This window comes from Gymnoscopelus microlampas, assembly GCF_963454915.1.
Source record: "Gymnoscopelus microlampas genome assembly, chromosome: 22".
Lineage (NCBI taxonomy): Eukaryota > Metazoa > Chordata > Actinopteri > Myctophiformes > Myctophidae > Gymnoscopelus > Gymnoscopelus microlampas.
In genome coordinates, this window is record NC_139959.1 from 9,171,079 (window position 1) to 9,459,436 (window position 288,358).

Genomic DNA, 288,358 nt, shown 5'->3' on the forward strand with positions numbered 1-288,358 from the left:
TTGTTTCTTAAATTGTTTTTATTATGTTTTGCCACTTGCTTTTCTCATGCCAATAAAGATCCTTTGAATTGTTTTTTTTTTAATGATGTACCTTTGGCCATGTACTCTGTGACTATGTAGATGGGCTCTGTACCTTTGGCCATGTACTCTGTGACTATGTAGATGGGTTCTGTACCTTTGGCCATGTACTCTGTGACTATGTAGATGGGCTCCTCAGACACCACCGCATACAGGGGCACCAGCTTGTCGTGTCGGAGCTTCTTCATGATCTGAGCCTCTTGGAGGAAGGCCTCCGGGGACATGGTGCCTGGTTTCAGGGTCTTGATGGCTACCTTGGTGGTGCCATTCCATGTGCCTACAGAGAGAGAGAGGAGGGGGAGAGAGACAGAGAGAGAGACAGAGAGACAGAGAGAGATAGAGACGGAAAGACAGAGACAAAGACAGACAGAGCTAGGTATCACAATGCTTCAGCTCATGTGAGTAGAAAGGCTGCAGAGGGAAGCAGTGTTGAGTTTTTTTTTTAAGGCATGCTATGGAGACTCAGTTCAGCCTGGATGGAAGCTCTGCTGGATTTGAGGCCAAACAGGAAGTCATTACCAGCATGCAGTTCTCTCTAATTAATAGCCCAGCAGATGTAGCCATTTCCCCTCCTGCTGGCTGCAGGAGCAGTTTCACTCCATTCAAGTGAATGAGGTTTTGGCCGGACTTTATACTTGATTTTATTACCTTAGTAGTTTTCAATTATCATGATATGCATTTAGTAAATGATGATCCCATTAAAATTAAAATTAATGATAAAGTAGGGTATGGTCTCTAGGGCTTCAACTGGTTCTACCGAGTGAAGACCCGCCCTCGCTGCGGTTGCAGCCAATAGCAGTCGTTTCTGGTTGCTTTTTTGGGACCGTAAGTTCCCAACATGGTTGATTTGAATTCACAGAAAAAGTGGCTTCAAAACGGATCTGTAGAAAGCGATGGGTCACGTGACGGTTCTCTTCGTCAATGTTCGTCCATATCTTTTACAGTCTATGGCATTGGTTCTCAAAGTGGGGTCCAGGGACCCCCAGGGGTCCTGGGGGGGGGGGGGGGGTACCAGGGGGTCCCCAGCAAAATTAGTTAATATAGCGTCACAATCAAAAAAATCTGTGGCACAAAATATTTCTGAAATGGGGGGTCCGCAGCCAAATACAAATCATTTTGGGGGTCCTTGACATGAAAAAGTTTGAGAACTACTGGTCTATGGGATGGACTGCACAATAGATCCCAGATAAATTCATTAATTTTTGGTTGGAGCTGTCCCCTTGAAGATTTCCCTCAAGGAGGGGATGCTACGATAAAGAAAAGTACAACAAACAAGAGGAACGCATCTGCAGGAAATGGACAATTCCCGAGCCTCCCGACAAAAATAGCCACTACAAAAATAGCTTCTGTGTGGGACGGTGCAGTGTGTGCTGCAGTTGTATATATTTTGTGTAAATGTACATCCATCCATCTGCAAAATAAATCTGGGCTGATACTAGGGGATTCCATCCAGATGATTGAAAGCTAACCCATTGGGCATGCTATTTGTTCATAGTCTCTGTTGGGTGGAAACCTCATACAGTATGTCCAAAACTGTTACTTTTCATGATTCAAATAAAAAATAAAATATCAAAAGTGGCAGTTCTACGAGCTTGCGGATCTGCTACTTTTGATGCTTTTGTGTGACGCTGAAGTGTGATCAAGGGCATTCATTTATGAAAAAACACAAAAAAAAGTATGGAGATAAGAGGTTTCTGCCAGACAACAGCGATATACTGTAATACACATACTGTACAATGCTTTTTCTTAAATAAACCTGGGAAGAATCCAACACAGATTTCCTTGGCGTGTGTCTGTATTAGTGTGTGTGTGTGTGTGTGTGTGTGTGTGTGTGTGTGTGTGTGTGTGTGTGTGTGTGTCTGTCTGAGTGTTCATCGTCTTACCCATCCAGACCTCTCCGAAGCAGCCCTGGCCCAGTTTGAGCTCCAGACGGAGGGACTCGCGGGGGATCTCCCAGGCGTCCTTGGCCAGACCCTGGGTCTGAGGCTTGACCGTGGGACACACCGTGGTCAGCCTGTGGCACAGGCCATCTGCGTGCTCTGTGACACACCGAGACAGAGAGAAAGAGGACATGACCTTGTTAGTGGTCACAGCGTTGCCTGTAGGGCACTCTACCATTTTCCTAAAGCCTAGTAGGTCGTTTAATTAAAAAAAAAAAATAGGTTGATTATCCTTCTCTATGAAGGGCATAATAGACCAGTTCCACCTGAAGTGGGAAAGATTTCTTCACTATATTAATGGCTTGTAATGGCTCCCCTATATGTAGTATACCAGATACAGTATAGGTATACTGTATATCCTTGCTTGATCACAGGTGGTTCTATTTCATGGATAGCATAGCCTCCCTCCCTCCCTTTTTATCTTCTGCTTTTTGTTTTCCTTTGTTTACTGTATTTACTGTATGTATTTACTGTATTGACTGTGTTGCTGTATTGGTACCCGTTTTTATTTGGTTACTCGTTATCTTGTTTTGTTCTGTGTCAGCCCCTCGGGCTGTTGTATTGTAAAAGAAAAGGCGTCAAAAATCCACAAATTGACAAAGATAATTCAACATAGTGAACTTTTATTATGCCGTTACCTTTGTCAAAGTTATCATCATATGTTTAAAGCAGAATGATTCACAGTTCTTTGAGAAAAGATTGATTAACAAACAATTGGAACAGCCATGACCAAATGATGTTTAGCCAACATAACATCAAACATTTACATTTACTAACGTTAATGCAAAAACAAAAACTGTTCATGTACGATACATGGCTGAAGCTGTGAATAGACAATGACCTTGTCCTTTAATGACTTCTGACTAACGTTGCTACAGAAACCTTGTCCACTCACTTTAAGTTGCTCTGGACGAGAACAACCAGCGTATGATGTATATGTAAAGCCACTTTCTCAAATGAACTGAATGAAATATACAGCAACACAGGCACAGCCTGAGGGAGATGCGAGGATCAAATGCAATATTTTTCAGAGAACATTGGTCTCTATATACTGCCAAGTGCGCACTGCTCGTCTATAATTAGGCTACTGCAGTAGTAAAGAGACGTTTATGTTCGATTCTGTGAATATTTCCAACTCGAACGCTAATAAAAAGCAGAAGGATTGAACTGGTTTTCAGTTATTTCTCTCTCCAAACACCTAGGGAGGAGGGGAGGCTCCACCCGTCGACAATAGAAGCGTCATCAGCACATCTACTTACTGAATGTAAATTCACCGGACAATCACCGTGTCCATTCACACACAGAGCGGTTTGAGCCAAATCGGACATTACCCGGACTTCAGTCAAGGGTCCTGCCTGCATAAAGTCTGTTGCATGTCCAATCCTACTGAGCCGGAATGTTGTGTTCATAGTTCATACATACAGCCCCTCCGTTTGAACTCTGGAAAACTTCCATAATACAGTGCATGTCTGAAAGTGGCTTAAGATAGGGTGTCGTTTAGCAGAATATTGCTCCCGTTTTCAATATAAATATCATACTAGGTCGAGTTGAATCAACTGACAAATTATCGGTGCATGGGAATGCTTATAATCATCATCTCATCATTCAATCCCCGTGTTCATAACATTCTGCTTACTGGGCAGGGGCAGTTGGCAAATAATGGTAATCAGTCAGTCCTCACCGCCAGTCCACATTCATAATGTGGATACAACTTCATGCAACCTTGTTTTCAGTGTTGGACATATTGCGATCAACACTGAGAACAATGTTGCCAACAGTAATCCCCTTATCTCTTGTAGAAACCTAACACTGTGCCAGTAACACCCAGAACCCCTCTGCCCCCTCCCGCCACAGGGACTGGATAATCCGAACGGGGGTCAAGATCACAACCTTAATCCCACATAAACAGGCGGCGGGGGGGGGCTCAATCTCCTTGGTCTTTACTCTATGGATCCCTATCAGACAGTGACTTGCCATTGACTAGGATAATTCACCACCGCTTTCAGAGTGCCGTCCAATTTTAAGCGTCACTTGATGCTTTCTGACATGTATCAATTAGCGTCATTTGATAGATAGATTTAGTTTTTATTGTCATTCAACAATACATGAAATGCATAATTGAGCGAAATCCCGTTCCACTGGCTTGTTATGATCTAAGGCCCTGTTTACACTGCCAGCCAAATCCAGCCTGAATCTAGCCTGAATCAGATCTGTGCCATATCCAGATTGGAATCCGATTTGTTTTAGGAAGTCTGAACAGAGATAGGTCACATTTTTTACAAATGCGACTTAAGCCAGATTCCTAAATATGCGTCTCAGTCTGAACGCAGTAACCTGATCTAACCACCCAAGTCACATATCAAACTGTCCAAAACGTCACTTGCAGCGCGATCCGAGCGCCTCTGACGTCATTACAGAGCGCGAGAATATAGAATTTAGATTTACGAGAGCACAAGGGGTGTAAACAAAACAATACAATAGCAAGCATACGTTTTACAGAAGAAAAGGCGACCAACATTCAGTAGACAGAGAAATTCAATGTCTCCTAGCGCTTCAAGGGGATGCCTCAGTAAGAGAAACTTGTAGGAATGTACAGGAACAAGGCAATATATGAAGACATATCTTGCGGCATGGCAGAAAATGGGTTCACAAGGTCCTATCTGCAGTGTCAGAGGAAAATAAAGAATTGGAAGAAGACATATAAAGAGATAAAAGTCACGACGCCTACAGTACGTCGTTACCACGGTAACTAAAGCAGAAATGTCGACGCAGGGCGGCTTTGGGTTGACGTTGTTTAAATCAGTCTGAGCACACAGATCTGTGACTGATCAGATCTGGTCACTTGCAAATGCAGTGTGAACAATCGGCCCAAAAGATCAAATTTAAGAAATACATTTGACTGGATGTGACTGCAGTCTAAACGGAGCCTAAAACTACTTCTAGTTAAAAAAGAACACTGAAATACTACAATACTAAAAACAACCACTCTGACAAGTGTCAATTAGCGTCATTTGATGCTCTCTGACATGTGTCACTTAGCGTCATTTGATGCTCTCTGACATGTGTCACTTAGCGTCATTTGATGCTCTCTGACATGTGTCACTTAGCGTCATTTTATGCTCTCTGACATGTGTCACTTAGCGTCATTTGATGCTCTCTGACATGTGTGAATTTAGACCCTTGAAAGCACTCAGTCATGAATCACGAATCATGAAGGAGAAGAAGTGAGTGTGTGTGTGGGGGGATCACAGCGTTTTAAACCCTCTCCACTGACTCGGAGGTGAAACCACTTAGAAAGGAGCAAGTCTCCATCAATAATTCAATGAGACGGCTATTCATCTGCCTTCAGAGAACCCTCTATGCAGGGATTACCAATCTGTGTGTGTGCCATGAGAATTTTGCAAGTGGGCCCCAAAATAATTGGCAAAACACTAAAATTGTAATAATATAACATTAACTCATACACTGCCTAGGACGTAAAAAACGTAATTTTGCAAAATCATTTTTTAAAACAAGATCTCACCGTCGTTCATCTCTCGAAGTGACACATTTCATTGTAGCACACCCGGATACGGAAATACGTCATATCAAAGAGTTTCGCTCCCGCCCACTTCCTGTTTGGGTTCCGCTTTCAAACGCCTTTTTCTCGGCTTTGCATTTCTCCGCCGAGGAACACTGTTTCGCGTCGCTGTTTTGAAACTGCTACTGCTGCAAAATGGAATGTCGCCGATTGAAAATGTATTCTCTGGGCCTCTCACACAACTACCCTGTGCGTCTACAAACAGCTGAACACGCGATCATAAGGGATTTAGCGAGGTCTGTGGCGAGGTGGAAAAAGAAAGTGAGTTTTCCGTTCAGATGGCCATGCATGCTGTTTAACGCTGGGCTGGAGGAGAAGGGCTCCGCCCCGACCGTAATGTTTGTTGTCTGAGCGCCGTGCACGATTCGCCTGTGTGTTTAGAAACAACTGGACTTGCGATCATAATGAAAAAAAAAATTGTGAATTTTTAAACAATTTTATAAAAAACACTAAATCGCTGGCAGTGGGCAAACACAGCCAGAAATAAGTCTGGCAGGGAATGAGTTAATATAAAAAAAATATAGCATGTATAAGAATATCATGGTATTATTTTCTTTAAAACCATTAAAACCATTTTCAGTGTGATACCGATAAATAGGAACTTATAAAGTATACTGCTGAATAGCTGCCGCGATAAGGAAGAATTCCTGGACTACCTTTTATATGATATTATTATATCCTAGGACAAGCGGTACAGTAGAAAAATTCATAACTCCATCCCGAGTCCACCGCAGCTAAAACCTGAGTGTACAATCCATGCGCTAGATCACATATTTTTTCCGTAGTGTTTACAAACTGACTTGGATGACGTCACGGTGAAATCTGGTCTTCCGATACTTCCGGAGGGGCGTTAGATCTCATGAAAAATAATATAATAATAATTAAAATACGCGATCTAGCGCATGGACCGCACACTCAAGGTTTTTAGCTGCGGTGGACTCGAGATGGAGTTGAGAATGTTTTCTACTGTACCACTCGTCCTAGGATATAATAATATCATATAAAAAGGTAAGAACTTTAAGTGGTCAGATGGGTGGCCCACAAACACTTTCAATATTTTCAAGTGGGCCCTGGATCAAGCGGACCCTGATCCAGAAAAGGTCGGGAACCTCTGCTCTAAGTGTGTTGCAGGTACTACAGTACCATGAACCCTGACACCATTCATTAAAGCATGTGTAACACTGGTTTCTTTCAAAATTGTCCAGAAAAAACATCTATCAGGAGACCACAAGGGGAGGTACATGAAATTTCCCATCATTTTTGTACATATAGTGTTTGTATTTGTTTTCCCTTTAGCTTTAATGTCTTACTGTATCACGTGCTGTTTACATTTCTGACTAATAAAGCATTCAATCAATAAAAAAAAACGTGCACCTCGCATTCTCGTGATTATGCTTCAATCTACGATACAAAGAGAGCAATAATAAATAATGAACGAGAGAGAAAGAAAAGAAGAGAGTTTGAGAAAACGTAGAGGCAGAGACGGAGAGAGGAGAGGAGTGACTGTCTGCAGTACCTGTGTAGTGTTTGACCAGCTTCTGCAGCGTGTCGAACTGCGCCCTGGTCGTGATGTAGTAGCCGCCGCTGTCCAGCTTACGGATCTTGTAGTGTTTGACGTTGTCTCCTTTGGTATCGTCCCAGTCTCTGATGGAGAGGGAGTAGGCACCTGACAGAGACCAGGACCACGTGTCAAACCAACCATCCAACAGAACATTATTATTATTATTCCGTCAAACCAAAGAGAGTTCAAAGAAAAGTGGGAAAAGCAATCGCTACGCCACATAAATACTTGCTGCTCAGTTCTACACACAGCGACGTGTTGTGAGCTTGCAGATCTGCTATTTTCGGTGCGCGACATGCTTGCTTTCATAGAAGACATGCTGGCTTCTATGGAGTCCAAAATGACTGAAATCAGTTGTGGCGACTGAGAGCTATAATCCATGAACACTTGATGGAGGAGGATGTAGCTTCTGTGTCATTTTAGATTTTAGCTATAGTCATTATTGGCTATTAAAAAATAGCAGATATACAAGCTCATAGTGCGGCACTCTATGAGCTCGTAGATCTGCCTTTTTTGAAGAATTGTGAAAATGTGCGGCAAATCTTTGAAAATATCCAACATTTGTAAAATATTTTGTTCCAGGGACCTCCAGAACAGGAGGATGTACATAGTTGTTGTGTCACCTTTAGTGGTTTCACTTTCTCGCACCAGGAAGGTGCCTCGATGGTTCCCCGGGTTCAACAGCAACCTCTCGGCATCTTTACGGCCCATTTTGCCAAAGTACCACCTGTTACAAAAAAGACAAAGGTATTATAAATAATATTTAATTAATTATGTGACAAAGCTTTAGAATGATTTGATGGTGGATTGGCCCGAAGTGCAGAGATACTGAAGGGTCAGTGGTTCCCAAAACTTTAAAGAAACAAATGCGAGTACTTCTTCCACCCACTGGACAGGATAATGAGGTTAAAGAGAGAGGGAGGTCCTTACTCTTCTGCTTGGATGGAGTCCGCCGGGGCCACATAGTTGCTGGGGATGTAGCCCTTCTTCCCCGTGTTGATGGAGTGAGCCTCCCACCAGTCTCCCTCGCTGCAAGGACCCACAAGGACAGTTCCGTTTAAAAAAAGGACATAAATAATGCCTGGGTTGTTACTTAACTGTGCGACAGTGTTTGTGTACCGAAAACAGCAGATCTACAAGCTCACGACGTGCTGCGACACGCCTGTGAGCTGGCAGATCCGCTGTTTTCACACCCGCGCGCAATGGCGCGCAACTAAGTATAAATCAGGCGTTAACAGTCAGTGAGTGGCTCACTGGAGAAATCTTTCAATAAGCCAAGGCAGGGATGGACATGGAAATGTTACCAGCCCGTTGGGCCATGCTTAGCAATGTTCAGACAAGACTTTTGGAGAATTATCCTCATTAACCGGCATGAGGTTAAATGGAAATGGGCTTGAAGGTGTCTCCTCTCCCCAAGGAGTTTTGCCAGGCGCCAACACTGGACGTCCACAGAGAGGAGACACTTGTTTACACAGGCTTTTGGCAGCTAGTTTGTTTATTTTGCTGATGTAAAGCATCATTGGGTCTGTTGAAAGGCGCTATATAAATTCAAGTTATCATTATTATTATTGAAGGGGGTAACAGTCCATTTACTCAGTTCCAAATCCTTTAGAAGCAGCTTTAAGCTATTATGGTCCCAAGCTTTGGAACAGCCTGCCGGGGGATCTGCGGGTTTCTGAATCTATGGACCTTTTTAAAAGAAATCTAGTGCAGGAATTCCATGGACTCCATGGCCGCCATTGCCCCTCAGTTTGGCCTTCTGCCCCTCAAAAAATATGACCTGAGGTGGCCTTAATGCCCCGCCCACACTTCTCCAGCTGATTGTACCGTTTTCTCCTCTGCCTCTTTCCTCTCAATATGTTTTTAAACACCAGTATCTTTTTTTTAATTATTACTATGAACTAATAATAACTTCCCTCTCTACATCCCCATCTTCAAAAGAGTGCAGTGACTCTGGTTACTTCAAGGCTGATCATGCATGATATTTAGTTTAATTATTTTGTGAAATAATTATTTCTGTGGCCTTTAACTCATTGTTGAATTTGATTGCCTTCCTGCCCTGGCATTTGGCCTTCGTGCCCTCAAACAATTGACAACACCAAAGGCCAAGTAGCCTTGTCCCTAAATTACTTGCTTGCTTAAGACACATCTTTTTAGCATTGTTTTTACTTAGATTGCTGCATTTCTCTTCCTGCTTTACTGTTCTTTTTGGCCTTCATGTTTTATTTATTTTTTGTTCTTTTTAAAACTTAAAATGTTCCTGTTCAGCACATTGAACTGCACATGTTGTGCTATATAAATAAAGCTTGATTGATTGATTGATTGATTGATTGATTGATTGATTGTTCCCCCTCCCTGATAGCTTGCAGTTCCACAATTCTTTATTGTGGAAACATTATTGTTCCCTTCCATTGTCATAAGTTAATTCAGTACAAAATGATTTAGAATGTGTGCGGGGTTTAATATATTAAATAGTTTGCATTGCCGCTACTATCTCTAATGAAGGATTTAGTTGACACAATGAAATAAAATGAAAGATATTCAGTGTTGGGCAGACAGCCAGATTATGAAGACCAGTAACCATCTATCTCATTCACTATAAAGGCCAGTAGCACACATTTTTGAACAGCTGCAGTTTAGAGATTGCTGCCCTAAAAAGATACACACAGTGATAATTACTTATCGTCTCTGTCGGGTGGAAACCTTGCATGTCCAAAACTGTTTCTTTTTGGGATTCAAATAAGCTTGCGGATCTGCTGCTTTTGATGCTTTAGTGTGACTCTGTAGTATGATCAAGTAGGGCGTTAATTTACGAGAAAACACCAAAAGTAATATGGAGATAAGTGGTTTCTGCCCGACAGCAACGTTATATAGAACTACTTCTAGGGAAAATGCATGCTTTTAGGAAAGTATAGTAAGTAGGTCGGAATGATGGCCGGAGGAAGACTTGACGCACGTGTTGTTGATGATCTGGAAGCGGTCTCCCTTTTTGAACGACAGATCGTCCGACGTTCGAGCTTCGTAGTCGTACAAGGCCACAAAGAACGTCACTCCACCTGTGAAAAGGACAGACAGACAGACAGACACACGTGTGAACACATTATGCACACAATAACACACTGACCTTTGTGTCAAATTGGATGCCATTATCAGCTACCTCTAGCGACAGAGGTGACACTAATAATAATGTGCGTACACAGGTACATTGAAATGACACGGCGGAGAGGCTCCATGCAGAGAAACAGCAGGTGTGTTCATGGCTGTGCTGCGTAGCTGTCGACAGGCTGATGAAGATAAATGTGTGTCGAAGTCGCCTGGATCAGAGGGCTCGTATAGATTTTCTTTGGGTTGCATACTTCTATTAGGTAGTATACTATATATATCGTCGCTGTCGGGGCGGGAAACCTCTTATCTCCATATTCTAACTTGATCATACTACGGCGTCACACGAAAATCATCAAAAAGTAGCAGATCCGCAAGCTCGAAACGCGGCTCTACGTTTTGAGCTTGTAGCTTTTTTGCTAACAGTTTTGGACGTATGAGGGTAAAGGAATACTTTTAAAAGCATTTTTCTCCTTTTTTTATGGCCTTGAAAACTTCACCATTAAGGAAGAGGAGAGATGGGGAAGAAAGTAGACAAGAGTGCAGAGCTGGCCATGGAGATAACAATACTACTTTAATTTAAAAGCATTTCACAGTGTGTTACAAATCGCTCCTCCTACGCCTTCACTTTCAGCTTTTGTACCATAAAGGTACAAGGACTGACAACTCCCCCTCTTTAACCCATTCAATCCGAGAACGCATCTCTGTAATTTTAGATTTATTTGGCTATTCAAAAATAGCAGATCTACATGCTCATAGCACGGCACCGAGTGCCGCGCTATGAGCTTGTAGATCTGCTATTTTTGAAACATCGTGAAAATGTGTGCAAATATATGAATATATATATTTTTAAAGCGAACATTTGTAAATTATTTTGTTCCAGGGACCCCCAGAAGCAAAGATTTGAGTTACAAATGTTCACTTTAAAAATATATATTTATATTCAAAGATTTGCACACATTTTCATGATTTTTCCCCAAAGATAGCAGATCTACAAGCTCATAGCACGGCACTCTGTGCCACGCTATGAGCTTGTATATCTGCTATTTTTGAACAGCCAAAGAAATCTAAAATGACAGAGATGCGTTCCCGGATTGAATGGTTTAAAATCACAGCATGTGTTCTCCATGGTGCCAAGCGGGTGCCACAATGCACCACTGTGGATGGCACATGGCGGCGTGGGGGCAGTGACAGACCACGAACACAGACAAAGCAGACTGGCCTTGTGCTCAGACACTGCTGAACAGTCACAGGTGATCGCTGCCATAAGAAAGTCATTTTACGACATGACTCTGTCGCAGGCACCGACGAGTCCTTCTACTTTCAACTCTGTCTGTCTGTGTTACGCCTGTGCTAATCTCCCACATGATCAGCCTCAACTTTCTTGTGCATAGTAGGCCAAGGAAGTACCCAAATATGGAATCATATGTATATATCAGACTGGCCATATGACATCTGAGATCACCATTGGGGAGCCACACTGTTATTAGACCCCCATCGTTTTTAGCGGTGCCAGCCGCTCTACACTTGACTATGTCCGTCCGTATGTCCGTTTGTCCGTTTGTCCGTTATGTCCGTTATGTCCGTTTGAGCACGGGCTTTAAACAGCTATAACTCCAGATCGCAGCATGCCAGCAAGTCCAAATTTGGTATGTGGACTTACACCACCAATAGGGACGAGCATTGACTGCTGAAGCCCCGCCCCACCCTATTATAGCGCCACCAGGAGGCCACTGGCTTTAAACAGCTATAACTCCAGTTTGCAGCATGCCACCAAGTCCAACTTTGGTATGTGGACTTACACCACCAATAGGGACGAGCATTAATTGCTGAAGCCCCGCCCCGCCCTATTATAGCGCCACCAGGAGGCCACTCATCAAAGGCACCGCTTCCTTCACACAGGGTGCGATTTTTTTTTTGTCGAGGAGCCAAATCTAAAGAATTTTAAATATTGTACTTTTTTACTGCATTACAATTATTATTTGAACACTTTAGTTACAATGACTTTGTGGATTTAGAGTATTACTACAAACATACTTTAACACATTACGTACCAATCACGAGTATAACCGTGATTGGATAAATACCCCGTTATCTGCCAGTCACGAGTATAACCGTGAATGAATTTTTTTATTTTTTTTTCAATTTTCAATTTATCCACACAGAACCAGAGATATAGCCATCCAAAGATTTCTAGCTCCATTCACTCCTTGGTTAACTTATTACTTTAAAATCCTGTATCTCGGCTCCTGTGTTTTTTGTTTTTAACATTGGCAGTGGGGGAAGTAAAAAAAAAAAGACCTCTGGCAGGGAATGTGTTAACCACTGAAGCGCTATTTTTGTCTATTCGAAAATAGTTGATATACATACTGTACATGTCTACATCGCAACACGTTGTGAGCTTGTAGATTGGCTACTTTGAAAAAGGTTAGAAAAAAATCGAAAAGTACTTTTACTTTGGTACTTCAAGTATTATTTTAATGCCAATACTTTTGTACTTTTACACAAGTAAAAACAATCAGAGCACTTCTTCCACCACTGTTCATAACGTTCTGCTTGCTGGGCAGGTGCAGCTGGAAAACAATGGCAGTCAGACCTCACAGCCAGTTCACATTGGTATGCCCACACCACTGAGAACAATGGGCCTCATGCAGCAATAAGTTCCTAAAATGTCCTCTTACATTTCTTCCTAAGTGAATTCCTAAGAGAAGTCAAGTCTCATTCATGACGTGTTCTTAAACTGCCAAATTGTTCGCACCTGCTGTTCTTATGTTGATGAATGTAAAATGGTAAGCGCGTGCTCGTCTATCACAATCAGTAGAGGAAACGCCCTTAAATCCCCATATAAGGCAGAATGCGGAAGAGCCGAGCCAACCCACACACACACACACACACACACACACACACACACACACACACGAATACCAGTCATTTCGCCCATTCCGCAGTTCGCCCAAAAAGTCGGACATTTCGCCCAAAAAATCGGGCATTTTGCCCAGACATTTCGCCCATTTTCGCGGACATTTCGCCCATAGATAGTGAAGCTAGCTGGCCGTTTGTGTGCAAGAATGAGAGAGGGTTAGGGTTAGATAAAAGCTCTCTCTCTCTGTGTGTGTGTGTGTGTGTGTGTGTGTGTGTGTGTGTGTGTGTGTGTGTGTGTGTGTGTGTGTGTGTGTGTGTGTGTGTGTGTGTGTGTGTGTGTGTGTGTGTGTGTGTGTGTGTGTGTGTGTGTGTGTGTGTGTGTGTGTGTGTGTGTGTGTGTGTGTGTGTGTGTGTGTGTGTGTATATATATATATATGTATATATATATATATGTATATATATATATATATATATATATATATATACATATATATATACATATACATACATACATACACACATATATATATATATATATATATATATATATATATATATATATATATATATATATATATATATATATATATATATATATATATATATATATATATATGTATATGTATATATATATACAATACAAATGAATTTCATATTATCCAACTGTAGAATTGAAGAAACTTTGAGAATTAATTATTTTTGCACAAATATGTCACACTTAAGAACTCAAAGGCCAGTCTAAGAGTGCTCATCAGTGTGTGTAGATTCTGTTCTTACTTGAGAACAGATCACAGCTAAGAAAACATTGGAGTATACCAAAATCTTCTTGAAAACCTCTTAAATGGGTCTAAGAAAAAAAATCCTCTTAAGAAAGTGTGCGTAGATTCTGTTCTTACCTAAGAACAGATCACAGCTAAGAAAACATTGGAGTATACCAAAATCTTCTTAAAAACTTCTTAAGTGGGTTTAAGAAGAAATTTCCTCTTAAGTACCGTTGCTGAATGAGGCCCAATGCTGCCAACGGTAATCCCCTTATCTCCTGCAGAATCCAAACAGTGTGCCAGTGGCAGTGCCCCCGTCCTGCCACACAGGGTGCGGATAATCAAACAGGGGGTAAGATTACAAGCTTAATCCCACATAAACAGTATGTCCACAACTCTAACCCTGTATCCCACATAAACAGTATGTCTAGAACTATTACCCTGACCCTAAATCCCACATAAACAGTATGTCCAGAACTCTAACCCTGACCCTGTATCCCACATAAACAGTATGTCCAGAACTCAGGCTGCACGGGTTCTCTACCACAGTGGTTCTCTACATGTGGGTCAGGGGGTTCCCCACTTTATTTTGGGGGGGTCTCCACTCCCAGATGATTAGATTACTGTGCAACATTGTTTTCTCACTCAACAGTAAACAAATAAGTGTATACAGGGTATATCTGCACATTTCTAAAGTTGAACATTTAAGGACTTTTACGACCTTTTTAATACCTCTATAATGAGGAACAAAAACAAAACAAAATGTTTCCAAGTGCATGTCAGGGTGGGAGGGGGGTCCCCAGTTCACTTCAAATATGATTATTTTGGGGGGTCGGTGGTCTAAAAAAGGTTGAGAAGCACTGCTCTAAGTACCACCCTGACCCTTCAGCAACTACACTGGCTCCCAGTTAAATACAGCATCTGTTTTAAAGTTATTTTACTGGTTTATAAATCACTCCCATGGCTTGGCACTTCTTCCCTACCTATCAAATCTTCTCCAACTCCACACACCCACCCACTCACTCACTCCGTTCCTCTGATGTCAGAGGTGTAAGAAGTACTCCCATGTTACTAGTAAAAGTTGCATTACCACAATGTACAAATACAAGTCCTGTATTAAAAATGTGTGTAAAAGTTTTGGTATTACAATATACTTTCAGTACCAAAGTAAAACTTAAAAAAAAAAGTTCAACATATTCGAAAATAGCAGATCTTATGACGCGCTGTGAGCTTGCAGATCAGATATTTTCAAATAGCATAACATAGGTATAAAATAGGGCTCAGGTGCTTAATCTACGCATTGAGAGCATGTAGATCGTCAATTTTCGCTGAGCAACATGGTTTCACAGAAGACATGCTGCTGGCTTCTATGGAATCCAAAGGACTGAAAACAGTTGCGGTGGCGACTTAGAACTTGAATCCATGGACACTGCTTACCTGTGACGGCACCAGGGAAGGAACCGGGGACAGAACCACCGGAGAAGGAGGTGGACGCTCCGCCAAACGGCGTCATGGCCGAGGAGCCGCCGAACGGGGCGATGGTGTGGTTGAAGCCGGCTGCCGCCGGGCCCGACGACGACGAGGGACCCTGGTTCTGTTGGAGCTGGGTGGGGTCGGGTCCGTAGTGGCCTGCGTGAGGGGCGGCGGTGGTGGAGGAGGTGGAGTCTGACGCCGGGGTGTTGTCCGGTCGGTACTTCATCACAGGACCCTTGTCCTGTTTGCTCTTGATGCATCCCATGGTCTCGTCTGAACAGACACACACACACACACACACACACACGCACAGATTTATGTGAGCAGAAGGCAGATATTGGATAAAAATAATTACATGTGTTTGGCTGCGGACTCCCATTATCTCAAACATATTTTGTGCCAGGGACCCCCAGAAGCAAAGATTTGAGTTAAAAATGTTCGCTTTAACCCATTAAGACCTGAGGCCGATTCTAAAAATGTAAAAAAATATATATTCAAAGACTTGCACACCTTTTCCCGATTTTTCAAAAATAGCAGATCTACAAGCTCGTAGTGCCGCGCTACAAGCTTGTATATCTGCTATTTTTGAAAAGCCAAAGAAATCTAAAATGACACAGACGTGTTCCCGGTCTTAAAGGGTTAAAAGATATATAAATACATATAACGATATACACATCTTCACGCTCTTCCAAATCTACAAGCGCATAGAGCGGCACAAAGTGACACGCTATGAGCCTGTGGATCTGCTATTTTTGAATAGCCAAAGTATAAAATATGGTTAAAGTGGTTAAAATGATTGTGACGCTATATTAACTAACGCGCAGAACTTGGATCAAAAAACAAACAAACAACCCAAAAAATGATTAATATGGACATGGCAACATTTATGCCATACTAGGCCTGCAGCAGGGACATGCTGTATGAAATTATAAATGTGATAACCCGATATTGTCATGTGAATCAAGGCCACAGCTACAGGATAAGCCATGCTGTGAAAACTGGGGCACAGCGGTAAATACTAAATCACATTTAAATCACTGTTAGCTCAAATGCTCACTGACGTGTGGGGTATAAATGCAAAATGGACGGATAAATGCAGAGAATTTGACATTGTTTGTCATTTGCCAAAAATGACTAATAGGTCATTGCAATAAATACAGAGATTATGTCATGTTCACAAGCAACATTATGGTGACACACATAGCATACCAAAGCCACGTTGCATTGCAGTGGATAGAACAGGGCATGTGTGGCTCTAAAGCAGGGGCAGGCAACCTTAGGCATGGGTGCCAACATTGGGCACAGGAGAGGGTTATCACTGGCAGACTGGCATAAGTGAGGAGAGAGGGGATTTTTTATTTTAAAATAAAATATGTTTTAAAAATGTTGTCAATAAAATGTGTCCCCTCACATCTGTATGCAAAATACATCCTGCACATAATTCTATATTCATTCAAACTCCATCTGGGAGGGAGTCTGGGAGATAGCTGGGTTATGAGCATTACATCCTCATGTGAAAGAAAATATTTTAAAAGAATAATAAATTATAAATGTTGTTATGCATATGGATGTGGTGTCATGCTTAAACGTAATGTTGATTTGGTACACTGACTATCAAGAAAATAAAAACATGGCACTTCATTTTACAGTATAAAAGTTTTTTTCTGCCTTGTTGTGGCTCAGAAACAGCTGTATAGCAGAGACCACAAAGTATACTATACTATCTACCCAGCGTATCCTTTTGGGGCCCTCCCTCCCTTGGACCTCGTCAGAAGCATTAAAGAGCCGTCCCGGTGTGTCTCCCTACTGCATTGCTCTCATTCCTCCCTCTAACTAACAGGACTGGCCAATGTAATACTGAGGCAGCATTACTTGGCGGAGAGAGGGTCCAGAAAATATGGAGGTAATCAGACATGCTCGAAAATTAGTCTTTTTTTACTCAAGGAGATGTATCTCTCGCAGATCTTGAAATAACAGCCTTGATCTTGGGAGGCTACAGGATTTTTTCTTTCCTCATCAGAGTGGGCGGGGCCTATCGAGTGAGTTCATGGAGTTCTGCAGGCCGAACTGCCAAGGAAACCCAACAAAACGGGGACAAACCGCACAAACCTTTTCCATGGAATTGGAGCACTTTGTTCACATAAAACCGTACAACTGGTTAAAATTGCAGGTTACGGCTCGTGCTGCGTGCATTGGGGTCGTCTTCTATGAAATGGTTTCACAAGCGGTCGGTCATTGGAGATGGGTTAAAAAATGAAATGCAGGTTTTCAGATAACTTGAAAGGAATCCGAATTATGGCTATAAATCTAATCTCAGACGTCCAGCAAGGCCCGCTGGCAGAGAATAAAAGAAAATGCTTTTTAAGATTCTAAGCCAACCTTCCATGGAAAGCAAAGCGCTTGGGCCCTTGTGTTGGGTCGACTATGGTGGGCTTGCAGTTCATCAACAGAGGCAAGAGAGCCCAAGGCTCCAGGTCAGCAATGAACTCACCACTCTATAAAATGTAGTCCAATGTCTTGATTATATCATTCATATGCATTAAAAAATTAAAAGCCTAATGCAAAATGATTTATGGCACTAAAGTAAAACAAGCAATGGAACCTTTTAATAGGCAGTAGGTAACTTAAAGCTGGGACACTAAAAGATAATTGGGGGAGATTTTGGTTCGGAAACGCCCCTCCTGAGTCCCCACAACCGCGTGGGTGTTCCCGGCTTGAGGCTGGTCAGAACCGATTATCTGCCCAGATGATCCTGTAGACTAGAGTGAGGGGTTCCAGTGTCGACTTTGGGTTTGCTTTTCTGTAAAGTTGCTTGTAAATATTGGTAGTTGCGGGTTGCGGCTTGAAAGGACTCCCCCAAATTAATATGTATTTGTCCGCGGACCCCCATCTGAAAATAATTAGTGCCAGGGACCCCTGTACCAAATTTGTGTAGTTAAAATGTTTCAAAAATATTCCACACTTTTGAAAATAGCAGATCTACTAGCTCACAACAACGTGTTGCATCGCGATGCATTCTGAGCTTAGTTGTAGAACGGCTATTTTCAAATAGCCAATGCATATAGGTTTACAGTGTTCATGTGGCCTACAGTATAGTATCTTCTTTTGGGCTTGTTTTCATAGACCTGGGTTCACAGATCCGATCATAAAACCTCCCAAATCTACTCACAGATGCATCAGGGCATCATATTTGATAATTGTATCAAACATGTTTGATATTTATCTGGGACAGTGGCAGGTGACCACAAAGTGAAGTGTGGAGTGGAGAGCCACTTCTTATACTTACAGATGTATCGATAGCTTGTAGATATATGATATCACTCGTCCGTCCTCACTACTTTCTATACTTTTTTTGCAAACGACTCCCTTGCATGATGGAGTATTATGCTTTAGGAAACTGGATGAACGCAGAAACAGCACAAGCAGTGAATCTGTGATTAAGTGTTGGAAAGAAGTACTACAACAGTAACAAGGTGTAGTAATCAGTTGGAGTTGGGTAGTGCACACGCACTGCAAACACGCACTTGACGTGCATTACAGCTGGTCAATTTAACATTTGGCCGGTACAGTACACTGTATATTATATTGAAAAAGATGTGCTTTAGACCAATGGTTCACAACCTGGGGGTTGGGACCAAGGGGGGTCCGCAAATGATTTTCGGGGGTCCCCAGATGATTAGCTTAACGTGCAACATTGTTTTCTCACTCAACAGTAAACAAACGAACATACAGTATAAGTGTATTACAGGGTATCTGCACATTTCCAAAGTTTTTACAATTTACTTTTAAGACCTTTTTAATACCAAATTGAAGAAAGAAAGAAAGAGACAAATATTGTGAAAATAGCCAATCTACAAGCTCACGCAGTGCGAGGCGTTGTGAGCTTGTAGATCTGCTATTTTCACAATATTTATCTGTGGAACCGAGTCAAACTAAATGTATGCCTCAACGCCTACAATACCAAATGCTTATTAGGGTGGGGGGTCCCCAATTCAAATATGATTATTTTGGGGGTCGCGGCCTTAAAAAGTTGAGAACCACTACTTTAGACCTTTTTTGTCTACTGGCACAGTATGTACACCTGTTCCCCACATTTCACCACTAGCCAGCACAAAATAAAACTCCTGCATAGCTGAATGAAGCCATATCCTATGTAAATTAAATGGAAAACTCATTATCAATATTATATTTCCAAGGACAGATTACTACTGTTTTATTCACATCACATGCGGTATCTGAAATGAATCTCCCATTCATTTCCCTCCAAATCCAAGACGATAAGCAGACACACACACACACACACACACACACACACACACACACACACACACACACACACACACACACACACACACACACACACACACACACACACACACACACACACACACACACACACACACACACACACACACACACACACACACACACACACACACACACGCTGCATGGCAGAGGTTCAGAGAAAACAATATCTCCTCCTGGCAGTCTGAAAGGAATTCCCCATTAGTGGCTGAGTTTGTAAAAGAGAGAAATGATTAGGGCTGCACAATTAATCGTGAAAAAGTTGAATGTGCAATATTTGTCTCCAGCAAATTTCCAAATATCAAGTGACAGCAATGTTTTTAATCAGAGAGGGAGAGGTGTTCCAGGCGGTGTTGCCAGATTTTGCGAGAGAGACAAGCAACCAGGTCTATGATTGAAAACAAGCCCCCAAAGAAGCTACGTGAGCACTAAACACTACTGTATATATTACATCGGCTATTTGAAAATAGCCGATCTACAAGCTCACAACACGTCACGTTGTGAGCTTGTAGATCTGCCATTTTGGAAAAAAAAAAAAAAGTGAAACATTTTGATCATTTTTCGAAACATTTTAACAACTCAAACCCAGTATGCCGGTCCCTGGCACACAATCTTTTTAGATGGGGGGACAAATACATATTAATTTGGGGGTCCTGTTTGAGAACTACTGGTTTAAACAACATTAGGAAACAAGCGCAAATAAGCAACTACACTTTAGAAACAAGTGCAAAAAATCACATACCAATATGTACAAGTGACTTTACAGAAAAACAAGCCAAGAGTCACATATAATGAGCAGACATGGCAACGTTGGTTCCAGGCGGTCTCCAAAAAGAAAATAAGAAGAGTATTCAAGTCAGGTGCTCAATCGGTTCCCTGCATATTCAATACCAGAGTGGAACAACAACGCCTCTCCATGAATTCAAATTGAGCAACACATTAGCGGTCTCTCTACATCCCTGGTTTCATGAATATAAAAGGAAAAACAAATCACGATTGCATGAATTGGAATATTCAGTAACTTCATGAAAAGAGGACAGGGCAAATTCTACTTGGGAGTTGTTAGCAGTGTTGCCCCGATTTTACAAGACAAATAAGCAACCAGGTCTATGAAAACAAGCCCAAAAGAAGCGACTATAGGCCACATGAGCACTATTGGCTATTTGAAAATAGCAGGATCTACAAGCTCACATCGCTTGTGACGCACAATGAGCTTGTAGATCTGCTATTTTCAACAACAAAAATCTTGGGAAAAAAAGGGGAACATGTGGAATATTTCACAAACACAAATCTTAAATGGGGTCCTTGGCAGTGGCGCCAAATACATATTCATTTGATAATATAAAGAAACAAGAATGACAAGTCATAATAAAGCCGCATGCGGCAGGCTTTTTTGGCCCCAATCTTGTCAACAACACAACATATAACTAAATAAATGAAGATGACAAAAGACAGCTAATGGTTGTCAGGTGATGGACAATTAACACGTTGCAGAATGAATGAAAGATGCAATCAGAGTGATGCACAGTGAGCCACACAGTATAGGCAAAATAATAATAGTATTCAAATAGTAGCTTTAAGGCTACTAATCATTTATAGAGTTCTCAACGGGCCTGAAAATGAAGGCTCGGCCCTAACTGGGCCCGACTGGGCCGGCCCGGGGCTCGGCCCGAACCCGACTATTGCCATCATGTTAGGCCCAAAACCCGAAAAAAAAGAAAAGAAGATTTTCGATTTTTTGTTTTATTAAATATTTTTAATATTATTATTCTGTTCTGAATATATATTTATCTATTATGAAGATGGCGCTGACGGCAGCGGACATTAACTTACACTGTGCTTACACTGTGCTGATTTAAATGAAGTTAAATCCTTATCTTGCTCACGCACCTCTGTGCAATGAGATGCATCGTCTGCATTTCTCTGCCTCTCTCGACCGAGTCTTTGTCTCCCCCCTCCCCCCCCTGACTGTTTGAGACCGACTCGAGACTGTTGTTAACCTATTAGCTTAAGTTTACACGCGTTGGGTGAACACTTTCATAATACTGAACTAAACGCGGGTGGATTACATTGTATTGTGAAAATCAGAAAGCACCGTTTCTGCCACTTAACACAACACGACGGCATAGAGCACGCCGGTCAGTTATCGTAACTCACAAAAACACATTGAACAGCCTGTTATACCTTCAAATTAAAACCATCTGAAAACGACTCATGTGTAGTGTACTGCGTGTATGCACGTTCTCGCGCGTGGCTTGCTATATATGGAAAACTCGCTCCTGCGTTCTTCAATTGATTTCTGAACGAACCTGACCACTGAATGTACACTATTGTTGAAGGCTGGTGTACTGTAGACCGAAATTGCCGTGGGTTTTTGTATTAAAAGGGCCCTTGATATGGATGCATCATGCGGTAGGCAGTAGCCCTGAAACATGAATGTGAACCATGGCTACATATGCGGCAAGGGATTACAAGAACGCTCGTGCCCAAACACACTCGCCCGGGTCTAATCCGGCGGTCTCTGTCCGCGAAATTAATGGGGGTGAGTGTGTTTTGGGGCGAGTGTTCTGTTTACCTCGCCCAGAATCGCTTTTTTTTTTACTCTCTCTCACATGGTTAATACATTTGATTTTGGGATGTACAATACATGAAAATTACGGGATTAATAACGCAACTTGCGTCGAGAACTAATGGAGAGTGGACATTACCGCGTTTGGCTAAAAACAGTTAGTAACATCATACAAGCATACAAGCTAACTATTAGCCAAATTCGGCTAGCGCTCAGACGAATCCACTGAGAGAGGCGTGTCTAGTCCCATAGCTTGGGAGGACGAGGGCGCCCATTGGCTTAAACGACAGCCAATCACGCAAAAAAAGTGTTGCAAACATGAATACATGTCGGAAATCTGTTGGGTCAGAGTCAGACTGAATATAGAGCCGCTATGCTTTTCAGCATGCGGCTAAAAACTAAACATTCAAACACTCAACCTAAAAACGTCCTTCTCCAGCCGCGCAATTAATCAGCATCTCCTCTCCAGTAAACAGACTACCCAAAATGTATAAAATAATATCACTATCAAAATCAAACACATCATTATTCATAAAATGACAAGAAGAGCTACTTATCACCCCTGATGCCAACTTCTGGACCCGAAATATGGAAAAAATATATATTCTATGACTAACAATGCAAATCTACTCATTCAGTGCAAATCTATTCAGTATAAAGTAATCCACAGATTTCACTACACTGGCCAAAGAATGTTCACCATGGGATTCACATCATCTCCAATCTGTTCTCAGTGCACACAAAATAAACCTGATAATTACATTCACACCACTTGGGACTGCGCACCAGTAGCACAGTTTTGGAGAGGAGTCATGCAATCTCTATCACGTTTCCTGGGCTGCCACATCCCGCTAACTCCGTCAATATGCTTACTCGGTGATATATCAAACATGGATGGATCAAAACAATGCACACAATAGACTACTCCTTGTGGCCCTAACTGTCGCCAAGAAAACTATTCTCATGAACTGGAAATCAAAGGGAGACGTAAACATTGCTCACTGGAAAAACCTAATAACAGACTACATATCCTTGGACACTAACACAAAACACCCCATCTGGTCCGGATTCCTCAATTATCTTCAATCGTAATAACAGTTCAATCTATATAAACACGCGTGCGCACGCACACTATTGTTGTCTTGATTTTGGAAATGTAGGTATTATATTTTTTTCTCTTTTTGTCATTTATGTCCCTTGTGTCCTGTCTTTTCACCAGTAAAAAAGAAAAAAGTAAAAGAAAATAATAATAATTTGGGGGCTTTCCTTGACATGAAAAAGTTTGAGAACCACTGGTTTAAACAACATTTAGGAAGCAAGCCCACATAAGCAACTACACTTAAGAAACAAGCCCAAAATACCGCAACCACCAACTCCAAATATTTTTAAGCAGCTTTAAAGAAAAATAAGCCCATGGTCGATTATATTAAGCGGACATGGCAACACTGGTTGTTAGGCGAGTCGAGACATGGGGTGCTAGCTGAACCACTACACCATCTCAGAGGTCATGCAATATTACCCATTTCAACAGTGTGGCCCTTAAGGGGCCGACCAAATAGAACAGCCCGTATGTATGTCCCCGAATGTAACAGCAAGTGTGTGTGTGTGTGTGTGTGTGTGTGTGTGTGTGTGTGTGTGTGTGTGTGTGTGTGTGTGTGTGTGTGTGTTTTTGCTCACTGCGCATAAATACACAAAGCATACAGTTAGTGTATGCAAAATGCATGTGTCATAATACAGTACACTGTACATATTTTTACAAACTTGGGTGGGCACCAATTAAGCATAAATTCACTCGTTTGTGTCAAATCAATGACTACATGATTGTTTGGTGAATGCAGACAATAAAAGATCATTGCATGCATATGTATGTATGCATGCATGTATGTATGCATGCATACATCATGTATGTATTCATGCACACACACACACACACACACACACACACACACACACACACACACACACACACACACACACACACACACACACACACACACACACACACACACACACACACACACACACACACACACACACACACACACACACACACACACACACTAGTGCTGCACAATTAATCGAAAAAAGATTGTGATCTCGATTTAGACACCTATGCAATCTCGATTTTAAATTATGGCGATTTTTTTTTCAATATAAAATAATAATAAAAAAAACTTTTTTACATTGATTTTTTTTTTCATATTTACAAGAGAATCGTGTGAGAATCGTGATCTCAATTCTTATGGAGGAAAATCGTGATTCACATTTGAGCAAGAATCGTGCAGCACTACACACACACACACTATAATGATGTTTTTAGCAGCTTGGCAGCCCAATCCATACAGTTGTTTTTGTTTAACAGGCTCCTGAGTCTTGACCCATGACCCGACCAGAGGCTTAGTTCTATGTCCATTATTTTCACCACAAGCATTGTGGGTCTGTTGACTGCCTGAGGTTGTCATCTACGGTATATTTGACATCTATATTTGACAGTATCTCATGTGGATGATCAATAACACTATAGTTTCAATGCTGAGAATGCTCTCTGTTTAGAGGGGTCCTTAAGCAGCTCTTGGCCGTATGTCACAATTATTATTATAATAATAGTTTAATCACAATTATTTTTGCACAATTGTTTCCATGTTGAAAGATTTTCATATAGTTTCAAACATTTTCAAAAAGTAGTGGAAATAGCAAATCTACAAGTTCACAACTCATCACTGAGCTTATAGATTAGAACTTTTTTTTAAGTATAAGTTAATATGCCAGTCATTGCTTTGTATGTTTAGGTTATTAGTCATATCTGCACTGTGAGCCTAAAAGTCCAAACAGAAATGTAATATTTATTCATAAATGTTCCAATATTCAACAACAGAAACAATTAAATCGTAAATCGCAATGATTTGTGTGACAATTAATCGTCAACTTAAATGTTGTAATGGTGTCGTGACGGCCCTACTTGGCTGTGATGATAGGATGCAGGGTGCCTCTGCCTGGAGGCACTCCTCAGCTGGGCTAACCCTCTGTGAGTCAGTGCTGCTTCAGTTAAACCAGCCAACCGTCACATAATGACATGAGGGAGCGTGGCCCACACTTAGTGCTGCAACGCCGAGGAGAGGTTCTCTCAGAGAATTTAGATACCTCTGTTAAGAAGTGCCATGGAGTTATTTGATGTGATACTTAATAATAAACAGATTTGAGTCGGGAGTGAATATATATAAGCTGTCACATTTGAGGCAAGACACAAGAAACTTTTACTACTCCACTTTTCTTTTCTTTTTCGTTTTGTTTTCCTTCCCACACGTTTCTGTGTTTGTCACTGCTTCGTACTGGCTCACCTGCCAGTGAGGAACCACCGCCGGGAGGACGAACAATAGCCACGACGTCCGACTCCTCCCGTTCAACACCCCCGCTGACAGGCACCACCCCAGCCTGTAGGCAATGCTGTGTAGGGAGTTGTTGCAGCGCAGTTACAAAGATCACTGCGCTAGCAGTGATAACCCTCCCCGCCCAGATTCCCTCTTCAGATTCTCGGCCAAGCCCGATGCAGTGTTCAATTCAAACCCCTCGACTCTGCGGTGGTGGATGGATAATTTACCCCTGTGCCACCCGAGCGCCCACGCCTCCACTTTGCACAATCCTCTATACGTTTGGAGCTATGAGGCTGGTCTTTTTCCTTTGAGATTGAAACGCTTGCCCGACACGACACCACTGCCAGTGCCAACGTTAAAGTCAAGGAACAACTGACTAATTGAACACTACTTTACAATCTTTCACAAACTGTAGAGCAGAACATCTGCTGCTAACATGTTCGCCAACTTGCTGCTAATTATAGAAACACGCTCCAATTGCTGACAACATCTCTCTGCCCCGAGGATGATGATATGACCTACAATAGGTTCCAGCATGCAAGCATGATGGAAAGGGTTCCCGATTTGGCTCACGCACAATTGAACACTTTCAAGGAACACAAAGGAACTATGACAGAGGAAGGTGAAGAGTTTGAATGGGAAACGTTCACGTTACTTCACAGAGATCTTTCCACTATCTACCTTGAGAGGAGATGTACTTGTGTTTTTAAGGCAGGTACAAAGACAATCTATCTCTTTTTCTTTTTGTTACATACAGACATGCCAGTTCAGAACTAGGTCAAAGTTATCCTTCAGTTCTTCAGCCTGAATCAACACATTGTAATCTAGGACATTCAAATTCAGGAGCACTTTATAACAGACAGTTTCAAGCGCTAAATGCAGACGTCCGAGAAAATAGTCGATTTTACGTCAGAGCAGGCGCAATTTTTTCTATGACGGACATCATTTGTTCTTCTTAGTGTCTTACAAAGACAAAAGTGAATTAGCGTTTCCAATCAGCACCCATAAAGTTTTTGGAATAATTCAAATAATTCCAAGTTGCCAAATTGCATTCAGCTCATATTTTCTTACCAAGCCTATTAATGTTGTTTCAGATTTTGAGAACGTCTATATGCAAATATAACAATTTCTTAGAAGTAGTATTACTGTACTGATTGTTACTGAGGATACCTTTGTTTTAGTAGTAAATCCAGTGGAGAAGCCGCTGACTTCTATTCTCAGGGTAAACATGTAAAAGAGCTCGTAATATAATAAGTGCATTTCCCAGGAAACAAGGTATTTACAAAAGTAACTAAACAAACTAGAAAAAGTGCTGCTCGGAGCACAGTCTCCACTCTCCGCCAGGTCAGGTAGGTTATTGTGGGCCAACAATGATCAAAATGCACCAATCAGGATGGAATGTGAAAAATCAGACAGATCCTTCTTGATCACATGACTACTGTATAGAGATAATGTGTACCGATTTGCGTGATGTTTGGACCAAATCTGTAGGAGTAATATAAAAAACTGTGTTTAGCAAAAATCGGCCTCCTGGTGGCCCTATAACAGGACAATGTAAAAAGGGTGGCATGCAAACTTTCACCACAATTGGACGCTGTGTTTAAGATTTAGGGCATTTTCTTCAAAACAAGCCACACCTGCAAACTTTAGATGCCAATCTTAGCCAATCAGACTGGATTATGAAAAATCGGATCTGTGTTGATCACATGACTATAGAGATAATGTGTACCGAGGAGTAATGTGTTTTGCAAAAGGGGAGGGAGGTTCTCAGTGTGTGGTCCGGGGACAATCAAGGATCCTTAAGAGGGTTCCAAATGGACAATATTACAGGTCTGTTTTATGGTGGTGAGTTATGGTGGTCCTTGAAATTAAGATGAGAAAAAAACTGACAGCTGTCAACAGTTGACAATAATAAAAATCTGCACACCAGTATTACTGCTCCCATCTGCAATTGAATTGGTAACGTTTCGAGCCACCCGCTCTTCCTTAGACTGCGGATTAGTATTATTTTCAACGGTCCTTGAAATTAAACCATTTGAGAACCACTGGCCTGATCCATGCCTGTCAAACTGGTCCACTGCGCTCCAGCCATAACAGTTCATATATTATTCTGTTTACTTGGTCAGCGTGATGCCTTGTGCTCAGCTGTTCTCTTATCCACATACCTAACAGTACAGCTACTTTACAACATTCCTCCCAGTGCGAGAATTCCACACAAACCTCATGAAATCCAGACAAAGAGCCGAGATTATCCCCTCTCCGACTCAAATGTGGCCAAATCTACAGTATACTGAAACATGTAAATTATTTATGTACGCCAAGCGAGGTAAATATGTTGGACATACATACAGCACTCCCTGTTCTGTGAAGAACTTCTTATCTGTAGAGTTGTTCTGGTATCGGTGAGTATGCCAGTGTATGCCATCCCCATACCACATAATTTATCACATGATGATATTTCAGTTGTAATCAATTATTTTGCATTTTGAATGCTTCAGTTAATGTTGCACTACTGTTTTATTAAAAAGAAAGAAAGAAGACAAAATATTCCTAGATCAGTGGTTCTCAAACCTTTTAATTTCAAGGACCCCCATAACTCTGAGAGTGAACAAATGGAACTCTCTGATTTACAGACCTGTAAGGATCCATTTGGAACCCCCTCAAGGAACCTTGAGAGTCCCTGGACCCCACTTTGAGAACCACTGTCCTAGATTATTTTTAAATTACTAACTGGTATCGGATTGGTACTCTGTATCGACTGATATGCAAGTTATGGGTATCGGAATCGGTATTTGGTTGATCTACAAGCTAGAACTTTCTCCCCAGATTAGGGATGCTGGGATAATATCGTTAAACGCAATAATTTTTGCCACAATAATCGTGACATGTAATTTTCATATCGTCCCATCCCTACTAGTCCACTGTGCGTGTGTGTGTGTATATATGTGTGTGTGTGTGTGTGTGTGTGTGTGTGTGTGTGTGTGTGTGTGTGTGTGTGTGTGTGTGTGTGTGTGTGTGTGTGTGTGTGTGTGTGTGATATGATATATGTTTTAATCTTATGCTCTCTCCTTCAAATCAATTACGTTCTCTTTCTTCATAGAATAAGATTGCATACATTAACAATCCAGCTTTCTCAGCTCATAAACTTGCCCGGACGTCAATCTCTGCAATTAGAGAACACTACTTTTTTCAAAGTCATAAATAATGTGTTTTTCATCTGATTGCTGCAAGACCAGTTGTCCTCCATAATAGGCTTGAACCTATGAAATTTACTTCTGATCGACACCTGTGGTGTCTCGCCTCCGGATATTGAGTGGCTTCTGGACATTGAGTGGCACATAGTGAAAGTGCTTCACTTTCGCAAAGTGCTTCCGGACATTGAGTGGCCTTGAGTGGCCAGTTTGACCTGCTGTGCCTGATGTGCACACAGACTAAAACTTTTGATTTTGTATGATGTATGAGAAAGATTTTGACGGTGGGGCGCCAAAGGGGCCAGCCGTCTAGAACTCTGTGTGCGTGCGTGCGCGTGCATATGTGTGTGTGTGTGTGTGTGTGTGTGTGTGTGTGTGTGTGTGTGTGTGTGTGTGTGTGTGTGTGTGTGAGAGAGAGAGAGAGAGTTTTCCATCTACTGGATAGTCTTACCTATACATTTTGGTCAAAATGGCGGTCACTTTTGACCAGGAACAGTAAAGGTGTAACAAAGTTGAGCCCCGCTATAGTAATGGTAATGGTACTGTAAGTTTGAGCCTGACATCTGAGATTGATGTGGGGACTGATCAATTGCGGGTGGGGCGGTGGGGGCTTTGGCCCCGACACCCCCACGCTATCGCCGCCTATGATGTTGGAAGCTGTAAAATGCTCCTCAGGGCTTCTTCCAAGAGGTGAACCTATGTAGTATGTTTGTCCTTTAGCCAGAGGAGGAAGCCTTTCCAGGCAAGCCTCATCAATGCTTTGTAGACAAGCATGTGCTGAAAATCTGTTCCGCAATAACACAAGAGGTCCCTCAACCCTGCATCTTGGAATCATTTCCCTACAATGGAAAGTAGATTGCAAATCCACAGACACACGCGCGCGCACACGCACGAACACGCGCACACACACACACAAATATAGGGCATCTAGAGGACTGGATGACATTTTTATGTTGTATGTTTTTGTCCTTCCAGAAGAGAGTACTTGCATGAGCGATGGCAGAAGAAAGTAGAAACACTGTATGTAATACTGTATTTGGAAATGAAATACTTGGAATGAAGAATAGAGCCTTGAGTATTTAATCCTCAGGCCTCAGACTGATCTGCTAAATCGTAATAATAATAACCAAGGATACAACATAAATAAATAAATGTAATACATTTAAATCCCTTGTTAATGCTGCATATATACATGTACATTACACAACACAACATCCAACATCAAATTAATCTTGGAACACGTGCATGCCAGGTCTCATCCACTGTGTTTTCCGATCATTCGTTAACAATTTGATGTGCGCATGCATTTCGTAATGCATTTCGGCCCTCAAAGCATTCCACTGGTTCCAAGATATCTCTCCCAAGAGGTTTTGGATTAGTTCAGTTTGGCTGGGCGACACAGCCAGGCAGACAGACGATTGCTACAGTAGGGGTTTGATGAAGATTCGGGGGTGGGGGTGGGGGTTCACTTTCTAACCATCTGCCCACTATACCAAGACATCAGAGACACATACTTCCCACAGCTTACATACACCCAAAGTGTGTTCGAAAACCAACGACAAAACTCTGTGCAAGCACAGCAACAAGATTTGTGAACTGTTGCAATAAAAAGAAGGTTTACAACCACCCTAAGGACTACTAACCATTGTGTTTCCAGTACTATTTGTACCGAGTGGGCCTCTGACATAGACCTACTACACATATAAATACTATCTGTACCGAGTGGACCCGTTCTCAATGTCATGCAGGCTGCGGGCAAGTTACACACCTAAGACAGACCTGCAATCAAGTCTTAGATGTGCACACATGCTATTTTTGTATACTATTTCAATAGTTTTGGGGGAAATGCTGCTAATGTCCCAAAAGTCACTGCAGGCCTAGACCGTGGCGTCGCGGTCTAGGCACCCTGGTTGAAAATCCTTAATAGCAGTGTGCCGCGGGTTCGCGTCCCGTTCCCGTCGGCCTTTCCTGCATGTCTTCCCCCCATCTCTCTCCCCATTCTTCCTGTCAGACTACTTTCCCTGTCCCTCTTCAATGAAAAATAATAAAAATCTACCACAAACAAATCTTTAAAAAAAAAAAAAAGTCACTGCAAAAGATTGCTGCTAATTGTTTCAAAAAGCTTTGTACCCTTGTATATATATATATATATATACCTGTTTTGTTCTTAAATTGTGTTTTGACTCTTGCTTTGGCAATGTAAATATGTGTTTACTCATGCCAATAAAGCTCCTTTGAATTGAATTGGGTTCCTCTGTCTGATTGGACAGCTGGTAGCTAGCAGCTGCAGACAGGGAGGGGCCTGGGAGCTTTACTAGGCTTCAAACCCTCCCAACAGATGCTGCTGCCCCTGTAGCCACCTTCCTTCCACCACTACATTACTCCGATGCTGAGGACGGAGCAGCAGTGTTGCGAGAGAAATAAGCAACCAGGTCTATGAAAACAAGCCCAAAAGAAGCGACTATTATAGGCCACGTGAGCACTTTAAACCTGTATGCATCGGCATACTTGAAAATTGCCAATCTACAAGCTTGCAACGCGTTGCGAGTCTGTAGATCAGTTATTTTCAAAATAATCTTGAAAAAAATCACACCCAGTGTGAAGTGGGCTGTGTGGTCATCACAGTGATGGAAGTGATTCACTTAAAAAACAACATCCATAAAGTCCATGCTGCTATTCATAGGGCTGCACATGTGTCATGTGTTTCGCTAGCCAATCACAGTCCTGAATTTGCAAAGTCAGCCAATCACATTACAGCTAGTGGTGATGACACTAGCTGTAATGTGATTGGCTGACTTTGCAAAAGTATAGATTTGCATTGACTGTGGAAGGGTTAGCGTTGTAGACTGCGTTGTAGACTATTGGCCAATCACGGTGCAGGATTGGTCAGTGTCCAAACCTCACTTATAGGGGGCGGTTACACCGCCCCAAAGAGTGAAACATTTTAACACAAATCTGGTACAGGGGTTCCCCTGGTACAAAATATTTTCAGATGGGGGGGGCCGTGGACAAATACATATTAATTTGGGGGTCCTTGATTTGAAAACGTTTGAGAAATACTGGTTTAAACATTTAGGAAGCAAGCTCAAATAAGCAACTACACTTAAGAAACAAGCCCAAAAAAACGCAACCTCCAATATTTACAAGCAACTTTACAGAACAAGCCCAAAGTCGCTTATGCAGACATGCAGACAACGCTGCTGAGGAGTTGAAACTGGGTCTGGGTTTCATGACTAGACTGCAGCTATTGATCATCTTCTTGATTGATTATTCAATAGATTACTTTTTTGATTAATCGAATAATTGATTAATCACTTAAGCGCTATTTTATACATCATCGCACAATGGTATAATAATAACACGCCCAAAATAGGGATGGATTATTTTATTAAATTATAGATTTTTTTTATTATTAATGATTGAATCGATCAGTAGCATTTGCACCTCTACGTAGAACTTGAGTATTGTGTTTGGGAGGCTGGGCACAAGCAAAGATGAGGTCAACTATTTGGTTGTGTTTTGGACAACAAACTTTCCAGTGAAAAAAAATGCATCAAAACTAAAGTGATCCTGAAAGTCAACCAAAGAACAAGATTTTGGGGCAGGAATGATCTCCTCGAGTGCACTGAGGACTCTTAGCTAGGCAGATAACAGGCGAAAAACAGGCGAATCGTTCACTTCCGGAAAAAAGCGCCAAAATTGGTACACATACTCCTTGGGTAGTACTGTTTTGATAAAATCCGTTAGCCACCTGAAAATTCAAGATGGCGGCCATTTTTCAAGATGGCCGCCATTGAATATACAGTAATATTACATTCCCCAAACAAATCCCATAGATACAAGCGCCAAAATTGGCAAACATACTCCTTGGGTATTGCTCTTTTGATAAAAACCAAAGATTTTAAGATGGTGGCCATTTTTCAAGATGGCCACCATTGAATATACAGTAATTCGCAGTAATTTCACAATAAAATGTCATAGATATGCACCAAAATTGGCACAAACACTCTTTGGGTATTGCTCTTTTGATGACACCTGTTACCCATGTAAAAATTCAAGATGGCAGCCATTTTTCAAGATGGCCACCATTGTACAGTAGGCTATATACAGTCAAATCACATTTAGAAGTAAAATAGCTTAGAAGCAAGCACCAAAATTCGCTCATATACCATTCTTTTAATAATATTTTAGCAGCCACCTAAAAATTCAAGATGGCGGCCATTTTGCAAGGTGGCCGCCATTGAATATACACTAATAATGCATTTCTGAATAAAAATCACCATAATATGTCCTATTTGAGTAATCTTGGTGTCAAATCATACATTTTTCACTATGTAGAATCTGAATCTGGACCCATGGACTGACTTCACTGGCTTCCTTGTACCATATATCAGCCCAGGAATCCTAATCTTCTGCTAAATTAGGGGATCATGCTATGTTATAAGTCTATTATGTGTAGCATTTTCTTGTACAAGACAAAGAGGAAGGGTAGTGTTTTCAGCCTGCGGCGAAAGATGGGCAGTGACTCTGCTGTCCTGACATCAGTGGGAAGTTCATTCCACCACTGTGGGGCCAGAACAGAAAAAAGTCGTGACCGTGTCGATGGACCAGAAGGACCCTTGAGTGACGAGGCAATCAGTCGCCCCGAGGTGGCAGACCGAAGTGGTCGGGCAGGGGTGTAGGCATCGACCATAGCCCGGAGGTAAGAAGGAGCTGTTCCTTTCACTGCCCTATAGGCTAGCACCAGGGTTTTAAACTGGATCCGAGCTGCTACGGGGAGCCAGTGTAGAGAACGGAGAAGGAAAGTTGTGTGGGAGAACTTGGGGCGGTTGAACACCAGACGAGCTGCAGCTTTCTGAACAAGCTCCAGAGGTCTGATGGCAGATGCCGGAGCACCAGCCAGGAAGGAGTTGCAGTAGTCCAGGCGGGAGATGACAAGAGCCTGGATGAGCACCTGGGCTGCCTTCTCCGTGAGGAAGGGGCGAATCCTCCTGATGTTGTAGAGGAGGAATCTGCAGGACCGTGTCACTGATGCGATGTTTGCCGAGAACGACAGTTGATCGTCCAGGGTCACACCCAGACTCTTCGCAGTCCGAGTTGACGTCACCACAGCATTATCAATGGTGATGGCCATGTCTCGGTGCGGACAGCCCTTCCCCGGGAGGAACATCAGCTCGGTCTTGTCCAGGTTGAGCTTCAGGTGGTGCGTCGACATCCACTCCGAGATGTCAGCCAGACAAGCAGCAATGCGTGCCTCCACTTGTGTGTCAGAGGGGGGGAATGAGAGGATCAGCTGGGTGTCATCGGCATAGCAGTGGTAGGAAAAGCCATGGGAGTGGATGACAGCACCAAGAGTTGTAGTGTAGAGAGAGAAAAGAAGAGGACCCAGAACCGAGCCTTGGGGAACCCCAGTAGTGAGTCTGTGTGGTTCTGATACAGACCCTCTCAGCATCACCAGGTAGGAGCGACCCGTCAGGTAGGATGCAAACAGGGAGAGTGCAGAGCCTGAGACACCCATCCCCTTAAGGGTGGAGAGGAGGATCTGATGGTTCACTGTGTCGAACGCTGCAGACAGGTCCAGGAGTATCAGGATGGAGGAGAGAGAGTTCGCTCATGATGTATGACAGATCAAGCGCAGCTGAAGGTGTTGATGATGCAAGGTTGGACATGTTTGCTCGGAAGCAGAGACCATATGAAGCCATTCCTCCAACACGATCAGCGCTGAAGGAGCACGTGGTGGGGCAGTTTGCATGTGTCCATGACCCCTAGAACTATGTCGGCAGGAGTCTTGTACTCCTGGCAGGGTTACCCAAGCCAAACAGGTCGAAGGGTAGAGACTAGACGAAGGGTGATCCCAGGGCGCTATTACTACTTGTAATCTACACTTGCAAGATCCGCTTGTCTCTCAGCGCTAATCTATGTGATTTTATTGCAAAATGTAGCAATACTGTATATTAAATGGCAGCCATCTTGAAAAAGGGCCACCATCTTGAATTTTTAGGTGGCTGCTAATATGTTATTAAAAGAATGGTATATGAGCCAATTTTGGTGCTTGCTTCTAAGCTATTTTACTTCTAAATGTGATTTGACTGTATATAGCCTACTGTACAATGGTGGCCATCTTGAAAAATGGCTGCCATCTTGAATTTTTACATGGGTAACAGGTTTCATCAAAAGAGCAATACCCAAAGAGTGTGTGTGCCAATTTTGGTGCATATCTATGACATTTTATTGTGAAATTACTGCGAATTACTGTATATTCAATGGTGGCCATCTTGAAAAATGGCCACCATCTTAAAATCTTTGGTTTTTATCAAAAGAGCAATACCCAAGGAGTATGTTTGCCAATTTTGGCGCTTGTATCTATGGGATTTTGTTGGGAAATGTAATATTACTGTATATTCAATGGCGGCCATCTTGAAAAATGGCCGCCATCTTGAATTTTCAGGTGGCTAACGGGTTTTATCAAAACAGTACTACCCAAGGAGTATGTGTACCAATTTTGGCGCTTTTATCCGGAAGTGAACGATTATTCCCGGTATCTGCCTAGCTATCTAGCTAACACCCCATGTCACTAAAAACAAAACTACACAGACGTCACAAAACGAAAAGACAATACTGGTCTGGTACTAAACCTTCACGGCAGGACTCACCTAACCCCAGCTCACTTTGCTAGGCTGGGATGGCTCAAGGTGGAAGACAGGGTTTAGCAACAATCAAACTACTTCTCTCGAGTGAGAGACACCCATGGGCACAACACCACAGGGAGGCTCCTCTGACCTTGTTCCCCCTAGATTCGACACACACATGGGGAAAATGCATTCTACTATACTGCCACCAAGATGTGGAATGCCCTACCCTACAAACCCAACAAGTCATAAAACTTCTCGATTATCCGTCTTCAATTAAAACTAAAAACATGGCTGTCCTCAAATCATAATTGGACTTAAATCATTTTTAAACCCCTACTATCTTGCCCCCAGAGAGTCAAACAACGCACTCCCTCAGCAAGCTCCACTGTGGGAGTGGCATCCTCTTAACTCCTGCCCCCACCCCACTTTGTTATGTAAATATATCTACTATTGGCTTTGGTGTTGTTGCTGTTGTATGTACATAATGTATTGATGATGAATTGAGTACAAAAAGACCACAATGGAAACAAGCCCCCTGGGGCTTTTTGTGTTATCCTTTTTTAGCATAGCTTTGCTAACTGTACTGCCGTTGTTTTTCAATCTTGCTAATAAAGTATTCAATCAAATGGGTCTGAATGAGGTAAAGACATGTTGACAAGCCATCTTGTGCTTCCTATTCCTGAATCATCCTGATGGCCATATAGGAACAATAATGGCTTATGTATGCTCACTCTGACACAGACCGTATTTGTAACTTCATTGTCTGATCTGTGATCAGTTCCAACTCTAAATTGGGGCGTTGTCCCCGGGTGTCTTCATTCATGGACTGATGTGAGCTCTATCTACCCACTATTCCCTTTATATACCTGCCTTGTTACGCACTGTTCAGTAGCCTACAACCAACAAAGGCTGCAGAGGCCGAAACGTTGCGTTTTTTTTTACCGCTCATTAAATAAATATCGTTGGGAGCATTAAGACGGTGTGCGGACCTTCTCCTTCTCTACTTCCTATTCCAGAACATGCACTGGGTGTGTGTTAGTCCCTGCTTGCAGTGGCATATGGGAATACCCAAGACCTAATCACAGAATAAAAGTATAGCAGACGCCAGCATTTTCAATTGAAAAGAATGACTGAATAGGAGACAATCAAATCATGTATCTCATATTCATTGCCATGCATGTTTCAGCACAAACCGTTCTCAATGTCATGCAGGCTGCGGGCAAGTTACACACCTAAGACATGCAGACCTGCAATCGAGTCTTAGATGCGCACATGCTATTTTTGGAATCCTGAGGTGACTACAAACAGAAAGGTGAGTCAGGCTGTTTGAACCGTCAACATCTAGTTCTTCGTGGAAAGGGCTCTTTCCTAAATGCATCACAGACTTTCATGATACAATCCAAAACAAAAGGTTTGTGGAAGCATTCTAGTAATACCCAAATATTGACAGACTGGAATAAACCTAAATTAAAGCAATAACAACTGCTTAATAAAGCTCTAGGTTATCGGATTGCCTAATTATGGAACCCTAAACATCTGTGTGGTTCCAAAATAAAATGCATTTTGACTGGATTATGAGGGATTTTCCAAAAGCAAGCCTATAAATCTTTTCGACTAGGGTATTGCATTTCATCATCAGTGATGCTGCACTCTAAACTAGCTCATTATTTTAACCCTTTCAAGCCGGTCAGTTAACAAAATGCTTAGCCACAAGCCTCAAGTGCATTGCTCAACGGCACATCGATGATGTCTGTTGAGACGAAGCACTGTACCTCTAATTCAATTCTATTCTATTCCCTGAGTGTTTACTAGCTTGTCTGCGGAATGTCTAGTGGCATGGCAATCCTCCAGTTACAAGCTCATACAAGAGTATAGGACTGGTGAGGCTAAACTGTATCCTCATTATGTCTAGTTCTCAAGACAGAGCATAATGAACTTGAATACCGTAGTAAGGACATAATATCTCCTTCCCTCAGTAACAACAATACAACAGCACTGCAATACCCCATCACAGGGCAAAGGAATGATACAGCTGTTCTCCCACTCAACCACATAGTCTTTAACCAGTGCAATGTTCATGAAAGTAGGCTATGTCATAGGTGTCACAAGAAGGGGGTTGAGCCAGCCTTCCCTGAAACAAAAAGGGCAGTAACTGCACTCAGTGTCCTTGGGAAACGATTTCACAAAGCAACAAGCTAATGCCTGTGGCTGATTTGATATCGTAAACGATAATGAATAGGGTCAGTTTTGATTGACGTAATATATTAGGAGGGGCTTCTCTTTTTTACTCGTGAGTTATTTACTTTTCACTCTGGATCATATCTGGGACAGACCTGGCTGCAACACTGGAACTTTTGTCTTCGTCTATCTAATTCAATACAGCGTGCCTCTGAGCATTTAACCCAAGAAAGCCAACACAAATGGACTGACCAACCATACTAAACACAGTCTCCACATAATGTGTAGATGTATTTATAGATGACATACATTATTTTGGGATGTGATGATGATGGCCCACTTTGAATGTTACCCTCATAACATAGACTTGCACCCCCTCAGTGGCACTGACAAATTGACAAATTACTTGGGGTTATCTTTTTATCCTGACATATGCAGCATGCTGCAATATTTATTATTATTATCCAATGTTTGAACACATAATGTGTAGATGTATTCATAGATGGCATAACCTACATCATTTGGAGATGTGACGATGGCCCTCTTTTGAATGTTACCTTCATAACATACTAACATCCTCTCAGTGGCAATGACAAAATGACAAATGACTTGGGGTTCATATCTTTTTATCCTGACATGCAGCATGCTGCAATGTTTGGTTCTCAAAATGTATACATTTGAAGGTCTCCCCTTAACTCTGAGAGTGTACACATGGAACCAAATGGACCCGTTAGGTCCATGTGTACACTCTCAGAGTTACAGACTTGTAAGGGTCCATTTAAACCCCACCAAAGGAACCCAGAGAGTCCCTGAAATCCACTGATATTGACACCTAAATGCAAACATTGACTCCCACCTACAACAACGCAATTGACTATAATAACACAAGCATTTTGGAAATACAATACAATCGACAGTCTAAGAATGTATATCTTAAAGCCTACATTCCTTTGTTGACGCTATTATAGAGAAGGTCAGATAGGCAATCATCAACCAAAACGGTGTGTTTCGGCCCATATCATCGGCTGCAATGGGGGGGTTTTCATTTACACAGACGACATGATGTTTTACCTTTATGATCAAATCACGTCCTTCGGTCTCATGCGCCTGGCCTGATGGCTTTATCCCAGATGATCAGATTCCTTCTAATGTGTGTGGGGGAAATGAATTATTCCAACGGATCTAGTAGTCTTCATCTTCACTCCATCCATCCAGACAGACCAGTCCAGACCAGACCAGCAGCAAATAAACTGCGGTTCTTCTTTTGCATTAGGCGGTGATCAGAGACAATGAAGTTAAAAACTGTATACTATCAATAAAGGCAGAAAAAAGCCCCAAAAAAAATCTTGGGAAAAAAAAAATCAAAGTAAATCAAGCGCTATAGGGAAGAAGAAAGACATGTTGATGGCAATGGCAATACACCAGCAACCATCATTTAGTGTCGGTTAGTCTGTCAGTCCAGCGGTTGTATGATATGCTAATAAAAGAGAGAATGTAGATTCCTAAAGTGTCCCAGTATTTTGCAGCCTCCCTACACTTCCTACTGTACTGTAGCAAACTTGCATCAAACCGACCGACCCCCTCCAGTGTTGCCAGGTTTTGGGAGAGAAATAAGCAACCAGGCCTATGAAGACCAAGCCCAAAACATTTTAACAACACAAATCTTGTATGGAGAGGGTCCCTGGCACAAAATATTTTCAGATGGGGGGGTCTGACGCGAGGTTAGGGGGTCTGTGGACAAATCCTATTAATTTGTAGTCCTTGACATTAAAATGTTTGAGAATCACTGGTTTAAACAACATTAGGAAACAAAACCTAAATAAGAAACCACACTTTGGAAACAAGCCCAAGAAACCGCAACCCGCCGCAACAAAATATTTACAAGCAACTTTACAGAGAAACAAGCCCTAAGTCGCTTATAATAAGCGGACATGGCAACCCTGCCCCCACACACACAACAACATGGCCGACGGTGCCTGGGGGACTGACTGCTGCCTCACAGCTGGAGATAGATTATTCCCCTTCACACAGCTGGTCTGGAGATACTAGTGATGATAAAATCACGTCCGAAAGACTACAATGGAAAATAAGTTGTGTTTATTGTTGTCGTGAGGATGAGGGGGGAGGGGGGATTTGTTGTAAAAAAAAATAACACACTCGAACGTCCCATTCTCCCATTTCCAGCCAAAAGCAGCTCTCTGGTGCCTCCTACTGGTCTTACTGCCTGTCTACACATTAGGGTTGTGGTTATTTTAATTTGCATTACGGTCAAACGGTACACGTGTCGTAGTAAATACATTGTTGCAATAGTGGTTTTCAAAGTGTGGACTTGGGGGCCCCCAGGGGTCCTTGGAAAGGGTTCCATAGGGGGTTCCCAGCAAAATTAGAAGTAGTTCAACTTCAAATAGTATTATTCAATTACTACAATGTAAGATGTTTCACAATTAACCATATATTTATCTATGTCTTGTACTGTACTAATTTAAGCTAAAACTCCTGGGAAAAAAAGAAAGGGTCTGGAGTGCTCGGAAGTCCAAAAAAGCATAACGAAGGTGCTCTTTGGTTGGGGACTCAAAATGTGCAACAAAGTAAAAAAAAAAAAAGCCAAGGTACTCTTCTGGTGAAAAAGTAAAAAAGCCATTGAATTTAGATCAAAAACTGTGACTGGGTGGGATAACCCACACGGCCTCACAGCCTTCTTCAGGGTAGCCTATATGCTACTCAATTGACCTTTTTCACCAGAAGAGTGCCTTGTTTTGTTTTTTACTTTGTTAAACTAAAACTTCCATATTAGAGACCCTGATATGATAAGAGTGAAATTGCATCCATGACTCCATGGAAGTCCATTTGGGTGTCTGTGCCACGCACACGCACAGTCAGAGCTGTAAACTGTACCCAGTTAGATATTTTAATCAAGTAGAAAAAAGGGTACTGTTACCTCAAGTATTCAGTTGGCTTCCTTTAAATCGATTAACATCATTAAGGCATCATCAAGCTAGCATTGATTATGTGATAAAGCTGAAAATGATGCTGGAAATCATCTGCATTCACTAATGACTCTATCTATAATAATACTCCAACTAATAAACTGAACATAAAAGTGTAAGTAAAATGTGTAGAATAGTGATTCATGGGCTGGAGTTTTTTTTAAACCGGACCGTTGAGAGACCTACTACATGATCCACCTGACCCAAACAATATATGTGTTAATCAACAAGTCCATGGGCCCAGGCCAGAATGTTCTCAAATCGGGATCATTCAAGGTGGAAAATTCTAGGTTAGTGTTTTGAAAAGGACTTTATCCCAAGATGATATTTCAGCATGATAGCCATATGGGATACAGGAAGAGTGGGCACCAAGGAAGATATTTGAAAAGTGATTTAAAGTACATGATGTGAACATGCATGGTACATCAGTTACAGACTTAAATTTACCCTTCAACTTCTTCTTCCAAAATGACTAGCTGTCCCAGGTTTTGTTGCAATTTGTAACAATTGTAGAAATATTAGACCTTAAATGTCGAATGTTCAATCATGTATACTTTACATTACTTAGGACCATTTTTCAAATATTTTATTTTCAAACATTTTGGACAAAATAGCCAATTTAACATTGAGGTGCCAACTCTTCCTGTTACCACCATATGTAATGATTTGCATCAAGCTGGAATCATACCCCAGTCTCCCACCACATAGAGTTCGATTGGCAGAGCTATTGTGGCCGGGTCTTCTCCGGGGCACTACACATAGATACAAAGAATGGAAGAACTTTCTTCCTACTGTATAACAGAACTTGTCATAGAGGGGAAAAATGAAGAACTCTATCTTTCATTAACTTTTATAATCAATGAACATCATCATCATAAACTCCACATTATACTGTCATACCAATATCCATTCTTGAGGATTCATATTATTTATTCACCACCACCACCATCATCATCATCATCATCATCATCATCATCATCATCATCATCATCATCATCATCATTATCATCATAATAATCAATCAGTTTCACTTCAACTTCTACATCCTTTTCCTCCTCCCTGTGATTGCTGCAGGTTTACAGCTTGCATATTTCTGCACACTTTCATTTGTTTGGCAAGGCAGGAGCAGTCTGGAAGCTTGCAGATCCGTACACACTTGCATGCCATAGTAAGCCATTGTTGCTTGTGTGGTCCCTGCATCCACCATCCAGTCTAACATCATATACCTGCTAGAATAAGAGGGTAATATATGTCATCCATTTCAGTGAGGAGCCCAAATTACTATACATTACATATTTATACTATTTTATTACTTTATTACTTTACTTTACTTTATTTATTTTATTTATATAAGCATACACATATGTTGTAAGTTGTACATTCATGTCCTTTTCCCCCTGAAAGGGGAAGTAGGCTGGACGCTGGTAGTGCAGATCACTTAACATTATGCTAGATGATGGTGGACAGGACATATCCTGTGCAGACAAATTATTCTATACTGCTGTATAATTCCAGGATATCAAGCTGTTCCCATGGATTTGAAGGAGATTATTCTACATATCTTCAACTGCTGATGCTGATTTCTCAAACTTTTTTTGCAAGAGTGGCCTTGTTAGTTTTCCGCAATGATCCATCTAGATTTCAGAGTGCCCAACTCAATGGACCAAAGGGATTAGCCAGGACTAATTTAAATTAAAGTGAAGATCTCTACATTGGGAAGCAATGATCAAATGCCCAAAATAGATTTTCATTTGCTTTCAAGACCACATCCTTTATTTGTGCTTGCTTTAGCACTTTTCATGTTTTCATGTTGGTGACTCTTTCTGCAAACATTCACTTTGGAAATTCAGATATGCTTCCTCTCCAGTCTGGTGAGCTTGCAGTAGATCACTGGCTAGCTATGTCTGGTGGGTGGTGACACAGCACTTCCTGTGGAAAGACTGATGATATCTGACTGGTCTGGAGCTAGAGGGTCTAACTGGCTTTTCTCCATACGCTTTACAAAGGCTGGGCTTCTGTAGATCTTAACGACTGAAGCACTCTGTAGACTCATTGGCTGTCGTGTTGTCTCAGATACTGATTTCTGTTTTCTGAAGTGAAATCTGGTGACTGCTACAGGCTGTTTTTAGGCTGAAAGCCTTGGTTCCTTCAGCAGTCTGGGTGTGCTGTGAACACCGGGATGATCAACCTGGCTAGCAACCTGTTACCATGACCCTTTCTGACAGCTGCTCTCCTGATTGTTTCATCAGCTCTCAACTCTGTGCATTTTGTCAGACTCTCCTTTGTTCTTTGACCTTTCAAATACTTGCTACTGTATATTTGTCGCAAAGTATACATTTGGCCTCATACACCCTTGATGTGTGTGGTCCTTGTCTAGTGAATTTTCTTAAAGGTGGGGTGATACATAATATAAGTGATATTCTTTTGTTTGTTGTGTCTGCTCATTTCTTTGTGTCATCACTTAAAATTTCACTTGTTTAATCTATATCCTGTCTGAGTTCTCTATATCCTGATTGGATAAAATTGGTATCCCGACCTGAAAATGCATCTTCTGTTTAATCAAGAGCTGACTCCTATTAGTGAAATAACACTCTCTAAGTCTTTCATGAGATATTTGTCTGCCGAACGTTCTTGACAGGCTGCTGTCAAGCTATGTCTTATAGTGAAGGACTATGGCATTTCCCTTGATACAATACTGGTAGTACAGGTATAGTAGGAAAAAAGTTTAAACAAAGAAATCACACTTTCATCAATTAAAAACAATTCCAACATTTTTCAAAAGTATTTCATAAATAAAAATAAAATACAAATTTCCATAAATATTTTTTTTTCACTAGTTTGGGTCACTGGCAAACATCTAATTTGTCTTTTTGGTCTTGAGCTAAAAAGTTTCAGAACCACTGTATTAAACAGTCCATCCTGGGACACACACTGGCTGTGTTCCACTTGTATTTTTGTTTCTGCTATATGTTTCTATTCTTTGGTGTACATAATCTGGAAATAAAACAAATCTAACTAGAAAAAGTGCTCCTCGGAGCACAGGTCTCCGCCAGGTCACGTCGTTATTGTGGCCTCCTGGTGGCGCTATAATAGGCCAATGTGAAAAGGGGGGGATTTCTTCCTTGGCCTAGTGGGAATGTGCGTGCACATTTTCACGGAAATCACACACTGCGTTCATGATTTGAGACATTTTGTTCAAAACGGACCAATCCTGCCAACTTTGGAAGCCAACCTTAGCCAATCAGGATGGAATATGAAATATCGGACAGATCCGTCTTGATCACATGACTATAGAGATATTGTGTACCGATTTGCGTGACGTTTGGATAAAATCTGTAGGAGTAATGTCCAAAAATGTGTTTTGCACAAATCGGCCTCCTGGTGGCGCTATAACAGACCCATGTGAAAAATTTGGGGCAGAGGTTCTGCTGTGGCATCGAGGGAGTGTGTGTGTGCAGTTTCACAGCGACCGGGACAACGGTGGCGGAGATTAGCTGGTCGCAGACAGAAGGACGGACACACGGACACACGGACACACGGACACACGGACGGACGGACGGACGGACGGACGGAGGGTAAAACATACTCTCTCGCCATGCCTTCGGCCTGGCGGAGACAAAAATGCAGGGCAGTTGTTTTTCCTTGGCCGTTTCACACAGATCGGTGCAGTTATAGGTAAAAACGTGAATTGAGCTGTTATAGCGCCACCATGAGGCTGATTGGAAAGTTTTGACGTGGCATTTCTTCCTGGGGCAACTGGGAATCTACGTGGAAAATTTCACGGAAATCGCATGTTTCGTTCATGATTTGAGGCATTGTGTTAAAAATAAAACCAACCCTGCACATTTTTGGAGCCAATCTTAGCCAATCAGGATGGAATCTGCTAAATCAGACAGATCTGTGTTGATCACATGACTATAGAGATACTGTGTACCGATTTGTGTGTTTTTTGGAGAAAATCTCTAGGAGTAATATCCAATAATGTGTTTTGCAAAAGTCGGCCTCATGGTGGCGCTATAAAAAGTAAATGTGAAAAATGCAGGCCAGATATTTTTCCTTGGCCGCTGCGGAGTGTGCGTGCAAAGTTTCACGCAGATCGGTGCAGTTATAGGTAAAAACGTGAATTGGCCTGTTATAGCGCCACCATGAGGCTGATTGGAAAGTTTTCAAGTGGCATTTCTTCCTGGGCCAAGTGGGAATCTACGTGGAAAATTTCACGGAAATCGCATGCTTCGTTCATGATTTGAGGCATTGTGTTCAAAATGATCAAATTCTGCAAACTTTGGGAGCCAATCTTAGCCAATCAGGATGGAATCTGGTAAATCGGACAGATCCGTGATGATCACATGACTATAGAGATACTGTGTACCGATGTGCGTGTTTTTTGGGGAAAATCTGTAGGAGTCATATCCAATAATGTGTTTTGCAAAAGTCGGCCTCATGGTGGCGCTATGACAGCCTGATCTGCAAAATGTTGGGCAGAGGTTCTGCTGTGGCATCCAGGGAATGTGTGTGTGCAGTTTCACAGCGACCGGGCCAACGGTGGCGGAGATTAGCTGATCACAGACAGAAGGACGGACGGACACACACACACACACACACGGACGGACGGACGGAGGGTAAAACATACTCTCTCGCCATGCCTTTCGGCCTGGCGGAGACAATAAGCTCAGCCCTGTGTGTCATACCAATTCCATTCGTTTGTACAGTTTCATATACCAGTACTGTACAGAAATACACTAATGTTATGGGTTTCTTATATTCTAGGGTAAGATTTGTGTAAGATTTAGGGGATCTATTGGCAGGCATATTGTCAGAAATGAAATATAATATTCATAAGTATGTTTTCACAAGTGCATAATCGACTGAAATACAGTATGAATAGTTGTGTTTTCATGAGAATGAGCCCTTTCAAGAGGGAGTGCCTGATATGTTACCATATTTTACATGAGCCCAGAATGGGCAAACTCATTGAACCTTTTTTATATACTTTTAGAGTTGTTCCGATACTAATACCAGTATGGAAAAGCTGCAGATACTGCCTAAAATGCTGGTATCGGCAAGTATGTCAGTCTATACCATTCTGATACCATATAATGTATCACATGATCATATGTAATTTACAGTCATCAATTATTTAGCATTTTGAATGCTTCAGTTGATACTGTTTTATACTCTTACTGTAATATTTACCGTATTATTTTTACTAACTTGTAGCTGCACCATCAGAAGTTCTCAAACTTTTAAATTTCAAGGACGCCCATAACTCTGAGAGTGTATCGACCGATACGCAAGTTATGGGTATCGGTATTGGGAAGGAAAAAATTGTATCGGTACATCTCTATAATACTTTTATATGTCATATCCTATGTGTGTGTAATCATAAGTGTGAATCAAACATAATTATTGCATATATAAGATAAACTATACACAAACGTACTGCACAGATAGGGAGATAATGGCCAAAATAATGATTTCCCCCAAAACAGTATTAAAGCAACTCAATTGAAAAGGCCAACATGTTTCAAAGTACTTACATGGACCCTACAAACAAACTGGTACCAAAGAGATTTTATTTATTTCAGCCTTAGACTGCTGAATGCATGGTACACAACTTGTGTGTTTCTCGTAAAAGAGACAATTTTCCTGACACACAAGACTGTGACCCTTCTCTAAAAGGCCATCCAGATGCTTATCTGTCAACACTAGAGGCTGTCATGAAAAGCAAATATTTACAGTGAGTCATGTAAACCTCCAGTTTTCCTGTTTGCTGTGATAAAGCGTAGTAGCTTTATCACACCTATTGTAATTAAATATAGCCTAAGGTCTAAAGATATAAGTTAATAACAGTGCTTTTTTATGTGCAATGGGAGTGGGACATTTTATGAGTTACCAAATTGTTGGGTTTATAACTGTAATAAAGCTACATTCAGTTCAATCAAATTTCAACAGGGGGTTATACAGCATATGGTTTGAACTCTTTTATTCATTGTTGATAGACTGTTGATAGGCTGCACATAGGCCTCATTGTATTGACCGACTCACTGTACCCAGACACTGTTGAATATGTAGGTATATGAGTAGCCTATTAATTGACTATTGATGGATTGTGGGATATGGTATGTGGTATAGTGCAATGCATAATGGGTTTATATATTGTATAACATCATATATGGATCCATATAGATCTATATAATGACACGTTATTGATTGTTTTGTTTTTGTTTTATGTACTTAAAACTGGAACTTTTTCTGTTTGTTTGGCCTGTTTACCCTTGATTTATGTTCATTGAAACTGCTTTTTGACAAACAAAATTACATGTACAGGCAAATACAGCCAAAGCTTTTAGCATCAGCCTTTTTGAGGATCACCTTAAACTATGTAATTTGTTATTTGATTACGTTGTATGTGATGTTATGTAAACTGGTGAAGATGATCGAAAACAACGAACCTAAACTAAGCCTATTGACACCGTAGGCCTACACCAATTCATATATTCATTGGCGCTGTATGTATCATATTTCTTGTATCCATTGGTGATAGACTGTATACTTTTATTGAGAGACTACTTTAACTCATTAATTCAGTGACCCAGTACATAATTACGCAAAGAAAGTCTAACTATATTTTATTTTTAACTGGCTCTATTGTATTGGCTCTTAACTCTTACTCGTACCTGTTCCTATGTGTTTCTCTTACTGCTGCTGTTGCAGCTATATGACTGGGAATCCCCCACCCCCAAACCCCTCAATAAAGGGTTATCTTATCTTTGGTTTGTATGGAAAGTTAACACATGTGTCACAATAAGCTAATAATTGAAGGGTTACTTCAACAGTCCTTCCACTTTGTATGTGGCCATTGCAGCTAATTGCATGTAATAGAAGACAATAAATGTCATTATGAAATGAATGCCTGATAAGATTAACTCAATCAATATAGGCCTATATTAATACTTTTTTACAGTTCAATTAAGGGCCACCTGATAACACCTCATCATTTTAAAGTGATAACCCTAAATCATTTCAGTAGCTATGATAACATTATATAGCCTATATTGTCATTACCCAGTGATGGAGGAAGTACTCACATTTGTTTGTTACTTAAGTAAAAGTATCCATACTGCAATATAGAAATACTCTGTTACAAGTAGAAGTCCCGTATTCAAAATGTACTTGAGTAAAAGCACAAAAGTATCGGCATCAAAATATAATTGAAGTACCAAAAGTAAAAGTATTAAGTTCAAAATGTATGAAAAATCTTTTGAAAATAGCTGATCTACAAGCTCACAATGCGTCACATCACAACGCATTGTGAGCTTGTAGGTCTGCTATTTTCAAATGGTCGAAATATATATAGGGCTTGAAGTGGTTAGTGTGTTTTCTAATAATAATCAAAATCTACAAAGTAACTAAGTGTATACTTATCCTCTTTTGCCACTTGGGGGCGCAGTGCTCTCTCAGCACAACTGAGTGGAGCTTATTTTTACAAGCGGATGTTTTCTGGGGGATTCTTTCTAGAGCAGGGGTCTTCAACAGGGGGTCAGGGACCCCTAGTGGGTCCTCAGAGTTGGTACAGGGGGTCCGCCAAATCTTTGTATGATGGGAAAAAAAGAGCAGACCAAGTCCATGAGCCAACGGTCAAGTTGACTTGAACATTAGCTAAAAATAGCAGATCTACAAGCATGTAGATATGCTATCTACAAGCTTGTAGATAGCAGGGGAAAAGAGCAGACCAAGTCCATGAGCCAACGGTCAAGTTGACTAAATATAGAGGGGTTAAAAGGTTAACTGTCTGAAAATACATATTAACATGAATCCAACTAACTATCTATGGAATTTATTAAAAAGTTTAATCTGCAACACAATTTTATACAATATGTAGTGGGGGGGGGTCCCTGCTTCATCTTTCTCTTAGCTAAGGGGTCCTTGGCCTGAAAAACGTTGAAGACCCCTGTTCCTAGAGCCTTATATGAAACTAAAAGCCCATGGCCCATGGGGCGAAAAGTTAAAATGTATTAGAGCTTCTATATTCGTCCCATGATGAGTCAGAACCTCAGTCAGAAGGATCATGATGGGACAGTCTGATTCACCCCACTTAAAGTTCAACACATCAATCACGACACTGCTTGATCATTATTATCTGGTGAATTTGATCAATACAATTCTTTCTTCTTCTTTTTTTTTAACCTTCAGTTAAGAGGTGTTATATAACTGTTCCCAGGTATTTCAATCAAGTAGAAGTATTAGTAGGCTCAAGGCTGGCTTCCTTGAAATAAATTAACGCAATTGCCAGTGTTGTAAAGTAAAAGTAACATTTAGCCTACTCAATTACTGTATAGGCTACTTAAGTAAAATGTTAGGTACTTTTACTTCTACTCCACTACATCTAATATTGTATCTAATATTGTGTATCAAATATTGTACTTTTTACTACACTACAATTATTTGAAAGCTTTAGTTTCTAGTTATTTTGTATATTTGGATTATTATTACAAAACAAGACATTAAAGGACGCTTTTCAACCTATCTTCATATAATTGGTCCTCACTAATACTCATGATAAAATGGTACCATTTTTTTCTACTTAGTCTGTGTCTCATAGGAGGACTGTGGACAGTCCAGAAACCTGTCTACCAGTGACATCATCGTTAGGCATGTTCTTTTTTTTCCAACAAGATTTCACATTTTTTATTTAGATTTTTATTAACACGAGAACAATGGCTTCTATTATTGCATTGCAACTTTCCAGGAATAGAAAGCCTGCAGTTTCTATTAGCTTGGATTCCCCATTGATGATGTCACTGGTAGACGGGACTCTGAACTGTCCACAGCCCTCCTCTGAGACACAGATCGAGTAGAAAAAAATGGTACCATTTTATCATGAGTATTAGTGAGGACCTATTATATTAAGATAGGTTGAAAAGCGGTGAAGTCGTCCTTTAACCACTTCAGCCATATAGCCTACTGTATATTTCGGCCTTTTGAAAATAGCAGATCTACAACCTCACAATGTGAGCTTGCAGATCGGCTATTTCGGCTATTTGTATACATTTTGAATTTGGGACCTGCTACACAATGAGTACTTTTACTTGTGGTACTTTAAGTACATTTTTATGCCAATACTTATGTACTTTCACTCAAGTACATTGAATACAGGACTTTTACTTGTAACAGAGTATTTCTACATTGCAGTATTGATACTTTTACTTAAATAAAACATGTGAGTACTCCTTCCATCACTGCTAATTGCAGACTATATAGCAATAAAGTTAGCAATGTGCATTCTATAAACATAAATGAAGCTTCAGCCCCCCTCCCTCCAGATCAGCCAATGTCAGATACGACTTTTTTGTTTTATTTATATTACAATTTTTAACTATTTATTTTATCAATGATTAAAATTGTGAATGTGTATGTTTGTGGCTTCGTTTTTAGTGGAAACTACAACAAAGTAAGTTAATTGGTGGCAGTGGTGTAAAGTAATTACATTTACTCAAGTACTGTACTTAAGTACAATTTTGAGGTATTTTTTACTTTACTGGAGTATTTAGCACTTTTACTTCTACTCCACTACACCTCAGAGGCAAATATTATACTAATATTTACTCCACTACAATTATTTGAAAACTTTAGTATACTTCCAGTAGTTACTTTGTAGATTTTGATTATTATCACAACAAATACATTAACCACTTCAGCCCTATACATTTCGGCCATCTGAAAATAGCAGATACAATCTCATAATGCATCACGTCATGATGCGATGCAATGTGAGCTTGTGGATCTGCTATCTGCTAAACTTTTGAAAAGTTGTGAAATGGGACATTCTGCATAATGAGTACTTTCTACTTTTGGTACTTTAAGTACATTTTCAAACCAATATTTTCTACTTTTACTCAAGTAACATTTTTATTCTGGACTTTTACTTGTTACAGAGGATAAGGATAATTCCTTTTAACAGGTCGTTCATGAAAGTCCTTGCGGTCTTGTTTCCAATGAGAACCTGTGAGCAATTAGGGGTTAAGAGTCTTGCTCAGGGACAAATTTCATTTCATCGACACATATGCTGACCTGGTCTGGAATCGAACCTGGGGCAACCAGGGCCTCTGGCTCCCTAGGCAGGCTCACTAACCATTCAGCTATGGCCGCCCCTACATTGCAGTATTGATACTAAGAAAATGTGTCGATGGAGGGGGCTGTCCAGTGCTTTAGCTGTTTCAGCACTGGACAGCTCCCTCCAAGCTAATTGGCCTATAAGCGCCAAATAGGGGCTTGTTCCTCATGTTTACCCCCGTCCCGCTCAAGCTACAATGACCTCAGCAGCGTGTGACTTAGGCCTGTACAGAAATGCGTGATTCATTCAATTATTTATTTAATAATAATATTTGAACGGATGTTCTTTATGACTAGGTGAGCTTGACGTGCGTGAGGAGGAAAAGTACCATTCATTGCATTGAGCAAGGGGGAGGGGAGGGGGGGTGATGACGTAGAGAGCAACCCCTGGTCGTGACAAGAGAAAAAGGCAAAGCCTTGAAGGATTTCATGAATAAAAAACCAAGGGAGGCAAGTTAACGGAACAAAAAAGTTCTCCCGCAGACTAAATGTTTGCGCTCTTCTTGCTCTTGAGAGCTTGCAAGAGTTTAGGCAACAACATCCAAGAGGTTGGACACATCGTTGCTGCACCAAGGGAGAACAGAGGAGCCGCTTTATCAAGGGAATAAGAGAGAGAGACATAGAGAGAGAGCGAGAGAGAGAGCGAGTGAGTGAGAGAGAGAGTGGGGGGGAGATCCTATCTCATTCTTCCAGACAGTTGAGATCTTCAGCGGATCGCGTTCAGCGTCTCTAGACACTGCCATAGGTAAGAGTTTTGGAGATACCTGCCTATAACCCTCAACCTTGGTGTGATTAAGTTTAGAATCAAGAAGGTCTGTTGAATAACCAATAATAAGTGAGCAATAGAATTGTTAAAAGAGTAGTTCACTCAAAACATTACTTCTGTGTAGAAAATAGGTATTTCTTTGGGTGAACTACTCCTTGAAGTTATTTTTGATCAAGAATGTGATGGCAATGCATGTGTATAGCCTAAACAGTTGTGCATTATTATACCTAATAGTGTTTTTTTGTACTATTTATTTTGCAGCAGGCTGGACAATGTCTAAGGCGACATTAGCCGTACTCATCTATGGAATCATAATGCACTACAACGTCCACTGCTCGCCGATGGGGCTTAACTATCCTAATCTTAGGTATGTATACTTTTTTGTTTGTTTTTACATGCAAGGTAAGACTTAATTCAACTATTTCTGAGGGAAAAATATAGGCTATCCGTTTTTTGTTCTTGGTTGTAAAGGCAGTGAGTTTGATAATTATAGGTTTATTATTTGAGATAGTTTGGGGCAATTGGCAAGAGGCGCAGTCACTGACTGGGTCTCGCCCTGCAGTGAAAGTGACCCTAACAAGTATGTAACTCTAACAGTGTACAAAAGGAACAGATGGGCACACTGTCCCTGTTTCAAGGGGGTCCTTGAAATGTAAAAGTTTGAGAACCACTGGTCTAGCCTTGTCGATTGTATCACTTATATTGGGATCATTTGACAGCACCTTTGACATAGGCCTATACCTAAATGATGCCAGACATATATTCCCAGAGGAGGGGTGGGAATATAATGAGTTGGAACTGGAGTGTTATGGTATCCCTTCCCATCAACGTCAATCAGCTCAGAGTGTACATCTTATACACTCACAAATATGACGATTTAGGCCTTTTTTTCCACTCTATTTGAAATAAATAAATAGATTTGAGTGAAAACGGAACGGATTTAAATATATGCAGGCCCTATTTGGAAGTGTGATATAATAATATCCTTTATGAAATCTAAACGATTTAAAAGGATAGTCAAACTTTTGATCGATGCTGTTATAGTGGCAAGGTGTGATGATATAGTCTCCATTTGAAGTTCATTTTTGTACATTCCCACGTTAGACGTCACTTTTTTTATAATTATGAATAAGCTTAATTGCAACAAAAAAAGTTTGAGTTTTTGTTGTCTTTTTGTTTTGAGCTTGTAGATATGACTATATCCTAAATAAGCCAAACTGTTCATATCATTTTCAGACTAGAGAATGAGGTTTATGATGAGGATGGGCACACATTACCGCAGCTGGAGTTTGACCGTGATGACCAGATAATGGCTTCGAGAAGCGCTCCCTCTGTTGCTGACGACAGCTACATGTTATATTATCCTCCAGAGAAAAGGTGACTATGAATGAATGAATGAATGAATGAAATTAATGAAAATCTTTATTTCAATATGTTAAAATTACACTTAGACTAAAATAAAAGCAATAGCCTATAATACAAATAAAAATGTGAATCATCACATTTTTTTATCCAATAAGTTTTAATCCAACTTTTGTGCAACATTGGAACATCATACTTAACATGTTATGATCGGGAGTCGCATTTCTGTTCATTTAATGTTATTTTTTTTCTATGTGGATTAATGCACTGTATGTATTGTCGATTTTTTTTTTCTTAGACACCTACTTGCACAATTAAAATAGGCTAGTTCTTTTTTTTCATAATCCATTTGATCATAAAACATTGAATGGGCAACCTCCAAAAATCCAGGAGTTACATGACCATCATATCGTCTCTGTCGGGTGGAAACCTCATACTGTATGACCAAAACCGTACTTTTAAGGATTCAAATTCAAGCTTGTATCTGCTACTTTTGATGCTTTTAGGTGACACTGTAGTATGATCAAGTAGGGGGTTAATTTATATTTTTATAGTTTTCTGCCCGACACCAACGATATGGTTATTTAGCCTACACTACACTACACACGAACAATTTAAAGCTGGGGAGGGCGGGGCCGCGGGGTAGATTGTGACCCTTTTAGCCTTTTACTCGATTACTAAATAAATACTTGCTCTATCATGACCAAAAATGTAAAGTTAATAACTTGTATCTGTCTGTGAACTGTTGGTCGTGTTTTCTTTAATGACATCTCAGACATAAAAGCCACAATTTCACTTTAAAAATGGTGAGCGCACTGGGGGGTGAGGGGGGGGGGGTCGATTGTTCCCACATGGGTCCGTAACCGTTGTTCCGCTATTCTAATGCTGTATAACGGCGCGGTTGGCGTTAGTTAGTTAATGTCTCGCCTCTTATTGCTGGGTGTGTGATGGTGATTTACAGAACAGAGAGGCATGCAGACGGCATGTTTAACAAAGCCTACAGGACAGCACTGGGTCAGTTATCAGCGAGGAAATATCTACATTCTCTGATGGCAAAACGTGTAGGGTAAGGACATCATATTGGTTGTCTTTCTGTTCTTTTAATACAATATATTTTTTGGTGTTTTCCTTACATCTTCGTGTGTTTTTTGTTTGTTTGTTTGTTTGTTTTGACTAATATTTGATATTTCAAATGCTCTCAATTGCACGCCTGTTGTCTGCATGTCTGTGTCTCACTCTCATCCTTGAATAATGGGCTGATGGCCAATTAACGTCTCAAATAATTAGCAAGAAGCACAATCAGCATTTATTTTGCTTGGAATCATATTTCTCAGTCTCACGATCATTGTCTCGTTGGGATACACACAGAATCCACACGGGCTGTTTTTATCCCTTCATATGAATTATTTATGGGACTCATTGGTCCCGGTGGTTCAAGATGGAAATTCAATGATGCAAATTAACCTAATGAGTGCATGGGAATAGAAAAGGCATATCTCGTTGTATCACTGTCTGCGCCAAAAAGAAAGAAAGAAAGAAAGAAAGAACAACAACAACAGGTACAAATGGTACAGAGGGATACAAGAAGAGTGGGCACTAAGGAAAAGTGAGCACCTCAACGTAAAATGTGCTATTTTGTGCTAAAAAGAATTATATTAGAAAAAATGATCTTAAGTAATGTAAAGTATACATGATGTGAACATGCACAGTACATCATTATCAGACCTACATTTTCTTGTTTATGCCCAGCATGACTGGATATACAGGTTTTGTATCAATTTGTAATTGTAGAAATATATACCTTGTAAATTGTCAAATGTTCTTTTTTTTCCTCTTTTTTTTACCAAATAGCCAATTTTACATTGAAGGTGCCCACTCTTTCTTAATGCCCACTCTTCCTATAGTGCCCACTCTTCCTGTTACCGTACAATGACCTGCACTGCATGCGATGGGGTTCACTTGAAACCATGCAGTCCTAATCTGAGTTAAGGACAGTAGGCTACGTGGCACAATACTGGGACGAATGTAGGCTATCATCATCACCTGCTGACTGTCTGTGATAGTGAATGAATGTGCTTGTTGTCTCTTTTCATAGTGGAGGAGGGAACACACTGGACGACGACTCTGAGCCCCTGTCCAAACGACACTCCGATGGCATCTTCACGGACAGTTACAGCCGCTACCGAAAGCAAATGGCAGTCAAGAAATATCTGGCGGCAGTCCTGGGGAGAAGGTATAGACAGAAATATAGAAACAAAGGACGCCGGCTGGCATATTTGTAGCACCTCTAAAAAAGAAAAAATGTGTACAGCCCCACCCAGATAAAGTCATTTTGAGATAACAGAGATAAAGCTGGATCGCTTTTGTGTTCTTAAACATGTATTTATGTATGAAGTAAGCCATTAAAATGAATATTTTGATAATAATATTGTTTTATTTTGTACTTCAGCACTTGAGAATGCATATATCTATTTCGTGGACCAATTATTTTGTTCATTATTGAATATAGCCTATATTTATGTATTCATTTTAATATTCCTTATTTGTAGACCTATTGATTGAGAGGAGAAAGTTGTTCACGAGACCATATAATGCTCCAACAACCCTGTCTTTTAAACTCTTAGCAAAACAGATGATTGTGAGGAAAAATAAATAGTTTAAAAGACAATCAATGTGCATTCAATGTTATACTTTTTGGAAAGTGAAATTAAGAGTTTAGTTGTCTTTATTCACAACAGCCTGGAGGACATAGGCTTTCACCCAATCCTACAAGACATAGACTTTGATGCCCTCCCGGATGGGGATGAGTTTGAGGCAATTTTGGGAGACTTGCTGAAACAGTTCTCTCCCGAATTTCCGGTGAGTCCCCAGGTTCTTTCCTGAGGCGTGTTTTGGGGGCAAATTCTCCTGTCCCCTCCTTCTCTCTTGTGATCTTGTCTATATTCAAACCCAATTTCCTTCCTCCTCATATGTGCTCCTGTCTCTCTCTAGAGTTTTGAATACTATTAGCTTTGTTTTCACCTATATGCAAGCCGCAACTTGCATACAGGATGAATGCGGATGAATGTAGACTGTGCCTAGAGACTGATATGTTATACATATCAATGTTCATTGATATGAATGGATCAGAGTGACCGGCATCCTATTAGTGGATGTAAAGGATGTTCTTGCGTTGATAAACAGCTTAATAGAGCACCTGAGACCAGACATGCACCATCTGGCTTTGACCTGCACACTTAAATGCTCTAGACTTAGTAATGTGGATCTGAGTTGGCTACACACTTAGACCGCATTTTCCCGTCTACACCAAATCTCTTTGCCAATAAATAGCCGATCTACAAGCTCACAACAATGCATCTGGCGTTGTTGTGATCTGCTGTTCATGGCTAATGCCCCCCCCCCCCCCCAGAATATGGATGCTGGGGTTCAAGTGGTTAATAAAGAAAGAAATTGTAGAGAATCCACTTTTTTAAAAGTTCTTATATTAGAAGTGTGAGGGATGCATGATCCTGTAACTGAGATGAGGACCAGAGTACTTCTGAGGTTTTCCTTTGTCCCTCTCTTCTTCGGTGTTTACAAACTTACACCTTCCAATCATGTGTAAACGTGCCAATCTTGTGTTCCTATTTGATATCTATATCTACGTGTTTGAAACATGCATGTAAACCTGAAATTATGTCAAAGGCTTTTCATGTCTCTCTGGCCATACAATACTATAAGTATCATATTGCCATAAAAACACAACCAGGCCTTTCAATGATGATGATGATTATTATTATTATTCATAATAATAATAATAATTCTATAGAAATTATGCTTTTTATATGGCAAGTTAAGCATCAATTGGTTTTCACAGAGACATACCAGAGGCACTTTAAGAACTTTTGTCTTGAACTTTCTTGGTGTATTTTGGTTCCCTTTCTGTCATGTGAACCAATGTAAAGCGACGCATGATTAAAGCGGTTGCTCTAGCCACCAAACCTGCGCAAGCTACTGCACCTATAGGTGGGCTTTGTTCCCTTTCTGATTCCTGAATGTTGTTTTGTTTTCTGTTCCACCAACTGTATGTTGACACCGCTGACCTCCACTGAGGAAAGCTCTAACAGATGTTAATTATTGGTTGCAAGAATAATCTCTGAGCCTAATGTCATGACTTATTATGTTTTTGGCTCAGCTAAATGACTTAAAGCGAGATTCTGTGTCACTAATGTATTGTACTACACTAACAAAATGTGCATTTGGACAAATCAATCTTTTGCGTAATTCTTTATTTGGACAGCCCAAAGGTAGCTTTACTGGCTATCAAATGGGAAGAAATGAAATGCTGCTACAATTGGATTAAGTTTATTGGCGAATGGAGATGAAACTCTAGAGCCACAGGAGTAAAAAGAACATGAGAGAAACAGAGAAAGATGCATTGACTGGCCAAGACCGTGGTTGACCTAGACCATGCTGAGTTTAGCAGTTAATGGAGAGAAGGTTACAAAATAAACTTCTCAAGCCTGAATGAATACCCATTGAAAAAAAAAAAATCCTGTTAAATCAAGCTTCATGAGTTTATAAATCGTCTCTGTCGGGTGGGAACCAAAACTGTTACTTTTCAGGATTCAAATGCAAAAATATAAAAAATAGCAGACCGACAAGCTCAAAACGCGTCGCTTGTGGATCTGCTACTTTTGATACTTTTGAGTGACGCTGTAGTGTGATCAACTAGGGCGTTTATTTACAAAAAAAAACAACACAAAAAGTTAGTGCTGAGGTTTCTGCCGACAGTGACAAAATGGTGCCATTCTTAGAAGCACCACCCCACTCCGCCCCTTTCCCAGCCCTATATCACTCACGTCCCAACCTTTGCTGCACCCTTCGTATACACCTTCTGAAGGGGAGAGACTACAATAACACTCCAGGCTACAAACTGCAGACACAGTGCGTTTTGATCTGTAGTTCTCAAACACCAGGGAGAAAAAGTTTCTTCGATCTTGTGCCTGACTCATGAGTCATGTTGTATGAAATCAATCCTTTTTTTTTGTAATTCTGCATTCCCCTCTAGGCTTTGTGACGCAGGACGCAGCTTGCGGCTGTTGCGGTGCCTTCTTGCTTCAACTTTAAAATCGCCACGAAATCACAGATGGCTATTTAGTGGCCCTACAATGCTGCACATCATCAGCTCACACATTCCACCATTCATTTTGGTTGTTTGTTTTATTGTGTTTGCAAAAACATATTTTGGTAAAATCTTATCAATGCCGTCAAGCTTATTGTAGGCTTCAAGCATTCCTTGCTTGTGCTGCTTTCTTTTGCAATATTTTTTGTAGAGAGTTAGTTAAGAGTTCGATTTTTGTGAAAGATTAGAGGCAAACGTCTCAATTTCCCACTCTCCATGACACATATATATATTCTATTGAAAGCGCCAATAGCCTTACTAAATATTGAAGATGAATCTTAAAAATCTATCTATATATTTATCTATATATTTACTGTAGAAAATTAATATTATAGAGTACTTACCAGTGGCGATCCTCAGGGGTCAAGTCTATAAATGTTTTAAGAAAAAAAGTGTTGTAAGATTTGTATGAATAAATATTTTGTAAACAAGCATATTTTCGTCTAATCTTTGATATTGTCTTAAGTTTTAATCAAAAGCACATTCAAGAGGACAGCTTTAGCAAAAACACACAAACAAACAAACAAACAAACAAACAAACATAAAAGCAGTGATAACATGCATTACCAATAGAAAATGTTAACAGGGTGCCCACATTAGATGGCACCATCCAGAGGAGTGTTTTTTAGGGCTCAGAATGCCAACATTATAACCTAAAAAACTAAACTCACAATACAATAGCACTCACTATATTTTTTGATAAATTACAAAATAAGTGTGCATATATTTCCCCACTACCAGTCAAACCTTGTGCAGTGGACTTGAAAGTAGTATTCTAGTGGCTTTGCAGGTCACCATACAGAATATGAGATTAAAAAAAACTGAGACTGAGAGTATTTGTACCACTTTCAGAGTGACTCAGTTGGCTTGGATGTGAAACGGTGGCACCAGTTTGTCTGGGAGTCTATGCCCCCTTAGGACAGCATGAGTAAAAAAGACGTGGGAGGGAGGCATCACCTCACCGGCACCATATGCTGCCTTGTGGCACTTTGCACCTCTCCAGGAGTCCGGCGGTGACAAGCCGAGGTCTGTGACTGCAGGAACAGTTGGTCAGTTTCAGGGCTGGTGCAATCATATTACCACCAAATCATCTCTGCACAGGAAACAGACATGAGACTTGATGAGGACAGACTGTGATACAAATATGCACAACCACCATTATTGCACTCAAGTAGGGAGAAATTCACAGCATGTGAAATTCCTCCAAACGCAGGCCTCCCTCCGCTGGTTTTGCAACTCCTGCAGGCATCTGTACTATAGGGTTGGGATCCGGATCCGGAGGAACCGGATCCAACATCGAGGCACTGGAATCGGTTCCATCACATTTGGAACCGTTTCTGGAACCGGGTTTGTATCACGCTGTCAGATCTGGTAATGTGGACACAATTACAATACCGTTGGTTCTGAAATTTAAAATTTCAAGGACCACCATAACTCTCAGAGTTATAGAACCTTACTTATTTGAAACCACTTATAGGAATCGTTAAAAGGAACCGTTAAGGAATCGGAATCGTTAAAATCCTAAAAGATCTCAACCCTAATCTGGACCACAGCTCCAGGCCACTCCTTCCCAAGCTTTTCTTCTTCATTTCCACAGCCTGTCTGTCCTGCCAGATTAGAGCTAATGATCTCTAGTGGAGCTTCAACATCTAGTAATATGTCCTAACAGGCCACCGTAGTGAGGGACCTTTTCCCAGACATCGCAGGCTTTGTTTGGATCAACCTGCTGCCCACCTGGCTCCTCCTGCAACATCTTTATAGCCCAAACGCCCACACACCACATGCACGCACATGTGCACACGCACGCACGCACGCACGCACGCACGCACGCACGCACGCACGCACGCACGCACGCACACACGCACACACGCACACACGCACACACGCACACACACACACACACACACACACACAGTGTATGGATCTTGATACTTTTGTGTGACGCTGTATGATCAAATAGGGGCGTTCATTTAGGAAAAAAACACAAAAAGTTAGAATATGAAGATAAGAGGTTTCCGCCCGACAACAACGATATGCTTTGATCTTTGCGGCGGTGACCCCCAAGCTCTCAGCGGAGTGTGTGGAGCAGGGCTGATCAATGAGAGTGATCTGATTCCTCCAGCCCATGGCCAGAGCCCTTCTTAACCCCCACTAACGCAATGAGCAAGGTGTTGCCTGGCAACGAGAACCCACAGGAGGATGCACTGGGAGTGGGTGGAGTCACCGGTGGCCTTCCAAAGGCCCACAGAGATCAGGCTGCATGTATATTTCACTCAAATGGCTTCGGTTCTTGTTGGCGGTGGTTTTCTTTTTTACTGGCCATGCAGCGTCTGTCTGGTGGCGGGGAGGGGCTGGTGATGAATAGGCCTGCAGGGGGAAAAGGAGCACAGAGCTTGAGCAATGAGTGGCGATTCATAAAAGCGTGCAGACACATACGCAGCAACCCCCCCCACACACACACACACCTTACATCCAGCCATACATACGAGTATAAATAGCCAGGTGGGAGGGATGGAGGGGATATCCATGCCTCTGCTTTTTACCCCAAGATATTTCATATCCCTGTTTCTGGAAAGAAAGAAAGAAAGAAAGAAAGAAAGAAAGAAAGAAAGAAAGAAAGAAAGAAAGAAATGCCATGTCGTGGGCTCTGTCTGATTGCACAACAGTAAGGTTGTTAGTTGTTTGTGTGTTTTTAACCTCAGGTGACGACATGTTCATTAGCGTTTCTTCAAAACACAGAAAATCCATAAAACATACTTAAAAATGTTCAGCTCACACACAGCATTCAATTTCTGTGTACTCGGCTCATTACATTTGTGAACTCATCCCAAGCATCAGTTTCTTTTATATGCCCATGTCTCTGCCAGCACCTTTAGCCTGATTTACACTTAATTGTGTGCCGGTATCACACACCGAAAACAACCAACATCTACAAGCTTACAACAAGCATCGCGATCAGGCATTTCTCCTTCTCATGCTCTCCTCTCTGCATCCCCCCCATTGTCTCACTCTCTGTCCACCCCCCCCCCCCCCTCCCTCACCTCTTCTCTCTTGTATCTTTTCTGCTGCTCTCTCTCTCTTTCACTCTCACTCTCACCCTCTCCCACCCTCTTTCCTCTGATCCTCCCTCACTCGAAACCCCTTCCTCTGGAGACCACGATGGTTGCTATCGCGGCAATCTCTCAGACACCCTGCATGTCCAAAACTGTTGCTTTTCAGGAAATGTTCCAATGTATGATCCAATGCATTGGTTCAACATTTATACAAATCCACAGCATACTTAACCACTTTCAATTTCACTTTTTTAAAACTTACTTACTTACCAAAATAGCAGATCTACCGTACAAGCGCAAAGCGCGTGGCGATGCGGCACGTCGTGAACTTGTAGATCGGCTATTTTTGTGTGACACTGTAGTATGACGAAGTAGGGCGAAAATTTACGTGAAGAAAAAAAAACACAAAACGTTTAAATACGGAGATACAAGGTTTCTGCCCCGACAGCAGCGATATATGGAGTCCAACTAGTATTCCTCTGGCCAAGACGTCATGGCCAGTCCGGGCAGCTATGACTGACGTCACCGGGTTCAGAGGTCAGGGGTCGGTAGAGGACCAGGTTTCTGTATTTGGACTTACACTCATTACTCAGCTCAGCTGTCACCTGATCCCCTGATGATGTCACTTCCTCCTCATGTCATTAGTAGAGGAGGACGGCCAAGCAGCACGTATATGCACAGAGCACACACACACACACACACACACACACACACACACACACACACACACACACACACACACACACACTGTGTGTGTGTCCAGTAGGGGACAGTTATGTGCACAATCAAGCTATACAGTACCGTTATCGTTCACTGCTCAATAAAATATATTAAATCAAGACAGTAGAGCAGCTTGACACTAATCATCTTAGTACAATAATGCTGTAGTAATAAATCACTATCTCTCAGTACTGTCTGTGACATGGATATACAGTAGCCTACCTGCTGTGTTTGCTCATACTGTACACTGTATGTCTGCTGTAAAAGGAAGTGCACCTTAAACAAAGATAAATTGTAACTCGTTTCCCATGCATTTGCACACATGGATAAGCCAATCCATTTGTTTTATTGAAGAACGTAATGGATATGATCACCACTTTTATTGATCACCACTTTCTGTGCAGAACAAAAGGAAAAATTCATTCATCCCTCTTAATATCAGTGCTTTGCAATTTAGACATTTTCCAATTGTAGATCGGCTATTTTTTATCATCCTAGATTTTCAGGCCGCTATGCAGCCTTCAAATCCAGTCCTATATTGCACTGATCAGAGCAATGGTCATTGAGTTATGGCCATTTGAAGTGTTAAACACTGCTGTAGTGCCCCATATGTGTGCAATTTAGTGTTTTTTGGTGTGATTATTCTCATGGCAAACCCCTGAGCGGATTCTTTGCCATTTTGTTGAGGATTGGAGTAGCGATGCGCCTGTGGCCGCCGGGGGCCCCTGATGTGGCCCCTCATGTGGCCCCTGGTGTGACTATTCTCTTATACTGTTGGCCACTGAGCAGCTCCACTGGAGCAGTTGGAGGTTCATTGCCTTGCTCAAGGGCACTTCAGCAGTGTTGGGGGGAGGGGTGAGTGGTGGCCATTCACTTCCCCACCCAGATTTTCCCTGCCGATCCGGGGGAATGAAAACGGCAACCCTCCGGCAACAAGTGCGCTCCTCTAAACTTTAGGCCACTGCTGCCCGAAACATGCACCCTGGGAGCCGCACGTGGCCCCTAGTATGACTATTCTGATGGCAGACCCCTGAACAGTGTGTGTACCAAGTTTGAAGCGGATCAGAGCAACGGTACGCCTCGCAAGTCCAGATGTTACGTATGTAACCGCTGTCCGCCGTCCACAGTCAGTCCACCCACCCACCCCTTAAGGAATTTTAATAGGATTTTTTTAGGATTTAAAATAGGGCTTAAGTAATGTACTTTTTTCCCTTCCTAGAAATGTAGTGGAGTGAAAGCCAAGTATCCAAAAATACAAATACTGAGGTAAAGTACAGATCAAGAAATGTACTTAAGCACAATACTCGAGTAAATGTACTTCATTACTATCCACCACTGGTTATGTGTCTTCAAAGGATAGTTTCAAACAGTTCTCTTGTTTGACAGCTGCTTACCAATAACATTTCTTTGATTGCTTCCCTTTCAGTGCGAGCCATTCCCCATCTTCACTTTGAGACAATCAATAAATAGCTGATGAATTGCACACATAATTGGATATGACTGAGGCAAAAACCTATTTCTAAATTAGCAGAGCAATAAATAAATTACTGTCGTAATCTGCTTTATGAAGCAAATTAATTTACTGTCATACCTGATTAGGCGGCTTGCCCTGGATAGTATCTCTTAATGGTTAAACAAAGAGTGTACAACCATCTATATAGCCTACCTATTGAGGAGATTTCTGCCAGTCACTTCTGCTATTGACTTCTTCTGTTCTGTGGTTAATAGCATTACACAGTACTTCAATATTTTTGGTTGGTCGATATGCTTCAATGTTTTGTTTCGTTTTTCATTCCAAGAATGTATTTATTTTATGAATCAGTGGGCCATTGACCAACAGCATGGTATCTGCTTCTCAAAACGGTGCAGTTTTGGAGCCTGAAAGGTAATCATCTTGCAAATACTTGGTGAAAAAGACAAAAAAAAAAAGCAGCACTACTGCCTCCACCTCCTGAAGAGATTCAGTGATAGATAGATAGATAGATAGATAGATAGATAGATAGATAGATAGATAGATAGATAGATAGATAGATAGAGACGATATGTATCTTTAATATCAACAATTACTAAAATAGAGACTTTCTATCTTTAGCGTTTCACAGTTAATCATAGCAGGCAGCGTAGCAGTGACTGCTGATGAATTATCTATCGTCTGTTATATATTCCTCCTCAGGAAATGCAGCGAGGTGGAGCATTAGTGACCCAGAGTTGAACAATAAAATGATTGTTAGGTTTCCTGTGATACTACAAATCAAGTGGAAACATCATAATTTCATACCGGGGAGATGTCAAATATTACAAATGGAATTCTACCCATAAATTCAAAAATACAGCCAACAACATTTTGTTAAAAGGACTTGCTCCAACTGTGGGAGGGTTTTTTCTTTGATGCAATTTAATTCTGATGACTAATGCTGAAAAAAAGAAAAGTGAAAAAGAAAAGCTGAACAACAAACAACCATTCTTGACAGAATCGCTACCATTTCTGTGTGGCAATGAACATCACTGCTAAGCTCCAATTAGCACGAGAGGCAAATTAGAAACATTTCAACCACACACAACATCTGTCGCAAGCCCTAAATCATCCAATTAAGCCTGTTCCAAGTGTTTGCAGACATGTGGAGGAAGAATGCACAGGGGTGTCATCCTGGGCACTTTCACTTCTCCCTAATATGCTGTTGCACTGTGGGAAATGGCCTAACGGTGTCATATATTTGTCCGAAGACCTCATCGAAAGCCCCTGTGGCTCTTGCAGGGATTCGCGGAAGGGCTGTTTTTTTAGATAGATGAGAGAATACTTACCTTCGCCAGCAGTTTGAGCAACACTGTAAATTGCTTGTGGTAATAGCCTAATTTTAGCACCAAGGAGAGACACATTCTGTTTCTTGGCAATAGCATGACATCCACAGCATCCAGCCCAAAGCAGCACAGGCAATTGGGATGATATATCTCTTTAACGTTTTGGAAAGAAATCTATTTAGAAAAGTATAATGTGCTGCTGTTGCACAACTCCCTCTCCTTTTTAACCACATGAACCCTAGCGGCCCTATTCTGGGCTTTTCATAATATAAGAAAATAGGCAAATATTCAGCGATCTCCAAGGGATCTCCAAGGGACGCATTTGCAACGCATTGTGCTGGATGTTTTATTAATAAGGCCTTGAATAAGCTTGAATAGTATTTTTCATTCATTCGTAGAGTATAGAACTTTATTGATCTTGCAAGGGGAATTCAGTTGTCATGGCAGCAGTCACCACAGCAATGAAACACAGGACCGATACACACAAAAAGAAAAAAACATATAAAAAGTTATAATAATAACCACCTCCTTACGAGGTTTGGCTCATCCCCTTTCTTAGTACACTTCCTCCCGGGTGCATCTGTGTCTATTTCTACTATAACAACAGACAACACCAGCAGAATCTGTCTTGAGAGATTAGGGTTGCCGCTTGCACTGATCTCTCTGTCTGTCCCCACACAGACACCTCCTGGTTTGATTCCTGCTTGTTTTAGATAGTTTGTTTGTCACACTCCCAGCATGTACACACGTACGCACGCGCGCGCACACACACACACACACACACACACACACACACACACACACACACACACACACACACACACACACCAGGGTGATCTGTCTAAATGGAATTGAATTCTAAGTAGGCTGAGTAATAATCGTTCAAATACTTGCTCAAAAATTATTGACAAACTATTTCAAAAGCTATATAACAAGACCCAGTGAGCATGGCTTAATTGTTCTCCTGCCCTTGCTCCGTGCGGTGTTTAACCCTTTAAGACCGGGAACGCATCTGTGTCATTTTAAGATTTCATTGGCTCTATAAAAATAGCAGATATACAAGCTCATAGCGCGGCACCGAGTGCCGCGCTACGAGCTTGTAGATCTGCTATTTTTTTTTTATTGTGAAAATGTGTGCAAATCTTTAGTTTGAATATACTTTTTTAAAGCGAAAGTTTTTAACTCAAATCTTTGCTTTCTGGGGATTTTACAAATGTCTTCTAAATCCTAACAGTTTTTTTTTTCCTAAAGTTTTTTTTTTTTTTTTACTTATGTTGCTATATTTTCAATGGTTTTCAAACTTTTTGCATGTCAACCCCCAAAATAATATGTATTTGTCCGCGGACCCCCTCCCATCTAAAAATATTTTGTTCCAGGGACCCCCAGAATCGGTGCCGCGCTATGAGCTTGTATATCTGCTATTTTTATATAGCCAAAGAAATCTTAAAATGACACACAGATGCGTTCCCGGTTTTAAAGGGTTAACTGCACGTTTTGTTCTCTTCTCCTACTTATTTATTTAAAGAAAATTATGACTTGCTGCTCGTTACCGCTCCATTCAATTCAGGGCTGTTATAGTGTCAAATGAGATTTGTTTCTCCATTGCCAGAACTAATTGGTGGAGGTGGAGGCTCCCTCTCAGTCAGTAATTTACTCTCAGCCAGTGCTACTACTTAGCTTCATGGTGAATGATTGCCTGTGTCTGGCTCGCTAGGGCTACAAACAGCATGGCTGGAGAGAGTCAGCAGCAGAGAGGACAAAGAGACACAGAGGACAGGGTTCTTACTCTCAGCCAGTGATGGAAGAAGTACTAACATGTATTTTCCTTAAGTAAAAGTATCAATACCCTATTGTAGAGATAGTCTGCTGCAAGTACAAGTCCGGTATTCAAAATGTACTTGAATACAAAAGTATTGGCATCAGAACATTAAAGTACCAAAAAGTAAAAGTTTACCAAAAAGTAAATGTTTTTAGGATTGATTTTAAAATTCTTTTAATAGTTTATAAAGCTCTAAATGGTCTGGCACCTTCCTACCTCTATGACTGCCTAGAGAGACATGTTCCAAAACGGACCCTCAGGTCTTCAAGTGCTGACCTACTCGAGGTGCCTAAAATGACATATAAAAAATACGGTGAAGCAGCATTCTGCTTTTACGGACCAACAGTGTGGAATAAACTCCCATTACACCTAAAACAGGCAGCCTCTGTCGATAGCTTTAAAGCACAGCTCAAGACCTATTTCTTCACTCTTGCTTTTAGCTGACTCTTTGGTTGATTTTTAAGTCCTCACTGTATTGCCTATTTTAATGTTTTATGCTTTTGCTTTTATTTTATTTTATTTTTTGTTTGCTTTATTGTTAAATTGGTTGTAACTGTAACTGTATTCTTGCTCTGTAAAGCACTTTGCGCTGCATTTCATGTCATGAAAGGTGCTATACAAATAAAGTTTATTATTATTATTATTATTATTATTGTGCAGAAGGTCCAATTTCACAAGATTTCATATGTATAAAATGGATATAAATTCTTTGAAAATAGCAGATCTACAAGCTCACAATGCATGGTGAGCTTGTAGATCGTCTATTTTCAAATTGCCAAATTATATTTATATATAGGTCTGTAGTGGCAATATATGCAATCTCAAGAGGAAATATTATGTACAATATGTGTATTTTAAGAACTGATTAAAAAAGAGAAAAGTGAATTTGCTAGCTGGAGCTCTTCCGGTATAGGAACTGGCCTGCAGCAGTGCCCTTTTGCCATGCTGAATAAGTGCAGCTTGGGTGGGAGGAAGGTTCTCAAGGGACTTGGTACCAAGATTTGACCATCATCAGCCTTCCTTAGCTAGCTATGGGAAAAAGGAGTGCTTGTTCAGCTTGGGGAGGCAGCTCTGGATCTTACAGAAAAACCCTGGTGGCCCGCCTCACCTTGAAGCCTGAAAAGATCAACTCTGATGTCCCTGTACACAGAGACTGGAGCATATGGTCGTCATCATGTACAGCAAGAGACCCCTTGGGGTGACGATATGCACCATAAACAAATAAAATAAAGTAGATGAAACCAGATGGTTTGGTCTGGTAGATCCCTTGAGAACCTTTCCTCCCACCCAAGCTGCACTGATTCAGCATGTCAAAAGCACACTGCTGCAGGCCAATTCGTAATAATAAACATAATTGTTCATATTCTAAACACAATATATGTTAAATAAAATTGCGGCGTTTCGAGCTTGTGGATCTGCTATTTTTGATACTTTTGTGCAACGCTGTAGTATGATCAAGTAGGGCGTTAATTTACGTAAAACGCAAAACGTTAAAATATGGAGATAAGAGGTTTTTGCCCGACAGCAATGATACGCTCAGACAAGCTGGATGGTGTGTACTGGGCAGGTACTTTACCCTTGCATGACCCTCAAAATGCATAAAATAGACATCAAGTTTGCCCAGAGTTCTGTTGACACAGGACAGGAAGTCAATTCTGGCACCTACAGCACACACTCGTTAAATTGATGGCCTTATGGCACAGACTGAAGGTCAAGGTCAAGTTTATTAATATGTCCCAAATTGGGCAATTTATGTTATGAAGACCTTCACTGTCCACCTGTGACCTGGTTATACATGGCTTAGGAAGATGATTTGAATGTAAGTGTCATGAATGATTTAGCGATGAAAATGCTCAAGTCCTTATGACATGGGTTCTGCTCTGTGGGAAGTTATTTGGCATGGTCTCCATGAAGAGATTCACCTCTGCTGCGACCTTGCTTGCTGCTACAGCTCAGTAAGCTGACTGAGTGGATGAGCAGATGAATTACAAAAGACAGTGTGAAAGATTAACCATCCATACCCACATCAACAAGGGGGTTTGTGTAAAGAACAGAATATGATTTAAAGATAGAACCTGCCCACTGAGCAGAGAACATAGGTTACATTTCTCTATTCATTCGAGAGAGATGGGAAGATGGTTTGCCATTTTTCGTAGCAATGCCCACTGATGTTTAATATACATAAAGACAAATGACTACATATATATATATGTATTCTGTTTAGATTAGCATAAATGTATTATATATGCCCACTCACTCAATTCTACATTGGTAACCAAGGATTATAGCTTAGTCTTTAGCATAGAAAGTGCATTGGTGATGGCAACCAAATACAATATCAGGATGATATTGTATTTGGTTGTCAACTAGCCATGACTACGCGTGAGGTTTGAAGTTGATCGGTCCGACGGTTCTTGAGATATGCACACAGACGGCCAGGAACGCACGCAGAGATTATTATTTATTTATTTGTATTATTATTAATAGACAGACACAGTGGAGTGTGGTTGCATGCCCCGGTTATGAAACACCCATTGTACCCGTTGTACAAACGGAGAGCCTTTTTAGCCGCCAGCTGAAAGCGCGGCTCTATATTCACTCTGACTCTGACCCGACAGATTTCCGACATGTATTGAACACTTTTTTTGCGTGATTGGCTGTCGTTTAAGCCAATGGGATACGTTCCCATACTCTGAACGGCCGGCCTCGTCCTCCCAAGCTAATGGGACTAGACACGCCTCTGACTGCCCATGAAGACAGTCTTCTAGGGCTGGCTGATTTTCCAGAAGAGCTGAAATGAGCAATGAGCAAATGAAAAAAAACGTCTACAATATTCTAAACCCACTACAGCAATCTGGTAATATCAGGCTACATATCACTTAAATGTCAGAGCTTAACTCGGCATGTAAATATGATATAAATGTGTTAATGTGAAGTGGCTTCCTTCCAGCGCTAGCCGATTTTGGCTAATAGTAACAGCAACTAACTAACAGTTTTTAGCCAAACGCGGTCATGTCCGCTCTCCATTAGTTCTCGACGCAAGTCGCGTTATTACACCCGTACTTTTCATGTATTGTACATCCCACAATAAAATGTATTAACCATGTTATGGTGCTGTAATGTCTTTATATTTTCGCAACATAATACTGTCTTTCACACGGGAAAAAAACATCACTTCCGCATTTCCTTCTTCGCTGGTCTAAACAAAGACACGGTTGCCAGATTTATGAGAGAGAAATAAGCAACCAGGTCAATGAAAACAAGCCAAATATTTAAGTGACTATTAGGCTACATGAGCACTTTAAACCTATATGCATCGGCTATTTGAAAATAGACTATTTGGAAGTAGCCGATCTACAAGCTCACAACAAAATAATAACAAATAAAAAGCAACTACCAATATTTACAAGCAACTTCACAGAACACGAGGTCGCTTAAAATTAGTACACATGGCAACACTGTGTGTGTGTGTGTGTGTGTATGTGTGTGTGTGTGTGTGTGTGTGTGTGTATGTGTGTGTGTGTGTGTGTGTGTGTGTGTGTGTGTGTGTGTGTGTGTGTGTCAAGACTTTTAGGTCACTAAGTTAAAAGTATTGGTTGAAAGTATTGTAAAAGTATTAATGGGTCTAAATAATGTGACTTGTAAAAATATATTACAATGGTGGAGACGTTCATTCCTATTCTACCTGCGTCAGGATCACACAGCCAGTTGGTATGTTGTTAGCTGCTAGCATGGCCTGCTACTTGTATTGTGTAACTGCTGGTTCAATATAGGGTTAGGGTTAGGGTTAGGCAATAATAATAATGTCCAAAGCATGTCTGTGAACGTTTACATCCATTACTGTGTTGGCATTAGTTGGGATTAATGATTATTAGCCAAACCAACTTAATATGAGCCGTTAGCGTGTTGCTAAGCTAACGGACGTTTAGCATTAGCATGCGGCTAACGTTAATGCTAACGTCGTCACCGTGACTGAACTAACAATGTAAACATCTCATCTACAAACTTTATGAACCTTACTGTGGTTAATGTTATCAGTGCTACCCAAGTAGTCCATTGAAAAGTATTATTTTGGTGTATTTTGTGTATTGTAACTTGGACACTGTAACTTAATGGTAGAGGGGGACGCGTTGTACGTTCAGAATGCCTCATGGGTAATGTAGTCATTTTCTGCTATTTCGGTTCTACTGTGATAGACTACTACATTACTTGCTGTTTATTTGTGAATCATATATTCTATGAATATATGGTAATGCTGTTTATTTTCTATATTCCCAGGTTTATGACCTGTGTGTCATCTGTGGTCTATGTACTGTGGACATTTGTTAGAAATAAAACTACAAAAACACAAAACACGAGTTGTGACAAAGACGTGTGATTCCTGTCAGCCTATTCGGAGGGCTAAGAGTTTGAAGATCCGAACAGTGTGTGTGTGTGTGTGTGTGTGTGTGTGTGTGTGTGTGTGTGTGTGTGTGAATGAAAAACAAGCGCCGAAACAAGCGTTTTTTCCCCAAACAAACACATTTACACTTGCGTGTGTGTCACCTACATTGTCAATCTATATACCATTTTAAAGGTACGTGCCTTGTGATTAAAATGATGCAAACCATTCCAAGATTGATGATGCTTTTAGCATCAAAACTGACGCTACAATCAGCGTGTTTCATGCTTCATTAAAATAGCAGATCTACAAGCTCACAACGCGTCGCCGCCTTGTGTGCTTGTAGATCTGCTCTTTTTCATTTTTTATTGAATACTTGCATTAGAAAAGACATTAATGAAACCAAATGGACCCATTTGGGTATTTTGTTCATGTAAGCCAGTAGTGAAAAGGGCAAACTTGCATGAAATTAAAAGACACGTTGTGAGCTTCACTTTCATAAAGGCTATGTGGTATCTGAAACCCACAGACTTCACTATGGTCTGGTAAAGGTTCTACTGCACTTTTCGTTAACACACACACACACACACACACACACACACACACACACACACACACACACACACACACACACACACACACACACACACACACACACACACACTTCATATTGGTAGCCAACCGATGAACCTCTCTGTGGAGTCCTTTCGGTTGCATTGGAATGGCTGACATTTCATTTTAAAGACCACTTTCACATTTTGTGCTGCAGATTGGGGCAAAAAAAGCCTGCCGCTGGCGGCTATATTATGACTTTAGTCATTTCTTGTTTTTAGTTCATAGATCAGGATTCGTTTTTATTAATTTGTTTATAAGGCCAGTGGTTCTCAAACTTTTTCATGCCAAGGACTCCCAAATGTATATGTAGATTTGGTCGTGGACCCCCATCTGAAAAGGTTTTGTGCCAGGGACCCCCAGAAGAGAAGAGAAGAGATTTTCCAAACATTTTTGATATTTTTCAAAAATAGCTACAACTACAAACTCGCTGTGAGCTTGTACACAATACTTGCTATGCTGTATTAACAAATTGAGCAAAAACCCACTTTGAGAACCACTGTATTATGCTAAGCTACTTGTTCAGACAGGGAGCTTTGTTGAAGGAAACTTGGAATGCTTTACACTGCATTTCTAGTTCCTCTCCTGTTTATGTGGTACAATATAAATCATACACAGTGTAATAGCTGCATAATACAGATTCTTAGCATGTACAGTATACCCCATGGGCTACTGGCAAAAACCTAAATAAGCCTTTGCATTCACTGCCAAATGCTTGCGCTGAGACCACAGTTCATTAGGCTTGCTCCCTTCAGTATGTATACTGCATGCTTGAGTGGTTATTAATAAATTATAATCTGAAGTGATAATAGAATGTGCTACAAAAAAGGTGTCAAGTAATGCTACCATATTCTTCCCAATGATAATTAGCTAAAGTAAAAAACTAATTTTCAACATTGTCTGTGCAAGGACTTGAAGTGTTCTTGAACAACTCCACAGTCCCTTCAAAGAGTAGGCTACCTTATTTCTTCTTAAGCATTGCACTTTTCCCTCACGACTGATAATTTGTCCGATTTTATACTTCAATATTTTATTTTCTGCAGAGCTGATGGTATTGCCGCATATCGTATGGTGAAAGACACTATCTGCCTCATCAAATTTGACTTTTTGATTGATTGATTGAATACTTTAATTAGTCAGAAATGAATAAAAACTGGTGAAACATTGGCCAAATATACAAGCATTGGCCAGATCTACAAGCTCACAACGGCTCTGGTTGCAAGAAGCTGTGAGCTTGCAGATCGGCTATTTTCACAATATTTCTGTGGAACCGAGTCAAACTAAATGTAATGCCTCAACTCTTATAATTCCAAGTGCTTATCAGGGTGGGGGGGTCCCCAGTTCAAATAGGATTATTCTGGTGGGTCGCGGCCTGAAAAGGTTGAGAACATTAAAGCTAAAAGGATAACACAAAAAAAGTCCTGGGGACGTTTCCATTGTGGTCCTCACAAATGCAAGTGCTCCTTTTAATTTGGCAGATTCTTTTTTCTCCCTCTCTCTCTCTTACTGCCAATTGTTTGTGCCATGAACAGACGGAGTACCTGTCCAAAGCGCCCGTTCATCTTGTTTTTATGGGGCAACATGTCATGTTTGCGTGATCAATGAGTGTACAGTACTAGAGGCCCACATACGGTGATGTCTTGATATCACTGATGGATCAGGTACTTCTTCAGGTGGACAGGCCAGTGAATTGTCCTAATCTATAAGCAGTGGTGGCAAGTAACTAAGTACACTCATTCTACTCCACTACACCTCAGAGGCAAATATTGTACTTTGACTCCACTACAATTATTTGAAAACTGCGACGCATTGTGAGCTTGTAGATCTGCTATTTTCAAAACATTTTGAAACCTTGTGAAATGGGGATATTCTGCATAATGAGTACTTTTGGTACTTTAAGTATATGTTGATGCCAATACTTTTATACTTTTACTCAAGTAAATCTTGAGTACATGACTTGTAACAGAGTGTTTCTAAATTACATCGCAGTATTGATACTTTTACTTAAGTACAGAATGTGAGTACTTCTTCCACCACCATTGTCTATAAGTACAGGGGGGGAGTGGGTCTGGTTAGAGAGAGAGAGAGAGAGAGAGAGAGAGAGAAGGAGGGAGAGAAAGAGAGAGAGAGAGAGTGAGAGAGAGAGAGAGAGAGAGAGAGAGAGAGAGAGAGAGAGAGAGAGAGAGAGAGGAGGGTGATGACAGTGTGAGAGGAGTAGAGGTAATTTGCTCATGTTCATTCATTACCTTCATTAAAGTTTGAGAGGCAGACCCAGGCTCGCTGTCTGATTTATATACCCTCATTCATTCCAATGATAGAGGATATTCAGTTGACTGTCCGTCCCTTCAACAATACAGAATACAGTTTGGACTTTTAATACTGCACTTAGACCACTGCACTTTAGACTTCGAACTTCAATCGACATTTGGAGGGTCTGAGAGGGAAGCAGATACCTATAATCAAGGGATCATCGCCATGCTGGCTTGTAGTTGACATTTTTGTCAAAATTCATTGCCATGGACATACAAAATTAGTAGACAAACATAGGGCCATATTTTTGCCGGTGCCTTACCCATTATCCCTAAACGTCTTTGCCATTTTTTAACTATTTTTAAAAACATTTCTAAATAGTTCAAGGGTCAAGGAGGAACTTTCCTTTTCTACCCCGGATTTGAACGTGGTTTCCAGTGCAAAGTGCTGAAATTTTACCATTGTGACGATAGAGCCTGCGTGCTTGATCAGGGGATGCATTGAATTTGTGTCAGATCCTGTGTCTAGGTGAGGCATGGCCTTTGAATGTCCCAAAGTGGGGTGCGTGCACCCCTTGGGCTGCTTGAGCTGCCTCTATGGGGGTGCACGAGAAGAAACATGTAATGGTGGTTTAATGGACGTAACAATAATTACACCATTAAACCACCAAATGGGATTTTTAATGACGTAAAAGCATGCAATTAAAACATTTCCTTTGTAAACTTTGGTCAAAGTTTAATTTACTTCAGTTTTTTATAATTTAATTTAATTTCCCCCCCATCTTCTCTCATGATGGCCCTCTGCCAATGATCCTGTGCGTGTGTCCCTGCCGTCACCCTTCCTCTTTGCTATTTAAAAAGCGACGTTTGTAGGTTTTTCCATCCCCAGAGCAATATTCATTTATCTACAAATAGCTTATTATTATTATATAACATCAGTTACAAATTATTTAATAATCATTTACAGACGTATATAAATGGCTTATTCATTAGTAGTTTACTATTTACTAATACCTTATAAATGATTTTTAACCATAGTTATAAAGGTTTTAGTAATCATTTACGAATGTCAACAAACAGGTTGTTAATGATTTGTTAATAGTCTACAAACTGCTTATAAATGTTTTGTAACGGGTCATTATTGTAAAGTGCTACAGAAAAATCTTGAAAATGTGTGCAAATCTTTGAATATATTTTGTTTTTAACCAAAAATGTTTAACACAAATCTTTGCTTCTGGGGGTCCCTGGCCCCACACTCTCTCTGCACCATTCTCTGGTGGGGACCCAATGCCATGCAGTGACTAATAACGTCATCCATACAGTAGTTCCCCTTCATACATAAATTATAGCACTCATTACTGTCTTCACATTTGTATCATCATTCCACTTTGACACCATGTGCAGACGAGGAGAATGTTATTATCAGATTCAACACCAGGCTGTGTGTCAAAGAAGAAAGAAAGAAAGAAAGAAAGAAAGAAAGAAAGAAAGAAAGAAAGAACGAACGAACGAAATAAATAAACAAACAACCAACCGAACAGACAGTGGGCATTTCTAAATTATGTTCCACAGTTCTGTCACTAGTCTACCTGTATATGTTTTGGTGACAACGCACGCACGCACGCACGCACGCACGCACGCAAATAGGAATTGAATTGAATTCATGGAGATTTTTTAGTTTTTGTCGCATTCCTAATTCCTAATTCCTAAGCCAATAATTTGATTACCGGCGGAAAGATGCTAATGTATCCGGTTCCGGTAGGAGACTCAAAGGAGTCTCTTTGAGTCTCCTATCGGAAATACACCCGGTCATCAAATGATTGGCTTAGGAATGCATAAAAAAATCTCCATGAATTCAAGGCTTTATGGGCTGTGTAATTGATAGAAAATAAGTCATTTTTGGGTGAACTATTCCTTTAACTAAGAAATCTGAGCCTGGACCACTGGTTAGAATGCACAACAGGTGCATCAATGTTCACATCATATTACAGTATGTCTGCTGAATGCTAACGGCCTTGAGGCTAGGCTGTGGGTTGGGAAGGGGCAGCTTGATAGTATTAGCTGTCTGCTGGCTGAAGACCCCGCAGTGAGGGCCACAGGAGGCTAATTGGTCCTTGGCATTTACCACATTGTCAGTGGAGGTGAATGAATACATTCCTCTGTGTGCTCTCACTCCCAGGTCAGCATAGAAGCACCGAGTACAGCATGAGAAGGATGGCTTCAACAAAGCCCCAGCCCAGAGGTTGTCCTTTCTTTCTCTGTCAAGCTGTTAGTTATTAACCATTGTTATAATCAATCAGAGAGAACATCTATTGGCAGCAGCAAACTTCCATGTTAAGAAATAGCTAAATTGAAAAATATCAAAAAAAATATTAAAACATTTTCACACAGGCTTAAAGTCTATTATACTGTGTAACATTGACATTGACATCAATAATAACCTTTGTTTAATTGAAGAAGTTACAAAGTATGACTTTAAACTAATATTGTTTCACCCCTATTCATGAAGCATCACGTTAGTTCATGCTGGGCACGGGAGTCATATACGCCTCAGCTGTAATCAGTATCTGCAGTCTGCTGATAGCTTTCAATCATTTTTCTATATACCAATCACTCCTCATTCCCTCAACAAGGCGGTCCGTTTAAATAACTCCCTCCTACACTGGATCTCTGCTTTTCAATTGCTGTTAAACGTTGCTGCTGCTGGCAAAGCTTGCCTCCACCACCCCAGCCTCCACCTTATATAGTTCAGAGTCTTGCATTACTCAAACGTTTAAACTGAATGTTAAACTGAATTAAACTGAATTTCATACTGTATGTGCATGGCTCTAAAGTAAACTGAAATTCAATGTTTGCGTGACTCAAGTTAATCTGATTAAATGTCTTGCTATAGGCAAGCTCTTGTATACCTGTGGGGAGTTTGCATAGCGTTCCCTGATTTTGCTAAGCATGCTGCTTAGCAAAATGTGGGGAACATCTTAAGAGCGGAGCCATTAACGCCAAGTTTAACTGTATTGCTATCTACTTATCTGACGTGAGTATTCCTGACTGAAATTCATTGCAATTCATTGTCTGGGTAAAAGAAAGGGTAAACAGAAAGGAATACTGTACCTTATCTTTGTTCATTTATTACAGTAAAACAGTGGTTTGTTGGTTTGGAATTATGGACAACAAGAAAAACAAGTCTTATCAAATAAAATGTAAAGCTATTGGATTCTGTCAAGTCATTTTTGATCAATCATAATGTTGGGAAAAACAGAGTGTGAGACACTTTGTATTTCTAGGATGGAAGTTTATTAAATCTCTAATTTGGTAGGAGTACAGTAAATTAAGGGCACGGTTTGGTTGTCAAATACAGTTCTCTTCTTTATCTAAAGCAGGGACTGGACCATAATTTACATATAGATAAGAGAGGCCACCACAGAGCAAAATCTGTACTCACAATCATAACAATAAATGCAATAAATGCAATAAATACCAGGCCAGCATACAGAAGCGGCACCAGAAGGACAAGCACTTTCACTTCAAGACGACTCCAACAATGAAGTGACATTAATCCACAATTCCCTCCTTTTTGAACACAATATCAGTGAAAAAGAACTTCCGCACACCCAGATATGTTTAAAAGCATGTGCGTTGGTGACAAACAGTAGACGAAATAACGACAATAAAAAATAAAGCTGCACACTGCCACTTGCACGTTATGTACTGTATATATATATTAGATTGCAACGTTGTAGACTGAGAAAGGTCTACACGACCGAAACGTGCATTCTCTCCATGTGTGAACCACCAACATTGGGAGAGTTTACAGGTGTGGTGTTCTTGCAGTGGCTGTTATTTTGGGTATCTCAAGACAGAATTTGTATGACATTGATCAGGGATATGGCCAGCAGTCCGCACACACATGCTCCCCCTCGTTGTGCATCCTAGCCAGAATAGAAAGGGTGCCAAAACAGCGTCTTGTTTTCTCCATCTCCCTGCTGCCTTCAGGGACCGTAAGACGCAGGTGTTGTTTTTCAGTGACTGGAATGAACCCCCTCTTCACATACAGTACAGTACAATACAATATAATATCTCCTGGATATCTCACTGTTTTCTCTTACTCCTCTGGAGGTGGTTTTGGGGTTGTCTTATAGCAAAAAAAAAACGTATTGAAAATGTATTCAGATTTTTAGTCTTTATTCGTTTGATTTTATTTCCAATCATCTTAGTTGTATCTCTGTCTTCCCTGTATCTGTCCTGTTTTTCATGCTTATTGTGGTGCTGTGATGACACCTGAATTATTTCCCCCCACGGCGATCAATACTATCTAACTAGAGCAACGTTTTTCAGCCCATGCAAGGACCCGCTGGCTAAGAGAGAGAGATGATAGATTTCATAGATAACTTCATAGACTTGTTTGATACCACTATCATCAGTGTATGTTGGGTTCATGTGTATTTTCAGACATTTAACCACTTAAACCATCAACACTACTTTCACTCTGTACTTGGTCTGCTAATGTTTCCCGCTACACCAAACCACTTTGCCGAAAATAGACAATCTACAAGCACACAACGCCTCGGCTTCGCAGCGCGAGGTGTTGTGTGCTTGTAGATCAGCTATTTGGATAATGTTCCCCTCAGAATAGGGATGCTGGGGTTCAAGTGGTTAATGTAAAAAAAAATCCTATCTCACAAAGATATGGTGGCCCCCTTGTAGTGACTCTGAGGACCCGCTAGGGGTCCCGGACCCCCTATTGAAGACCCCGGAACTAGAGGAACATAGTAGCAGTAGACGTATTAGAAATAATTCAAAGATTTCAAACATTGAACTCACAACATGACTAGACGGCATTGCAGCTTTCAAGATCATCTCTACCCAAAAGATGGTGTTCAACAATTTGAGACACTTTAGATGCTATATGTGTATTAGGAACTATGTGTTGTATGTATATTATTGTCTTGGATATGTGGCTATGTGTTATCTTGCTGCATGTGATCTGATGTCGCATGACATGGACAAAGTAGATCTAAATAAATAAAGAAACAAACAAATAAATAAATAAATGAATAAACAAGGCATCAGGGATACGAGCTAAGCATTCTGTGCCAATTAGATTGCACACATCTCCCCGGTCATTAATCCAATAATACTCTCTAATTAAGTAGCAATTGTCATATTCAACACGTATTCGATTTCAGTGTCAAGCATGGTCATGTCTTGCACATTGCACACATTAGCACACAAACAGCGGTGTAAAAAGTACTACATTTTTTTATTTAAATAAAAGTATCAATACTGCAGTGCAGAAACACTCTGTTACAAGTAAAAGTCTGGTAATCAAAATGTACTTGACTAAAAGTACAAAAGTATTGGCATCAAAATATACTTTAAGTATCAAAAGTAAAAGTACTCATTGTGCAGAATGTCCCGTTTCACAAGTTATCATATGTCTAAAGTGTATAAAAAAAATCACACCCTGTGTGAAGGAAGCGGTGCCTTTGGGGCGGGCCTTAACTCATTTCAGTTCGTCCCTATTGGTGGTCTGAGTCCACTTACCAAATTTGTACTTGGTAGCATGCTGCAAACTGGAATGATGGCTGTTTAAAGCCCAGCCAATGGGCAGACAGAGGGGGCGGGGCTTAAGTAATGACAGTTAGTGCCTATTGCTGGCTTTAGTCCATGTACAAAATTTGTACTCCATAGCATGCTGCGAACTTGAGTTATGGCTGTTTGAAGGCCAGCCAATGGGAAGACAGAGGGGGCGGGGCTTCAGCAATTCATGCTGGTCCCTATTGGTGGTCTAAGTCCACATACCAAATGTGGACTTGGTGGCATGCTGCAAACTGGAGTTATAGCTGTTTAAAATCCCGTGCTCATACGGGCGCTGGGGGTCCCTGGACCCCTCTTTGATAACTTAATCAATTCATGCTCGTGCCTATTGGTGGTGTAAGTCCACATACCAAATGTGGACTTGGTGGCATGCTGCAAACTGGAGTTATAGCTGTTTAAAATCCCGTGCTCATCCCGGGCTCATACGGACACACAGACACGGAGTAAAAGCCAAGTGTAGAGCGGTTGGCACCGCTAAAAACCTTTGAAAAAGCTCACAACGTGTCGCATCGCGTCACGTTGTGAGCTTGTGGATCTGCTATTTTCAAATAGCCAAAGTTTAAATAGGGCTAAAGTGGTAAATGTTTTGTAGGCTAATAACAATCTAAATCTACAAAATAACTACAGTAGTAACCAAAGTTTTCAAATAATTGTAGTGGACAATATTTATCTCTGAGATGTAGTGGAGTAGAAGTAAAAGTATTGAAAGTGAAAATACCTCAAAAGTGTACTTAAGTACAGAACTTGAGTAAATGTACTTACTGTAGTTACTTTACTGCATACAAAGGAATAAACCCAGTGTTGCTGTCCTCACACAATGTAATTTATAGGGTCTGCACTATTTTAATTTCATTTTGATTTATTTTACACGTATTTAAAATCAGGCTCTATGCCGATGTGAGGCAACATAAACCCAATATAGAATGAACCTGTCCAATTAGCTGGTAATACAAGATGTGCGTGATAACCACAAATCCAATCATTATCATTTAAAATATGATATCCCCTTCTTATTGGCACATTAATGTAGCTTATTAAATTTAGCTGTGTTACCTTCTGCGATCACTATATTCAGCTGAGCTAATTATAATGATATTTCTACATGCTATTACCCATACAACCTGCTAGCTTCATTTGATGCCTGTAAAAGCAAAATGTAGGTTACCTGGAAACACCGTTGCAGTTAGTTGAGATTATAAAAGTTGTTCTGCGTATGAAATAATATTGTTATTTTCATGGGCATTCTTTCTCCTAGTCAAGTGCATTCAATGGAAATGATGAAAATGGAATACCAGATTATACTGTGTGAAACATAGAGTGTAGTTAGCTCTGGTCCATAGCAGAGAGAACTAATGCTATGGACCAGAACTAGAGTGTAGTAGGGAAAGGAGAGACAGTCATTAGCTGATCTAAAAGTGTGCAGGAAGGGGTGTGGATCATATCCTGAAGGTAACGGGGTGCCATGCCCATAGTAATGGGGTGGCCATAGCTGAACGGTTAGAGGACCTGGGAAGCCAAAAGTCTCAGGTTCAATTCCAGGCCTCAGCAATTTGTCGAAGTGTCCCTGAGCAAGACACTTAACCTCTAACTGCTCCCCGAGCGATAAAACTAACTTAATGCTCCTATTATTATCATTAGTCACCTAAATCGGTACGTCATCACCAGTGTTTTGAATTGGACCCAAGTAGCAACTGCTGTAGCAACTGAGATGTGAACATTTTGGGATCAGCTGAAGGGGTTAAGAGAGCATACAGGCAGACCAGCAAGGAGAGAGTTGTTGTACTAGTCAAGCCTGGAGATGACTGAAGCTTGGATAGGGAGCAAGGCCGGCTCCTTGGTGAGGAAGGGATTGCTCCTCCGGATGTTCTCTTAAGAATATCCAGTGGTGGTAAAATGTTACTTAAATAAAAGTATCAATACTGCAATGTAGAATTATTCCGTTACAAGTAAAAGTCCAGAATAAAAAATGTACTTGAGTAAAAGTACAAAAGTATTGGCATCAAAATATACTTGAAGTACCAAAAGTAAAAGTACCCATTATGCAGAATGTCCCATTTCACAGGTTTCAAATGTATACAATGTATAACAATCTTCATGGAAATAGCCAAAGTTTAAATAGGGCTGAAGTGGTTAATGTATGTTTTGTAATAATAATCCAAATCTACAAAGTAACTACAGTAGTAACTAAAGTTGTCTAACAATTGTAGTGGAGTAAAAAGTATAATATTTGACTCTGAGATGTAGTGGAATAAAAGTAAAAGTATAAAAAAAAAAGTTGGAAAAATAAAAGTACTTAAAAATTAGGCTACTTAAGTAAATGTACTTAGTAACTTTCCACCGCTGAGAATATCAAGCCATTCAATTACACTCTCCCACACACCCATCAAGATGTTTTCTTACTCAGTGTTTTCCTGTCAATTGCTGTACGCCATCCATTCAGCCGAATAGTGGTGAAAGGTCTCATGTTATGCAGAACATTCTTCACGGATCAAGTCGATAGAGACTAGTGGGGCCTCTATTGAATAGCTAAATATGTGTGGGTTTAGTGCATGGAGACAGCCAGCCATCACATTCAGTAAATGGCTGTTAGAGTTCCATCTATTTCTGTGAAAGGTGAATTGTTCCCTTCTTATACCAATAAGCCATATTCACACTGACTTCATGATGTGAATAAGGCTCATTGACCATATTTACGTATGCGCGCGCGCGCGCGCGCGCGTGCGTGCGTGTGTGTGTGTGTGTGTGTGTGTGTGTGTGTGTGTGTGTGTGTGTGACAGACAGACAGACAGACAGACAGACAGACAGACAGACAAGTTGGTATATGTCTGGGAAATTCGGTCCTATGACAACCGGTCTAAGCTCTCATACTGTAATTCTCCCGAGGCCTCTAAGTGGATGAAAACGGCAATATAAGAGATTTCTGAGCGCGGCTGCGAAATGTTGAAACTCGTGACTATATGTCTGACATGGAGCACGAGGTTAGCTAGCTACGGAGGAGGACAAGAATAGTAATGATGAACATTAAAAAATTATGATGTTCTTTCTGTCTCAATCCTGAACTCTGTTCAGGAGCGTATTAGCCTTGACACATATTGACAAAAAATTACTCTTTCAGAGCATGATCTTATCATTAAGTGTGGACCAAAAGATTAAAGAAAACGAAATAGTAATTTATCGTCTCTGCATGTCGCGTGGAAACCTCACTCAAGACTTTTCAGGACTAAAAAAAAAAATAGCAAAGGTAGCAGATCTACAAGCTCAAAACGCGTCGCTTCGGGCCGTGTTTCGATCTTGTGGATCTGCTACTTTTTTTTTTAAAGATATTTTTTGTGGCTTTTTTTATGCCTTTTATTAGAGAGGGATAGGGAAAGTAGGCTGACAGGAAATGGGGAGAGAGATGGGGGGGTGACACGCAGCAAAGGTCGTCGGGAACGGGAGTCGAACCCGCGACACGCTGTCAGGCTGGCATTGCAGCCTAGGGTGCCTGGACCGCCACGCTGCGGCCCAGGCCAAGGATCTGCTACTTTTGATGCTTTTGTGTGACGCTGTTAGTATGATCAGGTAGGGCACTAATTTAAGTTAGAATATGGAGATAGGAGGTTTCTGCCCGACAATATGTTGGCTCTATACGAGTCTGCACAGTCTGTGGTGTTGGTGTTGGTGTTGGTGGTGTTGGTGGTGGTGGTGGGGGGGCGTGTTGGGGCGGGGGCTCATTGATATTCAACAGTGAACGCTGGATTGGCGTGTTGTTAAGTCCCCCCCAACCTGGACCGGTCACCTGTGTTCTCATAAGGCTATAATGATATTCTAATCCACGCTTAAGTACCAGGCTACTAATGAGCTGGAAAGCATGGCAGGTGGCCGTGGTTTTAATGAAACACAATTACAAATTCCTGACCAAGGAAAACAAGAATGAATCACTGGGGCAGTGCTTTTGATGTGCTTAATTTGACCAGAGACACATACAGTACATACAAAGTAGATGTTTGCCTTTCATCGGTTTCTGTGTAAAAGTATGCTCATCATGTACGGTAGGTTTTCTCTTTGTGTCAAATCGTACAATGACTCATTGGAATAGTCGGGTAATTCCATACAGTCTTAGCTACAGTGAGGACACAGGCTTTGTGTTGATTAGAATGGTTTTTAAAGAGTGGAAGGTAGGGCATTAACAGAATAATCGAATATTCGAATATTCGACTATCAAACCACTATTTGACGACTGTACATCAAAGTCGATTATTACAAAAAAAAATATATATATATTCTTTTTTTTAGTGGCTTTTCTACAGCAGACACGCTCTGGTGTTGGTAGTTTTCCTAATCCATTCATGGTTGATTGTTGTCAAATCATTTCATACTGTATGTGAGGTAGGTTGTGCCTAGGGCTGTCCCCTGAAAGTCGACGCGTCGGGCGAAGAGCCTGGTGTCGACTCGCATTCCTTGAGTCGAGTCGTCATTGCTATTGGCCCAAAAAAAATTATAATATTTTTTTTCTTTCTTTTTTAAATTACTTTAATAATCAAATTGATTAATCGAATATTCAAATACTTATGGGTCGAATAAGTCGAATGCTAAAAATCACTATTCCCCGTGAATGCGCTAGTGTAAGGTAATGCTAGTTCAATTATCACCTAAAATTAATGTGGTCAGCTTTGCATTTGTGGAACCACTGGCCTCGAAAGCCAACAACAGTGAGCCATTAATACATGTATTGACAGGTGGCGACATTGCTGGCGAAGAAAGTTTAGGCTGCCAAATAGAACCCACATTGATTCCGGTCTATATCGTTTTCTTTGCATGATTAGAAAATGTAAATAATAATAATAATAATGAATTGCATTTTTATGGCGCTTTTCTAAGTACTCAAACTTACTCAAAGCGCTCTTACAATGGTTCATTCATTCATTCAGGGAGGGGACATTGGGAGGTGGAGCGGCGAACATTCGACGCCAGCGTCCCCACTTTTCCCACATTCACACACCAATGGTGGCAAGCTAGCGCCGACCGAATCATTGGAGGCAGTGTAGGGTTCAGTGTCTTGCCCAAGGACACTTCGACATGTGGACAGGAGGAGGAGCCGGGATTCGAACCGCCGACCCACGGATCATTGGCCGACCTGCTCTACCTCCTGAGCCACAGCCACCCTCATCAAGGTTACAGACAGACAGACAGATTAGCTGACCTTGTATTGAACTGTACCTTCACGTGCTTTTTTCTGCAAACTTCTAATAACGTATTCAGACAGGCTGTTTTGCAAACTTAACAGGTTCATGATGTTGACGTTGAAGCCGTACTATAAAGACATTTTGGTTGTTAAGTTGTTGTGGCAGGAAGGTAAGGAGCGGGGTCAAGCAATTTTAACTCATGCATTCGTTCCTCTGTGGGAAGGGGAAATTACCATTCCGTTGAAATTTCTGGAGCAAGTCATGCTGCAAGGTACTGTAAGCATGCAAAATTTTACTTCACGCCCAAGAAATATTGAGGTTGGATCTCCGAAGGGCACAGAGCAATCAGGCGTACCATAAAAAGCCAAGCCTGAGCTATACTGTAATAAATCTTAAACACTTTCACATGAGTACATGCATGATTACACTGTTGTATATATATATCTCTCTATTGATGGATTGCCATATATTTTAAAAGTAAACTGCAGAAGGCTGGGCTTGGCATATAGGCATATAACTCTAGAAAACAGCAACATGGACAGCTGGCATGTGCACATATTGATCGGTAGCATTATGTTATGTCTTCTTAACACATACACAACAAACACACACACATACACGAGTTTTATCACTCACTGAGGTGAGTGATAAAAAGACCAAGAGGATGATAAGCTGTATCAGCCATATAGGGATGTGGCAGTAGCTGACCAATCAGCGCAAGCAGAGCGCAAAACAACTAGCGACGTTGGATGGTTCACAGAATGGTTGCGTATGAATACAAGAGCGCTCGCTCCAAAACACGCTCACCCTGGGTCAAATCCGCGACCTCTCAACGGTTGCCACCAGGTACTGTATTCCTAAACGTAACCTCAGTAAAACTATGCCTAAACCTAACCTTATTCCTATACGTAACCTCAGTAAAACTAATACAAGAATACAAGAACCGCTGGGGGCAAGCGTTCCGCGGAATATATGGGGGCGAGTGTGTTTCGGGGCGAGCGTTCTGGTTACTATGCGTACAGCCTTGTCGGGCCCAGCTGTCTTGATTGGATAACTTTGGGCAACAACAACGCCCATGTGATAATCTATAATTATAGTGCTCAGTATTTTTAGGCCTTGTTGTGACTGTGCGAATTGTTGCACGAAGCAGCTTTAAAAGTACAATACAGTACGAGGGAGAGAAAGAGATTAGAGATTGAAGGTGTTATTGACTCTGCCTCTACCAGCAGACATGATGAAACACAGGGGTCTCATCCTCTCCACAGGGACCGGGTCTTTGATGCCCGTGTCCTCTAACGCATGAGAACATTCCTCATCACCTAACCTTGCTTAATGTCAGATAGAAGCCGGTATAACAACACCTACCCACGACTGTAAACAGGTCCTGTAGATCTTAACCACTTGAACCTACCCCAGCGTGCCTATTCTGGGGGGAACATTCGCCACAAATAGCACATCTAGAAGCTCGCAACGCGCTTCGAGCTTGTAGTTCGGCTATTTCTGGCGAAGAGATCGGGAATAGACGGGGAAAAACTGTCCAAGTACAGTTGCCAACTCTATTTCTGTAGATTTCTCTGAAAAGTAACGTTTTGCTATTATTACCCACATTTTCTTTCGGATAATAGAATTGATCAAAATGCTGATTTGCTTTGAGCCAGCAACATAGTCGTATATATTATATAATTATACATGATTCCACCATATGAGCTAGAGCAGCAAAAATGTGCCTTCTATGGATTGTTAACATCCTCTCATGTCCTTGGAAGTTGGGACTGACATTGTGAGTAAAGAGCATGAAAGTATTTGGCCTATTGTGTACCCATCTACTTTCTGAATCTATCGTCTACTGAACATAAAACACTATATGATTTTCACCTATACATACACTTTTAAACCTTTTTTTTGTACGTCTTGTTTGAAGGTTTGGAATTTAAGTTGTTGGGAGAACACCTTTCATCCATTTTTCATGAGGTGAGCTCCCCATTGATTCTACTGCTGTTCAATCTCAGCGGTGGTGGCACGACATTTTCCCACGTCAAAGTCACCGTCACTATTCCCTTCGGCTTCAGCTGTCACATGGAATTACCTGGTAATGCTCCATGCCGCCTCAACCTGAGCTGGCTGGTGTAGATGGAAGATTATTAACCACTTTTCCAGTGGTGGAAGAAGTACTCACATGTTTTACTTAAGTAAAAGTATTAATACCATAACGAAGAAATACTCTGTTACAAGTAAAAGTCCGGTATTCAACATTTACTTGAGTAAAAGTGCAAAAGTATTGGCATCAAAATATACTTAAAGTACATATACAAAAGTAAAAGTGCTCATTATGCAGAATGTCACATTTCACAGCTTTACAAAATGTATATAAATCATTTGAAAATAGCCGATCTACAAGCTCACAACGCATGTAGAAGTATATGTAGGTCTGAAGTGGTTGATGTTTTGCAATAATCTCAATCTACAAAGTAACTAGTAACTAAAGTTGTCAAATAATTATAGTGGAGTAGAAGTACAATATTTGCCTCTGAGATTTAGTGGACTAAAAGTAAAAGTAATGCAAATTGGAAATACTCCAGTGAAGTAAAAGTACCTCAAAATTGTAATTAAGTAGGCCTACAGAACTTCAGTAAATCACTTTTTCACACAGTCAAGTGAGACATCTATTTTGTTTTTTAGAGTAGCCAATAATTTTTTACCCCCTTTTTCTCCAATTTAGTCGTTTTGCCAATTGATTCCTCCCCACACACATTCCTGTGTTGTCACTACTGTTGTATCCTACTGACTCACCTGCCAGAGGAGAGGAGGAGCCCCCACCAGGACGTAGGCAGTGTAGACCATAGATATAGAAACCTAGATGCCTCATTGGCCTCTGCAGTTCATTGTAGCGACTGGTATATCAATACTTCCGCAGGGCTGTTTGACTACTGACCAATCACATTGCGTTGACTACTGGCCAATCACAGCGCGTCTAACTGACTAGTTGCTGCGCGGCTGCCTCTTAAGAAAAGACCCGCCCCACCTGCCTCTGATTGGCCTACCGAACGCCCCCCCTTCTGTGACGCACACGGAAGTTTCCAGCCTGCCCTGCTGAAACGGAAGGAAGTGATAGGTTAGCCCTGCGGAACAAGGAAGCGCGCCCGAGATACGAACGCTTCAGAGCCGAAGGAGGCGTCTACCTTTATACGTCTATGGTGTAGACACCATAGACGTATAAAGGTAGACGCCTCCTTCGTGGGGAGGTGGGGTGGGTCTTTTCTTAAGAGGCAGCCGCGCAGCAACTAGTCAGTTCGCTACAATGAACTGCAGAGGCCAATGAGGTATCTGGGTTTCTATGGTAGACGCGCAGCCTGAGTCTAATGAGTGACAAGGCCGTGATTGATATCTTCACTATTCCGTATTAAAGAAAATCAATACAACAGCTGAAGAACATCATGTTTCCAGCCTCAGTGAATGGCCTTTTCAATGGAATAGCACCCTGGAAATGGATGTACCTACAACAATAGGACAGTTCCTCACCCTGATCGTAAAAGAAAAAGGAAACAAACAATTGCAATGTCACTTGGTCTATTATGTTATAACCCCTATGGTGGGCTAACAAAGCCCAACATGGAACTGTATTTAAGGGGCTCATTCCAATTTTGAAAGAGAGTAACAATGGCTATGCAGCACGACCCCTTGTCCACAGCTCTGGTAAAAACTCACAAAAATGCCAAGTCCCCTCATCATCACCACAGCCATAAACCATTCCCAGAAAATCCCTCCAAGCCGGCCATGTTCTATCTGCTTTAAAAAACGTCCATCATTACACCCCTTCTGAAAAAACCAAACCTTGACCCGGAAATACTTGCCAACTACTATTTTCTGGAAATTCTTGCCAACTACTATTTGCTGGGGACCCCCTGGAACACCCCCCCCCCCCCTCCCCTTTGTATTTCATTTCTTTATTGTGGTACAGCAAAGTTGTGTTATTTCTGTCAAAAACAAACAAACACAGGAGGTGTTGCCAAAGATCAGCCATATATTTCTTGCCTTGAACTGCAGAGACTTTGATTGAACTGCCTTCGAATTGTCCTGAAACCTTTCATCAGCTTTCATACATTGCAGCATGCACCCTGACCACCCTTTGAGCAGCTGACGCAATCATGACTGATTGTGGATCCTGGCCACTGGCCAGAGGCAGAGAGAGCACCACAAGAACCGCAAAGCTACAATATGTACGAATTAACCCATTAAGACCAAGAGTAAAGGCCGATTCTAAAAATGTATTTTCTGAAAAACTTATGTTGCTATATCAGTGGTGCTCAAACTTTTTCATGTCAAGGACCCCCAAAATTATATGTATATGGCCGCAGACCCCCCATGTCAAAAATATTTAGTTCCAAGGATTGGCCAGAAGCAAAGAATTGTTGGAAAAGGTTCTCTAATTCTTTGGAATTATATATATATATATATTTAAAAAAAAAAAAAAATAGCAAATCTACAAGCTCATAGTACGGCACAAACTGACGCGGTGTCACCTTGTGGAAAAAGTATAAAATATGGTTGAAGTGGTTAAAATGTTTGTGACACTATATTAACTACTTTTGCTGGGGACCCCTACACGCCCCGAAGGACCCCACTTTGAGAACCAATGTGCTGTACTAGCAGTTCGGCCTGCTACGCACATGGGCAGTTCTGCCGATGCAACTTTGACCTAACTGTAACCTAACTGTAACCTACCGAGTCACACCAGGTCGCGCATGCGCCTTATTCCCAATTGTATAATAAGATATGTAGCTAAAAAATGACACAGATCAATGGGAACTAATGGTTACTGGAAAGAGGAGCGAGACATGTTTATATATTGATATATAGATATATTCAATCTGTCAGTGAGGCTGGTATCAGTCAAGCTCAGTTCATTACAACTCATTACAGTAGGCGGTGATGTAACGAGAAGTGTGCTGACGTATTCATCATGAAACTCCTGTGTCATAGTATTGATCCAACAACAGCCGATTTACTTGAGTAATGATCAACGATCTGGTACAACCCATATATAGAACAGACATGGGACAATTCTCATTCTACTATTCTGCCACCAAAATGAGGAATGCCCTGACAGCATCCATTAAAAGATGTGAATCACTGGTTTCTTTCAAAACTAGCCTGAGAAACTATCTATCAGGAGACCACAATGGGAGGTAAATGCAATTTCCCATAGAAAGGAGGTGTCATTCACTGCCGACGTCTTTCCTTTTTTCCATTTTCTCCTTTGTACATTGTGTTTTGTATTTGTTATGCTAGGTTGATGAATTGAATACATAGGACCACAATGGAGACAAGTCCCCAGGACATTTTTGTGTTATCCTTTTAGCCTAAATGCCTGACTGTACCTCATGCAGTTTATATTTCTGACTAATAAAGTATTCAGAAACCATCAGAACATTAATTTTACTCACATCTGCAGAGCACTGATTTGATAGTATACTTTACTCAAGCCTCTCCCTTTCATGGAACTTATGGTATTCGCTCTCCCTGCACAACACTACAGTGGAAACAGAGCCTCCAAACAGACTCAAGTCCCGCCACCCTTACAACAAGGCGGCACAAGAGATGCTCCGCTCCATCCCGGAGGACTTGCATGGCCGGCAGTATCCTGGAAGCAGGAGAGGGAGTCTGCTGGGGCCTGGGAGATGGCGTTGAAGGACCTACCACGCCAGCAATGAACCCTATTGAACCGCCTGCGCACTGAGGTCGGCTGCTTCAAATCAGCTATGAAGAAAGGGGATTGGCAGGCAGACAGTGCAGCATGCGAGATGCGGCGAGCCTAAGCAGTCTGCCGAACACATAATTAACACCTGCCCCTTGCACAGACCACCTTCGGAGGCCGGCCTCTTCCAATTTGGACCAGAGACTAGGTCGTGGCTACACGATACTGAGTTGGACATTTGAGGATGATACACAAAAGAAGAAGATGGTATTCTCTCACGTGGATATTGTTAGTTTTAGAGCCTTTAGTTACCATTTAAATGTGTAATATGTATTATGTTCTGGGTGTTTCTTTGTACTGACTACCTGTTATTATGGACATAGACATTTTGCTCTTACATTAAAGCTGCACAATGCAACTTATTTTCTGAATAAAATGCAATTTTGTCCAATCTGTATGGTAGAGTATGTTAGAACAATATAACTAACTACATACAATTTGGGTGGTTGTATTTTGTCTTCTATGAGACATTTAGATGTCAAGCGTCATGTCTCACCTAGACACACGATCTGACACGAATATTTCAAGATTCAATTTATCCCCTGAGCAAGCAGGCAGGCTCCTTTGTGACTCAACTTGCACATTTTTAATTGTGCTCTTTAGATGTTAATCTAAACAACGGTGTGAACACTGTTGTACCACTTTATGACTTTCTCGAGGTGGTAGATTGAAAGATAGGCTATGCAAATGTACATGAAATAACTTGGGTAATGTCTCCTTCGCCTGAATAAAAAAGCCCCACGTAGCCATCTGTTTTGGGAAAACAGTGACATATGGTTTAAGGCAAGGCTTCCCAAACTGTGGGTCGGGACCCCCAGGGGAATCCTCAAATTTTTTTTTGGGAGGGGGGGGTGCAGATGATTTGCTTAATGTGCAACATTGTTTTACCAACATACAGTATAAGTGTGTACAGGGTATATCTGCACATTTCTAAAGTGACAATTTAAGGACTCTTAAGACCATTTTAATACCTCTAAAATGAATGATTACACATTATCATTATTGTGTAAAAATGTATCAACAAAGTATATTATAAAAATGTGTCAAACATTGGCCAAATTGTCAAATATTAATATTATTATCACAAATTGTGAAAATAGACGATCTACTGTACAAGCTCACAATGCCTCGCAGTGCGAGGTGTTGTGAGCATGTAGTTTGGCTATTTTCACAATATTGTGAAGTGCTTGTCAGGGTGGGGCGTCCCCAGTTCAAATATGATTATTTTGGGGGCTCCCCAGTTCAAATATGATTAATATGGGGGGTCATGGCCTGAAATGTTTTAAAGTACTGAAGCAACAAGTGTAGAGGCTATCATGGGAAACAAGGAGCCACAGTAAGATGCTTTGATTTCATATCTGAGTGAGTAGGGCTTAATTCCCAACTGGTTTTGATTTTCTGTTTTGCTACTCAAAGGTTTGCATGATCGTTTTATCATCACACACACACACACACACACACACACACACACACACACACACACACACACACACACACACACACACACACACACACACACACACACACACACACACACACACACACACACACACACACACACACAGAGCAGCATCATCCATACATCGGCACTTGGTTTGGGTTCATATCTCTGCACAGCTATTCCCCACACTCTCTTAGCAGCCTCTCCAATGTCCTCTCTTAAGACAGACCATCTAAAAAGGTGGTAATCCCACGTTTTGCATGTATGAGCACGTCCTCATCAGCCAGGCAAGAGAGTGTCAGTGCTTTGCCAGATCTCATTGCAATTTCTCAAAAGCAATTTAGCGGCACTTCTCTCTTTCCAGTAGAGAGCGGTGTTTTCATCACTTGATAACATGATGAATGAAGTGGTTTATGAGAAATGAGAAGAGAAAAAGATTTGAGGGGAGTGCCGCCCGTGGAGATTCATAATGGAGTCTCAGTGCACATAGTAAGAATCAAAATAACAAATTACCGTGAGCCATGGAGTGCTTTTGTGATCATAATTTGTTTTGCAGTAATGAAATGAATTGCATTATAGTTTCCGTATTTCACTCAATTGTAGCTTCATAGTAAGTAAGTAGCCATGGGAACCAATGGTTCCCGAGCCATGTGGCCCATAGGTCAGGAGCCTATCTCCTGTTTCTGTAGCGCGAGGCGGCTTGATGTACATCATGTACATCCCCCAGCAATGGTGTGCAAGTACACCCCCTGGACATGACGCTAGTATTCAGCTAGCCTGGCATGGCCGGACTAATATCACTGCGTTTAGTTAATCTGAGTTTATTAGTCTGGAATCTCTTGTGTGGAACCTGCATTTCCAAGAGGGCGGATTAAAAAAATGTCTCTGGTGATAAATCCGAGGCATTTTTGCATACTGGGTCCTGATTGGTGCCCCACAACTTTGCTTTTTTTCACTGGCAGATTTGTCTGGTTTCCAAGCTAGTATGCCGGGGGACTTGTCGCCTAATCCAGTGGTTCTCAACCTTTTCAGGCCGCGACCCTCCCAAAAAATTATATTTGGACTGGGCCCCCCCCACCCTGACAAGCACTTGGGCTTATAGGGGTTGAGGCATTACATTTTGTTTGACTCTGTTCCACAGATATATGTTTTTTTTGTAAAATAGCTCACTTAGATCTTGCTATTTTCAAAAATGTTGCCTCTTTCTCGGGTACTATTTATAGAGAGATGCCCCCTCATCCAGCTGGTTCTGGTACTCTTTGCACAAACACAAGCTGAACCAGACAGAAACCGCAGTGGACAAAGCCAAACAAACAGAAGGCTATCTGACACATTGGAAAGAATCAACCCAAAACCAGAACAAATTGGAATGCAATGTATTTGGCCCTAAACAGAGAATACACAGTGACAGAATATCTGAGCACTGTGACTGATCTAAAACTAAGGATGTACATTAGTGAGCACAGTCTGGCGATTGAGAAAGGCAGCCACAGGCATACCTGGCTCCCAAGAGAAGACACACTGTGCACCCGCTGCACACAAAATGTGTTGGAAAATGAGCAACATTTTCTAACAATGTTTAACAGCCTACAAACCATTTTATTTACATATTTTACATATTTCATTATAACTTTTATTCCACACTTCCTTTGATGACCTAAACATAAATTATGTTTCCCATGCCCCTTTTAATTGAATTGAATTGAATTGAACTGAATTCAATTGGATTGACTGCCTTGAGGGCAGCTGTCCTACAGACAGATACACAATGGTTGTGAATATATAAATAAAATAAAATAAAACTCCTTTTCCTTCGTACTGGCATCGCAAACCACATGTTGGGGACCCCTGTCCTAGACTAGCCCTCCCTGATGCCGGAAGGCAACAATGTTTGGATGAGTGAGTGGTAGATGTTTGGGTTTTCATGCGAAACACTTAGGTTCAAAACCATGTTATGATTGCCACTGTACTGGCACTGTAGGCTACAGTTAACCACTTAAAACCTCTAGATTTAGTAAACTGGACCTGAGTTGGCTCTTGAAACGCTTTTTTCCGTCTACACCATATCTCTTTGCAAAAGGATTGCCAATCTACTAGCTCCAGATGGCAGGAAAAGACTGGAAGGGCTGACATTTCTTTCTCCCAAAGCTCCAGATGCCAGGAAAAGAGTGGAAGGGCTGACATGCTGTGTACATGGTGTGAACATGCAGATTACACCATTATCCATTCCCAATGCATTCACGTTTCACTCATTTTCCTGGGTTTAACAACATCTTTTGGGACATCTTCTTTCAAGATAATTCCAACACACACACACTTCATCTTTCTTCTCGCCTCGGTCAGCTTTGTGCTTCATCCGCATCATTTGAGCATTCATAATCTTGTCATCAATTTTCCTTGTGTGAGCAACTCAATTCAGTATTAATTAAACAAGTTCTCACTCCAGCTCCTACCGTTCCTGCAGTTTGATCTGTTTAGTGTATCCAGCTTTTCCCACCTCATGCTTCCTCTACTGTTTCCCAAACTATTTTTATGGGTCGCGAGTAAATTTCGCTTTTTTGTTTCCTACATTAAAAATGTTTTAAATTCTTTCAAAAGATAATGAATACTTTTTTCAAAAGTATTGAATAAATTAAATAAAAACATCTAATAATTTATAGCATACAGCAGATCCACAAGCTTGTGACGCGCTGTGAGCTTGTAGATCTGCTATTTTCACTGTAGGGATGATCAGCAGCTAACAGAAAGGTTTTTTTAGCTTTGATTTAAAAGAGCTTTCTGGGACTTTGTTCCAGATATGTGGTGCATAAAAACTGAAAGCAAATTAAATTTGCTCACATACTCGGACCTTGACAGCATCTGTTTGTGATGGAGTTTAGGGCTCCTATACTCATGCCCCCCTGCCCCGTAACAACATGCTCTCCAATTGAAGCTAAATTACATTCATTTGAATTCAACGAGCAGTTTGTTTACTTTTCTTTTCCTTTCCTTTTCTGTTTTTTCCTTTTGCACCATGGCATGCTCAGGGTGTTTGATTAATGGTTGCTTAGCAACAGGGTATCATGGCCATCTGCTGTCTCGCCAGTCAGCAGTGGTGGTGGAAGAAGTACTCATATGTTTACTACGTAAAATTAGCAACACCACAATACAAAAATTGTTACAAGTAAGAATCCTGTATATGAACGCTCGTCCCAAAATACGCTCGCCCCCGGGTCAAATCCGACGACCTCGGAACGGTCGCCACTAGGTATTCCTAATCGTAACCTCAGTAAAACTATGCCTGAACCTAACCTTATTCCTAAACATAACCTTATAGTAAAACTATGCCTAAACCTAACCTTATTCCTAAATGTAACTTCAGTAAAACTATGCCTAAACCTAACCGTATTCCTAAACGTAACCTCAGTAAAACTATGCCTAACCCTAAACGTATACCTAACCTTGACCGCAGTAAAACGAATACCGTACAAGAATACCAGAACTGCAAGGGGCGAGCGGTCCGCAAAAAAAGATGTATATTTGCTGCGAGCGTACCGGTTACCTCGAAAATTTGACTTCAGTAGAAAAGTATACGTGAAAGTACCAAAACATCGAAAATACCTGATATACAATAAGCTCACAACACGTCACAGCGCGCTGCACTCTCCACACTCAATAAGATAACTCAGGATTTAGTGTATATAGATAAAAACAATTATGAAAATGTATAATAAAAGTAACATAATACATCCACAGAGCTTTTAAAAAGGTGTGGAATGAAGTGAAGAAAAAAAGAATTGCTTTCCGTGAAAAAAATGTGATTGTGATGGGGGGCCATGGCCGAAAATGTCTTGACATGAAAATGTTTGAGAACCACTGGTGTAAAGTGGCCTGTGCCAGTGTCGTTGGCGCTGTTAGTCCCACAGGCCGCCTCTGGCCCCAGAAAGTGGTTAAGATCAAGCTGCCTCAAGAGATTGATCACTAGCATGTCTATTAAATAGATCTCACGTGGGCTAAAAATAAACATAAATATATTTCGCTCTATAATGTCTGCCTGACAGATAGTGATGAGAAAGGGTTTAGGCAACATGAAAAAAGGAAGGAAAAACTTTAAATAGTAAAGAACTAAAGGAAGATTTAAAAAATAATTTAAAAAATAATAATAATTTTGTTCCAGGACACTAGTTTCAATTATGTTCTATTTTCATTCATGGACAAAACATTTTTTGTTTCCATTTGTTGATCTTGTTCCGTGAACCGGTAAGGCAAGATAGGGAAACACTGTCCATAGTATAAATACTGAACAACAAAAATGGACTGAAGGGGTTAAATTAGGACTTTACTGTGTGTGCATACAGTATTATCACTGACATGACCACTGGCATCATGACATTAAATGTCATACTATGACCATATCTTTTACTAATCCACTTAATCTATAGGATTCTCTCTGTGTTGTATTATTCTCGTTGATGTCTACACTCACGTCTCAGCAGTATGTGAACTTACAGGGGTGAGAGATGTGCTTTATCATTATTTGATCCCCACTTCCTAGGCCTGTCACAATTATTACATAATCGTCTAATCGCAATTATTTGAGATAATCGCAATTCTTTTGCATAATCGTCATAATCGTTTCCATATTGAAATATTTTCATACATTTTCAAACAATAACATTTCCAATAATTGTGGAAACGCGTTGTAAGCAACACTCAACACTAAGTAAGCTTGTAGATCAGCTATTTCTTCTTTCTTTTTTTAAGTATAAAATTATTAAATGTGTCAGTAATTCTCTTTTCATATTTAAGTTAATCGTCATATCTGACCTGTGCAATTTTTTATTACGAGGCGTAAAAGGCAAACCGAGATTTAGTTTGTATTCATGTGTTCCAGTGATCAATGCCAAAAACACAATTAAATCGTTAATCGCAATTATTTGTATGACAATTAATCGTCAACTTACATTTGGTAATCGTTGGACAGCCCTACACTTCCCTCTCCCAGGAGGTAGGAAATTGGATAATATCTGTGCGTGTTTTGGCAGCATCTGTTCCATTCCTGCCTGGTTTATTGGTTGAAGGACAAACAAGAAGACAGACAGCCTAGCTGTGCTATAGTGACAAATCTGCCAAGCCTTAAATTAATACTTTTTTTCCTATTGATTAGTCACCCCATAGAGACTTGAATTCATGGATATATATATTTTTTTGTCGCATCCCTAAGCCAATAATTTGATGACCAGCGGACCGGTAGGCAGCGGTTCCAGTAGGAGACACAAAGGAGACCGCTGCCGGTCAACAAATTATTGGCTCAGAAATGCGACAAAAACAAAAAAATACCCATGAATTCAAGTCTCCATCAAGGTGACTAATTGAAAAAAGTCATTTTGGGGGTGAACTATCCCTTTAAGAAGCTTAATATCAACCTGTACTAATTAGTAACTGTCTTTGGGATGGGACTGAAAGCTGTTGTTAAAGTTAGTTACAGTACACTCATGGGAAGCTCTCGCAAGGAGCCATTGTTTTGGAAAGACTTAATTTAAATAGACTTAACATTTAGGACCTGACAAAAAAATAGAATACAAACAACACTACCTGCCATTAGTTTTGTGTGCCTTTGCTATTATATACGGTATGTTACTTTACTCATTGCGTTTTTACTCAAGCACATTTTATATGAGGGTTTACAACCTCTCAAACCTATTTGAGAAAAGCTTGTAAATATTTCATATCTTTACAGTGAAACCACAGATGCAACTTTCAATATTATTGAAATATATATTTCAAAATGCAGGTTGGTGTTAAAACTACAAATTATATATAAAAAAAAAAAGGTTGCATGAGATCAAGTTGATGTGAAATTGATTATGATGACTACATACAGTAGCAACGCAGAACACACCACCCATAATAGCCTTATTTCTTCATCTCTAACATCTTCATCTTCTCACATTCCCTCTTAATAGTCAATAGAGCAGGGGCTGTGCCACGCTAACAAAGTTGTCCTGTTAATAACTCTTCATTAAAATGCAATCACTCTGTTTTGAAGTGATGTTTTTCTTCTCTTTCCTTTTCAGCATCTATAACAAACACAGTTACAATGTAGTCAGAGAATCAAATGGCAACGACGTCTCCGTGGACCTCTGAGGGGGTTTTGGCCAAAAAATACTAATTAGTGTCAGTTTCCCATCATGGATTAATCCACTGTTCTCTAACAAGAGCTGCCTATGTCTGGGGGAGGAGAGAGGAGAGGGGAAACAGGTGACATCTCACTAATGATGTCCCCGGTGGACAACTCCTTTTCCCAGGTACCCCGGCCCTCTGACAGGTGGGTGGGTGGGTGGGTAGGAGACAGCCAACACTGAAATGAATGACAACTTTAACCCATTGAGACCTGAGGCCCTATTCTACAAAATGTCTTGTAAACCCTAACGGTTTTCATGTCAAGGACCCCCAAAATGATATGTGTTTTGCTGCGGACCCCCCATCTCATAATATTCTGTTCCATGGACCCCCAGAAGCAAAGAATAACAATTTGCTTAAAATATATATATATTCAAAGATTTGCAAAATCTTTCACGATTTTTCAAAAATAGCCGATTTACAAGCTCATAGCGTGGCACAAATGTTTGCTTTAAAAATATACATATATTCAAAGATTTGCAAACATTTTCACGATAAAAAAAAAATTGCAGGTACAAAGTGACATAGCGCGTCACTTTGTGCCACGCTGTGAGCTTGTAGATCTGCTATTTTTCTATAATAGCCAAAGTATAAAATGAGGGTTTAAAGTAGTTAAAATCACAAAAAATCACAGATGCTTTCCCGTTTTTTATGTGTTAATGAATCACTTCCTGAGTTAATCCATCAGGGATCGGGCACACAATATTTTTCACTGCTAATTACAGGTATACACAGCCCACCACGGCGTATACTGATCGGGTGGATATACTGCTCTTATCCCAGCCCTAAGGCTGCTATTTCTGTCGGACTGGAACAGTGAGGAAGACGTGTGCGAAGGTTCCTTAATTTGTTTGTTTGCGGTCTCCGGCTACCTGTGCCATATTGATTTATATAAGATGCCTTTCAAAGGGTGTTTGTTTTGACACAATTGGCCCATTGTTCCTTTGCTAACCTTAGCTCACCTTGCCCTGCCTCATGACTGTTCTGTTCTGCAGCAGAGGTAGAAAGTAACTAAGTGCATACTCAATTACTGTACTTAAGTAACATTTTAAGGTACTTTTACTTTACTGGAGTATTTCCAATTTTCTATACTTTTACTTACTCTACTCCACTACATCTCAGAGGCAAATATTGTACTTTTACTCCACTGCAATTATTTGAAAACTTTGTAGTTACTAGTTACTTTGTAGATTTTAATTATTACAAAACATACATTAACCACTTCAGCCCTATTTAAACTTCTCTCCAAGCTCACAACGCGTCACAATGCGCTTGCAGATCTGCTATTTTCAAAAGATTTTAATATATTTTATACATAATTATGATACCTTGTGAAACATGACATTCTGCATAATGAGCACTTTTACTTTTGTACTTTAAGTACATTTTGATTACCGGACTTTAACTTGTAACAGTGTTTCCACATTGCAGTAGTGATACTTTTACTTAAGTAAACAAATGTAGTACTTTTTCCACCACTGTTCTGCCGGGCAAAGGGACATGGTAGACTCCGCGTCATCCACAGAGCGGATCCGCTGTACAGTACAGCATGTCCTTTCCGACACTTCATGAATTATAATACCTCCATCTCCCATCCATTCCCTATCCGTCAACTCTCTCTCCTTGTTGAGTAAACAAACAGTGTCATCTCCAAACGGTCAGGGGAGCAGTGGGGAACCTTCATTGGCAGTGATTTGTGTGGAGGAAACGGGGCCCCATCTGTTCCCCCCGTCCCTTGGGAGCGTTGGGTTAGTCCAGCCGTCCTCCACCCACCTATACCAGCTCCACACTCCCTCCCTCTCCACTTCCCGTTAACACCCAGGGAGAGGATAATGAGTACAGGGATAGGGTGCCCCACACATCGCCGGGCATCTTGTGAGCCTGAGCTCCCATCTCTCTCGGCTCTCCCTCTCAACCTCTGTTGATATATATATTTCAAAGATTTGCACACATTTTCATGATTTTTCAAAAATAGCAGATCTACAAGCTCATAGCGCGGCACTCGGTGCCGCGCTATGAGCTTGTATATCTGCTATTTTTGAATAGCCCAATAATGCTTTTTAGCTCAAATCTAAAAATGACACAGTTCCAGGTCTTAATGGTTTAGGTTAGGGAGCTCAGCTGGTTGCATGTGATCAAAGAAAACTATTCTTCAAAGCCAGAAAAAAATACAAAATATATATCATAACAGTACATTGGCTATATGCTGCTGGGCCTGGCCGCTATGGTTACGAACAAAGGACCCTTTGTCGGTCACTGCTGAAATTCCCATTATTCAATCACAGAGCAGCTGTGAGGAGCTGTACATGAACCTGGGATAGCTTTCCATACACCTTGGTTGGTTGCTATCTGCTTTCAAGCTCTCGCTGAAGTCCCATGCATACCTGCTCTGGTATCCCTGCCCTGAGAAATCAAAGATGGCCACAGTGGGGATTACAGCTTGAGAGCCGAGCGAAACAATTTTCAGTAACACTTTATATTAAGGTCAGGTCTATAATGCATTATAATCACATTTATAATGCATTGTAATGCATCTTAATGCATTATAATGCACATAACACTATAAATGTTTATAATTATACATAACAACTTATAACAAACACTTTATAACTATAAGTTGTTGGTGTTATAATGTGCTGTTTCACTGAGCTTATAATGCATTATGACCAGCACTTATAATACATTCTAAACATTGTTATAAGTTGTCATGCATGATTATAAACATTTATAATAATGCATTATAAATATTATTATAATGCATTATAGACCCGAACTTTAAGTAAAGTGTACCCAATTTTCCTTGCATATCTGAGTGCAGGCTTAACTGACGTGGATTCTGTTCTCCTTCCTTCAGCATTTAATGGTTTACCAGGCTGGCCGGCCCTGGATGCAGCTTGAAATAACCCACATTTCCCAATTTATTATTTTCATCTCCATAGGGGCCAGATGCGGCCAGTGCATTATGGAGCATAATGTCAACTTCACTTCTCTGTAAAATGACATCTTTTGTATTTTTGCTCCGTAATAGAGAATCAATCAAAGGTTTCTCCTCTGGAGAACCACTTGGATCAAATGTCTGTGTAAACACTGTCTGGGGGATGACTAAGACCCTGTGATTTGTGTCTGGTGCCCTTTGGATGACGTCTTCCAATACCTCTCTGCAGTAGTGGGCAAACTACTCAACCCCAGCAGTACTTAGATACTAGAGTCATAGATACTACCAGTGGTGGAAAAAGTACTCAATTTCTTTTAATCAAGTAAAAGTATCAATACCGCAATGTAATTAGAAAACTTTTTTACAAGTAAAAGTCTGGTATAACATATGTACTTGAGTAAAAGTGAAAAAGTATTTGCATCAGAATATACTTAATGTACCAAAAGTAAAAGTACTCATTATGCAGAATGACCCATTTCACTTCAAAGTAACTAGTTCGTCTCATTGGTGGAATATGGACATTTGAAAAACCTGCTGTCACTGGTATATCACTGGTCAAAGCACAATATTCTGATCGTAATCATTGCTATAGAGTAGAATGTAGAGGAGACACTGGAGCAGCTTGGACAATTGAAGACTCTTTTATTAAGGTGCCAAGGATACAAGACTGACGTTTCGATGCTACTGCATCTTCCTCAGTGTCAACCAGTCTTGTAGGCTTTGCGCCTTCATAAAAGAGTGGCGGTCCCGTCCATACAGGACAGTGTAAAATGAGCAGAGGTGTCACACATGACTGGCTAAACTACAGGCCACCAAATGTCACTCAATTCAACCAAAATGACCAGATGTTCCACTGAGCCAATCACTCTCACAGTGAAGCGGATGACTGACAGGTCTGGCATCACACTCTCTGCTTGTGGGTGCGTGTGTGCGTGGAGTGCGTCTCTGCGCGCACTGTGGCACGCACACACGCACTCACACACACACACACACACACACACACACACACACACACACACACACACACACACACACACACTCTGCCCACTTACTGCACAAACATACTGTACCCCACATGGGGTGGCAGACAAAGAGCCAGTCTCTCTCTCTTTCTCTCTCTCTCTCTCTCTCTCTCTCTCGCTCTCTTCCTCTGTAAATGAGTTTTCCCCGCCCCGCCCGCTGAACACAATCTGTTGAGAATTTCACGTGTGAATGAATAATAACGTGTATTTCTGTCACCTCCTCCCCTCTGACACGCACGCACGCACGCACACACGCACGCACGCACGCACACACACACAATGAGATAAAAACAGGTTAAATAAAACAAATATATATACTGTATATACATACTGTGTACAGGTAACGTATGGATTAGCAGGTATATACATGTTTAGAACATTAGCATCATATGCAGGTGTATACTGTACATGTTATGTATAGACATTGTCAACCAGACAGTAGGTGTCCTATACCTGACACCAGGGTCTACATTTCTCAAAGGAGGAGTGGGGAGACCAACCTCTGCAAATGTGTTACTTATATTGTATTAACACTCTACCATACATCCCTAATTCCCTATTTTGGGCATGTCTTTATAGGTGATCTTTTTAATACCTCAACAAGACCATTACTGCATCAACATTTATCAACAAACTATACTATAAAAACTGGTCAAACATTGGCCAAATTGTCAAATAGTATAAGAAAGAGGCAAACATTTTGAAAATAGCCGATCTACAAACTCTCAACGCCTCCCAGCGCGAGGCGTTGAGAGCTTGTAGATCAGCTATTTTCACAATATTTATCTGTGGAACCAAGTCAAACAAAATGCTTATCAGGGTGGGGGGTCACCAGTTCAATTATGATTATTTTGGGGGGTCACGGCCTGAAAGGTTTGAGAAACACTGGTCTATGGCACTGTTGTACAGTATGAGAAAGAATAAAACAGGGCCGCCCACTGCATACACTGCTGGAACGATGATTTTAACATGGATCTTCGCTGTTTGTTTTCATCAACCTCCAACATGCTTTGACATTAATGTCTCAGCGATCTTGCCATTCCGGGCGACGTACACAGTGGATAAAGTGTTTGCCATCTCATTCTGTTAATTAATTGCCATCTGGTTGTGTTTGCAGTCCCTCAGACAGGGCTTATGGAGCTTTGTTATTTCCTAACCTCCTCAGACAACCTTTCGTCAAAAGTGTCCATGGTAGGCCTATATACCATTTTGCGACAAATCAAGAAACACAATCTTTGTGAGATTGTGAAGTTGATCAAGGTGTTCAAATTTACAGTTGGTCATTTAAGAGCAGCACATCCTCATTGCCCTACCTAACCCCAAGGAGTTGTTTTAGCACAAACGTCTCGAAACACTTCATACTGAGGTTAGGGCAACAGGTCATAGGTCATTTATCTTTTTGGGCACAGCTGGTACAATTAAAGACCTTTTCCACAGGTCAGGGATTGCCCGTGCATCCGGTGAATGCCTAAACAGCCTTTGGAAAGGCGCTACGAGTGAATCAATGCTTGACCGCAGGACCTCAGAGCGAATGCCATCTGTACTATGGGATTTAACGCTGATAAGATGTAAAAACTTCTTAACCTCATCCAGGCTAATCCTGATGTCACTAACTAGTAAACTTGTGACTTTATCAACCGCCTCAGCTGGCTGTGATGCATAATGAACAGTGTCAAAGCTACAATAACAGTTTAAGTCATTGGTAAAGACAGCAGAATCATTAGCAACATTCATTCATTTTAGGTTTATAATCGGTAATGATTTGTAGACCCTGCCAGGCTTTCACAGCAATATGGGTATAAAATAAAGACAGAGTTTTATCTCTATGGCAGCTTTGCACTGTTACTTTCTTCTTAATTCTATTCTGCACAGCTTTCTTTTCCTTTGTACTTCCCCCTGATTTAAATAACTTATTTTCTGGGTAAGCAGTTTTGGAGTTCAGTTCTGGGGTTTGTTATTTGGTTACAGTTCTATTGACATTTTGGGGATACTCCTCATAGAAACAAATGTATCCTGTTTTTCGCGTGTTCTGCATCATTAGTATCTTGAAAAAAGTCCAATACGATTAAAAGCAGTCACTCAAAGCAGCTGGTTCCTCACTAATGAAAATTATACTACTTAGAAATGAAAACTACCATTTTCCATGCCTTTTCCTCACGCAGCTGTGGCTGATATCCTCCTATAATTCTACGAACCTCTGTGGTGGTGGTGAGGCCAAAACTGTCTGCCCAGTTCTCCTCAGTGGCTGGAGCAATTGATCTAAATTTGCACACAGCCATTGACCATTACCATGCCCAAGGAACTGGCGCGACGGGACGTGACGGGGGGTGGGGGTGGGGGGGGTGCGACGGGACGGGACGCACTTCACCTGGTATGGACTAATATACTGTAAATGGTGCATTTATATAGCGCTTTTATCCAAAGCGCTTTACATAGATTGTGCATTACATTCACCCATTCACACTAACATTCACACACCGATGGCGGAGGAAACCATGCAAGGCACCAACCTGCTCATCGGGAGCAATTAGGGGTTCAGTGTCTGGCTCAAGGACACTTCGACACTAACTCTGGGGGAGCCCGGGATCGAACTGGGAACCTCGTAGTTCCCATCCGGCCACTCTACCGGCCACTCTACCCCTGAACCACTGCCGCCTGTACAGCTTCTCAGCTCCCCTGGCAGTGCCTTGGCCTAATAGGCCTCCTCAATATTCAATATTCCCATGGCACCAGTGGAGGTAGGCCTCTGGTTTTACAGCAGGTGGCATATGTAGAGCTGTATCTGTTGTTGTTTTTTTCTCCGGGTTCATTTACACTTTCACTTTTCACCTCCACACACACACACACACACACACACACACACACACACACACACACACACACACACACACACACACACACACACACACACACACACACACACACACACACACACACACACACACACACACACACACACACACACACGTGCCGTAACTGAAGCCAGAGGTCATACGGGGCAGCAGAATCACAAACAAGACAATGGGGGTGTGTACTGCAAGCTTTGAGTCACTATACTCACCTCTAGCCTCTCTACCTGTTCCCGTCCCCCGCTGGCCCCTGGTTACCTGATGATGACGACACCTGGCTGTTTGATGTGTGTGACAGCGTGGTGCACCACACAGAACACCACAGAAAACACCACACCCTGCAGCTCTTTGCTGCTTAAATCACAGACCCACTGATACGCTCTCCCACTGACCCACATCCTGTCTCATCCTGTCACCTGTGGGGCGGCCCGGGCGGGGAGGGGGGGGGGGGTCAACCCGGCAGTGCTGTAAAGTGATTAAGTACATTTACGCAAGTACTGTACTTAAGTACAATTTACTAATACTTTTTCCACCGCTGCAACCCGGTAATACAACCCTGTTCAATCGGGTAAAAGTAGAGTTTAACCAGAACCAGCTAGGATGCAGTCATCATTAGAGCAGTGATCAAAAAACATCATGATATGTACGCCAGTGGTTCTCAAAGTGGGGTCCAGGGACCCCCAGTGGTCTTTGAGTGTTCCAGACGGTCTCTACTAGAATAAGTTAATAAGATAACAATAATAACAAATAAGTTTAACCGCTTTGGGCTTATTTTATACTTCGGCTATTCGAAAATAGACGAACTACAAGCTCACAATGTGTCACGTTGTGACGCATTGGCAAGCCACGTTTTATGCTAGTCTACCACAATATAGTATATATAGTATTTGAGGTTGTGGCGGGCAGCCGGATTATGCCCAAATACGGAAAATCAGACATAATGGAAATCCCTGAAGTAGCATAAAACGTTGTCCGGCATCGGGCAGGTTATGCCCAAATATGGACATTGACGTCGACATTGACATAGGCGTTAGGCACCGGTCTGGAGACTGGAGAGACAGACAGAGAGAGAAGGATGGGAGAAAGGGGGCGGGAGGGAGAGTGAAAGTGAAAGTGAAAGGGAGGGAGAGAGGGAGGAACGGGAGAAGGGGAGAGAGAGAGATACTATTTCACCCATGCAATCACCCTGCCAATGAGATATTTTGGTCTAATACCCAATATCTCAGAGGAGGCAGGTGTGAACTCACCTCATTGACTAGAAGAATAGGAAACCTTGTCACAGGCATAGTGGGCCACATGGTGGTGGTGGGTGAGGTGACACTCCTAGATAGCTGACACTAGGTGATATGGGTTCACAGTAATCTGAGTTCCCAGAAGTTCTCGCCAGCTCTCGCATACAAACGTGAGGGGCGAGAAACAGGTTCACAGTGGCCAACTGGCCAATGCCATCTTTTTGCAGATCAACACATCAAATAGCAAGAGAAGTTTAATTTACAGTGGGCCTCTCAGGATGGAGCAGGTTTCAGGGTGGAAGACACAGAAGCACCACAAAACCTCTAAACGCCAGATGTAGCGATTTAGACCCGAGCTGGGATTGAACCCCAGTCTCCCACTCGACAAACCAAAACACCTGTGGGCCTGTTGGACCGATCGGCGTGAAACTTTGAACGGAGACCTGTGCTCCAAGGAGAGCACTTTTTTAGTTGTAATAGGCTCTATGCCCAGCAGCCATTTTGGAAAGAAATTGGGACTCTTCCTTACTTCCTTCACAGGTGTTACCAATGGTACTATTGAAGGCTCTGTTCCATTTAGTGTAGCACAATGGTTCTCAAACTTTTTCTATTTATTTCAAGGATCCCCGTAACTCTGAGAGTGTAACTCTCGGAGTTACACACCCGTAACCGTAAGTGGCCAATAGGAACCCCCCTAAGGATTCATGAGGGTACCTGGACCACACTATGAGACCCACTGGTGTAGCAGAGTGTTTCCAGTGAGCCAATATCAGCACCCTGACTCTGTTTGACCAGAATGGAACAGAGCCTTCATTAGTATAATTGGTAAGATACTCTGTCATAAGATGGTGCCAAAACAATACATTTACAGACTGAACCTACAAGGTCACAATGGGTCGCATACGCATTGTGAATTTGTAGAGCTGCTATGTTTGGCGCACAACACCGTTGGCACAACAAAATATAAATCAGAGTGAGTCAACAAGTCTCATGGAAAGAGTTCACACCTGTTAAAGGCTTTGTTTAAGAAAGGAAACAAGTAATTACATTGTATTTAAATTAATCAACTTGTCATTACACCGTCACGGTCATAAAATGCGGTCTAATGATCTGATGTCCTTTTTATTGGCATCGTAACAGACAGGCTTATTGTCTCTCCACTGTGACACTCATCACGGCAACGAGCCGCCTATCAAGATGCAATTAAATTGTCAAAAGGTTATTGGTCTGTCAGGGCTCTCTGGGGATTTAATAAAGTTGTGATCGTTTGATGAGACCTCGTGTTGGCGGTGAGCCGGCGATAAGCCAGCTTTTATTGACTGCCTCCTTTTACATATTGCCTGCTCACCTTTCAGGACTTTCAGTAAATTGATACCAGTATTGAGAATGCTTTGGAGACGGATAACCTTTCCTGCCTTGTTGCCTCTCCCTCCTGAACTCAGGAAGGAAGAGGGTGTTCACTCCATCCTCTCTATCACTTATACTCACGCAGTGGTGTAAAGTAACTAAGTACTGTACTTAAGTACAATTTTTAGGTACTTTTACTTTACTGGAGTATTTCCAATTGTCAATACTTTTACTTCTACTCCACTACATCTCGGAGGCAAATATTGTACTTTTTACTCCACTACAATTATTTGGAAACTTTAGTTACTAGTTACTTTATTGATTATTATTACAAAACATACATTAACCTCTTCAGCCGTATTTAAACTTTGACTATTTGAAAATAGCCGATCTAAAAGCTCACAACGCATCGCGATGCATTGTGAGCTTGTAGATCTGCTAGTTTCCAAATATTTTATGAATTTTAGACATAATGACAATATGTGAAACGGGACATTCTGCATAATGAGTACTATCTACTTTTGATACTTTAAGTATATTTTTATACCAATACTTTTGTACTTATACTCAAGTGAATTTTGATTTCCGGACTTTTACTTGTAACAGAGTATTTCTACATTGCAGTATTGATACTATTACGTAAAGAAATGTGAGAACTTTTTCCACTCACGTTTGGATGAGGGAGGTGGGTGGTGGCCCCCTACTCACAACTAGGTCCAACACACACCCTGTTGTGTGTACGCTATCTCTGTCAGAGTGATGTTCTGCCATAACATCCATTTCAATTCAATTAAAAGGAGCTTTATGGGCATGAAAAACATACGTTTACATTGCCAAAGCAAGTGTCAAATATAATAAAAACAGTTTAATAAAATGGGGAAAGTATATACAGTTGGAGGGGGTACAGCCTTGTATTAAACAGAGCTACTGTATGTCACATTGTGTCGTTATATACATGCTATATATACAAGGTATGAAGCTTTTTTGAAACAAATAGCAGCAATCTTTTGCAGTCACTTTGGGACAATTTCTCAAAACGAGTTAAATAGTATACAAAAAAGGCCAGCATTTAAAATGCCTTTAAAGTCAGCAGCTCTGTTTATATGTGCAGTAGGTCTAGAGGTCTACTCGGTACAGATAGTGTTTATATGTGCAGTAGGTCTAGAGGTCTACTCGGTACAGATAGTGTTTATATGTGCAGTAGGTCTAGAGGTCTACTCGGTACAGATAGTGTTTATATGTGCAGTAGGTCTAGAGGTCTACTCGGTACAGATAGTGTTTATATGTGCAGTAGGTCTAGAGGTCTACTCGGTACAGATAGTGTTTATATGTGCAGTAGGTCTAGAGGTCTACTCGGTACAGATAGTGTTTATATGTGCAGTAGGTCTAGAGGTCTACTCGGTACAGATAGTGCAGGACACTCAATAGTTGGTCCTTAGGGTGGTTGTATTCCATTGGCTAACCTTCTTTTATCGCAACAGTTCACAAATCTTGCTGCTGTGTTTGCACATTGTTGTATTTCTCCCAGTAGGTATGGGAGTTTTTTTTTGTCGTTGGTGATGTTTTCAAACTCACTTTGGGTGTATGTAATCTGTGGGAAGTATGTGTCTCTGATGTCTTGGTATAGTGGGCAGGTGGTTTGAAAGTGACATCCACTGCTCCATCGAAGCAATGCATCTGGACCCTCCTGCGGTGCTATAGTCAAATGTCAGTAATAACCCCCTGCCAAGCCCTGTCACCCCGATGTTGTGTTATACACCTACAGTGAAGTGTCTCTGAGAGAGTCTGTTGGTTTATAGCTGCATACACAGTAAAATCCACAGTAAAAAGTTTGTTTAAAGGTAGGGTAAGTGATATTTTCTGGTTAAAACAAAATGTTTTTTTGTTGTTAAAAGGTTAAAGCTTTTTATACACACTTTTAAGTATGCTCAGCAACAGAGGTCCCCCCGTCTCTCCACCTCTTTAATAAACTGAAAATAGATTTTCAGGGGAGTTGCCATTTTTAAGCCAATCAGCAGAGATTACCCATTTATATATTTAGTGTTCCAGTTCCATTTTGTCTGCTCATTTCTTTGTGTCATCACTTCCAATTTTGAAAATGTTCAAAAAGATGTTAGAAAATAGATCTGCTATATATTCCAAAATAATAATAAAAATGTCAATGATCTTTGAAGACACACAGGCCTCAGTTTCACATTATTGCACACATCAGTTTGGACTTTGTCTTTTAACCCATTAACACTGGGAAAGCATCTTCTGGGCCATTTCAGATTTTGGTGTTGGCTATTCAAAAATTGCAGATTATACAAGCTGCCGGGACAGGCTGGAATTTGTTTAGATTACGGGATTTCCGGGTGTATTCTTCTTCGGGAGTCCCAGGATCAGTCACAGGTTGTGGAAGAGCGCCTCATTATAATTGTGTGAAGTTTATATGTCCTGTAAGATCTACGGACATTACAATCGTAATCTGAAAACAAATGACGTCTATGGAAGTTTTACCACGGTTTTCCGTTTACTACTCACTATGGGATATCAGCGCCCCCAGGCGATGTACAGAGCAACACACACGCTCCCGATGCCAATTCACTGATTGGCTTAGGGTATGTCACGAGTCCGGAAGACCCGGGAGTACAAAAGCTCCACGTGACATAGGCTCTTCCTCTTTTCACCACTCTGCATGCGTATGCGCAGACTGCTATCACACACAACAGTTAAGTATAAAGATTTTTTCAACGTAACCCAAAGCGGGAATAAGGAGTATTCCCCACGGGAAAAATCTTGCTAATTATAAATCATCTCCCGAGACTTATAGAAAAAATTCCTGAATTTTCTGCTGAAAGTTTTCATTCATTCTTGTCTGTGTAAGAACGCCGGTTAACGGCTGCTAGCTGCTAGCTAACCACAAGTGGCTAGGCTAACACTAGCAGCTAGGCTAAGCGCTACAAGCTAAAATTTAGCACCGCTGTTTTACAGGCAAACATGGAAGCACCAAGGAGCTGTGGGTTCGCGGAGTGCGAACTCCTCATCTCCGCTGACGACCCCCATCGTGCATGCATCTATTGCCTGGGGATCGACCATGCCCTTTTCGCCAAGGAGCGCCAGGGTGAGGATGACGAGTGCCCCGGCTGCTCCTCCTTCACCAGCCATCAGCTCGACGCCCGGCTGGCCAGAGTCAAGCAACTGGTCAGCTGGGCTAGGAGAGATCCTGGCGAGGCTACCGCCACCACCAGCAAGGGGGTCCCAGGGGTGCCGCTTGGGAGGCCACTCATGGGACCCCCGCCGGTGCCGCCGGTACCAACACCAAGGTTGAAGCGTCAGGCGACGTCCACGCTGACGCCACCTTCCACCGCGGCTGCTGCAAGCGGGGGGCTGTCTCCGCCGCAGCACGCCAGCAGTGCCTCTCCCTCCCCCCAGCGACGATTCGAGTGGGGAGCCTCCCTAGCAGACAGCGAGGAGTCGCTGATCCTTCCCGAGGCCTTTGAGGGAGAGGAAGACGACTCGGAGCTCGCGCCATACCAGGACGTCCAGGAGGCGTCCATGGCGAGCGCCGACGCGGAGATCGAAACCCCCGAGACCATCGAGGAGGAGATCCTCGAGCCTGTGACGGCGGTCTTTCGGCGGGCTATCTGCAGGTGCGGACTGGAGCAGCCCATGGAGAGCCGCAGCGCCACCGCTCCTGCAGCCGAGTTCCAGGGCCTGGAGGCTCCACCATCGCGAGTGATGGAGTCCAAAAAAGCTGCCCGAGGCGAAGGGCTTCAGGACCGCGCTAATGATCTCCTGGGGGGATCACGCCGATCCTGGAAAACTGCCCTTCCCCATCGACCTTATCTCCGCCAGGGACCTGGGTCTAATCGACGCCCCTCCAATGGACCCAGTGTTGGCAGAGGGGCTGGAGTACATGCAGTCGGGAACGGTGGTCCTAGGCGACACACCGTCCTTCGCCAGCAGCCATCTTAGAGCAGCCTCAGCGGCGCTGAAGAAGACGTACTCCGCCGCTGGACAGGTTGCTAAGGCCCTTAACGCCGCCACCATCCTCCAGGGCTCCTCCGCCGTGCGGCTCAAGGAGCTCAAGCAGACGTGGGGCGACGACGCTAAGGAGCTAAGCCGGCTGAATCAGCTCACCATCGCCTGCACCCACCACGCCGTCAACTGGACCGGCCGCGTGTTGGACGATTGCGCAGCGATGGAGAGGATGAGGTGGCTCGACCTCGCGACGTTCACCAAAGACGCGCAGAAGGTCGACGCGAAAAAGAAGCTGATGGCTCTTCCCCTCACACCTAACAACCTTTTCTACGGTGCGGAGAAGTACATCAAGGACTCCACCGAGTCAACAAAGGCGCGCAAGGAGGCGGCGGCGGGCCTCTTGGCCCCGGCACCTTCCCATCCAGACAGACCTCGCCAGGAGAGGTCTGCTAACCGAGGGAGGTCCGCCTCGTCGCACCAGTCAGCCAGGTCCAGCGGTGGCTCCCGCACCCCATCGACCCGGTCCTCCAGAGCGGAAGGACCCATGTCGCTCGGTGCTGGCGACGTTCGCCGTAAGGACCCTCGCCCCCCCCCCCCCCTCCTCCTTCCCCGCGGGCCGCACGACGCGGTGGGAGAGGACGGGGGCGCGGGCAGGATAAGTGACACTTGCCCGCCGGTTTTACCGGCTGTTCGGCGGCCCCCCCCACATCCACTCGGATGGAGTGGGGGAGGTTTAGCCCCCCTGGTCACCTTGGGGAAGAGACTGGCCTCTCCTGTGGCCCCAGCTTGTCCTGCGACAAAAAGACTGAAACAGACATTTGTTCCACAGAGCCAGGCCTCTGCTGTAAATTGTCCAATTCTATGTCGCAATGTTTACCAGGGTGTATGTGTGTACAAGAGTTTTCCAATAAATGTGAAATTTACAAAACCTCTCATCATTTCACCCGCCTCAGAGCCGCGATGCGAGGGGACCCCCCTGGGGGGGGCCCCCCCGTATCAGTGCTCCCCACCCATAAGCCCACAGCACTTGGTCAGTCCCTTTGGAGACTGTCCAAGCGCTGCTGGGATGAATACCGTGCATGTTATGAACAAAACAAAGGTAATAAATCCCTTGCTAATTCCAAACGCCAATGTACATGGGTCACGCCAGTTTTGCCAATTTTATCATCCGTCCGGCAGAGGGCGCCAGAGGCCCACTGTGGGACGGACGGTTTGCAAGATGGCGGCGCGGGTCGAAGGTCACCCTCATATTTACAACTCAATGAGTACTGTGTCACGCCAACCTCTGGAGGGCGGCAGAGTGCTTTCTTCTGTGAAGGTGGCTCCGTCGCTTCCTCTGACCAGGCCAAGGGGCCTAGACAAGATGGCGACGGACTTTGTAAACAACAAGGGTGTAGTGCGGAACGCTTCCGTACTAGGTCACGTGACCTTGACTCGCGTCCCGCTGACTCCAATGCGGCCTCTGTTGCCTCTAGCGGGCTCCACGAGCGGAGCCCCGTCCAGCAACATGATAATAGCGTCTCCGGTTCCCATGGAAACGTTAGCGCGACTGGGGGAACCGATGACGTCAGCACCCAGCGACGACCCGCTCGCTCGGTGCTTGAATCAATGGAAACTTTGCAAACCAAATCCTTGGGTGCTGCGCACCGTCCACAAGGGTTACAGACTGCAATTTTCCAGGAAACCTCCTACATCAGACAAGGTATTGTTCACTCGGGCGTCGGGCCAAGCGGCCAAGACTCTGAGAGAGGAGGTGGCCTCTCTACTGAGCAAAGGCGCGATCAGAGAATTATCTCCGGATCAGAACCGGCTGGGGTTCTATTCGGAATATTTTCTGGTGAAAAAGAAGGGGGGGGGCGTACGGCCCATTCTGAATCTGAAGGGCCTCAACAGGTATCTGTCGGTTTTTCATTTTCAAATGCTAACGACCGTGAAGCTATTACGCACGGTGCGTCAGGGCGACTGGTGGACGAGCATCGATCTCAAAGATGCTTACTTCCACATACCGATTTACCCCCCGCACAGAAAGTTCCTGCGCTTCGGCTTCGAAGGGAAAGTGTACGAGTACATGGTTCTCCCCTTTGGCATGTCGTTGAGCCCGCGGGTGTTTGTGAAGTGTACCAACGCGGCCATTGCTCCACTGCGGAGACAAGGAATCCGTCTGTCAACTTACATAGACGACTGGCTGATAGCTGCGGGCTCGGCGGAGGAGGTGGCGCGCCACACGGCCGTGGCCATCTCCCACCTGACGTCATTGGGTTTCACAATCAACGACAAGAAGAGCGTTCTGGTTCCGTCCCAACGGGCCACCTTCTTGGGGATCTCGTTGGACTCGAACACGCTCAGGGCACGCCTATCCAAGGAGAGGATAGACAGCGTTTTGGCTTGTGTGAGGTCTTTTCGCCTGGGGCGTCAAGTTTCTTACAAGCAATGTATGCAAGCGGTGGGTCTCATGGCTTCGGCCATTCACTTAATCCGCTTGGGGAGGCTCTACATGAGACCTGCTCAGAGGTGGCTGCGGGCGCTGCGCCTCCCACCCACCTCGGGTCGCCATTTGGTGACGGTGTCTCCATGGTGCATGGAGACACTCGGGCCTTGGTCACAGGCAGCCTTTCTGTCCCAGGGGGTCAGCATAGGAGCTGTGATTTCATGGAAAGTCATCACCACCGATGCCAGTTTGTCGGGCTGGGGGGCCGTCCACGAAGGCAGTTGGGCCAGGGGGGTGTGGAACCCGACGTTGCAGTCGGCTCACATCAATTACCTGGAACTGCTGGCGGTTTTCCTCGCTCTCAAACATTTCGAGGCTCGGATTCTGGGTTGTCATGTGTCGATCAGAACGGACAATACTACAACCATGAGTTATATCAACAAACAGGGAGGCTTGACCTCCCTGGTGTTGGACGGTCTAGCGCGCGAGATGACGCTATGGTGCGACTCTCGGCTCGCGTCCATACGGGCGTCTCATGTGCCGGGCCTTCAGAACCGCGGAGCGGACCTGCTGTCCAGGGGCGGTCTCCGGTACGGAGAGTGGTCGCTCAAGCCGAGCGTGGCGGCCCAAATCTGGCGGAGGTTCGGCCGCCCCCAGGTCGACTTGTTTGCCTCCGAAGAGAACGCGAAGTGTTCTCGCTTTTTCTCAGTGAAGGCGGGGGACCGCTCCATGGGCATGGACGCCTTGGCACACAGCTGGCCGAACGAACTGCTGTATGCTTTCCCGCCGATGGAGTTGATCCTTCCTACGTTGGAGAGGGTCAGACTCCAGGGGCTGTCAGTGCTGCTGGTGGCTCCAGCATGGGGCACGTGGAGGTCGGAGATAACTCCGCTCCTTTACGACGTGCCTCTCGCCCTCCCGGTCATCACAGACCTGCTACGGCAGGGGGGGGGCGAGGTGTTCCACGAACGCCCTCAGGACCTAGACCTGTGGGTCTGGCCCGTGAGAGGACGAATTTGAGCTCGTGTGGCCTCCCCGCTGATGTGGTGGCTACCATCCAGGGCGCGAGGGCCGTGTCCACGCAGAACGCTTACGAGGTCAGATGGAATATGTTCGCATCTTGGTGTCAGGAACAGTCACCAGTGGTGGTGGCTTTCCAGGCCTCAGTGTGTAGCGTTCTCACTTTTCTACAGAGAAGGTTGGATCAAGATTTATCCTTCTCGACAGTGAAGGTGTATTTAGCGGCCATCTCGGCTTGCCACGAAGGGTTTGATGGCAAGACCGTGGGCGAACATGCCTTGGTGCGCCAGTTTATGCGCGGCGCCAGGAGAGCCAGACCGGTTAACAGGCCACTGTTTCCAGTCTGGGATTTGACGGTGGTGCTGGATGCACTGTGCCGTCCTCCGTTCGAGCCTTTTGAGTCTGCTGATTTGAGAATCGTCAGTCTCAAAACGGTCCTCTTGGTGGCCCTGTCTACGGCTAAACGGGTCAGCGACATGCACGCGCTCTCGGTGAGTCCGGAGTGCATGAAGTTTCTGAACAACGACAGAAGGGTTTTGCTTAAGCCCAACCTGACGTTCGTTACAAAGACCGGGGTGGTGGCCCCAGACCCGGTTGAGTTGGTGGCCTTTCATCCGCCTCCCTTCGTTTCGGCGGAGGATAAGCGGTTGCATTGTCTCTGTCCGGTGAGAGCCCTGAAGCTCTACTGTCAGAGGACTGCGGCCAATCGTTCATCGACGCAACTCTTTGTCTCTTTTGGCGTGGGGGTTCAGAGGAAGGCGGTCACTAAGACGACGCTTTCTAGATGGATCCGAGATGCCATTAAGCTAGCTTATGTGAGTAGTGGGGCCCCAGTCCCGGGGGGTCTGAGGGCCCACTCTACTAGAGGCATGGCTACGTCCTGGGCTCTCTACAAGGGAGCTTCGATCCAGGAGATCTGTGCAGCGGCAAATTGGTCGTCTCCTTCGACTTTTGCGGCCTTTTACAGTCTGGACGTGGCGGCGTCTTCGATGGCGCACACGGTCCTGGGTGTGGCTGCTGCCTCCAGGTCTGAGGACGATGGGGAGTAGGCTTGGAGCCTTTCTCCGTATCTTGACCTCCTTAAGGTTTCCCTGGGACCAGTAGGCTGAGTCTCAGGGACAAAGGGCCCTGTTCCTCTTTTGTTAAAAGTTAATAAATGAGGTGGACTTGTGTCTGCCTATTAGTGAATAAGGCGGACTCTAGAGTCTGTCAGGGCCTGACCTTTATTGTATCCCGCACCCCAGCCCGGTGGGCTGGGGGGCGCCCAAGGGCTGTAGGTCATGAACCTATGGCCTAGGGGCCATGGGTCACGCCCGTGTGGGCGGGGCCTAGGGGCTGAGGGGCGTGCGGGCCCATCAGGGTTGTGTGGCTCATTACCTCAAGGGGGGTTTATGAATCCCATAGTGAGTAGTAAACGGAAAACCGTGGTAAAACTAGAGGTTACGAATGTAACCCCGGTTTTAGTAGGTTTGGAGTTTACTACTCACCAGACACCCCTTTCTGTGCGCATTTGGCATGCAGAGAGGTGAATGTTAAGAGGAAGAGCCTATGTCACGTGGAGCTTTTGTACTCCCGGGTCTTCCGGACTCGTGACATACCCTAAGCCAATCAGTGAATTGGCATCGGGAGCGTGTGTGTTGCTCTGTACATCGCCTGGGGGCGCTGATATCCCATAGTGAGTAGTAAACTCCAAACCTACTAAAACCGGGGTTACATTCGTAACCTCTAGTTTTGTGGACTTCATTTACGTTTTTGAAGTACTTTGACAGATACCCATGTACCTGTCAAAGTACTTCAAAAACGTAAATGAAGTCCACAATCACAACACCAGAGGCAGCTCCACTGATCACGTCCAACCCAGATTTGGCACTAACAAGGGTTCGAATTTGTTCTCCTGCCATGCCACCAAGATGTGGAATGCCCTACCAAAAGTCATGACGTAGTGTAAAGCCCTACTCTCCTTCAAAACTGCCCTAAAAGAGTACCTACAGGTGGCTGCAATTCGAAACTGGCCCCTGTAAAAGTCAAAACCTATAGCCCCCCCCTCACTAACTGTTTACTGTATATATTTCTTGTTTTTCTTTTTCCTAAACTGTTTTTATGATGTTCTGCATAGTAGTGTAAATCTGTCTGTCATTTAATGTCAAACTTCTAATAAAGTATTCAATCAATCAATCAATCAAGTCAATGGCAGTCAAGCGCTGGATTTGAAATGACTTCTATGGACGTCAATGGCAGTCAATGTGACATTTACCCCCCTGATGATGATGCAGCTTTTAGACTGGCATCCTTGCCCATCAAAGGGATACCCTCGAAATATATAAATAAGCCTTCTATAAATAAATGCTTATAACTGCATCCAGGCAAAAACATCACCCCACGTCAGGTCCCGCAAGAGCAGCTATTCTGAGAAGATTTTCTTTCCACTCCCCCCCCCCTCTGAGTGTCCCACAATAGTGTTGTGCATTCAACATCAAATCTATCCTATACTCCAGGAGGCTGATGGAAGATGGGGGTTGTGTATGTGTGTGTGTGTGTGTGTGTGTGTGTGTGTGTGTGTGTGTGTGTGTGTGTGTGTGTGTGTGTGTGTGTGTGTGTGTGTGTGTGTGTGTGTGTGTGTGTGTGTGTGCGCGTGCGTGAGAGAGAGAGTTTGGGGTGCGGGCAAGGGGGCTGTGGTCCAGTGTTGCCAGATTTTGCGAGAGAAATAAGCAACCAGGTGAAAATAAGCTCAAAAGAAGCAACTAGGCCATATGAGCTCTTTAACCAAATATACTGTACATCGGCTTTTTGAAAATAGCTGATCTACAAGCTCACAATGCGTTGTGATGAGACGCATTGTGAGCTTGTAGATCGGCTATTTTCAAAAACGTTTAACATTTTAACACAAATCCCGTCCCTGGCACTAAATATTTTCAGATGGGGGGGGGGTCTGCAGACAAACACATATTCATTTGGGGGTCCTTGACATGAAAATGTTTGAGAACCAGTGATTTAAACAACATTAGGAAGCAAGCCCTAAAATAAGCAACTACACTTTAGAAACAAGGCCCAAAAAATACAACCCGCAACAACCAATATTTACAAGCGACTTCACAGAAAAACAAGCCCAAGGTCGCTTATAATAAGCAGACCTGGCAACACTGCTCTCGAGTCCAGTGCAGCTTATTTCTCTATGTGTGTGGAGATGAAGAAATGGCCTATTTTTTAGTGGCTTCACGCCACGACGGAGACGTGTTTCAAAAGAGGACAAGGTAAATCAGGCCTCAGGATAAAAATACACACCTGGCCCTTTGAACCCCCCCCCCCCCCCCCCCCTCCCCCTCCATGTTTCATTCACCCTTGCACCCTTTTTTTTTGGTTTTGTTGCACCGTACTGGCAGAGGTTTGATTGAGTAGTTCTCAGAATGGCCCTGACACGATAAGTAGGGCACAAGACACAGCTTCTCTCCACAGGCCTCTCAGCCATGCTGCTAACTCACATTACTGCATGCATCCGTTTGAAGACTTCTTTCTTTAACCCGTCTAGACCCGGAAAGCCTACAGTACACGTTGTTATACCTTTCAATCCAGGAAAACATCCTTGTATCTCCAAGTTTCAAATGTGTATGTTTTTTTGTAAATTAAAGCTCTACTTCATCATACGAGAGTGTCGCACAAAAGTAGTGAAAATAGCAGATCTACAAGCACACAACGCCTCGCGATGCGAGGCGTTGTGCGCTTGTAGGTCGGCTATTTTCACTACTTTAAATCGTTTCTAAAATAATAATAATCAAAAGGAACGGTGTTGGACATACAAGGTTTTCACCAGACAACAACAATATAAAGCAACATTATACATCCTTATCCTTATATCCTTATAAAAAGAAAAAAACTTGGGTTAGGATTTAGAAGGCATTTGTAGAATCAGCCTCAGGTCTAAATGAGTTAAAGGCTGATAAGTCATGTTGTCATGGGGAATTCATACCTACCTGGTGGCATCTCATTGACATTAAGGGTCATGCTGAACATTTGGGTTCGACACTGGCCTTCGTGAATAACTTTTTGGGGCAAAGCTGTTCAGCTCTGATCAGATTAAATGCGACACATTCTACTGAATGCCACATTTGAGATTTATTATACTTTTGACTCCATTTTATTAAATCCCACGCATGGCCACAGTGTTTTCCTCTAGGCTCTCTAATAATTTGATGATGTAGGGTAGCCCTAGCCTGGGACCAGACGAATCTGCCAGTGCAAAAAAATAAAAATAATTGCCCTCGGCGCAGTGATATAGTCTGGCTACGCGAGGCTAGGGTAGCCCTTGTCTTGTTTGGACATCTATTGGATAAGAGGAAATGCAATTTTGAGGGGAAACAAACCGATATGAAAATGAAGTGTTTTGGAATGCTTCTGTCTGCTCAATTTTAACATTATCATCAAAGAGTTCCTGCAGCCAGAGGCATAAAACCTCTATTGGCCACATTCATTCCAATCTAATTATAAGGCACCAAATATTTATATTTAAAACTAACATTTGGAAACTGGTTTCATCAGAGTTAATGTTTTCTTTTCATACTCTCCAGGACTAAGCTATAGTCCAGAGTAGCCATATACGATCAGAGATCTCCACCTACTGATAGGCTTGGTGAAATCTAAATTCAATGAATGGGCTAAAACAATCGTTAATTCTCAAAGACAAAGAAAACGTAGATGCCTTCTTGTGTGCTATTAACGTTTTTTGGATTTATAATGATTTGACTACAGATTTCTGCTTTCATCAGCCTCCAGGAATGAATACTGAACATTTTTAACTCAAATCTTTGCTTCTGGGGGTCAAAACCTTTTTAGATGGGGGTCTAGATTATATAAGATATGATTATATTATTCACATGTTTTTGTCAAGATGTCAGCTGCAAAGACCCAGCTGTGGCAAACATGTGGTAATGATGACCAGCCTTGGGGTCACAGGCAAAAAGCAGAAAGCCACTGATGGATGGACCAATTAGGTAGGCATTAATGCATGGCCACTGCACCCAGTGTAGGAAGGACATTTCAGGACACCAGTGGTGGAAAAAGTACTCACATTTTTTACTTAAGTAAAAGTATCAACACTGCAATTTTACGAAATACTCGGTTGCAAGTAAAAGTTCGGTAATCAAAATGTACTCGAATAAAAGTACAAAAGTATTGGTATGAAAAGTGGAAAGTACTCATTATACATAATGTCCCATTTCACAAGTTTTTAAATGTATAAAAATCTTTTGAAAATAGCAGATCTACAAGCTCACAATGTGTCGCATCGCGACGCATTGTGAGCTTGTAGATCAGCTATTTTCAAATGGCCGAAATGTATATAGGGCAGAAGTGGTTACTGTATGTTTTGTGATAATGATCAAAATCTACAATGCAGCTAAACACTAAGGTTTTCAAATAATTGTAGTGGAGTAAAAATAACTATATTTGCCTCTGAGATATAACGGAGTAAAAGCAAAAGTACTGAAAACTGGAAATACTCCAGTAAAGTAAAGATTCCTCAAATTTGTACTTAAGTACAGTACTTGAGTAAATGTACTTAGTTACTTTACACCATTGCTGGTAACTCTGGGGCAATGAGGGGTTTAGGTCTTATTGTCTGCAGCTCTGGAGTATAAAGAGATGACAAGTCTGAAAATATGAAAAGAAAAGAAAGAAAACAAAGGGAGTTGCACCTTTCATGACAAGATTAAGGTGTTGGCGTGTCTGGCACATGGCCCACTCCCAATTAAGCCATCCACTGGGCTGTGATTAGGTAATAGTGTTCATTTAATTATATACCAGCATCAGTATGACATCCCTCTACCCTTTCCTTAGTGATGGGGCAGGTCTGTAGTCATTAAGGAACACTTACGGATGAGTCCCTTGGGTATTCCTCTGCTAGCATGCGCACATGAACGTTAATCTCAGCATTGACTGAATTTGTTAAAAGAAAGAAAGGGAAGGAGACCACAGAATGTGTGGTGAGGAATATCAAAGCTTTTTAGCCCAAAGCAGCATGCCTCCCTCTGACAAACATTTACAACATTGGCCTTCAGTCCCATGCCATTCCTGTCATTTTCTTTCCCGCGCTAATTGAAATACTTGACAGAAAAGGTTAGCACGCAGGATAGAGGGCGGGGGGGGGGGGGGTTATTGCAAAAGGACAGTTTGCAAATCTGATCTGGGATCACAGTTTACCTCCAAGCTGCATTTACCGAATGGGTGACACTTGCTCATAAGGTGCCAATTAATACATCCTTCATAATTCCAAAAATTACTTAAAAACAAGACGATATATAATTATTAAAGAAATATAAAAGGAATGTGCCTTCTGTATGATTAACTTGATTATTATAGCATATACATATTTATGTATATGGGTTAGGGTTAGTATATATGTTTATAGTACATATGTATATGTATATACGTATATACTTATACTGTATATTAATTACAGTATGCTTACTGACTTAATGAAGCCATGTTGCAAAGCAAAACGTTGGACCCTGTGTGATATGTGTTACATTGCGCGTGTTGACTATACTCTCAGGCCAGAAAGATTAAAGTTATCAAAGGATACTGAACAAGAAAGAAAAGTGTCAACCATTGTATTTACTCTCCTATGTACTCTGTTTGTATATGAAGATACTGTAATGAAAAAATGAAAAAAAAACATAGCCTATAATGATAGTGACACAAGGTATTCCTCATGCTTCTGGAAACGCTGGTGGCAGTGTTTATGTTTTTAACTGATCTGGGCTTTATGGAGTGAAATCAGTTCGGTACTCAGGCTATCTCTGTGTTGTTAATGTCTGTTTTGTATCTCTTTATATGGACCTATTGTGTCTGAATACTCTGAAATAAAGTGTATCTATCCACCTAATGTGATTAATGTGTATATCCAGGCATGGACTATATTCCCGTCATCTGTCATAGAGTGTCTCCCTTGGGCACACGTGCACTTATTCCTATGGGCATACACGTGCGTATGTGTGCATGCATGTGTACTCCTATGTATTCCTACTGTAGGTGCATGCAGATTGAGCCAAACATTATATTCTCCATTCACCTGTATGCCAATCTTCATTGGCACCCTGGGAGTTTCTATTGCGTAGCAGAGGTGCAATTTCTTTGTAAAGACTAATGAGTTTCACCTTTAAAAGTATAGACCAATTATTTGTAAATAAACAATGTGGCAGCGCGCGCTCCAGGGCTGCGGGAAGACCGGCGGCAGCATTTCACTCACCATAGAGTTGGACCGAGTTGGACTGCGTTTGGACTCGGTTTGGGAAGAATAGGCTCTATGCACAGCAGCCATTTTGGAGAGAAATTGGGCCTCTTCTGACTTCCTTCACAGGTGTTACCAATGACACTAATGAAGGCTCTGTTCCATTCTGGTCAAACAGAGTCAGGGTGCTGATATTGTGCATGTTGGCTCACTAGACATACTAGTGGGTCTCAAAGAGTGGTCCAGGGACCCTCATGGTTCCGGGAGGGTCCATTTGGTTCCATTTGTACACTCTCAGAGTTATGGGGGTCCTTGAAATTGGAAGGTTTGAGAACTACTGTGCTATACTGAATGGAACAGAGCCTTCATTAGTGTCATTGGTAACACCTGTGAAGGAAGCAAGGAAGGGGCCCAATTTCTGTCCAATATGGCTGCTGTGCATAGAGCCTATTGATATCAGTTGAACATGGAAATGTTGGAGAGCGACGCTGCTCGGGTGGTGCAGTGCACCTGCCCCCCACCGTGGAGTCTAGGGGTTCGAATCCACTGCTGTGCATCCGGCTTTGTCGGGCATCTGTCTACAGTATACGAACACAACTGGCCCTGTGTTCTGGGGGAGGGAAGCCGGGCGGGGAGGGTGATATTCAAAATTTGTCACCACACATAACTCCCCCTACGGGCTGTTTTTTCTGCAGATTATCCTGCCACGTAGAAGCTAAACAGCTCACTTTCTCAAAAACAAGCCCTAAGGCATGCAAAGTGGAAGTCTTACATTTCCCCACACTAAATCATTAGATCAGCAACACAAATTGCAGCCACAGCCTCCTCCTTTTATTAAAACACACATTACACTTAAGACACTTTTTGTTTTTGCTTTCCTCCCACCGAACAGTAAAATCCTAAGTGTTAATTTGACTCTGAGAGTGTACAAATGTGGGAATTTAGCTGTTTACCATTGGTGGCTGTGTACCCTGTGGCTGCTGTCATGGCACATAAAGCTTTTTCTTTGTTTGGTCAGACTTATATTTCTCGGTCTATATCACCCACCCCATCCACCCCCTCCCCTCTCTTTGCTCCTGACAGCTCGCAAATCTGGCACTAACCGCGTCTAGAAGGGAATCTTTTCCTTTAGCGATACAACATAGTATTTCAGGCAGTTGAAGCAAATCCGTTTCTCACACATCTGTAATTACTCTGCCCTTGGGCACAGGCCAGAGGATTTGGCCTATAAACCAAACCAACCACTGGCCTAAATCACTCCTGTCTGCCAGTATACGTGAACCATAAAGATTATACCTTTTTGTTGAAGTTCCAAGCTGAGAGATTGACTTTTTTAGTTTTTTTCTTTTAACATCAATTTATGACTGATGTCACATGCCGTAATGTTAAATAAGAGATTCTGAAGAACTACCTTTGCGTGATGATAAAGTGTGAGTTATTGTAATGGCATAAAAAAAAGAAAAAAATACAGGGTTATACTCAGAGATGTGTCTGTCTGGCACAACGGTTCACGGGGTGAAATAGGAATTCTGAAGTCGGGTGTTAATGACACACCAGGGGGGTGGGTGAGATATCGTCTCTGTCGGGTGGAAACCTCATATGTCCAAAACTGTTACTTTTCAAGGATTCAAACAAAAAAAAAAACAGCAAGAGTAGCAGATCGACAAGCTCAAAACGCGGCGCTTCGCGCCGCGTTTCGAGCTTGTGCATCTGCTACTTTTGATGCCTTTGTGTAAGGGCGTTCATTTACGAAAAAAAAAAAAAAAGTTAGAATATGGAGATAAGAGGTTTCTGCGCGACAGCAGCGATATGCCTGCTGCCGAGAAGCCCATGAAGCCAGAGAGAGAGTGACAGCCCAGTGACAGGCTGGGACACAGGGACACACAGGGCTCAGTGAGTCATACGGGACAGTGTTGACATGCCATCATTTCAGCTATAGTCTCTGAGGACTCTGGGGGCTCTTAGTTTAGAGAGAGTTCACTCATAAAGACACTGACTGACTGACTGCTGCAGAAGACTGGGTCTGAGCAACAGTGGGATACAGGAAAGTACACAGTCAAATCCTCCTGAGTGCAACTTTTAAAGTTTAAAAAGTAACCCCTAAGGATTTGACTGAGTGAATACTTAGTCAACAGCCAGTGATGCCCAACCTGTGGGCTGGGTCACACTGGTGGGCTGTGAGGTTGTTGCAAGTGGGCCCCCAAATATAAATATATGGCCATGCCCATAAATGGGTATTCGGTGGATCAGCGGCGGTTCTGAACAACTCGATCTCCATATATGACTATAGCGGGCATATCGGTCGGATCGTTCTATCCAAACGACTCTCCACCGGGCATAAATGTCCCTCGGGTCGTCAGCGACGCACGCGTCGAGTTTGAAGGCGGTCGGTCGGACGGTTCTGACTGTGCATCTATTATAGTTACGGTGAGTCTTAGGTCAGTACAGACCGAAGACTCACAGTGAGTCTGCTGGCACACTGGAACACCACTGACCTTTTGCTTGCCATGAGAGATTGGAAGATTGTTATTCTACAACTCACCCCAGGGAACTTCTGACGGTTTCACAACTGACAGTGATTCACATTTCAAGAAGGTATGGAGATTTCTCTCCAACCAAACTCTGGCCCATTGTTGTGCCACTGCACGGTGCACCTGACACATTTTAAAGCACACTACGGCATGAGCAGTTTGTGTGCTTTTGTGTTCCGTGGATAAAGTCCGCCACACTCCAGTGTGAAAACCTATTCATAAATATAAATGAGGAGGAAGTGTTATAGGACAATGATGACAAATTTAATCTACAAATTGAGTCATGGTGAAATGACAAGCAATAGTTTTGCGAAAGATTCTTATTTCAGTTGAGAGCAAATCCTATAGTAATAAAATAATTCCTTAATGTGCTTAATGTGTTAGTACCTCAACCTGTGAAAAGGGAGGACACACACACTGAAGCTTGACCTTTTCATTCGAAGATTTAATTGGAGAACAGAAGAATAAAAAGAAGGAGAGAGAGCGAGAGAGAGAGAGATTCATCTACCTGAAAGCGGTACTTAAGAAAAGTACCATTTTACATCTCAATCACATCATGCCAATACGTGTGTGGCTCTGCTCTGTGGGACTATTTATTTGTGATAATCAAACTTGAATGAAGTTTCATCATCTCATCTTAACCAAAGGTCATAGATATCACTTCACAATGGGATTCTTGAAAGCCATCTTTATTAAACAGGAGTCCTAGGCTTTTATATATTATGCATAGATTAATTTCCCTCCCACGAACCAAAAGAAGAAGAAGAAAAAAAGAACTGTGCGTGATTTCATTTATTCCTCTCACAGTGGAATAATGCCCATCAACAACGGCGCATCTATTGTGGTGCAATATGACCCAACGCTGATGTGGGATTAATTTCAAATACTTCATGAGCAAAATAATGATGTGCTTACGCATGCCAAGCGTCAGTAAACACAAACACAACGTTTTGCGTGTGTGTGTGTGTGTGTGTGTGTGTGTGTGTGTGTGTGTGTGTGTGTGTGTGTGTGTGTGTGTGTGCAGTGTGTGTGTGTGTGTGTGTGTGCACGCGCGCACGGCTTTGCCTTGTACGTTTACCGAGCTGCGAAACAAACAATGGATCTGTTGATGCCTTGTACTCATGGCCACATGGAGTCACACAACTTTTCATCTGCTGCCAATTCAGAGAAAGCTTTTAGAGGAACAGCAGGCACCTTGTTGTTCTACTCTCCAAAAACAACAGCGAAGGAGTTAGAAATAGAGAATACAGAGATAAATGAGAGAGAGAGAGCGAGATGCCATGAATCTGTCCATTTCAACAAAGATAATCCTTTGGTAAATCCCACCCAGAGGCATTTCCTGTCCACTGCCACAACCTGGACACACCTGTCAGTGGGTCTGACACCTTATCACTGGATTTGCCTCTTTCTACGGCTATTTTGGGCCGCACGCACCGCTCATTTTCAGACATTCCAAACAGCGGGCATTTTCCCTCCTTCCTGACGCACTCTCATTGACAGATACATGCTGCTCACTCACAGATCTGTAAATCTGAGAAACATAAGGCTGTCCGGCAGATGAATATGGAAATTGGCTCAATAGCCCTCCTTCAGACCATTAAGGCTCCCATAACAGCTAGGGTGCTGACAGCGCTCCGCAAATACATTGAACTGAATCTCAATATAACCCTGACGTGAATATGGATCAAGCATCCGCCATTGACCAGGGTGGAAACGCTTGTCATTCTCAAGGAATTATTTCTACCCTACCCCCTAAAAAATATCACCTAACGCTTAAAGTCGAGAGCTGGGGAAAATGTGCGTGGATTTTTGAATGAGAAATTTCCCATAAAGCCCATGGCCTCGATTTGGCGCCTGCTTACCAATATGTCTGCCTTTACTGCTCTGTAATCTAGGGAGCAAATATCAGCATCCTCCTCTGTCAGACCTACGGAGCGTGACTGTCAGAACACATGATGGAGAAGACTGCTGATGTACATGGTGTGTTCTTGTCGTGTTTGTGTGCACATTGGAGAGAGACAGAGAGACAGACAGACAGACAGAGACAAAGAGACAGAGAGAGACAGAGAGAGAGAGAGAGAGAGAGAGAGAGAGAGAGAGAGAGAGACAGAGACAGACAGTGAGTGAGATAGAAAGTGAGAAAGACTGACAGAATATCTTGAACAGGCACAAATTTACACTTAAGTTTCCATTAATAATTGTAATGGCAATATGGATTGATATGACATATCAGCTAAATGTATGTCTCTGACCCCATCAATAACTTTCTATCTGCATTAATAGAGACTTCATTGAAACATATTGGTTATTATAAGCTTACGGTATACTATGTATCCATTTTTGTTTAAAGCAATGTGATATTTCCCTCCAAGGTCCCTACAAGAGTAAAGAGTTGGTCCGTTGCTCCACCACCACGATGGAATCTGCATCATTCCTCCTGCCTCTGAGGTTCCACTATTGGCCAGACCCTCCGTTCCAGCACCTTAGCGCAGTAGTTCTCAAACTTGTTCATGTCAAGGACCACCAAAATGATACACATTAGCCCCCAGATCGAAAAGATAAGCCAGGGATCCCCAAAAGAGACGTTTTTTGTATCTAGTAGTGATTTTCAACCATTTTAATTTCAAAGAACCCAATTTGATATGCATTATAGTAGGTTCCGAAAGTGAGGTTCTGTGACCATCCTTTGGCAAGTACGTTTTGACGATTGATTTGACCTCTATGGACCCTTTAGAAAAGATTTAGCCCCCAGGTCCCTCCCAAAAATCCCGGCATTTTTTGCTAGACAGCCAAATTCAAAATGGCGCCCGGCGCCATCTCTAAAAATTTACTTTTGATCTGAATGACCTAGAATCATGTATGAAGGCACTTTTCCATACAAGTCAACCATGAGGATTCCAAATCTGACACAATTTTAATTGTAAGACCTCGTTTTGACTCCGAAATTCAAGATGGCCGACATCCAGTAGAGTAAAAACTTATACCCAGGGGGCAAAGGGGGGTATGCTGCATTTGCCCTGCCATAAAAGGTTGGCCACCAGAAATAATATCTATGACCCAGTAGGATCACAACCTATATGGACAACCCGGTCACCTTGCTGCTGGAAATCCAATATGGCCGCCTCAATATTATCAGAAAATAGCTTTGGCAATAACTTTTGAACCAGATGGGCTAGAAATAAAAACTTGGTGTCTATTTCATGGTTTCAGAGCATGAGAAACTCAATGGAATACTTATCTTTATGATTGGGTGTGTCTGGACCTTTCATTTGCATATTTCCAAGATGGACGCCACGCGAAAATGAGTTTTACTATGACTTTTACAGTGACAGCTGACTGTTATGGCAAAAAGTCTGCTTTTTAAGCAATATGAACACATTTGGTCAGTTTGAGCTTTAATTTATATGTTGTCAATATGGCTGCAGTCACAAATAATGTATGGTATTACATTTTCCCTCAGATGTATTGATTTATAGATCTATAGTTGTGGGGATGATTGCAGAGAAAAATCGGAGAAAAAGCCCACAATGTATCTTATGTATCATTTTAATAAACTAAATACAATATAAACAGACACATGCACACTCCAAGACTTGCCAAAAACTTCAACTTTAGGGCTATACAAATTAACATAGTGGTATGCATTCAAGTAACATAACAAAACATAGACTACTTAGTGACAAATAGAGTAAAGGCGGAGTTGAGGTTGCCTACAAAAGGTTCATTTTGACCTCTATGGTGCTGTCTTGCCTGCTTCTAAAGCCAATGATACTAATGGTACAATGCTATTCACTGTCACTGTTGTCATGTGTTGCACTGATCCTGCTGCATCGTGTCTCCAGTCCCTGGCAACGGCATCCTAAGTAGCATGGAATTGCCTTCTTTGCACGGGAACAGTTTTTCTGGCAGCCTTTGATACAGCTGCATGATATTGCCTTGTTCATTGACACAGGCCAGGCTGGCTCGGTAGATGCAAGGGGGACTGCATTGCTAGCACTGAGAGACCATCCATACTCTGTGAAAGAAGGAATATCCGGCTTGGCGATATGTGCACATTTATCTATTATGGTTGCTAGAACAGCTCTTCTCAGGTGCAGGTCAAAGGCATTCTCTGTCGGGGGCAGCAGCTTTAAGAGGGTTGATCTATTATTGAGGAACTTGTACACTCTAAGCTTACTCAGGTCAAAATCCTCCTGGTGGTCCGCTTTGGATGTATATACAGCAATTGTGAGGTCTCGTGCCTGATTGATGGACGTCATCTGAGAGGGAATCATAAGAGTTTTCACCAAACTCCTCAAGTGCAGAGATCCAGACGCATGATGGCCTTGAACCATGCCTTCTTCCCAGTGATATTTTGATATTTGATATTTTGCTCTGTTCTCACCCACAGCTCTGGAAGGCATCTGAGATGGGTTGCTGCATAGTAAAGGCACATGATGATGATGTCTGTGTCATTGGCATGGATGACAACTCTGTCAACTTTGTCATTCTGGACACTGTACAGGGTGTGGAGTATTATTCTTGTATCAGCCTCCTGTTGTGTGGATTCTAGTGCAGGGACATCTTCAATAGACCCCTCCTTGATCACCACACTCCTTGTCTCTTCTTTAAACCCCCCACCCAGGTAAAGATGTGTTGGACCAAGGGCCGACTTAAGTTTCACATTTTCACACCATTCGTCACAGAGGAAACTCAATAGGTTTGCCTTGTTAGCTGACACAGCAAAAAACTCCTGAGGATCTGGAGCTGTGTAATGCATACTGACTTCATATTCTTTGGTAGGTTTTGGTCAAGCATACAGTATCTGTGTTCTTGCTCAGCTGTCTTAAGACTAGGTCCACTGTACCGGTCAAAACAGAAGTGAATGATCTCTGTGCCAGCAGGCACATCATTCAACAGCAGACGTTGGTATCGTTCAGCGATTGTTCCAAATGCTTCACCTTTCAGGAACGACCAATGGCGCATGGCATACATGGCATCAATAACTACTGCTGTTTTTATGTCTTCTGTAGGCAGGTCAGGGATGCATGCAACTTTGGTCTCCTCTTTCAGGACCTTAACAAGGCTTGCCTTGGTACCTGTTCTCATCCTGCCATCTTCCTGGAAGAGGGAAGGGGGGAAGTCACTGCACTCGTGGTTGCCTATAAAGTCAACAAGGTTGAGTTCTCCACCACTGGCTATGATTTGGGTCATGCGCAGGAGGGCAGTAATTTCATTGCTCTTGCAGGTGCTGAGGTTTTCCCCTTAGATTTTTTAGATTTTGTGTTTTGAGTGTAGAAAGTGTTAAGCTTCATTATGCTTGTCTTCTTCTGTTCACTGGACAGTGACTCACACAGTGCCTTCAGACCCAGTTCTTTCACACTCATCAAGTCGTCCTTGACTGTGGAATCAGCACACTGTCCTGTAGATATGTTGATCATGGATGATGTGCTCACTGTAAATGGGTTAGTCTCCACTGCTGCCTTGACTACCATCTCTGCATCCCGGATTACACGACTCTGACCAGACTCATGGTGTGGGTCTGCCATATTGACAACATGTAAATTAAAGCTCAAACTGACCAAATGTGTTCATATTACTTAAAAAGCAGACTTTTTGCCATAACAGTCAGCTGTCACTGTAAAAGTCATAGTAAAACTCATTGTCGCGTGGCGTCCATCTTGGAAATATGCAAATGAAAGGTCTAGACACACCCAATCATAAAGATAAGTATTCCATTGAGTTTCTCATGCTCTGAAACCATGAAATAGACACCAAGTTTTTATTTCTAGCCCATCTGGTTCAAAAGTTATTGCCAAAGCTATTTTCTGATAATATTGAGGCGGCCATATTGGATTTCCAGCAGCAAGGTGACCGGGTTGTCCATATAGGTTGTGATCCTACTGGGTCATAGATATTATTTCTGGTGGCCAACCTTTTATGGCAGGGCAAATGCAGCATACCCCCCTTTGCCCCCTGGGTATAAGTTTTTACTCTACTGGATGTCGGCCATCTTGAATTTCGGAGTCAAAACGAGGTCTTACAATTAACATTGTGTCAGATTTGGAATCCTCATGGTTGACTTGTATGGAAAAGTGCCTTCATACATGATTCTAGGTCATTCAGATCAAAAGTTAATTTTTAGAGATGGCGCCGGGCGCCATTTTGAATTTGGCTGTCTAGCAAAAAATGCCGGGATTTTTGGGAGGGACCTGGGGGCTAAATCTTTTCTAAAGGGTCCATAGAGGTCAAATCAATCGTCAAAACGTACTTGCCAAAGGATGGTCACAGAACCTCACTTTCGGACCCTACTATTAGGCCATGGATCCCGATTTGATGGCATTTTTATCTCTGGGACCACAATCTATTCTACACTGTAAAATCATCAACGTCAATCTAACTCTGAGAGTGTACAAATGGAACCAAATGGACCCTTACAGGTCAATTTGGTTCCATTGTACACTGTCAGAGTTACAGACCCATAAGGGTCCATTTGGTTCTATTTGTACACTCTCAAGAGTTACAGACCTGTAAGGGTCCATTTGGTTCCTGACTATCAATCATTTGACTGGGGACCCCCTGGACCCTCCAATGACCCCTGGGGGTCCCTAGACCCCACCTTGAGAACCATTGTCTTAGCGTACTACCCCAGTAAAGCTGAGTATTGTGATGCCTCTATAACCGGCAAACACTTTCTCGGCTCTCTGCCCCCTTTTTGAAAAGACCTCGGTCTTCCACTCCTTTATAGTGAGTGTTCCAGACTTCCCAAGTTCCCACACAATGCTGAAGAGACGTCAACATCCACAACAGCCTCTCGACAACCCAAAGCCTTCAGTATTTCTGGATGGATCTCCTCAATCCCTGCAGGCTTTTCTCTGAGGAGCTGTTTGACTACCTCAGTAACTTCTTCCAGGGTAAATGATGTTGATCCCCCATCATCCCTCTGGCTCTGCTGCCTCTATCCCAGAGGATAGAGGCAGTATAGCTGGGTTCAGCAGTTCCTCAAAGTGCTCCTTTCATTGGAAATAGTCTCCAAACTGTTCAAATAAAGAAGAATCTCACAAAATAAGCTTTTACTCCCAGGTCATTTTAACCTTGTAATAACTGTGTTATTCCTCAGCTATTTAACACCCTTGTAAGATCAGAATCTCTGAACATAAAAGCAGCATTAGAAATCATGATGAAAAGTTCCCCGTAGCCAGGCATTTCAATGCCAAGCATGTGAGGTATTGTACAGTATGTAGATTGCAGGATATTGAACTAGTGAATCCTTTATAAGGAGGTGGTGATGATAGAGACCATCTACTCTTACATGGGGCTCAGCTCTATTGGCAAGGTAGAATGTGCGTTGGTTTGCCGAGTCCGAGAGTGGGGTTCGATGCCAGCTCGGCACGAATCACTACATATACAGTAGTTACAGGAGTTGATATGGTGTGTGATGTGAAATACATTTCAAATAAAGTGTATTATATGTATCATAAACTCAGATTCCACCACAGCAAACTGAAGATAATGGGCAATGTTGATGATAAAAAAAAGTCAAATATCGTATCGTATTTGTGAGCCCAATATCGTGTATCATATCACGTGAATATTGATTACACTGTATCTATTATGCTCTGTGAGCTTCACGACAACATGAAGTACATCTGTCTGCTACTTAAATGCAATAGTTGTCTTTAGTAGTTACAGAATGGTTTCATACTGTATGATTTTATGTCACCACATTTTGGCGATGACTTGGTAGAACCAAATGTGAGATGACATCCTACAGTATCCTTCAAGCCCTAACTTTAAGGGTCAATTATCTTAGAAGAACAAGAAAAAGTAAAAACTGCATACTAAGAATGTAATGACATTGTGTAATGTTAAGAGCATAACCCACTTCATCAGGAATGAAAAGGATACTGCCAAAAACACCACAGGGGCATAATTTAAGCATATAGCACATTTAATATTTTCTCTGTTGATGCCAAGCAGTAGAGCTAAGGGATCTCTAAGCATAGTGATAGAAACAGGGTCTGGGGAACTAGAAAGAGAGAGAAATAATTACCCTCTCATCCTCAAGCAAAACCCTCTGGGAAATCATACTCTGGTGTCTGTCTGTCTTGCCAGTCTGTCTCCAAACCAAAGACTCCTAGAATGCTGTGAGCCGTCTAGAAAGAGCATTTGTGTCTGTCTGTCCGTCCGTCCATCCGTGGGTAATCTTGCAAACCATCATTTTTGGGCAAGACTGACATCAACAGGGGTGCTCCTTCTATTCCGACATCTCGCCACTCCGACTAGTGGCTTCCGCGTGCGGTTAGGGTTAGGGTTAGGGTTAGGTATAGGGTTTGTTAACGTCGGAAAGGCGAAATGCACCCACATCAACAGTGATGGAAGAAGTACTCACATTTTTTACTTACAGTATGTTCGGTACTTGAATAAAAGTACAAAAGTATTGGCATTAATGTATTTAAGGTGCCAAAAATAAAAGAAGCAGAATGTCCCATTTCACAAGTTTTCAAATGTGTAAAAATCAGATCTACAAGCTCACAACGTGTCGCTTTGCGACGCGTTGTGAGCTTCTAGATCGGCTATTTCCAAATTGCCAAAGTATATATATATATGTCAAAAGTAACTAAAGTTTTCAAATAATTGTAGTGGAGTAAAAGTATAATATTTGCCTCTGAGATGTAGTGGAGTAGAAGTAAAAGTACTGAAACTTGGAAATTCTCCAGTAAAGTAAAAACACCTTGAACTAGAAAAAGTGCTCCTCGGAGCACAAGTCTCCGCCAGCAGACTTGTGTTGGGAATGTTGGGAATGTTCTACTTCTTATGTTCTAATTCTTACAAAAAATAGAACATGTTACTGTGTCATAGTAACATGACACAAGTGTCCTATCCGTCTGTATAACTGTCCTATCCGTCCTGTCTGTATAAGTGTCCTATCCGTCCTGTCTGTATAAGTGTCCTATCCGTCCTGTCTGTATAAGTGTCCTATCCGTCCTGTCTATGTAAGTGTCCTATCTGTCCTGTCTGTGTAAGTGTCCTATCCATCCTGTCTGTATAAGTGTCCTATCCGTCCTGTCTATGTAAGTGTCCTATCTGTCCTGTCTGTGTAAGTGTCCTATCCAATTGTTACAGTATCCGCCATTTCTCAGCCATTTCGTGATTATTCCTGTCTTACCTCACTTTGAAAGAGGCTAAGACTCTTTCAAAGTGACACATGTATTTATAGGCCGCTATACGTCACTAGCCAATCAGATCACACTATTTCACCGTATTGTCACGTGTCACGTGAGGCTTGACCAATGTTAGCTTGACATGTGGAAAGTGAAAACAATGTCTCCTGGCGGAGACAATACATGTACTTAGTTACTTTCCACCTCTGATGTCATCAACATGGCGTCAAGCGATCCACAGGGAAGCCATGCTGTTATTATACCCTGACTTGTTTCACTAGATTAGTCACCAAAATTATTATTATTACTATTGGCAGTGTTTTACTTACAAGTTAATCGTGTCTCGTCTGTCATTGGTTCTGAGAAATCACCCATTACAGACTGCTGCCTAGCCATCTATAAGAAGAGGGTCGGTCTGTGTGTCTGAACTGATCGACACTCATCATGTCGTGCACGCTGCCAGTAGACTAACACAACACACTAAAGCCCATAGAGCTAAAGCCCCATTTATATGTGTTACAAAGGATATGACATCTAGCATGTATGAGATCACCACCTAATCTGACACAACGGCGTGGCACAACATGACGTCACATCTTAATTATTCACAGAATAATACTGTACATACTGAACAGATAGAACTAGTCTCACACAGCTAGACAACTATTCCACAATCTCCGAATGCTATATAGAGTCTGGAACTACATCTCCCGAAATCCGAGCTGTCATCTGTTCGTCATTTCCGTTCATGCAAAGCAGCAAGCTATAGAATGCTTAGACGATTGTGATTTATATTAGGATACATTTGCGCGGCTGTAAAGATGCAACGTTAGTGGGGAGGCCTCAGCTTCACATCTGCTTTATCGCTTGATCATTTTCAGAGCTTCCGTTGCTCCAGACTGTATGACGGAAGCATTTGAAAATTGTGGGAGGCACGAGACTAAGAACTAGATACAACCAGAGAAATAGCTTGAGTAGCTATAAGATTATCCTCTTATATCACAGAGAAGCTCCTCAGGCCACTGGGATACTGAAATTTAGCACAGTCAGTCATTTCTCCACTGCTAGAGGACAGCTTCCGACTATTATTCAAAGAATCTTATTCTTCTATCATTATTCAGAATATTCTGCATGCAATCTTTTGTTAACCGTCTGACATTGAGGATTTAAGTGACAATTCACAACCCCAAACCAGTGCCTAAGTGCATCCTTCATTACACTTGTGTTGTGAGCTTGTAGATCTGCCATTTCCGGCATGTCGTACGCACAATGGAGCATAAATTAAACGTCACCGTTGTTTTATACCTTTTCCCCCCTATTTTAGAGCATCAGTGTTAATTTAATGTTAAACTAGAATCCTTTAGGCATCTTTAAAACTGCCTCATTTTTTTCCACTTGACTGATGCACTCTAATAAAGGGATGAGGATTATAGGTCCTAGGGTCGAGGAACTTCATCTTGAATGGGACAGGACACTTCCTGATCGCCTCATCTGGCGCCTGGAGAAAGGGGCCTTAATGACCTTACGGTGACATCATAGCACAGTGTGGATTGAATGCTTTAGAGCTGCAGCGTAGATGGAAGTGTGAGACCCTACGGTGGAGACTATGGTGCATGAAATGCAGTGATGATCGGGAGGTTAAAGTGAAGGCATGGGGGGGGGGGAGAGCAGGAGAGTGTGAAGAGGAAGAGATAGCAGGTAATCAAGAGTGCGAAGGAGAAGACGCTCTCGGTAAGTTAGCCGCCAAGCGGAGACAATCAGGAATCAAGAGGAGGGCAGGATGGAGCCTCTTATTCTCTTTACTCAGTGATGGAAGAAGTACTCACATGTTTTTACTTAAGTAAAAGTATCAATAGAAATAGTCTGTTACAAGCACAAGTTCGGTATTCAAAATCGACTTGAGCGACGCGTTGTGAGCTTGTAGATCTGCTATTTTCAAATTGCCAGTGTATATATAAAGTCTGAAATGGTTTTGTAATAATAATCAAAATCTACAAAGTAACTAAAGTTTTCAGATAATTATAGTGGAGTAGAAGTACAATATTTGCCTTAGAGATGTAGTGGAGTAGAAGTAAAAGTATTGAAAATTGGAAGTACTAAAAATCACGTGGCTTGTTGTGTGTATAATGGGAGCTGAGAAGGGCAGAGACGTTTTAAAGAAAAGCAATGTAATGACCTCACTAAAACTCTGTTTAATTGAGACTTTATGAGACCCGCAAGGACACCTACAAAACCAACCAACCATTCATTCATTTTTACAAAATGGAAGATTTCTGAGCATGTCAAGGATGAGTGCAGGTTTGTCTCTCTGGTTTGCTAACCTTTTCCGTGGGAGGGCAAACAATACGCTAACCTTGGTCAGTCTCGAGTCAGCCTTTGTGTCGAGACTGCCTTTGTTGTGAGTTAGCTTCGTAATTCCATGTTCTACTTTAATACCAATCAATGTTTCATTATGACAAAACCATTCCGTGTTGCTGAAGCTGTGATGGAAAACAAGTTTATTCCAGTGATGTCACTGGAATAAAAACCATGAATGGGGAAAACTACAACTGTTACATACAGTTTTTTAGCACTATCCTTGGTGGCTGTGTCCTTGTTCACTGACTTTATGGAAAAATTGATATCTTGACTTCAGAAACCATGAGTCGTCAGGTTGATGTAATGGCAGCCATAGACCATATGGGCGTGCCAGGCAGATGCTACCCACAAAATGCAGTAAATGCAGCACAGAATGTTCCACAGAAAGAAAGGGAGCTACCACTGCAAATGGCTTGTTGTTGTTGTATTGTTGTTGTAGTGAGTAGTTGTAGTTTGGACAGTCAGAAGGACTTGGTTCAAATACATACTTGAGGTCTCACATTGTCAAGGGGATGCAGTGATTCAGAGATGTAATGTGGGGCCAGCCTGTATAGTATTTTATAGGTGATTGATTATAGAGTACCGAAGTCCTGACGTGACTGCCTCTACCCCTGGGTTACGGCGTTATTTATTGTATTGGAAATCCCATAGGCAAATCGTGTCATTCATCCATTTTATGAATTACACATTCATTGGGTAACCCGTGTCGAGTCTGGCGGCCACATTTTGGACTAACAGGAGGTGAGACAGAGGAGCGACTCAGAGCGGTAGTAGTGCATTGCAGTAATCAAGACGGGATGAAACAAAAAAAACATGAAGAACTAGAAACGTCCCGCCAGGCCAGGTTGCCTACCCAGGGCAAGCACGGGTTGGAAGGCAGTGATGATAGCCCATTAGAATGGAACCTGTGAACTCTGACTGATACATCTTGATCACAGGACTCCACAGACAATAGGTCAGGGGAGCAGCTAGAGCAAGGTCAGTCAGGGAACTCAGTGCAGTCGCTTGTGTGGCTGGCCTCAGCTCCACGCTTCTATTGTCAACAATACACATTTAAATAATAGAGCACTCCATTTAAATGGGGAAGTTTGCATAGCTTATTTGCTGCTCGTCATAGGTCCTGAGAACATCTCTGAAAAACAAGACCAGGAGACCTGGTTCTGCCAGACCCGTGACACATGACGTGTCAGCCTGTGTATGCCCATATATGGACGAAAGGGGGACAGACTTTTATGGCTGGGGCCTAAGGACAAAAGGGGCATGCCCATGTATGGAGAAAACAGGTACAAAACACGCCCATGTATGGACGAAAGGGGGACAGACTTTTATGGCTGGGGCCTAAGGACAAAGGGGGCATGCCCATGTATGGAGAAAACAGGTACAAAACATGCCCATGTATGGGCGAAAGGGGGACAGACTTTTATGGCTGGGGCCTAAGGACAAAGGGGGCATGCCCATGTATGGGGAAAACAGGTACAAAGCCTCATGTAAGACCCCCTGGGTCTGGCAAATATACGGTGTATTGGTCCCTTAGCAGCTCATTTAAAACAAGCCTAAAAAAACCTGGATGGGACCTTCTTTGACCAACACCAAATTTGAAATGCCCTTCTAGAAACTGCTGCTCAACCTTCACCACCCCCGTTACCACCTGTTGTATTGGATCTGCTTTAATGTAGCCTAATAGCAGGGAATAGGAAGTCTGCTATTTGGTTAGGGGAGATGTTGTGTGCTCCCTCTGAGCACCTAAAAGCAGATGCATCATCGCCAAACCGTGCTCATTTTATATTCATAAACAAATATTTGAATTCAATTAATGAGTTGTCCTGACTGAAATGTTCAACCGGGCATTTGCCTTTGCACCAAGTTGGTTACTGAGGGGCTATGATGGATGCCCAGATAATAATGAGTTTAACACATACCATACCTACAGCCTTATTTATTCACAAAGAAGAGAACTTTTTTTTCTCTTCTAGGCCATGCTTGACATGCTTATATACCTTCCTCTGCAAGGTCGCTCATAGTGACAGCTCAGTGAGTGGTACAATTAACCCATTTAAACCGGGAAAGCATCCGTTTCATTTTAGATCTTAGCTATATAATAACATTCGTTTTATAAAAAACTATTTAGAACAGGCGTATAGAACAGTGGTTCCCAAAAATAGACAAGTTCACAGCGTGTCACTTCCTGCCACGCTGCAAGCTTGTAAATCCATTATTGAACATTTTTGAAAAATCTTCAAAAAGAAACACAACACAAATCTTCTCTTCTGAGGGGGGTCCGTCCGGCCAAATACATATAATCTTGGGGGTCCTTGACACAAAAAAGTTTGAGAACTACTTCTTTACAAGGCATTTGTGTTATCGGCCTCAGGTCTTAATGGCTTAAAACATAAGAAACATTGGCAAGTGAAGGGTCAAAAGATCAAGGATTTTTCATTCCTCCATAATGCCTTTAGAAAAGGAAACAAACGCGTCGGCTATCCAGCCTTCGTCAGTGCAATTAAAAGGGAAATGAAATCCAAGGCTTGTTTTGTTTTCCTGTACAGGTTAAAAACACAGCAAGCAACACAACAGCAATTAATAAATCTTATGAGATTTAGGTGTGCCAGAGACATGGGTGTGCTAAATGTGCAAGCGTAAATAAGTAAGCACACCTAAATCTATAACACACCCATTATTTGTATTATCTGCAGCCCTGTTGCTTACATCACAGTGTAGTACTACCATAAAGTCAGCCTTATGCAGCCTGCTATGTTTTTATCCTTCTGTCGTTTTTACCTGAACTGGAACAAATACTACGAAATCAGTCTCGGGTTTTATGCCCATTTTAGCTTGTGCTGGTTGGTCAGCTACTACTGCCCTATAGTACTCCTTCCTTCCACCCAGGGGAAATGTGAATGTATGCCTGATTTATACTGGGCTGCACATGGCGTCATCACACACAAAACATAGCTGATCTACAAGCTCACACCGTGTCCCAGTTATGTGAGCTTATAGATCGTCTGTTTTTGGGTGCGTGACACGGCATGCAACCACGTATGACTCGGGCCTTATTCTTTCACTGAAATATCCACAATTTACCACTGTGTGGTCAACTCTCATAGTCACACCGTGCTGGCCATTGGAACGCTCACGATGTGCCAGTGGTCATCATTACCAGCAGTTACCAGTGTTGCCAGATTTTGCCAGAGAAATAAGCAACCAGGTCTATGAAAACAAGCCCATAAGTAGCGACTATAGGCTACATGAGCACTTTAAAGTGGTTAGTACGATGGAATAAAACCATAGTAAATTAGTATAGTCTAGTTCTACAAATAACTGGGCATTGTAAACTGCTCAAAGACAGGTTAAAGCAGAACACAATGAACACTTTGATTAAAGACCTGACATGTTACAATACAGTATACACACTTGTAAAGAGTTTCAAATATGTAGAAAACGGTAATCATTAGACGGTGCAATCATGATGGAAAGATATTCTCTACTTCTTTTAATAGTCCACATTCTAAAATACATTTTAAAAAAGCATTTAAAACGTGTAAAAACAGCAATATTTGGACCATCTAAATAGATGCTAAAATATAGTTTTTTTTCCCCTCACATAGTTGGAAAAACAAAAATAGTGTTCAACTTATGAGTTGAAACTGTGGCACTTAGTTCAAAACTAAAAAACCTTGATCTGTACTTCAGAGAGACACGCACTTTCATCTTCAGCCCTGGGATTCACCACCTCCAATGCACCACCAAGAATCTCCAAATTAATGAAAAGTACAGATCAAAGGGCACAGAGGGGAAGCTATTTCAGGGGCATCATGATCTTTACAAAAAGAAATGAATACGGTGACGTGACAAGTTCTTGGAGAGGAGCCGCCACGTAGCGGTCATTAGCTCACAGGGGGAGGAGGGGAAGTGGCGAGGGAAGAAACGAGGGAAGAATTGACTTGTATTTCTGTGGACACGTTTGTGGAGTTCGCTGGCATTTCCGTGGGTCTGTCGGCGGAATTTACAGGTTCTTCTACGGGCTTGTTGTCTGAGGACTTCACTGGCGTGTTTGTGGTGGGCGTGTCTGTATGTTTGTCTCTTTTACTTTCGTCCGTCTGTCTGGCTGTGACGTTGTCCACCATGGCTGTCATGGTGAAATAACTGGTGTGCTGGAACTTGATCACTTCGTTACCCCAGCTGGTCCACCCGGGGTGAAGGCTTCGGGCAAACAGCTCCAGACACTGGGCTTCGGCACCTACATATGGTCTCAGTACCTCTATTAAATGATGTATAGGAGACCGGAAAGGTATAAGAGGATGAAAGATAGCAAACTCAGAATGTAAAAAAAAAATATATATATATATATCTTGAAAGATCTCTGCAATCATTTCTCTACAGCAGGGGTCTTCAACAGGGGGTCCGGGACCCCTAGGGGGTCCTTAGAGTTACTACAGGGAAAGCCAAAGACAAAATGTTTGTGTGATAGAACTTTTTTTTACATCAACCACTTGAACCCTAGAATTCCTTTTCTGAGGGGAACATTAGCCGGAAATAGCAGATCTACACGCTCACAATGCCTCGGCTATTTTCGGCAAAGAGGTTTGGTGTAGGGGAAAAAAGAGAAGATCAAGTACAAGTTTTCAAAGTATTGAGGGTTTAAGTGGTTAACTGTCTGAAAATACACATTAACATGAATCCAACACTGATGATGGTGCTGTCAAACAAGTCTATATGAAATCTATGAAAAGGTTTAATCTGCAACATAATGTTATACAATATGTAGTGGGGGGGTCCCTGCTTCATCTCTCTCTTAGCTAAGGGGTCCTTGGCCTGAAAAACGTTGAAGACCCCTGCTCTAGCTAGAAAGCACTTTGTTTGTTGGTCTACACTAGACTGTGCACTGGGAAGGTTTGTGAAGGTGGAGGCTGGCGCTGACCTTGAATATGTGAATAATGCTGTTCCAGGCGCTGCACACATTTGACAGATACGTTTCACTTCCCCACCGCCTCCTCTGTGTGCTGGTCTGTCTGTTCAGTGTTCACATGCACACATGTGCCACCATCACGCTCAAACTTGGCCAACACTCAGGAAGGTAATGAGCTCAAAAGCCCCAGAGTCACAGCCTCTCTCCATACCGAGCCTACATCTAGTCTCTACCATCCCATTCTCCCTCCCTCCCTATGTCTCTCTCTTCACGTCATAGAGACAAACGTCAGGGAAAGGTAAAGGCCAAACCTGCACCTCTCGACTCGACAGGCTCAACCGGTGACTCAGCTCTCAAAGTTGGAGAGGGAATAAGAGCTCTAATTACCCTATTAAGCCTCTGAGAGGGGACAGTGCATCAGACTTTTGCCAAGAAATTGCTGAAGAAAAAGTGTTATATTACTTTCACACTTACAACCATCTTTCGGGCGACGCAAGGTGCCTGACATTTTCCTGAAATTCACATTAAACTGATCTTGCAGTGGCCAGGTGAGAAATACGATTATGCTGTGGAGGGCTCTATTCATACAGTTATAACAATCACTTACAGTAATTACACCGAGTACCTTCATTAAAGCAGCATTATGTAACTTTCCTCTTCTACCCCGGATTTGAACCTGGTTTCTGAAATTTTTACCATTGAGCTAATAGAGCCAGACTGCTTGCTCGGGGGATAAATTGAACCTTGACCATCAGCTCAAAATTCGAGTCAGATCCTGTGTTTAGGTGAGACATGACCTTGCTTTGACACAATCTAAATGTTTCAATAGAAGAGCAGGGAGACTAAATATAACCACCCCAATTAACACAATTACATGTTATTAATTAATAAAAAGTTACATAGTGAGGCTTTAACTACCCAGTTAGCTCCCATACTTACAGTATGGCTACATTCCCCACAGGTAAAACACAAGGAAACAAGGAAGTTCAACATGCACACACCAATTCAAATGAATTGTATACTAATGACTCACTTCAACATATAAACTCCAACAGTCCGTGGCAGATGCACAAGGCAGTCAAAAGGCAGGCATAGCCAATAAAGTACTCAACTTGGTTTTATTGTAACAAAGGGTAATGTTACTTTTAGGGATATGCATGCCAGGCTAAAGTTTTCAAATATTCTACTGCTCTTAGGGACGAATATTAACACACAAAGCGTATTAAACATAAATATACACCAGAAAATCTGATCGGCTCAGCTGATAAATCAAACGACAATAAATCAAAATCACACCATTCACCCATAGCCGCATTGCTTTGGCCTAGCAACTGGTTTTCATAATCAACAGAAACAAAAACGGTAGTATGTTTAAGACTCACATGAAAATCGAATGTGGAGACTGGCATGATTATTCGAATATTTGAACTCATCCCTAGTTACTTCAACCTTCACAAATATGAAAATGTTAAGGAACCCCTAATTAACAAAACAAAATTCAAATCATTCACATTCAAAGTGTAAACAGCATTCCCTCCTCCACCAAATGTAATATGGAGAGATCAGGAACGCGCATCCACGTTTAACATGGAGGCATGTTCCCTATCACGGTGAGCATCTGCTCCAGAAAGAATCATTTCAAGTTATGTTGTTGTTGAAGACATGACTCCTATATCTACAACTTGTCATCATAGGGAGCTACAATAAATGAGAGTTGAGTTTTGCGCACACAAATACTAAAGCAAAAAAGTAATGCCAAAAGTTACTAATATAATGCAATAACTAGCAAAGTAACACCATTACTTTTTAGAGAAGTAACTAGTAAAGTAACCAAGTTAGGGTGAGTACACACTGTAGGATATTTGGTCCGATTATTATTATGTTCGCCGACAAAACCTCCCGACTTATTTTAAAGGCCTACAGAGAGACACTGGGTCAGGGGCCCGGCTGTGAGTGCTACAGAGAGACACTGGGTCAGAGACTCCATGAGCCCTTGGCTCCCTGGTTATGGCGTATTGGCTACTGAGGTCACAGCTTAAGTCTAAGTTAAGATTACAGGAAGAAGACTTTTCATGTTATCGATTTTACTTCCTTGAAGTCATTTTATTTTATCTGTGTCTTTATGGAACGACTCCTTCAGTCAAATTAGTTTATTTCGAGGCAGTACTTCTTTTGCACTTCCATATTGCTTGCAGTTTGCAACTTTGCACACAGGTTTATTAACAAATCAGTCTGATTGCATACTTCATTTCTGTACACTATACTGCAAACAGGGTATTATTTTGTATTCTAAGTATACTTACTGTCTGTTCTTGAGTGTACTCCCAGTACAGTGAATCTCCTAACTATCTTGCTTGACATGGCAATATTGAGTCTTGACAATTGAACATCCATATTGCAGCTCTTTGAGGTACAATAAAAAGGCATCACACAAGTGATCGCCTCAGGTTTGCAGTTGCATTTGTTTTTCATACTTCTAGTGCTCATTTTCCAGCTTTGATATAACCACATCTAACTAATAGCAGAGTATAGTAAGAGTATTATGTAGAACAGTGGTTCTCAAAGTGGCGCCCAGGGACCCTCAGGTGTTCCTTGAGGGGGTTCCAAATGGACCATTACAGGTCTGTATAACTCTGAGAGTGTGCAAATGGAACCAAACAGTTCCATTTCCCTTACAGGTCCATTTGGTCCTATTTGTGCACTGTCAAGAGTTGTGGGGGTCCTTGAAATTAAAAAAAGGTTTGAGAACCACTGATGTAGAACAGTGGTTCTCAACCTTTTCAGGCCGCGTCCCCCAAAATAATCATATTTGAACTGGGGACCCCCCACCCTGACAAGCACTTGGAATTGTAGGAGTTGAGAGGCATTACATGTATTCGGTTCTACAGATACATATTGTGAAAATAACCAATCTTCAAGCTGTGGATTCAAGCACTCAGGCAGACTTCGTCATAACCATTGTAACACACACGCGTCAGTGTCAGTAAACAATAACCTGCTATTTTCACAAAGAAAGTATTGTCTATTTCTATGGAGCTAAAAGGACACTGAGCAACACCTTCCTGTTCTGTTTTGCCCTCCATAGACAGCACAATAAATCGCTTTCCCCTGAGGGAGGGAAATGACGTCAAGGCTCTCTTATTCATAGGCTCCCTACATATTCATTGTCAAGGTCTCACATTGCTGTCTTAACAGCACACAACTTACTGAAGACAGGGGGGGGGGGGGGTTGCAAATATAAGCGACAAAAGTTTTATAGTCAGTCAGTTTGGATCTGCCAAATCAGTTATTGTAAATGAATACATGGTAAATGGCGTCTAATATCATAAACATAATATCCAAGGCGCTTTACAATGTGCATTACATTCACCCATTCACACACCGACGGCGGAAGAAACCATGCAAGGGACCAACCAGCTCATCGGGAGCAATTAGGGGTTCAGTGTCTTGCTCAAGGACACTTCGTCACTAACTCTGGGGGAGCCCGGGATCGAACTGGGAACCTTCCGTTTCCCAAGCGGCCGCTCGTACCTCCTGAGCTATTGCCGCCATAAACACATCTCTCAATGTTTAAAACTGCAAACATAACTGATGTGAGAAGTACTCCGAAATGCTTTTACCCTCCGTGAAAAAAACACTATGATGGAACTCTTTCTTCATATTTGGATCATGTCACAGGACAGTGCCCAGCAGGATCGCAATCATACATGCTGTAGCATTGCCCTCTAGTGGTTATATTTTACTAGTACATCAGCCAATAGTGACACCCAGTAGTAGTAACCAGACAAATGGTGGGAATATTTACCAGAAAGTGAGGGCTTCTGGGAGTGAAGAGCTGATGGGACACTGACAATCAAACGCTGGTCCTCCACAGGGACTTCTGACTTCATTGAGGAGCTGAAAAAAGACAAGTAGGTCAGGGAAACAAATATTACTACACTTTATTACATTCATAGAATTACAGTAAAAAAATAATATAGGATGAAAAATGATTTAGCTCATTGGCATAGAATAACACTTATAAAGGCTATATTCAGACCTTGGGGAGATCTTTCCAGCCTCACGGTATCGTCCGAGCACCAACACTTCATAAGGCTTCTTGTGCTGCGAGTCCAGTGGAAAGACAAACTCACCGGACCTGGTGACCTGAGGGAAAATAGCACACCCTCAATGCATCTTAAAAATGCCAAACAAGGCATGAAATTTTACTTTATGATTAATTGTCATACAAATAATTGCGATTAACCATTTAATTGTGTTTTTGGCATTGAACATTGGAACATACGTACACATGTAAATTACATTTCTGGTTGCATATTTGCCAAAATAAAAAGAATGCACAGGGCAGATATGATTAAATGTAAAATACAAAGAAATGACTGACAATGGCCGGTACCAATAATCAAAATAAATAAAAACTTTGTCCAAAATAGGACAAAGTTATACTTAATAAAAACCGATAACTAAACTTTTTGTTACCACAGACTCCCATGGTGCGTTGTCCTCTTAAAACATTTGGTAAGAGAGAATGGTCGCACGAGTGACAAGAGCCTTCCCACACTGACAAAGGCTGGATAGCCGAAACGTTTGTTTTCCTGCAAGGCATAATGGAGAAATAAAGAACTGACTTATCTTGTCAGTGGTGTTCACTCTCCATTCCGACATCTCACCACTTCGACTAGTGGCTTCCGCGTGCGGTTAGGGTTAGGGTTAGGGTTAGGTATAGGGTTCGTCAACGTCGGAAAGGCGACATGTCGGAAAGGAGAAATGCACCCCTTGTCAGTGTGTCACTCTCTTGAGTCTGGTCTCTCTTACCAAATGTTCATACTTAAAAAAAAAAACCCACACATTTAAATAGTGGAAATAGTCAATCTTTTTTTTGTATGAACATTTTTGAACAGATGAATTTATAACGATGACTGGAAACGAGTCTGAATAGTACGCTAAATAATTGCCATTATCTGGAGTAATTGCGATCAGGCGATTATGTGATAATAGTGACAGGCCTAACAAGGCGTGCGATAGCCACACTCCAGTGCTTCAGCAGCCCAAGGCCAGGGACTCCTTACCTTGACCCAGAACTATTCAGCCAGTACTTCTACGTTTCTACGCCCCCAGTGTGGGTACAGCTCTTACCTTGACCCAGAACCATTCAGCCAGTAGTTCTACGCCCCAGTGTGGGTACAGCTCTTCACGGACATATCGCAGGTGGCTGGGCCTGTTCGTAACCCAGGTGACCACTAAGCAGCCCGGGGAGGCCAACAGTTGAATGGGGAGAAACTTCAGCTTGGATGAGGGCAGAAATCTGTACCTGCATAAATATAAATACAGCTTTTCTGTTATTGATTGACATCTTTATTGAAAAATTGCATATTCATAAACATGTCTGTCAAAAGGATAAAAAGACAATGCTTAAGAGCCTATTCCACTGTGGTCCTTTGAGTGTAAGTGCACGTGTGTGTGTGTGTGTGTGTGTGTGTGTGTGTGTGTGTGTGTGTGTGTGTGTGTGTGTGTGTGTGTGTGTGTGTGTCACGTGTAAGGGGGTTTAGGGCACAGATATTTAGTACAGAAGAATAAAATCAAGAATATATTATTAAACTGGTTAGTTGGATTCATTGTTCCACCCTTACATGTCACTATGATGTTGTGTTTAACTGTATACCTGCCACTCCTTTTCAGGGACTTGTTCTCCCATGGTGGATCCATAACTATTAGGTCAAATCTCCTTCCGTCTGTATCGGAAAACAAACAGCAACGGTTAGGCTCAAAATGCATGTGAATATTAACAAGAAATGAAATCAGGACGGACTGTGACTTTCTAGTTGGAGTTAGCTGATATTACCTCAAACCAGTGTTAATTTCGTCGACTAAAACTATGACGACAACAAATGTCATCGACTACCTTTTTTCACAGAAGAAAACTAAATAAAAACTAAATAAAAATTAAGCTATGATGACTACCGGTAAACATATTGACAATTTCATCAACAAACAAAAACAAGACTAAAATGTTGAGGAGGGACTACTGGGGAAGAGATCCAGTAGAACTGAGATAAGTCATTTTAAAATGTGACAAAAACTAAATGGAATAAAACTAAATTAACACAAACCAGAAATGATGACAGTTTAGAAAGATGGTCCCAAATGTATGCTCCATTTGGTTCAATCACTGACCCCGTGAAGGTACATTTTTACACCTTAGTGTGTGTACCACTCTCACTCAACACATTGTACTATTACAGCAGGCTGATACATCTCCACTCACAATCGACTAGCGGTTGCATGGCGGAGAAGTCAGAGAGCAAGAAGGTTGTCTGTGGAGGTATTACATATTTCTCGCCCATCAGTGTAACCTCCACAGCCCAGTCCGAGCTGTTCTTCGTTATTTGAGAAAACAAATCAAGGTTTGTCGCACAGCCGTCCTCCGTGGCAATAAACTGAACGAGGTTGTTGTCCTGGTCACCACCATCCACTAGAGGGAGCTCTTTGGCCATGTCACAAAGGGCTGCTAGGTTACAGTCCAGGTTGGGAAGGGGCTCTTCCATGGAAGCTGAAACACCTGTAAGGTCATAAGGTTAACTTGGTCTTTCACCCATATCTTTGGAGATAAGAGGTCTTTCACCTCTTATCTCCATATTTTAACTTTTTTTTTTTTTTCGTAAATGAATGCAAAAGTAGTCGATCTACAAGCTTGAAAAGCGGCGCAAAATGACACGTTTTGAGCTTGTCGATCTGCTATTTTTTTTATTTGAATCCCGAAAAGTAACAGTTTTGGACATCAGGTTTCCACCCGACAGACAATGAGTAATATGAAGGTTGAGATTTTCAGAAGTATAAAATAAGGCTTAAGTTATTAAAACCAGTAAAAAACAACACTTATGTCCTATTAACAATATGCAAAATCCAAGACAAGCCTTCACTCCATAGAGGGCGAGGACCATTTTGTTGATATAAGGTTGATGTAGTTCAACTCAACTCAACTCATGGTAATTAAGGATGTAAAAAAACAAGCTGTGCAGTAGAGGAGGAGGAAGCAATGGGATTATTTGTTAATGAGTGTGCATGTGTAGTACGTCTATGTGAGTGGAATACAAGAACGCTCGCCCCAAAACAGGTCCTATTCCTAAACGTAACCTCGGTAAACTATGCCTGCCCTACACCTAACCTTATTCATAAACGTAACCTCAGTAAAACTATGCCTAAAATGGGGGCGAGTGTGTTTTAGGACGAGCGTTCCGGTTATCTGTGAGTGTGCATGTGTACAGTAGGTCTATGTGAGTGTGCCTGACTGCCTGCCAGTCACACTGTTGATAAAGTCATTATACACACCATCCAGATATCCATGAGATTTTGCACCATTCACCAAGGATTTAGTTCCTTCCAGAATGACAGCCCTGATCTGTATCAGTATCAGAATAAATTGTATTAGCCAAATACATTTGCACTTTGGTTGTCTGCCAGACACAATTGAGTATGAAAAATAATTAAGAAAGACAGATCTAGAATACAAATGCAAACATAAAAATACAACAAAAAAAAACACATCTTGACACGTTGTGGAAATCGTTGGCAAAATGCCAGTTGCCAAACCAGACTGGATAGCAATTAATGTGATGATAATTTAGGACTTGGAGGTAAGTAAATGAACATCTCCAAAGTACAACTTACCTTGTCATGGTAGACTTGAGAATCAATTTCCCCTTGGTTTAGATCACTGTGTCTCCGTTTCCTTTTCTGGTGATAGAAATATGAGTATAATAACCATAGGAAAATATGAATAACAGCAGTGGTGGAAGAAGTACTATTTTTTTTTACTTTAGTAAAAGTATCAATACCACAATGTAGAGATACTCCGTTACAAATAAAGGTCTGTTATTCAGAATTTACTTTGGTAAAAGTACTAAAGTATTGGCATCAGAATATACTTAGTACCAAGTACCAAAAGTAAAAGTACTCATTATGCAGAATGCCCCATTTCAACTTTTAAAAAATGTATGCAAATCTTTAGAAAATAGCCATTTCATGTCTGTGTCCTGTCCTGTGAAATGTCCATATCACAGGATTCATGCCAGGTGCCACCTGACCTTAGTTGACCTTTAGGATGCTGTACGTCCACATACACACACACACACACACACACACACACACACACACACACACACACACACACACACACACACACACACACACACACACACACACACACACACAAGTCACGCACAGAGAGCATGTACACTCACACACACAGATTTAACACATACACATTTACACACACACACACACTTACACCTACCGAACGCACATACATATATGCACACTGAAGTACATCCTTGCAAGTTGTGCACACACACACACACACACACACACACACACACACACACACACACACACACACACACACACACACACACAGAAGACAGTGTGCATGTGCATACACACTGGGTATATATGTCAGCCCAAATCTCTGGGCTTGGAGCTTTTTGCTGGTGCTCTTTGTCTGGAGCTGTACCATGAAAAGTTGTAACTATGTAATCCCCTTCTTTCCTTAATAAATTAACTAAGGCGAAGGAATGCCTGGAGGCAAAATAGTCTACAGATGTGCACTTTACTACACAAGTAAACGAGTGGTGGAAAGTAACTAAGTACATTTACTAATGTTTTGGTATATGTACTTTACTTTAGTATTTCCAATTTCCAATACTTTTACTTCTACTCCACTACATGGCAGAGGTAAATATTGTACTTTTACTCCACAACATTTATTTGAAAACTTTAGTTACTAGTTACTTTGTTTGTAGATTTAGATTATTATAAAACATACATTAACCACTTCAGCCCTATATACATTTCGGCCATTTGAAAATAGCCAAGCTACAAGTTCACAATGCTTGTAGATCTGCTATTTTCAAAGATTTGTATACAATTTAAAACTTGTGAAACGGCACACTCTGCTTAATGAGTACTTTCTTTTTTATAAAGTGCATTTTGATACCAATACTTTTGTACTTTTACTCAAGTAAAATTTTGAATTCTGTACTTTTACTTGATACAGAGTATTTCTACATTGTAGTATTGATAATCAATCAAACTTGTATTAATAAGGGCACACATGGCCATAGCAAATACTTTTACTAAAGTAAAATGAGTTCTTTAATCATTTTTTTTAATCTTTTATAGAATTGAAATACTTTGCTAGGTGTTTTAATTGTGGTGTTTATTTATGTATTGTCTTGTTGAATGTATGCATTGACCTGAGCAAAACAAATTTCCCTTGTGGATAATAAAGACATCTAATAGAATCGAATCGAATCTTCTTCCACAACTGCCAGTAAACTTACTTTTGCAGGTTTAGTCGTGTGGATTTGCTCTGGGGTTTCTCTATCCACAACACAAGTAACGTTAACGTTACTTGGTGAAGTGACTGTAGTAAAACGACTGTGTAAAATGTCAAAACACTGCCTTTTGAAGCGACATCTGAAGTGCTGCTTGTGGCCTGATCCTCTCCATCGAACGCATCGTGAGTGTCCCTGATCAATGAGTGAACAGGAGTCCACAACCTGCCCACTCACACTCTGATACTCCACAGACATTATTTATGAATGAAGCCAAGCCGTCGTGAGGCAGAGACTGTCAGTCTGTCCAAAAATAATCACATAATCATCACACACGCTGCCATGTTTTGGGAAAACACACGTGAGTGATTGCTGGCGCACGGGGATTATGTCACTTTGTAGTCCTTGAGGCTAACGCGGAAGTAAGTAGTAAACAAACAGGATAAAATACTACTGAGTCTGTTTCCCAAACAGTGGGTCAGTGGGACATTTTTATGGGTCAATCACGAGTAAATAATATCCCTTTATTTTTTGTTCCCTACAAAGATTTTTTTTAAATCCCCCAAAATGCCCCTCCCCCCCAAAAAAAATCAAGAATTAAAAACCAATTCAATGATTGAAAAAAAAGAACCATGAAAAATAAATAAATAAATCCATAAATTAGAAATCAAATGTTTAAGAAGAAGTGATAGTTAGATAGATAGATCGTTTTATACACTGTTTAGGACTACACACTGCAGCGCTCTACTGCGCAGGCTCGCTCAGCAACAGCAAAGCTCCAAATCATGTGAACCGAACCGTCCGTCGCAGGCGTTTCAACGTATGATTGATGACTCATGAGGGTTTGGAAATCATTGGAAAGTCCCAGAGGGGGAAGTCCCTGGGTGGGAGGCGCATGCGCAGCTCACACACCACCACTGCCCAAATTAAGTTACTTTTCCCCGCAGCTGCGTAGATGAGGGAAATCTCCATAGAGAGGAAGAACAACAAACAAAATGTGGTCGCGGAGGCGAGCTAATTAAAATAAAAGTGTGCAGACGTTAAGAAATACACGCTGTAGTCATTAAACTACACGTAGTTCGTAATATTAAGTAGCCCCGACATAGAAATTGACGACATTATTCGTAAAGTCGGTTGCCGTTACGTTAGCTTACGTTAGCATCGTTTTGAAGTCAATTTTAGAAGACGACACACGGGGCAGGATGTCGGGGCAGTTGGACGCCGTGGAGCGTCTCTCCGCATCCTTCCACGGCATCGACCCTGGAGCTCGTAAAAGAATCGTCGTGTTCGACTGCCGCTTCGAACGCAAAGAGGCCACGGGGGAGATGGTCGAGATGGAGGTGACCACCCTGGACTTCAACGAGTTCCTTCAAGAAGTAAAGCAGGTAAAGTTACAGTTCCTGTGTGGAATACAAGAACGCTCGCCCCAAAACACGCTTGCCCCCAAGTCAAATCCGGTGAACGGTCGTCAAGTCACCAGGTGTTCCTAAATGTAACCTCAGTAAAACTATGTCTAAACCGATGCAGAACATCATAAAAACAGTTTAGAAATACAAAAAACAAAAAATATGTACAGTATACAGTCCAGGAGGGGGGGGGGCGGCAGACTTTGTAAAACTATGCTTATACCTTATTCCTAAACTTATCCTCAGTAAAACTATGCTTAAACCTAACTTCATAACTAAACGTAACCTCAGTAAAATTAGGCCTGTGCTTAAGGGGGATTTCACATTGACACACTGCTGGGTTCGTTAACGTCTACTCGGACTTTTGTGTGAATAGTTTTTGTGTGCAGTTTTTAAATTGCATCATGATACTATATTCAGACATGATATTCATTTATCAGACACACATCCCCCTCTTCACGCCCACTCCACCTAAAACTCCACATTAACTCATTGAAAACAGCTGCCCTAGCTCCGACGGAACCTCTCCCTCCGCTGTATGGGGCCAATTTCGGCCCGCGGGCCGCCCGTTGCCGACCCCTGTACCTAGTGTATGATGGAGGGCAATTTCACGATAATTTTAAATATCAGCGATAACGATTATTTTTTTAGCGTTATTTTTAATCACGATAACGATTATCCTCCCGTTCCTAGTAGGGAGTCAGTAATAATGGAGTTAAAGGCAGTAGGGAGTCGGTAATAAGGGAACTGCCTAATGACTGCCTATTAGTGTCTAATGACTTGTTGATTGTCTCTAAAGCCTAATTTGTGTCACTTTTCTATTGTACAGTAGTTGAAATCATCGTACAATGAATACATTAGGCTTAATTGTGTTGTTGTTTTTGCCCAAGTGTCATACAAAGTTACAGGTCAAGACTGACATGTTTTCATGTTTATTTTCTGCAGGCATTTTCTATACCATCAAATGAAACATTTGTCTTGACCACAACCGACAGAGCAGTATTGGATTTTGACAGATTTGGTGAGTGAGCAACACTGTTGGTAGATAAAACACAAAAAAGGAGATGATACTACAAAGAAACATCTCACAAATGAAATGTCAAAACATTTTTTTTTTTTACATCTTTACATTTTACAGGTTAATCAGATGAACCAGTTTGTTAGATAATTGCAGATTATGGCAACAGTAGTCCTTACTACCTTACATTTTGTCACGAATTATGTCTGTTTTTGGATAATTGCAATTATTTTGTATAATTGTCTTAATCGTTTCCATGTTGAAACATTTTCATTAAAAGATGAAAATAGTGGAATTAGCCGACCTACAAGCTTAAAACGCACAGTGGCGCGTTTGTAAGCTTTAGAACGGCTATATACACTATTTTTTTTAAACATTTGAAAGCATAATGTTATTAAATGTGAGTCTTTTTCTTCAGTATATTAAAGTTATTTGTCATAACTGCTCTCTAAAATGTTTGTTTACAAAGCCTAAAAGCCAAACAGAAAAGTCATTTTTACATATGTTTCGATGTTCAATGCCAAAATCACAATTAAATGGTTAATCGCAATTATTTGTGTGACAATTAATCGTCAAGTAAATGACACGATCGTGATGACAGCCCTACTTATTGTTTGTTTTCACATGCCATTGCAGACGCGCTTCAAGATGGCAACACAGTGCATGTGTTGCAGAAAGAGGACCAAGTCCTGGGCGTGGCAACAAAAGAAGTGGTTACTTTTGTCCCTCATTTCTTTACTCTGGTCCGAAGTGGCAGGTATGAGTACTATGCCAGTGCGGGACAAAAGGCTTTACGTAAGTACTTAAGTGTCTTAATTATTCAGTCAAAAAGGTGCAATGTCATGCTGCTATATTTGAGATTGAATTATATCTTGGGAAATTAGAAACTTCCAATCCAACTTTATTAAATGCTTGATTCCCCCCTATGCATAAGAGGATAGTTCACCCAAAAATAATCGATTAGTCACCCCATGGAGACTTGAATTCATGGTTACCTGAGCTAGCGACGCTCTGGGTCATCATTGTGGCCAAATCCAATATGGCCACCACCTGAAAAAGGTTTTGACTAAAACTTTTGAACCAGATGAGCTATAAATGCAAACTTGGTGTCTAAATCATGTTTTTTGACAATTAGAAACATGTTGGAATGCTTGGAATTTTCCGGTATTTCATCACGGATAGAGAATTAGTCACAGTTCCTAAGTTGTTCCCTGGGGTCATATTAGCCAAGAACAGTTGAGATATTCTCTCCTAAATGAAGTGCATACATATCTTAGCCAGGTCCTCTACTAGTTCAAGACACTTACCCCCCATATTATGTTCCCTCGTGTGCTCACTTATTTAATCTAGAGAAATAATTTCTCCATGGGGATCACTGCAAATTGTGAAAATCTGCAAATGTCACTTGTTTTGTTAAATGTGCGTTGTTCAATCCTTTCATTGTCACTTGTCATATACGATTGGAAAAATCTTAAAATATGTCCAGGTGACTAGTCAGAGGAAAAAATAACATGTTTTACATTTTCCTCAGCCTATGCCCTTGCGGAACTGATTGACAACTCGCTGTCAGCAACGTCACAAAACACTGGCTCCCGGACAATAGAGATCAGACTGGTTAGTCGTGGATTTGTTGTACCTCTTTATTATGAATGTTAATTGTATTTAATATTCTTTCTTTCTTTATATTTGTTTATCACTGAAGCGTTTTAAAGTGTTTTTAAAAAAAATTTTTTAGCAGCCTCTGCTGGTCATTACCGTCACTGCAGGTCGATCATTTATTACTTTATTACTTTGTTACCGAGAATTCCATTCGTTTTCACCGGAAGACGGACGCGTTTCAAAAAGCGTTCTTTTAATTGTTTTATACGATCTGTGGATCGTTTCTCTTAGCCAGTGGAGCTTTAGTTACCGTGAGCTGTGTTTTCTTTTTCTGTTTTTTTTTTTTCGTTCTTCAAATCATACAATCTCTTAAAATCAGCGTGAGTTTCCTTTTTGTTATTAGCGCGGTAGTTCCTGGCCAAACAGGAAACCGGTGCAGTAGTTCCTGGCCAAACAGGAAACCGGTGCATTTCCGCTTCCATTTTCCGGCCAGATGACGTCATTTTCGTGGGAAAGTCATGCTCGACAAGGTTCAATAGTAAATATATAAATAAAAAACTTTCGGGGGTGAAATTCATGGAGTGGGTGTTGTGAAACATTTGCCACTCACAAAAGATATACAATTTAACTTTAGTTTTATTGAAAAAGTTACCTAGCATTACTTTAAGGTATTGAAGTCATAAGATTGAGCGTTTTAGTGATGAATAAAATCTATAGTTGAATGGTTGCTAACTGTCAGCTGCATGTGTGCCCTTTCACGGTCTAGTTATTTGATGAGACTCTGGGGAAGCCTGCAGTGGTTGTCTTGGACAATGGACAAGGCATGTCGTCAAAGCAGCTCAGTAACTGGGCAGTGTACAGGCTGTCTAAGTTCAACAGGAAAAAAGGCCAATATGAAAGGTTGGTTCATCCTCCAACTACACAAAGTACTTCATGTAAGGCATAGCGTCATGTACTCTTAAAGGGATAGTTCACCCAAAACAATCTTATCGATTAATCACCCCATGGAGACTTGAATCATGGATATTATTTTGTTTTTGTTGCATTCCTAAGCCACTAATTTGATGACCAAAGGACCGGTAGGCAGTGGTTCCGGTAGGAGACCCAAAGGAGACTCTTTGTGTCTCCTACCGGAACTGCTGCCGGTCATCAAATTATTAGCTTAGGAATGCGACTAAAACAAAAATATTCATGAATTCAACTATCCATGGGGTGACTAACCGATATAAAAAGTCATTTTGGGGTGAATTATCCCTTTAACCCTTGAAGGGCATGATTATATAAGTATTATAGAAGCTATGCAATTGTGTATTTTGTTTACATTTTAGAAGCAGAAACTGTCGTTAAGTTCTGTCTGTGACCTAAAGTCATTCTCTTCTGCAGTGATAATCAAGGATATACCCGTCCTGATCCGGTCTATCGCAGTATTAACAGTGATATATCCTACTTTGGTGTGGGAGGAAAACAAGCTGTGTTCTACATTGGAGACTCTACTAGGGTAAATGCTGGAAATGTATATTGATATAGGATGAAAAGTGGTTTCATACTGAATGTTTTCGATAGAAAATATAAAATTTAGTAGTTCACCTAATAAATTACTTTCTATCAATTACACAGTAGGCTGCCAGATGTCCATGAGCTGATTATCTCCAAAGAGCAGTTTGAGAAAATTGATAGAAAGTAATTTATTAGGTGAACTCTAGAGGATGGAGTTCACCTAATAAATGACTTTCTATCAATTGCACACCCCATGAAGCCTTAAATTCATGGAGATGTTTTTTTTGTCTCATTCCTGAGCCAATAATTCGATGACCGGGTGGCTGGTCAGTAGGAGACTCAATTGACTGGAGACTCAACTGACTGCAACAATGTGTTTGTCTTTGTAGATGATTACCAGACCAGTAGGCTGCCCAGATGTCCATGAGCTGATTATCTCCAAAGAGCAGTTTGAGAAAAAAGAGAAGAACAATGAGGACATCTACAGTGGTGTTATCAGAAACCGGAAGGTGAGTGTCTCACTTTTGTTGTGCTTGCGTTCCGCACACTGCAATGCAATTAAAAAGATTTAATGGGAGGTCTGTTTCTGTTAGACCTTCCACATTCCTAAGATCGAAAGATAAGGTTAGTGTTGTTATTCCCATTAATCTTTTTGATTGCATTTGAAGACACCGTGTGAGTTTTTTTCTTTCAGTATGTTGGGGCCCTCGTTTTGTCTTCTCCGACCTACACTGTCGCCTTTCTAGTAGAGGACCTGGCTATGTATGCACTTAATTTAGGAGAGAATATATCAACTGTTTTTGGCTAATATGACCCCAGGGAACAACTTAGGAACTGTGACTAATTCTCTATCCGGGACGAATTACCCGAAAATGACCACACACCCTTTTTGAAAATGACCATAACCGGTGCACTACTTCCAACATGTCTCTATGGAGCTACAGATTTACTGAGGTGCTCAAAATGTTCAGAATACTTATGTTTAGGGAAACAGAGTGTAATATTTCTAATTTTATACGGAATAGCAAAACAAAGAAATTACAGTCCAGGGCTATAGGAATAATCTTGTGTGAATCAGTCTAAAAGCACCTAAATTGATGTAACCCAGGGCATGCTCTAATGATTTGGCAAGGGTACCTAAGCCAGCAACGCTCTGGGTCATCATTGTTGCCAAATCCAATATGGCCTCCACCTGAAAAAGGTTTTGGCTAAAACTTTTGAACCAGATGAGCTATAAATGCAAACTTGGTGTCCAAATCAATTTTTTTTGACAATTAGAAAGATGTTGGATGCTTATCTTTATGATTTAATCTATCTAGAGGACACTAATTTGATTATCACAAATATGGCCACTATGTTATGAAATAACCAATGTATCTTACGATTTTATCGAAACGATAGAATTATTTAACAGTTGAACGCATTCCTAATGGTACAGCTACAGCTAAGACAGTATGTTCAACAATGCTCAGCATAAAATGTAATACTATATAGTATTACTATTCTAAACACCATTGACTAGGATGATATACTAGTCAAAGGTGTATAAAATTGTGCTTGAAGAATAAGGTATTCTAATAACAGCCACGCATGATTTCTGCCATGTATGAGTGTGCCTCAGAGCAGATGTGAGTTTGAGTACCTAACGAACAAATTCAGATAAAAATAATAATGGTGAATCGGACCATGCACCTGAAAACACTCGTTTTGTGAATGGCTGAGGTCCCTTATGAATTCCATATGAATCTTTCTACACGGTCACTTCTTTGTGCTATTTTGTAGATGTGTAACGACATAGTAACTGCATCGAAAACCGTTTTTAATTTTCAACGATCTACTATATTGTTATGCAAACAGCAAAATATCGTATCGTTTGACTTTGTAGCGTATCGAATCGTTTTGCAATGCAAATAATCGCATCGAATCGTTTTGCAATGCAAATAATACATTTTATCAATACTAAGTACTTGTGCATTGTATTTAGCAATTTTAAGGAAAATAAAGAGAAAGAGAGGTTTGTATCCACTATCTCCAGGTATTTATTTTTCACACAGAATTTTTGGGTAAATAAATACGGTAGTTACTATATTGATTTTAAATCATTGAATCGAATTGTATCGTTCTAAATTAACCTGTCCTGTATCGTTCATGTATCGTATCGACAACCAAGTATCGTGATACGTATCGAATTGTTGTTAAAACGTATCGTTACACCCCTACTATTTTGCATCCTACCCCTGCAGGTCGGTGACTCGTCACACGTGAAGCAAGATGAGGAGGGTTTTCTCCGTGATCTCATTGCTGAGGAGTTTGAGAAGGAGAGCTTCACAGCAGTGGTCATCACAGGAGTGCAGCCAGACCACATCACCTTGCTTAAACAGGACTTTGAAGTCTGTATGAGAGAACTAGCGTGAGTCTATTCGCTTGCACCCTCTCACACAGCATATACAGTATATGTCGGCATGATTGTTTATCCACCTTGACTGATTGCTTGCTACATAATGCATTATTATTATTATTGTATTCTATCTTTAGCCACGTGTATCACTATTACATTCATGGCTCAAATGGGAATGTCAGGGGCCTGTCCGCTCCAGTTGAAGATTCCCAACCCAACATTGACATCCAGGTAAATTGTTCCACTGTTGCTCACAATTATTTATTGATACAGATTCATTTTCAGAAATTAATTTGTGCAGGTTCCCCAAAAACCTTGTATATGCTTTGAATTGAATGTGTTCTCATGAGAGAATGCCTGTTTTTGAATACAAATGTTTAAAAGGCTTGGATTTTGTTTTGTAGAGTGTAGATAACTGTTATAATCATGGCGACATGTTCTTGCAAAACGTGGCGTCGCTGTCGGGCAGTATCTCAATGATGAATCTTTATCTTTTCAGAAATGATTGCCTTATTTTATATACTTCATATGATGGTGTCACATAAAATTAGCGCAAATAGACCATCTACCATTGCTACGTTTGAATTACTTGGAAAAGTAGGATGCCAAGCAGAGTCCTGCACAGGTCCAATTTTGACAACCCTCGCCCGCCCGTCAATGATCAGATCCGTAGACCGACCCGTCACCTGTGATTATATCAAAATACAAACCAGACCCGCCCCGCTCGTCAAATAATGGTCCCGTTCCCACCCATTTTGGGCGGGAACCTGTACTGTAACTATATCTTTCAAGATGGGAATCCCTTTTGGGGGTTCCTGTTGCTATGTACAGTATATAGCAACATATTCTTTTTGTAATTTTTGAATACATATTTGAAGTTTTTCAGAAAACTTAGGTCAGGAGGCGTTTTTAGAATCGGCCTCAGGTCTAAATGGGTTAACACAAGATGGCAGCCTTCAACAACAGCGCTACATTCAGTTATCAGGTTCGTTAAGAAATCGTGAAGAACGGAGGAGCGAGCTTTCCATCTATAGCCACGCACGAGAATGTGCATACACGCAGTATGCATGTGGTGTTGTTTACATTGTCAGATGGTTTTAATTTGAAAGTTTAACAGGATGTTCAATGCGTGGTGTGTTAAGTTACACAAGTGACGTTGTTTGGGCGGAAACAAACTTGAGTACTTATTCCATTACTGTTTTGAATGTTTAATTTAATGTCTTTTCATCAGATCACCTTGCGGGAAAAACCTACCAAGTGTCCTAGTGTGATGAACCTCCGGCAGCTTGACGACGATATGCAGACTCTGTACATAAATACTACCGCTGACACATTTGAGTTCAAGGCCGAAGTAGAGGCTGGAGGCAAAGTGGAGGGAGTCCTGAGGTACCATCCCTTCATGTATGATAGGGAAACCTACCCCGAAGACCCCCATGCCATGATAGGTAATTAATGCTCCTTTCAGATAGGGTACATAAACATAATGTCAAGGTAGTTTTACCTTGTTGTAAAGAATCACATTCCCTCAGATAAGTTAGTGGAATTAAAGGAGTAGTTCTCCCCAAAAAATACTTATTTTCTATTAATTACTCACCCCTTGCAGCCTTGAATTCAGAGTTTTTTTTTGTTTTTGTTGCATTCCTGAGCCAATAATTTGATGCCCGGGTCACCGGTCAGAAGAGGACTCTTTCATACTCTTTGACTCCGCCAGTCATCAAATATTGGCTTAGGAATGCGACAAAAACAAAGAAATCTCCATGAATTTAAGGCGTGTGTAATTGATAGAAAATAAGTCCTTTTTTAGGTGAACTACTTTTTTTCAATCAATATTGTGCTTCTAATTTAAAATAAACTAAACTAAAAAGAAAAATAACTAAATTGAACTAAATTAGTATACTTTGTTTCTGCTTATGTCAGCACCCATTGAAGATGATGACGAGACTGATGGCCTGAATGAAGCCCGTGGAAAGAGGCCCATGTTTGAGTGTTTCTGGAATGGACGACTGATTCCCTACACCACAGTATCAGAGTAAAGATTTGTATATTATATATTTGAAAGTATTCATATATTTGTTCTTTTTTTGCTTTTTTTTCAAATACTTTTCCAGAATTATTAATTGTGGAAGAAGACGTAAAACAAATCACAACTTGACCTTTGGCTCTGTACTTGGTCTGCTTTTTTCCCTTCTACACCAAACCTCTTCGCCAAAAATAGCCGATCTGCGAGGCGTTGTGAGCTTGTAGATCAGCTACTTTTGGCTAATGTTCCCCTCAGAATAGGGATGATATAGGGTTCAAGTGGTTAATGTAAGAAGAAGTGTCCTATCACAAAGATTTGGCGACCACCCTGTAGTAACTCTAAGGACCCCCTGTTGAAGACCCCTGACTTAAATCCTTTTATTGTTGTGCATTTGCTATAGGTTTGACTGGTGCGCCAAGCCCAGTAAAGGACTGTCTCTGCCTGCGGAATGTTACAGTCGGTTCTCAGGGGCACTTTTCACTGACGATGCATTCCAGGTCAGCACAAACAAGCTGACCTTCACTGACCTGGAGGTGCAGCTGAGGAGCAAGAGCACCATATTCACCCGTATTGTCAATGGACAGGCAAGTTTGTCACAAACAGACATTTCTAAAACGGATAGGGCTGTCACTATTAAAACATTTAACTTGGCGATTAATTGCCATACAAATAATTGTGATTGTGGTTTTGGCATTGAACATTGGAACAAAATATTATTATTATTTTTAAATCTGTTTGCCTTTTAGGCTTTTTAATCAGAAGTTGCACGGGTCAAATAGCTTAAATATACAAAGAACAACAACTGACATATTAAATCTTTTTTTTTTAAATATAGCCGATGTAGAACTGACTGTACAAATCACTGTCAAGTGATGCTTGTATATCTGCTATGTCTGCTACTTTTGGAAAATGTTTGAGAACGTTTTTCAACATGGAAACAATTATGACCATTATGCAAAATAATTGTGATTATCTCAAATAATTGTGACGTGGTGATTATGTAATAATTGTGACAGGCCTTAAAACGGATAGTTGAGAGAAATTAATGCAAAACCGAAGGCTCACAACACTCCAGATTAAATAAAAGTCTTACGGTGCACAGCTCAACAATGTCATGAAAGTGAGGAAATAGCCAGCACACAATAAATGTCCTTTTCACATGGTTTTATTTACCTCTCACGGACAGAAACAACGGACGAGTTTCAGCCAAACAGGTCGTCCTCTTCGTTGTGAGGTATGAATAGTATATGATGCAATAGAGTAACAAAGTCCTGACGTCATTCGTTCATCCCCTGGGTCACGGAAGTATTTTCTCTATGAAAAATAACATTGGTCATGTTAGAATCGTCTCATACAAGAATTGTGGTCCAAAAATAAACAAACTGTCCCGGCGACATTGTCAGGGAGGTGGCTCTGCATTGTTTATGAATTCGGCGGCGGTAACATTAGCGTTTTCTTGCCGTCAGTCGATGCTTCATATTCATATGAGTCAAACCGCCGTGCTCATTTGTTTATTTCTGGAACACAGTTCTTATATGCTGTGATATTAAGCGCATCTATGGGAATTCAGGGGTAATTGGGGGGGGGGGGGGGACGTGACCCAGGTATATGTATGTATAAATTACGTCAGACTTCGATGCTCTATAAAGACCAAATGAATTCAGGTGCCAACTGTTATCAACTTGAAAGCCAACAATGAAGACTCAATATTATTCATAGGGTACCAGGAAAGGACAGATGCTATGTGAAATACTAATGCAATTACATATGCAATTCATAAGATCACACAGAGCCAACTAGGGTTTAACACCGGGATTCCCGGGATACGGGAATCCCGGGAATCCCGAGGTTATTTACCGTCCCGGGAACTGACTCCGGTTCCCGGGATCCCGTTTTTTCTTTTTTTTTTGTTAGAAATGAATACTAATTAGTAGAAAGGCCAATCTACAGCGCGGAGGAATTACTATTATAATTAGCCAAGTTACTTTACCAGGGCAGGGTCCCATCGTCCCGTTGTGAACCAATATGTGACGCACTGAATGTAACAGTAATGAACAAATTAAAACACAAGTGGCCGTGATGCCCCATGTCTGCCCTGCGCACGCTGATTTCAACGTTTCCTCTGCTGTCAATACGGTAGACACCAGTTGACTAGTTGATATTCAACATCAAGTGAAACGCTGCATAAACAGTGTAGGTTTGATTTCGAGCCTATATTCCAGCTTAAAATGCGCGCAAGCCAAGCAATGCTTTTGATAGAGAGAGAGGAGAGACGGGAGAGCTGGAGAGAGAGAGAGCAAGAGAGGGCGCGTGCGAGAGAGAGAGGGAGAGAGAGAGCGAAAGTAGGCTATTAGACCGATGTTGTGGTCCGATTGTTTTATCATCATTAATGTAGCCTACCCTACCTACACTTGCATTTTAGAACGTTCAAACTACCATTTACTAACTACCCAGTACAACAAGTGAACTGCACAACAGCTGTCTGTCTCATTGATTGTCAGTGGCAGCGGGCGGCAGCGCATGCATGTGCACATCAAAATCACACTACAAAACCCGACATTTGATCAACAACAAAATATAGATTAATACATTTGACAACATACAGCCGACATCCCAAAATGGAGTCTTAATATCCAGCAAGTAGCCTAGCCTAATATAAATTAATAACTGCAAACAAATTACAAGTTTAGGGTATCAAATCAATATCCTACAAAAGTAGAGATAAGCTGTGACCTCACCGGCGCTCTGATGGACAATAAATAAATAATCATTTTGCAAACAACATCCATGTTCTGTCAGTGGCGTTCCCAGAAATTACATTTAGGGCAGGCGACATTTTTTTCTCTACCTACTCCTGGCACCCCATGAAGATAAAGGCAACATTTGCATCACTATAGGCGACGTCGCTCTGCTGAATGGATACGGTAGTGATTGCCTGCCCGCGTGAAGGTCCGACGGCCACTACTCTCTTTGGATTTTTTTCACTGCCAGTTTTTCAGTCTTTTACTTTATTTTCTAGGGGAGGCTAGATTTTAGTTGGGCAGGCGGTCGCCTGCCCTGCCTCTATGGTGGGTACGCCACTGTGTTCTGTTCTCTTGTCAATAATGATACAAATGGAACGTTTATTTCAGCAGCTAGAGTTTGACATTGTTTGAGTGCGTTTTGGCTGCACAGCGCAGCTCCTTGTTTAAGTTAATCGTCTTCACCCGCTGCTTCGCAACAGGGCAGATCTCCGCCAGGGCACTATATTATATTTATATATTATATTTATTTGATTTAAAAAATCAACTTAAGTCATTATTAGTGCAAGTTCATAGGTGGACACTGGACACAATAGGGACATTTGGGCACCTCGATGTAAAATTGGCTATTTAAGTATATAAATGCATTTTAGTGGGCACTTTTTTTTTTTTTTTACACTTTAACGGGAATTCCCGGGAAGCCCGGGAAAAGGTCTGAAAATTCCCGGGAATTAAAATTTGATATTTCCCGGAAAATGTTAAACCCTAGAGCCAACTCTATATACATAATACAGGCCACTACAGGGCCTGAAAGGTTAGTCAACCTAACAAACAAGTGACTAGTGAGAGTCGACAGTACATAATATGACAGATACAAAAATGACAAAAATACAAAATTACCCTGAAAATACATACAAAATTACACTGAAAATATAGGAGAGAGGCCATTGGAGACACTACAACACTGTTAACCCACACCCCTATGGACATGTTTGAAATGTTTCAGTTCTCTCTGGAATCAAAATTGATTGTGACAATTAATAAACGCCAATGTGGCTGACTGAATATCTGACACTTTACAAAAAGCTGCTCAATAGAAGCTCCTCATAGAGACACATTGTGTGTTCTGTCTGTAGTGTGTGGATCCAGTAGGCCTCCCTCTGGAGTAATGCTTTGTCCCAAGTGCAGGGTCATGACCCGCAGCATTGAAATGTCTGGCCACGGATAGAAGTTGGTTCCCGACAGTCCCAATCCTTGATTCTGTCCGGAAGATGACGTGTGATTAGTTGACGCAACTTAAAACATATATCTTTCTAATCTTAATCTTTAATAACATCCACAGGAACAACGGGTTAAAATCCAGAAGGAGTTCACCCAGTGGCTTACTAGCTGCCATGAGAGGTTGGACAAGCAAGTGAAGTTTGAAAACATAAAGGATGTCATATCAAGACCAGACGTGGCCACCAAGAAGAAGCAGTACCCTTGGACTACTTTCAAATCCATCGAATGGGATGGCAAACGATATAAAGCAGGCCAATTAGTGAGCATTTTCCTGTCATTTAATGACTACACGCTCTTTCAAATGTTAATTTGTGGCGCTATCAATATAATCTTTACACTTCCCGTATATAGGTCAAGTCCCAGAAAACGCAACCCATCCTCATCGGCACTGTAATGCATTTTTTGCTCTATGGTAGCTATGAAAGCGAGATCTATGCCACGGCAGGATACGTCCAACTAGCTCTGGTGAGGAACCAAACAATCTTTGTAATCACTGTTATCAAACAATTGCTTTCCACTTGTATGTATGTACAGTAAATGTCCTACACTTCTTAACTTTCTCTTGGTTTTCTCAGGAACCAAAAGCACTTCACGATGAACCATGCCGGACCATACCTATTAGTAAGATGGACAGGACTGCCACCCAAGCTTCCATCAAGAAAATCATTGATGGTGAACTAGCCAAGTGAGTACAAAGAGGATTGACTGCCAATGCACCTGTTGGTTTGATTCTAATAACAGTATGGCCTACTTGTCCAATCGTTAGCTGTACATATGTATGCAGTTTGTGAACAACACCTCCCAAATCACATTGCAGCATTCATTGCAGATCCATAATGAATCATCCATGAATCGCCTTTTATTCCCCACCTCTAATGTGTACTACTGAAACTACTGGTTTGCCTTGAGAATGCGGACGCACCAACATCCGGTGCTTTACGTATTCTAAACGTAAGACGTGTAACATCACCTTGATGTTACACGTGGGAGTTAACTATCTTAGCCATGATGTTACACGTGGGAGTTGGCTATCTTAGCCATGATGTTACATGTGGGAGTTGGCTATCTTAGCCATGATGTTACACGTGGGAGTTGGCTATCTTCACCATGATGTTACACGTGGGACTAGGCTATCTTCACCATGATGTTACACGTGGGACTAGGCTATCTTCACCATGATGTTATACGTGGGACTAGGCTATCTTAACCTTGATGTTACACGTGGGACTAGGCTATCTTCACCATGATGCTACACGTGGGAGTAGGCTATCTATACCATGATGTTACACGTGGGAGTAGGCTATCTTCACCATTATGTTACACGTGGGAGTAGGCTATCTTCACCACGATGCTACACGTGGGAGTAGGCTATCTTCGCCATTATGTTACATGTGGGAGTTGGCTATTTTCACCATGATGTTACACGTCGGAGTTAGCTATGTTAAAGTTCAAGGATAATAGATTCTGTATGAAAATTTGGAATGACATAACTTTGACAACATACAGACAGAAAGGGATGAACGCAAGGCATGATTTTGTTTAGTATGTTTAAGATTCAGACTAAGGCCTCCCTCCCCTGTGATTTTGTGAGTGTTAACCACAGCAGCCCCTGCTGGTTGTTAGGCAACATGTCCCTTATACTTTTTAGCAATAACATGGCACAGCAACATGCATCCAAATATGGACACATACATACACACACACACACACACACACACATCAATATGAATATATCGCTCAGATAAAAATGTATACCTATTCATCTTAAACAATTAAGTCCATATTTCATATTTTTCCTCACATTATAAGTGCCCGCTCACTAATGTTGAGGAATTTTCCATGCTAAACCTCTATATAAGTAAGATCTGTCCAGTTTGACGTGAACTAACATCAGATCTTTTGTTTGAACATCTTGTGTAAACAGTCTACCTTTTGGTTTATGGTTCCTATGTGACTTTTGCCATGAGTACTGATTGCATTTTGTGACATGCAGGAGGGCTATCCATGACAAGGGTCATGACCTGTTGTTGTGACCAACCATGTCGTCATTGCTAGAATCTCCTCTGGCTCTGAACTGGCATGTATACAGAGATGCTCTTTTACTTATATTTTGTTATAACACAGTATCTATATGTTTTTGTATCTCATTGTTTCATGTGTGCCTGAAAGTAACATCATGATCTCACAATGGACTGTCTGTGTGTGCCTCAGCAGGCTCTGCTCAAGGCGACCTGGGAATTGACTCCTCTGGCTAGTGCCTCTGAGAGACACTTTATCTGTGTGCCTGTGGGAGTAAGATTTCAGTGCAACTGACCGCCGTGTGGAACAGACTTGCATCTGTTTGTTTGATTGCCACACGATGTAATAAATTGACAAATTGACAAAGATGAGGAATACAATTTTATCTTATTGTATTCCTCATTTAGTTATTCAGATACAGCTATTTCACTAAGCATGTGAAGTTTGAGCATCAAATACATGCTAAGAGGGGGTTTTATCAGACATATTCCCCCACTTCCATTGGGATTTATGGGGTGAAGTGAACAAGAGTATTGGTTTGGAACAAAGTATTTGGTTACACACAGATATTACACAGCCCTGTACCTGAATTCTCATTATTAACACATCGGGTGCCGATCACGGTCTGAACCGTATTTTCACATAGTAGCGCTCTGGTGCCGTTCACGGTCTGAACAGTGTTTTCAGTCTTTTTGTTTTTTTCTTTTTTCTCCACACGGGCGGGGCTAGAGCAGCTCTGGGAGTACCCATTGTATTCCTGAGAAGGAAGGGCCAGATAGATCACCGGAAACAAAAACATGGCTTCCATCCGCTTCCTGTCTATTTCCTTCTTTAAAACGCCTATATCTCCAAATCTGTTTCCGGTGTGGAAAACCGGTCATGCGCGATCCGTCCCCGTTGTAACTTGCGAGTGAAATGTTATTGATCCAGGCTGTAGCCAGGGTCATCACTCAACATGAATGGATGCTTTTTTTTACGTGGATTTGCTCATCGCGGAGTCTAAAGCTTTAAACAGCAAAGCGCAGTCAATGGGGAGAATGCTGGCACCCACGGTAAGTTGTTATGAAGAAATGCCGGCACCCGATGTGTTAACATGCTCTAAAGCAGTGGTTCTCAACCTGTGTGGCGGGATTCCCAGGGGGGTCCCCACATGATTTTTTTTGGGAGGTGGGGGGTCCCCAGATGACAATTAAGTGACAATTTAAGGACTTTTAAGACCTTTTTGTAATAACAAATAAACTAGAAAAAGACCATTACTGCATCAAAAGTTATCAACAAACTGTACTGTAAAAACTGGTGAAACATTGGCCAAATTGTCAAATAATACAAGAAAGAGGCAAACATTTTGAAAATAGCCGATCTGCAAGCTCACAACTCCTCGCAACAGCTTGTAGAGGAGCTATTTTCACAATATTTATCTGTGGAACCGAGTCAAACTAAATTGAATGCCTCAACTCCTACATTCCAAGTGCTTATCAGGGTGGGGGTCCCCAGTTCAAATAAGATTTATTTTGGGGGGTCGCGGCCTGAAAAGGTTGAGAACCACTTCTCTAAACAGCCATTGCCACATTCAAGACTGCTGCCTCAGTATTAAAGTCAAGTCGTGCCACATGGTACAGTATTTCTCTCAGCCATATATATCTCTTCTGTCTCAAATGGTGATGAGTATTTAGTGTGGGAGGAGTTTGTGATGTGTGTTTCATTGTTCCAGGCTACCAGAGAAGCTGAATGTGACATGGCCCGAAAAAAACGACTGGCCACAAAATGCTGTATTTCCCGCAGGGACTCAACTAGGTACATTGTCACAACGTAGCACAAGTAGGGATGGGACGATAATCGGGATTATCGTGGAGATTTGAATTTATCCTGTCCTCTGTCATACACTATGAATTAGCTTTTGTTGAGCTGCAAATTCAGTACCACTTAAACCCTCTGTACTTGATGAAACAGACATGTAAAAAGCGCATTTGGTACGCTCCTATTTCACTCCACACAAACCGATTTGCCAAAAATAGCAGATCTACAAGCTCACAGCGTGTTGCAACACGTTGTGAGCTTGTACTGTAGATCGGCTATTTTTGGCACATGTTCCCCCAGAATAGGGATGCTGGGTGTTCAAGTGGTTAACAAAAGTGGCTTTTTAAATTTTAAGCATATTTTTATTATCGCGATAATATCGTTAATTGCAATGATGTTTGCCACAATAATCGTGACATGTAATTTTCATATCGTCCCATCCCTCCCTGCCCACAATTACTATATCGTTGATGTCAGGCAGAAACCTCCTATCTCCATATTCAAACTTTTTGTGTTTTGCAGATCCGCAAACTCGAAATGCGGCGGGAACCGACGCGTTTTGAGCTTGTTGATTTGCAGCTTTTGATCATTTGAATTTGAATCCTGAAAAGTAAATGTTTTGGACATATTAGGTTTCCACCCAACATAGACGATAGGTATACATGTTGATGGTGTTCCTATTAATGACACTTGTGTTTTTTTGGTTAATTCCCATATTTTTTTAGGGCCGCTCCGTGTAGATATTACGAACAAGAAAGGGGAGTTGATATCCAGATTTCCAACACACAACAACCACCATGCAATAAAGAAACTGGAGATTGAGCTCAAAATAGTATGGCATGATGGTAAGATCATCTGTGTTATTGCATGGCCCCAGTACTCAGTCAGTACTGTCTTGAAGTTGTGTGAGTGTTGAATGGAGGTTTGGTGAATCTGGTGAACGAACGTTCTATGTCCTTACGGTGGGGGCTCCTCACTGGTAGGTGAGTCAGTAGGATACAACAGCAGAGACAGAGTGTGTGGGGAGGAGGAATCAATTGGCATGAAGTCTTAATTGAGAAGATAAAGGGGTAAAAAAAAAAATTCTAGATGAACACTTCATAGATTTTTCAAAAATAGCAGATGTACCGTACAAGCCTGCAGCGTGGCACGAAGTGACGTGCTGTGAACTTGTAGATCTGCTATTTTTTAATAGCCGACCCTAAAATCAAAAATGACACGGATGCTTTCCCGGTTTTAATGGGTTAATAATAATTGCTCTTATCACTAAAGCGCATACATACTTTTGAGATATAGTTAAAATGAGTGACGTTTTTCTAGACATAGATTTTGTGTATTTGGTTGAATTACCATGCTGTGAATTAATTTTCCATGATTTTTCTTATCCTTCATATGCAGGTCCTGATGGTGATCAGGAGATAATTTCTCTGCAAGCGAAGCATGCAGCAACGTGGTCATACTGGTTTAAAGCCATGGGTACTATTCTACTCTATTGTCCTTTTACTTTTTGACTTTAATGTCCCGTTTACGATATGGTCATCAAAACATTACACCATGTCACCATTTTTCTGCAGAGAATCTGGACAAGCTCGGAAAGCATACTCTCTTCCTCACAACTGTGCTCAGTGACAGCAACTCCAATACCTTTGGTGGAAAACGACTTCCCAGCTACTCATTTCCGTTCACTATCAAAGGTAACGACAACATGAATAACTGCTGAACAGCCCCAATGTTGTTCTTTATGTCACTGGTTCTCAAATGTTTTCGTGTCAAGGACCCCCAAAATTATATGTATTTGGCCGCGGACCGCCATCTGAAAATGTTTTGCGCCAGGGACCCTGGCACAAAAATGAAAGATTATTAAAACTTTTCCAAACATATTTGAGATTTTTACCAAAAAATGTAAGAGCTTGTAGATCTGCTATTTTTGAATATCCAACGTATATGTATATGGATGAAGTGGTTAAAAACATTGTGATGCTGTATGAACAAATTTTGCTGGGGACCCCCTGGAACGGTGGCCAATATAGTTGATTCTTACCCTTTTCCGCACATCATATCCAGAAGTCTCCAATGTCTCGCCAGCTCTTTGTTAAACAGAAAAGGCATTTTCAAGATAGAGAACTCAGACAGGATACAGATTAAACAAGTGAAATTAGAGGTGATGACACAAAGAAATTAGCAGACAAAATTTGAACACTATAAAAATGTAGCTGATGTGTACTCTCCTGATTGGCTGAAATTGTGTCATCTACCTGAAAATGTGTTTTCTGTTTATTAAGACCTGGAACTGTGTCATTTTTAGATTTGAGCTAAAAAGCATTATTTTACACTTTGGCACCGAGTGCCGCGCTATGAGCTTGTAGATCTGCTATTTTTGAAAAATCGTGAAAATGTGTGCAAATCTTTGAAATATATATATTTTTAAAGCGAACATTTTTAACTCAAATCTTTGTTTCTGGGGGTTCCTGGAACAAAATATTTGGATGCGGGTCCACGGCCAAATACATATCATTTTGGGGGTCCTTGACATGAAAAAGTTTGAGAACCACTGATATAGAAACAAACGTTTTTCAGAATACTGTTGAGATTTAGGAGACATGTAGAATCGGCTTCAGGTCTCAATGGGTTAAAGAGCTGGAGAGACAGGGAGACCCCTGTGACTGAACACTGTAGCAATGATTACTATCAGAATATAGAGCTTTTTGTTATAACAAAAAAATATCACTTACCCTACCCTTTAAATTCCCTCTTCACAAATGGAGATGTTCCCAACTTGAGGCTGGTCTGAACCGATAATGTGACCAAAATGTATTATCTTGAAGTGTGCGTTTTTTTTAACTGACATAATCTTAACCCTCCTGTGTCAGAAGTTCAGACTACATATTGGCTGGGAGTGTGAGAGTTCAGTCAGTACGGTACAAGGAGTAAAGGATAAACCTATAAATGTTCTCTTTTGAGATAATTCAACTGTATTGTATTATGACTTTGTCATCCTGTAAAACTAAACCGAGCTAACCGTTTATGGGGTTATATTATAGATTATATCTGTCCCAAATGAGCTAATCACGATACATTCCCTAACCACACGTTGTTGCCACCTTTTCTTCTGTTCTTCCCATAAGAGGCAAGTGCTGACAGTTTTGTGATGAGTGCAGTGACGGCCCCTCTCCACGTAGGGGTGCCTTTTGACCTCCCCCTGGAGATCATTGATAAGTTTGGCAACCCAACACTGCCCCCTCCTGGTCTCGAACCTCAGCTGGACTGCAGGTGGGTTTTACACTTTTCCTTGCTTTTGACGGAGGTAACGGCTTGTTCAGCAGATATCAGGGGCGCAGCCATATATATATATCTATATATATATATATATATCTATATGGGCCCACAAATATATATATTTTGTTTTTGAAAAAAATTATATATATCTTTTTCTTATAATTAAGTTTTTGATAAAAAATCTGTAAAATCAGGCAAAAATAAGAATTAAATAACATAACCCTAATCTAACCCTAACCCCGAAATAAAGTAACACCAAAACGCCCCAAATCGCGGCGCACCGCGGCACACAGGTCGGGGCGTGCGTGCGTGCCCACCCGCTCCTGCCTAGGCCCGGCCTATACTAGCGTTCTGGCTGCGCCACTGGCAGATAATCCTACACTAGCTAAAATCTTAACTTGGCGGATACCGAGACATTCCCAGGCAAGCGTGAAGAGGCGCTCTCTCTCAAATTGAACTTTTTACAGAAGACGTATTCCATTCAGTAGAGGCTTTTATTCAGAGCACTTTATAAGTACTATACGGTAGATAACATGGATATTGGTGGTCCTGGTGGAACATACAGTACACCCATTATAGTGCCATACTCTACCCATGGGACTAATAGTACCAAAGTCCTGACGTCACTCCCACTACCCCTGGGTCACGGAGTAATGTTTTGTATTGGAAATCCCATAGAAAAATCGTAAATCGCGTCATATAAGAACTGTGTTCCAAAATAAACAAATCAGCCTGGTGATTTTTCAGGTATGTGACTCGTTTATGATATTGAGTTTTATAATATTGATTTGATAACATCAATATTATAAAAAATGTTTCACTGTCAGTTGAGTTCATATCCATATGAGTAAAATCGCCAGGGTGATTTGTTTATTTTTGCAACACAGTTCTTATGACACTATCTAAGATATGCCTATGGGATTCCCAATACATAAATAACTGCGTGACCCACGCGGATAGTGGCCTCTAGTGGCAGTGATGTCAGACTTCGTGCTCTTTACCTGGAGCAGAGTGCTTCGACAGCGTATGCAAGCAGTTGTTAAAGAGTATTTGTCAGATGTTCATTTGCCAGATGTGATGTGTGTGCACCCACAGCAAAAAAAGAATTGTCTACTTTGTTTCAGTGGCGACGTGGATATCAGTTACGAGGGAACGGAAACCAGTGATACCAGTTTCACCATCATGGGCGTCAAAGCAAAGGGCAAAGTGCACTACCATTGTGAGGTCAGAGAGTAAAACTAGAGTAAACACTAGGGGCCCTATCTTGCACGCCACCTTACCTTTTATGCCTAAACTTTTTTGTAAGAACCACTGTTTCAAAGGATGGCTTCCTTTTTCTTCAAACTGTCATATCTTTAATGCCCCAATTGTCTTCACAAATCTATTAAAAAGCCATTGCCCTATTCTTTTGCAGGCACAACTTGACCTGAAAGTGACCTTGCCTGGCCTCACTGTGGACTCTCAGACAGTCAAGATCAGTCTGCTTCCTGGTGAGATTGCATCCGCATTCATTTGTAACAATAAATCTGCTCCCAAGCACTCATATAACACCACAATAACGGATGTAGTGACAGCACCGTTACACTTTACAGCAGGGTGTCTTCAAGGTTTTTCAGGCCAAGCACCCCCTAGCTGAGAGAGAGATGAACCTGGGACCCCCACTACATATTGTATAACATTGTGTTGCACTTGCATGTTAAACTTTTGCATTGATTTCATTGATGGCGTTTGACTGCTCTATCATCAGTGTTCATGTTGTTTTGTTTTGTTTGTTTGCTTACACATTATCTTTTCTATTAATATGTTGGATTCATGTTAATGTATATTTTCAGACATTTAGCCACTTAAACCCTCAATACTAAGTAAACTTGACCATTGGCTCTGTACTTGGGCTGCTCTTTCTTCCTCTTTCCTCTACACCAAACCTCTTCGCCGAAAATATCAGATCAGCTATTTTCGGCTAACGCTCCCCTCAATATTGTACTTTTTATTCCACTACAATTATTTTAAAACTTTACTTAAGTAGAAGTAGATATCTCACCACTCAAACAGAGAGCGTCTCCTTTCAAACCCCAATGGTTCTATTGAGCCCCCCGCCCACAGGAGTGACCCAATTCTCTCACAACTTGCTACAAAAATCGCTCATGCAAAACTATATAACCTCCTACCTTTCATTTTCCACCTTCACATGTGTCTCCTTCTCTAATAATCAAAAAGTGCTATATATTTCATCTCCAAATTTACTTCCGGATGGTTCGTTTTGCACCTTTTCTGCCACATCGGTCACGGGAAAGAAATAAGCGCTGCCGTGGTCTATGGAAACGAGCCCAAAAGTGCACCCAAATAAGCCCAAAATCGCTTATACAAACAGTCAGACCTGGCAACGCAGCCTACGCCAATCATGCGTGAGAGATCTACAAGCTATGGGGCAGAGACGCCACCGTATCTTAGCAACAACTACAGCGCTCACTCTCATTGGTCGTGTCACGCTAAGAGCAGTTCCCAGACAATGGCATCGCAGAGAGCTTGCTGTAGCCATCACAGTCAGTCGCAGCGACGACGGACAGGGAGCTGTGATAGCTGCCATGTCGCTAACGCTAACGTGGTTGTCATGCCTGCAGCGGCTGTGCAATCACTTTGTCAACAATGCACGTTCGTGTGGTGAATGTCAATATTGCTGCTCAGTTAGTCCATTGTAGATGGTGTATGTTTGTGTGTGTCTTCTGGAGAACTATGTAGCTCCACAGCAACTACAGTAACTAACGTAATGGCAGGACCGCCCCGTGCAACGCACGTTTAGGCTGCATTATGGTCATGTAGTAATTTCAGATAATTTCGCTCCAATTACAGCAGTGCTTATCAACCCTTTCAGGCCGCCCCCCCCCCCAAATAAACGTAATTGATCTGGGCACCCCCCCATTTTGTTTGACTCCATTCCACATGTTAATATTGTCAAAATAGCAGATCTACAAGCTCGAAACGCCTCACGTTGAGAGGCTTTGTAAGCTTGTAGATCGCCTATTTTCTACATGATTGCCTCTTTCTTAGATTATTTGACAATGTGGCCAATGTTTTTAGAGTACAGTTTGTTGACTACTTTTGTTGCAGAAATGGTCATTTCCTTTACTTTCGTTTTTTTATTGTCTCCGCCAGGCCGAAAGGCATGGCGCAAAACCTGTCCGTCCGTCTGTGATAGCTAATCTCTCACATCGTTGACTTAATCGCAGCGAAACTGTGCACACACACTCCCTGGATGCCAATTCAGAACCTCTGCCCTATTTCTTTCACATGGCCCTGTTACAGTGCCACCAGGAGGCCGCTTTTTGCTAAACACATTTTCTCACAGTACTCCTACATATTTTGCCAAAACATCACGCAAATCGGTACACAGTATCTCCACAGTCATTAAAAAAAACCACCCTTTCAGATTTTTCCTATTCCATCCTGATTGGCTAAAATGGCTTCCAAAGTCTGCAGGACTGCTCCGTTTGGACCAAAATGACTCACATTATGAACACAGCATGCGCTTTCCGTGCAACTTTGCACCCACATTCCCACTATGCCGAGGAAGACATTCCACTTGAGATTTCTCTAATCAGCCTCATGGTCGCGCTATAACAGCCCGATGTGGAGAGACAGTGAGAGCTGGATAAACGAGGTAAAATGTGTCAAAAGGAGTCTGTACGGCTGTCGATAAATGAACACATGACGTCGGTGGGAGAGGAGATATTGTGTCTTTTGGACAAACAGCAGCGTGGTGCTGATGTTTGTTGTGTGAAGCAGCTTAATGTCAGAGTGTTTGTGTTGGAGCGCCTCAGTGCGGCTGCAGAGTTCATGTGCAACCTCTTCCAGAGAGAGACAGAGACACTAGAAACTCTGCTGGAGAAAAAACAAACACTGCTGGGCATTGACTTTCATATGGACATTGATCTACACACTGCAGGTATATCTGCTACACACACAACATCAAACTACACACTACAGGTATGATGCAGCGTTTGCATTCCAGCCTGCATGCCAGCGTAGTTCCCATATGGTTTCAAGGTGGGCTAAACCATATGGACCCCATGTCAGCAATGTCAGCGGCATCCACTTCAGTCCCAAGTGCGATGCCCATGCAGGCTATAAGTAGCTTCTACCTGGCCCTTAGGTGGGCCCCAACTAGCCATGTTTATGTGGGACCAAGGCGGGTCCTAACTGGGTTTGCCCATGCAGGCTTTAACTGGGTTCTACCTGGGCCCTAGGTCTACCCTAACCAACCAGAGTGCAGTGCCCATCGCTCCAATTGTTGTGACGTCAGGGCTCTCAATACTGCACATTGGTGGAGGAGGAGGGGCCGCAGGCCGACCGCACACATCGCTGAACCAATGGTAGCCCACGGATGTTTCCTCTGGGGATTTACAATCTGCCCCTCTATGCCACATATCATCCGCACTACAGGGTCTTCACTGACCGAGCCACGGCCCCACTGGCCCTCATGACGCTACGCCACTTATATGAGCTGCCAAGTGGCCGCGGGCGCTACGTGGGCGTGGCCGCGGGCTAGACGCGAGCCCCCGCGGGCTAGACGCGAGCCCCCGCGTAGCGGGGGCGAGCTTCTAGTTATTACAATAGATACGTTAACCAGTTAAGCCCTATTTTATACTTTGGTTATTCAAAATAGCAGATCTACAAGCATAGCTCACAACGGGTTGCGATGCATTGTGAGCTGCTATTTTTGAAAGATTTTTGCAAATTTGAAAAAAATGGTAAAATAAAAATGATAAATGTGTACGTCAAAAAAAACGTCAAGTTACAGCCGTTTACCCACATACGCTAACCAGGAAGCGGATGGCGCTGTAGATCTTGTGATCACGTGATCTCCTAGATCTCTGACTGAGCTTGAAATGGTGGCTCATAGGTTGCGGAACAGCGCCATCTAGTGGTAAACACTAACACGGTTTGGACGTGTACACGTCTTTGGCACTCTGGTCTTTGTCACTCTGTGACTGAAAGACATCGCCGGGTAAGTAATTGATAGAAGTAAAGTAATTTATTGGGTGAACTTCCTTTAAGTATATTTTGATGCCAATACTTTTGTACTTTTGCAGAATACTCGACAAGAGGGTTGCTAAATTGGGGTTTTCCTACTTTTTGCTTAAAAGAGTGGGTGTGCTTCTTCCACTGCTGCTTGTGAAATAATAAATGGGCCACTGAATATGAACAATTCAGTCATAATAAACACTGACTGAATGCTCATGGTAACCTGGGGGTCAGTATTGAGAAGAAACATCCTTTTGTGCTTGTCGAGGGGTGAAATAATGGGCCTTTAGAGAGGTTGTAGTCATGGCGACAAAGCGCCAGATGTCGTCCAGCTGTGGTTGTGGCGATAGGTCAGTGTCAGACATAACATAAAATAGGGTTGCAGTCTCTCACTGTCATCTTGTTGTCCAATATCGTCTGTCGGGTGGAAACCTCATATGTCCAAAACTGTTGCTTTTCAGGATTCAAAAGTAGCAGATCTACAAGCTCATAATGTGTCGCTTCGCGCCGCGTTTGGAGCTTGTGGATCTGCTACTTTTGATGCTTTTGTGTGACGCTGTAGTATGATCAAGTAGGGCGTTAATTTACGGAAAAAAACATTCATTTACATTTAGCAAAAATAGCAGATCTACAACCTCACAACACGTTGCGTTTTGATTGCCATTTCCACTGAAGAGATTTGGTGTAAAGGGGGAAAAAAGGAGGGGACAGGTATATAGACCCTTGGGGGTGACCCAGGTCAACAATGTATATAAGTGTTTAATGTCCCCAACAAACCCAGTAAGTCTGTATCACAATCACTAGTTCCTAAGCTGTCTCGTTTATGTGTTGCAGGTAATCCACATTCTATCTACGTGAAAGGAGAGGACGAACTAATGGCAGTGGAGAATGGAAGCCCTCTCATCTTTGATGTTGAGATCCACGACGAAGCTGGAAACATCACGGCTCACCCCAAGCTGATTGTTAGTTGCGAGGCATGTACAGTTTGTAATGTTATCACTGAATGTTGCCCTCCTTGTAGTTTCTGTGGTTGTCATGGAGGATCAAAATCAATCATGAATGCATTCCTCAATTCTAAGCGAAATTATTTTGGTGGCCCTCAAACCTTTTTGGTCCTTTTTGGATTTGCTGCGCGAGCGATCTCTGTGGGCATCTTACATCCAGCATGTTAACTAATGAAAAACATAATATCTAGCTCAGCAGACAACCCACTCAAAAGATAATAAAGAAGGAGAGGCGTTGTCGGTTCTCAGTATTTAACGCATTGAGACCGGGAACGCATTGTCATTTTAAGATTTCCTTGGCTATTCAAAAATAGCAGATTTACAAGCTCATAGCGCGGCACCAAGTGCCGTGCTACAAGCTTGTAGATATGCTATTTTTGAAAAATGTTGGAAAATATTTTTTATATATTTAAAAAAAAAACTATAGGATTTAGAAAACATCTTTAGAATCGGCCTCAGGTCTTAATGGGTTAAGTCACCCGGGTTGAGCAAGAGTGTTTGTCATAGAACGTTAGTGGCCAGTGTCCATCCTCCATGTTTACCGTCTCTTAGACAACCCACCAGTGGGAACCATTAAAGAATATCATTTGCAGAGGTTGAAGAATGATGAAAATAAGAAGGCCTTTCACAACCCTACAACACATGTTCATTGTCATTGTGCCTTATTAGGTCTTCCAACAAGATAATTCCTGTGCTACAGTAACTTGATCTTAACTTGTTTTTGTTAAGTCCATAAGGAGGGGGGGAAGAGTGGTGATGTAACTTTCATGTAGAAGCTTCTGTGCTTCATTTTCAGCTTTCTTTAACCCATAAAGACCTGAGACTGATTCTAAAAATGCCTTCTAAATCAGTAGTTCTCAAACCTTTTCATGCCAAGGACCCCCAAAATGATATGTATTTGGCGGCCCATCTGAAAATATTTTGTGCCAGGGACCCCCAGAAAAGATAGATTTGTTTTAACCCATTATGACCGTCTGTGTCATTTTAGATTTTTGCATTGACAAAAATAGCAGATGTACAAGCTCACAGCGCGTCACTTCGTGCCGGGCTGCGAGCTTGTACATCTGCTATTTTTTAACATTTTTTAAGGATCTTGAAAGTGTGATAACTACTTATTTAGAAGACCTTTGTAGAATCGGCCTCAGGTCTTAATGGGTTAAAGACTGGGTCAAACACTTTAAAGAATGTTCAAAAACGGCAGATATACAAGCTCACAGCGCGTCACTTCGTGCCGGGCTGCGAGCTTGTATATCTGCAGTTTTTGAGATTGTTGTGAGACGATGTGTTTTTGTGTTTTAATAGCTCAAATCGAAAATCACACCGATGCTTTCCCGGTTTAAATGGTTTAAACTTTAATTATATCGCTCTGTTGGGAGGATGACGTGCCCCCTGACAGCCTACAGTGTGCTCTGTACTGTACTGTGTCAGACGATTTATTTACTTGTTTTCCCCTGTGGTGTTCCAGGTGCAGCTCCTAAAGGTGGCCGTTGACTGCAGCAGCACGGGAGCCGGTCACATAACTACACAGCCAATAAAGCTGAAAAACATGAAAAAAGAACGGAATATAAAGGCCATATTTGATGTGCCTGTAAGATATACAGTATAATACTTTTTTATTTTTATCTACCTTTTTTCAGTTTCCCATAGCTGAAACTTTTAATGAATGAATGGTTTATATTCGGTCTTTGTTTACAACGAACTACACTTCTGTGCACTTACAACAAGAAAATCATCATCATACATGTACATATGCAACCAACTCACACACACAATCCAAATTTAATGACCAAAAAAAGAAAAGGCTGAAACACAATGCTTATTCAGGCTTTTTAAAATCTCCCCTGAGAGCTACACAATTTCAACTCAACACTAAGGCTATTCCATAATCCAACTCACAAAACTGAAACACTTTTACATTAGTTCTTGCTTTACCTGTTTTAAAATACATAACCCTCTTAAGTTATACTTTCCTTCTCTTGATTTAAAAAGACGTTGAATACAAACTGGAAGGCTTCTACTCTTAACACGAAAAAAGAATTCTAATGTTTTTATGTACACCATTTCTACACATTTTTATGGGCAGGACTTCATGAATAGCTTTGGACATGATCTCTCACTGTATTCCTTTTCTCTTTTCCTTTTTTGGCTGTTCAGAGTCAGAAGGGCATGGCAGCTGTCACGAGGGAGATAACGGTCGTCCCCAGCACCCAGGTGTCCCAGGTGGAGATCTACAATCAGGAGGGCGAGGATGTCACGGTGCTGAAGAACAAGGAGAAGATACAATGGGTGGCAGGCGATGCACTTGAAAACCTGTTCTTCAGACTTAAGGATGAGGGTGGCAAAGAGGTCCCTCTCTCCGAGGAGCATGCTGCACAGATCAAGGTGTGTCTGTGTGTCATGGTGATATTCACTGGTCACTTCAATCAGCGGTGGAAAAAGTACAACGTTTTTTTACTTAACTCTCTTACTGCCAAGAACGACTTATCACAAGACATCGTCATAACGCCCTGGCTGCCAAGAACGACTTATAACGACTTTTTGAAAAAAAATCAGAACCCAAGATATCGTGATCCGAAGATTTGCTGCTTTCATGTATTGAATGCCTAGAAATAATGTGTGTTAAATAATGCCAGAGCATTTGTCTTTGATTTGCTTTGAAACATATTCCAATGGCTCAGATGTGTGGTGGCAAAAAAATAACTACTGTAGGATGTGTGAACGCAAGTACACCACCATAACCACGACATTTAATTATATTGTTGTCATCCTTCCTTATCATCATTTGCTATGATTTGCAATCAGGTTAACTGGTGTGATGACGCAAGCCTGGAGGACCTGGCTCTGGGAAAGCTGCCCGTTGTCCAGGTGCCAACGCTAGTGAAGGACCAGCGCTTTTGCCTGGTCCAATACCAAGGTGGTGGTGGGTCTGACTCTGCAAACACCTCCTTCACTGTAGTGTAAGCAGAACTCCTTAATGGAACTTATTATTCAGTATTTGAAATCCGTTCCACCCAAATTCCATCTCCTGATGAAATTCACATTTTATGCACTGCTTCTGTTTTCTTAGCCCTCGTCCAGATACACCAACCAGGCTGAAAGTCTTGCTAGGCTACGTTTCTACTGTGAGGATTGGTGACACCCTACCTGGATATATCTGTGAGTTTGAACACAGTCATCATCAGAACAACAGAATAATGTTAAGAATATCATAACCCGTTAAGACCTGAGGCCGATTCTACAAAAAATCGAAACCTTTCAAACACTTTTTTCCCCCAAAATGTTCAAAAAATGTGACGCACTGCAAGCTTGTATATATGCTATTTTTGAGAACCACTGTTCTAAACCAATGTTCTAAGTCCTAAGAGTTTTCTGAAAAACGTGTGTGTGTGTGTATATATATGTGTGTGTGTTTGTGTGTGTGATTTTGTTTGTTTTTTCAGTCTTAGAACTCAACGACAAGTACGGAAATGTAACGGACACGCTGACCTCCACCTGCATGCAACAGCTCAAAGTGGAGGCTGAGGGGTTGGATACATCAAAGCTTGGCCTCACATGGCAGGTATGAAAGTGTTAAGTAGCCCCATTATGTTACCTTTTCTTGGAAAACTGCAGAATGTGACTTACCGTTATGATCTTTTTCAAAATTGTTCAGGTCCATTTGGCATAGCTCTTCTTATTCTATGGCTTTTATTTCAGAAAAAGTTTTGCATAGTATTTTTTTTTAATTTTCTTTAGATGTGGTGTTTGGGATGTGGTGCTTGGGTTGGACTGACTAAAAATAGCCAGCCATCCTCAGGATAATTTTACAAATCAACATAATTGAATTCTAGAGTGCCAGCCAGGGACCCCCCTCTGGCTTAAACTGTGCTTAATAGTTTGACTCTAATGCTGCGTTCACGCCGGCATATACAAAGATGCAAAGCTACACAGCATATCTGTCGCTTTGTAGCTTTGTATCTGAGGTTCAAGCCAGTTTATTTGTAACACATGTCGGATGTATCTTTGTATCTTCATGTCGCTGGCTTCCATCGAAAATGAATGGTTGACTGTATCTTTGTAGCTGGCAGTGTTAACGCAGCATCAATCTTAAATAGGTTTTCTACTTGGAATGTTGTATAATGGAAGATATTAGACCCTAAGAGAAAGTTGAAGATTTATCCTGGACCCAGTTTCTAATCTGATATATAATATTTGAATAATATTTTAGTGCTGCAGGATGATGGAGCAATACAGGAGTTGAAATGCCAATGTTTTGTGTGTATCTGTGTTGAAACCAGGAGAACAGCCATCGCATTGTGGTGTCAGGCTTACGGTTTCAGTCCGGAACCCCTGGCGTCAGGGAGCTGAGCTTCGCCTTGAAAAACTTTGTGGAGCTTCTTCGGATCACAGTGACCCCCGGAGCACCTACACAGCTTAAACTGGTCAGCGGACCGGAGCAAGTAAGAAAACTTCCCTTCCCCTGTTGACCTTAATGTTCTTATTTTTTTTCCCCCTGTCTGCATGGATTAAAGTTCTCAGTCGCCACCACTGATTTCAGTCATTTGAATTGTACAGAACGACTTTTATGGAATCATGTCGTGGACCGAAAATAGCCGATCTACAAGCTCACAACACGTCTGCGACACGTTGTGAGCTTGTAGATCGGCTATTTCCGGTTATCAGTTGTTTTAAGATGAAAAACTGAAAGAGTAATAGAAGTGTTCAAACTAGCAATAGATTATATTAGTGTTTCAATTGGTCAAACTAGCTATAGAATGCATGTTCAGAAGCATCTTCCATAAAACCCTAATGGTCTCAGATATTTCATAAAAGCAGAAGTTAAATCCTCAATCTGCGATTTCTTCAACTGGAAAGTAGAACATAGGTTTAGAAAAATATGAACAAAACATAGTTCTACATATTGTGCTAATTGTTTATAGGAAACACTCAGTTTCACAAATCACAGATTAGGACTTGGCCTAAACAAAAGTTATTTTGCTTTAAACCATGTGTCTGCCATTTTAAATCTCATTAACTAATTTCCCCATTTACTCTAGCCCTTGCAGGTTTTGAATGAGCATGCCATCCCCACACCCTTCCTCATCCAGCTTTGTGATGAGTGGGGAAACCCCTCCCCTGACCAGAGAGTTGTCGTAGTGCTAAAGTCCTCATCCTCTGCATTAAAGGTTAGTGTGGCAAGGAACTTGGGCGACTCAGAAATTAATTGGTCAATTGGATTTGGGATTATTACAATGAAGATTCCTATAACTTGCCTATCGGTTGATACCAAGCACCGATCCGATACCAGTGTGTAATTTAAACGTGGGGTCCTTGGAGGGGGTTCCAAATGGACCCAGGTCTGTAACCCTGAGAGTTTACAAATGGAACCAAATGAACGGGTTCATTTGGTTCCATTTGTACACTCTCAGAGTAATGGGGATCCACTGATCTAGCAATAAATCAAAATTCCAAACAGCCGTGCAACATCAACTGAAGCATTCAAAATATGACTGTAAATGTAATATCCTCATGTGATACGTAGTATTTGAATGGCATAGACTGGCATACTCGGCAATATCGATACCAGCATTTTAAGCAGTATCGTCAGTTTTTCCGATACTGGTGTCGGTATCGGAACAACTCTAGAAACTGTTTCAGTGCTGGTTTAGACCACGTTAACATGGTAAAGGTGGTCACATCCCTAGGAGTGGACTAGTACTGTAAGAAACTTGTAATGTGATTAGTCATTACAGGTTTTATTTTGAAGTCTACTTAATGGAATTCCAGTTTCATTTAATCTTATGACGTTATTGGGAAGGAAGCTTAACTATTAATTTAAACAAAAATATGAAAGTAATCATTTGTATTTTTTCTTCAAAGTATGTTTGGGGGCGCGGTTTTGGGATGGGGTGAAAAAAAGTTTATTTCTTTCCCACTTGTCCACTTTGAAAAAACGGATTGAACAAATGACAAACAAAGACTTTGGAATTTTTTAATTGTCATGATCAGGATTTGTACAACCTGGCATATAATTTATAATTATATTTCAGGTGAAAGCGAATGCCATGTCACAGCCAGTAGACGCAGAGGGGAAAGCCACTTTCACTGTAGGAAGCGTTCATGGATCAAAGTGAGTGTACCCTTTTTGAGTGGTGCCAACCACTCCTATACATGACTTTGTCCGTGTGGGTGTCTGTCTGTCTGTCTGTCCGTATGTTATGTCCGGGTGGGTGTCCGTATGAGCACGACCTCAGCATGACCTCAACAGCTGTGGCTGATTGCAACACAAAGATGCAACCAGTTTCACTAATTACACAAACAGGAGTGCAACACACGCGCGCGCGCACACACACACACTTTTGAGTAAAATTACTTAAACTGAGTAAAAATACTCAAAATGAGTAAAAATACGTAAAAGATGATAGGCACCACTCTCTTCACACTGGGTGTGATTTTTTTTATTTCCTACCAGTTTACTCTCCTTCATCTGCTGAACGATGCGTTATCGAGCATGACGAGAATTAAAAACATGCTAGCGAATCCATCAGACAAGATGTATTTGCAGCTTGACATTATTAATTTAATTTGCCGAAATGAACTGTTTTTTAACAGAAATTTACAGGTGAAAATCTGAGGCCAATTGGCATGCAACACAAAGTATAAATTAGGCTTTAAGGTAGCTCTCCACCAAACAGACTACTACAGACTGGGAGTCGAATGAAGTCGGGACATCAGTTGGTTGGAAGGTGTGAAAAAAACGTATGCACCTGAGAGCCGACACCGACAGACGGAGCTATCTGTCGGTTTCAACAACCAGCCGCTTCTATCCGACGGTCGAAACGGCTTTCGACGCTTCCCTACAACTTGCGACCAGACGCGACAGTGTACCCACTGCGCCCATTCAACAGACACTTTCCATCACTTAAGGCCGCCGACGTCGGTGCGGCGGAGAGCTACCTTAACCCATTAAAACCGGGAAAGGATGTGTCATTTTAGAGGGTTGAAACCTTATATGACCAAAACTGTTCAGGATTCAAATTAAATTAAAGAATTGCAAACATAGCAGACCGACAATTCGACAAGTTTTTCAGAAAACTGTTTTAGAAGGCATTTGTAGAATTGGCCTCAGGTCTTAATGGGTTAAGGGACATGGGTGGGGGAAGTGTTGAACGTTTGAGGAGTCCAATTAACTTTGCTGTTGCATTGTTGTTCATATCCCATTGCCGATTCAAGGGGGGAATACGAGCTGCTGTTCAGCGGGTCCTTTAACAGGAAACCCATGTCTGGCCCTTCTGTGAAACTCACTGTCGTCCCGAACCCCAACAAACCTGTCAGATTCCTGGTGGAATACGACGACAAAGCTGTGTGTCCTGCAGGGGGGACCCTCCCAGGTCTGTACCTATGTCTTTCTCAGTCTCTGTTGGTGGGCTTCAAGCCATATTTATTGCATTTGTGTTGAGATGAATGTATGTAACACCAATACTAGTCTAACCTACCCATTTGATAACACTCACTCTGTGTTTTTCCTTTCTTAAAAAAAAATGTATTTCAAGTGAAAAAACCCTACTAGGGATGGGACGATAATCGTTATTTATCGTGATAAAAAAACGCTCACAATAATCGTATCGCAGAGATTTTAATTGCTCGTGAAATTGTCCTCCGTCATACACTAGGATGAATTAGCTTTTATTGAGCTGCAAATTCAGTGCCACTTAAACCCTCTATACTTCATAAAACGAAACTGTATTAGGGTAGCCTGATTATCAGACTGAAGCTGCGTGGAGCTTCAGTCTGAAATTGGCTCCAGTGTCGGGGATTACAAGGGGGAGGGGATTAGAAATTCCCTTAACCAATCCTAAGGGATCCCCACGCCCACCTCCGCCTCTCATTGGACAACGCATTTTGTACCGGAGAAGTCCTAGGTTCACATTTACAACTCCAGACCAAGAGGCAGTTCACTCAGAGAGTGGGCGGGGTCTATGGTATGGAACCAGGCTAGTATTAGGGCGCATTTGGTACGCTCTTATTTCACTCTACTCTAATCGACAAAAATAGCAGATCTACCTTGCAATGCGTTGTGAGCTTGTAGATCGGCTATTTTGGCGAATGTTCCCTCTAGAATAGGGATGCTAGGGATTCAAGTGATTAACAAAAGTGCCATTTTGAGTTTTAAGCATATTTTCAAAATAAACGTGACATGTAATTTCCATATCGTCCAATCCCTAGACCCTACGTAATTTTGTTGACAACATACAATTGCATGTATTACATTTAGGCTACTTACTTGTTATGTTGACAATGGATGAGGGCGGTCTAATTTTATGTTTTACCCAGATTTCTTGCAAGTTTTATTTTGTCGTAATGAAAACATGACTTAAGCGACTCAAATTTCTGATGAAAATGTCTGATGAGACCTGTTCGATGTATAGTTTGCTTTGATGAATCCATGCATTGTATTGCAGCTCAAAGTGTGATCCTGGCATTCGCTTGGATTAAAGTTCTCTGTCGCCACGACTGATTTCAGTCATTTGGATTCCATAGAAGCCAGCAAGTCTTCTATGGAAGTATGATACACAGCGAAAATAACCAATCTACAAGCTCTCAATGCCTTCTGGGATATTTCATAAAAGCAAAGGTTCTTCACATGTTTGGTGGCAGTATGTAGAACAGCAGGAACTAGAAAAAGTCAGGTAGGTTATTGTGGCCTCCTGGTGGTGCTATAATAGGCCAATTTGAAAAGGGTGGCATTTCTTCTTCGGCCTTTCACAGCGATTGGACACTGTTCATGTTTTGAGGCATTTTGTTAAAAGAAATGGTTTTGCAAAATTTGGCCTGCTGGTGGCTCTATAACAGGCCAATGTGAAAAGGGTGGCATTTCTTCCTCGGCCTAGTGGGAATGTGTGTGCAAAGTTTCACAGCAATCGTACGCTGCGTTCATGATTTGAGGCATTTTGTTCAAAACGAGCTACTCCTGCAAACTTTAGAGGGCAATCGTAGCCAATCAGGATGGAATATAAAAATCACACCCAGTGTGAAGTGGGCGGTGTGTGGTCATCACAACATGACTCACTTTAAAAAAAGGATAAGTGACTTTTTAGCGGCGCTAGCCGCTCTATACCTTTAGGTATAGAGCGGATATTAGGCCTCTATACCTGGCTTTTGCGTCAACGTTCTGATTGGTCAGACACGTCAACAAAGTGATTGGTCAAGCTTCACGTGACACGTGGCTATAAACACATTATAAACACTTATTGATGACAAAATGTATCAAAGGCGCCGCTACCTTCACACAGGTGTGATTTTTTAAAAGTCCATACTGCTATTCATAGGGCTGCACATGTGTCATGTGTTTCGCTAGCCAATCACAGTCCTGAATTTGCAAAGTCAGCCAATCACATTACAGTTAGTGGTGATGACACTAGCTGTAATGTGATTGGCTGATATGAAAAAAGTATCGATTTGCATTAACAATGGAAGGGTTAGGGGGTACTGACCAAAAAAAAATGTTTTGGTCGGTGTCCAAAACTCACTTATAGGGGGCGGCTACACCGCCCCAAAAAATCGGACACATCCGTCTTGATCACTTGACTATAGTGTTACCGTGTACCGATTTGCATGATGTTTGGACAAAGTCTGTAGGAGTAATGTAAAATGTGGGGCAGAGGTTCTGCTCTGGCATCCAGGGAGTGTGTGTGCACAGTTTCGCTTAGATTGGGCCAACGGTGCCGGAGATTAGCTGTTCACGGACGGACACACACACACACATCTTTGTGTGTCGGACAGGTTGCAAAACATGTATTGTGTTAATTGTTTAGGAAATGGCGCTAGTGTGGGGGTGGCTTCTTTCACACCGTTTCGTATTTTGTATATGAATTGAATACCAAGGCCCTCATTGGAAACAAGTCCGCAAGGACTTTTATGAACGAACCTGTTAGACAAAGTATTTTAAATGTAACTGTGCTGTTGTGCCTAATAAAATATTCAATCAATTCAATCAATCAATTCGGAAATCACATAATAATACTTGCCGATCTTTTCAGTGGTGAGATTTTATTTTCACTTGTCTTTGTTTGTGTCTTCAGTTTTCTCAGTGGTTGTGGCTTCAGAAGAGGGTGTTCCTGTCAGGAATACAAACCCTGCCGCCGTGTCCATGTACCTGTGGAAGGCAGCAGTTGGTGCACCACCAGATATGCCACCAGGAGGGGTGAGTGACCGACGGGCAAAGGAACAAGTCACATTTTCACATCCTTTGTCCATTATTGCAGTGGTTCTCAACCTGTAGGTCAGGTCCCCACATGATTTTGGCCGAGTCCCCCCCCCCCCAAAAAAAAGAACCATTACGGCATCAAAAGTAATCAACAAACTATACTATAAAAACTGATCAAACATTGACCAAATTCTCAAATAATATAAGAAAGATGGTAGATCATCTATAAAATAGAAGCTCACAACGCCTCGCATGGTGAGGCGTTGTGAGCTTATAGATCTATTTTCAGAATATTTATCTGTGGAAGCGAGTTTAACTAAATTGAATGCCTCAACTCCTACATTCCAAGTGCTTATCAGGGTGGGGGGGTCCCCAGTTCAAATATGATTATTTTGGGGGGTCATGGCCTGAAAAGGTTGAGAACCACTGCATTACTGTAGCAGTTATGTGCTTTGTTATTACTACTGAATACTGCTCACTTCTTTCCTCAAGGCCACTCTACTGAAGTGCAGTCGACCTATGGAAAATGAAAAGGAAGACTGTCTTTACTTCAGGTATAATAATAATAATACATTTGTATTTGCATAGCACTTAAGAAAAATATGCTGTATAAATTGATTTGAAATGGTTTCATATACCATCTAATTATTCTGAGTTTAGGCTTGACGTCAAGGAATATTTAAGGCGTGTAACCTCGTGTTGTTTTTCCATGTTGCATTTCAGAAATAAGAAAACCCCAGAACATATTGGGAGGTACATCACCCAGTTTGTCTTGGATGTAGACAAAAAACCCTACATGTTCAGTAAGCAGGTGGGTTAAACCCGAATTAGCCCAAAGCAGACCTCACTATACTGTACCTTGTTAAGGTATTTCCAATCCAGACACCCGATTCTTGCCCAGCAAATAAACTAAATGCATATGGAGATGATCTCTAACTTGGTTTCTTTGATATCTCGGTTAAAGGAAGGGGAAAGCCTTCTTTCATGTCAAGCAGTTACAGGGCTGTGGATCATTACTGGGAGAAATGACTGAACCCCAGTGTTACTTCCCCCCCCCCCCCCTTCTTTTAGTTTGCAATAAAAGTGGTGGCCAATACGCCTGTCAAGCTGGCCCCCGACATCGAACCAGCCACCCCAGTGGTTTCCAACAGTGACGACATTACTTACCGAACCCTGGTGAACGACATGACCCTGAGGATAGTGGTGAGTCACCCAACACTGAACATTACAACATTCTCTTAACCACTTTAAGCCCTATATACTTCATTGTATGACAAATTTTGAGAAATGTGCAAAATAGGGATGCCTGGGTTCAGTTGAAACCTCTCGTCGCCCATGAGATAATCCCATGTAATGATTTATTCCAGGATATGTATTCTAACCCAGTGTCACTGGAAGTGGATGGAAAGGTGATGGTCTCCATCAAAAGCCCGAGTGAAGCTGGTGGGAAAGACGTCCCGCTGTTTGAGGGGAAAGTCGGCACCCTCAAAGTCAACATTCTGAGGGGAAAGGCATACATACAGGCACGAGAAACCACTCAAAGAAAGCTGTATAGTGTCGTTGGCTATAGAGGATGGATAATCTCTTGTCATGTTTTGCTTTTTAAATTAACCATGTTCATGTGTGGTCTGTGCAGTGTCTGAGCATTATGCAAGACAGTCCCGGTGAAGATGGCAAGGGGTACGTTGTGCACTTCAAACCGGAAATCAAAGGCTTTGCCTCGCCGCTGGCCGCTTATGACCTCAAGTTCCGATTTTGCAACGGTAAGACGACACCTTTTTGGAATATCAATCTGAATTGTTTTGTGCTGAAATGTTTACGTATTTGAGCTGTAGTTTTCATGGTTTAACCCGGGGGGGGGGGGGGTTGTCAAACATTTCAGCATGATGTTTAGGGTTAGGGTTAACTACTGCTACTTAAAATCTAGTGTTGGAATTGCCACTAATTAACTTAAGTAAAATAAGCTGCACATGTGTTTGTCTTCTCCAGACGCAGACAACCAAAGGCAGATGGCAGAATTGTCCAAAAAAAGGGATGAGCTAGTTAAAGCTATCTCTGTTTACAAAGAAGCATTCAGTACCTATACTGAACTCAACAAATTACTCACCTGTAAGTTTACTTTATTTCATTGTTTTATGTTTTGATCTCAGTTAAGTTGTGGGTGTTTGATTACTAGAGAAACATGATTGACTGTTTCATACTTTTATTCAGCCCAGCTCCAAGATGCAGTCAATAAGGAGGCTTGTCTGAAAACGGCGCTCAGCGAGAAAGTGGATGTGACACGACTAACAACCGTAAGCTTTTAATGAGACCATCCCCATATCATTCTACATCTATAGTAAATAAGTTGTTTATACACTGTTATGTAATATATTGAGTGATCACACTATTCATAATTCATTGCACATGGTGTTGAACAGGTGGAGAATAACCTTGAATGAATTTGTTTGAATGTTCTTTTTTTTAGACCAGTTATTTGAATGTATTTACACTATTTACCATCAACATGAGATGCGCTCACAAAGCAAGTTTGATTTATTTGATTTGCTCAATCATTTTTGTATACAGGTCATGTTAATGGTCCTACAGGACACGCCATTGTATTCTGTACTCCTTAGTAGGGTGGTCCTCCTTAGCATCTCGCAGGTTGCTACATTGGTACACTTTTATCTACAAAGCCATTCTTGGTAATCTCCCTACTTATATTTGTTCAAAATTTGAACTAGTCCAAAATTCGCTTAACCTCAGATCAAATGCTTGGATGCGCTACGTCGTACCCAATACCAAATCTGAGGCAGGGAAAAAAAGCCTTGCATTTTTTGGGCCCTGGTCGTGGAATGACCTACAGACCAGATTAAAATTGGCTTCTTTTTAGATTCTCTCCGAGTCTCCCTGGTAGTAGGTTTTTCTTGGTATTACGGATGTTATTTGTTTGTCTTTGTCATGTATTTGTTGTTACTGGCAGAGCTGTGTAACATATTTGCCTCTTCTCTTGGCCAGTGCACACTCGTAAAAGAGACTATGGTCTCAATGTGATTTTGCTGGTTAAATAAAGGTTAAATAAATAAATAAAAAGTTCTTTCCCAAAGGAGAGTGAGTGTGTGTGTGTGTGTGTGTGTGTGTGTGTGTGTGTTAGGGCATTCACGAATAGTGATTTTTAGTATTCGAATTATTCGACCTATAAGTATTCGAATATTCGATTAATCGATTTGATTATAAAAAATAAAATAATAAAAAAATAAAAAGTTTTTTTTTTTTTTTTTTTCAATGACATTGATGACTGGACTCAAGGAATGCGAGTTGACGTCACACCAGAGCTCACAGCTGCGTGTCTGCTGCAGAAAAGCCACAAAAAAAAAATAAAAAAAATATTTTTTATTTTTATTTTTTTATCGAATAATCAAATAGTGGTTTGATAGTCGAATATTCGAATATTCGATTATTCTGTTAATGCCCTAGTGTGTGTGTAAAAAAATACATATGATACTCATGGCATTGTAATATACTAGGCAATACTGTGATGTCAGTACCCGTTGTAGCTACCCGTCATTCAAGGGTGACACCTGTCTTTCTTGTCACATCATTCGCGGGCCACACCTTCATGTCTTTCACGACAGCCGTCATTTTTATTTCATTGACTTTGCATGTAATCATGGCACCGAACACCCGATCCGACCGACTTCATATTCAATACTGCACTCCTTTCGGGCGTCAGTCATACACACGCTGAATATGAAGGTGACTGGTCCTTTGCGAATCTCGGGATACGCAAAGGACAGGCATAAACACACTCACAGTGTTTTAATGCAGTGAAAGATCAATAAGAAAGCCATAATTCTCAATATCCATCTTTAAATTCCACAAATCTCTGCATGAGTGTGTATGTCTGAGGGTCATGGAAACACTCTTGAACACACTTCACATATCATGCTACAGTTTGACTTTTGGGAACTTGTACAACCCTTTACTCTAGGTTCCAGATGTAGAGCGTTGCATCCAGCAGAAGATGGCTGACGCTGAGCATATTTTCAATATGCCCAGAAGAGTCTGCCGCATCACTGATCCTTTTCTCCGCAACGGTGATGTATTGGGAAAGGTAAAGTCATAGTCTGCCAGTGCACAGAACATCATTTCTGATCCTTGTGAGTGCTTGCTCAGGGTGGGACAATGTCGGGTCTCTGCTCTATATATAAAGTGTCTTGAGCCAACTTTCATAAAATTGAATTGAATAGCAAGTACCCGAGTTCGATCCGATGTCTGTCCTATCTCTGCCTTTGATTTCCTGTCTCTCTGTACTCTTAAATAAAGTACCCCCCCCCCGCCCTTCTCTACACTCTCGCGCTCTCCCCCTCTTTCTCTCTCTCCCCCTCTTTCTCGCCCTCTCTCCCTCACTCTTCACCTACAAATCTCAACAAACAAGATGCTACAGATGGCATCCTAAAGGTTGCTCTCCACCAAACAGACTACTGCTGTACAGATTATTACAGACTGGCAGTTGAATGAAGTGCAAAAAAATTGCATCACATCAAGCCCGCTGCTATCTGACTCGGTCGGCTTTCGACGCTACCCTACAACTTGTGCGACAGTGTACCCACCGTCCATTCAACAGCAGATTTTCGGCAGCAGACGCTTTCAAACACTTACCGCCGCTGATGTCGGTGCGGTGGAGAGCTACCTTTATATGTAAAGGACCCCAAATTGATGTTAGACTGTGGACCCACATTTGAAAAGATTTGCCAAGGGAGGACCACCATAAGAGAAGATTTAAAATGATAACCTACTTAAAAGGTAAAATGTAAAATGCTCTTTAGCAAAATTGGCTGGGGCACTTGTTAACACATTCACTACAGGGGTTTTCTCAAACAGGCTGTAGCTTCTGCCAGCATTTTTAAGCATTCTGACTAATCTTTCAAGAGCCACAGAATATTTATCTCCAGTATGATCGATCCCTTGATGGTTGCTAATCACGGAGGGTTTCACTGTGTTTCCAAGAAGAAGACAAAATGGCATTTCGACCTCCCGTTCGCTTGTTATACAACGTTGAAAATGGCATGTCTCGCCAAAAATACATAGTAAAACAGGAGCCGAGATACAGAATATTTCCCAAATACTTTAACCAGGAAGTGAATGGAGCAGTAAATCTTTGGATCACGTTATCTCCTGGTTCTGTGTGGGGGGGAAAAAATAATAATTAAAAAAAAAATATATATATATATATATATAAATGTTTTGGCAGTGAACCGGTGGATTTGAATTGACGAGGATCTCCGTCAATGGCAGGGAATGTATTAAATGTTATTTTGATTACACCTGCACCTCCTGGTACACTGGCATCCCTGACCTTAGGTTGAGCCTTAAACTCCATTCCAGAACACATCATCTTCATGCTCTCGAGAACACATCATCTCATTGGACTAACTTCCAGTGAAATATGTTAAATTAAACTGTTCCTCATGTTGCTGGGGACCACAATGGAAATGAGCTCTTCAGATTTTTGGTGTTATTTATTAAGTACATAGATATATATAAGGTTCATGTAACTGCATTTTTTTTAATCAATGACACCAATCAAAACAATCAAAGTCTCACCCAAAGAACCCCTGGAGGTCTACTTTGAGAACCACTGGTCTACAAGTTACATGTCAGACAAAAGGGAAATATTCACCATACTTTACAACGTTGTGAGCTTGTAGATCTGTTATTTTCTCTATTTTGTATTGTTTTTGTTGTGTTTTTTGTTTTTTTTACTAAAATGGACATGCCAGGTATAATGTGGTTAAATTGAAATTAGATGAAAGATCCTTAACATGATTTGTTTTTGTTTTGTTCTGTGCAGTCATTGTTGTGTGAACCCCAGCTTTTTTTTTACCTCATTGTTTCTCAATGTGTGGTCCAGGGACCCCAGGCCATCTTTGGGGGTAGTTCCAGGGGGTCCCCAGCAAAATGAGAAAACATTTCAACACTTAACCCTTTTTTTTGCTATTAAAAAAAATTGCGTGTTGACCTAATAGGTCTTCATCAGGGTCTGACAAGCTTGTTGGGTTTCAAATGTTTTCGTAGCCAAATACATATCAATTTTGGGGTTTCCTTGATGAGAAAATGTAAGAGAACCACTGCTTTTAACTGGTTGTTTTGGTTTTGCAGGTTGGCCATCTGGCTCTGGTGGAGGATGAGGCTACTGGCGGCGTTATCTCCTGGCAACTCTCGGGTGACATTGATTGTGTCGTCACCAAGACGACGAAGGCCGCACAGAAGATCTATGCTGACACCCAGGGCAGGCAGGAGGTCCTGCCCCTGGACGGTGTGTATGTTCACCCCGGCAACAGGTAAACAGCTTTGAGCTTCTTAACTTTTTCATTGCCATGGAAAATTCCCGTCCGATTTTGCAATGGCCCACACTGCCTTTTTCAAAGATTTCCACTCTGGAAAGGGGTTACACTTTTTTTGCGTTTTGCCGTCTAAACGGAAGGCACATTTGATATTTTATTTTTGACATTTTCTCTAGAGACCGCTGTCGACTAGACAGGGCCTAAGTCTGTGCGCTCTCCGCTCTCACTGAACTGACTGCATGCGCAGTTGAACTTTGCTCCCATGTACATATTGCGCTGCAGTAATCTGATCCCAGGTCAGTGTAATCATCGTAACTTTTCTGTACCAATCAGTGCTGAGCACCGTCTCCTCGGATCGAGTATGAGCATACGTTTAACACCCAGTCTACTGCTTTACAAAAGCTGTAGAATGTCACTGTGTGCTCTGAATATATAGGGCTGTCATGATAATGTCATTTTACTTGATGATTAATTGCCATACAAATAATTACAATTAACGATTTAATTGGGTTTTTGGCATTGAACATTGGAACATAGTAAATAAAGAAATACATTTCTGTTTGCCTTTTAGGCTTTTAAAACAAAAAGTGCACAAGGCAGATATGACAAATATACAAAGAGATTATTGACTGGTACCAATAAACAAAATAAATACAATACTATGGCCAAAATAGGCCATATTTGTCCCCGCCAGGCCGAAGGCATGGGGAGACTATGTTTTGCACCCTGTCCGTGTGTGGCTACAAATTTTGCCCAAACATAGCGCAAATTGGTACACATTATCTCTATAGTCAAGCGATCAAGACGGATCCGTCATATTTTTCATATTCCATCCTGATTGGCGAATTCCGATCGCTGGCCCACAATAACCTACCTGACCTGGTGAAGACCTGTGCTCCGAGGAGCACTTTTTCTAGTTAGTCATGTTATACTTGAAAAATAATTATGTGGAAATAGTCATCTGCAAGCTCACGTGTCGCTTTGCAGTGTGTTGTGAGCTTGTAGATCTGCCATTTACATTAAAGCGGCCATACAGTATGTAACTTTTATTATATGAATGAAATGTCATTTTCTCCAATCTGTATGGTAAAGTATGTACATACAATATAACTTATACAATTGGGTTGGTTGTATTTTGTCTCCCAGCTCTTCTATTGAGACATTTTGACCTGAAGGTCGAGATACATTTTATCCCCTGAGCAAGCAGGCCAATGGTAAAAATGTCGAGCACGTGGCGCAGGAAACCGGGGTAGAAGAGGAAACTTACATAGTGCAGCTTTAATTTTGAAAACTTATTGGTGTTATAACAGATTAATGTATACAGATGAATGAAAACTATTCTGACGATTATGCAAAATAATTGTGATTATCTGAAGTAATTGCCATCAGGCGATTATGTAATAATTGTGACAGGCCTATGCATGTACTATGATTCTTTTTTGTCCTTTTTTGCAGACCTTTGCCACACATAAGAAACGGACGCATGTTATTTATTCCCTGTGGAAACCCTGTGTTTGTCAAGGACCTCCTGATATACCCCGAGCATAAGGAGGACTGTGAGAAGCGTGAGTAATATTAACATATCGTTGCTGTCTTCTGTCCTGTGTGAGTTCTCTCTCCTGATTGGATAAAATTGGTATCCCGACCTGAACATGCATTCTCTGTTTAATCAAGAGCTGGAGGGACGTGGAGACCCCTGTTACTGAACAAACACTCTGTGCCAATGAGTGATATCAGAATATAAAGCAATTTAACACTTTGTTTAGCAACAACAAAAAAACACTTACCCTACCTTTAATGTCATTGGGACAGTTCCATAGGCTTTCCAGGTCTCTGTTGTGTCTGTTGTTGTTGGGTTAAGTTGCTCCCCTGCCCCCCCCCCCCCCCCCCCCCCTCCCTCCCTCCCTCCCTCCCATCTACCCCTTTAGTAGGGCTGTGGATACTCCCCTGCCCCCTCTCCCATCTACCCCTTCAGTAGGGCCGTGGATAAATGGTTCCAGACTCAACCCTGGGTTCCTACCTCATGGGGGAGGGGGGTAGTTGCAGTTACCTCCTTGGGGACTCTGCTACCGGAGTGGAAATTGGACCTGTGCCAGCAGTGGAACTCTAAAATATATTTTGATGTAATAGTCTTGTTTGTGCAGTTGGGAAGTATTACATACAGTATTTTTGGTTGTTGTTGTATTTCTTAATGCATGAAAGTAGGTCTCTATTTCATTATTTAGGCTGATGTCATAGTTTCCTCTAACAAGTTTGAATTCATCCTCTCCCTTTGTTATGCCTGGCATACTCCAGGGGTCCTTGGGGGTTACATGGGGTACCCAGCAAAATGTGTTAACATAGCATCAAAGTCTGTTTGACCGCTTTAACCCGATATACATAGGCTATTTGAAAATAGCCGATCTATCTTTGAATATTTTTTAAACATTTTAACAACACAATTAAATGTTGTATGGGGTCCCTCGTGGCACACTAAATATTTTCAAATGCGAGTCTACTGCCAAATTCATATCCATGTGGGGGTCCTTGACATGAAAATATTTGAGACTGACTGATATTGATTGAATACTTTATTAGTTAGAAATGTTAACAGCACTAGACATTTAGGCTAAAAGGAGAACACAAAAAAGTCCTGTGGACTTGTTTCCATTGTCCATGTATTCAATTCATCAACATAGCATGAAAAGAACACAAATACATATCGACAACAGATACAAAACAGTATACGTACATAGGAGAAAAGGGAAGGGTTTGGCAGTTAATCACACCTCCCCCTTGTATGTGTATACCGGTACAGTATGTATAGCTGTTTTGGATCCAACAGTTAACTCTACCTACCAACTAATACCTTTAAGCTCTTTTTAGTGTATAACACCACAGTGATCTATCTAGTCCGGGTTGGGATTAGTCCAAAATGACATGCTGTGAAATTAACTGTATTAACCCATTAAGACCTGGAACTGTGTCATTTTTAGATTCAAGCTAAAAAGCATTATTTTACACTTTGGGCTATTCAAAAATAGCAGATATACAAGCTCATAGCGCGGCACAGAGTGCCGCGCTACGAGCTTGTAGATCTGCTATTTTTGAAAAATCGTGCAAATCTTTGAATATATATATTTTTAAAGCGAACATTTTTAAATCAAATCTTTGCTTCTGGGGGGTCCCTGGAACAAAATATTTTGATGGGGGTCTGCGGCCAAATACATATACCTTTGGGGGTCCTTGACATGAAAAAGATTGAGCACCACTGATATAGAAACATACGTTTTTCAGAATACTGTTGAGATTTAGGAGACATGTAGAATCGACTTCAGGTCTCAATGGGTTAACCCATTAAGACCTTAGGCCAATTCTACAAATGCCTTCTAAATCAGTAGTTCTCAAACTGTTTTGTGCCAAGGACCCCCAAAATTATATGTATTTGGCTGCGGACCCCCCCCCTCCCCATTTGAAAATGTTTTGTGCCAGGGACCGCCAGAAGAAAAGATTTGTGTGTAAAGAAATATATATATCCTACTATAATTCTACTATAATTCTAGTAACCTCTGTAGTGGTGGTGAAGCTACCCGGTTCTCCCCACTGGCTGGACCAATTGCTCTGATTTTGCACACAGCCATTGACCATTACCATCTGAACTTAACTGTGAAGCCCCTTTTTCAATTTCATCAAATCTCAGCTTCTTATTAGCGTTGTTGTGTAAAACACTGTCGCCATGGTTACGGGGCTGCCCAGCTATGGGACGAACTGCCTCCCGGGTTGCCAGATCATGTGCGCATATCCCCCCACGGATGCGTCGACCGGGTATGGTCTAGTATTCAATATTTTTCTAAAATGTTAAAAAATAGCAGATGTAAAAGCTTGCAGCTTGTCGCTGTGAGCTTGTATATCTTCTATTTTTGAGAACCACTGTTCTAAACTATTGTTCTAAATCCTAAGAGTTTTCTGAAAAACTAAAATGACACAGAAGCTTTCCCGGTTCTAATGGGTTAATGTGCCTTTCAGTTTTCTCTTGTGTACTTCATCCTCAGTGTTCAAAAGCCTGCTGGGAGAAACCATTCTGATGGATGACATGAATTCTGCCAACGAGTACAGAAAAGCGGTGAGTAGTGAAATAGTTGTATGCCAAAAATAGCGTATAAATTAGGCACGAGACTTGCAACTTCTTGTTGTTGAGTTTATTTTCACAGTGGTAGAACATAATTAGAAACAAATGAATAAAAGAAAAATGTTACAAACAGAAAATCTAATGAAACAGGAACATAGTGAAATTGATTAGTGTGAACAAAGAAAACGGACATAAAATGTATGATAATGGAAAATAAAATAACGGAGCTGAAAGATTTACCAGCTCTTATCAGCTTTCTTTTGTGCTTGACATTTTTTTTTAATCCTGATTTTAACCTATGATTGATTATATGTTGTAACTTTGAGCATTCTGAGATTCCCTGTGAATGAAAAATGCATGTTGCTTCCAGGTGGCACAGATGCATTTATCCTGTCCAACCATCCTGACCAGGCAAGGTGAGAGGATCAGTTCCAGGGGCAAGTTCGGGGGTGGCAAGAACCAAGCGCCTCCCATAGAAAGATTAGGTGGCCGTGTGTTTGGGGCGCCCAGCCCACAGCAATACCATGTCATCGAGGGGCAATTAGGTAGGACAGTTATACCGTATATTTTTTCAAATTGAATCTAAATGTAGCTCTAAAGGTTTTGTTTGTATTCTTAATATTGTTGTTTTTCTTCCTAGATGTTCTGAAACCGTTCCTAGCTGCCATGAAGAAGAGGGAAGAGGCGGAAAGGGATCACACCGATCACCTCAGAGCCCAGAGAGACCCTAAAATGCAGCATAAGAAGGCAGAGATGGAAGAGAAGATGGTGCAGCTGGAGGAGGTTGATAAAATGCTTGGTATGTGTGTAGCACTATATAACTACCTTCCTCTTCATTTCCAGAATGATCCTTATCCTTTCTTCTATTATCAATGAAAGAAGGAGACTGTGCTGAAGAACTGGTGATTTAATAAAAGTAAATCCAATAAATCCATGTGAACAGCCAGGGTTCTAACTTCTGTATCACCCGTAGTAACAACAAATATCACTTCAACTCTTTTTAGCGTGACCGCTTTCCCTCTACACCAGAACAGAAAGTAAACAAGGGAACAATCCCATCACTCTTTGCCGGCGCACTCAGCCCACCAACAACTTGAGAAACATGCCACCTGTGTTATACAGCATAGGTTTACCGCACTTGGGAGCATGAAAACAGTTCCCAACCTTTTCTGGATCAGGGTTCACTTGGGGAAATCTTTAAAGGTTTTAAAGAAAAAAGATACCATGACACTTTTTTACATTATGTTTTAAATATTGTTATATTATCATTAGAAAATCTAAAAGTTAATATTATTATTAGATTACCTGCACATTTTCAGCTAATTGATGTACTGATACTCACTGATGCACATTTAATGTGTTAGGACTTCCATTCGGACTTATAAGCAACCTGATATTGACATGCACTACATGTGATTTAAGACCTCTTTAAATTACAAGATACAGATTTTAACATGCTGTTTTTTCAAGCTTTTTGTGCTCATCTTGTTTCCCATTTTTTGCTTCTAATTCTTTTCTTTTACTCCTTTGAGCTGCAAATATGGAAGCCTGCATAAACAAGAGTTTCACCTCACTGTTACCTGTAATTGTGACAATAAAGTAGATTGATTGATTAATCGATTGATTGAAAATGTGCTTGGCTAATTGCTCTGTGCTCTCCTTTCAGCCAGTGCCCCTCGAACGTCTGTGAAGCGGGGTGCCATTGAGGCACCAGGCAACCCTGCAAAGAGACTCAAACAAAAGACATGAACAGCAGTGGAACGCTACCTACCATGACGTTTCCCTTTTGAAATGGTCCTCACTAATGCTCATGATAATTTGGTACGTTTTTCTTCTACTCGGTCTGTGGACAGTTCAGGAACCCGCCTGCCAGTGACATCGTTAGGCAGGGGCGTTTTTCTCAAACAATATTTCACATTTTTTATTTCGTTTTTTACTAACCATTTTATTTATTAATTACATTATAGCATGCTAGCTTTCCAAGAATAGAAAGCCTGCTGTTTCTTATTAGCTTGGATTCCCCATCGACGATGTCACTGGTAGGCGGGTTTCTGAACTGTCCACACTCCTCCTCTGAGACATAGAGTAGACAAACATTTTACCATATTATCATGTGCATTAGTGAGGAGGACCAATTACAGGTTGAAATGGGTGAAGTCGTCCTTTAAAGGAGTAGTTCACCCAAAGAATGACTTATTTTTAATCAATAAATTACACACCCCATGAAGCCTTGAATACATGGAGATTTTTTTAGTTTTTGTCGCATTCCTGAGCCAATAATTCGATGACTGGTCAGTAGGAGACTCAATTGAGTCTCCTACTGGTCCTACTGACCACTCAATTGAGTTTCCTACCGGAGACTCCGCTGGTCATCAAATTATTGCCTCAGGAATGCAACAAGAACAAAAACATCTCCATGAATTCAAGGCTTCATGGGGTGTGTAATTGTTAGAAAATAAGTATTTTTTTGGGTGAACTACTCCTTTAAGCCTTATTCATACTTAGTCCCATGATGGTGCCATGTGACAAAAATGGCCAACCTAGAAGCTCACAACGCGCCCCATGCATGTAGGTTGGCTATTCATTTTCGACTCAGGGACGGAGAATAATTTAGGATTTATTCTGACTAATTTCTTTTGTTTGTTTAAAAAAAAGAAGCTATGTTAATATTAAGCTTTTTCCCTTGTTTGTTAAAAAAAGCTTTGTTATTACTGCATGTAATTTTATATTTTTATTTTAATGTTAAAAGAAACAATTTTTCATGTTGAATAAAAACATTTATTCAGTCTTTGTTAGTTTTAATATTCGTTATGTGATGTGGTCGACCAAACTCATAGAAAAAAGCATACTCCACTGTAATCAATGAGCAGCAAGAGGCATTAGTATACATTTCTCAACTTTTGTTTTTGTTTGATTGAATACTTAATTAGTTAAAGGATGGCACAAAAAAGTCCTGTGTATTCAATTCATTAACGTGGCATACAAAAATGAACACGTCATCAACAAATACAAACACTATGTACCAGTGGTGTGTTCTAGGTTTTTTCGGAGGGTATACGATAATTATTTATTCCATGCACGACATGCGCGATACACTATCGCGTTTTCAATGGATGAAATGGTTATTAGACTCTATATGCTTTTTTCCTTTTTCTCCTTTGAACAGTTTGTCCAAAGGAGAAAAAGGAAAAATGACAGCAGTGAATGACACCTCCTTTCTATGGTAAATTACGTTTACTTGTGAGGACTGATGTTTCTTCCGGCCAGTTTTGAAAGAAACCAGTAATTCACATTACCCCCTGGGGATCCCCAAATTATTTTTGGAGATTCCCAGATGATAAGCTTAATGTGCAACATTGTTTTCTCACTGAACAGTAAACAAACCAACATACAGTATAAGTGTATCAGGGTGTCACCCCATGGAGACTTGAATTCATGGATATGTTTTTGTTTTGGTTGCATTCCTAAACCAACAATTTGATGACCGGCAGCGGTTCCGGTAAGACACACAGAGTCTCCTTTGTGTCTCCTAGTCCGACTCTTTGTGGGTTGCCAATTTCAGTGGGTTGCCAATTTCAAGTTGCCAATTTCAAGTGGGCTGCCAATTTCAGCCAATCAGGAGAGAGTACCCATGTATAAGCTTCAATTTCAAAGTGTTCCTGCTTAGCTCATTTGTGTCATCTCTTCCAATTTTACTTGTGTATGAGTTCTCTCTTCTGATTGGACAAAATGTGTATCCTGACCTGAACATATTATGAACATCATTATGTTTTCTAAAAAGAGCTAGAGAGAAAGGGGGACTCCTGTAACTGAATAAACCCTACACTTTTTAGCAATGGATCTGCTATTTTCCAGCGAAAGCCTTCCCCACAAAAACAGAGAACTGAGAAAAGATAGAACCCTGAGGGACTCCACTCAACCATAGGGGGTTTAAATGGTTAATGAATACTGCACCTTTTTAATCGTGCATATTAAGCTGGGGCCGTTGAAATGAAAAGGATTTGAGATTACCACTGTTCTACCTGAAGAATTACGCACGGCGTGTTCTCCAAATATCAGCCATGGATACATGGTCTGTCATGGATCAGCTTCAACCTGGTTTTTGCACTTTCTCCATTTACGGCCCGTACATCTACATAAACGTTCAGATTTCAAATATAAAGTGCTCACCCCATGGCCACGGATGCCAAAATTCAGTTCGATTCCTCATAAGTACCCGTATGTTCCGTATTGTTCAATTAAAAGCATTTCTAATCCGATTGGTGGCCATTTTCTCATAGAGTTATGATGTATCAGAGTGCAGTACACCCCCAAACCGATAGGATCGCTTAGTTGAAAGCGTATGGAGGAAATACGGAGAAAATGGCCACCGATTGGATTAAAATGCTTTTTTATTGAACAATACGGAATATAAGGGTAATTTTGCGGTTTCGTACAGAATTGTACTATCCGTGGCCATAAGGTAAGCACTTTATATTTGAAATATGAACGTTTATGTAGATGTACGGGCCGTAAGTGGAGAAAGTGCAAACACCAGGTTGAAGTTTAGTTCATCCATGACTGTCATGATATGACAGTCATGTTTCAGGGCCACCGTTAACCACAACCATGGGGGAGATTAACGCCCCTGACATTGGTGCGGTTTTTGGATGCGAGAACAGACCATGGGGGCTGGGCTTCAGTGTGTATGATTCCCACAGTTGTAACATGCCGTGGAGGTTCTATTATAACGTCATCCAAGCCCAGGACGTTGAATGAAACTTGCCAGACCTGTGCGTTGATCAGAGAGAGGGGACCAGACCAAACCAAACCGACGCAGTAAAAACCTCTGCTGGAGCCTGGAGAGAACCGGTCTTCTTCATGTAGCTACACTTTTTAAAATCTGAAGCAACATTGTAGTTTTGATTAAAGCAACAATGAAGAGCGAGTTTACGGGATCGCTTATTCACTTCTTACTAACTTTTCCACTGATCAATGGAACTCCGTTCCAGTTTAACATGTTTCAGGGAAATGCGTATTCTCGCACTGAGCCAGGGCAGAGAAACAAGTGAGTGAATATGAAACTTTTGATTGGTATTTTTTTATTTATTTGTGCATCATGTTCTATACTCGTCATAGTGTCAACAAATTAACATAGACGAAATAGACTAAGTTCTATTTTTAAACTGTTCCGGTGATTAATTGTATGAATTTTAGGAATAACTATAGTTTTCATAAATGGAAACTTAAAATCTTGCATCCTTAATTTAATTTTTAATTAGCCTATTTCATTTATTTTATTTATTTATTCATTATCTATTCATTCATTTGGGACTATTTCTTTTTTTAATTTAATTAATCTGTCTTTCATCTTTACATCCAGAAACTGGTGCGCTTATGTAGTGCACAAGAACGTGAGCTGTGCCGTGGTGGGAAGCTCGGAGAGCTTTGTGCAGCCTGAGTTCATGCCGTGTCCACTGCAGCAGCCAAACTGTGCGCAAAAAGTCATGTAAGTATTGGTATTCCACTTTGAGCTTGTAGATCTGCTATTTTTGAAAAATTGTGTTTTTGTTTTTTTTTTCAAATCTTTGAATATATATTTTTTAAAGCCAACATTTGTAACTCAAATCTTTGCTTCTGGGGGTCCCTGGAACAACATATTTTGAGATGGGGGTCTGCGGCCAAATACATATCTTTTTGGGGGTCCTTGACATGAAAAAGTTTGAGAACCACTGTTCTAGGCAGAAAACAAATCGTAGCCAAGCGTATTAGCCCTCTACTAACCATTTCATCCATTGAAAACCTTATTCCTAAACTTAACCACAGTAAAACTATGCCTAACCCTAAACTTAATTCTAACCTTATCCTGAGTAAAACAAATACAAGAACCACTGGGGGCAAGGGGTCCGCGAAGAAAATGGGGGCGACTGTGTTTTTGGGCGAGTCTTATGGTTACCAAGTAAAGTAGGCTACTCATGAGTCCTAATTGGGTGGAGGGAGGATATTTTTATTAGACCCCTGTGCATCAACACACTCTAGTTGAGTTTGTAACAATACTTTTTGCACACTAGTTCAAAATGTACCTAATAACCGCAGTGGTGGAAAGTAACTAAGTACATTTACTCAAGTACTGTAGGCCTACTGAAGTACAATTTTGAGGTATTTTTTACTTTACTGAGTACTTCCAATTTTCTAAAAATGTACTTCGACTACTCCACTCCATGTCAGAGGTAAATATTGAACTTTTACTCCACTACAATTATTTGAAAATTTTAGTTACTAGTTACATTTTAGATTTTAATTATTGTTACAAAACCACTTCAGACCTATACTTTGGCGATTTGAAAAAAGCCGATCTACAAGCTCACAACACATCGCCTCAGTATCTGCTATTTTCAAAGGATTTTTATACATTTTATACATTGAAAATATCTGAAATGGGACCTTCTGCATAATGAGTACTTTTACTTTTGGTACTTTAAGTATATTTTGATGCCAATATCTTTGTACTTTTACTCAAGTACATTTTGAATACCGAATTTGTACTTGTAACAGACTATTTCTACAATAGGGTATTGATACTTTTACTTAAGTAAAACATTTGAGTACTTCTTCCATCACTGAATAACCAAGGGCAGGCAGGCTTTATCACTCACCTCAGAGGAGCTGTAGGCTAGCATGCCGTCAGCATTCATTTTATGACACTGTAAATAGGCCTATGATAGAACATAGCTAGATAGAGCATGTACCTTATGGGATATAGGAATATTATATAGGGTATAGTGTTTGCCAGATGTTGTTTGTTTACGTAACAGGTGAGAGCTGAGGTAAAACAATTGTTTCATGAAGTTTGACTTCAGATGAGAGCAATGAAAATTAGTAGAGAACGAGTCTTGTTATGCCCAGATGTGAATAAGCATCTGCTTTGAATTGACATAGCACATTCTTTGCTGAGCAGGGTAATCGGACATTCTCTTACTTTACTTTCAATTGAATAACATAACATAGCCTAACCATGGTACAATAAATACATAAATCCTAAATACATTTTTGATATAAATATATGGGTCATGGACAGAGATGGACCAAGGGGCCAAAACCTTGTTTTGTGTTTGTGCGTTTAAATTATGCACATCATTAGTTGCTTGCTGCTTGATTAATCAGAATTGTGGCAGCCTTGTGCCCACAGCCCATCTGGAGTTTGTTGTCAATAAACAGATCTTTATTGCTGGGATTCCAGCGTTTACGCTGTTCTCCTCAGAGGGGATCAATGCACAAGCATGGTCTGGCAAAGCAAAGCCTTCCTCGGATTTCACAAAAGGACCATTGACTGTAGAAGGAGCCCTCGAGAATAACATTGTGTTTTTGTTGTTGTAATTGCATGAGAGTAGGGCTTGTTTGAATGACGAGAGGTTCAGATCTGTGAGCATTGTTCCAGATGTGATTCATCATGGACTCTTCCCTTAGTATCCAAGTGAAACGTGAGCAGCATCATTTATTTCCACCCCGTGTCATTATATAGACTATGGGAGATAAACCATGTAATTATGTGTGTGTATATCAACAAATATGACATTGTCTGTAATAATTATCTCTTCCCTTCCCATGCCATATGTTCTCCCAGACACCGTACACACTTTAGGCCTGTGTACAAGATTGCTTACAAGACTGTGACTGAGCTGGCGTGGAAGTGCTGCCCGGGGTACCAGGGTCACGACTGCAACGAGCTGAAAGGACCGCCACAACGTCAAAGAGAGCACAGACATCATCCGTCCCACACTGCTTATCCTACTCCATCAAATGGTGAACATGGTTATTCCTTTTTTTTAATATACTTAAAGCTTAAAGGAGTACCGGTAGTTCACCCAAAAAAGTGACTTATTTTCTATCATTACCCATGAAGCCTTGAAATCGTGGAGATCTTTTTGTTTCTGTCGCATTCCTAAGTCAATAATTTGATGACTGGCCGAGTCTCAAAGAGACTCTGCCGGTCATCAAATTATTGGCGTAGGAATGCGACAAAAACAAAACAATCTCCATGAATTCAAGGCTTCATGGGGTGTGTAATTGATAGCAAATAAGTATTTTTTGGGGTGAACTACTCCTTTAACTAATAGTGTGATTAAACACACACAAAAACATTTATAGAAAACAATACGAATAGAACAATGTCTGCAAAAAAAATACAAAAGACAAATGTTTATTATGATTTGTTTTAATGAATTATCCAATATTGTGCATTTGGCCATTTGTTTAGTTGATGTTGACAGAAACTTGACACATAAAACCTCTCATATGATTCATTCTATTAAAATGTTATTCTGCCTGGCTGGTTATATCCAACCAAGATGTTTCTGAAACATACAAAGTTAACTACCTAAATTGAAATCAAAATGAAAAAAGTGATGCTTTTCAAGACACTGATTTAAACACTGGCAAAAGATCTGCTATTCTAAACGTACCCCTGACCTCCCCAAATGACATGTGATAAACATTTCCATGTCCTCACCCTCTCCGTCATTCCTCCCCTGTAGGTCTGGAACAGCAGCAGACGGGTCATAGAAACCATCCGTGGTTTGGGGGGACACCATCCGGACGACAGGGAGGAGGTGGGGGTCCCGGCGGGGGGGTCGCTGAGGGTCACGGAGGGTCTCACACCGTGCAACACGAACACCTGGAGGAGGAGGTGCAACGTCTGTCCCAGATGGTCCTGGACATGCAGGTGAGAATGACGGACATGTCGTCCAACCTCAGGGTGGACCTGCAGGAGGACGCCAGCAAGATGCTGGCCACTTTTCTCACCGATCTCAAGCAAGCACCACCCGCCAGCGCCCGCGGCGGCGAGACCCACACCGTCTCGCTGCAGGACCTCTCCATAGAGCACGGGTACGACACGCACATGGACGAGGTCATGAACAAGATCAACCAGGTCACCGACACCCTGGAGTCCAAGAGCAACGCTCTCGACGACCTCCTGGGCCGCGTCAGTCAACATGACGGACAGCTGCGTCTGCTAATGGAGGCCGCCCAGAGCCCCCCGGTCACGCCCTCTGCTCCTGCCTCCCCCCCGGCGGCCAGTGAAGTGGACCTGCGCGCCTATGTGGACGCTAAGGTTCACGCTCTCCGGGAAGAGCTGATGGAGGGCATGGAGATCAAGTTGGCCGATTTGAAGAATGCGTGTGATTATAAAATAATGTCCGTTCAGGAGCAGTGCGAGGGAACGGAGACCAACTATCTCAGCCTGGCTGAGCTCATGGAGTCCAAGGAATCTGACCTCCGCAGAGAGATCCTGGATCTGAAGGTCAAAGTGATTGATTCAGTGAAGAGAGACAGTGTTGTACCAACACCCGACCCACTTCTGGCCCGCGTGGAAGACCTGGAGACCCGTCTGAACTCGTCTGAGAAGAATGTGGAGGTGCAGTGCCTCTCTCTTGAGGAGAAGATGAGGACGGCAGGAGCAGAGGGAGTGACGGACCTGAAAAACGTTCTGGAGGACAGGCTGGCCGCCATGGAGAACAGAGTCCACAATCTGGTAGATTTAACCACCAATTTAGTAGTCCAGACTGGAGATGTGGATGCCCTGCACAGGGATGTTAACTCTCATAATAACACTATTCAGGCTTTGGAAGAAAGACTCAATGCCTTAGACCAGTGCTGCTCAGAGGAGGGCAGGTTTAATTCGACTGATTTGGAGAAGATGCAAGAAGATTTCCAGAGCTGTACAGTTGCTATTGTTTCTATGCAGAGTAGTCTAAACGGCCTAGGAGCCATGGAGGAGCAACTCCTCAACCACAGCTCCAGCATGGAGGATGTGCACCGTGAGTTGGGCTTCCTCAAGGGGCACGTGGGAGCACTGGAGAACTCTTCATCAGACATGAGACGCTCTCTTAGCCAGCAGTCTGTGGAGTTGGAGAGTCTCAACTCCACCTGTGGTCAGGTCGGGTCAGCAGTGGGCCAGGAGGCCAAAGAACTTCTGGATCTTCACGCGGCACAGCAGCAGGAGCTGAGGAGCCGGCTGGGGGAACTCAGCGGGGAGGTGAAGGCAGAGGGTGAACTTTGCAGGGAGAAGGCGGAAGACGTGGGGAAGGAGGTCGCCGCCGTGGCCAGTCGCGTCGCTGGCGTCGAGGGCGTGTGCGGGAAGCTGGAGCCCATCGCGGGTAGTCTGCAGAGGATCAAAGAGGGGCTGAACAAACACATCAGCGGGCTGTGGACTTGTGTCAGCCAGCTGAATGGCACTGTGAGAGCCCACGGCCGAGACATCGGCGGGCTGAAGGGGACCTGCCAGACCCTCCAGAGCCACATTTCTGGTCTTGCCAGAGACATACAGGAAAAGGCCGGCAGTACCGCTGTTAAGTCAGGTAAGCTATAGGATAAACATGAAAGGAACCCTGGTACAGTAGGTCCATTTAATGTGAATGCCTCCTTCTATTCGTCCCTCATATAATCTATTTTCCAGATATTGTTAAACGCAAAAACAGTAACTCCCTCTTCGATCTTAATAAATCTCATTTATCATCCACAGGACCTTCAGTAGCAGGCGTTTGATCTTGAGACGCTTAAAGCAAGCTTTAAGTGTTATAATGTAGTGTTAAATAAGGTTTCGCCCCCAGCCTCATCTGGACCCTATTTGGTCGTTGCAGGTTGCGTTTCCTTAAATTGGTCCATGGTAGGTTGTGCGTAGTTAATGGTGGAACCTGCAATAAGGGAGTACGTTTCATTTTGAGTGTGAGAGGAAGTTGGATCTCCATTTAACTGTGTTCTTCTGACTCAGAGGAAGGCAGGGCTTGATTGAACACACATGCTCATTTTAATAGACCCTGCTTGTGTTGAGCAATTCCTTGGCCTTAAAAATATGGCTCAGTAATGCCTGCAGTGTGCACTTGTGAGCATCTATTTTCATGCACGTGCATGCATGATGTTTTTATCTGAGTGTACTGTCAGTGTGTGTTGTGTTTGAGCGAAGTGTAGGACAGCGATCCTATTTGTCATATTATGACTATTATTATTAACATCATTATCATTATCATAGCATATTTATAGAGCAGGGGTCTTCAACAGGGGGCCCGGGACCCCTACGGTGTCTTCAGAGATACTGCAGGGGGGCTGCAAAATCCTTGTGTGATGGGGACTTTATTTTTGTATTTTACATTAACCACTTGAACCCTCACATCCCTATTCTGGGGGGAACATTAGCCGAAAATAGCCAATATACAAGCTCACAACGTGTGTCACAGACGCGTTGTGAGCTTGTAGATCGGTGTTCAGGGAAAAAAGAACTGACCAAAGGTCAAGTTTACAAAGTATTGAGTGTTTAAGTCGTTAAATGTCTGAAAACACACCGTTAACATGAATCCAATATGTATTGTAGTTCATCTCTCTCTCAGCTAAGGGGTCCTTGGCTTGAAAGACCGCTGTTTATAGACTGTAGATACCCTTGAATATTGTATGTACTATTGTGGGTAAAAGACCTGCACTTTAACATGCCCATGTGGCTAATATTGACTCACCCCCGCCCACAGTAGGGAATACGTGAACGAGCATCACGCCCATAATGTTTATGAGCCGCGTCTGTTCTTGTGCGTACAGCTAGTTTTGCCTCATCGGTTTATGGCGCCAACATGGTCTACGTGGTCCACTCCGGTCTGACATCCATTCGAAGGAATACAAGAACGCTCGCCCCAAAACACGCTCGCCCCGGGTCAAATCCGACGACCTCGAAATGGTCGCCACCGGGTGTTCCTACACGTAACCTCAGTAAAACTATGCCTAAACCTAGCCTTATTCCTAAACTTAACCTCAATAAAACTATGCCTAACCTTAAACGTATTCCTAACCTTATCCTCAGTAAAACAAACACAAGAACCGCTCGGCGCGAGGGGTCCGCTAAAGAAATGGGGGCGAGTGTGTTTTGGGGCAAGCCTTTCGGTTACCATTGGAAGGGGGTCAGAATAAAATTAGCTCTGCTTCTGGTTCTGTTCCCATGAGTTCGAGACACATATGGGGGAACACAGGGAAGAGAAATCAAACATTTGCAGGGTTGCATTCCTCATAGGACGGCCTTGCACGTGCAGGAACCTATTTGACCAGGAGCACGCGCAGGCACATGCATAGATTTAAAACAACTTTAAATTCACACCTCAACAAAGTTTACAAAAGCTCCCAAGTCACACCAGGTGAATTAACATAAGAATGAGCTGAGATGCATATCAATTGTCCATTGTGTGACCTGTAGTTTAGGTGTTAAGCGACGTGCGCGTCACGTCATTAAAATAGAGTGCAACCACGTTCCAATTCAGCAATTCAGCACTGAACATTTGCCACTGTCGCTTCCCTGTGCCATTTGTTGGGTGGATAGTTCCGAAAGTCACGGACAGCCTTCAATATTAATCTCTATAAGCTGGCACTTTTTGTCTGATGTGGCCAAATGTGTCATATGGAGATTCTGGGAAATGTATGTCATTATCCCGCCCATCGTTTGTTGTCTTAAATAGAACTGACGTTTAAATTGTTGTACAGTCATTGGGAATTTATGGGTAAGAGCCCCATGAGGGAGGGGGCATTAATCATGTGTTCCTCTCTGACATGGTGAAGTTCTACCAAGGGTTGGTCTGCAGTGGTGGAAAAAGTATTACATTTTTTTTACTGAAGTAAAAGTATCAATACTGTGACATAGAAACACTTTAAAGTCCTGTGTTCAAAATGTACTTGAGTAAAAGTACAAAAGAATTGGCATCAAGATGTACTTAAAGTACCAAAAGAAGAAATTACTCATTATGCAGAATGTCCCATTTCACAAGTTATCAAATGTATAAAATGTATAAAAAATATTTTGAAAATAGCAGATCTATTGTGAGCTTGTAGATCGGCTATTTTAAAATGGCCGAATGTATATAGGGCTGAAGTGGTTAATGCATGTTTGTAATGATAATCAAAATCTAAAAAAGTACGATATTTGATTCTGAGATGTAGTGGAGTAGAAGTAAAAGTACTGAAAATTAGAAATACTCCAGTAAAGTAAAAATACCTCAAAATTGTACTTAAAGCTTTCCTCTTCTACCCCAGGATTTGAACCTGGTTTCCTGCGCAAGTGCTGACATTTTTACCATTGAGCTAATAGAGCCTGCCTCCTTGCTCCGGGCATAAATTGAATCTTGACCATCAGGTCAAAATTTGTGTCATATCCTGTCTAGGTGAGACATGACCTTTTACACAATCTAAATGTTTCAATATAAGAGCAGGGAGACAAAATACAACCACCCCCAATTGTATAAGTTATACTGTATTAACATACTCTAGATTGGACAAAATTATATTTTATTCATAAAAAGAAGTGCTGCTGAGTAAAGGTGCTTAGTTACTTTACACCACTTTTGGTCTGTGTACAACTCCTTGCCTCCCAGTTGCTCCAGGCAGTATAGCCTCACCCTTTTTGTCTTTCTTATTTATCTGAAAGGGACTGGAAAATACAGCCTCAAGCGCTCCATACTGGGACATCTACAAGCAGCTTATCAGTGTCGCTAGTGGGCGTTCTTTATTCCAGAGCCCACGGGTCTCGACGGGTTTAGATTAGGAGGGCTACTGCATTGAACTGGATGTTCATACTGTTTTCCCTCAAAGTAGCTAATGTTTTCTACTTTTCCTAAGTACCGCGTCGCTTTGCGATGTGCTACTTAGACTATTTTCAAATAGCCTAAGTATAAGTACATAGGGCATATAACTGTAGAGGAGTAAAAGTATAATATTTGCCTCTGAAATGTAGTGTAGAAGTACACAACATATTGAGAATTGGAAATACTCCAGTATTAATAAATAAATAGTATTAGGAAAAAACCCTCAAAAGGTTTCCTGAGTACAGGACTTGAGTACTGTACTTAATTGCTTTTCACCACTGCCTTCGCTCTTTCCAACAGCAAAATCCAGAGTGTTGATTTAACTCTGAGAGTGTCAAATGAACATACAGTATGGGTCAATTATTATCACTTTCAGAGTTAAATGAACGCCCAGGATTTTACTGTGCAACACACTCTGAACTGTCCCCCTGTGCTGCATGTGGGGGTCTGTGTGCCATGATGTCAGATTTACAATGGACAATTTACAATGGTAAGGGGAGCTAGCCTTTCCCCTCATGACTTCAGTTAACTTGATTTAAGACTGTCTTGATATTGTGCTGATATTGATATCACCATGTCATCATCATCATCATTTATTTATTTATTTAAAACCTCGGAAAACACATTGAGGGCAAGCAGAGGTGCCGAGGTACAGTACAATACAAGCAATGCAGACACAAAAGGCACAAAAATAGACTGCTGTATCTAATTAAAACAGTTAATGACAATGCAGCTAAAATCAATCAAATAAAATAAATGTAAAGGGTAAAATACATTTAAAAGGTAAATCAAATCAAATCAATAATTTAAAATGAAAAATAATGGAAATCTGTCAAATCAACAGAATCTGCAATTCATTTGATATAATCCAGTTCCCTGACATGACACCTGACCCTGTCATTCCGAGCTTAGGCAGAGCCCGGCCTGACTTCATGCCCCTTAACTGCTGCGAGCTGTGGCCAGTAGCACATTGTCGTAGAGTAGACTAAGACTATACTGAATGTAGTGCATATTTTGGACATGGCTCTCCATCAGAGCTTAGGAGAAAGAACCTTTTATTCAGTCGACAAAGTTGCAGGCTAAGTGGAGTAATTTCCCAAACCATTAGCTATCGTATAGCAAATAACGAGCTTCCGTCTTTGACCTAGGGGGAACTTTCAAACATCGCTATAGCGTGTGCGCGCGTGTGTGCGTGTGTGTGTGTGTGTGTGTGTGTGTACATGCATGGGTTTTTATGTGCATGCTCTTGTGTTTTCCCTTTTGTGTGGCATATGTTTTCATATGTCTCTACTCTTGTGTTCTCTCTTCGCGCATCATTATGAGAACATTCTTCTGCAGATGCTATCTCCTGGGAGTTTGGCACAACCATACATAGTCAAATCCAGAGTGTTCATGTAACTTGTATGGGTAAATATTTTTTAAACTCTGTCAGTGTTGAATTAGCGTTCCGGATTTTACTGTGTGCAGCAGCACTAAGCACCACTTCCCCCAGTTCCCCCCAGTTTGTGTACATGTGCATTTGTGACATGCATTACGTCTTTTCCCTGCGTTAAAGCACATCCTTCCCATTGTGTTTGGCAAGGCAGTTAGCTACTAAAACGCCTGTGGCAGACAACACTTTTAGGAGCTCTATTATGGGCGCGTTTGTGAGATAACAAAGCATGCATTCCTGCTTCAGACATGACTCAGGGGTCCAGCTGCTGAAGGTCAATGACCTTAAGACAGAGATAAGGCAGCTCACGTGCGTACACACACACTCTTGCCCGTGGTCAAGTATGATAGCCCCCAGGAAGAGAGACGCTCCCACGGGAGTTGATTGTCCAACAACAAGTTCGGACCTGACAGGCATCCTTGGATGAAGCACAGGTCACCAGGACCAATAACACTCATTGATGATAACACACTTAAATGGTTAAAGCTTTATATTGCAATGATTGTTATCAGAATATAGAGTGTTTATTCAGTAATAGGGGTTTCCTAATCAGGAGAGAGAACCCATACAGGATACAGGATAAGCAAGTGAAATTTGAAGTGATGAACCAAAAGAAATTGGAACTGGGACACTATGAAATTTAAGCTGATACATCATCTTTGTTGTGGAGTTCTCTCTCCTGATTGGATAACATTGGTATCCCGACCTGAAAATGTATTTTCTGTTTATAAAACAAACAGTTTCTTACACCCCCATTAACACGTAAGTCATGTTAGCATGCTACTATAAGTGCTGTAATGCCACTGTTGATTTGTATACTGTTTCCTGCTGTCAGCCATAGAGGAGGAGAAACATTTACTGTGAAAGGTTTAAGGCGAGAGCGATTTGGTCATTCTCCTTTTATTTGTCTCTTGGGTTCCAAAATGTGGGGACGGATTTATGAATTCCTAAATCGTCTTTGGGGCCGGGGCCATTTTGGCCCACTGTGACTCATAAAGTCAACACGTGCTGTTAAATGGCTGTGCAGTCATTATGATGTGGGATTGTAATGTAATGAGGGAGGGCGGGGCTGGGGGGGGGGGCTGTTGTGTCTCAGAAAGAATGGAGGGACACCTGTGACTAAGGAAGGGGTTTCCCATCAGTGTTGCCAGATTTTGCGTGAGAAATAAGCAACCAGGTCTATGAAAACAAGCCCAAAAGAAGCGACTATAAATCTATTATAGGCCACGTGAGCACTTTAAGCCTATATACTGTATATATCGGCTATTTGAAAATAACCGATCAACAAGCTTACAACACGTTGTGATGTGACGCGTTGTGAGCTTGTAGATCTACTATTTAAAAATACATCTTTAAATAAAGTGTGGAATATTTGGAAGATCTTTGAAACATTCTATCTGGTATACAGGGCTCCCTGGCACAAAACATTTTCCGATGGGGGTTAGGGACAAATACATTAATTTGGGGGTCCATGACATGAAAATGTTTGAGAACCAATGGTTTAAAAAAAACAAGCCCAATATTTCCAAGCAACTTTACAGAAAAAGAACCCCAAAGTTGCTTATAATAAGCGGACATGGCAACACTGTTTCCCACGTCTGCTCCGGATGTACCCCAACTCTTTAGATTCTGGGACCACGGGAACCTCAGCTGCAATAGTTTACAGCTCACCCCTTTAATCACAGACGCACGCACACACACACACACACACACACACACACACACACACACACACACACACACACACACACACACACACACGCACGCACGCACGCACACACACACACACACACACACACACACACACACACACACACACACACACACACACACACACACACACACACACACACACGCCTCAACTCCTACATTCCAAGTGCTTATCAGGGTGGGGGGGGGGGGGGGTCCGTCCCCAGTTCAAATATGATTATTTTGGGGGTTGTCGTGGTCTGACATGGTTGAGAACCACTGGTGTAGTGCATACCTACAGTACCTTTGCATGCAAGGCTGCAAGCTAACAACAGACACAGGCTATTAAAACACACGCACATGTGCAGCACCCCAGAGGAGCGCACATGTATACTAGACTTATCCCCCCCTCCACCCCCCCTCCCTCTGTGATTTCTTTTATTTTATTATTTTTACAGTCACCAACTGGTCCCCCTCTCCACACATATATTTAACAGGCAGACTACTTTCTGCTTTTATAGGGAAGGGCCCTTTCCCTTAGGGGTGAGGGACAGTCCGTCTGGTGGACGAATATATGGATATGCCTTGGAATGCTGGTATGCCTTTCATGTGCTCTCCATCATTTGGTCCTTTCCTTTTGGGAGGACAGCAGACTCAGCGCTGGGCCCTGATCTGCTGTCTCGTTCTCAGTGGTGGAAGAAGTACTCACATTTATTACTTAACTAAAAGTATTAATACCACAATGAATACATACTCTGTTACAAGTAAACGTCCTGTATTCAAAATGTACTTGAGTAAAAGTACAAAAGTATTGGCATAAAAATATACTAAAGGTTTTTATATAAGTGAAAGTACTCCTTATGCAGAATGTCCTATTTCTCAAGTTCAATATGTATAAAAGATATTTTAAAAATAAGCAATACCAAAGTACATACAAATCAACAAAGTAACTAGTAACTACAGTTTTCAAATAATTGTAGTGGAGTAAAAAGGACAATATTTGAGATCTGAGATGTAGAGGAGTAGAAGTAAAAGATTTGAAAATTGGAAACACTCAAGTTCAGTAAATAAATACCTCAACATTGTACTTAAGTACAGTACTTGAGTAAATGTACTTTCCACCACTGGAACTCTCTCTCTGTGTCCTCAGCCAAGAGCATTGCTTTGTTGATAAAGACCTGCTGGTGCTGTGCTATAAGTCTTCTCAGCTGCGGTTGTCAGGAACGCGGCAATAGTTTATAGTCGACCGCATCATGATGTGTGATGTTGCAGGAGTCTGTCATTTCCTTTGTTTATGTCCATAATGACAGGCTGGAGTGATTACTTTACTAGTGGTGTGTATCCCTCAACATGTTTATTTTATTTTATAGGTTATTTACTTGCATAATAATAAAAGATAAAAAGAACTCTGTGACGAAGAGAATTTTACTTAACCGCCTTATATACGTCGACAAATAATGAAAATATAAATCATATGCAATCATAAAAAAAAGAAATGTCTCCAAAATAGGGATGCCAGGATTAATGTGGTTAAAAGGCCTCTTCATCCCAAAAGAAAAGGGAAAAAATAATCTAACAAATCTACACGGTGAGCCCTATGGCAGCGCAATGAGTCGAACAGAATATTTTTACTTTAAATGACCGTACACAAGTTTTATGAGTGACCACTATAGCAATATGTTTCAGGATCACCTTAATGAAAGTACTTCTCATTTTCAATATGACATTAAGACAATTTAATTTAAACCAAAACATATTTTTATCTCAAGGGTCTCTAGGACAGAATGTTATTCAACTTTCCAAGTCAATTTGACATGTGACATGAAAAGTTACATAATGACCATTAAAATAAAGGGGAGCCAATTAAGACGTCAGTAAAAGGCTATTCTATACCATGTTGTGGTGTTTCTGTAAAACTACTTCAAACCGTGACACAGTAAATCTTTTCCGAGGAGATTTACAGCTTCAACAAGTGAAAAACTTCCCCCCAGGATAAGAAAACGCTGACCTGGACCGTCAGTGAGCAGCTCTCTTTTAACCCATTGAGACTTGAGGCTGATTCTGCAAAATGTCTTCTGAATCCTAACAGTTTTCTGAAAAAGTGTTGCTATATCAGTGGTGCTTAAACTTGTCCATGTCAAATTATAAATATTTGGCCGCCGACCCCCATCTCAAAATATTTTGTTCCAGGGACCCCCAGAAGCAAAGATTTGAGTTAAAAATGTTCGCTTAAAAAAAAATATATATATATATTTGTCAGAAATGTTCAGGATTTTTCAAAAATAGCAGATCTACAAGCTCCAGAGTGAGCTTGTATATCTGCTATTTTTGAATATCCAACCAATGTGCTATATATATATATATACAGCTTAAATCTAAAATGACACAGATGCTTTCCCGATTTTAATGGGATAATGGCTCACATTTGACCAAAGGGATGTTTCCTCAACACCTACTTTGCTGATAATTTAGTGGTTTTAGAAATTCAAACAGAGTAATTGAGGGGCCAGTTTTAAGGAGTCCCTATGAAAACAGATGGCTTGTACCACATCTGACCTCAGGACATCTGGCCCCACGTTGGAACTTTCCCACTGACCTGATTCGCTCACCCAGACCTCCCATATATTCATCAATCCTCCGTTTTCAGGTGTTCGCGCGGCCGCGGGGGACTCGGGGGGTCGGCCCCCGGCGGTGACCACCAAGTTCAAGCCTCAGGAGCCGGCCCCTCCCAAGGTCAACGTCATGGAGGGCCCCCTCCCAGAGCCTGAAGTGATGGAGGTCGGAGAGGCCGGACCCCCAGGGACCATGATTTCATCCAAGCTGCCCAAAGGGACGGATGGCAGCATGGTGCCTGTTCTGGGCTTCGCTGGAGCCCCAGGTGAGAGAGGAAAAAGAGGATATCTAGAGGATATTCACACACACACACACACACACACACACACACACACACACACACACACACACACACACACACAAAGCGGTTAAAGCAGTAGCGGAGTGGGTTCGGTAAGAACAAATTAGTACACTGAACATTGCTAAAGCTAAATGCATGGATGTTTGGATCTAGACATGTTGGACAGTGACCCTCAATTGAGCCTATCACTTGCCGGGAAGCCAATGGAACAGGTGAAAGAGGCTAAACTACTTGGAATTGAATTAGGACCCCAGGAGGATTAGATTTTGTCATGGCAAAAGCTAATGGGGATCCTAATATGCAAGAAAACAACAAAACACACACACACACACACACACATGCATCAAAGCCTCATTTAATTTCTCATGTTTTGTCATCCTGCAGCTACTGCACCCAAATCTACGGTCTCCATAAAGCTCAATATGCCAGTGTCTTCAGGTAGATCCACCTTTGACTGTTTCCGATCCCATAAAAAAAAAAAAACTGTTCCACTTTAAAGTGAATTAAATTGTTGTTTCTTCCTCAACAGACTTGCACACAACCCAGAAACCATCACCGCAGAAACCTGTCCTGACTTCAGGTTGGAATACATTTTTTTTATTAATCTTTGCATTTCCCATTTCTATACATTTTGTATTGATTCCACTGAGCATAATGATTGTTTTCGCTGTGTGGTCAAGGTGACAGGGTGGCGTTCTCAGCCGGTCTCAATCTTCTGCCGTTCCCTGGAGAGGTTGGAATCATTCGCTTCAACAAGGTGCTAGTCAACGATGGAGGACATTATGACTCCCATACAGGTAACCTGTCACCATCCTGTACCAGCAACAAAGTACACTGTAAAATCCAGTGTTAATATACATTTAAAGGTATAGGGTTAGTGATTTTATTTGGTTAGAATAAGTGTTAAACAGCTCTATATTCTGATAGTACTCATTGCTATAGTGTTTTTTCAGTAACAGGAGTCTCCATGTCTCTCCAGCTCTTTATTAAGCAGAAAATGCATTTTCAGGTCAGGATACCAATTTTATCCAATCAGGATAGAGAACTCAGACAGGATACAGATTAAACAAGTGAAATTGGAAGTGATGACACAACAAAATGAGCAGACACAATTGGAACTGGAACACTATAAAAATTAAGCTGATAAATGGGTACTCTCTCCTGATTGGCTGAAATGTTGTCACCTTTTCTGTTTATTAAAGATATGGAGAGACAGGGAGACCCATGTTACTGAACAAACACTTTATAGCAATGGTTACTATCAGAATATAGTGCTTTAACCTTTTAACAAAAACCTTTTGTTTTAACAAAAAAATATCACTTACCCTACCTTTATTACTTTCAGAGTTAAATATTTAAACCAGATTTCCTCTTTACCCTCAGTGTGATACTTGACCTTCTAGACTGTTGTATCATAGCATCCACACAAGTGTTTGTTTGTATTTTCTTAGGCGTCTTCACAGCTCCCATGGACGGCCGCTATCTGGTGAGTGCGGTCCTGACAGCCCAGCGTGGTGAGAGGCTGGAGGCGGTTCTCTCGGTGTCCAATCGCAGCGTCCAGAAGTTGGACACGGCGGGATTCTTGTCCGGGTCGGCGCAGAACACGCAGCAGTGCAACTGCGGAGGCTCCACTTCTGTGAGCCTGGTGCTGAAGCTGAGTCGAGGGGACAAGGCGGGACTGGTCATGACTGCGGGGAAACTGGCCATCTCAGATTCCACTGAAGTCCTCTCTACCTTCAGCGTTGTGCTCCTTTACACCAACCCATCAAAGAGATAACCCCACCAGCAACAGACCTCCATGCCCAGCTCCTCAAAACAGTCTCTAGTTCAGTAGTTCTCAAACGTTTTTGTGACAAGGACCCCTAAATTGATATACTATATATATATAGCAGCGGACCCCCATCTGAAAATGTTTGAAGAGAAAATTTGTGTAAAAATATTTTTCTAAAATATAACATTTTCTAATGCTTCAAACATTTTCGATATTTTCTTTAAAAATGAAAAAATAGTAGATGTACTACAAGCTTGTGCCGCATTATGAGCTTGTAGATCTGCTGACTCCTGGAAACCCCCCGCCCCCCGAGGACCCCACTTTGAGAACCACTGATCTAGTTCACAGTTATATAAGTGTATGGAATGCTTCAATGAACTGGAGCAAAAGAGTAATGTTACTGTGTTGCAGAAAAGACATGAAAGGAATACTGTACATTCTTGAGGCAAACTCTTTACCCCGAAGAGATGTATACGTGTGAATGAAAGTGAAAGCAATAACAAATAACAGACATTATCAAATGGGATAATGCAAGTTCCTTCCATAATGAGTATTAATATATTTAGTAATCATTTACTTGCTACAGTGTATTTTTGTTATTTGTTTAAAAGTTCTCAGTGTATAGTTTTATTACGGGGCCAGAGCTCAGCTCTGGACCTGTTTTGTTATTGGCAGTATTCTGTCACTTCTTCTTCTTTTTCTTCTTCTGCCACTTTTCGCAGTTCTGGCTGAACCGCGCTGTCGCTTTTTACGAAACTCGGCCATATGGTAGATGGTCATGAAAAACGATCAAAAAATAATTCTCACAATCTTTCGTCCAAAGGTGGCGCTATAGCACTCAATTGAAAATGCCAACTTTGACCAGGTACAACTCATGCCCTGTTTGACCTACAGCCATGAAACTTGGATACACATATGCGTCTCCTCATGCTGAACAACTTTCACCCTCTGACTTTTGACCTCTGACCTTTAGATCTCCCACCATTTTGAATTATATGAAAAACAGTCATTGGCTCCTAACTTCTGCATTTTTTCACTTATGGAAAATCCGTTGGAATTTTTTGTAGGCAGAGGTCCAAAGTTCAAGTGTTAAACGTTTCGTGCAGATTGCTCCAAAATCCCAGGATTCTATAGATTTTAACTATTACAGTTTTATGAAAATTATTCATCTGTGCCTAAAACATACATGCAGACTCACATTTCTTTGAAACTTTGCAGAAAGGTACAGGGTCATTCCAAATATCACTGAAACCAATCTTACTCCAATTGGCCAAAAGGGGGCGCTATAGCAATTTTTTGAAAAGGCAGACTTTAAACAGGCATAAGTCATGCCTCGTTTGGCCGAAAGTCGTGAAACTTGCTTACACATGTGCCTTGACTCATGAGGAACACACGTATCGATTTGACCATTAAGCTCCGCCCTTAGATTTTCCACAATTTTGAGCAGTTTGAAAAATTCTGGCTTAACCGTGCATACGCTTTTTACGAAACTCGGCCATATGGTAGATGCTCATGAAAAACTACCAAGAAATAATTCTCACACTCATTCGTCAAAGGGTGGCGCTATAGCACTCAATTGAAAGTGCCAACTTTGAACAGGTACAACTCATGCCCTGTTTGACCTACAACCATGAAACTTCGATACACACATGCGTCTCTTCATGCCCGACAACTTTCGTGGTCTGACTTTTGACCTCTGACCTTTAGATCTCCCACCATTTTGAATTATATGAAAAACAGTCATTGGCTCCTAACTTCTGCATTTTTTCACTTATGGAAAATCCGCCGCTTTTGTTTTGTCGGCAAAGGTCCTATGTTCATGTGTAAAATGTTTCGTGCAGATTACTCAAAAATCCCAGGAGGAAATAGATTTTAACTATTGCAGTTTTATGAACATTATTCATCTGCCCCTAACACATACATGCAAGACTCACATTTCTTTGAAACGTTGCAGTGATGTAGAGAGTCATTCCAAATATCACTGAAACCAATCTCACTCCAATTGGCCAAAGGGGGGCGCTATAGCAATTTTTTGAAAATGCAAACTTGAAACAGGCAAAAGTCATGCCTCGTTTGGCCGAAAGTCGTGAAACTTGCTTACACTTGTGCCTTGACTCATGAGGAACACATCTATCGCTTTGACCAGTAAGCTCCGCCCTTAGATTGTCTGCAATTTTGAGCAGTTTGAAAAACACTTAAACCCAGGATTTTTCAGCTATTTGCGTGAAACTGTATCATCTGTGTGATCTCCTTTTTCACAGTTACTTGTCTGTTGGTCCAATGGCGTCTCCCTTAAATGAGTGCCTCACAATCGCAAGGTCGCCAGTTCAAGCCTCACTTGATGCAGACTCAATTTAAGTTGAATTGCAAACAACATGACTGTATCAATGAATACATGTGCAAATGGTAAAGATAACCTGAAATGCTTATTTGAGAGTACGTTTTTTCAATGTATGACATACTTCATTCTGAAAATAGCTGATCTACAATCTCACAACTTTTCATGGTTTGTGAGCTTGTAGATCGGCTACTTTCACTAGTTTTGGTTCTGAGGAGATGTACAATTTCTTCATTGGCATATGGTTTGTGAACGAGTGATCTTAGTGTTAGTGAAACAGGCCGCTTGGTTCATGAAAGAAGGCAAGAGTTTATGATCTTCAACAGACAATATCAGCCTGGACAAAGCTATAGCACTATAGGTAGTGTTGCAGCCTATTAGTCTGAAGGTTGAGAGTTCGAATCCTGTTAATGGCAATAGGTTGAGATGTCCAATCAAACTATTCTGTTTCCATCTGTCTCTCTCATCAATCTATTGTTTCCATGTCTGTGTCTCTCTCTCTCTCTCTCTCTCTCTCTCTCTCTCTCTCTCTCTCTCTCTCTCTCTCCATTCACTGGCCCCGTATTATCGCTGCTTGCAGCTATATTTTTATATTGTAATTTGTTTACCTCTAGATTTTACAAGTGTTAGATTTAGCTATTGACCACATTCTCTGATACAGATATCATGTGCTGGTGTTTTAATTGATTGATTGATGTCTTTTATTGATCATGAAATAAAATCATATATCATATACATACATCTGTAACAAACATCTGACCAGCCATAATCAACAGGATAACGCAAAAAAAAGCTTACAGCTTGATAGTTCAAACCTTAAATAAATAAAAGTATAGATAGGTCAGATAGTTTTCTATTTGTCTGGGAGATCCGATGATGCCCGTTACCATGGACACATTGCATATCGATATCGTTGCGGTCGTTGCGGTTTCAATCAATCAAAGTCGCGTGGAAACCTTGTATGTCCAAAACTGTTACTTTTCAGGTTTCAAATTAAAAAATGGCAAAAGTAGCAGATCTACAAGCTCAAAACGCGTTTTGAGCTTGTAGATCTGCTACTTTTGATGTTTCCGTGTGACGCTGTAGTATGGTCAAGTAGGGTGTTAAAAAACATGATATTGGTTTCTGCCCGACAGCGACGATATTGAACAAACTTACTTCCACTTCTATGTATGACATGGAAGCTCAGCGTTCCTATACTGTAAATAGGCATGTTCATTCTTCATATTTATATGGTCCTGACCGAAGCCTAATTTTTATATTTAATTTATACTTAATTGTACGTCCGTGTTGAAGATAATTGATTTTCAGTAATCGTACGATGAACATACCTGCCAACCTCCGTCTGATAACAGGAGATTTTTTCCCGGGGGGAAACAGAGTAGATGTACTTCCCAGTATTCTGGTGGATTTGGGGAGTTTGACACTTTTATCAGGCTTTACTTACATAGGATCCATTAAAAAGTTAAAAGTAGCTATAAAAGAGACATATTTGATAATAACATTTTGCTGGGGACCCCCTGGAACCCCCCCCCCCCAAGGACCCCTGGGGGTCCCCGGACCCAACTTTGAGAACCAATGCTTAACGCTCTCGCGTCTCGCGTAGCTATCTGCGTGAAGTGGGCGGACGCCTTTTTAGGAGACCGGAAGCAGGTTGGCGTCGATCTGCTGTTTTGGTTATTTTAGAATGTTTCTGCTGAAAAGTAACAGTTTTGGCCATAATGAGGTTTCCGCCAGACAATATATTTATATTTATATTGTACATGCAAAATTGCTGCTATACGAAAACATATTGTTACTGCACTGTTTCTTATTTTTATTTTCATTTGTAATAAAATGTCACTGACATCACAAGGTATTCTTCATTTTACGTATGGTCCAGTATATTATTAATTCATATCAGTCACTGTATTCCAGTGGGGCAAGGCAGCCTACTGTAAGTCTTAAACAAAATATATTGAGTTTAGGGTTCAGGTATGGAGTGAAAGCGTAAAACCCTTTTTCATACTGGTGAACAAACTTGTGTGGGGATGAACTTTAAGAGGATTACATGCATATGTACTGTATGTGTTTATCTTGCTTAATGTGAGTCGCTCTGGATTTCCTTACTCCTTCCTATTGGATGATTGTGATCAGTGGTGTGTTCTACCGTGTTACGCTGTATACTGTACGTCATATACCGTGCAGATTTTTTTGGGGAAAAGTGTATATTGTCTAGTTTCTACTAACCATTTCATCCATTGAAAACGCGCTAGCGTATACCCACGACCAATTATCGTATACCCCCCTCAGTGCAGGCTGTGTGTGTGCGCGTGCACACTTAATGTTACTTGTTAACTTCTTTGAACACAGTTGTACATTAGAGGTGAATTCTGAGTCACTCAAAAAGGGCTGTAGTTGACCCAACATACCACAAGTGGACGCTAAACTATAATAACCTTCCCCACCACCCCACAGGCCCCAGTGCGACGCTCTGGCTGCTCTGTCTATGGCTGTAGGATCTGATCATTATTCTACTGTTGTAAAAGAGCAACAGTGAAATGAATGGATTATAAATATCACTGTGTGCATCGGTTTGTGACCTATGACCTTTGTGTTTGACCTCAGTGTGGATCCATTTTGAGGGAGTTGATCAGGATCCTGATGCAGAGAACTCCACCTTCTACATAGACCATGCACACCCTGGTTGAATGCTACCAGAGGGTAAGAATTTAACCCTAGCACCACAAGAATATACCCTGACACCACCCTAACACCACACCCTGCCTGAGTGTTATCAAAGGACAATACACCCATATTATTAATATTATTTTAGTTGTATGGTTAATTGGAAATTGTATTAATTAATGTATTATTTATTTTGTTTTTCTGTAATAATTATATCTGCTCTCCTCCCAACACAGACGCACACACACACACACACACACACACACACACACACACACACACACACACACACACACACACACACACACACACACACACACACACACACACACACACACACACACACACACACACACACACACACACACACACACACACACACACACACACACACACACACACACACACACACACACACACACACACACACACACACACACACACACACACACTGATGTTTATTCATATGCATTTGTGTCAATAAAGATGTCTTGAAATCAAAACTGTCAAAACAGTCTAATGTATGAATCTAATACTTTCTCTTCTTCATTTGTGATAGGCAAACATGCACAGAAGAGTGTCCTATTTCCCTGGAAGAGTACATGTTACTTTCCGGTCTCAAACTGGTCTCAACAAAACAGAGAGTGGAGGCCAAAGCCCAGAGAAAGAGGAAACTCCCAGACACTCAACCTAGCGGACGACTTTGCCGTTTCTGCCGCCAGGGGCTCAAGCAGGGCCCAAACAGTCCGCATATCCATACTGCGTTTCCAGGAGTGACTGGGAAGTACATTTACTGTCCATCAAAAGTGCTTTTATTGTACAAAGGCATGGCAAAGGAGATATCATTGAAGGAATTCCAACAATCCTCCTTCTATGCCATGGAGAAGGATAGGTAGACAGCAGAGAGGAAGAAATGAGAGATATGCCAACGTCCCCTCCCCCCCACACATTTTTCCCAGCGGCTTTAAGTGCCCTGATCATGGACAAGGTCTGAAAGACCTGAATCTAAACTGTAAAGAATCCTGAGCAGCTATTTGCAAAATGTACGTACTGTACATAGTGTGTTTTTTTCCGTTTCGGTAGTGACACTACCGAAACGAAAAAAAAATTGTTCCCCCAAAAACCTGTTAGGAGTACGTTTCAGGCAATTTAAAGTTGATTGGTAGTGACTTTTTTTTTGGTCCCTAACATTCATCGAGCTCTGGACTTAGTAATTTTTTTTCCGTTTCGGTAGTGACACTACCGAAACGGAAAAAAAAATGTTCCCCCAAAGACCTGTTAAGAGTAAGTTTCAGGCAATTTAAAGTTGATTGGTAGTGACTTTTTTTTTGGTCCCTAACATTCATCGAGCTCTGGACTTAGTAATTTTTTTTCCGTTTCGGTAGTGACACAATGGTGACACTACCGAAACGAAAAAAAAATGTGTTCCCCCAAAAACCTGTTAGGAGTACGTTTCAGGCAATTTAAAGTTGATTGGTAGTGACTTTTTTTTTGGTCCCTAACATTCATCGAGCTCTGGACTTAGTAATTTTTTTTCCGTTTCGGTAATAGTGACACAATGGTGACACTACCGAAACGAAAAAAAATGTGTTCCCCCAAAAACCTGTTAGGAGTACGTTTCAGGCAATTTAAAGTTGATTGGTAGTGACTTTTTTTTTGGTCCCTAACATTCATCGAGCTCTGGACTTAGTAATCTTTTTTTCCGTTTCGGTAGTGATACTACCGAAACAAAAAAAAAAATGTTCCCCCAAAAACCTGTTAGGAGTACGTTTCAGGCAATTGAAAGTTGATTGGTAGTGACTTTTTTTTGGGTCCCTAACATTCATCGAGTTCTGGACTTAGTAATTTTTTTGCCGTTTCGGTAGTGACACTACCGAAACGAAAAAAAAAAAATTCCCCCAAAAACCTGTTAGGAGTACGTTTCAGGCAATTTAAAGTTGATTGGTAGTGACTTTTTTTTTGGTCCCTAACATTCATCGAGCTCTGGACTTAGTCATTTTTTTTCCGTTTCGGTAGTGACACTACCGAAACGAAAAAAAAATGGTTCCCCCAAAAACCTGTTAGGAGTATGTTTCAGGCAATTTAAAGTTGATTGGTAGTGACTTTTTTTTTGGTCCCTAACATTCATCGAGCTCTGGACTTAGTAATGTTTTTTTTTCGTTTCGGTAGTGACACAATGGTGTCACTACCGAAACGAAAAAAAAGAAGGTTCCCCCAAAAACCTGTTAGGAGTACGTTTCAGGCAATTTAAAGTTGATTGGTAGTGACTTTTTTTTTGGTCCCTAACATTCATCGAGCTCTGGACTTAGTCATTTTTTTCCCGTTTCGGTAGTGACACTACCGAAACGAAAAAAAAATGGTTCCCCCAAAAACCTGTTAGGAGTACGTTTCAGGCAATTTAAAGTTGATTGGTAGTGACTTTTTTTTTGGTCCCTAACATTCATCGAGCTCTGGACTTCGTAATGTTTTTTTTTCGTTTCGGTAGTGACACAATGGTGTCACTACCGAAACGAAAAAAAAGAAGGTTCCCCCAAAAACCTGTTAGGAGTACGTTTCAGGCAATTTAAAGTTGATTGGTAGTGACTTTTTTTTTGGTCCCTAACATTCATCGAGCTCTGGACTTAGTCATTTTTTTTCCGTTTCGGTAGTGACACTACCAAAACGAAAAAAAAATTGTTCCCCCAAAAACCTGTTAGGAGTACGTTTCAGGCAATTGAAAGTTGATTGGTAGTGACTTTTTTTTTGGTCCCTAACATTCATCGAGCTCTGGACTTAGTAATTTCTTTGCCGTTTCGGTAGTGACACTGCCGAAACGAAAAAAAAAAAATCCCCCCAAAAACCTGTTAGGAGTACGTTTCAGGCAATTTAAAGTTGATTGGTAGTGACTTTTTTTTTGGTCCCTAACATTCATCGAGCTCTGGACTTAGTAATTTTTTTTCCGTTTCGGTAGTGACACTACCGAAACGAAAAAAAAAAAATTCCCCCAAAAACCTGTTAGGAGTACGTTTCAGGCAATTGAAAGTTGATTGGTAGTGACTTTTTTTTTGGTCCCTAACATTCATCGAGCTCTGGACTTAGTAATTTCTTTGCCGTTTCGGTAGTGACACTGCCGAAACGAAAAAAAAAAAATCCCCCCAAAAACCTGTTAGGAGTACGTTTCAGGCAATTTAAAGTTGATTGGTAGTGACTTTTTTTTTGGTCCCTAACATTCATCGAGCTCTGGACTTAGTAATTTTTTTTCCGTTTCGGTAGTGACACTACCGAAACGAAAAAAAAAAAATTCCCCCAAAAACCTGTTAGGAGTACGTTTCAGGCAATTTAAAGTTGATTGGTAGTGACTTTTTTTTTGGTCCCTAACATTCATCGAGCTCTGGACTTAGTAATTTTTTTCCCGTTTCGGTAGTGACACTACCAAAACGAAAAAAAAATTGTTCCCCCAAAAACCTGTTAGGAGTACGTTTCAGGCAATTGAAAGTTGATTGGTAGTGACTTTTTTTTTGGTCCCTAACATTCATCGAGCTCTGGACTTAGTAATTTCTTTGCCGTTTCGGTAGTGACACTGCCGAAACGAAAAAAAAAAAATCCCCCCAAAAACCTGTTAGGAGTACGTTTCAGGCAATTTAAAGTTGATTGGTAGTGACTTTTTTTTTGGTCCCTAACATTCATCGAGCTCTGGACTTAGTAATTTTTTTTCCGTTTCGGTAGTGACACTACCGAAACGAAAAAAAAAAAAATCCCCCAAAAACCTGTTAGGAGTACGTTTCAGGCAATTTAAAGTTGATTGGTAGTGACTTTTTTTTTGGTCCCTAACATTCATCGAGCTCTGGACTTAGTAATTTTTTTCCCGTTTCGGTAGTGACACTACCGAAACGAAAAAAAAATTGTTCCCCCAAAAACCTGTTAGGAGTACGTTTCAGGCAATTTAAAGTTGATTGGTAGTGACTTTTTTTTTGGTCCCTAACATTCATCGAGCTCTGGACTTAGTCATTTTTTTTCCGTTTCGGTAGTGACACTACCGAAACGAAAAGAAAAAAAATTCCCCCAAAAACCTGTTAGGAGTACGTTTCAGGCAATTTAAAGTTGATTGGTAGTGACTTTTTTTTTGGTCCCTAACATTCATCGAGCTCTGGACTTAGTAATTTTTTTTCCGTTTCGGTAGTGACACTACCGAAACGAAAAAAAAAATGTTCCCCCAAAAACCTGCTAGGAGTACGTTTCAGGCAATTAAAGTTGATTGGTAGTGACTTTTTTTTTGGTCCCTAACATTCATCGAGCTCTGGACTTAGTACATTTTTTTCCGTTTCGGTAGTGACACTACCGAAACGAAAAAAAAAAATGTTCCCCCAAAAACCTGTTAGGAGTACGTTTCAGGCAATTTAAAGTTGATTGGTAGTGACTTTTTTTTTGGTCCCTAACATTCATCGAGCTCTGGACTTATGATCCATGCAAGCTTTTGTTTATCTGTGTTTATTTGTATTTACTCTGTCTATTACAGTCTGAGTCACATACTTGATTTACTTTACAATATATCATTGTGATTACACTGTGTTTTAAATGCTTGTTATTCATTTGTTATATTTGTTTGTTTTTGTTGTCAGAACCATGGCGGGAAATGGAGAAATAAATCAGTAAACCTTTGCATCTATTCTTAATCCTCTTTAATGGGAGAAACTTTGGTGGTCACTGGTCAGCTTCATTACCAGAACCAAACAGACCGTTTTCAATACTATAATTCAATTCTTCTTAGTTAAAATGAACACTAAACAATCCAAAGTGCGAGCAGCAGCTGTGTTAAATGGACCTTTATTTAGGATCCCCATTAGCTGTTACACCTGGTAACAGCTATTCTTCCTAGGGTCCACACAGAATAGTATAAATATAAAAAGCAAAAACAAAATAAACCATTAGTGTTAGTGGTTCTTTTTTACACAACATTAGTGGTTCAAGGGCTGTCTATTATTCATTAATGGCCACAAGGTGTCAGTGTTGCTGTTGCAGTAGTGAGCAGGTTTCCCCAGGTGACTGAAAAAGGTAAAAGATAACCGTTTCATGCAGGTGGGACAACAATTTAATCCATCAGCTTAAAGTAAGTAAGTAAGTAAGTAATTAAGTAAGTAAGTATATTTTATTTGTATAGCACATTTCACAGAGAGGACTCACAAAGTGCTTTACATAAACAGAAATAAATACAGCAAAAAAACAATCAAATGAAAAAGAAACAGAACAAAAACAAGATGCATCTCAGAGAAAACAAAAACAAAAAGCAGACATATTTCAGCATTGGAGGAGAACCTCAGTGACATTACCCGAAAGCCTGTTGAAACAATAGAGTTTTTAGCTGATTCTTAAAAATCACACAAAGTCACAGAAGCTGCAGCTCTCAGGCCACGGACTGTGCACCTCCTTTCTGTGCACCTCCTTTACGTTTTTTGGTCTCCTTTTCCATTTTTGTAACTCTGTTATCGTTTGGTTGTTTGTTTTCGTTTAGTTTAGTCTTTTTTTCTCTCTCTCTCTCACTTTTCTCCTATCACAGGGTGGTACTCCTGGGCCATTGTAGCCCTGTGATAGGCCACTGGGCCAGGTATACAGTTGAGATACAAGCTAGTGGGCCAATGACATGTAAGGCTACTTCTTGGCCTCAATCACAAAACCCATCTAACCCATGCTCATTTTGCTAAGATTGGATGGCTTAGGGTTGAGGACAGAGTACAGCAACTTGCTATGGGCCTGGTCTTCAAGATACACCACAACATTGGGATCCCCCTGTATTTGTCAAAATACTTCCAAAATGTTAATCAAGTCCTTGATCATAACACCAGAGGCAGCTCCACAAACCATGTTCAACACAGATTTGGCTCAACAAAGGGAATGAACTCGTTCTCATGCTATTCATCAAAAATGTGGAATGCCCTACCAAAAGGAGTAAAGGAGTGTAAAACCCTACTCACTTTCAAAAATGCCCAAAGATACACCTTCAGGAGGCTGCAATTCAAAAATGGCCCCTGTCCAAGTCCTAACCTACCCCATGTCCTAACCTAACCTACCCCCTACCCCCCCCTCTCTCTTTCTTCTTTTGTACATATTTTTCACTCTTCATACCAGTAACCTGTAAACTGATTGTATGACATTCTGTAGTGTGTATCTGTCTGTCTCTTATATGTCATCATGATTTGTGTGCATGGGGATCTCATCTTAAACAAGCTAAGTGCTTAATGAGCTATCCAGTTTAGTAGACCTTGTATTGTGAATTTGTACTTCCATGTACTGTCATGTACTGTTCTCATGTCTTACTAAATAATGTACATCAATCAATCAATCTTTTCACTTTCTGGGCCCAGGATTACCGTAATTACCAGTGGCGAGCGCCATTACCGTAATTATCCTAAAACGGGGGCCCAAACTTTTTTTTTTTTTTTTAAATGTTTCGATTTTTTTTTTTTTTAAACGTGATGTCCGCCGCTGCACTGAACCATACATTTCAATAACATTCAGTGCAGCTAGTGGCCTAACAGCAGACAAGAAATGCTCATGTACATGTACACAACATAAAGAACAACTTGAACCTTGACATTGCCAGAACAACTGTTGTACCTACTTACTTACTTACTTACTTACTTACTTACTTACTTACTTATTTTTAGTAGCAGGGGTCTACCTATCTGCAGAAAATACATTTTCAGGTTGGGATTCCAATTTCATCCAATCAGGAGAGAAACCTCATACAGGATACAGCAAAAACAAGTAAAATCAGAAGTGATGACACCTAAAATTGAAGCTGATCAATAGGTACTATCTCCTGATTGGATGAATTTGGCAACCCAACTGAAATTTTATTTTTTGTGTACAAAATAGCTGCATAGAAGGAAAGACCTGACTGTTACTGAACAAACAAAACAAAATAAACAAAAACGACTATCTAAAAAATAAATAACATACCAAAATATATCTCTTACACTACCTTTAATAAACATCCAGTTACTGGAGGTTCGGGCCGCTACGCGCCCCCTCGCACCTACAGTACGTCGCACCGCCGATCTGACTGCTATGCCCATATATGGAGATCTCTGTATCTGTCAGTCCTTGTCCATTGTGTGCGTGCGTATGTGTGCAGATAAAAATGTAGGCAAGTTAAATAAGTACCACAATACTAGGTGACAACTAATGAATTAAAACCAAAACAACTTCAACTTCTACCTGAATTTTATGTTTATTCTCTCATCACAAGTGTAAAGTAGTGGACAAGATTTTAGAGAATCTGAGAAACTAAATCATTACAAAAAGAAACAATCACATTTTAAAATACTTATTTTTTTTACAACAGCATAATGGTTTTATAAAACCAAATACACAAACCATCCCAGACAGGAAAGAAAATGTATATCATGCAAAATTAACATTATAAAAGCATCTACAGAGAAGAAACGGATCATTACTAATAACATAAATACTTAAAATATTAGGCAATACTTATATTTTTTGCATACAAGCTTATGTTAAGAAAGAAATGAAAATGCAGAATATGAGAGTCTCTTGTGCAAGTAAAAGATAGAAATGGAGAGTATTCATAGTAATACTTAAAGTGATAAAGCCTGTGTAATTTCCATCCTTAGTCCCATGCTACTCTGAATTGACGGTGCCTGGGATCGAACCACCTAGGTGATTGCTCTACCAACTGAGCTACCCAGACACATAACAGCATAATAGCAACACAATTAATTACAACCTGTAGCTTTTAGTGATTATACAAAATGAGATACACCACAACAATTTATCAATACAATTCCACAATTCATCCCATTCATTTAGTAACTGTCAGTTAAAACCAGACATTTTTAACTGATAGCTCATCCATTGACTCTGTCTCTGTGCTGGAAGTAGACTTAATAGGTGGGAAGATATTGCAAGCGGTGTTCACGTCGACCTTCAAGACTCTCCCAGTCAGGCTGAAGTGGAGGATTGTTTAAAGCCATCAAACAGCCCAACCAGTAGCATTCAGCAGCCAGATGGCGGTAAGTCTCTTGAGGGTCTGTACGGTCTCTCTCTTGGAACTGAACCTTTATGAGACAATATGGACAATTGAAAACTACGATTAATTTTAATCAGTGATCCATAAAACCACAACCCACCCTAACACAAGCACGTTACAGTTTTCTCTCTAGTCCTGAATAGCCTCTATACCTAAGTTTCATGTACAGCATGCTATCATTTTGTACTGAACTTTCATGTACAGCAACCATACCTTAACAACCTCTTCTTTGCGGCTGTGGTATACAGCCATTTGTAGATTTTTGACAGACCGTTTTTGGTACATTGTTACCTGTATAAGAAAGGTAGAAAATTAACAAAACTGCACAAGTATAAGATTAAATGTGGTATTTTTTTGTAATCATGTCATCATACTGTACATCATCGGGTGATGGTGACAGGCTGTGATTGTGGAGGGTAAACATTCCCTCTAATTGCTTCTTTTTTTCATCCATATCCTTCCTTGAAGCCTCAAACATTCCCTAAATGGGCACAAAAGCATTGGGTGTTAGAGGATGCATGGATTTAGTAAATTAAGCTGAGAATTGAATAAGGAGACTGCAGAACATAAATCAGTAACAGCACAACTTTCAGTCATCACATACATACCCAAATATAGTCATATGCCAGCTTTCTGTCTTCCTTCTTTGTTTTCAAAGCAGCCTTGATTCTTGGCCACTTGATGGCCAAGAATTGTTCATACATGGCTGTCAGTCGTGTCTCGCTAACAGGACTGTCCATGCTCTCGCAATCTCCTGTCTCTAATTCATTGTTCAGATTGGTTCCCATTCTTCATAAGGTTAAAAAAGAAAAGATTTTCATGTTGTATAACAACCTTTTTGTTTGTAGTTGCTTTCGTATATTAGTCCTCTTTTATTCAGAATAATTCCACTTACCTGTTTTTGAATGAGCCAAATTCTTTTTTATGTTCTTCCAGTTCAGTTCTGAGGGAGGAAAAGTCTTTGTGTGAAAATGCTGAACTCCTTGATAAATTATTTCATGAATTATTAGTATTGTAATTTATTTTGTGTTCAAGCATTTTTTAATTCAGAAAATAATAAGACATCAAATAAAATAGATGGCAGCAATTAACTGAACTGTATTCAGCATACGGTTATTTAATTGTAAGGGTGTAAAGTTATTTTCACATTTGAAGTCAAAGATGTAAATAAGTAAATATATTTATGTTGCTTATACGAACATATATGGAAGAATATTTACTTTGCCTTGGATAGTTTCCCCTCGTAATGTTGGTACATCTCATTCATACTGTATAACAAACATATCGGTAATCATTATAAAACAGTTAAGACCAGAAATAATTATTTCTGAGGCTACCAGGAATATATTTGGCTCATGGGATACTTGATTCATCTTCTCTGTAGATTAATGTAAAGAAAAGTTAATAAATGCAGATTTTGTGCTCACCATTTTTGATGTTGTTGCCCATTCTGTTCACAACTGCCACAGCTTAATTTAATAAGTGTATAACAGAGATAAAGAATTCAGTTAATATGGTAAGTCTATTTAAAATAATGTGTTCTTTGTTTTCAAATCACCCCTGATTTTAGGCCACTTGATGAAGTTTAGTTGTTCATACATGGCTGTCAGTCGTGTATTGCTAATGCTCTCACAATCTCCTGTCTTTAATTCATTGTTCAGATTGGCTGCCATTCTTCATAAGGTTAAAAAATAAAAGATGTTCATGTTGTATAACAACCTTTTTGTTTGTAGTTGCTTTTGTATATTAATCCTCTATTATTCTGAATAATTTCACTTACCGGTTTTTGAATGAGTCAAATTCATTGTCACGTTCTTTCAGTGCAGGTCTGAGGGAGGAAAAGTCTTTGTGTGAAAATGCTTAACTCCTGGATCACAGCAATTAACTGAACTGTATTCAGCATATGATTATTTTATTGTAAGGGTGTAAAGTTATTTTCACATCTTGAATTCATAGTGTACTTAATTATGTTGCTTATACAAACATATTTGGAAGAATATTTACCGTGCCTTGTTTAGTTGCTCCATGTAAAGTGTGCCCATTTTGTCCATACTGTATTACAAATATATTGGCAATCATTATAAAACACTATGAAACAGACCAGACATAATTATTTCTAATAATTGATAGGCTACCAGGAAGATATTTGGCTCATGAGATACTTGATTAATCTTCTCTGTAGATTCATGTATATATATATATATATATATATATATATATATATATATATATGAGTTAATAAATGCAGATTTTGTGCTCACCGTCTTTCAACTTCTCGCACATTCTGTTCACACCAGTCAGCGCTTAATTTGTGTATAACAGAGATAAAGAATTCAGTTAATGGTAAGTCTATTTAAAAGAAATGTGTTCTTTGTTTTCAAATCACGCTTGATGAAGTTGAGTTGTTCATAGAGTACATGGCTGTCAGTCGTGTCTTGCTAACAGGACTGTCCATGCTCTCGCAATCTCCTGTCTTTAATTCATTGTTCAGATTGGCTGCCATTCTTCATAAGGTTAAAAAATAAAAGATGTTCATGTTGTATAACAACCTTTTTGTTTGTAGTTGCTTTTGTACATTAATACTCTTTTATTCTGAATGATTTCACTTACCGTTTTTTGAATGAGTCAAATTGTTGCAGTGCATTTCTGAGGGAGGAAAAGTCTTTGCGTGAAAATGCTTAACTCCTTGATCAACAATTTCATTAATTATTGTATTATACATTTTGGGGTCTTTTGTGTTCAAGGTGATCTGATAGCATTTTCAATTCAGAAAATAAATCGAAATCAATTAAAATAGATGACAGCAATTAACTGAACTGTATTCAGAATTATGATTATTTTATTGTAAGGGTGTAAAGTTATTTTCACATCTTGAATTCATAGTGTACTTAATTATGTTGCTTATACGAACATATTTGGAGAAATATTTACCGTGCCTCGTCTAGTTGCTCAAAGTAACGTTTGTCCATGTCCTCCTGTATCCTACTGTATTACAAACATATTGGCAATCATACTAAACACTTCAGACCAGAAATAATTATTTCTAATAATTGATAGGCTACCAGGAAGATATATATAATAGAATATATCTATTCTCCGTAGATTCATGTAAAATATATATATATATAAATATATGAGTTAATAAATGCAGATTTTGCGCTCACCGTTTTTCATGTTCTCGCACATTCAGTTCACACCTGCCACTGCTTAATTTGATAAGTGTATAACAGAGATAAAGAATTCAGTTAATATGGTAAGTCTATTTAAAATCATTAAACTATAACTATTGCCAATCATTATAAAACACTTCAGAACAGAAATAATTATTTCTAATAATTGATAGGCTACCAGGAAGATATTTGGCTCATGGGATACTTGATTCTGTAGATTCATTTAAAAAAAAAAAAAATACAAATATATAGGAGTTAATAAATGCAGATTTTGTGCTCACCGTTTTTCAACTTTTCCCACATTGTGTTCACACGAGTCAGCGCTTAATTTGTGTATAACAGAGATAAAAAAATCTGTTAATATGGCAAGTTTATTTAAAATAAATGTGGCAGTCTATATTGCGCATCTTAAGTGTGAAAAATGTGGTAACCAATATTATGGGTAGAGGCTCTGAACAGTAAATATAGAAGAATGTACTCCCTGCCGGATTACACTTGTCTCAGGTATTTTGTTCCTTCCAATACATTCTATATTCAAAGCATGAATCAGTCTGCATTATTAAAATATCTAAATTGGCAGTCCCACTCCCATAATTTATCTTAATTGCTTTCTCATAGTCTAACATTTCATCTAGTATGCAAGTAATCTTGCTTTCAAAACAAATTGCAGATTTGAGTCATAATAATCTTGCTTAAGACTAAGAGTACAGTATGCAAAAATGTTAGGTTTGCAATGCGAGAGTGCAGTCTAACCAACACTCTCCTCTCTAACATCTGGGTCTTGAGCTCTCCAGTGTTGTTTGCTAAGATGTCGTGTCGCAGTGCATATACGTACTGTGGGTTGTGCGCTTCTTGCCCTTCCTGGTTTTGCCCTGAGTTGGCTTCCGGAGAATAGGCTGGCTATGTAATGTATACATAAATACATTTATATATATATGTATCCAAACCTTATACAGTCTGACCAAATACAAGAACACAATGCTTACATGGTAATAAAAGGAGTTAAACAGTTAAACAGTTAAACAGTTAAAACATCGTATTTCTATTCAAACAAGAGGCTACTGCATTCAACACTTTGTGAGTGGATACATCTCTTCTTTCCTTGAAAAATCTTTGGGTATCATGTTGTTTTTAGTCTACATTTTACTTTTATTTCCTAGTCATGCACGGCACTGTGATTTTTTTTGTTCTTTTTCGAGCAAATTGTCTTTCAAATATGTTATCACCTCATCCATAAAAGAAACATGAATCAAAGTTACCATTTTCAGTGCTTACCCAACTACAGCTCATGTCTTCTCTTGTCTTGTTTTGCCCAGATCTGATTTGTGTCGACACTTAAAGCTGGTCTGTCACCTGCACCAATGTACACTGTATAAATAGGCCTACCAAAGGGTGGGGCTTAGTGACATACCACAGGGTGCTCATGCTGTAAAAACTGGTTTCATTTCAGTTTTGTTGGCTTGGACTAGCTTTCTTCTGGTTTCCAATACGGGGGATATGTTTATGTAGCAGGGTGGTATAAATTAGGGTAGCCAACTACGCCACCTAGCGGATTGCGCCCTAGGAAATAGTTTTGTAAATCTAATAAACTGAAGTACACCACCTGAAGGTAACCAGAAGGCTCTCCCCCAAAACACGCTCGCCCCGATTTGTTTCCGAGGACCGCTTCTTGTTTTCTTGTATTTGTTTTACTGAGTTATAATGTGTTTTAAGGTGGAAATACTGGGAGAACCCTGCTACTGAAATAAACATGCTATGATGGCAATGATTAACGGAATATAAAGCTATTTAGCACTGATTAAAAATATTTATTTTATTTTTTCACCCAGTGCCAATTGCCTAAGCTGTAATCCTGGGCGCTACTCTCCCGCTGCCAGCCTGGGGAGATCCCCGAATTGAGCTCATGCTTCCTTCAATGCATGAGGAGTGAGCAGGCCGCTTCTTATCACATGACAGGGGGGAGTTTCCCCGGTTGGACGTAGCACGTGGAAGGAACACGTTATTCCAACCAGTTCCTTTACCCTCCATCAGGTGCCCCGGCTGACCAGGGGGAGGCAGTATAGAGACCAGGATTACTGCATGTTCTTTGTGAGGGTACATACCAGGAATCATCTTACACCCACGTCTAAGTGAGATTTATCAAGCGATCCTATACAGCCAATCCTAGCTTACATTTGGTCTGTTCTTTGATAAATGTGAAGGCTGAAACCGAACGTCATTTAAATAACACGCCCTTAAATATTATCGAAACGCCCCGATTTTACAACATGAACAACCAGGGACGTGCACACATAGACACTAGGTGGTGCTAGAGCACCTGCCGTTTGCCCTCTGGACAGCAATGTGCCCTTTTGAAAGTTCGTTTTTAAAGTGTTTTTTTTTTTTTTTAACAGTGTACAGTATGTGGCCCATGGTAACGTCGATCAATTCTGGATTAAAAGCTTCTAATATGCCCCAAATGCGCGTTATAAATGTCGTCAAAAACATCCCCACACGTGCCCCGCGGCACTCTCGTACGTGCCCTGCAGCCCCTCCCTTCCCTGCTCTCAACGTGAACGCGCAGCGCAGTGCAGAGCAGAGCAGGCAGCCACTCACTCAGGCAGAGTGAAGCCAAGCAACACAGTCAGTGTTCGTCCCCTGCGCGGGTTTTCTTTCACTTCTCTCTTTCATTCAGTTTTTGCACTGATTGACAGCCACCAGGTAACAAATACAACGAGTGTATTGTTTAATCCCCTAAAATCAGATGCCAAACTATAACTTCACTCTTCTTTTCTTCAATTTCTTGCATCCATTTAGTCTCGTTGTGCAGAAAGTCTCATTCAGCGCAGCTGTGCCTTAATTAGCGTTTTCCAGTGGTGGAAAAAGTACTCACAACATTTCTAGTAAAAGTAAAAGTATCAATACTGCAATGTAGAAATACTCAAAAAAGAATTTACTTGAGTAAAACTACAAAAGTATTGGTATCAAAATGTACTTAAAGTACCAAAGTTAAGTAACTTAAGTAAAAAAAAAAAGTGCTCATTATGCAGAATATCCCATTTCACAAGTTTTGAAATGTATAAAAATCTTTTGAAAATAGCAGATCTACAAGCTCCCAATGCGTCATTATGAGCTTGCAGATCTGCTATTTTCAAATGGCTGAAATGTATAGGGCTGAAGTGATGAAATGTATGTTTTGTAATAATAATCTACTAAATCTACAAAGTAAAGTTTTCAAATAATTGTAGTGGAGTAAAAGTAGAATATTTGCATCTGAGTTGTAGTGGAGACAGTAGAAGTAAGTGTATTGAAAATGGGAAATACTCAAGTAAAGTAAAAATGGCTCAAAAAAATGTTGATTTATATTGGTCAAACAGAACCGAATTAGACCCGAATTAGACCCGAATTAGACCGAGTTAGACCCGAATTAGACCGGAATTAGACCGAGTTAGACCCAAATTAGACCCGAAAAATTTTGCGCCCGCGCGCTTCGCGCGCGGGCGCGTGTTGTGGGCGCCACAGAAGGTGCCCTTTTTTTTCACTTGAGCACCTGCCCCTCTAAATGTCTGTGCACGCCCCTGTGAACAACCGGAATACAACCAAACAACGTATGGACCAAACGTATGTCTGTTTTCTTAAATGCCATCATGATTTGAGTGTGTGGGGATCTCATTTTAAATAAGCCATTGTGCTTTTATGAGCGATCCATTTTAGAGGACCTTGTATTGTGAATTGTACTTCCCTGTACTGTTTCCATGGCTTTTCTAAATAAAGTATTCAATTAATCAATCAATAAGCCCGCCTCGCTCCCTTTCATGTCTGCGTCCGACTACACACACACACCACCAAATGGTCTTAGCAAGATTTTGACTCAAATCTGCAAATGCATGATGTGAGGAAGCATATGTGATTTATGGGAGTGGGACTGACAATTTAAATTATTCAATAATGCAAACTGATTCATGCTTTTAACACAGTGATTATCCGAAAGAACAACATACCCAAGACAAACCAGGAAGGTAGCTGCTGTTTATTCTTCTATATTTGGTCTATGTTCAGTCACCCATGATATTGGTTACCATATTTGTCAGACGTGTAAGATCTACAATACAAAAAGGCACATTTCTTTTATATATACTTACCATATTAACTGAATTCTTTATCTCTGTTATGCACTTATCAAATTAAGCTGTGGCATGTGTGAATAATATAAACAAAGGTGAGCTCAAAATCTGCATTTATTTTTATAAACAGTTTACATATACAGTATATTTTTATATATTTTGTTAACATTAATATGCAGAGAAAATGAATCAAGACAAATAACTATCTGGTACTAATTATTAAAAATGTTTATTTCTGGTCTTAAGTGTTTTATAATGATTACCAATATGTTTGTAATACAGTATGGATGAGATGGACCAGCATTACAAGGAGAAACTAAATGAGGCAAGGTAAATATTCTTCCAAATATGTTCGTTTAAGCAACATAAATAAGTGTACTATGAATTCAAGATGTGACAATGACTTTACACCCTTACAATTAAATAATCATATGCTGAATACAGTTCAGTTAATTGCTGTCATCTATTTTAATTGCTGTCTAATTATTTTCTGAATTAAAAGTGCTATTAGATCACCTTGAACACAAAAAAACTAAACAATACAATCATTCATGAAATTATTGATCAAGGAGTTAAGCATTTCCACATAAAGACTTTTCCTCCCTCAGAACTGCACTGAAAGAACGTGAAAAAGAATTTGACTTATTCAAAAACAGGTAAGTAAAATTATTCAGAATAAAAGAGGAATAATATACGAAATTAACTACAAATGAAAAGGTTGTTATACAACATGAAAATCTTTTCTTTTTTAACCTTATGAAGAATGGCAGCCAATCTGAACAATGAATTAAAGACAGGAGATTGCGAGAGCATGGACCGTCCTGTTAGCAAGACTCGACTGACAGCCATGTATGAACAACTGAACTTCATCAAGTGGCCTAAAATCAGGGGTGATTTGAAAACAAAGAAGGAAAACAGAAAGCTGGCAGATAAATTGATTCGGGTACGTATACATGTGATGACTGAAAGTTGTGCTGTTACTGATACAGATGTATTATGTTCTGCAGTCTCCTTATTCAATTCTTAGCTTCATTTAATCCATGCATCCTCTAACACACAATGCTTTTATGATCATATAGGAAATGTTTGAGGCTTCGAGAAAGGATATGGATGAAAAGAAGAAGCAATTACAGGAAATGTTTGCATTCCACAAGTACAGCCTGTCACCATCACCCAAGGATGTATGATGACATGTTTTTTTTGTTTTAGATACCACATTTAATCTTTTACTTTTTGTAAATGTTCTATACCTTTTCTATACAGGTAACCGTGTACACAAAATTGGCTGCCCAAAATCTACAAATGGCTGTATATCACAGCAGCAAAGAAGATGTTGTTAAGGTATGGTTGATGTACATCAAAGTCCTGTGCACCACAAAAGTATAGAATACTGTACTGTACATGAAGCTTAGGTATAGAGGCTATTCAGGACTAGAGAGGAAACAATAGTGTAACGTGCATGTGTTAGGGTGGGCTGTGGTTTTATGGATCACTGAATGAAATGATTAGATTGTTTAATCTATACATAGAACCATTCAACATCTTAGTTTGTCAATTGTCCATATTGTCTCATAAAGGTTGCATTCCTGAAATACCAAGAGAGGGTCCCTACAATGACATTCAGAGATCTGGCTGCTGAATGCTACTGGTTGGGTTGTCTGATGGCTTTAAACAGTCCTCCACTACAGCCTGACTGGGAGAGTCTTATTCCTGGACCTGACGCTTGGAATATCTTCCCACCTGCTATTAAGCATGGAGACTGAGCCAATGGTAAAAATATATGTTTTTAAATGAGGGTCACTAAATAAATGGGATGAATTGATTCAATATTCAAGAGGTTTTATTTGTCACTGACTTATACAGGTACAAGCACCAAAATGTTGTTGGGACTTATCCTGTAGATTGCGCTACATGTAACACAAAATATATTAAAGCAAAAATAAATAAAATATATCAAAAGTGGTTAGGGTTATTAAAAATACATCTTTGTGGTGTATCTAATTTTGTGTAATCACTAAAACCTACAGGTTGTATTAATTATGTTGTTATTATGTAATGTGTCCAGGTATAGCTCAGTCGGTAGAGTAGGGCCACTCCATAGAGTTATAATATATCGGGCTACTCTCCTGTACTGCAAGGTTCTGGGTTTGATCCCAGGCACCGTCAACACCGTCAACAAGTACAGTAGTATGACTTGGCTAACTAAGTTGTGCGTTAAGTACTGGGACCTGATGTAACCTAGGTGTTGCCCTCCACCTCAGCTATTCATCTCAAAGGGGTGTAGCGCTTTGAAAAGGGGATAGACACACACTCTCAATCTTCACAATAAGCCACTCCAACTTATTATGTTACTATGCCCTGTTGAATGAGTGCTGAGCCCTGTAACATTCTTATAGAGACACAGGCAGTTACAGGCTTTATCACTTTATGTAATGTATAAATTACTATGAATACTCAAACATAATTCTTATTTGTCCTGTCATTTGACATTTCATGTGTTTCTATCTCTATTATTATGACTAGTTGTAACTGCAACTGTAACTTTTACACTTGTGATGAGACAATAAACTTAAAGTTCAGGTAGAAGTTGGAGTTGTTTTGTTTTAATTCAGTAGGTGTCACCTAGTATTGTGGTACTTAACTCGACTTTGTATCTGCATTCAGCTCTATTAGTAAGAATTGATTATTCTGTACAGTGTGTCTCTAGCAATTAACTGAATATGTATGTGTGTGTTTGTATGTGTTTTTTCTTTTCATAATTTGTGTTTATATCATGTTTATTAAAGGTAGTGTAAATTATTTTTTTAAATTTTATGTAAGGCTCATTGCTAAGATTGCATAAGAATCATTGCTAAATAGCACCAAATCAGGTGGACCTCTACAGTAGCCTACTTCACAGAGTTACAACAATCAGTTTATTGGCAATATGTTCACACAAACAGAATTCTAACACATACAATGGAAGTCTAGATTTTCTCATTGATATACAGTACATGCATTTTATAAGAATGAATATAACTTTAATTACTCTGCCCCATTTTATCCAGGGAACGCTCGGTACCAGTGGGCCGAATGTTCCGGAACACTCGGCCAGCTTGGTGAGAACAGTCGGCACTAGCGAGGCGGAACACTCAGCCCGCGAGGTCGAGGATTTGATCGGGGCAGAGTAGGTTAAACAAGCTAAAACGTTTGGTAACCCCTAGAATACAGTAGAGCAGGGGTCTGGGACCCCTAGGGGGTCCTCAGAGTTATTTGTTGAAGAGAGTATTGGGGGTTTATAAGTGGTCAAGTATCCGAAAATACACATGAATTTTCTGAGAATAAATGACATTGGCCGCGTTTCCCAAAGAGATCCTGCGTAGAGATGCTTCGCAGGTCCTACGACGGGTCTAACATGTGACGTCACAGGCTGCACAGTACCTTAGCAGGTACGTAGATTTCAGGTCACGCGTCGCCTACGCAGCTTGCGTAAGAGCCTCTACACAGCTGGGACTCGGCGAAACCTACGCTCTACCCTCATTAGTAGCAGGTGGTTGTGCCCACTACGTGCCATCTAAACTGGCTACGTGTGTGGTAAAAGTACATTCGGGAGACAGCATGCATGTAGCCTACTCCCCGCCTACTCCTGGGAGAGGCGTAGCCCTGAGTACTGTCCTACGCAGCAGTTTGTTACGAGCGCCCTGGGGCGCTCGTAACACCCATCGTAGCGAAATAGATCTATGAAAAGACCGACCACACACACACACACACACACACACACACACACACACACACACACACACACACACACACAATTTATATATATACATATATATATATATATATATATAACTATATAAATGGCGACCGACTTCCGCACCCTCGGTGGGGACACCCCACAGCTCTGTTATCGAATAAACAACGCACCGCCAGACCACATGTTGCCAACGGACTCGCCACGGCGGCCGCGCTGAATTTACGCGTCGCGTAGGGGACATCTCATTGCTCACTACACCTTTTCCACCGCGCAACATAATTAATTCTACTCACCAAATGTCGGACAAAACGGAAGGGGAGGCAGCTTCGTACCGTTTACCGTGCGCACGACCTAATCACCACAACAGCAGGCAGCCGGTGCGGGGTTTTTTCCTTTTTTTCCAAAATGTTTTTTTGGTCACCATTTTCTCCAGGAACCATTTCTGGTGTAACGCCACCGCCAGCATGCGCTGGGTTGCCAGGTTTGCACAGCCAGCGCCAGAAAGAATCAACCACCTACATCAAACAAACAACACCCATCCAAAGGGCCCCGCCCTCTTCTACGGGGGTCCCCACGCGCCCCTACACTTACAGGGGGTCCGGCCACCAGCGGGCTGACCGCGGACCCCCTACATAACTATTACATTCTCTCCCTACATGCCTCACTTACACCTCGCTGAAACTCGCGCCCGCCGCGCTTACAACACGCTCACCTGGCAACACCAACACCCCTCCCTCCACCCCCTCTTCCTCACCACCACGCCACTGCATACAGTCGCCACAACGTCCCTTCTCCACACACACACACTCACACACACACATGCTTCTACGCCGCCAACGCTCACCAACACGTCGCCAACGCGCAACAACAGTTCTGCATTGCTGCGTCTCTTCTCCACCACCACGCTCCATTCAGGTCACTACTATGTCTACACACGCTGCCTCTACTTCTTCCTGTACTTACAGCCACACTATCCGCTCCCCTGTGCACGTCGCCACGCTGTCTACTCTTTACCTCCCTCTTTGCCTCATAGCAAGTTAGCAACAGCCTCCACAGCACACACTGCTACCTCCCCCCCCGCCTGTTGCACGCCTAACACTCGCCTCCATCCCCAATATACATGCGGCCACGCTGGGCCCCGTGCGCGGCTGGGGTTGAGGGGGGCGTAGCCCCCCGAAACTCTAGTATATATATATATATATATATATATATATATATATATATATATATATATATATATATATATATATATATATATATATATATATATATAATTAATTACGGCCGGGCCGGTGCATAACGTGCCTACCCAAAAAAAACAGATATACAAGCTGTCAACGCACTGCGACGTGCCGTGTCGATAGCTTGCAGATCTGTTCTTTTGGGTAGGTCGAGCGGCTGCGGTGCTTTGTCCTCTATGCATGAACCCGAAGTTTACAAATTGTACTCTCACGGATGATCTGATCATCTAATAAAAATATTAAGCATATGCCAAGTTAACTAAAGGTATATACTGTAAATGATGCTGAGCTAAACATGTTTCCTTAATTTCGAAGTTTTATAGTTAAACGTTATGATGAAAGTCCCCCGTTCCTCTCACAAAGTGACAGCTGTTGCGCTCGCCATGTTTATGAATGGTTAAAACATCTTTTGAAAATAGCAGATCTACAAGCTTGTAGATCTGCTATTTTCAAAAGATTTTATGTATAGTAGACTTTGGAAATGGGACATTCTGGGATCGAACCCGAAGCTCCCACTCACCAGTCCGACGTGTTACCAGTCACGCCAATAAACCTGCCTGATAGCCAGGTCTATTGCACTATTGCACGCGACCTCTGGCTAATTTGACTGTGGGGGCTACACATAGAACCAGCGCAGCAGTTATATATATATATCCTACTATAATTCTAGTAACCTCTGTCTGTAGTGGTGAGTGAGTAGGTGAAGCTACCCGGTTCTCCTCAGTGGCTGGAGCAATTGCTCTGATTTTGCACACACACATTGACCATTACCATCTGAACTTAACTGTGAAGCCCGTTTTTCAATTTCATCAAATCTCAGCTTCTTATTAGCGTTAATGTGTGAAAGAATGTTGCCTCCCGGGTTGCCAGATCATGTGCGCATATCCCCCCACGGATGCGTCGACCGGGTATGGTCTAGTAGATATAGATATAGATATATATAGATATATATATATAGATATATATATATTCCTAAACTTTCTTTTAAAGTAAATTCCCCCATTGGTGCTAAAAGCTGTCAATCATGCAGGGAGACGCCCCCTCTATCCTCTGAACATTTTTGAATGGCAGCCATTGTTGCCTGTGTTCATTTAAGAGCATTGAAATGTCACCTTAAAATAAATTTTAATAAATTACAGAATGTACCTAAAAAAGTGTAAGTGTCCAATAAATATAAAGGTAATTTAGATAAAGGTCTTTAGATATATAGATATAATGTATATATTCGCAAAGGGTGTTTAAACTGCTGTGTAGTGTTATATTATACCTCTATGTGTGTAGTAGGACAGCACTACATAGTTTACGTTGGCTTTACGTAGGCTTCGTCCAGGAGTCCTTTACGTCCATGCTGTCTCACGAATGTAGTTTTAGCACAGACGTAACGGAACCTACGACGATGGTGTCTCCAGAAGCCAGTTTAGATGGCACGTTGGGCACACACAGCTGCTACCAACGAAGATAGTGCGGAGCGGGGTTTCTACTGCGCAGCTGCGTGGAGGCTCCTACGCAGCTTCTAGGCTACGCAGGAGCTGAAATTCGTTTGGGAAACGCGGCCATTGTCACAATGTAACACGTTGAGATTTGTTGGAGAGGGGAAAAAGGAGGGGGCCTAGTATTGGCCCCTGGGGGACACCGGTGGATGAAGTATTTAGGGGTTGAAGTGGTTCAACCAGTTAAGGGATGTACAGAGAATTCCACCTAGTTTACAAGTCTGTTCAGCAATATCTTGAGTGCCAAGAAGGCCAAGAAACATTTTTTAAATGATTTGACCAGAAATGGGAGGTTTGCATAACTTGTTGAACCACTTGTAGGACAATGGCTCTAAACGTTCTGCTGGTGGGGGCTCCTCACTAGCAGGTGAGTCAGTAGGATACAACAGCAGTGACAACACAAAAATGTGTGTGGGGAGGAAGCAATCGGCATAACAACAAAATTGCGGTGAAAAAGGGGTAAAAGGCATACAAAGACTTTGAAGGGCTAATATAACACATGATGTATTTATATTTGTCATTCCTGAGGGTTATAGTTCATTGATTATAGTCCACTCAGTGTAATTTAGTCATTGAAAGGGCCAATATAACTCATTAACAATGATTTTTTTCCACCTGCCAAAAAGTAATTGCAGCTTCTACCTGTTGATTGAAAGCTTGTTTCTGCCTCAAAATGACTTGATTTCATTCTAAAGGGTTATATGTTAAACATTATAGTTCACACAATTGCACAATAGCAATTGTAATACCTGGTTGACCGGGTACAAAAAAAATACAAAAGTACAAAAAAATATAATTCTTTGATATGTGGTGGTGACTATGAATAGGTCTATCAAAAAATAATGTCACCACTAGTTTGATTATGTATTCTGATGTATCAAGATACTTTCATGCAACAATAAAGTACAAAATGTATGAAAAGAGGTTGCCTTTGACAAAGTTGATATTTGACAACTGACTATGATGAATTGATTATGACGGACTAACAGTTTATGGCACAATGTTGCTTTATCTGTATTTCTTTGTTGGCAATGGTGGGGCATGGACATAATCCACATAGCATTGTGGTTGTAATGTTTGTCAGGTGTTACATTACCATACTTATGATTTTCAGTTGCCTGACGTTCACTCACATATAGTGACTAATTTGCTTGCACCAGTGACTCATTTGAAAACCACCAATATCTGGCCAAACGCCGGGTAAAAAACAGATATCAGAGAAATTCTGCGGAAGATTTGAGGGAAAGTGAAAGGCAGTATAGCCTATGATACGATCAGGGAGAGAAAGTTTCAACCACAATGGCGAGACCTCTGGGAATTGGCTTGCGTATGATACAAATTAGGTTTTTTCATGAAATCTTGTGTAGATCAATGCCAACATTCAGATAAGTAGCCTAAGTTAGAGAAAAGATAACGTATACTCACTAAGGTTATGTAAAGAAGTGTATGATCATGAATTGCTGTGGTAGGCTACAATGTTGAAATGCAGATCTAGCTAAAAGCTAAAAAGGCTGTCACAAATGCATGCATTGTGAGTTAACTTTCACTATGAATTGAGTACATGGGGACCCTATTTGAAACAAGTCATTAGGCTTTCAAGGGCTTTTCAATCCTATTTAGCTTGTATTTAAACTGTACTTTCATGTGCTTTTTTCTGCAAATGTCTAAATAAAGTATTCAATCAATCAGTTTGTAGATAGATCGGCGCGAGTGACACCATCGTATACTTCGTAATGCAATATTGTACTGTATGGTCAGTTATGGGTTAAAGGGATATTTCACTTTCAAAAAAACTTTTGGTGATTTTATCATCTACTCAAGCCTTTGTGAGCCCCCAGACAGTTTTTAAGTTGCTCGATTCAGTATTTAGATATGTGATATTAATTTTATCAGACACGCCCCCTTCCTATACAAACCCATTGTAACTTCAAACTCCATTTTAACCATGTTAGATTCATCAAAAACACCCGTCCTTGGTTCTGGTGACTCACCCTGCCCTCCTAATGCGTGAGGGGGCCGTGTTTTTCCGAGATATTTTTTCATCTATTTTATTCTATTTTTTAATTGTATTTTATTTTTATTTTTTTCCAAAAAAAATATTAAAAATAAATGAAAAAAGTAATTGAAAAAACACGGCCCCCTCGCGTATTAGGGGGGCGGTATGAGTCACCAGAACCAAGGACGGGTGTTTTTGATGAATCTAACATGTTAAAAATGGAGTTTGAAGTTACAATGGGTTTGTATAGGAAGGGGGCGTGTCTGATAAAATGAATATCACTTATCTAAATACTGAATCGAGCAACTTAAAAACTGTCTGGGGGCTCACAAAGGCTTGAGTAGATGATAAAATCACCCAAAAATGTTTTGAAAGTGAAATATCCCTTTAAGTGTGTTGCTCAGGGACACTTTGACACTTAAGCCCCATTTCACGAAAAGAGGTCAAAAATGTTAATAACTAAAGGCTGGAATGCCTTTCCAAAGGTCTTGAGAACTGCAGGCTCTGTTGACATTTTTAACAAATGACATGACCTGCCTGGTGAAACATGTTCAACAACTCTTTTGAACATGTGGTGTAGTAAGTATGTACATATTATTTGTATATAGCGCTTCTCACAGAGAACTCAGTGCTTTACATAGGCTATGTAACCTAGTGTGTAACCTAGTGTGGCAAGGAATTTACAGATTTACAGATTAGATAAATGAGACTGAGGCATGAGTTTCGCCCAAATACATGAATTTATTTAACATAAAGAACACAGAAAACTGTTAAACACTTAACTGGAGTGTGGGAAAGGCAACAGAGACTGAAAGGTTCTGTCACCTTTAGCCATTACTGATTCAGTGCTACTGGACGTGTAAGACGTCCAGGGGGGGGGGGGGGGGGGGGCTTACTGAAAAAGGCTGTATCTCGGCTCCTAAGCACGTGGTTTTTTTTTTTTTACAATGAATTTTGGCTCTGGCACTCTGGCCAAACTGCCAGAAATAAGTCAGCCACTGAATGAGTTAACCTGTTTTTTGACATTGTTTCGTCTGGAACTTCAGTTTTCTGCTTAACTTTTTTCTTTTTTTTTCATTTGGTAAGAATGTTGTTGTTAAAAATGTCCAGTACCTGAAGCTCTCAAGACCTCTCAGGGGGGGATATGATGATTTGAAAATGTTCTGCCCCATTCACTTCTTCTTTAACTTCTTACTGAAAAAGGCTGTATCTCGGCTCCTAAGCACCTTTTTTTTTTTTACAATGAATTTTGGCTCTGGCACTCTGGCCAAACTGCCAGAAATAAGTCAGGCACTGAATGAGTTAACCTGTTTTTTGACATTGTTTCGTCTGGAACTTCAGTTTTCGGCTTAACCTTTTTTCTTTTTTTTTCATTTGGTAAGAATGTTGTTGTTAAAAATGTCCAGTGCCTGAAGCTCTCAAGACCTGTGGAAGGGCATTCCAGAGTCTGGGAGCTACAAACTGAAAGGTTCTGTCACCTTTAGTAATTAACCTTCTTGTTTTTGATCTTTTTTTCGTCCGGAACTGCAGTTTTCAGATTCGCCCAGCTGAATGCTCCCCACAGAGGAGTGCGGAGGGGGGAGCAGTTAGGGTGTAGTTAGTAGTTAGGGTGTAGGCATGTGTCTTACCGTAGGACACTTTGAACCTGGGACAAGCGGCTTCTCAGGCGGGCACTCTAACCATTCAGCTATGGGCGCCCAACCTGGTACGAGGAATCATAGATATATATAAAGGCTAGATGACTCACCCGCGCTGCTGGCCAATGTAGTACGACGTTGCCACATGGCGGCCATCTTGCGACGGTCATTCATAACATTATGTCTATGGTGCATGTACTTTGAAATAACCATAGCGTGCTCAATTTTCATCCGATTTTCAAACGGTTTGGTGTGTTGTAAACACCAAAGATGTAGTTATGATACTGCATACTTAATGTTATTTAAAAAAAAAAACATGATTATAATTATGAGTATGTAGTATCATAACTACATCTTTGGTGTTTACAACACACCAAACCGTTTGAAAATCGGATGAAAATTGAGCACGCTATGGTTAACGTCCCCCTTGACACAAATGTTAAGGGAGACGACCAGTTGTCTGCCGAGCATAAGTCCTGCAACGACATCCCTTTGTAATGGGCCCACGATGCAGACACACTCCGAGTAGAATGAGCTCTCAGTCCCACCCGGACAGCAGTGCCACTACTCCCATATGCCAACCGAATCTCTTCCACAATCCATCTGGACAGGGTCGGTTTAGCCACCGCCGTCCTACGGCCCCGGCCGTAGGAGACGAAAAGCTGAGGCGACACACGGCCAGCCACCGTCATCTGACAGTAGAGCGTCAAGGCCCTCACTGGGCAGAGACAATGCAACCGTTTATCCTCTGCTGAGGCAAACGGTGGAGGAAGAAAAGCCCCTAGCTCCACAGGAGCTCTGGCGACCACGCCGGTCTTGGACACATATGCCAGATTGGGTTTTAACAAAACCCTCTGGCCATCATCCGAGAACCGCATGCAATCCTCACTCACAGAGAGCGCTTGCATGTCCCCGACACGTTTCGCCGTACAGAGGGCTAAAAGGAGCACCGTTTTGAGACTGACAATCCTCAGACATGCAGTCTCCAAGGGCTCAAAGGGGGGCCGGCACAGTGCTGCTAGCACCAAGGCCAGGTCCCATTTAGGAAACAAAGGTCTGTTCACTGGCTTAGCCCACTTGGCGCCGTTCATGAAACGATGCACCAGTGGGTGCTTGCCTACCGACTCGCCATTGAAACCTTCATGGCACGCGGAGATGGCCGCCAGGTACACCTTTATCGTGGAGAAAGCCAAATCCTGATCTAATCTGTCCTGCAGATAAGTCAGAATGCTCACCACTGAAGCCTGGGAAGCCTCCACTTGAGGAGAGTGCTCCAGGCACCAGGACATGGTCCACCTGATGTCATACTGACTTCTGGACATAGCCCTAGCCCCTTGGATAGTGGCCACCACTGCAGGGGGAAGGCCTAGTGAGGTTAGACTCAACCTTTCACGGGGTAAACCCACAGGTCGAGGTCCTACAGTGGAGAACTGAGGGAAAACATTCTCTCTCTCTCTCTCTCTCTCTCTCTCTCTCTCTCTCTCTCTCTCTCTCTCTCTCTCTCTCTCGAAACCACTTATTGCTGCTTGCAGCTATATTTACGGGGACAGAGCTCTGCTCTGTACACGTATTGTTATTGGCAGTATTCTGTCACTTCTTCTTCTTCTTCTTCTTCTTCTTCTTCTGCCACTTTTCGCAGTTCTGGCTGAACCGCGCTGTCGATTTTTACGAAACTCGGCCATATGGTAGATGGTCATGAAAAACGATCAAAAAATAATTCTCACAATCTTTCGTCCAAAGGTGGCGCTATAGCACTCAATTGAAAATGCCAACTTTGACCAGGTACAACTCATGCCCTGTTTGACCTACAGCCATGAAACTTGGATACACATATGCGTCTCCTCATGCTGAACAACTTTCACACTCTGACTTTTGACCTCTGACCTTTAGATCTCCCACCATTTTGAATTATATGAAAAACAGTCATTGGCTCCTAACTTCTGCATTTTTTCACTTATGGAAAATCCGTTGGAAATTTTTGTAGAAAGTGGTCCAAAGTTCAAGTGTGAAACGTTTCGTGCAGATTGCTCAAAAATCCCAGGAGGAGATAGATTTTAACTATTACAGTTTTATGAAAATTATTCATCTGTGCCTAAAACATACATGCAGACTCACATTTCTTTGAAACTTTGCAGAAATGTACAGGGTCATTCCAAATATCACTGAAACCAATCTTACTCCAATTGGCCAAAAGGGGGCGCTATAGCAATTTTTTGAAAAGGCAGACTTTAAACAGGCATAAGTCATGCCTCGTTTGGCCGAAAGTCGTGAAACTTGCTTACACATGTGCCTTGACTCATGAGGAACACACGTATCGATTTGACCATTAAGCTCCGCCCTTAGATTTTCCGCAATTTTGAGCAGTTTGAAAAATACTTGTTTTTGCCAGTTCTGGCTTAACCGTGCATACGCTTTTTACGAAACTCGGCCATATGGTAGATGCTCATGAAAAACTACCAAGAAATAATTCTCACACTCATTCGTCAAAGGGTGGCGCTATAGCACTCAATTGAAAGTGCCAACTTTGAACAGGTACAACTCATGCCCTGTTTGACCTACAACCATGAAACTTCGATACACACATGCGTCTCTTCATGCCCGACAACTTTCGTGGTCTGACTTTTGACCTCTGACCTTTAGATCGCCCACCATTTTGAATTATATGAAAAACAGTCATTGGCTCCTAACTTCTGCATTTTTTCACTTATGGAAAATCCGTTGGAAATTTTTGTAGGCAGTGGTCCAAAGTTCATGTGTAAAATGTTTCGTGCAGATTGCTCAAAAATCCCAGGAGGAGATAGATTTTAACTATTACAGTTTTATGAAAATTATTCATCTGTGCCTAAAACATACATGCAGACTCACATTTCTTTGAAACTTGGCAGAAATGTACAGGGTCATTCCAAATATCACTGAAACCAATCTCACTCCAATTGGCCAAAAGGGGGCGCTATAGCAATTTTTTGAAAAGGCAGACTTTAAACAGGCATAAGTCATGCCTCGTTTGGCAGAAAGTCGTGAAACTTGCTTACACATGTGCCTTGACTCATGAGGAACACATCTATCGCTTTGACCAGTAAGCTCCGCCCTTAGATTGTCCGCAATTTTGAGCAGTTTGAAAAACACTTAAACCCAGGATTTTTCAGCTATTTGCGTGAAACTGTATCATCTGTGTGATCTCCTTTTTCACAGTTACTTATCTGTTGGGCCAATGGCGTCTCCCTTAAATGAAGGCCTCACAATCTCAGGGTCGCCAGTTCAAGCCTCACTTGATGCAGACTTAATTTAAATTGAATTGCAAACAACATGACTGTATCATTGAATACATGTGCAACTGTTAAAGGTAATGATGAAATGCTTCTTGGAGAGAGTATGTTTTTGCAATGTATGACAAACTTCATTGTGAAAATAACCGATCTACAATCTCAAAACTTTTCAGATAGCAACATGTTTCTGAGCTTGTAGATCGGCTGCTTTCACTGGTTCACTTTTATCTTCAACAGATGACCTCAGCCTGGACAAAGCTATAGCCCTATAGGTAGTGTCTCAGCCTGTGAATCCAAAGGTCGAGAGTTTGATTCCTGTCAATGGCAATAGGTTGAGATGTCAATGGGTGAGGTTTTTCACCTGGGATTGCCCCCCTGCGTCCTATATATGACCACCTCAGCTGGGTTGGGCTGAAAAGAATATTCGCCTGTTGGAATCATTTGCTTTGTCTCAATTTCAATCTATTCTCTTTCCATGTCTTATTGTGCTATTATTGCACTTTGCTTTTTGTCTGTCTGTCTGTGGGTGGGTCATTCCACTTTTCAATTGCATTGCACAAAACATAACTGCATCAAATAATGCATGTGCAATTGTTAAAGATAACATGAAATGCTAATTTGAGAGTATTTCATGTTAAAGATAACATGAAATGCTTATTCAAAAGTATTGTTGTCAAAACTCTCTCTCTCTTCAATCTATTCCGTTTCCATGTCTCTCTCTCTCTCTCTATTCACTGGCCCCGTATTATCGCTGCTTGCAGCTATATTCTTGTATTTGTTTTACTGAGTTATAATGTTAGAATGAATATGGAATTGGGACACATCATGTTTAGTGTACCATGTTTGAACAGTGGCCATGTCACAGAGTCAGGGGCGTCACTAGCGTGACACAGACAACGCAGTTGCGTTGGGGCCCAGAGTCATTTGGGGCCCACCCGTGCCATCTGTAAAATAGTAGTTAGTTGATGGCCCACTGTGAACACCCCGCGTCGGGGCCCACTGCTGCCTCGTTACGCCGCTGCACATAGTTATCTGTTTATTGGCTTATTGGACAAGTATTGTTAGGTTTTCCATGCCTTCAGCGCCTGTGATATTATCATGATTATAATTATGTGTGTATTTACTGTGTGGTAGGCCGACATATAAAGGCATAGGTAAAATACATACATATATGAAGGTTAATACTGCCTGTTTGGAGTCATTAACTGAGGCAGATAAGGTCTCATAAGTTGGGTCCTTTCTCAGAGTGTGTAGGTCGTAATTTCCATTCCCTTATCTCGAAGAGGAGAGAGAGAGAGGCTCAAATGACATGCTTGATGCCTATGTTAGGGGGGAGGAGAAAGACACTTGCGAGGTGCTCATCGTATTTGCCCAGTGAGTAAAGGCACATATTGGGGGTCCTTGCTTAGATTTTCTGAGGGTCATAAAAATACCTTAGATCCCTTATCAGGAAAGAGAGAGAGAGAACCAGGCCACCTTGGGGGGTGGGCATGATCTGGTGGGAGGAAACATCCTTTGTGTGGGTCTGTGGTGCAGAGTCAGTGGGAAATCAGTTTCTTGGAGTCCCTCAACAGATCAGTAGTAAGTAGAAAAGCTCTTGATACACAAAGATTAATGGTCATATATGCTGATATGTTTATTGTTTGTGTGAAGATTCATGTCGGTAATATTGTATTATTGTTTCTGTGTTTCAATCTTTCTGTAGGTTTAAAACCTGTTTGACCTGACTGTCTGTCTGACTGTCTGTCTGACCTGACAGCCTGACCTGGCTAGACTTTGTTAGTAGAATGTGAGCCTACTGGCAAGGTTGTAGTTGACTAAGATAGTAGTTGACTGGCCGCTTAGCAGCACGATTGGCTGCTGGGTGTGTTAATGTATGTTTGTATTTGTGTAGTAAATAAAAAACCATCAAAGACACAGGTTGGTGTAGGTCTGAGTATTATCTACTTCACACCGATTCAGGGACTCCGGCCTTTTGCGAGGGCCGTTAGCCGACCAGTCGCACAAAGTAGTGTGCGTCGGGTTGAAATTCGTACAGTTTTAAACTACTACAGACAATAGTTTAAAAATACAGTTTTAAACTATTGTCTGCCTTTTCATTAAGGCATAGCCTATAGGGGGTCGAAGTAGTTTAAAAAATTCATACAGTTTTAAACGACTATCGGCCTTTAATTAAGGCCTTTAGGTGATTTAAGTAGTTTATAACAAATAGTAACCTGATAGTCTCTGAATGGAGTCAGAGACCCTTTGGAGCAGGTTACGTTTATAACCGTGTTAAATAATAATTTATCACGGCTATAAATAACTTGTTGCTCTGGATTATGGGACCAGGGCCATAAGAAGCGTTAGGCCACTTTTGAGGGTAGTCAGAAGTTGTAAGGATACACGCGTTGGGCCACTTTTGAAGGTAGTCAGAAGTTGTAAAGAGATGCACACGTACAGTTTTGAACTACTGACCTAACTATTGCTCTCTTAAAGGTGAGGCTAGTGGGAGTGTTTGAAATGTGTACAGTTTGAACTACTGACCTAACTATTGCTCTCTTAAAGGTGAGGCTAGTGGGAGTTTGAGGTAGTTTAGACAAATTGTAACCAGCTTGTTGCTCTGGGTTATGGGACCAGGGCAATAAGAACGAAGTGAGGCCACTTTTGAAGGTAGTCAGAAGTAGAGAGACAAGGCGGCGGAGATCACCGTCGGGTAGGCTAGTTTAACATCAGGGGTTTCAATGTTAACTGTATGTGATACTAGAACAGGATTAGTTGTCAGGGGTTTCATTGTTTACTGTATGTGATGTTAAGTCAGGGATAACGTTATTTAACTGTATGTGATACTGGGTCAGGATTAGTTATCAGGGGTTAAATTATTGTTGTTGTTAGTGTACACAGATGCGAGCTGTGGATTCTAACAACAGGGTGACACTGCTACCTACCAAATTGCTAACTGGGTGCTGTCAAGCCTATTGACTTATAACTAACTAAGTGGCCTGTCTTTCAAGCCGTCCAGAGAACACTTTTAGTGGGAGGGAAGAGGAGTGAGATGGGAGGGTTAGTTGAGTTAGGAGAGAGGGGGGAGGCAGCACATAAGGCTTTTGGGGGGACATTGCAGTGGATGACTGACTATATTATGGTTCTTGCAAGAACACTAGTCAGGGAGAGGGAGTCACTGGGAGCAGAGTACGATAGACTCATTGATGCTGCCAGTGACTATGTGAGCCCGCCAGAAGGCGCGACCACCGCTGATCGGGTGGTTGACGCAGGGCGGATGGAGCAGATCTTCCCAGGAGTCGGGGGCGAGCCAGGAGACCCGGGCCGTCCCGGAGAGGGAGATCTACTCATCACGACACGCGGGGAAGGCGCCGAGGAGGTCGTGACAGCCAGCAGAGAGGAGCCGTCGGCGGCTGAGGAGGGAGAGGTCGAACCAGACGGCGTTGATGCTCCCGCGGACGAAGCTGCGGATGCGGGGGAGGTGCCACTGGAGATCGCGACGGAAGCTGCAGAGGAGATGGTCGATGGAGTAGCCCCCGTGGACGAGGCCGCGGGGGACGTGACGGTCGTGGTAGAGACGCCTACGGAGAAAGCCGGGGGGGAGACCGACACCAATCCACGCACCGACATCACACCAGTGCAGAGCGTCGTGGCACCACCTAAGCCAACGGGGACGGCCGACAACGATCCACACTCTGTCACCACACCAGGGAAGAGCGAGGCCCGGGTGGGTCAAGGTGGGAGGCCAGTAGCCACAAGAGCCAGACCAGTCGGGTTTGGAGGGCGCGGCCTAACGAACCAGGAGCAAGAGGAGCTGCTCCTGGGGTTGGCAGAGTTGTGTGAGCTGCTGAAACCCCCTGACCCATTCGCGCCTGGTCGGTGGGTCATGAGTAAGTTGAGGGGGAGGCTGAAAGAAGTCACTGTCCCACCACAGTCATCGGCGCGGGCTGGTGGTGGGGTTGCGTTTCGCGGCGGCACAGGAACACTGCCAGAGAAGCTGACTTCTCCACTTCTACCCTCCGCAGGGGGTGGCAGTGGTTTGGATATGGCCAGGGCCACACCGAAGCAACCTGGACCGCTGCGGTTGAGCATGACTGGCACAGAGGCCCACAAGGCGGTGGGCCTATGTGTCCGTTTATGGTCGGCTGGCAGGGGTACTTAGGTGCACTCGGGTGGACAGAGATGCTATGCGCAGCACTAAAAAAGAAAACGTCTGAAGTGTCCTACTTTTGTTGTAGTAGTTAGGACCTTTTGTGATGTTTCTTAACATGTGAATGGATGGAGCCATTTCCAAATGTGTGCTATGCGACATCGAAGGACGTCTAAAGTGTCTTACTGTGTGTGGTAGTTTAGGACCTTTATGATGTGCCTGTAACAGTGAAATGAATGGAGCCATTTCAAAATGTATGCAATTATGATGAGGATTTGAATAACTTGCATGATGATGATGATGATGAGTATTAATTTACTGCCTACCTCTAAGTTGTGATGGAAGGGGGTTGAGTGGGGTGCATTGATGCAGGTTATGTTCACCACTTATATACTTAGTTGTACGATGATGTCACGCAAAATTGGCTAAATGGCTGACCTGCCAGGTTGTGAGCTTGTAGATCTGCTATTTTACCATTGCGAAACATTTAAGACACTTTGCCCATGAGTGAAAGGGGTTTAAAGTGGGAGGGAAAGGACACATCAGTGTTCCAAAAGATGAGCTTGTAGATCTGCTAATTTTCATTTTAAAACTTTGCCCAGGATATAGGTGGTCGAAGTAGTTTACAAATTCGTACAGTTTTGGACTACTGGCCTAACTATTGCTCTCTTAAAGGTGAGGCTAGTGGGAGTTCAAGTGGTTTAAAAATTCGTACAGTTTTGAACTATTGACACTGACCGATAGTGGTTTATAGATTTGCACGGTTTTGAACTACTGGCCTAACTATTGCTCTCTTAAAGGTGAGGCTAGTGGGAGTTTGAAGGGTTCGAGAATTCGTGCAGTTTTGATCCACTATCGGCCTTTAATGAAGGCCTATAGGTATTGAAAGGGGTTTAAAGTGGGGGAAAACAGGCAACTACATACCAAATTATTTTGTTTTCTGGGTAAACAATTTGGATTGGGGAATTTATGTTAAACATGTGTGGTGTGCATAAATTCATGTTATGTGTGAAGTACGTAACTTTTTAAGTTTGACATGTGGGCTGTTCCGAGTATGGGATCGGAGTGGTTTGCAGACCAATGTAAGATGTACCTAGTTAGGCATGTGTGAAGTACATGGCTTACTATGCCAGGCGGTGCCTCACTCACTAAGGGGCGACCTTCCAGTGTGTTCTCTAAGCCATAAACCAGAGGTAAATGGATTGTAGCCATTTCCTGCTGCCAGTGGGGGAGGATTATCATATGGGTGGGCCGTGAATGTGAGAGGTTATTGCGGCCTCTGGGTCGGCCGACCCAGAGGCCGGGTGGGAGGTGTTAGGTTTTCCATGCCTTCAGCGCCTGTGATATTATTATTATTATAATTATGTGTGTATTTACTGTGTGGTAGGCCGACATATAAAGGCATAGGTAAAATACATACATATATGAAGGTTAATACTGCCTGTTTGGAGTCATTAACTGAGGCAGCTCTATAATGTCTGATAAGTTGGGTCCTTTCTCAGAGTGTGTGGGTCGTAAATTCCGTACCATTCCCTTATCTCGAAGAGGAGAGAGAGAGAGGCTCAAATGACATGCTTGATGCCTATGTTAGGGGGAAGGAGAAAGACACTTGCGAGGTGCTCATCGTATTTGCCCAGTGAGTAAAGGCACATATTGGGGGTCCTTGCTTAGATTTTCTGAGGGTCATAAAAATTCCAGTCTTATCAGGAAAGAGAGAGAGAACCAGGCCACCTTGGGGGGTGGGCATGATCTCTGGTGGGAGGCAACATCCTTTGTGTGGGTCTGTGTGGCAGAGTCACTGAGAACTCAGTTTCTTGGAGTCCCTCAACAGACCAGTAGTAAGTAGAAAAGCTCTTGATACACAAAGATTAATGGTCATATATGCTGATATGTTTATTGTTTGTGTGAAGATTCATGTCGGTAATATTGTATTATTGTTTCTGTGTTTCAATCTTTCTGTAGGTTTAAAACCTGTTTGACCTGTCTGTCTGTCTGTCTGACCGGACAGCCTGACCTGGCTAGACTTTGTTAGTAGAATGTGAGCCTACTGGCAAGGTTGGAGTTGACTAAGATAGTAGTTGACTGGCCGCTTAGTAGAATGATTGTCTGCTAGGTGTGTTAATGTATGTTTGTATTTGTGTTAGTAAATAAAAACCATAAAAGACACAGGTTTGGGTAGGTCTGAGTATTATCTACTTTACACCGATTCAGGGACTCCGGCCTTTTGCGAGGGCCGTTAGCCGACCAGTCGCACAAAGTAGTGTGCGTCGGGTTGAAATTCGTACAAGTATTGTATGTTCACATAAACAGAATTCTAACATACTGTATACAATGGAGTTTACTTTGGATCAACTCCCAATGGGTGTGGATTGATCAAATTATTTAACTGAGCAAATCTTCAACCTTGGGTATCATGTGAGACCAGGGCACTTAGGCCCGGAAACAGGATACCAGACTACGCCACTCTGGGAGTTTCACCCAGAGAATATTCTATAATGCACAATACACCTTGAATACTAGACCACAGGTTATTATAATAAGGAGGAGCAGAGACGTGTGTTTCCAGTTGAAAAGAGTACATTCGTTTTATTTATAATTAAGAGCAAAATAAGCAACGATCAATAATACGTCAAACTGGAAGGGGTCAAGTTCATGAACTGTAAGTTATATTTATTATCAATTACAAAGACTAAGTAAAAGGTAATTCACCATTTCAATCAAACAGTATCAAAAGGGATAAAAATGGGGCAATAGCCTAGAGTACCAGTAACCCGGGGGCATAGGTGTCCTTACACACAAGAGGGAGGCAGGGAGTGAGGGAGTGAGGAGAGAGGGGTTTCACCGCCACCAAAAGCGCATAAACGGCACACGCACTAAAAGACAAGAGAAAACATGTTAAAAACAACACAACACTGAAATCTTAAAAGACTAAATCAGCATGCAGCCAAAACAGTAAATCATGCACTAAAACTAACACAAACTCCAATACAGCCTATCACCAGTGACCACCCACCTGTCGGGACTACAACTATAGCCCCCTAGTACTGGCACGGCCGGAGCCAAAGATACCTCAGGTTATACTATTATATATATATATCTATTATAGAGCAGCTGGTTTGCACAAACACAATAAATCAAATAACCAAATCAAATAACCAAAATAAACCTAAATCAAATAACCAAAATAAACCTAAATCAAATAACCAAAATAAACCTAAATCAAATAACCAAAATAATAAGGACAAAAACAGCAGCGGCAAACGGAGCTTCACCTAACAAAACAAACATGACATAATTAATAACCTGATCAATCACATAAAACAAGCTACAATGTGCGCAGCGCGACTGCCTTACCTCTATAAACAGTTAGAGCAGCACAGACTGGACAAACAGACAGACAGCACACCACGCACACCTCTCGCTCACAAAGAGAACAGGTCGGGATGGGGGGAGCAGTGAGCACCTGCAGGATAGAACAGCATTAAGTTTTGCTAGGCTCACACATCAATATGCAGTTAACACATATAGTTACATTCGGTACCTTAAACGAGACGCTGAACCGCGACGCTCCCGCACACAACCCACGACCAGGCAGACGGACAAACGCCAACTAACTAGCGGCTGCGTAGAGCTGCCTATTAATCAGCCTGGTGATTATGGGGGCGTTGCTTTGCGTTGCTAGGGGCAACCAGAGAAGCCAACCCACTACAATCATGAATGATATGATAATAACAGTTCTTAAACTTATCTTAAATGGCCTCATAAGGAATATTTGAGATCGACATTGAAATGTCAAATGAAGCTCTGTTTGTGATTAAAGTGCATTATTCTGCACTGCCTAATGCATGTTTTTAAACAATATGACCCCATGAGGAGGCCTTAAATGTTACTATGAAGAACAAGAATACACAGCATTTTACCTTCCTGGGGTATCTGAAATAAACGCCCTTAATTGGGTTTGTACCCTGCCTTCTGTGTCTTGGCCTTGATCAGTATCCCAAAACTCGTACATAGGATTAACTTTGACCTTGAAACCTTAAACCATGAATGTTTTGCGCCTTAGAACCTGTGTTAGACAGTGGCCCATCACAGATGGTTAACAGTCTCTAGAGTCACTCTATTGAATAATATGATCAAGCTTGACTTCACTGTATTGTAAACATGATTAATTAGAAAGTTGAGTCACATCTTAAAAGTGTCCTACGAGCTGTGTAGGCCCAGTAGTCCCAAATGATACTGTTTACAGACATGCACAATGCTGCCACCAAAAATGACTATGAGAATTCAAATGAAGGTCCAGAGCTGAAAAGGTTTGGGAACGCCTGAATTTTGTGCTACAGACATATTATCAGAGTCTGCTGTGCTCGTACTCTATTCTTTGTCATACTAGAATATTACCACAGTTGTAGGATGAGTAAATCTTGATAATGCCAACTCAAAGTTTCAATTTCAAGAACATATTGCTCCAAAATATTGTCGTCATACTGTTACACACAACAGTTACATTACCATACTTAAGATTTTCAGTTGTTTTCATATTAATGTTGCCTGAAGTTCACTCACATATAAACAGTGACTCATTTGCACAGCACATCACATTTATTTCTTTGTGTCATTTACAGTAGGATACAAGTCAAATGAAGTACAAAGAAGAATAAACATTCAATCCAAACCAAGAAAAAGAAATAATGCATTTTGGGGATTTCAGAGGATGCAGACTTACATCATTTGGTCATTTATATACACAACATAGTAATAACAAAATACATTTGAATAAAACAATAACTTAATTATGCAAATGTGAACAACATTTGTGTCAAAGAATACAAATTAACATGACTGAATACAATTCCTCATAAACCAAATGCAACCCAGAGGTTCTATATGGGTCGGGACCCCAAGTGGGGTCACAGGGAGGAGAGGGTGGGTGGCACATTGACAAAACATTTTTAGACATCCTTATCCTTTACATTAAGTCTGTTGTTGTTTTTTTTTTTTTTTTTTTAATAATCTGTGATGCATTTTCTTTGTTTTTATACATTTTGTATTAAGGTTCTGATATAGGCTATATATACTCTATGCTTTGCATTTACTATTATTTAATTTTTAATATTCCTAATCAAGGCGACCAATGCATGCTTTGTTTTTAAATATACTATACTATAATTTGTTGCACTATAAATAAAATGGGGTCCTGGACTGGTATACAAACGTTTGAGAACCCCTGCTTTAAAGTATCAGATTAAAGTTACAATAGCCAAAATCACCATGTTCCCTTATACAGTGGTTCATATTTCTGGCCAACCTGTTACAGTACATCTCTTAACTATTACATAACTTGGGCCTTAAAGTTATTACAATGTATATAGTTAGTCTTATTGTAGGATCCTACTTGCTCAAAAAGTCAATTTTGACTGAGTTTGTTGACTTGGAATCCACATCAGTGGCTGTGGCTGTTATTTCTGTGAAGCCAAATTTCATTTGCAACTGGATTTGACGATCCAGCCCACGGCTAGTATCTGGCGACTCAACGTCAAACGAGTTCAGTTTTTCTATTCCCCAGTCATCTACATATTGAGGATTTTCCCTTTCTGTGCGATAAAAACCAAAATGAATTGCTGTCTGGTTTCTATCTGCTGGTTTGAAGATGTGGTCTCTGGTTTCATCCCAACCCACATCTTCATCTATTTTCACCAGTGTTGAGAAACAATCATCACACCAGACACCGCTGTCATTTGTGTACATCTTATCAGCCTTATGCTTCGAAGCATCAAACTTCTTAAAGACCTTAATACCATAAGTAAAGGCACTTTTTCGTGATACCACTACCGCAGGGTTTCCTCCAAACATGACAGCTCCCTGCAAAATTGCCTGCTGGGGAAACGCAGGGCACAGTACTGAGCACTGAGCACCAAACTGCTTGGTAATGTGTTTGCGCAGAACCGTACTTTCTGCATAGCCCCCCACTAACACAAGGTGATCAATTTCAACCTTTTGAAAGACTCCTTTGAGACTTTTAGTGATGCCTCTCAGACTTTCATCAAAGAAAGATCTCATCTTTTCTCTTGAGATTGTGATCTCCCCCTCGTCCCAGGATACACCTTGCACATTCTCGAAGTATTTCTCTATTGGTTGCTGAGCTAACTTTTCTAAGTTAGGAGGGCAGGTCATGTATACATCCTCATCATCATCATCATCATCAGTCTTAAGTATACGGAATGTATTCATCAGTTTTTGAACATCAATGGGAAACTTTCTTTCAAACTCATTCCAGAGTTCACAAGAGAATATTGCCTGGAGGAAACATTTGAACATTTTGTTAACCTGCTCCCCTCCCATATCATTACCAGAGGCCTTATGCAGCTCTTTCAGGACTCCGCTATCCAATACTTCATGTACCGTGATGTCAACGGTGCCACCTGAAAGACAACAATGTTAGGCTTTAAAATATGAACGTTTTTAATACATATAAAAACGTGGACAACAGAAGAAGAATGTAGCGAAGTTGCATACATTTACTGTAAAGATAAGGATTTTGCAGTATATTGAAAGTAAAACTAATGTATGTACAGCTGAGTATTACTTTGACTTATACATACTGTACACATACTACTGTATACACACACACACACACACACACACACACACACTCACACTTAAGTCTGCAAAAATATCACAGTACAACATACCTCCACAATCAGCAACAACGTATTTTGTTCCAGGATTTTGATGTAGGGTGGCATTTGTTGTGTTCGTCTCAATATAACCCGTTGTGGGCAGTTGCATACACCAAATTGAGGCTGCCTCTGGCTCCAATGCGATGACCAACTTATCCGGTTTACTTTCTCTCACAATGCCAGCCTGAAAAGAAAGAAAGAAAGAATGACAATCCAAAAAAAAACACAGACACATTTACATGTGTAGAAAATATCATGTAGATATTTTCTTTTTTGTTATAACTTTTTTTTATAGGAGACAAAAAATAGGATACAGGTACAAGCATTAATTGTTTTTTTTAAATACAAAAACAAATAGATCTCTATTATTAAATTAGACCTGCTGGTGGCGCTATAACAGGCCAATGTGAAAAGGGTGGCATTTCTTCCGGCCTAGTGAGAATGTGTGCAAAATTTCACAGAAATCGCACACTGTGTTCATGATTAGAAGCATTTTGTTCAAAACGGACCTATCCTGCAAACTTTGAAAGATAATGTTAGCCAATTAGGATGGAATTTGAAGTATCGGACACATCCGTCTTAATCACATGACTATAGAGATACTGTGTACTGATTTGCATGACGTTTGTAGGAAGTAATATTAAAACATTTGTTTTGCAAAAATTGGCCTGCTGCTGGCGCTATAACAAGCCAATCTAAAAAATGTGGGGTTTCGCAGCAACCGGACCAACAGTGTGGGAGATTAGCTGCTCACAGACAGACAGACACACGGACGGACACACGGACGGACACACGGACACACGGACACACAGACGGACGGACAGGGTGCAAAACATAGTCTCAACCATGGCTTTCGGCCTGGCGGAGACAACTATGACAATACTACCACAATAATCACAATATAATAATTCAAATTAACTTAATCAAAGCCATAGTTAACCAAAAAACGAGTACAATTTATCAAATAAAAAATAAACTAAACAAAACATTGAATTAACCCCTCCCAACCCACCCTCTCATAGACGGAAAAACGTCAAGCAACAAATCCTGTAATGATCAAAAAGATGAGCATTTTATATATAACAGATACTATTAATAATCATACAGTACAGGTCCTAACTTGATGTAAAATGTGATTCCAACTGTCTATTGTTTGCTGATTAGCACCATTTAATCATGCTGTAAAAAAGTTCCATTAAAACAACAAAAAGTAATAACTGCTTCCTTTTCGTCTTTGGGATGGACTTAAAGTTAATGAATCATCGTCATTAAGAATCATCAATTTTGGACAATAGGGGATATGTGTTTGTAAAACTTTGCATAGATAATTGGTAACCTGTGTCCAAAAGGATTTAACTGTAGGACATTCCTTCCCACATCATATGCATAAAAGTACCAGTTACATTTAATGAACAAAGACAATTTGGGGATAAAGCAAAGTTTCAATTTCTAACATTTCTGGGGAGTTAGGTATGTTTTATGAACAAATAAATCAGCTGATGATTTGGGTTTCGAGATGCCATAATGATGTTTACTGTAGACATGAAATTACCTCAGTTGCTGCTTTTCTCATGAACTGTTTTGAGGAAGCATCCCAAATAGCAGGAACAGTCAGAACCCAGGTGAAGTCAAACGCAGTTGGACTGGTTCCTCTTGTGTTTTTAGCAATGTGTGTCAGTGCATGTTCCTTCAGGTAGCGTAGACTTTCTGTGAAGACTTTCAGGGCTGTCATTTGTTTCCCATTTGCGGCTGTAATCATTAACTTCTCATTGATTCTGGTCTGTTGAAAATAAAAAAATCATATTGGTTATGAACGAAACAGATGTTAAATGTATATATAATTAATTATATATAATTTTTGGAACACATTTCTATCCTAATCACTTACTTTTCCGTAGAGTTCCATCTTGAAGTTTTCAAAGAGAAGTGTTTTCTTTGCAAATGCATTTCCTTTTGTAGTGTACTGGCTTTTAGCGTCATAACCAAAATTGAGGAATTCCTCATTTTCATCAAATAGAACACATGTAGGCGTCTTTACGGTGTCCAGCGCCTGCTTTATTCCCCAGTGTGGAAGTTTGGGATCTTTGCCGCTGAGAGTATAGGCGTACCCACTGTAAGCAGTACCGAAGTCTATTGCTATTATAAATGTATCACCCATATTAGAAACCAGAATAAAGCTAGTCCAAGCCAACACAACTGAAATGAACACACCAAATACTGTATCCCAGTTTTTATAGCATGAGCATCCTGTAGTATGTCACTAAGCCTCACCCTTTTGTTGCAAGCGGTACAGTTCATTGGTGCAGGTGATGGAGGTATAGGCTACTGCCTGATAAAAAATCTTTAAAAGGCATGTTGGTCGCAAAGAAGAATATGAATAAGCATAAGAACTATGGTAATATTTAATCCTTTTATCTAACCTATTTAGGGCACGGTCACACACGCACTTTTACTTTACCTATGGGACGGAATCACATCTTTCACTCGAATCCACGCATTTGCATTGACAAAGCATTGGCAAATTCCGTCCCATAGGTAAAATAAAAGTGCGGTGTGACCGTGCCATAAATGGGTTAAACGCTTGTTTCAACCCGTCGCTTAGATTTTCTTTCTAAGCAGGGAAGAATACCTTTACTTTTTGGATACGATGTGCGGAGATACATTAAAGCAAGGCCACGTTTTAAAAGTGTCCCACTCCCATCAACTATTAATGTTATTAGTCAGAAATCCCGGCCGTCAGTGAAAGTTATAATCAGGGTTTCTACACAATTTCCATTTCAAAATTCCATACTTTTCCAGATTCAAATTTCTTGGATTTTCTATTGATTCTTCAGACCATATTTGACATATACAAGTATAACTATCTACATGTAGATGCTCATTATGTAACAAAATAGTTTTAAAATCCAACTGTACTGTATGTTACATTAGTACCATGTATAGCCTACTATTATGTTGCCAAATAATTGCAAGACTCCTGTAGGTACAATAGAATCCTACAATTCAATTAAGCACTGCTTTATAAATTAGAACTAAGATGTATTTTTGCCGCCACGTTGGAAGTGGTTAACATTAAACCCAGGCAATGATAAAACATCAATGTTATTGAGATTTTGTCATTTAAATTTTAACTAATTGTATACCTTCAACCCCTGCAGTAACAGAAGGGATGTTCAAGTACAATTCACCAGTGAACTAGAAGTCTATTGACTTTGCTCTATTGGTTGTTAGATTAGGTAAATTATGACTGTACAGTACACGCACACGCACACGCACACACACACACACACACACACACACACACACACACACACACACACACACACACACACACACACACGTCCTCACTTGTTTATCCTGTAACCTGTATACGTTCTCTCCCCTGACTGGATAAAATTGGTATCCCAACTTGAAAATGTATTGTTGGTTTATTAAAAAGGTGGAGAGACTGGGAGACCCCTACTACTGAAATAAACACTTTATGCTGGCAATGATTACTGGAATATATAGCTATTTAGCACTGATTAAAAACTTAAAACTTAAATGGATAAATAGATAAACAAACAAACAAACCAAAAAACAAACAAACAAACAAACAAACACTGTGTGTGAATTGTTAGTCTGTCCAGTGCCCCAGTGAGGTGATTTTAACTACTGAGCGACCAACAAATTAAATCCTAATTATTTTGGATAATAATAGTTGAGTCTCATCAGTACAGACAGTGCTTCAACCTCAAAAGGGCCACTTAGCTGCAAAGGTGAGTGGGTGCGTATTATACATCATATGGCTAATATAGAGATTGCTGGCTTCTCAAAAGACAGTGTTACTTGAGGACAGAAAGAGATCAAGTTCTACCAGCTAAACCATTTGGTTTGGCAAGGTACGGTAGTGCATTCCATTAAGGTGATCAGGTATTCTCTGTTGATGAGAAAGTCCAAGGCATGCACATGTAAGACACACCCTACAAGCTACACTTGATTTGTTTTGATTTCCACGCTACTACACAGGCAGCGTTGGGCACTATGTATCCTAGCAACGTGAAAGCGCTAACTCTCATTGGTCGTGTTATGAGTAATGAGCCAATGAGCTGCTGAGCGCACTCCCAGACAATGGGTTCATAGCCAGCGTTGCCAAGTCTGCTTATTTCCCGCAACTTCCCTGGAACAAACTTTGGCTTGTTTTTGGGTTGTTATTGGCTTGTTTTTGTAGGTCGGCTGGCTCATTTCTCTCACTATACTTGGCAACACTGAGTGACACCCGCTGAGTGAGCTCTCACTCACACATAGAAGAGACAGAACGGCAAATAAATCGTGCTAAACCTCATAAGCGATTATTTAAAAAAAAAAATAGTTGGACACTGAGGGAGAGCGTTCCCACACGTTTGCCCCCGCAACGTTTGCTATGGGAACGCCGTTCCCATGCGTGCAACGCCATTTCCACCTACACCACATGTTCAAAAGAGTTGTTGAACATGTTTCACCAAGCAGGTCATGTCATTTGTTAAAAATGTCAACAGAGCCTGCAGTTCTCAAGACCTTTGGAAAGGCATTCCAGCCTTTAGTTATTACAATTTTTGACCTCTTTTCGTGAAATGGGGCTTAAGAGTCAAAGTGTCCCGGAGCAACACACTTAACACATAACTGACCGTACAGTACAACATTGCATTACGAAGTATACGATATGGTGTCACTCGCGCCGATCTAGCTACAAACTGATTGATTGAATACTTTATTTAGACATTTGCAGAAAAAAGCACATGAAAGTACAGTTTAAATACAAGCTAAATAGGATTGAAAAGCCCTTGAAAGCCTAATGACTTGTTTCAAATAGGGTCCCCATGTACTCAATTCATAGTGAAAGTTAACTCAAAATGCATGCATTTGTGACAGCCTTTTTAGCTTTTAGCTAGATCTGCATTTCAACATTGTAGCCTACCACAGCAATTCATGATCATACACTTCTTTACTCTTTTCTCTAACTTAGGCTACTTATCTGAATGTTGGCATTGATCTACACAAGATTTCATGAAAAGACCTAATTTGTATCATACGCAAGCCATTCCAGAGGTCTCGCCATTGTGGTTGAAACTTTCTCTCCCTGATCGTATCATAGGCTATACTGCCTTTCACTTTCCCTCAAATCTTCCGCAGAATTTCTCTGATACCTGTTTTTTACCCGGCGTTTGGCCAGATATTGGTGGTTTTCAAATGAGTCACTGGTGCAAGCAAATTAGTCACTATATGTGAGTGAACGTCAGGCAACTGAAAATCATAAGTATGGTAATGTAACACCTGACAAACATTACAACCACAATGCTATGTGGATTATGTCCATGCCCCACCATTGCCAACAAAGAAATACAGATAAAGCAACATTGTGCCATAAACTGTTAGTCCGTCATAGTCAATTCATCAAAGTCAGTTGTCAAATATCAACTTTGTCAAAGGCAACCTCTTTTCATACATTTTGTCTTGATACATCAGAATACATAATCAAACTAGTGGTGACATTCTTTTTTGATAGACCTATTCATAGTCACCACCACACATCAAAGAATTATAATTTCTTGTACTTTTGTATTTTTTTTGTACCCGGTCAACCAGGTATTACAATTGCTATTGTGCAATTGTGTGAACTATAATGTTAAACATATAACCCTTTAGAATGAAATCAAGTCATTTTGAGGCAGAAACAAGCTTTCAATCAACAGGTAGAAGCTGCAATTACTTTTTGGCAGGTGGAAAAAAATCATTGTTAATGAGTTATATTGGCCCTTTCAATGACTAAATTACACTGAGTGGACTATAATCAATCACTAAGTTATGCAAACCTCCCATTTCTGGTCAAATCATTTAAAAAATGTTTCTTGGCCTTCTTGGCACTCAAGATGTTGCTGAACAGACTTGTAAACTAGGTGGAATTCTCTGTACATCCCTTAACTGGTTGAGCCACTTCAACCCCTAAATACTTCATCCACCGGTGTGCCCCAGGGGCCAATACTAGGCTCCCTCCCTTTTCACCTCTCCAACAAATCTCAACGTGTTACATTGTGACAATGGCCGCGTTTCCCAAACGAATTTCAGCTCCTGCGTAGCCTAGAAGCTGCGTAGGAGCCTCCACGCAGCTGCGCAGTAGAAACCCCGCTGCGCACTATCTTCGTTGGTAGCAGCTGTGTGTGCCCAACGTGCCATCTAAACTGGCTTCTGGAGACACCATCGTCGTAGGTTCCGTTACGTCTGTGCTAAAACTACATTCGTGAGACAGCATGGACGTAAAGGACTCCTGGACGAAGCCTACGTAAAGCCAACGTAAACTATGTAGTGCTGTCCTACTACACACATAGAGGTATAATATAACACTACACAGCAGTTTAAACACCCTTTGCGAATATATACATTATATCTATATATCTAAAGACCTTTATCTAAATTACCTTTATATTTATTGGACACTTACACTTTTTTAGGTACATTCTGTAATTTATCAAAATTAATTTTAAGGTGACATTTCAATGCTCTTAAATGAACACAGGCAACAATGGCCGCCGTTCAAAAATGTTCAGAGGATAGAGGGGGCGTCTCCCTGCATGATTGACAGCTTTTAGCACCAATGGGGGGAATTTACTTTAGGAAAGTTTAGGAATATATATATATCTATTTATATATATATATATATATATATATATATATATATATATATATATATATATATATATATATATATATATATATATATATATATATATATATATATATATCTACTAGACCATACCCGGTCGACGCATCCGTGGGGGGATATGCGCACATGATCTGGCAACCCGGGAGGCGACATTCTTTCACACATAAACGCTAATAAGAAGCTGAGATTTGATGAAATTGAAAAACGGGCTTCACAGTTAAGTTCAGATGGTAATGGTCAATGTGTGTGTGCAAAATCAGAGCAATTGCTCCAGCCACTGAGGAGAACCGGGTAGCTTCACCTACTCACTCACCACTACAGACAGAGGTTACTAGAATTATAGTAGGATATATATATATATATATATATATATATATAATAATTCTAGTAACCTCTGTAGTGGTACGTGAGTGAAGATACCCGGTTCTCCTCACTGGCTGGACCAATTGCTCTGATTTTGCACACAGCCATTGACCATTACCATCTGAACGCAACTGTGAAGCCCGTTTTTCGATTTCATCAAATCTCAGCTTCTTATTAGCGTTTATGTGTCAAACAATGTCGCCTCCCGGGTTGCCAGATCATGTGCGCATATCCCCCCACGGATGCGCTGCGCCGACCGGGTATGGTCTAGTATATATAACTGCTGCGCTGGTTCTATGTGTAGCCCCCACAGTCAAATTAGCCAGAGGTCGCGTGCAATAGACCTGGCTATCAGGCAGGTTTATTGGCGTGACTGGTAACACGTCGGACTGGTGAGTGGGAGCTTTGGGTTCGATCCCAGAATGTCCCATTTCCAAAGTCTACTATGCATAAAATCTTTTGAAAATAGCAGATCTACAAGCTTGTGACGCGTTGTGAGCTTGTAGATCTGCTATTTTCAAAAGATGTTTTAACCATTCATAAACATGGCGAGCGCAACAGCTGTCACTTTGTGAGAGGAACGGGGGACTTTCATCATAACGTTTAACTATAAAACTTTGAAATTAAGGAAACATGTTTAGCTCAGTATCATTTATATACCTTTAGTTAACTTGGCATATGCTTAATATTTTTATTAGATGATCAGATCATCTGTGAGAGTACAATTTGTAAACTTCGGGTTCATGCATAGAGGACGAAGCACCGCAGCCGCTCGACCTACCCAAAAGAACAGATCTGCAAGCTATCGACACGGCACGTCGCAGTGCGTTGACAGCTTGTATGTCTGTTTTTTTGGGTAGGCACGTTACGCACCGGCCCGGCCGTGATTAATTATATATATATATATATATATAAATTGTGTGTGTGTGTGTGTGTGTGTGTGTGTGTGTGTGTGTGTGTGTGTGTGTGTGTGTGTGTGTGTGTGTGGTCGGTCTTTTCATAGATCTATTTCGCTACGATGGGTGGCCCCAGGGCGCTCGTAACAAACTGCTGCGTAGGACAGTACTCAGGGCTACGGCTCTCCCAGGAGTAGGCGGGGAGTAGGCTACATGCATGCTGTCTCCCGAATGTACTTTTACCACACACGTAGCCAGTTTAGATGGCACGTAGTGGGCACAACCACCTGCTACTAATGAGGGTAGAGCGTAGGTTTCGCCGAGTCCCAGCTGTGTAGAGGCTCTTACGCAAGCTGCGTAGGCGACGCGTGACCTGAAATCTACGTACCTGCTAAGGTACTGCGCAGCCTGTGACGTCACGTTAGACCCGTCGTAGGACCTGCGAAGCATCTACGCAGGATCTCTTTGGGAAACGCGGCCAATGTCACTTATTCTCAGAAAATTCATGTGTATTTTCGGATACTTGACCACTTATAAACCCCCAATACTCTCTTCAACAAATAACTCTGAGGACCCCCTAGGGGTCCCAGACCCCTGCTCTACTGTATTCTAGGGGTTACCAAACGTTTTAGCTCGTTTAACCTACTCTGCCCCGATCAAATCCTCGACCTCGCGGGCTGAGTGTTCCGCCTCGCTGGTGCCGACTGTTCTCACCAAGCTGGCCGAGTGTTCCGGAACATTCGGCCCACTGGTACCGAGCGTTCCCTGGATAAAATGGGGCAGAGTAATTAAAGTTATATTCATTCTTATAAAATGCATTTACTTTATATCAATGAGAAAATCTAGACTTCCATTGTATGTGTTAGAATTCTGTTTGTGTGAACATACTGCCAATAAACTGATTGTTGTAACTCTGTGAAGTAGGCTACTGTAGAGGTCCACCTGATTTGGTGCTATTTAGCAATGATTCTTATGCAATCTTAGCAATGAGCCTTACATAAAATTAAAAAAATCATTTACAGCCCACCTCCTAGAAACACAACAAAACACACACACACACACACACACACACACACACACACACACACACACACACACACACACACACACACACACACACACACACACACACACACACACACACACACACACACATATATATGAAAAACACTTTTTTTACGGGGCCAGAGTCAAACTAAATTGAATGCCTAAACTCCTACATTCCAAGTGCTTGTCAGGGTAGGGGGTCCCCAGTTCAAATATGATTATTTTGGGGGGTCCCTAGTTCAAATATGGGGTCCCTGCTCAAAGACCTGGGGCTACAGGGAGCCGGACTGTGCAAAGCCACCAAATAAATCTCAGAAGAAGCAGAGAAAGCAAGCCACTGTCTCTGGCTGAGACAACGAGACAAGGCTCGGGGAGTAACATCAGGTGATTTTAATATAGGATAAACACTCTGTAGTTAGTATATCACTAAGCACCATCCTCTGGTATTTCTTTTAACCTGAAACCTTGCAAAAATAGTAAAACAAATAGACAAAACCTACCCAAAGTACACCCTGCAGCTGACTTTCATTGTGTCTGTGTCTGTGTGTCTGTGTCTGTGTCTGTGTCTGCGTGTGTGCGTGCGTGCGTGCGTGCGTGTGTGTGTGTGTGTGTGTGTGTGTGTGTGTGTGTGTGTGTGTGTGTGTGTGTGTGTGTGTGTGTATGTGTGTGTGTGTGTGTAAATGCAACATTTAGGCCTACTAGAAAATACAGAAATATCTAACATTTTCAGAGAGATTTTTTTAAATTTTACTGCTACATTTTTACTGCTGACCCCAGTTTTATGGGGTCATGCAAATTCACGAAATGTAATCTCACATGTTTAGTACGATAAATAAGCCAAGCAGAAAAAGTTTCTTAGAGAAAAATAAATTTTACACGAAGGCACCTGCTGGATATTGGATACGGGGGTGCTGGCTCAATAAAGGTTGCTGCACAATAGATGCTCTGTCATCTTTGCTGTAGTTTGACTATTATTAAAATTGCCTGTCTCTGCCAAAAGAGGGAGACAAAGTACATAAAGTTACAGATTGCTGCTTCAAACTAGACAAAGATAATCAAGATAGTCTAATATGTCAAAGTTCCATGATCTTTCCTTGTACAAAATTATTTCATAATAAAACATTTTCTTTTTCATTTTGTCTCCAAGTTCCATATTGATAAAGATAAAGATAGTTCTGTATTAACAGTTATTTAATGTAATAATAGGTACAAACATGGGTTTCAATATAACTTTCAACCATTTTGTGGAGCACAACTTTATTCAATACGGAGGGATGGTCTCCTGCTAGGCCTTAGGACTGTCGCACCTCATGCACCTGATTCGGATGCTATCAATGCATTGAATGGGACATTATCACGTTTTATCAGACCATTGAATGGGCAAAGTAGGCGACATACTGATTTATCAGAGCATTCATTGGGTATTATCAGGACATACTGACATACTGACCTACCGACGGAGATGACTGACTGGAGTTAAGTTTCAGTTTCGGTGTGGGACCATGATGGAGGCGGACAGTCTCAAGCGAACTGGAGGCACGAGAGGCACCACCGATCGAGCTAAAGCGAGTGTAAATCAGCGTAAATCATGTTGTAGGGACTGCCTCCGGGTAGGTCAGTATCTCCTGATTACGCCTGCATTAATGGTCTGGTAAATCGTGGGTAAGTCAGTATGTCGCCTACTTCACCCATTCAATGGTCTGATAAGACCTGATAATGTCCCATTCAATGCATTGATAGCAGTGGTTGCCCATGGTGGACTATGCATGGCCTATTGGCCTAGCCCTAGCCTGACCGCATACCAACAATGTTTTGTTGCAGGATCATCAGCTGGGGAACACCACTAGATGTTAATTTCGCCCCTATCCCAGAAGTTAGAACATCTCCTGCGTGGCAGGGCAGTGAACAGGGACGTCTTCCTGACACCCCTCCAGCTCACCTTCTTTAGAGAGTAGGGGTGAAACGATACATTTTAACAGCGATACATTGCGCGCAACGAAACATGGTTGACGATACGATACATGGACGATATTGGGTCATTCATGGCGATACAATATGATACGATTCAATGATTTAAAATCGATACAGTAACTATTTAGCAAAACAAAAAAAATCTGTGTGAAACGTGTGGATTTTTTAAGAGAAAAATGAATTATTGGATATAAATAAGTAAACACAGTGATTCTCTAGCCTGGTAAACCCTCCCTCCGGAAATCTCATTTCCATTCTTGGAAATGAGATTTCCGGAGGGAGGGTTTACCAGGCTAGTGATTCTCTAGTCTAGCAAATATATGGACATTGTATTTGAACACATATGGACAAACCCGCACCTTGACATGAACACATATATTACACACATTTATCGATAAACCAAGTGTAGCGGTATGGAATGGAAAAGTAATTAAACCCCTCTTTCTCTTTTTTCTTCTTAAAATTGCTAAATACAACGCACAAGTACTAATAGAATAAATTATTTGCATTGCAAAACGATTCGATACGATTATTTGTATTGCAAAACGATTCGATACGATACAAAGTCAAACAATACGTTATTTTGCTCTTTGCATATACAGTAGATCGTTGAAAATTGAAATCGATTTTTCGATGCAGTTACTATATTTTTACACCTCTACCCAGCCAGAGCCTATGGCTTTTTTGATTGATTGACTTAATACTTTATTAACAATTTGTAAACAGTACAGAGGTACGATTTTACAATGATTGTTAAAAGGATAACACAAAAAGCCCTAGGGGCTTGTTGCCATTGTGGTCTTGGGTATTCAATTAGTTGGAAAGGCCTATTCCTGGGTATTCAACATTTTTTAACATTTAATAGCTGGACTGGATATGTATTCAAGATATCTATTGTTGTGAATTTTCACCATGCTGTCTCATTGGCAGCCTCTGGACAGTTCCCACTCTTCTCTTCATTTCTAATGACAGCAGGTGTCATCACCACTTGAGAGTCATTAGCCAATGTCAGTCCAGGTCCCCCCCATACAAGCCCTTACTCAGTCTCTCTAGCCCAAGCAACCATGCATTCATGACCCATGCAAGCTTTTGTTTATCTGTGTTTATTTGTATTTACTCTGTCTATTACATTCTGAGTCACATACTTGATTTACTTTACAATATATCATTGTGATTACACTGTGTTTTAAATGCTTGTTATTCATTTGTTATATTTGTTTGTTTTTGTTGTCAGAACCATGGCGGGAAATGGAGAAATAAATCAGTAAACCTTTGCATCTATTCTTAATCCTCTTTAATGGGAGAAACTTTGGTGGTCACTGGTCAACTTCATTACCAGAACCAAACAGACCGTTTTCAATACTATAATTCAATTCTTCTTAGTTAAAATGAACACTATTTAAACAATCCAAAGTGCGAGCAGCAGCTGTGTTAAATGGACGTTTATTTAGGATCCCCATTAGAATAGTACACAGAATAGTATAAATATAAAAAGCAAAGGTACTCCTGGGCCATTGTAGCCCTGTGATAGGCCACTGGGCCAGGTATACAGTTGAGAGACAAGCTAGTGGGCCAATGACATGTAAGGCTACTTCTTGGCCTCAATCACAAAACCCATCTAACCCATGCTCATTTTGCTAGGATTGGATGGCTTAGGGTTGAGGACAGAGTACAGCAACTTGCTATGGGCCTGGTCTTCAAGATACACCACAACATTGGGATCCCCCTGTATTTGTCAAAATACTTCCAAAATGTTAATCAAGTCCTTGATCATAACACCAGAGGCAGCTCCACAAACCATGTTCAACCCAGATTTGGCTCAACAAAGGGAATGAACTCGTTCTCATGCTATTCATCAAAAATGTGGAATGCCCTACCAAAAGGAGTAAAGGAGTGTAAAACCCTACTCACTTTCAAAAATGCCCAAAGATACACCTTCAGGAGGCTGCAATTCAAAAATGGCCCCTGTCCAAGTCCTAACCTACCCCATGTCCTAACCTAACCTACCCCCTACCCCCCCCCCCCCTCTCTCTTTCTTCTTTTGTACATATTTTTCACTCTTCATACCAGTAACCTGTAAACTGATTGTATGACATTCTGTATAGTAGTGTGTATCTGTCTGTCTCTTATATGTCATCATGATTTGTGTGCATGGGGATCTCATCTTAAACAAGCTAAGTGCTTAATGAGCTATCCAGTTTAGTAGACCGTGTATTGTGAATTTGTACTTCCATGTACTGTCATGTACTGTTCTCATGTCTTACTAAATAATGTACATCAATAAATCAATCTTTTCACTTTCTGGGCCCAGGATTACCGTAATTACCAGTGGCGAGCGCCATTACCGTAATTATCCTAAAACGGGGGCCCAAACTTTTTTTTTTTTTTTAAATGTTTCGATTTTATTTATTTTTTTAAACGTGATGTCCGCCGCTGCACTGAACCATACATTTCAATAACATTCAGTGCAGCTAGTGGCCTAACAGCAGACAAGAAAATGCTCATGTACATGTACACAACATAAAGAACAACTTGAACCTTGACATTGCCAGAACAACTGTTGTACCTACTTACTTACTTACTTACTTACTTACTTACTTACTTATTTTTAGTAGCAGGGGTCTACCTATCTGCAGAAAATACATTTTCAGGTTGGGATTCCAATTTCATCCAATCAGGAGAGAAACCTCATACAGGATACAGCAAAAACAAGTAAAATCAGAAGTGATGACACCTAAAATTGAAGCTGATCAATAGGTACTATCTCCTGATTGGATGAATTTGGCAACCCAACTGAAATTTTATTTTGTGTGTACAAAATAGCTGCATAGAAGGAAAGACCTGACTGTTACTGAACAAACAAAACAAAATAAACAAAAACGACTATCTAAAAAATAAATAACATACCAAAATATATCTCTTACACTACCTTTAATAAACATCCAGTTACTGGAGGTTCGGGCCGCTACGCGCCCCCTCGCACCTACAGTACGTCGCACCGCCGATCTGACTGCTATGCCCATATATGGAGATCTCTGTATCTGTCAGTCCTTGTCCATTGTGTGCGTGCGTGTGTGCGTGTGTGCGTGCGTGCGTGCGTATGTGTGCAGATAAAAATGTACAAAGGCAAGTTAAATAAGTACCACAATACTAGGTGACAACTAATGAATTAAAACCAAAACAACTTCAACTTCTACCTGAATTTTATGTTTATTCTCTCATCACAAGTGTAAAGTAGTGGACAAGATTTTAAAGAATCTGAGAAACTAAATCATTACAAAAAGAAACAATCACATTTTAAAATACTTATTTTTTTTACAACAGCATAATGGTTTTATAAAACCAAATACACAAACCATCCCAGACAGGAAAGAAAATATATATCATGCAAAATTAACATTATAAAAGCATCTACAGAGAAGAAACGGATCATTACTAATAACTTAAAATACTTAAAATATTAGGCAATACTTATATTTTTTGCATACAAGCTTATGTTAAGAAAGAAATGAAAATGCAGAATATGAGAGTCTCTTGTGCAAGTAAAAGATAGAAATGGAGAGTATTCATAGTAATACTTAAAGTGATAAAGCCTGTGTAATTTCCATCCTATAGTCCCATGCTACTCTGAATTGACGGTGCCTGGGATCGAACCACCTTCATAGGTGATTGCTCTACCAACTGAGCTACCCAGACACATAACAGCATAATAGCAACACAATTAATTACAACCTGTAGCTTTTAGTGATTATACAAAATGAGATACACCACAACGATTTATCAATACAATTCCACAATTCATCCCATTCATTTAGTAACTGTCAGTTAAAACCAGACATTTTTAACTCATAGCTCATCCATTGACTCTGCCTCTGTGCTGGAAGTAGACTTAATAGGTGGGAAGATATTGCAAGCTTCACGTCGACCTTCAAGACTCTCCCAGTCAGGCTGAAGTGGAGGATTGTTTAAAGCCATCAAACAGCCCAACCAGTAGCATTCAGCAGCCAGATGGCGGTAAGTCTCTTGAGGGTCTGTACGGTCTCTCTCTTGGAACTGAACCTTTATGAGACAATATGGACAATTGAAAACTACGATTAATTTTAATCAGTGATCCATAAAACCACAACCCACCCTAACACAAGCACGTTACAGTTTTCTCTCTAGTCCTGAATAGCCTCTATACCTAAGTTTCATGTACAGCATGCTATCATTTTGTACTGAACTTTCATGTACAGCAACCATACCTTAACAACCTCTTCTTTGCGGCTGTGGTATACAGCCATTTGTAGATTTTTGACAGACCGTTTTTGGTACATTGTTACCTGTATAAGAAAGGTAGAAAATTAACAAAACTGCACAAGTATAAGATTAAATGTGGTATTTTTTTGTAATCATGTCATCATACTGTACATCATCAGGTGATGGTGACAGGCTGTGATTGTGGAGGGTAAACATTCCCTCTAATTGCTTCTTTTTTTCATCCATATCCTTCCTTGAAGCCTCAAACATTCCCTAAATGGGCACAAAAGCATTGGGTGTTAGAGGATGCATGGATTTAGTAAATTAAGCTGAGAATTGAATAAGGAGACTGCAGAACATAAATCAGTAACAGCACAACTTTCAGTCATCACATACATACCCAAATATAGTCATATGCCAGCTTTCTGTCTTCCTTCTTTGTTTTCAAAGCAGCCTTGATTCTTGGCCACTTGATGGCCAAGAATTGTTCATACATGGCTGTCAGTCGTGTCTCGCTAACAGGACTGTCCATGCTCTCGCAATCTCCTGTCTCTAATTCATTGTTCAGATTGGTTCCCATTCTTCATAAGGTTAAAAAAGAAAAGATTTTCATGTTGTATAACAACCTTTTTGTTTGTAGTTGCTTTCGTATATTAGTCCTCTTTTATTCAGAATAATTCCACTTACCTGTTTTTGAATGAGCCAAATTCTTTTTTATGTTCTTCCAGTTCAGTTCTGAGGGAGGAAAAGTCTTTGTGTGAAAATGCTGAACTCCTTGATAAATTATTTCATGAATTATTAGTATTGTAATTTATTTTGTGTTCAAGCATTTTTTAATTCAGAAAATAATTAGACATCAAATAAAATAGATGGCAGCAATTAACTGAACTGTATTCAGCATATGGTTATTTAATTGTAAGGGTGTAAAGTTATTTTCACATTTGAAGTCAAAGATGTAAATAAGTAAATATATTTATGTTGCTTATACGAACATATATGGAAGAATATTTACTTTGCCTTGGATAGTTTCCCCTCGTAATGTTGGTACATCTCATTCATACTGTATAACAAACACATCGGTAATCATTATAAAACAGTTAAGACCAGAAATAATTATTTCTGAGGCTACCAGGAATATATTTGGCTCATGGGATACTTGATTCATCTTCTCTGTAGATTAATGTAAAGAAAAGTTAATAAATGCAGATTTTGTGCTCACCATTTTTGATGTTGTTGCCCATTCTGTTCACAACTGCCACAGCTTAATTTAATAAGTGTATAACAGAGATAAAGAATTCAGTTAATATGGTAAGTCTATTTAAAATAATGTGTTCTTTGTTTTCAAATCACCCCTGATTTTAGTTCATGTTCATACATGGCTGTCAGTCGTGTATTGCTAATGCTCTCACAATCTCCTGTCTTTAATTCATTGTTCAGATTGGCTGCCATTCTTCATAAGGTTAAAAAATAAAAGATGTTCATGTTGTATAACAACCTTTTTGTTTGTAGTTGCTTTTGTATATTAATCCTCTATTATTCTGAATAATTTCACTTACCGGTTTTTGAATGAGTCAAATTCATTGTCACGTTCTTTCAGTGCAGGTCTGAGGGAGGAAAAGTCTTTGTGTGAAAATGCTTAACTCCTGGATCACAGCAATTAACTGAACTGTATTCAGCATATGATTATTTTATTGTAAGGGTGTAAAGTTATTTTCACATCTTGAATTCATAGTGTACTTAATTATGTTGCTTATACAAACATATTTGGAAGAATATTTACCGTGCCTTGTTTAGTTGCTCCATGTAAAGTGTGCCCATTTTGTCCATACTGTATTACAAATATATTGGCAATCATTATAAAACACTATGAAACAGACCAGACATAATTATTTCTAATAATTGATAGGCTACCAGGAAGATATTTGGCTCATGAGATACTTGATTCATCTTCTCTGTAGATTCTTGCAAAATAAATATACATATACATATATAAAACAAATATATATGAGTTAATACATTTTTGTGCTCACCATTTTCCAACTTCTTTCATTTTCTGTTCACACCAGTCAACGCTTAATTAATTAATTGAGAGATAAAAAATTCAGTTATTAAGTCTATTTAAAAGAAATGTGTTCTTTGTTTTCAAATCACTCTTGATTTGTGGCCACTTGATGAAGTTTAGTTGTTCATACATGGCTGTCAGTTGTGTCTTGCTAACAGGACTGTCCATGCTCTCACAATCTCCTGTCTTTAATTCATTGTTCATGTTCTATAACAGATTGGCTGCCATTCTTCATAAGGTTAAAAAATAAAAGATGTTCATGTTGTATAACAACCTTTTTGTTTGTAGTTGCTTTTGTACATTAATCCTCTTTTATTCTGAATGGTTTCGCTTACCTGTTTTTGTTGCATGAGTCAATTTTTTGCAGTGCAGTTCTGAGGGAGGAAAAGTCTTTGCGTGAAAATGCTTAACTCCTTGATCAACAATTTCATTAATTATTGTATTATACATTTTGGGGTCTTTTGTCTTCAAGGTGATCTGATAGCATTTTTAATTCAGAAAATAAATCAAAATCAATTAAAATAGATGACAGCAATTAACTGAACTGTATTCAGCATTATGATTATTTTATTGTAAGGGTGTGAAGTTATTTTCACATATTGAATTCATAGTGTACTTAATTATGTTGCTTATACTGTAGGAACATATTTGGAAAAATATTTACCGTGCCTCGGTTAGTTGCTCCTTGTAAAGTGTGCCCATGTTCTCCATACTGTATTACAAATATATTGGCAATCATTATAAAACACTTCAGACCAGAAATAATTATTTCTAATAATTGATAGGCTACCAGGAAGATATTTGGCTCATGGGATACTTGATTCATCTTCTCTGTAGATTCATGTATATATATATATATATATATATATATATATATATATATATATATATATATATATATATATATATATATATATATATATAAATATATGAGTTAATAAATGCAGATTTTGCGCTCACCGTTTTTTTTCATCTTCTCGCACATTCGGTTCATTTAATTTGATAAGTGTATAACAGAGATAAGGAATTCAGTTAATATGATAAGTCTATTTAAAATAAATGTGTTCTTTGTTTTCAAATCACCCCTGATTTTAGGCCACTTGATGAAGTGTAGTTGTTCCTACATGGCTGTCAGTCGTGCATTGCTAACAGGACTGTCCATGCTCTCACAATCTCCTGTCTCTAATTCATTGTTCAGATTGGCTGCCATTCTTCATAAGGTTAAAAAATAAAATATGTTCATGTTGTATAACAACCTTTTTGTTTGTAGTTGCTTTGGTATATTAGTCCTCTTTTATTCTGAATAATTTCACTTACCTGTTTTTGAATTCTTTTTCACGTGCAGTTCTGAGGGAGGAAAAGTCTTTGTGTGAAAATGCTTAACTCCTTGATCAACAATTTCATGAATTATTGTATTATATATATTTTTTGTCTTTTGTGCAATTAAAATGGATCACAGCAATTAACTGAACTGTATTCAGCATATGATTATTTTATTGTAAGGGTGTAAAGTTATTTTCACATCTTGAATTCATAGTGTACTTAATTATGTTGCTTATACAAACATATTTGGAAGAATATTTACCTTGCCTTGTTTAGTTGCTCCATGTAAAGTGTGTCCATGGTGTCCATACTGTATTACAAACATATTGGCAATCATTATAAAACACTTCAGACCAGAAATAATTATTTCTAATAATTGATAGGCTACCAGGAAGATATATATAATAGAATATATCTATTCTCCGTAGATTCATGTAAAATATATATATATATAAATATATGAGTTAATAAATGCAGATTTTGCGCTCACCGTTTTTCATGTTCTCGCACATTCGGTTCACACCTGCCACTGCTTAATTTAATAAGTGTATAACAGAGATAAATAATTCAGTTAATATGGTAAGTCTATTTAAAATCATTAAACTATAACTATTGCCAATCATTATAAAACAGAAATAATTATTTCTAATAATTGATAGGCTACCAGGAAGATATTTGGCTCATGGGATACTTGATTCTGTAGATTAATTAAAAAAAAATATATATACAAATATATAGGAGTTAATAAATGCAGATTTTGTGCTCACCGTTTTTCAACTTTTCCCACATTGTGTTCACACGAGTCAGCGCTTAATTTGTGTATAACAGAGATAAAAAATTCAGTTAATATGGCAAGTTTATTTAAAATAAATGTGGCAGTCTATATTGCGCATCTTAAGTGTGAAAAATGTGGTAACCAATATTATGGGTAGAGGCTCTGAACAGTAAATATAGAAGAATGTACTCCCTGCCGGATTACACTTGTCTCAGGTATTTTGTTCCTTCCAATACATTCTATATTCAAAGCATGAATCAGTCTGCATTATTAAAATATCTAAATTGGCAGTCCCACTCCCATAATTTATCTTAATTGCTTTCTCATAGTCTAACATTTCATCTAGTATGCAAGTAATCTTGCTTTCAAAACAAATTGCAGATTTGAGTCATAATAATCTTGCTTAAGACTAAGAGTACAGTATGCAAAAATGTTAGGTTTGCAATGCGAGAGTGCAGTCTAACCAACACTCTCCTCTCTAACATCTGGGTCTTGAGCTCTCCAGTGTTGTTTGCTAAGATGTCGTGTCGCAGTGCATATACGTACTGTGGGTTGTGCGCTTCTTGCCCTTCCTGGTTTTGCCCTGAGTTGGCTTCCGGAGAATAGGCTGCCTATGTAATGTATACATAAATACATTTATATATATATGTATCCAAACCTTATACAGTCTGACCAAATACAAGAACACAATGCTTACATGGTAATAAAAGGAGTTAAACAGTTAAACAGTTAAACAGTTAAAACATCGTATTTCTATTCAAACAAGAGGCTACTGCATTCAACACTTTGTGAGTGGATACATCTCTTCTTTCCTTGAAAAATCTTTGGGTATCATGTTGTTTTTAGTCTACAGTTTACTTTTATTTCCTAGTCATGCACGGCACTGTGATTTTTTTTGTTCTTTTTCGAGCAAATTGTCTTTCAAATATGTTATCACCTCATCCATAAAAGAAACATGAATCAAAGTTACCATTTTCAGTGCTTACCCAACTACAGCTCATGTCTTCTCTTGTCTTGTTTTGCCCAGATCTGATTTGTGTCGACACTTAAAGCTGGTCTGTCACCTGCACCAATGTACACTGTATAAATAGGCCTACCAAAGGGTGGGGCTTAGTGACATACCACAGGGTGCTCATGCTGTAAAAACTGGTTTCATTTCAGTTTTGTTGGCTTGGACTAGCTTTCTTCTGGTTTCCAATACGGGGGATATGTTTATGTAGCAGGGTGGTATAAATTAGGGTAGCCAACTACGCCACCTAGCGGATTGCGCCCTAGGAAATAGTTTTGTAAATCTAATAAACTGAAGTACACCACCTGAAGGTAACCAGAAGGCTCTCCCCCAAAACACGCTCGCCCCGATTTGTTTCCGAGGACCGCTTCTTGTTTTCTTGTATTTGTTTTACTGAGTTATAATGTGTTTTAAGGTGGAAATACTGGGAGAACCCTGCTACTGAAATAAACATGCTATGATGGCAATGATTAACGGAATATAAAGCTATTTAGCACTGATTAAAAATATTTATTTTATTTTTTCACCCAGTGCCAATTGCCTAAGCTGTAATCCTGGGCGCTACTCTCCCGCTGCCAGCCTGGGGAGATCCCCGAATTGAGCTCATGCTTCCTTCAATGCATGAGGAGTGAGCAGGCCGCTTCTTATCACATGACAGGGGGGAGTTTCCCCGGTTGGACGTAGCACGTGGAAGGAACACGTTATTCCAACCAGTTCCTTTACCCTCCATCAGGTGCCCCGGCTGACCAGGGGGAGGCAGTATAGAGACCAGGATTACTGCATGTTCTTTGTGAGGGTACATACCAGGAATCATCTTACACCCACGTCTAAGTGAGATTTATCAAGCGATCCTATACAGCCAATCCTAGCTTACATTTGGTCTGTTCTTTGATAAATGTGAAGGCTGAAACCGAACGTCATTTAAATAACACGCCCTTAAATATTATCGAAACGCCCCGATTTTACAACATGAACAACCGGAATACAACCAAACAACGTATGGACCAAACGTATGTCTGTTTTCTTAAATGCCATCATGATTTGAGTGTGTGGGGATCTCATTTTAAATAAGCCATTGTGCTTTTATGAGCGATCCATTTTAGAGGACCTTGTATTGTGAATTGTACTTCCCTGTACTGTTTCCATGGCTTTTCTAAATAAAGTATTCAATTAATCAATCAATAAGCCCGCCTCGCTCCCTTTCATGTCTGCGTCCGACTACACACACACACCACCAAATGGTCTTAGCAAGATTTTGACTCAAATCTGCAAATGCATGATGTGAGGAAGCATGTGATTTATGGGAGTGGGACTGACAATTTAAATTATTCAATAATGCAAACTGATTCATGCTTTTAACACAGTGATTATCCGAAAGAACAACATACCCAAGACAAACCAGGAAGGTAGCTGCTGTTTATTCTTCTATATTTGGTCTATGTTCAGTCACCCATGATATTGGTTACCATATTTGTCAGACGTGTAAGATCTACAATACAAAAAGGCACATTTCTTTTATATATACTTACCATATTAACTGAATTCTTTATCTCTGTTATGCACTTATCAAATTAAGCTGTGGCATGTGTGAATAATATAAACAAAGGTGAGCTCAAAATCTGCATTTATTTTTATAAACAGTTTACATATACAGTATATTTTTATATATTTTGTTAACATTAATATGCAGAGAAAATGAATCAAGACAAATAACTATCTGGTACTAATTATTAAAAATGTTTATTTCTGGTCTTAAGTGTTTTATAATGATTACCAATATGTTTGTAATACAGTATGGATGAGATGGACCAGCATTACAAGGAGAAACTAAATGAGGCAAGGTAAATATTCTTCCAAATATGTTCGTTTAAGCAACATAAATAAGTGTACTATGAATTCAAGATGTGACAATGACTTTACACCCTTACAATTAAATAATCATATGCTGAATACAGTTCAGTTAATTGCTGTCATCTATTTTAATTGCTGTCTAATTATTTTCTGAATTAAAAGTGCTATTAGATCACCTTGAACACAAAAAAACTAAACAATACAATCATTCATGAAATTATTGATCAAGGAGTTAAGCATTTCCACATAAAGACTTTTCCTCCCTCAGAACTGCACTGAAAGAACGTGAAAAAGAATTTGACTTATTCAAAAACAGGTAAGTAAAATTATTCAGAATAAAAGAGGAATAATATACGAAATTAACTACAAATGAAAAGGTTGTTATACAACATGAAAATCTTTTCTTTTTTAACCTTATGAAGAATGGCAGCCAATCTGAACAATGAATTAAAGACAGGAGATTGCGCAGATTGTCCATATTGTCTCATAAAGGTTGCATTCCTGAAATACCAAGAGAGGGTCCCTACAATGACATTCAGAGATCTGGCTGCTGAATGCTACTGGTTGGGTTGTCTGATGGCTTTAAACAGTCCTCCACTACAGCCTGACTGGGAGAGTCTTATTCCTGGACCTGACGCTTGGAATATCTTCCCACCTGCTATTAAGCATGGAGACTGAGCCAATGGTAAAAATATATGTTTTTAAATGAGGGTCACTAAATAAATGGGATGAATTGATTCAATATTCAAGAGGTTTTATTTGTCACTGACTTATATAGGTACAAGCACCAAAATGTTGTTGGGACTTATCCTGTAGATTGCGCTACATGTAACACAAAATATATTAAAGCAAAAATAAATAAAATATATCAAAAGTGGTTAGGGTGGTGTATCTAATTTTGTGTAATCACTAAAACCTACAGGTTGTATTAATTATGTTGTTATTATGTTATGTGTCCAGGTATAGCTCAGTCGGTAGAGTAGGGCCACTCCATAGAGTTATAATATATCGGGCTACTCTCCTGTACTGCAAGGTTCTGGGTTTGATCCCAGGCACCGTCAACACCGTCAACAAGTACAGTAGTATGACTTGGCTAACTAAGTTGTGCGTTAAGTACTGGGACCTGATGTAACCTAGGTGTTGCCCTCCACCTCAGCTATTCATCTCAAAGGGGTGTAGCGCTTTGAAAAGGGGATAGACACACACTCTCAATCTTCACAATAAGCCACTCCAACTTATTATGTTACTATGCCCTGTTGAATGAGTGCTGAGCCCTGTAACATTCTTATAGAGACACAGGCAGTTACAGGCTTTATCACTTTATGTAATGTATAAATTACTATGAATACTCAAACATAATTCTTATTTGTCCTGTCATTTGACATTTCATGTGTTTCTATCTCTATTATTATGACTAGTTGTAACTGCAACTGTAACTTTTACACTTGTGATGAGACAATAAACTTAAAGTTCAGGTAGAAGTTGGAGTTGTTTTGTTTTAATTCAGTAGGTGTCACCTAGTATTGTGGTACTTAACTCGACTTTGTATCTGCATTCAGCTCTATTAGTAAGAATTGATTATTCTGTACAGTGTGTCTCTAGCAATTAACTGAATATGTATGTGTGTGTTTGTATGTGTTTTTTCTTTTCATAATTTGTGTTTATATCATGTTTATTAAAGGTAGTGTAAATTATTTTTTTTAATTTTATGTAAGGCTCATTGCTAAGATTGCATAAGAATCATTGCTAAATAGCACCAAATCAGGTGGACCTCTACAGTAGCCTACTTCACAGAGTTACAACAATCAGTTTATTGGCAATATGTTCACACAAACAGAATTCTAACACATACAATGGAAGTCTAGATTTTCTCATTGATATACAGTACATGCATTTTATAAGAATGAATATAACTTTAATTACTCTGCCCCATTTTATCCAGGGAACGCTCGGTACCAGTGGGCCGAATGTTCCGGAACACTCGGCCAGCTTGGTGAGAACAGTCGGCACTAGCGAGGCGGAACACTCAGCCCGCGAGGTCGAGGATTTGATCGGGGCAGAGTAGGTTAAACAAGCTAAAACGTTTGGTAACCCCTAGAATACAGTAGAGCAGGGGTCTGGGACCCCTAGGGGGTCCTCAGAGTTATTTGTTGAAGAGAGTATTGGGGGTTTATAAGTGGTCAAGTATCCGAAAATACACATGAATTTTCTGAGAATAAATGACATTGGCCGCGTTTCCCAAAGAGATCCTGCGTAGAGATGCTTCGCAGGTCCTACGACGGGTCTAACATGTGACGTCACAGGCTGCACAGTACCTTAGCAGGTACGTAGATTTCAGGTCACGCGTCGCCTACGCAGCTTGCGTAAGAGCCTCTACACAGCTGGGACTCGGCGAAACCTACGCTCTACCCTCATTAGTAGCAGGTGGTTGTGCCCACTACGTGCCATCTAAACTGGCTACGTGTGTGGTAAAAGTACATTCGGGAGACAGCATGCATGTAGCCTACTCCCCGCCTACTCCTGGGAGAGGC

At 41.1% G+C, this 288,358-nt stretch overlaps 7 protein-coding genes across 10 annotated transcripts in view; 4 read left to right on the forward strand and 3 right to left on the reverse strand.

The window, feature by feature from the left end:
- Positions 1-39,189, reverse strand: part of LOC311038448 (tyrosine-protein kinase Yes) — a 46,521-nt gene extending 7,332 nt beyond the window's left edge. Inside the window, exons 1-8 of the mRNA XM_084047978.1 lie at positions 38,675-39,189; positions 15,322-15,630; positions 10,116-10,215; positions 8,090-8,188; positions 7,783-7,886; positions 7,115-7,264; positions 1,962-2,117; positions 176-355 (exon numbers count right to left, since the gene is read on the reverse strand). Coding sequence (XP_083904104.1) covers positions 176-355; positions 1,962-2,117; positions 7,115-7,264; positions 7,783-7,886; positions 8,090-8,188; positions 10,116-10,215; positions 15,322-15,622 — 1,090 coding nt within the window. The 5' untranslated portion in view covers positions 15,623-15,630; positions 38,675-39,189. The remainder of the gene's footprint in view (positions 1-175; positions 356-1,961; positions 2,118-7,114; positions 7,265-7,782; positions 7,887-8,089; positions 8,189-10,115; positions 10,216-15,321; positions 15,631-38,674) is intronic.
- Positions 39,190-51,741: 12,552 nt separating this feature from the next.
- Positions 51,742-56,071, forward strand: adcyap1a (adenylate cyclase activating polypeptide 1a; the record flags this gene model as incomplete). The annotated part of the gene is given in 7 exon segments (XM_084048747.1): positions 51,742-51,836; positions 52,706-52,846; positions 53,793-53,897; positions 54,927-55,064; positions 55,570-55,696; positions 55,698-55,715; positions 56,015-56,071. Coding segments are annotated over 7 exon segments (681 nt in total).
- Positions 56,072-59,997: 3,926 nt separating this feature from the next.
- On the reverse strand, positions 59,998-150,402 carry mettl4 (methyltransferase 4, N6-adenosine). 2 transcript variants are annotated; one of them, XM_084048775.1, is made up of 9 exons: positions 150,044-150,402; positions 148,374-148,439; positions 148,035-148,104; positions 146,971-147,264; positions 146,368-146,437; positions 145,842-146,016; positions 144,745-144,851; positions 144,511-144,602; positions 59,998-60,362 (listed from the first exon to the last, which is right to left on the reverse strand). In XM_084048775.1, exons 1-9 carry the CDS (start codon positions 150,293-150,295, stop codon positions 60,265-60,267), a joined length of 1,224 nt encoding a protein of 407 aa, XP_083904901.1. In that variant the 5' UTR covers positions 150,296-150,402; the 3' UTR covers positions 59,998-60,264. The 2 variants fall into 2 exon arrangements, with proteins under 2 accessions (XP_083904901.1, XP_083904900.1); XM_084048774.1 differs by lacking the exon at positions 59,998-60,362 and adding an exon at positions 139,275-140,057.
- Positions 150,403-151,003: 601 nt separating this feature from the next.
- Positions 151,004-200,475, forward strand: smchd1 (structural maintenance of chromosomes flexible hinge domain containing 1). 3 transcript variants are annotated; one of them, XM_084048769.1, is made up of 48 exons: positions 151,004-151,422; positions 152,389-152,464; positions 153,098-153,256; positions 153,993-154,075; positions 154,827-154,960; positions 155,444-155,558; positions 155,947-156,066; positions 157,801-157,967; positions 158,093-158,186; positions 159,187-159,400; positions 159,873-159,984; positions 160,376-160,559; positions 161,162-161,209; positions 164,059-164,256; positions 164,349-164,462; positions 164,573-164,682; positions 167,728-167,810; positions 168,539-168,658; positions 169,212-169,289; positions 169,388-169,507; positions 170,939-171,083; positions 172,214-172,313; positions 172,504-172,579; positions 176,946-177,094; positions 178,581-178,703; positions 179,270-179,497; positions 179,918-180,072; positions 180,183-180,271; positions 180,556-180,674; positions 181,393-181,554; positions 182,152-182,280; positions 183,145-183,224; positions 184,328-184,485; positions 187,177-187,298; positions 187,794-187,855; positions 188,025-188,112; positions 188,373-188,504; positions 188,669-188,824; positions 188,938-189,064; positions 189,291-189,410; positions 189,513-189,595; positions 191,275-191,397; positions 193,446-193,620; positions 195,082-195,195; positions 197,662-197,732; positions 198,109-198,283; positions 198,379-198,537; positions 199,405-200,475. In XM_084048769.1, exons 1-48 carry the CDS (start codon positions 151,240-151,242, stop codon positions 199,485-199,487), a joined length of 6,015 nt encoding a protein of 2,004 aa, XP_083904895.1. In that variant the 5' UTR covers positions 151,004-151,239; the 3' UTR covers positions 199,488-200,475. The 3 variants fall into 3 exon arrangements, with proteins under 3 accessions (XP_083904895.1, XP_083904896.1, XP_083904897.1); XM_084048770.1 differs by having other exon boundaries at positions 178,587-178,703; positions 193,446-193,627; positions 195,086-195,195; XM_084048771.1 differs by having other exon boundaries at positions 176,946-177,085; positions 193,446-193,627; positions 195,086-195,195.
- A 2,013-nt stretch (positions 200,476-202,488) lies between these two features.
- On the forward strand, positions 202,489-219,962 carry emilin2b (elastin microfibril interfacer 2b). Its single transcript, XM_084048388.1, has 9 exons — positions 202,489-202,785; positions 203,101-203,226; positions 205,342-205,520; positions 206,252-208,075; positions 217,096-217,326; positions 217,747-217,800; positions 217,892-217,942; positions 218,043-218,159; positions 218,814-219,962. The coding sequence occupies exons 1-9, from the start codon at positions 202,655-202,657 to the stop codon at positions 219,137-219,139; spliced, it is 3,039 nt and encodes a 1,012-aa protein (XP_083904514.1). The 5' UTR covers positions 202,489-202,654; the 3' UTR covers positions 219,140-219,962.
- A 20,262-nt stretch (positions 219,963-240,224) lies between these two features.
- Positions 240,225-240,934, forward strand: LOC311038924 (uncharacterized protein). The gene is made up of 3 exons (XM_084048557.1): positions 240,225-240,380; positions 240,517-240,618; positions 240,701-240,934. The coding sequence occupies exons 1-3, from the start codon at positions 240,249-240,251 to the stop codon at positions 240,821-240,823; spliced, it is 357 nt and encodes a 118-aa protein (XP_083904683.1). The 5' UTR covers positions 240,225-240,248; the 3' UTR covers positions 240,824-240,934.
- A 21,327-nt stretch (positions 240,935-262,261) lies between these two features.
- LOC311039020 (heat shock 70 kDa protein 12A-like) lies at positions 262,262-265,770 on the reverse strand (the record flags this gene model as incomplete). Its single annotated transcript, XM_084048662.1, has 4 exons — positions 262,262-263,354; positions 263,625-263,796; positions 265,165-265,392; positions 265,501-265,770. 4 exons carry the CDS (start codon positions 265,768-265,770, stop codon positions 262,324-262,326), a joined length of 1,701 nt encoding a protein of 566 aa, XP_083904788.1. The 3' UTR covers positions 262,262-262,323.
- Positions 265,771-288,358: the final 22,588 nt, after the last annotated feature.

What these genes read in the sequence shown, in the direction of transcription:
- mettl4 (XM_084048774.1), bottom strand. Translation starts at nt 150,295, where the DNA reads ATGTCTGTGGAGTATCAGAGTGTGAGTGGGCAGGTTGTGGACTCCTGT. An exon ending in ACACGACTAAACCTGCAAAA is followed by an intron (nt 148,440 to 150,043) that starts GTAAGTTTACTG and finishes TTCTATCACCAG; the next exon opens with AAAAGGAAACGGAGACACAG. An exon ending in CTCAAGTCTACCATGACAAG is followed by an intron (nt 148,105 to 148,373) that starts GTAAGTTGTACT and finishes ATACTGATACAG; the next exon opens with ATCAGGGCTGTCATTCTGGA.
- smchd1 (XM_084048769.1), top strand. Translation starts at nt 151,240, where the DNA reads ATGTCGGGGCAGTTGGACGCCGTGGAGCGTCTCTCCGCATCCTTCCAC. An exon ending in GAACCTCAGCTGGACTGCAG is followed by an intron (nt 171,084 to 172,213) that starts GTGGGTTTTACA and finishes ACTTTGTTTCAG; the next exon opens with TGGCGACGTGGATATCAGTT. An exon ending in CACCCTACCTGGATATATCT is followed by an intron (nt 180,272 to 180,555) that starts GTGAGTTTGAAC and finishes TTGTTTTTTCAG; the next exon opens with TCTTAGAACTCAACGACAAG.
- emilin2b (XM_084048388.1), top strand. Translation starts at nt 202,655, where the DNA reads ATGAAGAGCGAGTTTACGGGATCGCTTATTCACTTCTTACTAACTTTT. An exon ending in TTATCCTACTCCATCAAATG is followed by an intron (nt 205,521 to 206,251) that starts GTGAACATGGTT and finishes CCTCCCCTGTAG; the next exon opens with GTCTGGAACAGCAGCAGACG. An exon ending in CAGTACCGCTGTTAAGTCAG is followed by an intron (nt 208,076 to 217,095) that starts GTAAGCTATAGG and finishes CTCCGTTTTCAG; the next exon opens with GTGTTCGCGCGGCCGCGGGG.
- LOC311038924 (XM_084048557.1), top strand. Translation starts at nt 240,249, where the DNA reads ATGGACCGTCCTGTTAGCAAGACTCGACTGACAGCCATGTATGAACAA. An exon ending in TGGCAGATAAATTGATTCGG is followed by an intron (nt 240,381 to 240,516) that starts GTACGTATACAT and finishes ATGATCATATAG; the next exon opens with GAAATGTTTGAGGCTTCGAG. An exon ending in TGTCACCATCACCCAAGGAT is followed by an intron (nt 240,619 to 240,700) that starts GTATGATGACAT and finishes TTTTCTATACAG; the next exon opens with GTAACCGTGTACACAAAATT.